Consider the following 288,358-nt stretch of genomic DNA (forward strand, 5'->3'; position numbering starts at 1 on the left):
AAATAGACAGTGATACAGAACGAGAGCCACCTCTCTATTATTATTATATAATGAATCTGGAGAACAATACAAGTATCAATCCACTTACATCATTTCCATCATCCCAGAAAACTTCCTCTTTTAGGAAGTATTGTGCTGGTAGATGGTCACCAACCAGCTCTCTCAAAAAACAATCTATGCATACATGTGTGAGAGTACAATTATGATAAATTTTGCTGATGTAAAAGATACAGATAATAATAAAATACACAGTACTCTTTACTGTAAATTCCATATAGTCAGTTGATGCTCAAAGAATACTTTTATTGATTTTTGCCAAGCTCTTGTATCTGTAGCCAACCTATGGTTGCAAATGATAAACAAGGATAGTTCTGACACGAAGGTTGATGTTTTTGTTTACATTAATGAGTAAAACAAACATGAAACAACTTTGTATATAGAAACCAATTGGATAAATCGGACAATAACTGTCAAACAATGGAAGAATATTCCTCAAGTTTTTGTGTTATGCACAATGTAATGGCTACGGACAAGACAACTTTTAATTTGCATTATTAACATTTTTCCATCACTTTCTTAAGTCTAGGTAATCAATCAAGTCCTAATTTATAGTATTTGCTGATTTCCACAGTGTAAATAGTCCTATCACAGCCAGTTTCAAGCTACTAACATGATGTCACTGAACAAAGTTGGAAAGGGAGGTACAGTAGCTCACGTAAGTATTTCCACCATATAGGTACAATAAACATAAAAAACCTCTAGAACAAAGATAATAAAATATAGCAAAATAACTGGGAAGTGATGAATTTTGATTGTTACTTTTGTTTTTAATATAATTTAATTGTAAGATACAGAATTTTCTTTTTTTTTTTTTTGTGAGGGAGATCAGCCCTGAGCTAACATCCGTGCTAATCCTCCTCTTTTTGCTGAGGAAGATCGGCTCTGAGCTAACATCTATTGCCAATCCTCTTCTTTTTTTTCCTTCCCCAAAGCCCCAGTAGATAGTTGTGTGTCATAGCTGCACATCCTTCTAGTTGCTGTATGTGGGACGTGGCCTCAGCATGGCCGGAGAAGCGGTGCGTCGGTGCGCGCCCAGGATCCAAACCCGGGCCGCCAGTAGCGGAGCGCACGCACTTAACCACTAAGCCATCGGGCTGGCCCAAGATACAGAATTTTTAATGATTGCTGTGGTTAACAACCTGAAATTTTAGCAACCAGCCAGCACACCTCTGCTTGTATCCCTGTACAGTGAATTCCACTCCATATATAAAAAAAATTTTTTTTAATAAGGAAAAGGTAAAAATACAGGCTACTTCATGAGTTCTCAGGGTAAAATCTGTTATTTCTTAATATGTCAAGACAGTAAAGCTTTGGCCCATAGGGGAGACAGGAAGGAGAACATACTTGGGCTGTGTGTTCCCATTTCAGGAGCAGGCTGCTCAGAGCGTGTGCCTGGGACGCCAGAGTGACAGCTATCAGGCAACCAGAAACCACACCCGATTCCTGCCCAAGGGCTTACAACTAAGACTCAAACCAGGCTTTTTTCCAAAAATGTTTTTAATTCCAACATCCATCTTGATGGCTTTCTGTAGACTAATTTAGCCAGTAGCTGTTATACTAAAAATGGAAGCTAATGATTTCAGCTAAAAACAACTAAGCCGATGCTATCAAAGTATATTGTAAGAAACTGATTATCATGGGTGCATTTGTTTTTCACTTCCTTTTCTCTGCAGAAAGGCTTAATAAGATTCCCACCACAAAAGCAAAAGCATTTCTTCCTCTCCTGGGACCCTAGATCATGAATGTGTTCTCTAGAGGGCACCCACTCCCCAGAGCTCTTCAAAGACTCATCGCATGCAAGGAGCAGTGGTCCCATTAAAGGGTACCACCCGCTATGGCTCATCACATTAGTGCCATTCAGCAAATATTGGCAGCATCAACCTATTTCTCTTGAGCACCCACAAGCACCCACCAGTCAGCTTGGTGCCATATAGTTCAGCACACTTTATACTTTCCAAAATAAGTGCATTTGGAAAACAGGCATGACTTCTAAGGCAAAGAGCAGATAATAGTCATACTATACAACTCTCTAGCTGGAAGAAACTTAGCAAAAAAAAAAATCGTTTTCAAGTGCCACTGTTTGAATTAACCAGGAATGTTAGAAGGTAAGCACATGAAACTTCAATATAATTATGACACGACTAAATATTTTAACTGGCAATGAGTCAAGAAGAATTCAAGTTTCTTGAGACATTTGATATTCAGATTTAATCCATTGATGTATGTACTCTGAAATCTTACAACGCTAGTTTTTATAAAACGAAATTTGAGTGTCACAGAAAGCCACCTGGACTGGGAGAAGTTACTGAAGGAATCTTAGAAAGGAATCTCAATTATTAGGCAATTAGAAGAAAACTAGAAATGATATTTACAAAGACTTTCTGAGGCACAACCACGATTAAATATTTTTAATTTTATAATTTTTAGAAATAATGAAAGAAATGATTAGCTTTTGTCTTCCTCTGAGGATTTCCAAATTGCTATGAAGACTAAGAAACTGAATGATCTGAATTTAGGGCTCTAGTTTTAGTGTTAATTCAGAATTATCTTTTTCCAGTTTGTGACATCTCAACGAATTTTCCATTTCCTGCTAATGTTGGGAAGCACGTTCCTGTGCCATCTTCAGGATTCTGACAGAAGGGGTTTTAGAGGCTAGGTTAAGAGCTTAGAGATGCAGTACTAAAGATGAGTTCAGAGGCTCCAGGCTTACGCACCTGAGCATGCACACACGCACACAGAGGTTAGCTCTTTCTTACAGCTGCCGGCTTTAAATTCTGCCCTCTGGCTACAGCTACACACGTTGGCCCCCTACCCCATCCCCACCCAATGCCAGCAGGGAGGAGTGAGCACAGCAGAGTTTCCGGGACTGCAGCCCCACGTGGTCACCTACACTCTGGGCCGGGTGCAGGTCTTATTACACCCTCTGGGTGTAATAACATGTTTTCGATTAACACAATGACATCAGATTGAGCAAATGATCTCTTAAATTAGGGTTTAAAATACCTGAAATTTAAAATACCTTAAATTAGGGTTTCTTGAATTAAATACCCAGATCATGAGAACAGGTAGCTGAGGGGAAAAAAGATGCAGCAACTTTATTCTGAGATTCATCTCAACAAATCAGAGTATTTTCCCCGAAATCAAGAAGAAAAAAAAAGGAAAAATGTATGTTTAAAATCAGCTGAACACGTAAACGACCTAATGTAAATGTAGGTTTAACATAATGTGCCTTCTGACAGGCTGAGTTTGGGCCACTTGGAGCAGAAAATCCACCTTCCCTTCATACCTACATAACCATCCTTGTCCAAATAATTTCAGCCATAAAGAAAAATTTAGCAGAATCCTAGAGAAATGTTACATTCTGCTCATGGGATTACTTGAGCAAGGACTGTGTACTCTGAGGTATTATCAGGAAAAGTCATGGATATTTACTATTTAGTCAGCACCAACAAGCCACTGACATATATTTAAAGGGAAGAGTTCCCTCCTCCTGTGCGATTCATCTAGGGACCTGGGCCTCATAGTAACCCTGGCAAGCTAAACTTCCTCATCATCACAGCTCCTGCAAGTTGTCTCTATACATCGATTCATCAGGTAAAGCCAGGTCTGTGCAAGTGCAGCTTGAGGAAACGGCCAGCAGAGCAGAGCTAACGACCAGGGCAAACATTTGTATTTCCAAGTCCACAAATAGGGTAACAATTCTCAAAAACCACTAGCTCTAAAAAGAGCACTCGTTGATTTTGTCCCTTTCCCATCTTTGGTTAATAACAGTCAGAGGTAACACTTCTTAGAACAACAAATGCCATGGACAGTGATCCCAATAAATCCCCTTTTGCCTCTCTCTACAAAGGCTGGTCTGGTCCCAACTCAGAATCAAGGATATTATTCCAGACAGCTCAGTCACTGTTCATTGGGAAGTTTCCTTAGCAGATACCCTAGCAAAAGCTCCTGAATTGGAGTTTTCTGCAACTTCTCCATAATAATGTATATTCAACTCTAAAGCAGTTGAAGTGAAGGAAGCCCTCAGCAAATTTCCAGAAGGAAGGACAACGGCTGCAAGCATAACCTGCCTTCCAGTGCCACACCACTAACCCAGAGAACCCACCTCACTGTGGGACAGTCACTCAAAGTCTACCTTGAACCTAATCGCCAAAAGCTGATAGAAATGGATAGAGGAAAATTCTAAACAACCATCTATGCCTTGTACCTTTCTCTGGAAACACAATCTACTAACAGGAAAACCAATTTGGAAAAAAAAATGTAGATGCTTCTCAAATTTCAGAGCCGTTATCAGTGTAGGAAAACTATTAACTAACGTGGATGGCACAGTTCTTTTCCTGTATTACAAAGTAAATTCCTATTTAATAATTTTGATTATTAACAATTTAGATTAGCATTTTTTTAACCAAGAGCATGAATCAAATGGGTTAAAACCTTAATGATGTCATAATATTTATTAACATAGTAAATCTGAATGTAGAAGATCTATGAGTCCTCTAATACTTCCACTCTATGAACTGGCTTTAAAAAAATCAAAGAAATGCTCTTTTGAAGAACAAAGTTTTAGGCAATGAGGAAAGAGAAAGCAACCATTACAAATTCATTATGGATCCATCAGAGACTTTTTAATCCATTTAAATCCAAGTATAGAAGATCAGATTCTGATCCTATATTACTTCTACGTTTTTAGAACAACTTTTCACTCAAAAATTCAAGATTACAATGGCATTAAAAATATCCACAGGAAAGGAAAAGACTGACATGAAATACAATATGATTAATGGCTACTGCAGTTGAGTGGTTAGCTGTCTTTTCTCTATTTTTCAAAGTTCCTATAGCATGTTATATAATTTTTGTAATAAAAAGTTATAAATGAAGGAAGAATTCAAGCTTACAAAACACAGTTAACTTTATAAAATAATTCAAACAAATATGCAGAAAGGAGACATTCACCCAAAATAAGGAAGATGCTCAATGGAAGGCTCGCTGGGTCCCGGGGAGGAGCTTTAAAGATGAAGCCCATGGTTAGCGTTCCCCGGACTGCTGTCCTGGGAGGCAGCAAGCAGCCGGAGCCCCTTTCCTGCGGCTCCAGATTCCCACCAAGGCGTGGACGACGCGCTGGGTTTCTACACGTTTCTTAGCCTTGTGTGTCTGGGGAATCTCAAAGTACTCTTGGAACCTGTACTTGGTTTGGTTGTGTGGTGAGGAAAGTGAGGTTCACACACAAGTACCAAAATGACCAATTAGCATGACAGCACTGGCAGAAGCACCACTGTAAGCACCTGCGCCGCTCGCCGGCATTCTGCCACCCGCGGCTCACGGCAAGATTCGGTAACATTTCCTCTTCAAATTATACTTCACTTATTCAACTACGTTCACGTAAAAAAACAACTAAAGGTATGAGACTGTAAACAGATCTCATTCACAGTCAGCCCAGAGAGGGGACTCTCTGTACCCTTGCAGGAGGTTTTCTGTGCAATAAAACCAAAATCTATATTTAAAATACGTATTTCATAAGATAAATTTTTAAAACTCATTTTTTAAATAGCCTAGTGGACATTCCAAGCTAGTCACTTCACCCAGAGTGAGGGATATAATGCTTACTGTTTTGGTATATAAAAACAGAAAACCCTCAATAAGGATGTCAGAGTCTGTTCCTCAAGAAATCACATAATTTGTGTCCAAAGGCCGTACATACACTAATATCACTTCCCTCCTTGGTCTCTAAATACGTCCTCCTCTGCATTGGAGGTATCTGGAGGTCCAGCATTTGCCTAATCCCACGGGTCCTCTGCGGGGTCACAGCTGCTGGCTGGTGAAGAAGGATTTAGTCTGCCTGCAGACAGGATTTATGCAGAGCGGACAGCTCAGAGTCAACTGCTTGGAGCACAGCTCGTTGGACTGGATGTGCGAGTGTACCAAATCTGCCAGGGCCTGGAGGACGGACGACAAGAAGCAAAGACTCATCAGAGGCGAAAAGTCTGCTCATCTCCCCACGCATTTCCCCTCCCATCTGCCCAGATAATCACTATGGCTTGGGGATTCTTTTAATCTGAATTATGAATCCTTTGAACCAAATTCTATAATATCTTCCTCTCTTAAGAATCCTCAGCTTAGAGAAAACTTAAAATAGAGATTTTAGAAAATGAAATCCTCTTACCCCACCTGCTAAACCTTGTCTCTGAAAGGCAGATTTTAAATTAGACATAGGTGGGTAGAAATAAGAAAATTGGGGCCATCTAAAGGAAAAAGGAGAGTATAAGGAATTCGATTTTACTTTTGTAATTAATTGGAACTCAAAATGTTCTAATATGTGAGAAAACCAATATTCTGTAGGAGCTTCTCAGAGGATTAGTCTCTGATATGTTCTACTGAAATGGTTGTAACACTATGGATACCTTAGAGAACAATGGATTTCCATTAAGAGACTCTGCTCTTCTGATGTTTTCAACTCCACACTGAATCAAATGAGAAAAGGGAGGAAAAACACATACACATTTTATTTTCCTTTTGGTTTTTTTAAAGAAACTGACTTCTGTCAAAAAAATAAACACAAACACAGATACACACACACAACTCAAAGTCTTACTTCAAAAGTGTCCCCCAACTGCTCAGAAATGGAAAACGGTTACGGACCGAGCACAAACGTTGATTTTCACCTCTGTTACCATAGAATTGCTCTTCAATTTCTATTCCCTCTCCACCCTACTACCTTCGCATAGGTGCCTTGCTTCCAAACCATTGTTGAGGTTGTATTTGATAGAATTCTCAAGTAATTTAAATCGGCTTACCATTCTTTTTTAATTGTATTGAACGTAGATTGGATCCAATCAGAGTTGGGATTTTAAATATATTCTTATACAGAAAAACCTAAAATAAAAATCTGAGGATTGTTTCATTACCATCCCTGCTCCCCTCTCCAAAAATATTCAGTTAATCATCTCCCAAATAATTGAGAAATATCTAATTATTATTTACTCAGGTAGTTAGGATCTTCTCTCTCCCTTTCCAAAATGCTGATGACTTTTCAGCCGCTTTATCTTTTAAGTTAGCATCAACATCAGGAAACTGGCATGGGAAAAATGCAGAGATTCAGCAAACACACAGTTCTCAACTTAAAAAGACTGTATTCTAAAACTTCATGGAGAAGTCAGTAACAGCAAGATAACCCGTGTTGGCAAACTATGAAAGGATACATCTCTGTAGGGCAATCCAGTAAAATATGTACCAACATTTAAATTGCATTTCTAGGAATTTATCCTAAGAAAATAACTGGAAAATGAAAAAGAAAATGATGTTTATTACAGAGCAGTTTATGATAGTAAAAAATTAGAAATATGTTAAATGTATACTAATCAAGGATTTGTTAAAAATAATTACATAGAACTAATTATACTTATTGATTTGGGTCCATAATATATTTTTAAGGAAAAAAAAGGTTACAAAACAGTATGAATAAAATATGATTTTTGTTAAACATGTAGAGGAATATCATTTTAATTAAAATACACACAGAGGAGAAAGGGGACTTATTTTTATCAAAATATTAACACATTATTTCTGCGGGGTAAGATTCAGAGTGAGTTGTACTCTATTTATACTTCTCTCAACTGTCTGAGCTCTTTATTATTTTTATTATCAAAAAGCAAAGTTATTCCCATCTGGGGAAAAAATTCAAACTATTTTTTAAATAAAGTTAGTTGTTTTAAACGCAGTATATTCTCCAGTCAAAATAATGAAATAAATTGTAGCTCAATGGTTTTCTTTATTCTCTATATGGACTAATTTATTAATCATTAATAATCCATTTGATTACTAAGTCATGACCTCAGTTTAATAATATGAATGAATGTGAATTATCATTCAATACAAACAAAAATTTGTTTTCCAAACACACTACTATGAACTATATTTGCACTTAAATCTTTTTAGTGGGCTCACAATTAGCCAAGGTCACGGTGGGATACAGGAGGCATCGTTAAGTGAAATCCATAGACAATCCTGCAACCTCATTTTAGCCAATTACAACTTTCCCATAATTTCCTTATCAGAACTACTGACAAGTAATTTAGGCACTCCTGAACTTCAGCGATGCTTGATGACCAGCATGAATACACAAAAACCTGTGGGGCTGCATGCTGGCTAAACTTCCCCAACCCACTCTCCACCCTGCCCTGCACCTGCCACCCAGTCCCAGAGAGGGTGAAGTATCCTTTGAGGCCAGGTCTCCATCAGTCGCCCATGGGATGACCAGGGACAGGAGTTCTGGCAGCAGATGAGGGAGGAAGGGCTTCCTGGGTCCAACGCTTCCACAATTCCCATAGAAACAACGCTATAAATCAGAGTCAGGTTTCAGGCCGGCCCTCAGAAGCCATGAGATGGGTGAACAATAGTTTTTCTCCACCCTGACAGACAACTCACATCCATCTTATATTACAAGACACTAAGGATGGTATTTGTTATTTCAGTAATCAGATTGATCACAACATAGTAGCAAACAACTAATTGAGTGAGTGTATAAAAGAGGTCAAGGAAATTACAACACACATTGCTTCGTTTATTCCACGCTCTTCTCTTAAATGACAATGACTCCTATATGCCTCGAAAACCCAATGAAAAGCAGTGTGATAGCCCCCAAGTAAAGGGCACTATTAGGCAAAGAAAAGGAGTTACAGAACAATAAAAATTTTTCCCTCCAAACCGGTGAGAAGTACAATTATTTTTTCTTAAGGAAATGTAGTTATTATAACTTTCAAGTAGTACAGTAACTCAAACTAAACAAAATGACATTGCCTGCAGTGGGCCACTTGGTTTCAGAAAGGCACAAAAATGCTTTCCCACACAGAATTACCTTGATGTATTCAGAGCATTACTCAGATTAAGTGTTATTTAGAACAATGAAGACACAGTACACGCAAACACATGTACCAGACAATATTTTTGAATGATACAATTAGATCATTGCAGAGAAAGTTTCCTTTTAAAACAAATTACAATGGGATTAATAAGCCAGATGGGAGCATTTACCTCTTTGGCTAGAACTTGCGAGTACTCGATATCCAGTTCATACAGTGTTTCAATGTGATCGCTGGTAAAAGCAATTGGAACCAAAAGAATATTCTTCCTCCCCCTCTCACAAAGCCCTTTGATAGTCTCGTCTGTTTGAGGACCTAGCCAGCGCATCGGACCAACCTATGAGAAAGGAGGATGAACGCCATGTTTATGACACATCATAGCCCACTGCCCTGGGCACACACACACCTCCCTCTAAGAGCGAGAGCCATACTTTACACCTGCTTTAATGGGTTTTTTTATTTCTACATTAAGCTTGAATACTTCTAGAAGTTGGTAGAATATAAATAACAATTTCCGTCATTACAACTAGAAACAATATATTAAATCAACAGAACTCAACTAGTCATTTGATTTCCCCTCCACTTTATTTGCTTACAGAGTTCTTTCCACCCACGGTGAGCAATCAGGCTACAGAACATTCTGTCTACAAGAGAGAGTCAAATCTCATCGTTTTATAACTAAGTCCTAGTTTAGACTTCCTCAAAAGAGCTGACCGTTTGCAAACCTGTGGGAGCCACCTACCTTGGACTGCCAAACCAGTCGGTAGGGGTTGGAGTAACCCAGCTTATCCATGACTCTCTGGACAGTGGCACCCACCTCCTGAGGATAGGGATCCCCTCTGTTGACCACCTGCAGCACAGACACACGGGCGTTCAGTCGGCAGCACCACGAAGGGTTCTGAGAAGCCTCCAATTGTGTGGTGAGATGGTGTGAGCCCTCAACCAAGCCCTCCCTTTCTGTCTTCTGCACTGACGACGACATGATCTGGACTCAATCGCCAAACTTCCTCGGGTCCATTTCTTCATCGGCCAGAGGAGAACACTGCACTCGGTCATCTCTAAGGTCCCTAAGAATATGTCCGATTCTATGTTCTACGTTATTCTTGGGAGAGTGACAACGTATAATGATGGGGGACGGGTCTCTTTGTCCTCCACCTGAAAGAGGGAAACGACACAGAAAAACTGGGCAGGAAGAGGCAACGTGGGATGGGACTTCTACCTTGGTAGTCACTTGAGTGGCTGATTTTAGAACAGGAATTGAAAGAGTGCTGTATGGACAATGTACAGAACTACCGAGTTTATGGGGACCAGGTAACAAAAGGGGTAAACGCTCGTGGAATAAGAGAGAGGAAAGCAGCAGCATATGGGTTCAGATTCCAGGCTCCTTAAGAACATGACCTGTGCCTCCTCATCCCTTTTCTCTCCCCACTCTTTCCACAATGGACTGTAGACAAATGCTTTGTGCACAGCGACTGTCTGATAAATGCTCCTGACAGTCAGAACAGCTTGTTAACACCTTTGGAAAGGTTCAGTAGAAATTTTAGTTCTACTGCTTTCATATTTAGTTGTGTAACGACTCCCTAACACCCTTACCCTGCTTTATTTCTTCCTATAACACATATTCCCTCCTAACATACCACACTATTTTCCTATGTTGTGTGTTTATTATATGATTCCCCTGCCTCTCTGGGGGCAAAGATTTCTGTCTATTTTGTTCATTCCCATGTCCTATGATAGTGGATAGAACAGTGCCTGGAATACAGTAGGTGCTCAATAAATACTGTCGACGTGAAATACTGATGAACTATTTTATGACAGTACTCAAAGTTAGTCAAAAAGCCATTAGAAACATAAATGTGGAAGGAATGAGGGAAATATGAAGTAGCCATTAGAACAGCACAGAAATAATTGTGACAGGCAAGATCCACTGATGGACGCTAAAATTAGTGGGCAAAAGGCCAAGGAACAACAAGACATTTGCAGAGTCTCAAAGCATTTCCCAAAGATATTTTTAATTACAAAGAGAAAAACAGTTACTTTACAATGGACAAATACAACAGACAGCACTTTAAACAAATAACCAAGGACCACACCAGCAGCAGTAAGACACAGTGACATCACACGCCCCTGACAGGATGGATGCCCTGAGAAGGACAGATCACCCCTGGGGTATTCTTCCCAATAATATATAACCTCAATCTAATCCTGAGAAAATACCAGACAAATCCAAATGGAGGAGAATGCTACAAAATAACTGACATCCACATATTCACTCTTCAAAAATATCAAGGTCACGAAAGACAAAGAAAGTATGAGGAACTGTCACAGACTGGAGGCTACTGTGGAGACATGACAACTAAATGCGATGTGGGATACTGGACTGAATCCTGCAACAGAAAAAGGACAACTGCGGGAAGAAGTGGTGAAATCTGAGTAGAGCCCGGCCTCCAGTTAACAGTGTCGACACTGCCCAGCTCTTCATTTTCATCACTGCACCATGGTTATGAGAGACGTGAACATTAGGCGAAGACACGTGAAGCATATATGGCAACTCTGTGTACTATTTTTGCAACTTTTCTGTAAGTCTAAAATTACCCCAAAATAATAAGCTTTTAAAAAGTCACTAAGGGCAAAAAAGAGTCATTAGAAGTAAATGTAGAGGAAAAGAAAAGTTTGCTAGATGGGTTTTCTTCCTCGACAGTCTCACTGTCTTCCCCACCCCTTCCCTATCCCCATGACTTCACGGCATTCCTCAGTCCCACACAGGCCTTGGAGCAGCAGAAAACCTGGAAGCAGTATGCTCAGGCCCTGGGGGGTGAGAGGAGGGAAGGCAGCACCTGGAACTGTTCATGTATAGAATGTGTTTCCTCCCTGCCCAGCTCAAGAGCTTCCCTTCTGGCACTTCAGACATGGCCTCATCACCTGAAGGACAGTTACAAAGAGGATGAGGTGGAGCAGGAGGATGGACATGTGAAGAGGATCTGCACAAACCAGAAAAGAGAATAGGAACTCTTAAAATACAATAGGCAGGCTTCCAGAAGAGAGAAATTCACCTCCAGAGCCACCTACTGCTTAGTTGAGATGTGGGAGTGGAAAAGCTACAAAGGGCTCGACCCTGGTGACCACCAGGTGGCAGTAAAAACCAATTAGAAGAGTGGCCCCAGACTTGCAGGTTAACTCCATTAACCTTGGAGTTAAAACCTTAATAACACCTAAGAAAATGTAATTCTCCACCTCTCTGGCTTTGAAAGCAATGTTTTTAGGACACAATGACAGTTCTGAGGCGATGAAATTGCTGCTTATTCCAAGCACTTCTATACAGCACACTAGCTTGACCACTCTTGTTTTCAAAAAGGCAACAGCCATGGCACAGATGCAGTATTTTAATGAACCCACAGTATACTACGATAAACTAAGGAGCAATCAGATCACAACTTGATACACTCTACATTCACTTGCCAAAATGTGGTCCCAAGTCTTAGCAAATTAAAAACTGTAATCACTTTCCGGAATTCAAAGAACTTGATAGGGGCTAGCTATCAAGTCTTGACAAAACAATGGGATGGAAAGCACTCGGTGTGAATGGAGGCCCTACAATTCAACACACTGAAACACCAGGCTGAGCTCCTACAACAGGGCAGGCAAAAGCAGTCTTCTTTTAACTGCCCCACTTACTAAAAATTCTTATATATGAACATATCTTCAAGTTGTCATTTTAAAGGGGTTCATTAAGACAGTATCTAGTCACAATATTATAATCTGAATTAATTGTTATTAGGCTTCAAGAAACGAGTCTAGTTAAATTAGCACCAAGTTAAGTCTGCAATTTTAGAATTCATCCTTGCACTGGGCTCGGGAAGTTATGGAAGCTGGGTCACATTTACACATTTAGAAATCGTCTACCCCAAGATCATCCAACAAAATGTTCTTACTTACAGACATTGGCAGTGAGTGAGCAGAAAAAAGAATGACCACCTCGCTTCTCTTCTCAAGTGGAAAACGGTCCAGTTCTTTCAGAATGTGGTCTGCAAAGCACTTCGGTAATACCAAGAAAGGAAGGATAAGGAAGAAGTGGGAAGAAAGAAATAGAAGGAAAAGAAAATATTTTTAAAATGAGAGCTACAACCAAAATCTCACAGCAATTCTCAAAAATTGGAACTCTCTTTTAAAAAAATTGCAAACAGTACAGTCTCCTCTTGCTTTGGTTTATCATCAAAATGGCTCATAACAGTTTCAGGAGCCTAGGGAATTTGATGGGAAACTTCTAAAGCTCGCTAATGGCTCACTGAAAATGAATGCTCTGGATGTGCTTCCCCTCGGGAGGAACAGGGCACACTTCCAGATGGAAAGGAAACACAGATGGGAAGAAGTTGTTTTAAGATCTCTCATTTGCTCGGTGAGCAGGAAAACAGCTTACAGGGTCTTTCTAAATCTTCCTTAGTTTGGCTTTTAGGCATATCACATTAAAACACATTAGACAGAAATAGCAGAGGAATAAGAAAATACTCTTCTATTTTTATGACCTTTTCCGTCTGAGCCCAGTATCCTCACTAAGTCAATCTTCATAACAACAGACGAGAAGTGGTACAACCTCATTAAATTCACAGAGGTGGGAGGATGCAGTGACCTGGGGTCCCATCAGTCACATCTGTAGAAATTGGGCTACAACGCAGGCCCCGCCTCCTCCTCCAAATCTCTGTCAGCCAGACCAGTGAATTCCAGCGTCTAGCTGGCACTTGCTGATTCACATCAATAGGTGCTGAAATACCAGATCTGAAGAGGCTTTCTTTCATCTTATACTTTAATCATTCTTTGTCATTTAACTTACAAAGCAAATGCTACAAAGGACATTAATGGGTCAACTGACAAAAGTGGAATATAAATGTAGGTTAGATAAATCTAAGTATCTATGTTAAGTTTACTGAAGTTGAATATTGTATCATGGTTACGGAAGAGAATATACCTGCTATTTAGGTATAAAGGGTGATTTTATATATTTTACTCTCAAAAGGTTCAGGAGAAAATATATGTATATATACACACACACATACATACACACACACACAGGATGCAAATGATAAAGCAAGTGGGATTCATGGTAATAATATGTGAATCTAAGCAAAGAGTCAAGTTCCTCATACTATTCTTAGTCCTGTAATTTTTCTGCATGTTTGAAATTATTTCCAAATAAAAAGGTTTTTAAAAACTTATAAAGGACAATTTACCAGAACCATGTACATTTGTACTTGTTGGTATTTTGATATATCAGTGGTTAATACTATAGGAAGAGCAAATTATCCCCTAATCAATATTAAGATATTATTAATCTTTCTGGACCCTCAAAATTTGGTAAATAAATGCACTAAGGTACAAAATGGTACCTAGAGAGTTATTTCTCTTTTCAAAATTTATATTTTACCTACAGAGTAAATCTGATAAGATTAGATACAAACAAAAACAACATTTTCTGGTGCTCTTTGCAGTGCTTGGAAACTAAGGATGCTCAGAAAGGACTGTTTCTGGACTAAAGCCTAGACCAGGAGGCCCACTGTAAAGTTTACAGAGGAGCCCAGAAGATTCATTTACTCCAATTACTCCACCACTAGATGAACAGCAATATTAGAGACGACAGTAGTAAAATGACTATTTTGAGTATTTACTATGTATAACAAGTAGAAATGTAGATTAAAAATAATATTTTTAGTTTTAGTTGTTAACTATATTTTTAGTTTTAGTTTAGGGTTTGTTTTTAATTTCTGCTAGATATCAAATCTCCTCAGATAATCTACATAATATTAAGAATAAAGTCTATCTATAAACTTTTGTTTCCAAAAAATGTCAGTATTTTTCCTTTTCTCATCTTGCAAAACTGCAAGCAGAAACACAATTATTTATGGCTTACAACAGACTCTAAGCCATCAGCCAAACTGAGGAGCTGGGGGCAAGCAGAAGTGCTATTTAAATCATCTAAAATCCATCTGCGGTATTTTCTATGCGCAATCCCTCTGCAGAATGAAAGAGGCAGGGGGCTCTCAGAGCCTTCAATCACATCATCTAGGAGGGTAGATAAATGCCTCTAAAATTCCCTTTCATTTTATGAACTGAGATTTCCTCAGTTAAGAGACCCTTCCATCTTTCTGCTTCCCCCCTTTTCAAAGGGCTGAATTTTAATGCAAATCTAATTACTCACTCGATCAGGGCAGGCAGATGCTGTGCAGATCCCTCGTTCTCTGCTACCACATGTCAGTGCTGACCTGAAACACCCCTCATTTCCAACTACAGGCCTCGAAGAGCAAAAGAGGGCACACTGGAGCTCCAGGCGGCACTGCCTGGACCCAGCAGAGTAAACGAGTGGGGGAACACCACACCAAGACCAAAACTACACCCATCCCTAAGGGAAGGCACCTGCTTTTCATTTCTACTTAAAACTGGATTTCAGTCTAAGCATTAACCCTTGCCTTCATCTCTGTGCCTAAGGAACGCTGTCTGCTCCGGGGAGAGCTGGCCTGCTTTTAACAATGTCTAGCACCATCTAGTGGTTACAGATTTTAACGACTCCAGGCTTTTTAAGTTAAGCTGGTATTTTGCCAGTTAGAGAAGGTCCAAGGAATGAAACATAAACTGGATGAAATCTAAATCACTCAGTATTTCTCCTACCTAAACTAACTCAAAGGCAGACCGAACAATACTATATTTGTATGATTTAGGGCAATTACCCACAGCACTCTGATATTCAAAGGGCAAAAAAGTATACAATAAACACCACTTCAAAGCCATTGGCTTTAGAATTGTAGTTTTAAGGGATTCTCCTAAAATCATCTACTAATATAAATATTATAAATATAATTGTGTAGGAGAAATTTGAAATTTCTTCTAATAAATGAAACTTTCTCAATTGAAATAAACGTATTTTCATGTTTCAGAACACGTAGATTCATTGCTTTTAAATTTTTTTAATCTTTTGACATTTTAAAGGATTTAGAAAATAGACGATTTATTTGTCAGTCATTCAATCTATGAATGTGAATTAGCTGAAACACCTCACATAATCTTTAACATTCTTCTGGTCACTGGGAAATACAAAACTCAAAATATAAATCTGCTACGGTTTGTGACTAACGATATTAATCTGAAGAAAAAAAGAATCTAACCGTTACCTTTAAATTTATTTTCTCTTGTCATAATAAATCAAGACTCTAATACGTTAATCCCCAGAACCCAATTTAAGCAAGAGAACTACAGTACAGCTCAGAAGGACCCCCACAAACCAGGCAAAGACAAGAATCTGACCTGCACCAGAAGCTGGGGAGACAGGGGCTGCTGGCAGGTGCTGGCTTACCTGAATGAGAAGGGGATGTGTGGGCCACCTGTCAATAGTGCTCCACTTCATCGTAGGCTTCTTTCCCACTTCATTATAGTATCTGTAAATGGCATTTAAGCTGCTGCCTGAAATATACAGGGGGCCGCTTAGTAGACGCATGTTGATTATGGTGAAAATAAAAAACAGACTAGTAAAGGCAGTAATTATAAGTTCAAAATAGGTAACTGCTTCTATACTGAATCAGTGTAATTACAATCATCTCAATACTCTAAAATGCAGATAGATTTAACTACCCTGCAAGTGAAGATTACTAAAGAGCAATCAATTTCAAACGCCTTTAGAAGATTATTGAGGCCATTTCTAGTGAGAAACACGATGGAGGTGGATTTACAAAATATAAGTAGTCGTTATTTGCAGGGACCAAGTCTTTCACTCGAAAGTATGTTAAATTTTTTTTCCCATTATGAAGGTAATCAACCCCATTACAGAAAACGTAGGGGGTGAGTAAAAAAGGAAAAAAGAACCTGGCCATTATCCCAGCATGCTAATACAAGTCACTGTTTTATTCTAGCATAGTTCTTTTCAATTATTTTTCTTTATAGCTGTTTTGTTTTACAAAGTTGTAATTTTAGTAGATATGCAATTTTGTATCCTGAATATTTGGGCTATTTTTACTTAACATTATAAGAGGCACATTTCCCACATTACAATAAAAGCTTTATAACTCATCTTTTTAATGGCTGGTTGATGAGAAGAGCAGCTTATGGAGAGCAGCTGATTGAAGTTTCCATGAGCACTCTCTATTTTTATCTGCTCCTACTAAATTATCATCATTCCCTAGAATAAGTTAAATGGATACCAAATCTTCACAGGTAATCTAACAAAACTTGTATTTCTAAGCAAGAGGTAGAAATCAGGAAAATTCAAAGACTAAAGGAAGGCAGATGGTACCAACCTTATGCAACTTTTTCCTGGCCTAGGGTAGCCGGCAACAGGGCCAAGCCTTAATCCTATGAAACCAATCCCAACACAGGGCCTCTTCCTCAATCTTAACACAGGGCAAACCTTCCAAAACATTTCCATGCTTCCAACACCAATCCACTGGTTTCTCTAACTATGAAAGCTATTAATCTGTTAGGTCTCTAAATTAAAATGCTAGTCAGGACAAAGCCATATTTAAATCAAATGTACTCTTAGGCTAAAACTCAATTTTCAAAAAATAAATGAGTTCCATTTTGGTGAGTAGAATACAAGTCAGATAAATCCAAATTGCATCCATTCCAGGTTCAAAAACAATCTCTCCAGAAATCACAAAGTAGTCGACACCATATTCACACTGCAAACCACATTTTACAGATGAATATCATTTTCAGATGTTCAAAAGGACTTCTGAAACCCACATTAGTTCTACCGGGTCACTCAGAAACACTGGATGAACCACCAGAAGTAGTAATTAAGGGAAAACAGAACTAAAAAAATTGCTTGTGATTGATACATAGAATCTACTGGCTCTGCCACAACGATGTGTGTCTAAATGATGTACAGGTAAACAACACTCTGGTGGCCTCAAAGAAAGAATGTACTTCCCAAGGCTGTCAGATCCCTGAAGTGAAGATATACCTGCCCCTTACACGTGAGAGGTACTGGAGAACAACTACACAGACACTGACGTTCTACACACCAGTGGAGCCAGCTGTCAAATGAAATCCGCAGTCAACCCTTTGTCATATGAATAACCATCTTCTTAACTTGTCTAATTTCGAGAGCAGACATTTACATGTCGAGGTATATTTTTTAAAGCAAGGCAAAAGTATAGCTTAGAAATTTATAAAATCTGATTTCTTCTCCAGTAGATTACCTGACATTTTGAAGCTGCAGGGGTACATTTCCAAAAGAAATCACAGTTCAAACTCCTGAGGGTGTCTGAGAACTCAGGCGTTTTCACAGGTGCTTTGAACAAATATTTAAAGCACACAACAGGCTTTGAATATGTGTTCCAGTAGTTTTGATTCTCCTTATAGATACAGAAATGATATATAATAATATACAAAAGCAATTTGAGAGTAAAAATGTGCTGACCTCAATCCTTGAAATACAATGAAATGTATTTGTGTAGAAGGAAAATGTATTTGTGTGTGACAGTAGAAGCTTTACTTACAATTAATGATAGAGATTGGCAAACACAGATTATTCTCCAGCTCCAGTTAAATATATAAGAAACAACAAATAGTAATATTTTCCAAAATCTAGAACACTAAGAGAAGTTTACAAAGGAACCCCTCACTGGGCTTTGGTTTAACCAGTAACCAACCCATAACTGAAACATAACAAAAAAATACCAATATTTCCAATGTTATATGAGCACCTCTGCTTTCAAAATGAAAGCAGCTATCATCTTTGCTACATTAATAAGAATATTAGGGTAGCCATAAAAATAAGGTTTATTACACAAACGTAGAAAGTGGCTTAAGGTTCATTACTGATCTATTACATAACTGCACTAAAGCATGGAACACTAGCAGCCACTGCCTTCCACCCACCATTTGTAATTCTCAGCAGACTGGCCAATAACTCAAGGGACAGATGAACCATGAGATTTCAAATGGACTGACTTGAACTCTCGTGTTTAAAGCAGATATGCTGGATTTGCCATTCAAATCGAAAATGACTTATTCTTTCATTCTGCACTCAGGTTCTCTAGTTATTTCTGCCAGGGCCACATCTACCTTCCCACTGTCAAAGAGAAGCCCTTACCTGTGGTAGAGCAGCTGTACTGTGGATACTGTGTGAAAGCAATAGCCCTTTCAAGCCCATCTCTCTCCATCTCTTCAATTGCTTCTTCTGTTAAAGGATGGACATACCGGAATCCAATATAGTATTTGTGAGGGGCTATTAGGAAGCATGCGTGGAAAGGAGAAAGTATTAATCTTTATACAGATCCCTTGGAATCACCAAACACAATGCAATGCCCACAACAAAGAACAGTTAACCTAATTTCCTGTGATGCTGATAATGTGGCAAGTTTAGAATATTCCTTGGATCTTACCCAGGCTTCCTTCAGCTAGTACATGGACTTGTCATCACTATTTTCTGGGATCAATGTCCCTGTCCCGACACACACACCTTTACTTAGCACTTGGTTTTTAAAACTCAAGCTTCTGTGCCTTACTCTCTGCTCTTGGCTGAGATAAGAGAGACTCAAGAGAAGGGAGGAAAGAACTAGCACTTATTCTTAAAGTGTAACCTCCTCTTAGGTACCAGATACCAGAATAGAAATTTCACTTTTTTTTTTTTCTCATTTAGACCCCATTTTTCAGATAAGGAAACAGAGACTCTCAAAGGTTAATGAACCTGCCCAAAGTCACACCTAGCAGATGGTGGGGCTGAAATTATAACATGGGTCTCCTCACCCCAAAGCCCATGCTCCTTCCATGCCCCCAGCCTGCTTCCACCAGCTGAGTTCCCTTAGACCCCAGGGCACCTAGTCTGCATAAAACTAGGGATACTCACTAAAAGTCCATTGATAACAAATGACTGAAATGATTCTCATTTAATACATGAAAAAAATCCAACAACAATTCTTAAATTGGAGGCACCAACTGGGATTTAAAATAACTGTTCTTGGCACCTAAATGGCCCAAGTCAGTGCGTGTCTCTGTGTTCCTTCCCCACCACTTTACTAATTCCCTCTCTGCCTCCTCTTTTATCCTCTTGTAATTTTCCCCCTATGTTGTAAAAACATCTGCAACCACACAATTCCTCAGGCATTTATAAAATCATAAAACTGAAAGTATCCTAAAGTTACCCAGTTTTGTGTCCTTGTCTTTTTTTTTTTTTTTAAAGATTTTATTTATTTTATTTTTCCCCCCAAAGCCCCAGCGGATAGTTGTGTGTCGTAGCTGCACATCCTTCTAGCCGCTGCATGTGGGACTCGGCCTCAGGATGAACGGAGAAGTGGTGCCTCGATGTGCACCCGGGATCCGAACCCGGGCCACCAGCATCGCAGCGCGCGCACTCAACCACCAAGCCACAGGGCCGGCCCTGTGTCCTTGTCTTATCATAGAATTACACCTAACTTATACCCAGGGATGATATGGAAAATACTACATAAACATTAAGTAACAGTAAACCTAAGATGACATTACTGTTCAAGCATTAGCAGGGGCATTATATATACACACACACACATAATGTTTTACATATATAAAATATATAAATATAAATAAAACCTTCCTCAATAACTTGACCCCGGGAATCGTGAATCAATGGAGCATGTTACCAAAGACAGAAGCAAAATACCGATGGGAGAAAGAAGCACGTCTGTGCACGGGAAGGACAGTCTGATTAGATATTCTCTGGTTGGAGTCTACAAAGAGGAAGGAAGGGCATAAACAGAATCATCTAGGCCACCAATTTTGTGGTCTTTTGCATAAAGTATGGTGAACTGCAGTTAAAACACAGCAGAGGGGGACCCTGCAAGCCAACCCCAAACGACTAACTGTTCAAAAATTTTGTGGTTCATGCTAAACTGCCAACTATCACAATCTCAGCAAGTACATTTTTTTTGTGTATGTGTGTGAGGAGATCAGCCCTGTGCTAACATCTGCCAATCCTCCTCTTTTTTTGCTGAGGAAGACCGGCCCTGGGCTAACATCTGTGCCCACCTCCCTCGACTTTATATGGGACGCCGCCACAGCATGGCTTGCCAAGCAGTACGTCGGTGCACACCCGGGATCCGAACCGGCAAACCCCAGGCCGCCGCAGCGGAGCGCGCGCACTTAACCACTTGCGCCACCAGGCCGGCCCCACAGCAAGTGCATTTTTAAGGAGCTCTTGGTGATATGAGCTGAGGTTGAAGTGGAATCTGCTTTCTAGTCTATTTTGAAGCAATACAATCATCACATTGACATAATAAGAGCCGCCAGAGCTGCAGGTCAACCAGCTCCTCACGTGCTCTTTTCACCTGTCCGGTATTTGAAAGTTGCAGCCTAAAATGCCTGGCGTCTGGGAGTTCCTCAAATACTGCAGCCTAAGACAGGTGGAGAGGCTGCCCTCACAGATAAAGGCAGGGTGGTGACCACATTTTAAAGCGAGAGACAGTCGAACACTCTGGAAAGAACAGATAATGCTTTCTAAACTGTCCAATTAACGATGGCCTGCAGAAACGTATTGTAGAAAAAGTGACCATGTGCTCTCTCCAACTGGGCCTATACTGAGGAAATGACAAGAGTTCACGAAGGCTCCTTGCCGGTCGGGACAGATCTCCCTCTGTAGCTGGCTGTCCCCAGCAGGAGCACAGCGAGAAGGAGCCTCCTGGATCTAAACCAGCACCACACCCCGTGGGCACATCTGGCCAGACTGACTTCAAAACACATGACTTGCTGGCCTGGCCTAGTCTACCCTCAAAGCGGCTGCTCAGTGAACACTCTCGGGTGAGAACAACAAAAAGGAAAAAAAGGAACAAACAGAAAAACCAGATTTTTAAACAGTAAAACTTCATTAATTTCCAGCCCATTAGTTTAGCATGTACAATAGTTCCAATGTCTTATCTGTACATGACTGAGAGAAGTTTGAAATATACAGCATAATGCCTTTTAATTTGTAACAGATCATGAACCCTATGCCTACGATGAATTATAACAAAAGTTCACATTTAATGAATTTTTGTCATGTACCATGCAGCACAGTAATGCCTTCCACAACTATCTTATTTAATTCTCACAATGATTCTAGGAGTTAGGTTCTGTTCTCATCCCCATTTTCAAAATGAGGCTTAGTCGGGTGAGTAATCTGCCTGAAATCATACAACCAGGAGGGCGGAAGCCAGCTCCATTTGAACAAGAACCCATGCTCCTCTCCATTATGCATCTTGCAAAGAACAACTGAATTATTCTACTGAGTAGCACTTACCTACAACTTCACTAAAAGTAGTCATAATCTACATAACTAAACTTTTTTATATTTTGAGATTTAGACTTTTCATGAAATAATTACACTTCTCATCTCTTTCTTTCTGTATTCCCTAAATTACTGCAATGCAGCATAACTATATTAAACCAATTCCAAGTTGTATTCCCTCATATACAGTCATGCGCCATATAACTTTTCAATCAACAACAGACCACGTATACAACGGTGGTCCCATAAGATGAGTACCACATAGCCTAGGTGTGTAGGAAGCTATGCCACCTAGGTTTGCGTAAGTACACTCTATGATATTCATACAATGAAATCACCTCACGACACATTTCTCAGAACGTATCCCCATGGTTAAGCGGCACATGAATATAATTCACTGTATTAGTTAATTGGTCAATTCTCTGCAAAGCCAGTGCAAGTCTCAAAATTTCTATACTGGCTACCAAGCAACAACCACTTTCCTAAAAAATGAGAGCATGAAGCATTTTTATCTGTTTGTAATCATCACTTTTTGCCTAAAGAGAACTTTTCCAAACAGACATAGTTCAAAAGTAAACTTGAATAATTTTGTAGGGAAGAAAGTGTAACAAGAGAGGAGGAATGAGAAAGAGACGAAGAGAGGGAGAAAGAAAGAAACCAGAAAGCAGGCAGGAAAAGCAGCACAAAGCAGGGAGGGAGGAAGGGAACTGACTGCTATACCCACCCCAAGAGGCACCTGGGTCTGCATCGCCAAGCTTCAGGTCCACTCGGCAGAGCGAGAGAAGCAGGACAAGGGACTTCTTTCCAGGCAATCTGGATGAGCCCCTGAGAAGCCACAGAGCCAGACCTGTGATCTTCTTGGTCTTCAATGCAAAGCTCCCCCAAAGAAGTTTCCAAACCTCGAGGCTACTTCATGTTTCCTACATCCACACTCTGTGTGTCATCAGCCCTCATAGACGTTTTGTAGAGCATCTCTGCAAAATGTCTTCAAAAGATTTTCTCTCTGCCCCTCAAGCAGACCAGCCTGCAGCAGCAAGGTCCCACTAGACTGGAAACGCCTTGTAAGTAGAAACCATGCTTTTTGACTTTGAATAGCGGCATCAAACAGTGCAGGGCACTCAAAGGGCCACTGATGAATGAATGAGTGGGTGGTCTTGTGCCTCACTAAGGACCACTACCATACCGCCAAAGCAGGCCTGCCAAAATAATTAGGTGGTCATCCACCACACAGGAAAAAGCAGTAATTTAACTTGCCTGCCTCAGAGAGTCCCAACCATGGGCCATAGAGGATGGTGATATGCCAAATGGTCATCAGTACCAACGTCCTCCCAAGACCAGGCCCTGGATGAGGTTCCAAGATCCAGAGAAACCAAAAGTACCCCCCAAGAGAATTTACTCCTTGCCTCAGTGAAAACTACCAGGAAAGTCAGCTCCACGAAGGTAAGGGTGTGACTTATTAACTACTTTATCCCTTGTCACTATACCTGACATGTGGTCAGTGCTTGTAAGTATCTGGTGGTGGTCGGACGGAAGAATGGATGGATGTGGGAATTACTGGATGAAAGAGTGCACGAGTGAGTGATCAGATGGGTAAGTGAATGGAACAAAAAAGGAGGAAAGATTTCTTGTCACCTTAGTAACAATCTAGTGACTGAACAGGCAAGCCACTGAGCTGATTTGTGCTTCATGGATACCCTAAATTTATCCCCAAAGTTATAATGAAAAATAACTTTTTTTTTCCTATAAGTCTCTATAAGAATGCTTAATAACTGATTTTTCTTTAAAAATTACTCCTACAACAATCTTGACTATGAAAATATGAAGTAGATATTATTATTCTTTGGTCCCTATCAAAGCAGGGGATAATTAATCCTAGACTCTAGATGCTTGTAACTTCCTCTCTTTGTACTTCCTCTCTTTGGCCACATATTAAAATGATCATATGATCACACAGTCAGAACACCAAGTGATGTAAATTTGTAGAGCAGTCATTTGCATAGAAAGGAATTACAGAACACTTGAAAGCTATGCTCTAAACCAGACTGTCCGGTATCAGGTACGAGTTGTGTGACTTCAGTCAAGTTACTTAACTGTATCTGTTCCCTCATCTCTACAACGGAGGTAACACCTACCTTAACCAGTCATGGTCTGAACTGAATTACATCCCTTAAACACTCCATGTACTAAGTACGGTGTTAGATGTTCTTGATCATTATTTTTTTTTTAATTTTTTTTATTTATTTATTTGTCCCCCAAAGCCCCAGTAGATAGTTGTATGTCATAGCTGCACATCCTTCTAGTTGCTGTATGTGGGACGCAGCCTCAGCATGGCCGGAGAAGCAGTGCGTCGGTGCGCGCCTGGGATCCAAACCCGGGCCGCCAGCAGCAGAGTGCGAGCACTTAACCGCTAAGCCACGGGGCCGGCCCTCTTGATCATTATTAACAATTCCTATTAGAATGGGAATTTGGCAAAAATTGGCTTATTATATAAACTTTGTATTTCAAAAAATAATGATAATAATATATATAAAAAATAATAAAATGATCAGATGTTTGATAGTAAGTGGGACACTGGGTTAAATCCAGGCCATTCGATGGGACTCTTTCCAGGCCACCCTGGGAGGCCGAGGCCATCACCTTCCTGCCTGGTCTGGAAACCCAGCAGCCTCACCAGAGAGAGGAGGAGGTGGAAGGCACACCTTCCATCTGTATTGCTTTCTAAGGCTGACAGCTCTACGGGGGTCCTTTATGGTGATGAGTACTATACTAACACATCCACAGAAAAAATGGCATCTGCTTGCCTCCCTTTTCCACTGAAGACAGCGTAGCAATTGCAGATCTGATTCATGCTAAACCTTTTATTATGATAAACTGTTAATGACCAGACGGTTTGTTCTCTGTCAAGTAGGTGTGAGTAGAGGTCAGCCAAGTTTCCCTCTCCAAACATTTTACAAGATACATCGTGGCACGTGTGGCTGAACTGTATAAGAAATGCCCCTGAGCCACAACCGAAGGCAGGAAGCAAACCTAATATTCAGAAGCGCAATTGAACAATTTTCCAAGTGAGATGATCTACTGAGGGCTAGAGCCCTTTGTCCCTGCACATGATGGGAAACACTGGACCCTGAGAGCAACTTGAGCTGACGTTCAATGATGTCTTCTCAGAGAAGGAAATGCTTTTGGTCCTACCTAGCACGGCTGCTCTTGGAGGGTGGCCACTGTGTCACACTCCTGTCCTGATCCTGAAGCCCTAAAATGTATCTGCAATTAATGTATTTCATGTGTCCTAAGCTGCACGTTTTTTGTTTTAACATTCCTCATATTGGTCTGCCTCTACAACAGATACTGTTTTAAAATTAACTGGAAAAGTTTTTTGTGTCTCATATTATATAAGGACAATGTGTGACCTGCACTCAACGGCGTCTTGAACGAGATTAAATATGCATTTACAGTTCATTCCTGCAGTGTTTCATTCTGCATGTTATCATTCTGTGTTAGACGTTCTCAGAGGACAGCTACCAACTGCAATGCTCTTTTTAGTATCACATCCGATAAGGCACTTAAATGCCTCACAATGGTGGTATTGCCGAGAGCCGACTGCTGCAAGTTGCTTCGAGTCCCATGGCTGCAGCGATAGCCAGCTAATTGTGCTCTAAATGTTGATCTAATTAGCTATTCACACAGAAAGAAAAGGCAATAGCAGCAGCCTCAATCCATTTCCAAAAGACTTCTTTCCAGGGCATGATATATGCACCTGTTCTCCATGATATGTAGCCTCTTCCTATTAATCTAGCTCAAATTAACACACACCTCAAACTTCCTTTTGAAACTAATGTTCCAAATCTTCAGCTTTTTTATTTGCAACATAAGGAAGTAATAGAAAAGGCTATACAGCCAAGGACAAAGGATAATGCCTCGAGAACTGAGTTAAGTGACCCTGTATGACATAGGAACTCCCACAAATAGAGAGCTGCCAATACAAAGAACTGCATTTGGCATCCAACAGGGTTTTGAATTTCATAACTATTTTGAAAGAAAAAACCCTAGGGAGCTGTTAATTAAGAAACACTGTACCTGTGTGCGGGGACAACTCATCTAGCAGCTTCACCATGCCTTCTCCTTGCTTGGAAGTCCACATCTTGATGGGGGATCCGCCTCCGATTCTGCGGTACTGCTCCTGAATTTTGGGGGTTCGGCGTTTGGCGATGATTGGTGCCAGCTTACTAAATCATTTAATATGTAGGTAAGTGGATGTTATTCCACCTTAGCAAACTCAGAAACATTTTCTTCTCAATAACAAAAAAGATAAGAGAAATTTTAAGAAGGCCTAACAAGATCAAGTCTTTAAAAATAGAAGCTTGAGGTCATTGACAACAGACAGCAATGTGGCCTAGATGAGAGAGACAAAACTGGACACTCTCTGAGAAGTAGCCACCTCTGCCCCACTAGTCGTTCTAGCAGCACACCCCAAAGATTCAGGACACCAAACACCTGTGCAGAGACGTTGGACGTGTGCTAGCTACTGTCTTCACACCTCTTGATCCTGAACCCAGCAGGAACCGGCACATATAAAATATTAGGAAGCATACATTCCTCTTAATTTAAGAAAATGCACATTAATCCTATAGATATACTTGCATATGTAAGCAAAGATGTGTGCAAAAGAATGTTCACTGTAACACTGTAAACAACCTAAGTGTGTGCATGTGTGTGTTTGGGTATGAACGGACTATTTCTGCATGTAACAGTGCTGATCTCCAGGGGGGGTACCTGGGAGGATAGAGTCCAAGGTGAAAGGAACATTTGCTTTTTACTATAAACACTTTATTCTATTTGCATTTTTTATCACATGCATGTATAAATTTTTCATTACAAAAACCTGTTTTAAAAGAAAAAGGAGAGGGCCGGCCCCATAGCTTAGCGGTTAAGTGCGCGCGCTCTGCTACTGGCGGCCCGGGTTCAGATCCTGGGCGCGCACCAACGCACCGCTTCTCCGGCCATGCTGAGGCTGCGTCCCACATACAGCAACTAGAAGGGTGTGCAACTATGACATACACCTATCTACTGGGACTTTGAGGGGGGCAAAGAAAAAAAAAAGGAGGAGGATTGGCAATAGATGTTAGCTCAGAGCCGGTCTTCCTCAGCAAAAAGAGGAGGATTAGCATAGATGTTGACTCAGGGCTGATCTTCCTCACCAAAAAAAAAAAAAAAATTTCAAAAGAAAAAGGAGAGAAGGAAGGAGGGAGGGAAGGATGAAAGGATGGACAGCAACAATCCATATTCACAGTACAAATGAATAATCATCACTGCTTCCCTGAGTGCTAATCGGCTGTGAAGTGCCAAGTACAAATATATCTTTAAAGATCTGTAAAGGTACTTCAGCCGTGTCAAGATAACTGCAATCTCCAGAGCTCTGGGGAGGAGAGGGCTCAAGGAGAACCTCACTAACTTGCTCTCTCTCTCCCCTGCAACTCTTTAAATAGCACATCCTTCTTATATCTAATAGGAAATAATAATGCTGCTCTAGCCACTACCAGACACACATTAAAACCATTTATTTTTTTAAAACTACACAACTGAGATACAGGTAAGGCAAAATGCACTGCATAAGTTATGAATAAGTACAGGTGTTTATATGTATCTTACTTTTGAATAGGAAGTGTCATGAGGTCTCGGTCCAAGAAGAGCCTCAGAAGGAAGTCATGAACTTCTCCAAGGGTTTCAGGGCCTCCCATGTTTAGCATTAATATTCCAGTTTTCGGCTTTCTACATAAAATAAAATGCAACAGTTGACTTGTAACACTTACTGTTTTCCTTTAGGGTAGAATCTTGGTTCAGCTAGCAAACTCTTATCTAATCTGCTCGATGCAAAGGTAAAAACCTACAGACCTTTTCACAGCCACCACATGGCTACCTATCTGGGAACGCACAAGGCCTCCGGTTCTGCTCCGTCCCAGCTCACACTCTGACCTTCGTCTCCTGCTCCAACCACAGCACCAGTCTTCAATGGGCTCGAAATGTTTCCCTATTAAACTGTCAGCCCTGAACAAAGATCCCAATCTTTGGGGACTGAGAGTCAAGATAGAAATCCAAAGTTGTCCTGAGGCTGAAGCACCTGTTGATGTGAATGCCTTATGAATACAAAGGTCACTTGACCTCTCCAAACATCAGTTTCCTCATCTGTAAAACAGAGTCCACCACCTACCTCAAACGGTTGTTTTGAGAATTAAATGGATAATGTACTTAGTCACTTACCATGATCTGGCACACAGTAAGTTCTATTATACACAGAGAAGCCATTAAACCTGCACAGCATACCAACCCATCTCTCACTCTGCTCCTTTCTCTTTAGTCAACTATTAAATTAAATTATTACTGACAAATTATTTCTTGCTACTCTGCTTCCTTCTCAGAGCCTGCCTTCTTCTTACCCCTTCTTCAGTGTCTCCTGCTATAATAAACTACAGTTCTCTCTTTACACTCACCTCCCCATCCTTCACCTAAATCCACTGCTTAGGTAATTCCCATAAGAAACTGCTCTAACTTACTCAAATTAGTCCCAGGCTAAAGAATCAGGCACTGTTTCTTTATGAATAAGAAGAATGAATAACAAGAAGCAAAAAGAAAGCAAAACTCTGTAACAAAAGTTCTAAGTCAAGCAGCTTCTGGGAAGTTTAAAACAAAAGGACGATGCAAAAATGTACACTTCTAAAATCCAGAGCAGCTCTGGAGCCTACACAGCCCAGAGTGAGCCAGGCCAGGATGAGCTCTCTATGCCTCAACCTCGCCAGGGGGCAAAGTGAAGCCAGAGCGGACCAAGTGCCTTCTGCACACTTCTGGGAGCCACCAGAAGACCATGACTAGAGACTCGGAACTATGAGGTCAGAGCCTGAGAGGGACCGTGGAGAACTGGAGGCCTTGTGTGTTGCCACGAACGGCAGTCACAGACGGCAGTGAAAGAGTCTGCAGGTGGGGAACTAAAGGCCAGGGGGTGTTCCATTCATTCCTTTTTTCTTTATTTTGCATTAAAAAAAATTTTAGATATAATTCACACACCATAAAACTTGCCATTTTGAACTGTACAATTCAGTGGCTTTTTAACTCCTCAACGTTTTCACCACCCCAAAAAGCAACCTTGTACTTGTCAGAGCCATTCCCCATTCACCCTCCCCCTCACCCCTGGCAACCACTAATCTACTTTCTGGGTCTATGGATTTGCCTATTTAGGATATTTCATAGAAACAGAATCATATAATATGTAACCTTTTGTGTCTGGCTTCTTTTACTTAGCATAAAATTTTCAAAGTTCATCCATGTTGTAGCCTGAATCAGTACTTCTTTCCTTTTCATGGCTGAATAATATTCTGTTGCATGCATCTACTCTCCATTCACTCTTGATAAAACAGCTAAGAAATAACTAGCCTGAGGTTTATCTAAAACACCATTATTACAACAAATGCACTTTCTAAATCTCCTCCATCAAGGCCACCTCTAGCTACTGCAGTGACTAAACCAATCCTGTTGCGATGGCTCTCCTTTGGAAGACCATTCTTATTGTGTTCTAAAACTAATGATATTATGATGACATTCTAATTGCAATTTTAAACAACTGTTAACAACATTTGGCAATAATAGGCAGTGGAGTGTGTCAAATTTATACAGGTGGAAACTGTTTTCTTGATCAAATACATTGTAGGTGAATGAAGTGAAAATCTGAATACTTAACCTAAATTTTCAAAATAAGAACTAATTCCTGGGGAAAGGGAAATGTTGCATAAAGTCAGGGATTTTCTAATTTAGACCTCATTATAAAAATTAACTAATTTAATTTTTTAATTAGTTAAAAATCACTGTCTTAGACCAGGATTTCCCAACCTCAGCACTATTGACATTTGGGGCTGGATAATCCTTTGTTGTGGAGGGCTCTCTTGTGCACCATAGGAGGTATAGCAGCATCCCTGGCCTCTACTTACTAGATGGCAATAGCACACACTCTACCACTGTGACAACCAGAAATGTCTCCAGACATTGCCAAACATGTCCCAGGGTAAAAAATGCCCTCCCAACCCGCTCTGGAGAATCACTGTGTTAGAGGCAGGGGATTTAATCTCCTTTTTACTAAACCAAGTAACTGCTTTGAAGATGTCATTGTTCTATAACTTTTCCACCCCCTCTGACCAGGAGTCCTATCAAAGAATTAACAAACTTGTGTTTAGTTTTCTTTTCTTGATACCTGAAAATTTCAGATTCATTATATTGTGAAACTGTAATATTCCCCTTATCTTTCTGCTTAGACCACCAGTGTTCTCGTGGGATCCTGTCTTTCACCCTCAAAATCTGTGACTCACAATAAATTAAGGGCATTTTTCCATGGATTGCTGCCAGTTAACAGATTACTGGTTAAGAAACCCGAGGCTAAGAGACTTACCTAAGCCACAGAGGGTATCAATGTGCAAAAGGGATTTAGAACTGCTTTTCATCTATAACACCTGAGCTCAGAATAAGAGTGGCTTTAAATGGGACATTACTCTGCCCTGCAAACCTATGTTTTGCAAACCATGTTGATCTTATATGTGAAAGAGACACACACAATTTAAAAATACCTAAATACGCACGCACTTAATTCAAAACTGTGTTGTGCATGATGAACGGCGCATTAGTAAGCACTACTCTGACACCCCTCTATTCCAGAATGTAAAGTGCAAAGCTTTAGTCAAGGGTCTCTGCCCTTCTCTCCAGACAGAGCACATCTGAGACCAAGGTCTGAATGGGCAAGTCCTCTTTGTTTCAAAGTAAAAGCATATACCGCAAAACACTTAAAACTTCTCACTTGGAAAGGTTTCACCATTTTGCCATTTTTATATTCTAGGACTCTCAAAATACGAGGTTTTTCCTTTGAACTATTAATTGTACATAACAGAAACGTAAGCTCATCAATTAATAAAGAAATAGAATAATTCTCTTCTACTGTATATAGTCAGCATCGAGATAAAGAAACCAATTCCAGCTCTTCATTAAACCTACAAGACGTAATCGGCCTGAGGACCTACGCTGCCTCTAGACTAGGGTCTGGCAAACTACAGCCCATGTGCCAAATCTGCACCCCCCAACACTACCTGTTTTTATAAATAAAGTTTTATTGGAACACAGCTCTGCTTATTTGTTTCCATATTATCTACGGTTGCTCTCACATCATAACAGCAGAGTTGAAGAGCAGCAAAAAGAAACCAAATGGCCCATGAAGCCTAAAAAATTTGCTATCTAGCCCTTTATAGAACAAGTTTGCTGACTCCTGGTCCAGAAGAGTGTCTAGTCTAGTATTGTCTAGTCTAGTCTCATCTAGTCTAAGCACTAAGCAGCATAATGCCTTCATAATGTCTGGCATCAGAATGATCCACAGGGACACTCATCACTTCATGATCTCTAACACCTAAACACTAGAAATAACCTACATGCCCCATAATATGGGACTGAATAAATACATTATGATTTACTAAATTACTCTTAAGCTATTAAAATAATTAAGAATATATATATTTATATGGTAACATTAAACAACCGGAAGTTATAAAAATAATATGTGCAGTATCGTCACATTTTGGTAAATATATACTAACTGAATATTAACAGATACAGATATAGAGACAAAATATTGGGTGGTGAGATTATCAAGGATTTTTTAAATCTTTTTTTTTTTGGCCTGTATTTTCTAAAATGGACTTATTTCTTCTGTATAAATATGGTATAAAGTTACTTAATAGAATTTGCATTTTTTTAAGATTTTTACTTAATTTTAATAATTTAATATTAAGGCTACTTATATTATTGACTTTTGCCACTAGGATGACATGATAATGAAATAATTTTCCTTCCAGGGTTCCACACCAAATCAGTTCTTCAGGTTACACCAAGTACCCTAAGTACTCAAAGCACTTTGTACTATGGCTGAGGTGAGAAAAAGAGGGGCCACGGGGGGCAAGGAGGTACCCTGCTCAACATGCCGCCAGGACGGAGACGGTGTCTGTGCTTCCTGTCGTCCTCATCAGACTCGATCTTTTAGGAGAGTTGAAAGAAGATGATTTGGGGCCCCATCCCTAATGCTCTATCCCCTACAAACCTCAGTTTACTTAGTGCTCAATCAACGTACCCATGATTATACAATGTAAAATAACAAACACAAAATAAGACTATTTTATTTTCAAAGCTGTTTAACTTTCATAGAACATTTGGTCTACCAGAAAGACCAAGGAGTTAATAGTTCATAGCTACTTTCTTTCTTTCACTCTGCCTAGCATTAAAGTGCACTATTTTTATCTATGTACTCATCTAAATAATTGCCCTTTACAGTCTTCTGTTGCCTCTGTACCAGAAGAAGACCTGAGAACAGCTGTGGCTTCTGTTATGGAAGAGGACACCCAGCAACGATGTCACGCCTGCTGACGTCCATCCGCAAACAGCAGAGGTGAGGTACGAAACACGTACTGTATTTCTTTAATAAGTTATAAATCATATTACAGCATTTATAATTGTGTTCACTGTGTTAACAGATGAAAAACAATGGTAGAGTTTACCACAGAAATCCTTCGTAGATTAGTTATTCTTTATCCTGTACAGGATAATACATCTCTAGATATAATTACATCTCCAGGTATAATTACGTTAGGTTCATAAATACATTTCCAGCATACATACAATTTGTGTTATGTGACATATTCCAGAACTAAATTCCTACACAATTTGCAGACTGTAGTCAACTCTGCGTCCTTTAACAAAAGCCTTGTGGGATTTTTGTCAATCATATCTCAATAAAGCCAGAAAATAAATAAATAAATAACTTAAAAATCTGCAAAAATTCAAAAAAAACATTTAAAAGCCCTATGGGGGGGGTGAAATCTGTAGTTTAACAGCTACTGAAAGGAAGCCAAGAAAAACATACCACTCCTTACATACTGGGTTTTCCCAGCACCCTTCCTCCTAGGTAGCTTGTATCAATAAAGAGAAACTGGGGTTTGCATCAACAAAGAGAAAATCCTTATTAGTACCTAAAATTGGACTCATACCTCTTCCCTGGTTGAACTTGCGGTTGTGGGCTTCTGGCAGGTTGGGCTGTTTCTGTGGCGGCTGCTGCTGTGGCCATATTCAACTGGCACCTCCATGGCTGACGGGCCCTTGAGCTGCTTTGCACCACTGTGACAAAATTAAAGCAATAGCATGAAATCTAGCTGGAAAGTAATTTCTTTTGAAGAGGTCCTCAGAGCATAATTCCTGGATTTAAAATTTAAAGAGCTGCTAAAGCAGAGGTGATTTTCCTGGCATTTCTCTGCAGGCAAGTGAAGGTGCTTAAGACCTCTCCAAGGGGATGTGGTGGTGCCCCTAGGGTGACTTATCCGGACCTGCACAGAGCCTTTTTAGAAGGCAAGAAGCCTGTAGAAAAGGTTAAGGGTCACTGATTTAAGGAGTGGAAACTGGGCCAGTTTTCAACCAGTGGCACAGATCTCCTAGCTGCCGACAAGTCTTCTTCAACAAAGCACCAGTGCTGAGAACCCCAAGATTGCCCCTGGACTCTGACAAGTATGCAGTCTGCATGGCCAAGGATTCATGGAACTCCAGAGTCCACACCCCACATTCCTGACCAGGCTCCCAGTACTCAGGACCCAGAATTTCCTGCCCCCAAAGCCCCACACCCACTTCCAGAGTCTGCACAGGCCTCTTTCCAGGGTCCATCCTCCTGAAGGCTGATCGTGCCATCAGTATAAGCAACTCTTGACCTGAAGAGTAGCCAACAGGTGGCTGTTTGCAGGGGCAAGAATGGAGCTTGAACATACAGACTGGAGTGTCCACACGTATGTATGCACAAGACTCTTCACAAGGCAGGACAGAGCTGGCAGTGGGAAGAGAAGCAGGGAAGCCTGCAGGCCAGAGGCAACTCTCCCAAGGCCTCCACATATCTGCTGGAGCTCTGAAGAGTTCAAGAGCTCACCCTTCCAGGTCGTTATGAAGGTCTATTCGTCACTGCAGAAGAACAGAATATATTTCACAGTTTGTTAGCCCGCTATCCCAAATATGGTATATGGGTCTCCATTTGTACTCATGTCCTGGGCCCCACAAGAGTTAGTGGTGGGCTGGAGAACCCACCTGAATTGAGGAGTCCATGGGCCATACTCAGTACAGTGTAGCCCCACACTGTACACATGACCTCCCTTCCCCATTCTCAAACCACAGGTTCGAAACCAGCTTGAGATCAGTATTCTTCTTCCCTCTTCCTACTTGTGAGTCAAAGGTGTCCTGGTGAGGAACTTGGGCTGGGGACCAGCAGATCTGACTGAATCCAGCTGTGCCACTTACTAGTAATGTGACTGGGGCCGGGTTATAATCTCTCTGAGCCTTAGTTCCCCCAGCTGTAAAGCGATGACACCTTGCTATCAGGATCCTTGTGAGGATTACAGCAGATAAGACCAGTGAAGCATTCTGTAGTGTCTGCCACATATGATTAGTGCAGGCATTAATGATTGGTAAGTTTCATTTGCAAGTGTCTAGAGCATAGGGACTATACCTGCTCTGATTTTTATCACCTAGCATGTCTGTAAAATACAGCAGAATGGTACCTCCAGGCCACTTAGATTTCCAACTATCTAGATGGTGCACATTCCCAATAGAGCCAATTACACAAGCTTGTGCTGAATAACCCTTATTAACTCAAAGAGGAAGTGCAAAGATTGACATAAAGTTCAATTCCGCTCAAACGAAGTCTCAAACCAACTCACATTTCCTTATTTAGACAATTTTAGCTCTAAAATCCTGAGCTGCATGATGAGATTTAACCAGGTTCTAAGTCATGCCACAATGTCTGCACTTCCTTATATGAATGAGATTCCATGGGGTATGAGAAGAGAACTTTGGCATCCCATAATTTGACTGCTGGTAATAAAATAAGATTTCCTCCTACGAACCTTAAAAAGGGGGTGGGGGAAAACAGGGGTGAGACTAGAGTCTCCAAGTAGTATAGTAGTATTTCCGAGTACAACTTGGGAGCTGGCAGCTTTTTGAGCTGCTGAACTATCACCATGCCCTCTACTTACAAAATTCTCTTCTCTGTGGTTGCACAAATTCTCAGAGGACGGTGATGCTGCTAATAATGGATCCTTTCTGCTCAGGACTTAGGGTTAATACATCCACCTCTCAAGGACTTCTCTAAACCTCTCCCCTAGTGATCTGAAGGTTCTAGAAAAACAAAGAGTGTCTCCTACCAAAAGATTAGTGTTCCATCCAGCTGAAGGAATTTAAAGTGATCATTCACACAAATGACCAACTCCTGAATATACTCAGCTCATAGCTGAAGAGAAATCCGAAGGCACAGGCAACACTGTGTGGTGTAGAGAGTATGTGATCTGGAGCCAGACAGATCTAAGCAGAAATCCCAGACAAGACCAGCAAAGCTGTGTGGCGGAACTTGGGCAACTCCTTGAGCTACTCCAAGTCTCATTTTCTCATCTGTAAAATGGTGATAAGGCCAACCTTGCAGGGCTGTTGTGCAGATTAGAAAAAAAAAATCTATGTCCAGCCCCAAGAACAGTGCCTGGCACACTGTATGTGGTTAGACAAGAGGGAAGATTACTCAGTAGTAGGGACTTGCCCACTTATGAACTAAGACCGGGTTTCTAACCCCACTCTTGACACGGACAAGTGGTCTACCTTCGGAAGGCCTACAAACAATAAAAGCTACAAAAAAATGAGGGATATGCAGAAGATGATGTAAGAAAACAAAAGTTCATAAATCCCGGACAATATGTGAATCATTCAAAAGTATACCTATGACTTAAGAAGTTCATAGGTATCAACTGGTTCTCTAAAACCAAATTATTTAATATTTTGGATACTTCGGGGCCCTGCAGGGGAGGGTAGAAAGCAAGGCACACAAGTACTTAAATATATAATAGAGCCCTTTTCTATCACATACTAGATGAGGGTTACTTCAAAAGGTACTTGGGGGAGGAGGCTTAAAAAAAAGAATGTTATTTTCTGGTATGGAGCCAAAATGTTCTAATGTCTTTTATTTAAACACTGATACTCTTTCTCACTAGTCTAGAATTTTCTTTCTAATAAAAAAGCATATATAGTATATGGTCCACTCTAGGAAGCTTCTTATGAATTCTGTAATATGCTAAAAACAAAGAGTATAAAACTTTGCTTTTCCACTTTTACTTTCAGAATTCATTTTGAGAAATACTACTCAATTTTTTCTAACCCAGATAATGTTAATCCCTTCATATCAAACAAGATGATTAAAGTATTATAACTACATCTTAAAATCAGAGTCCATAATACAATTGGATTTCAAATATACCTCTGCTGTGGTTTCTGAATCCTTCCACTTGGTTACTTATAACCTGGATAACCAGTCATTTAAAGTTTCTCATATTGTTCCATGACCTCAAATCTAGAGCCTGTCAGACTTGGCCACAGGAAGGGTCCATGACAGAAAAGATTAATTTCCTACTTCTGTCAGCACCATTACTGGCTCTGCATCTCCTCTTCTTAAAAGAGAATGCCTTTTGTCTCCCAGTGCCCTTAGTGACCTGATCCTCATTGTACGCTGGATCCATATTATTTTCCTAACAAAGGTACCCGCAATAAGACATGGAGGTTCAGAGTGGATTCTCTCCACCCCCTCTCAGTAGGTGCCAGACTGATGAATTAGAGAACTTCTTTAAGTCAGGTCTGTGCCCAGTCACCATTCAAAGGCATTAATTAAGCATCTTAGTACCTGGCAGCCTTTGACATAATACCTGAACATTTTGAGGGTCCTGACGTATCTACTACGGCGACAGGCAGTGATACAGGCTTTACCTGGATCCAGTTAATCTCATGTCAAGCCTATGAGGTATTACCGTTCTCCTTTTTACGTTTATGAAAGCTCAAGCCAAGCTGAGTACCTTGCTCAACGGGTCAGAGTTAAGAATGCTGCAGGCTAGCGTCCCAACCAGGTGTGTCTGACCCAGAGTCCCATCAGCTCATCTTGTGGATACAACGTACACTGAAGGTTTGCATCAGAAACGTGTGCGGCTGTCAGTGGGTCTCATTTGTCCTCCACATGGCTCTAGAAAACAGTAGCCCAGGCTGCCCCGCGCTGGGGCCTGCTGCCAAGGGCAAGTGAACACTGGTGATGCCAGGAGCTAAGGCAGAGCAGCAGTGGGCACAGTGTGACATCCATTACCAGAGAGAGAATCCCAGGGCAGATGCCCATGGTGATGAAGACGATGCTGCCTTCGTGACCGCCCCCTCTGTGGCAGGCCCTTCACACACCCTCCCTCCCGTACTCCTCACACCAACCCTGTGACTATCATTATTTCGGTTTTACAGAAGAGAACCAGGGCTCTGAGAAATTCAGCCACGGCTCGCGGCTACCCAGCTGACGGATGGGACTCCAGGACCCCTCCTCGCGGCCTCCCAGGGCCCTCGGGTGACCTACGTACCCCCCTCGCCCCTCCCAGGAGACGGCCCCTTTCCTGTTCCTCTTCCGCGACGCCCCTCGCCCCTTCGAGCGCAGCTTCCTGCGCAGCCCACCGCCGCTCCCCAAAGCCCCCGGGCCAGAGGGCTCTCGGCGAGAGCGCCCGCTGTCCCGCCGTCGCAGAGACCCGGGCCTCGGCGGCGGCCGTGACACCTCCACTTACGCCGATCGCGGAGCAGGGCGCCGGCAGATCTCAAGGCCGCAGCCATGTCGGTACCGACTGAAAACATTCCCCGGGCAGCCTCGGCCCGGGACCCGGGTTCCTCCCGCGGCGGCGCGCTCAGGAGTGGGCCCCGCCAGCGCCCAGCCGCAGAGCACCCCCACGGCACCCCACGCCGCCTTATCTCGCGTGGCCGCGCTCATTCGCGGCCGGGCAGGGGCGGGGCCTCGGGGGCGGGGCCAGGCGAAGACACGCTTCTCGCGGGGAGCCCGCCCCCGCGCGGGGGCCGCCCCCAGGGCGAGAGAGGGCCGCGAGCTGCGCTGGTGGTCCAGTTCGCACCGCCCCCACGGATCGGTGCGCCAAGGCCCCGCTAGACCCCTGATCCCCGTGGCCTGGTTGCATGTGCCAGCTTGACCGAGGCAGGAACCGCAGCACAACTCAGCAAAGGACTTTCTAGACGTTTCCGTTTCTGTTACGTACTTAGGTTTGCCTCAATTCTTCAGTTTGCTTGTCTGGTTACAGCACAAATGCGCCGACCCTGTTTTGTTTTCAGAATAGGAAAAGGAATTATTTTCTATTGGACAATCATGACATAATTAGTCAGTTTCTCTGTAGGATCTCTATGTTAACGGAGTTTGACAAGTGGGACCAGAAAGCAAGCATTATACCGTTAACAGAAGAGCATAGGAAAGTGAAGGCCAGTCCGGCAAATGCATTTCTTGGAGGGATGTGTTTGGTGAGGTTTGTCAGTAACATGTCTGCGCACCTTCACAGGGAAACCGCCTGCCCCACTCCCGCACGCGCAGCAGGCGCCTCCCTCATTCCTAGCCATTCCTACCTTCCCACACCCTGGCCTGCCCACGCTGCCCGTATGTTCAGTGCATCATGGAGTATAAGACCAACGCTTGGAACAGAAAGGTCTCAGGCATCATTCATTGCACAAGTATTGAGCACCTACTGTGTGCACTGAGAAAACAGCAGGGGCTTACGTGGAAGTTAGGAGAGAGACAAAATAATCACAATATGTAGTATTTTGGGTAATGATGAGCTTTAGAAGGAAGAATGAAGCAATATAAGGGAAACGGGGGGGCTAATGTGATTTGAAATAGATGGGTCGGAGAAGTCCTGACTGACGTTTGGGCAATGACATCAAGGAAGTGAGGGAGCAAGCTATGTGGAAATGCCAGGAAGGTGGAGTCTAGATTGAGCTGAAAACCAGTTTTCTGTAGCTAAAATGTGTGCTCTTGATTGAGTCAGTTTACTTATTATTAGTTAGTCTTCCTTATGGTTATAAGCCCAAGGTCAAATATCATATTAAATGGATTGCCTTCCGTATTACCTACACGATCTTCAAATCTGAGCAGGAGGTATTCCCTGAGAAATGGGCACCAAAACTTGCTCCAAGTATCAAACTGCTTTTCTATACATTTTGCTAACTCTCTACTCTCATAATGAAAATTACATTGGTTTAATTTGCCCTTTAAAGAGGTGATCTCTAAGGATAATGTATTTCTCTACCTAAAGCCTAAACCCATTTCTTTTAAATAAACTACACGAAACGCTCCACATTTTGAAATGCTGTGCTGGAAAAAGTGTAGACAAGGCCAGAGAACTAGAAAAAGCCAAAGATTTTAGATGTCTGAGCTACGTGGGCTCTTCTCTGCTACCTCTGGGAGGCTCTGGATAAGTCACCCCTTCATCCTAGGGGCGGTGCCCCTCCTGCTGGGTAGAGATAACAGGGATCTTCTGACCCCTCCCAGGGAAGCACTGATGATTAGTGACAAGGCGTAAAGGTGCCAAATCTCATGTAATCAACGGTTGGGATGAGTTAAATTTGTATCTGACCAGAAAGGAGAAAGGAACCAGCAAAACATGCTTTATTAAATATATCAACAGAGTAACATTTTATAAAATTAATTAGCACCATTTCATCCACACCTTGTACTTTGATTTCTACTGACTTTTAAAAAACTCATTCAAAATTCCTCATGTATAAAACCTCCTGATGCACATGTTAAGACTCATGGGTTTTAAATGAAAACAGAACTTCATTCTTTTTTCCCCAACAGAGAGTATCATAACACTTCTTATTTCTAATCTATGGCTTCTCTCTTGCAAACATCAAATAAAACAGATTTCTGATGAGTTCATTTTTATGTTCTTGTGAAATGAAAGCGGATAAAATGCACTTTATATCAGTCCTTTTCAAACTGACAGAAAACACAATCCTTAACCCAGAAATCGTGAACTCTAAATAAGGGTTTACTAGGAAAACCAGAAAAGTCCTTGAAAGGCTAAAGAAACTTGCAAAACTGTATGAGATTTGTATATGTATGTGTGAGTGTGTAAGTATCTATTTTTTTCTGGCTTACATGTTTGTAAAAAAATTATATGCCAATTCTCTTAGCAAACAGAAGACCACAGGCGCAGTCTCTGGGCCAACTCAGATAAGCAGATAAGCAGCACCCTCACCACGGGGGAAACGGCTTGTCTGAGCCCGGGTGACTTAATTAGTGAAGAAAGCACTCTCCTGTCACAGACAACACACTCAGTTCAGCCTGTGGTCCTAAATCAAATGAATTTGTTGGTTTCAGCTCAATGCTTCAGAGAAGGCGGGGATCCCCTAATTCATTATTTGCCATGATTGGCACCACTGAGCTACACAAACTAAACGTAGATTACTCAATGCTGTCTCCTTCATCAGAGAAACAAGGCAAGGGGAGGGAGGATGTTCAGGGTGAGGCAGACAGTGGCTGCATGAGGCACACAAATGGTGAGCTGTAATGATGACTCACAGAAAGCTGATCGATTGTCCCCACAGTCATTTTACAGCAAAGAGGGCACCAAATCCAGGCCAACACGACGTGCATTTTGACTTTCCCTCTTAACCATGCGGAGCCTTAAGCCCACTAGTGGTGATGGGTTTATTAATCCATCTGCACATATTTACTGAGCGTAAACTTGATAGAGCAAAGCGCTCTATCAAGAAATGTGAAGGTGGGCCGGCCCCGTGGCTTAGCGGTTAAGTGCGCGCGCTCCGCTGCTGGCGGCCTGGGTTCGGATCCCGGGCTTGCACCGACGCACCGCTTCTCCGGCCATGCTGAGGCCGCGTCCCACATACAGCAACTGGAAGGTTGTGCAGCTGTGACATACAACTATCTACTGGGGCTTTGGGGGGAAAAAATAAATAAATAAAATCTTTAAAAAAAAAAAAAAAGAAATGTGAAGGGATGAAAAGGGAAAAAGTAAATTGTACTCTCAAGTAGTTCATTCATTTATGAAACAAATATGTATGGAGAGCCTACCTATGTCAGGCACGTGGTAGGCACTGGGTGTACAGCAGTGAATTGGACTGTCTCTACTTTCACGGTACTTACGTTCTAGAAGGCAAGGCAGACGATAAACAAAAGATATACACTATAATGTCAGGTATGACTAGGGACCAAGAAGAAAAATAAAAGAGGCAGAGGAATAGAGAGAGAAACAGGAACTGCTGTTTTCAGTTGTGCAGTCAGCCATGGCCCCTCTGCAAAGGTGGCATTTGAGCAGGGACCTGTGGGGACCGAGGAGCCTCTCTAGGGAAGAGCTTTGCAAGCAGGGGGATCAACAGGTGCTAGAATACATTTGAACCTTGAATTAGTTTCCTAGGGCTGCTGTAACAAGATACCACAAACTAGGCGGCTTAAAACAACAGAGTTGTATTGTCTTCTAGTTCTGAAGGCTAGAAGTCCCAAATCAAGGTGGCAACAGGGCCATGCTCCCTGTGAAACCTGTGGGGGAGACTCCTTCCCTGTCTCTTCCTGCTTCTGGTGGTGGCCAGCAATCCTTAGCATTCCTTGGCTTGCAGCCGCATCGCTCCAATCTCTGCCTCCATCACCACGTGGCCCTCTCCCTGTGTGTCTGTCTTCACATGACCCTCTTCCCCTCTTATAAGGACCCCAGTCATATTGGATTAAGGGTCCACCCTACTGAACTCATCTTAACTTGATTACATCTGCAAAGACTGTATTTCCAAATAAAGTTACCTTCACAGGTACTAGAGGATAGGATTTCAACATATCTTTTGGGGGACACAATTCACCCATAACCCGGCTTTTGAGGAACAGCAAGGAAGCAGTGTGTCTTGAGCAGTGTGTGGGGTGGAGTGGGAACAAACTGGGGCTAAGTGACGCAGGACTTTGTAGGTAATGAAATCATGGCTACATCTTATCAAGTGATCTTCCCCTAGCAGAGTGATTCATGCTTCTACTTCAGAAGATTCTGTCAGCAGTGTGGGTGTGGAGAAGAAACTGGCGCTCCACAGCCAGTATTAAGACACATACTGCATGACTAAATGCATTCATTTTCTTCTATGGATTGTGATTTTTCTGAGCTCATATTGGGAAAGAGTGGTTTTTTCCAGAGAGTTCTCTGCTCCCTGGGTGGTGGAAGGGTCCCTACAGAGCCTTTCTAGTTTGCTTCTGCCAGGATCCAGGAGTCTCACCAGTCTTGGACAGGGTTTGTGTTGATTTCTTGGCAGTCCTGCTCCTTGCAGGTGTGTTCATTCATCCTAGGGCAGTTGACTCTTCCCAGGAAGCTTTTATTCCCTATCCAGAGCAGATGGCAAGCTTCCTTGTCCTTCTCTGGGCTGCAGGGCCAGTTTTTCAGATTTCTTTTCACAGAAGGGCCAGCCCTCCGAGGCCCCACTTCATGCAGGCAGGGGTCTGGCCCTCACTGTGCCTTCCTCTCTGTGTGGGCATTCCAGGAGCTGGGTACATGATGTGTTCACTTTGTGAAAATTCATGGAGTTGCACGCTTATGATGTAGACTCTTTTCTGTATGAATGTTACACTTTTTTTGTGTGTGTGAGGAAGATCAGCCCTGAGCTAACATCCATGCTAATCCTCCTCTTTTTTTTTGCTGAGGAAGACCGGCTCTGAGCTAACATCTACTGCCAATCCTCCTCCATTTTTTTCCCGAAAGCCCCAGTCGATAGTTGTATGTCATAGTTGCACATACTTCTAGTTGCTGTATGTGGGACGCCGCCTCAGCATGGCCGGAGAAGCAGCGCATCGTTGCGCACCCGGGATCCGAACCCCGGGCTGCCAGTAGTGGAGTGCGCGCACTTAACCGCTAAGCCACGGGGCCAGCCCCAGAATGTTACACTTTAATGAAATTTTTTTAAAAAGGCCCCTCAGTGCCTTTATCTGGGTTCAACTCTTCCTCTAACCCCCATCCCTAACCTAATGTATCTGGCTTGGAGACCCTCTGACCTTCCTCCCCTCTAATTCTGATGCCTAGAGATGTTCTTTTCACACTCAGCTAAGATTTGGGGCAAAGCGCGATTATTATATTTATCTAGTAAATATACTTGTTTATAGTGGGGGAGGAAGATGTGAGCATAAGTTTCCCTGATAAAAGTGTGTGATGATTTCAGGCTGAGGGGATGAAGGAATGCTTTTTCATCAAAGTGGTATCAGAACTTATAAGAAGATCAGGATTGGAATATACTGAATGTGGGGGGACACTATGGAGGCACAAGAGCACATGGTGATCAGGACTAGTGCATTCACTTGGCCACCGCACAGGTATGGGCGGAGATAAGGCTGGGGAGATAAGGCTGAGGGCCAAGCCTGAGAGCGCTAAGGACTTGGGCCTTTGTCGGTAGGCTAACAGATCACTGATAGTCATGACAGTCACTGAGAAGAGTAGCCTGCTCGGGGCTGTTCTCTGAGGAACACAGATGAGCGAGCTGTGTGTGGGCTACGGTGTGTAAGAGAGGTGAGGCAGGGAGAGCAGACAAGAAACAGTGGCCACAGTTCACAGGAGAGGTGTTGAGGGCAGCGACCATGGGAAGTGAAGAGGGCACCACCAGGCGGTTAAGGGCACATTGGAGGACAGAGGGAGGGTGGAATCAGGTAACTCCAAGGTCTCCACCCTTGGCGAGGCCAAAAAAAGGAAACACATTAGTCAGCAAGACAGCTGGTTTGAGACAAAGATGAGTGTACTTTTTTATTGTGGTTGTTTTCATACTGTTTTGTTTGTTTTTACCTGAGTATGTTTTATGTTGCGGGAAGGACAAACACGTACAGCGATCCAACAGGAAGTTTTAGTTGTCATCTATGTAGAAATAAGGATTGAAACTAACCATTCATTCATTTATCATTTTTTTACAAAACAATTTACAGAGAATTCATCACTCTCCTTGCTAATTTGTCCTTCCTAATAGCTAATAACTGAGCATTTCTTTCCTTTCATTTATGCTCACTCCCTTTTGATTTGTCTTCAAATACAGAGTCAAGACTTCTGGGTAAAGATGGGGGCTTGAACACATGTATGTAATTTCACTCCTTCCCCCAAACCCCACTAAAATGTCAACAAAGTTCTTGTTGTTGGTAGTGGTGTTTTGTTTGTTTTCAAGCACAAACCTAAAAGGATGGGAAAAAGAAAAGGGAACCACAGCAACAGGGTTTTGGAACCTGGAAGGCAGATGGACAAATGGTTAATGATTTAGCAGAATCAAGAAAACTGAGTCCTAAGCTGGCCATCCTAAGACAAGAACCATCCAGATTTACACGACAGAATCCCTAGGTGACTCAGAATTAGCAGCACCAGGTACCTGTGGAAGTGAGGATGAGAGAGATGCTAGAATGAGATGGATTGAAAGTCTGTTAAAGAAGTGGTCGGGCTGCCCAGATTCCCCCCACTGCAGCAGGCAACTGCCCCCACTCACCCAGCAGCCAGCTGGAGGTTTTGTCCTGGAGACGGAACAGGGGGCTCTGGACTGAAGATACCGTTGAGAGCAGGAGCACCACTGAAAAGGGCCGAGTTCAGGCAACTATACTCACTGAAGGCACAGAGACCCAGCCCTCTCTGCCTTTTTCCCCACAGGAGACAGGAAGAGTCTGGAATCCAATCAGCCCAAGGAGGAAAGACCTAAAGATATTGATACAAGGACCCCCTTACTAAACAGCTCAGGCGCCTTACCCTACATGAGGCCCACATCTCCTACCCACTCACTTAGAGCATTTTAATCCCTATTTGGAATTCTCAGCAGATAACCAAACACCACGTGTCATCCGAGGAAAACTTAGTCAAAATTAACTATAGTGGAGCCATTTTAAATGGAGTCAGAGCTGCCTTTGCAGAGAAAATGCCTTGCTGTCTTGAACCTTGGACTAGGCCAAACCTTTGGATTGGGCCAAAATGGCAATTGTTTCACAAGAACTTGTTTGAGAAGTCAGCAGGACATCTTGATCACATAGACTGAGGATTGTGGACTTTCTGTAGAATCAATAGTCAATCCATGTTTAGCCAAGACTAGCTCTTTGCCTCCAACTCCAATTAAAATTCTTTGTAATACGACATCCTTTCTTTACCTTTAAAAGCCTTTGACTTTTACTCCCTAGTGGGACACCATTTGGGTTTCTACCTGAATCTGTGCTCCCTGAATTGCAATTCTTGAGACCCCAAGTAAACTTTTTGCTTCTCTTGCAGTTTATGCCTCTTATTTGTTGACAGCCTCTAACAGGAAAGACAGAGACCCAAACAAACAGAAGAAAACAACATGGTGGAAACTGGGATGATGTAGGAAGGAGAGAACTTGGACAAGGGACCATAAAGATGGAACTTATTGAGACCAGACTAAGAATTAAAAAAAAAAAATTACTATGCTAGCAGAGATGAAAAACTCAATAGAAGGATTGGAGAAAAGTTGAGGAAAAGTTACAAAAATAGCAAGCAAGCAAAAAAAAAAAATAGAAGAAAATTTAAAAGGAGGTCTAACATCTAAATAATAGCAAGAAAACAAACCAACAAACAAAACCAGAGGGGAGATTTTTAATAAAACAATTTAAGAAACTTTTTCACAACTGAAGGGCATGACTTTCTGGATTTAAAGGGCCCATCAGGGGCTGGCCCAGTGGCGCAAGCGGTTAAGTGCACGCGCTCTGCTGCGGCAGCCCGGGGTTCGCCGATTCGGATCCCGGGCGCACACTGACGCACTGCTTGTCAAGCCATGCTGCGGCGGCGTCCCATATAAAGTGGAGGAAGATGGGCACAGATGTTAGCCCAGGGCCAGTCTTCCTCAGCAAAAAAAGAGGAGGATTGGCAGATGTTAGCACAGGGCTGATCTCCTCACAAAAAAAATAAAAAATAAAAAAAATAAAAAAAACAATAAAGGGCCCATCAACTGCCCAGTGGAATGGATGAACAGTCCCAAGAAATATCATCATGGAATTTCAGAACACCCGGGACAAGCTTCCAGGATAGACAGGTCATATGTAAAGACTAGATATGAGAATGCTTGGGAATTCTCAATAGCAACACTGGAAGCTAGAATGCTAACACTAGATGCCAGGACTTTAAAATTGAGGGAAAAATGCTTTCTAACTCACATTTTTATATGGAGACTACGGTTCAAATGTAAAGACAGATTAAAAACATTTTTAGATATGGAAGGTCTCAATGAATTTACCTTCCATGCACCCTTTCTCAGGAAACTAGTGGAGGATGTGCGTCACCAAAATGGGGAAGTAAACCAAGAAGGAAGAGAATATGGCATACAGGAAAAAGGCTGTCTAATACAGAAAGCAAGGGGAATACGCAGGAAGACAGGGAAAGAAGATCCCAGGATAACAACTGTGTTCCAAGAAGAGTGAGTAGTACAGACTAAAGCAGAGGCTCCAGGAGAAGATTCTGTGGGAAGATGTAACTGATGGCTACCTGATGTGTCTGAGCATCTTTTGGGATTGAATTAACGAGAAAGAAAAAATAACACGACTATTAACTATGGAGAAAATAAAAAGCTGGGCAGAAAAGGAAAAGCAACCATAGTATACTATACGTCCAACCAAAGTTACGACTTAGCTAAGTTGGAAAGATAGGGAGATGAGAAGGGTACATGTGAATGGTGGGGTCAGGGAAAGGAAGCCATGAAATCCTCGTCTTCCAGAGAAGAGCAGTGGACAATGCCTAAAACTGAAAAATCAATAAAGTAATTTGAGCGTGTTATTTGGCGACATGGAGGTAAATGCCTAAACAATAAGTTAAAACTTTTGAACACCTTCATTTCATCGAGCTAGGGTACTGAATTGTATTAAATACAAACTTGATTTTTTACTAGAAACCAGCATCTTTGTCCTTCAGACTATACAAATGTTTCCTCAAAGATAATGTTCTTCACCTAATCATCACGTTAGTAACAATCCATGAGGCAGAAGGAAACTTCAGCATAAGAAGCTGAATCAGTTAATCAGCCAGCGATTACCAAATACTATTCCAGAATTTGTACATCATGACATTCCTTCTTTTGTCCTAGAAAGGCTGAATGAAATACAGATTCTAAGTTTAAAATAATTCGAGATTTGGAGTTTGAAATTTCATTCTGCCACTTATTAACTGTGTAGCTTTAGGCACGTTTCTTCATCTTTCTCAGCCATTATCTCAGGGATAATAGGGCTAACATGAATTACTTGAGAGGTTATTATGAGGATTAAAGCACATGGTAGTGCACGGCCTCACACAAAACACTACTGCATTAGTGGCAGCTCTCATAATTTTGAGCATTTCTCAATATGCCTTGAAAGCTAAATGGAAGCACGTGTAGCGTTTCTGCAGCCATTGATCAATACTGGACGGTCTTGGCCTTGCCCCAATGTTCCCATTCCAACTATGGAGACTCATGAGAAATAATTAAGTGAGGACACACAGTGATAATGACAGATGCTTAAGGTTGGGTATAGAGTAGTAGGGAGGGGCTGGCCCCGTGGCTTAGCGGTTAAGTGAGTGCGCTCCACTGCTGGCGGCCCGGGTTCAGATCCCGGGCACGCACCGATGCACCGCTTGTCCAGCCATGCTGAGGCGGCATCCCACGTAAAGCAACTAGAAGGATGTGCAACTATGACATACAACTATCTACTGGGGCTTTGGGGAGAAAAAGGGAAAAAAAGGAGGAGGACTGGCAATACATGTTAGCTCAGGGCCAGTCTTCCTCAGCAAAAAAGAGGAGGATTAGCACGGATGTTAGCTCAGGGCTGATCTTCCTCACAAAAAAAAGAAAAAAAAAAAATCATGGGCCCATCCCTGATATTTGGATTCAACTGGTCTGGGATAAGGCCTGGGCACCAGTATTTCTGAGGTCCCCAAGGGATCCCAATATGCAGGAAAGTTGTTTCTCATAGAGTTGAACTGTTCTGTATACTAAAAAAGAAATGTTTAGAAATTCCTAGAGGCAGCCAGGTAGGGGGGAGCTGAGCAACAAGGTGGAAAGCTAGGTGGCTAGAAGAGACTGCAGAACATTTACAAAAATGGAAAAGTTAATATTTAAGTCATTTAAATTGCCACAGTATTAGCGTTCCATCTGTCTCCAGAACTCTGAGCAGTCTAAACAAGTACCTAAGGTGAACGGGTTTTTTGGTGTGAGAATCAACTTAAAAAGCCACATCAGGTACAGGTTTCAAGGAAGAAAGAGCTGTGAGATGAGAATCCAGGAAGAGAAGAATCCCACGAGAGCAGTAACTCAGAACCAGGGTGTCTCTGAGTGGAACACTTGGCAGGGATGTGGGATGGGATTGTGACACTTGGATTACAGCAACCACCACAGAGTGAAGGGAACAAAGTCCACATGCGTGAGTTTTGCTGCTGCTGGCCTGAGGTGACCACAACCTTGACTCCCTAATCCCCCCAATCCCATGGCTCTCACTCAGTATTTAAAACTCTCGACCCATTCATATAATTAAAATTTAAGCTAATTGAGTCTAACATCTTCACCTAAATTCTGATCAAATGAATTGCCTCATTGAATCCAATTTGAGCTCATTCATGTTCTTACAAGAATTTTTTTTTTTTTGGTGAGAAAGGTTTGCCCTGAGCTAACATCTGTGCCAACTTCCCTCTATTTTGAATGTGGGATGCCTCCACAGCACGGCTGGCGAGTGGTGTAGGTCTGTGGCCAGGATCTGAACCAGCGAATCGGGCCACCACTGAAGCAGAATGCACAGAACTTGAACCACTTGGCCATGGGGCCAGCCCTCACGAGTATTTTTTATTTAAAGATACAGGCCAAATATACTACAAATGCCTCATTTCCATCTGTCATTTCACTTAATTGCAAAATAGGATATAATCTAATGTGTTCAAAAATAACACAAAAAAGGGGCTGGCGCAGTGGCGTAGCGGTTAAGTTTGTAGGCTCCACTTCGGTGGCCCGGAGTTTGCAGGTTTGGATCCTGGGTGCTGACCTACGCACTGCTCCTCAAGCCATGCTGTGGCAGCATCCTACATACAAAAAAAATGGAGGAGGATGGACACCGATGTTAGTTCAGGGTCAATCTTCTTCACAAAAAAAAAAAAAACAAAAAAAAACCCCACAAAAAAAGATTACAAAAATGATGATTTAACTAGATGATATAACTAGATGTTAGTTATCTAGTTCATCTAGTTCTAGATGATATAACTAGAACTCACATCTAATTTTTAAAAATCATTCCTCTTCATTACCACATAATTTTAGTAACACCTACTAAATTTAGTAATATCTAATTTCACATATACATATCATAAAAAACAAAAAGATAAAAAAATGCAAAAGTCATGAACTAATGGGAGACAGAGATGTTCAGCTTTAAAAGAATTAAGCCAGCAAAGAATTTTTACATGTCTGTTTATTGATTGCTGTGAATATGCCTACTGAGAATACATGACATGCATTTTTGGGGAGAAATTAACCAAATCTGAAATGAAGTCATTTAATAAGCCTGCTGACAGTTAACAAGGTAGCACAGATGAGATCTAAGGACACAGTGTGGGGTGACGCAAACAGCCACTTACAGTTGTCATGAAGATTCCAGCTGTAAATTCTTTTGGAACTTATTTACTCATAATTACTTAGGAACTACCACAAAGGAGGGAAGATCACTCTGCCTCTTTAGCTTACACTAATGCTAGGAAGGATGCTGTTCACTAAAGTATCAAAAAAAAATTTGCTCTTCAAATTGTTTAAAGCAATTCCATTTTTACAAATTCTTCCACATCAATTCGTATACCTTAGAATTATAAGCAGCATATAGATTTGAAAAGGTTAATAAATGGTGCAAAAGACTGATTCATTTGATTCCAGTATCTACTGCTGAATTATACTCTGTTCTGATACTAGCAGATTTTTACACCATATCATCAATTTTCCCCCAAGATGTTTGTTTTAACTCATTAATACAATAAAGTGATATAAATTAAGAATTCCAGTTACACTTAAAAGGGCAGAAAGATTAAATTACTGGAACGTCTTAGACCATAATTAAAAACTGTTTAATTATATATATGGTATATATATGATGCAAAGATTACAACCTATAATTGGATAAAATGCTGAAATGTATTCACAACTGCAGAGTTACATGCTGCATATTTCTCCCAAACTTTGTAGTGGATATTTTTTCTTAAAATGACAACATCAATGTCACTTGATATTCAAGTGATTTGGATTGCATTTTGGGGTAGTAGGAATAGAAAACAAAAAGAGAAAACAGAAACGAATATACCCCAATGGAATAAAAAGGGGAAGATTTTGGCTTATTGTTTTTTTTAAAGAGACGGCTTGTTCCTTTCATGAACCGTATTCTTTCCTTAATGCTTCAGGACTCCGTCACGGCGTGCAGCGCTGGACAAACCGAGGGTATAAGCAAACATCCCGGATGTGGTACCTATTCAGGATCCAGGTTAAGAATCGTTCCAAGCCCAAGCCGTATCCTCCATGAGGACATGTGCCATATTTTCTCTGTTTAAAAACAGAGTGAGAGAGAGGAATAAATGCTTAGTTTAAAATTGTCTAAACAATTAAAAGGATCTACTGTGAAATGAGTTTGCTTATTGCGGTTAAGAATTCAACCCTTAATCTATATGCCCTCATGGACCACGTTAAAGAACAATTTGGTATGAAAAATAAACCAGAGATTAAGTGTCACTCTGGAAAGAAGAGATTTCAAACTTTAAACTAAGTCAATGTCTCTGTTCCTGAGAGGAAAACCAAAGACAGCACTAGATATTGGTAGGATCTAATGACAAATTTTTAAAAACTCAGTAACAGTGAGCAAGGCCAGCCATTAAATAGGTTTTCAAATGAAGTTAACATACCATTGGCCAAAGACAAAACTAGCAATGTTCACATGCCACATTATTATAACCATGAAACTGAATACAGCTTGTTCAAATGCCAAAGGACCACCCCAAATTCTCTCCTTTTAAAAATCTCAATTTATACAGAACTATTACAGTGAAAAAATTTTTGAAGTGTTAAAAAATATTGTTTTTACCTGATCTGTGTACCAGTAATAGGGAGTGGGGTCAATTCCTTCCCTTTTATAACCTGCCAGCAGTTCTTCACTATCCCAGATACGCATTGAGCCTCCCACAATCTCACCAACATTGGGCATCAACACGTCGACCTTTAAAAACAAGTAAATAAAATGCATACTTACTACCAGGCTATCAGTCATGGCATTGCTCTAGAGTTTAAAAGAAAATCAAAATTAAGCTCCAATAGCTAAAGGAGCACTATGATCATGCAAAATTCAAATATTGTTCAAATTCTATAATTTAACAAGGTATGTTACACCCAATCAGAAGACAAAAACACTTTTTAAATATCGTCATTCTAGATTTATAATGAAATATTTGCCATGAGCTATATCTTATTCTAATGAGTCCCTACCCCCTTAGAAAGCAAAATTACTAATACTATTTGAATCACAAACTGACAGATTCAGTAAGGCGGGAATCCTCAGGACATCGCTGCATATAGAAGGACTTGATCTCCACGGGAAATCGACACAGCAAGATCGGCTCATTAATGGTGTCCGTCATCAGTCTCTCAGGAGCTTCTGGAATGTCCTGAGGTTAAACAAGACTTCATTGACATTTACACCTCGAAATGCAACAAGACAGAAGCAGCTCTTTCACCCAGTAGCAGCCCTCATCTTATTAATGCAACAGATTAGAGAATATACACCCACCCAAAACCCATACATATGGGGGTAAGGGACAATTTCTTTCAAAACCAAATAAACATATTAAAAAACTCATACGCAGTTAATGAAAGACCTGTAAAAAGATCTGCCTCCTTCTACAGTATATCTCAAGAGTCATGCTGCTTGAAGAATGAAAAAAAAAAAAAAAAAAACCCCCACCCAAGCTATTATCTCTGTGACTAGATACTGCTTAGTTATTTTTTTCAGTGGCTAGTTTTATCTAGCTCTGCAGCAAATGTGGTCCACTTAGTCCCATAAGGCATAGGATAATCAGTGAATGCTTCAGAACATCACTGATCTACACACAGAGTATCTTATTAATAACACCAATCTTTAAACGCTCCTGTTATCTGTACTTCTTTCCTGTTATAATAAATCTATATGCCTTCAATGGTAGAAAGACACAGTTGTAAGACAAATAACCAATGTCAAATTTGTAAGTGTACCCACACCTGGAATAGTTAGCCAAGAAATGTTAGATGATGATGAATCAAGTTAATATGTTTCTCTCTCAAAACATCCTTCAGTAAACCACACGTAAATTCAAGTTAAAACTGAAAACTCTTGTCCCAGTCAAACTGACAGAGAGAATTGGACAAGACTCATTGATTTGTTTAATGTAAGAACTTAGCAGTCACCTGGCACAGCTGTTTTCAAGCTCTAGTCCCTGGAGCCCTGCGCCCTCTAAAGGACAGAGAGGGAATGGGAGATGAGTGTGAGAGCTCTGATCTCTCACCCTTTATTTGCTTTCCATGCTGGAGTTCTGCATAAGATTTAATTGGGGGAAAGGGGGCCTTACTGCACATTCCAAAGTCTGAAGACCGTTTATCTACTCTAGCGTCCTCTTGTGTATGGGATGACATCAGTACTGAGTAAATGCTGACATGCGTGGAGGGCTTCCTGTGCCATGAACCCTGCTGGGCATTTAGCTCCCTGAGTGTGCACAACTTTACCAAGTGAATGTTACCTCCCAGGTAAAGACACAGAACCAGAGAGGGGGGTCCCTGGCCTTTATTTATACAGCGGTAAGCACAAAGGTGGGAGCTAGCCCACCTGGAGGGCCTTCTTACTTCAAAGCTTGTATTCTTTCCACTCAATCACACTACTTTGCTAAGTATTAGGTAATAGTAGTTCTCAAGTTTTCAGTACAAAATTTTGTTATTATACATCATCACCTGAATTCATGAAACAGTAAGAGTAATTTATATAGATCTAGTATACTGTTTGTCCTTTCTGTAAATTCCTTCTAAAAACAAAACAGAACTCTAGTGAGCAATAATTACATTTCATCTGTAAAACGGTTAGATTTGCAAATACTATGAAAGGAATAGTTCAACGCACAGGGAAGAGGGCTTAGAATAACGTTAACAATCTATACCCTCAATTCAGCTAGGAGGGTGGTCCCAGGCAAAACAGATACATGCTCACTTTATCTAGGACACCGAGCCACTTTCCCCATCAAGGCCTTCTCTCTTGGTTTTGCATTTGAACCAATGGCTAGTTTCTTCTTTGAATCTCCTCCACATGAAGGAGTTTAACCTCACTGTTTTGGGGGGAGGAGTCCTTTTTGAAAAAGCCAGATACTTTCCCCAGAAAAACAAAACAAATACATATACATATCAATTACATTTTGCGTATAATTTCAAAGTTCACACTTTCTGAAGCATCCTGCCAGCCTAGAGAATTACAACGAGAGCTTATAAGTCACGACCATGGATTGACCACGCTTGAAGAAGAGGAAAAAGGCAAAGGATGAGATGCGAAGGCTAAGAACTTTTTAGTATTTATTGAACACTACAGAAAAGGCACTGTTCGAAGGCTTACTCTACATCTACTAACTCAATGAATCCTCAGACAAGCCCAAGAAGAAGGTTCTGTTGTTATCATTTACTTGATAAGAAGATGCCTTGTGCATTACTGGTTAATGAATCCCACCTCTGAAACAACAATAGAAAGGAATACATACCTCTCCAAATTCATAGAAAGTTCCATCTTCTTTCTTTATGTTGTGTTCTTTTAGCCACACAATAGCATCTGAATAGTTCATCCGTCTGAAAGGCCGTTTGGGGGGCTTGAAGTTCTATAGTCGAAAGAAAAAATATAGTGTATATAAAGCAACCGTTTACACTAAAATTCCCATTTTAAGAAAAACTATTTACCATCATTGTAAAATATTATTTCAGACTAGAAAACAATGTGGACATTCCTAAAAATGGAAAACATATATGAACCTTCTCCTATGTAAATTAAAATATTATGAAGTATTGGCAATGACTAGTATCAAATTTTAGTCTTCAAAATATTAGTCCAGAAATGGGTGAAGGGGATCAAAAGGTACAAACTTCCAGTTATAAAATAAATAAGTCACAGGGATGTAACGTACAGCATGGGGACTACAGTTAATACCGTATTATAAATTTGAAAGTTGCTAAGAGAGTAGATCTTAAAAGGTCGCATCACAAGAAAAGAAAATGGTAACTATGTGTGGTGTTGGATGTTAACTAGACTTACTGTGGTGATCATTTTGCAAGATATACATATAGGGAATCATTATGTTGTTACATCTGAAACTAATATAATGTTGTTATACTGTATCTTGACAAATATACATATACTTGTCACTTATTTCAAAGCTCACTAAGGCATCAAATGTACAAAAACTGAGGGTGAAGACTTCATTGCCTTCCAAAAAAGAATCATAATTTTGTATTTCCATAAAACACTACACCCACCGGGTTGAGGTCATACACTATGCTTCCTGCAGGTGATTTCAAGACTCTCTCGACCACGTCACAAACCAAGTCCTCCAGTCGGTTCAGGAGCTCCTCAAAGGTCACGAAAGGGCACTCTGCTTCCACGTGACTGTATCTGAAGAACGAGACACTAGCTCGGAGCTGCTCTTCTTTTCTGCTAAGTTTCTCTCAAGCAAGGGTTTTAACACTGGGAAACAGCCCAGAAAGGCAACTTGCAACCTCACTAACCAACTCCCAACTCGGCAAACAAGTTTTAGACTAGCCCCTACCCTTCCCCCTTGAATAGTGATTTCTTATTTATTCCTTAACACATAAAGGATCAAGGCAAAGGGACAAAACAGACCTTAGCTAGCTGTGGCCTAAGACGCAAAACTTCTTATGTGGTTTCCATTAATTTATTCAACTGCCCTTCATATATCCTCTTAATATAGCACAATTTTTTACATAGACATCATTTGCCTCTATAAAGATTGCTTCTCTAAACAAATTTTCCTAAAAATTTTTTTTTAATTAAAATAAAAAGACAATTCCGTACTCAGCCAGGTGCCTTCGTGTTCTGGATTGTTCTGCCCTGTATGACTGTGCAATACAAAAAACATCTCCCAGAGTTGGAATGCAGGTCTCCAGGTACAACTGAGAGGACTGGGTCAAAAATGCCTCTTCCCCAAAATAGTTCAGCTTGAAGAGTGTGGCACCACCTTCCACTTGTGTTTGCACTAATGTTGGAGGAGTAACCTGTTCAAATGGAAAGAAGGAGTAAATAAAGGCCTATTGTGAGCACTACTATTCAAATTTAAAAATGGCAGAAGGTATCATTTGCAAAAGATGACCCACGCACACTTACTTCATAGTAGCCCCTGTCAAAGAAGTGATCTCTGAAGCACCTGGTGACTATGCAGCGTGCTTTTAGGATTTTGGACATGTTCTCTCCTCGGATCATCATGTGTCTGTTGTTGAGCTGGACATCAACGTCAGACTCTTCGTTGATCAAGTTATCAGCTCCTCCAGCAGGGGCCAACCCAATCAGTTCCCAGAAGTCACAACTCAGCTCATGGCCCCCAGGAGCCTAAATTTTTAAAAAGTGGGTGGGAGGGAGAAAGAAAGGAGGGAGAAGGAAACAAAAAACTAACATTTATTAAAGATTTTAATTTATGTCAAATGTTCAGCTGATATTTCTAAGAACCTCATCATTATTAGCCTACCCTTCTAAAAACAAAGACCTAGTAATTCAATTTCATATTGATACATTTAATATTTCTTTCAGAGTATATACACACACGCAATTTTTCAAAATTAGAAAAGCACAGGGCTGGCCCCGTGGCTTAGCAGTTAAGTGCGCGGGCTCTGCTGCTGGCGGCCTGGGTTCAGATCCCGGGCGCGCACCAATGCACCGCTTCTCCGGCCATGCTGAGGCTGCGTCCCACATATAGCAACTAGAAGGATGTGCAACTATGACGTACAACTATCTACCGGGGCTTTGGGGAAAAATAAAAAGGAGGAGGATTGGCAATAGATGTTAGCTCAGAGCCAGTCTTCCTCAGCAAAAAGAGGAGGATTAGCATGGACGTTAGCTCAAGGCTGATCTTTCTCACAAAAACAAACAAACAAACAAAAAAAGAAAAGCACAAACTAGAAAATAAAATAAACTATAATCCCATAACTCAGTGGAACTACTACTGTTAACATTTTGGTATCTCTTTCTAGCCTTTGCCAATTATTTAAAATAACATATTACCCACATTGAAAACTCCTTAAATGCAAAGGTTTTACTCAAAGCTATTTCTCTTTGGAACAGATATATAGTAAAAATTCAAATTCTCCCAAATAATTCCATTAAAAGCAATTCATTTTAGAAGCCACATATCATAGAATATATAATTATCTTAATGCCAAACACTGGACAGCAAGCAACATCAGGACAACCACTCCATTTTGCAATCACGTTACGTCCAAGCAAAATTCAGTGAACAGGAATCAGATATTTTTTCTTAATATAGGTTCTTTTACATGAACTCTGGGAGATTCTCTTTTATCAATAGTTCTAGCCTATTAGGTAGACTCTAGGGGCTCCCTCTGGTGGTTAATGTGTCAAATTTGTTTGTTTTCCTTCCCAGACAACAAATAAAACCACAGTAGTTATTTGAACAATAATTACCATCAAGTAACTGTTAACTGGTATAAGTTATGTGCCTTTTGGCTGGGGAACAAACCATTCTCTGAATATCAGAGTTATACTTAACTTTTTTTAAAAAGAGGCTTTCAAACTCTATTCAGAAAGTTTCAGATTTAGATTACTTTTCTTTCCTAAAATTTTTGGGAAGATTGTTTTCATTTCCACCTAGCTGAAAAATTATTCACACACCCACAGCAAAGTGGCTACAATATGGCCCATGAGGATTATTCAGGAATTCTATAAGGTTGGAAATCCCTGAGTTTGTTACATCATATGATCTGTACAGTGTACATATTTCACTGGAAAAGGAAAAAGTATACTAAATTTAGCAAGTGTACCATATCTGTGTATTTATATGCCCATTACCATAGTACAAATAAAGGCATTGGAAAACAAACAAATGAACATCTATTCGCCCAGAGACGAACTCAATCCACTTACCTGCTTGCCCTCTGGGGTAAGATTTAGCATTCCATACACTGCAACACTACTCTCGGTGGACAAGAGTACTCCATTGTAACACTGACACTGCAAAAAGATCAAGTTCAAATTTAGTTATTCACATTTACATTAAAATATTCTAACACACAGAAAGCAAAGGGGATTATTTACAAACAAGTTATCTGGGCCAAAACTAGTAAAATAAGAAGATGTCCAGGGCCGGCCCCATAGCTTAGCGGTTAAGTGTACACGCTCCGCTGCTGGCAGCCTGGGTTCTGATCCCGGGCGCGCACGGACGCACCGCTTCTCCAGCCATGCTGAGGCCGCGTCCCACATACAGCAACTAGAAGGATGTGCAGATAGTTGTATGACATACAACTATCTACTAGGGCTTTGGGGGGAAAAAATAAATAAATAAAATCTTTAAAAAAAAAAAAAAAAGAAGATGTCCAGCAATTTTTAATATTAATAAAGAATAGCTATTTTAGTAAGAGAAAGACGTATCTATATATAGATACACATATATATGTAAATATAAGTTTTATATATATACATATGCATAAATGACACTAACTCACATCTCTTAAAAATATCTGGATGGGGCCGGCCCTGTGGCTTAGCGGTTAAGTGCTCGCGCTCCGCTGCTGGCGGCCCAGGTTCGGATCCCGGGTGTGCACTGATGCACTGCTTGTCCAGCCATGCTGAGGCCGCGTCCCACATGCAGCAACTAGAAGGATGTGCAACTGTGACACACAACTATCTACTGGGGCTTTGGGGGAAAAATTAAAAAAAAAAAAAATCTGGAAACTTCATTTTTCTTTTTCTTTAAAATTCAGACAGTTAAAATAATACACAGAGTCCATCTAGGCTATGATCATCAATACTTGATAAAATCCTTAGGAGAAAAGCGATGGGGAACTTTATTAATGCAAGGATCAGGCTATCAACACCTGAACCCACTAATCATAAAAAAAGACAACTGGACATCACTTCGTGCTTCATGATGAGATGCAATTGGAAGACCTCAGCTTTTCCCACGACGTAGCTGTCCCCAAAAAAACCATGAATCTGATCAGACCTAAGCTCCAGCTTATAAGAAATACAGAGGACAGAGGACATGCTAAATGACACCTCAAGATGCAATCAACCAAATCCAGAATGTGAGAAGTTCCACTGGACAAAAGACCAGGTGTTTTCCAACAAATAAATGGCAAAGAGGGGGAAAAGAAAAGAGAATGAGGGCCGGCCCCATGGCTAAGTGGTTAAGTGCGCGTGCTCTGCTGCTGGCGGCCCGGGGTTCAGATCCCGGGCGCGCACCGAGGCACCGCTTCTCTGGGGCCATGCTGAGGCCGTGTCCCACATATAGCAACTAGAAGGATGTGCAACCATGACATACAACTATCTACTGGGGCTTTGGGGGAAAAATAAATTAATTAATTAAAAAAAAAAACAAAAAACGCCTATATCAATAACTTTTACCCACAGACTACCACACAAGCAGGTTTATCATCACTTGTCTGACAACGCTTCAAAAAAAAAAAAAAGAAAAGAGAATGAAAAGGGATTTCAGAGATGTGTCACCTAAATGCACTATGTAGATCTTGTTTGGGTCCTCACTCAAACCAACCAACTATAAAAAGACATTATGAATCAACTGGGAGAATTTGACTAGATATTTATTTGTGTTAATTTTGGGAGGTGTGATAAGGACAATGTGGTTATATTAAAAATATTTTTTGGGGGGCCAGCCCAGTGGCGTAGTGGTTAAGTTCTTGCTCTCCGCTTCGGCAGCCCGGGGTTCACAGGTTTGGATCCCAGGTGTGAACCTACGTACCACTCATCAAGCCATGCTGTGGCAGCACCCCATATACAAAATAGAGGAAGATGGGCACAGATGTTAGCTCAGGGCTAATCTTCCTCAGCAAAAAGAGGAAGACTGGCAATGGATGTTAGCTCAGGGCTAATCTTCCTCACCAAAAAAAATATATATTTTTTTTTCTTGGATTTACATATGCAAGTATATTTATATGAAATGATACACTGTCTAGACAGTAAAAGAGGAGAGTAGTAAACCAGAACTGGCCATATATTAGTCATTACTTGTTGTGGACTTAATATTTGTGTCCTACCCCCCACCTCCCAATGTGATGGTATTAGGAAGTGGGGCCTTTGGGAGATAATTAGGATTTGATGAGGTCACGAGGGTGGAGCCCTCATGAATGGGATTAGTGCCCTTATAAGGAGAGCTTGCTTCCCCACTCTGCTCCCTCCTGCGCAAGGAGACCACGGGAAGTCAGCAGTCTGCAACCTGGAAGAGGGCCCTCACTAGAACCTGACAGTGCTGACACCCTGATCTCAGACTTCCTTCCTCCAGAACCGTAAGAAAGAAATTTCTGTCATTTATAAGCCACCAGTCTCTGGTACTTTGTTACAGCAGTCCAAACTGACTAAGACATTACTTAAGATGAGTGATAAGTACACGAAGATTTTTTATACTCTTCCATTTTTCATGTGTTGGAAATTTTCCATAACAGTTTAAAATTGTATTATTGTTGTTAGTGCTGGTGAGTGGATTCTGACTCCTAGCGACCCTGTGTCCAGCAGAGCAGAACCCTGCCCGGTCCTTTTGCACCATCCTCTCACTTTTGGTGCTCTATCAGACAATGTTCCACTGCTATTCATAGTGTTTTCACGGTCAGTTTTTTTGGAAGTGGGGGGTCAGGTCCTTCTTCCTTGTCTGTCTTAGTCTAGAAGCTCCACTGAAACCTGTCCACCACGGGTGACCCTACTGGTATGTGAAATACTGGTGGCATAGCTTTCAGCATCACAGCAACACGTAGCCACCACAGTCCAACAACCAACAGACGGGTGGTGGTGGTGAGAGTACCGAATATTAATCACTAGACCACTAGGGCTGGCTTAAAGTAGGTATACAGCTCCTAAAACTCCCAAAACTAACAATAAAGGAACCTACAGAAAAAATCTAATTTTTAGCCACAAATAAGAGAAAATATTTACCAAATCATCCGACAAGACACACTGAAGATATCCTGTACCATCCCGCAACACCAGAAACATTAAATTCTTTCCTAAAAATGAGAAAAAGAAATTTAGCCAGACTGTTCTCAAGGCACTTAAAAGCACTTTCTCATAAGTTAATCTTATATAAAGGAAACTCCAAGTCAAACAGTGAAAATTCAAACCTCCCACGTGGGCCCCTTCTCCTGAAGTGTCCATCGGTAATATCACTACTCAGTATTTGTAAAGCAGTTTATTGTCTTCATTGTACTTTCGAATCCTAAGTGACACTCATGATCCACATGATCACGGGTAAGCAAGACAGGAAGCAACGTGAGATGAGGAATTATGTCTTATTCACCGATGAATTCCCCACAATGCCTAGTGCGTGGTTCTGTGCGTTCAGAGGGAGGTGCATAAACACTACCGTACAGAATCACTTTTTCTTATTTATGCCCATTTCTTTTTATGAAGGATTTGATAACCACTTACAATAAATACATATAACAAAACAATACAAAGAAAAAGAGAAAGCAAAACATCAGGACTGAGAGAGTAGAATGCAAATATACTAATTATACAAGTCAACACTACTGGTATAAATTAGCTTCAGATTTGGCTCTGCACTTTCTATAATACAGCCTCTGCTTTTCATTAAATAATTAAATTCAATTAGACAAATATTTACTGGATACCTCCTGATCAGTGTGATTGCTTACAGCTAAATAGTACTTAATTTTTAAGCTTTTAATAGTCATTAAACAAAAACAAATTTAGGATATAAATCATAATCTCCTTTAAAAAGCTAGCATCCAAAAACAAAAATAACCCCAAGTAAATGTTTTTATGTTCTTCTTCATCTTCGACCAGGAATATTTAAAATGAAAAATAGAGAAGAGGGGTACGCCATTTACCTTGCCGACGCAGCCTGTGGACCCAGCCAAACACCTTTACTCTTTGGCCTCTATATCCTTCTAATGCACAAATTTTCACCTGTCAGGTTAAAATAAATAACATTTGACCAATCGTGTCATTTACCACATATCAACTTTTTCACTAATATTAAATGGGTGGCAGTAAAGTGTTAAAAATTCACAAATGGTGCAAAACTGCAGACAATCACTCTACTACAGGTCAGAACCAAAAAATGTCACCATACCCGAGCAGTTAAAAAAAATCCAAGTCTTCTTTCTCTTAGTGCAAAATGAGCAACACCCAGAATTTCAGATATTGCTATATGAAATCAACGAAGACCTGAATTCACACCAGCAACAACCCAAGTCCACAGGGAGCCCTTTCCCTGACTTCACAAGTCCCTCCTGACATGCTAGGAGGCGTTTGGGGGATGAAGGAGAAGGGAGATGAGCAGAGGAAGGGGATGGTGGATGTAGCCAAGGAAACAGCTTCACCACCAAGGAAGCAGGAATACTGTAACAATTCATCAGCAGTAAGAACTACCTGAAATCCAACCATGTCCATTCACAGTCCAGTATTCTGTTCTAGAAAGAATATAGAAGGCCTCCAATTTCATAAAATCACGAAACTTTTTATGGATTTAAAGAACGATGGATTTTGACCTCCTCATTTTATGGTGTGGAAACGGCTACTTAGGGAGGGCAAAAAGCAGTTGACCAACGCCACACAGTACAGCCAGGCCCGGATCCCAGGTCTGCTGGCTTTTAGTTAGGACAGAATCCGTTCAACACGCAATTACTAAACTTTATAATAAAATGAACCCCAAAAGTACCAGCCTTATAACTCTAAAACGTCACTTCTCTTTATCCCTTCTAAAGGGAAAGCAGACAAACAAGTAAAGGAACAGACCACACAGCATGCCTCTCAGATACAGAAAGAATGGTTCCCCATGACAAGTCCATGATATTTGAAACGACACATGTCACACTTACACATTCTGGCTCTGGAAGACTTGGATCGTTTTTAATGGTAATCTTCTTTGCTTCTTCCAGGTTCTTTTCTCTTCGCAAATTGTCTTCTGCCTAATTTTAATAATAAAACAATTTGTTAACATGGTTTCTAGTGTTCTAACTTTAAAAATGTTCACAGTGGCAAATTCATTGTTCACCTCTTTCTTTTCCCGGGATTCATTCTTCATTTGTTCCCTATGCCACATTTTTCTAATGTTCTTCATCTGTGATTTAGAAATAACATCCCACCTCTAGAGAGAAAAACAGATATTTAATTTTTTCAAGACCTCTATGTTCTGATGAAAATTTATTCACAAAATATAAATCTGTAAAGTTTTTGGTTCACCTTACCTCATTTTCTTTTTGTGAATCTACATAAATGGTAGGAAATGGTTCTTTTCCTACTGTCATCAAAGCCTTGGGTGGGGAGGGAGAAAAAGGGTATTTCTTTAACACTGCACAATATTTGAAATGAGACATAACATCTTAATTATGAGGCAACTTCAACCATCTAGAACATAATCAAGAGCCAAGAAAAAAGCATAAAAACCCTATAGCCAAAAAACTGAAGTTGACAGAATGAATGACTGGTTAAACGTACTATTTTGTTTCAAGTAGAAGCCCTCAGGTCCTTTTGCAAACAATTCTAGCAAGTTCGGTGACACAGTATACAGCTTCCAAGTACAAGCAAACAAGAAGCAAGAGATTTTAAGCAGCTGTAGGGACCAGAGGGAGGTATGCTGACAACAGAAGAGATGGTTAACAGCAAAAGCCAATTGCAGATCACATCTAAATGTTAATCCTCACTGAGAAATCAAGGAAGATGTTTCTGAAACTCTTTCAACAAGATAATGGCAAAGAACACAAAAAGCTAAGCTTCATTTAATTTGAGAAATTCCCATATGCAGAATACTAACACTGGGACAAGTTAGGTACTGCTGTGTCATTTAATATTTCATAGTTTGTATTCTTTTTTTAAAAAATAGATAGCTGAAAGTATGTAAGAGATGGATGTTTTATTCACCACTTCAAATATTCCTTCAAATTTTTCCCGCAGTTATCAACTCAACCAAGAAATGCAACAAATTACTCTCTGCAGTTGTAAGATGTGAAACTGACAAAAACTGACCCTTTCTAAAAGGTCTAGTTTCCAGACCTAAAAAATACCTTTCTTCTTGTTTTAACACTAGTCCCACCTCAATGACTGATGTAGAGGAGGAGGGAACCTGATTTTTTAAAAACATCCAAGAGAATTCATCTTTTTAACAATTAGACTTTGTAGAGATGTTTGTAAATCATTAGGAATTAATTTACTACCTGACACGCTCTTGATCCCTCTTTTTATATCACTGAAATTGAAAGACCCAAACTGTAATTCCCCAAATCAGAATGGCACGCTTTTGCTAACAGTGACATTCTGCAAACATTCACCTAAACATTGTTGTCAGTTTTGGAGAGTCACAGGAATCACCCCAGCAACTCAAAATGAGAGAAATATTTCCCTCTAAGGGTTAAAAAGTAAGATTCACGTATAACCCATACACCAAAGCATAACCATAAATATGACCTAAAAGAGGAGAGAATGTGCCCGGGACAGGAACACTTGATTCTAACCTAAATAAATGCTGTAACACAGCTAACAAAAAGGGGGACTGCCCAGGGGTGGAAACACAGAAAAACAAGTGTCAGGGCAGTTCTTTTCCTAGTGCTGTCCAAGAAGGGAACTTGAACCATCTTCCTCACGTGGCAGCTGTAGCCACTTCAGGCAAATGGCAAGCCCATGGCTACTTTAAGAGGGATGTCTGGGCCCACACCTTAACCTGACGCAATCAGTTACCTAACACTCATGTTCTGAGTCCATGTTCTCGAAGAACCCCTCTGATCTGTATTTGGCTTTCCATATAAGTCTGCTTAGAGAGAATATGCTAAACTCATTTGAGGATTCTAGGTCCTGAGAAATAATGATACATTAATAAATTAGCACTCTGGCTTCAAGCTCCAGACTCGTGAGCTTTTGAGCATCTGCTCTAAGAAATGGGTCCATTCTTGGTGTACTGATATTAATCAGGTCTTTGAGTCTTCAAGGCTCAGGATCACATCCGGATTCTAGTGGTAAATTCACCAAGAGGCCTCTTAGGAGTCAGTTTAAAAGAAACCTGGGCATGAGCTCAGTGACTGAGAGAAGCTCATTTTTATTTCTACAAGAATTTAAAAACCAGCCATCTGACTCACCGGAGAGAAAAATGCCAACATGCAATGCCCCATGATAAAGAAGAAAAGATAACACCTTTTTAAAATGTTCAAATAAGTTTAAACTTAGATCATCTAATACTCTTAAAGCTAGATCTCTGTATACGTTCCTTACTTTCCCCTTTCTGAAAATTCTCTTCAAATCCTAGTGCTTCAAATAAAATTACTGACAAGTCACATAATAATTGACATGAGTCATTAATAAATGCAAAGTCACTTTCCTAATGAGAAGAGACACTACCTTTAGACCTGTTTTAAAAGGTTTCTCCTTGGTTCCATCACCCGTAGCATCATTTCCCTCTCGATCCGAGACATACAGCTCTGCTGTTTATAAAACGAGAATAAGTTACTCATTTGGCCAATGACTATCAGTCACCTCATACTACAACTACTTTATCCATTCTTTATCTCTGTAAACAGAACAAGCATCTAATTAGTAAAAAATTACCACAGTCCAAAAGAAATTTTATCATAATTATTTTCCCACTCATGTATTTCAGTGACATCCATCTCATAAAAACATATTAGTTACAAATTTAGTTTTTCAAAATAAACTTTGATCATTTTAATTTGTGATACTGCTTCTATCTACTTAAGTCGCCAACAATAAAGAAGGGTTTGTTTTCCGTGTTGTTTTTTTTTCAGTGAGGAACATACGTCCTGAGCTAATATCTGTTGCCAATCTTCCTCTTTTTGCTTGAGGAAGATGGTCCCTGAGCTAACATCCGTATTAGCATTCCTCTATTTTGTATGCGGGATGCTGCCACAGCATGGCTTGATGAGCGGTGTGTAGGTCCATGCCTCGGATCCGAACCCCCAAAACCCCAGGCCGCCAAAGCAAAGCACGCGAACTCAACCACTACGCCACCAGGCCAGCCCCTAAAGAAAGGTTTTGAAGTTAGCCAGACCAGACTGGAATCTTGGACGTTGTACCTTAAAAGCAAGGGTGACCCTGCCGAATGCACTTAACCTTTCTGAGCTTATTTTTTCTCTATAAAATGAGGAAAACAATATCCATCTTGAAGGGCTGTAATGAGGACAAAATAAAATTACACATACAAATGGGATACCCCAGCGCCACTACACAGATGTCAAATAAATACCAGTTTCCTCAGGTCTTTAAAGGAAACCGAAGCTCTGAGGTTAAACAAACTGCAGAAAGCCTCACAACTGGTAAGTGTGCCCAGGGACATCAATCCAGATCTCCTTTTTCTACCGTATGGTCTCCCAGGAAATCTCAATATAAATGAGGATGTGTGAAAAAGAATTAGGATTCTGAAGTCCTTTCCCGACGATCACTTTGGAGAGTTCCAGACTTGGGGGCTACCCTGAAGTCTGACAGTGCGAAGCAGTGCCTACGTCTCAGCCGAATCACGGGATTGTTCGCAGCGGGGCGGGCCTGGAGCGGCCGCCACCCCAGCCCCCGAACACACTGGGCTCGAGGGGAGCCCGGCCCGGCCGGCGAGTCCGGGCCCGGCGTGGGCCCGCCCTCCCATCATTCCGCATATAAACAGCGATGGAGCGCCCACTCCGTGCCAGGCACCAAGATAAGCGTTGTGTTCTGCCGGAACCAGGTTCCTACCCTAGGCAGGAGCACCGCCCCACTTACACACCCCGGGGTCCCCAACCCTCACTCACCCAGCACCATCCCTGCGGTCGCCCTGGTCACCTCCAAAGACATCGTCTGCAAAACGCCACCACCCTATCACCCCAACGTGCTCCGGCGGCTTCCTAGACTCCGACGTTGCATCAGATAACGTCGCGCATGGGTCGCCCGAGCGTCGCGGCGCCATTGGTTACCGGAGGTTACAGGACGTGGGCGAGCGTCGCTGCGGCCGCCATCTTTAGTCCGGGCAGAGGTAACTTCCGGGTCTGGCGACCCGCCCCGCCGCTCCGCGTTCCCCGGGCGCCGCTGGCCCGGGCCTCCCTGGACCCGGAGACTCCTGCTCCCTTCGGTCTGTACCTCCCTAACTTTCTGGGCTGAGTCTTCCACTTCCGCCCCCAACTGTAGGCGCGCCAGGGCCCTCTTGGAAACCAGACCAAGGATTTCGTTCCAGATCCCCAGATGCTGGAATGCTTGTGGAATTAATGTCATCATCGAATGTATTGAGCGCCATCCCAGCCTCGGAACGCTGGGATGGGGTGGGGGTGGGGGTAGCCCTATCTCACATGCATCGCCTGTTTTGAAATATGAAGATGCTTTAACTTTCCACCTTCAACGAATGAATGCACTTCTGTATTTACGACTCAGAATATGGTATATTTTCGTTTCAAGTTATAAGGATCACTGTTAGAGAAGCCATAATGTTGTGGAAAGAACCAGGGCTTCGGAATACAAGCCTGGTTGGAATTCTGGTTCTGCCTCTTCCTAACTGTGTGTCTTGAGATAAATGACCTAACCTGTGTGAGCCTCAATTTCTCTATTTGTGAAGAATGATATAAGTTTACTGCCCAGCATGTAATAAATACTAAATGAAGGATAGCCAACATGATCCTTCTCAACTTAGTGGAATCCCATAGTCTGTCCTTGAGTCAAAGGAAAACGTAACTTTTGTTATGAAAGAAGCTCTGAAAATAACTTCATGCATAGAATCAGAGTCTATCAAAAAGATGAACCAAATACTTTTCTTCCAGAATACTTCACCCAATTTCATGGACTTTCCTTTTCCCTCTTTGGTGAATGTTTTCTGTTTGCCAACGTATTAGTCATTGGTGCAGAACAAATTTATTGCCTCACACAATTTCGGAGGGGCAGGAATTCAGGAGTGGCTGAGCTGGGGGTTCTGGCACAAAGTCTTTTCTGAATCAAGCTGTGGGCAGGGGGTGCAGTTATCTGATGGCTTCACCAGGTGGGGATCTGCTGCCTGGCTCACTCATTTGGCTGTTGGCGGAAGGCCTCCATTCCTTGCCAAGTGGGCTTCCCATAGGGCTGCTAACGACAGGGCAGCTAACTTCCCCCAAAGCAAGTGATCAGAGAGAGACAGAGAGAGAGAGGGAGACTGAGACTGTGTTCGTTACCTATTGTATAATAAACTACCCCAAAACTTCAAGCAACATTTGTTTTCTCACATTGTCTGTGGTCCTGGAATCTGGACCAGGCTTAGCTGGGGCCTCTGGCTCTGGGTCTCTCAACAGGCTGCAAGCAAGGTGACAGCTCGGGCTGCGGTCATCTTAATTTAAGATTCTTTTTTTTTTTTTTTAAGCAGTTTTTAATGATATTTGTGTGTAAGATTACTTAAAAATATGGAACACTTCATGAATTGGCATGTCATCCTTGCACAGGGGCCGTGTTAATCTCTGTATTGTATCAATTCTAGTGTATGTGCTGCCCAAGTGAGCACAATTTAAGATTCTTAAGTCTCAGGGTGGATCCTCTTCCATGCTCACTCAAGTGGGTGTCGGCAGGCTTCAGGTCCTCATGGGCTGCTGGACTGAGGGCCTCAGTTCTTCGCTGGCTGTTGGCCAGAGGTCTCCCTCAGTTCCTTGCCATGTGGACCTCTCCATAGAGCAGCTTGCTTCATCAGAGCAAGCAAGGGAGAGGGAAAGGGAGAGGGCAATCCAGATGGAAGTCACAGTGTTTTGTAGCCTGCTCTCGGAAGTGATAACCCATCACTGTTACCGTATTGTATTCATTATATTCGAGTCACTTGGTCCACCTTACACTCAAAGAAAGGGTTTCAGACCAGGGCACGAATACTAGGAGGCAGGGATCATGGGGGCCATCTTCGAAAGCTGCCTACCACCATGACCAAAACCTAAGCTGCAGTGCCTTTTTATAACCTAATTAGTGAAGTGAAATTCAGCATTTCTGCTGTATTCTGCTGGTCACACAGACCAACCCTAGTACAGTATGGGAGAAGACTACAGGGGGTGAATACCAGGAGGGGGAGCTTAGTGGGAGCCATGTTGGAGGCTGCCCACCACAGCCCATCCAGATGAATTTCTCCTCTTCATCCTGCTTTGAGCTCCCAGAAACTATGTGGACCACATCAGTGGTTCTCTGGCTTCTGGTTGGATACAGCCAATGGGGAGCACTGGCAGGAGAGAAGAGGGATGGGAGTGAGGTGGGGATACTTATTCCCCAGCTCCCTCATTGCAGGCTGGCTGCATCCTCAACTGAAGGCCACAGCTCCTGTCAGATGGCACTAAGAGACTGTCATCTGAACTGCCCGTCATGAATTTAGTTTTATCTGATCTATAAAATTGGATGTACACAGAAACACTCCATTGTGAAAAGGAAAAGTGTATATGGGACTGGGCCTGAGCAGGTCTGGAAGGCTAGAGTAAGCTGCACAAGAAGAAGATAGAGTCCCATAGCAGCTGCTTCAACTGCTTTGCTGCCTCCTCCTCAGTCTACACCTGTAGACTCATGGCATTTCCCTATGTCCAGTTACTGGAAGATGAAAACAAGTGAGCCCAATACTGACATCTGCATAATATGCCAGAAGCAGACAGCTATTGGATTATAGCCTCACTTGGGCGTGGCTCTGAAAAGACAGTGGCAAAGGCAGATGGTAGAACTCTGGGCAGGATGACTGGTTTTCCATTTCTTACATGAGTAGAGGTGGCCTGAGGAACTGATAGACACTGGCTAATAGCTTGGCCAGTTGACCAGGGACTTGGAAAGAACAAGACTGAAGATTAGGTACAGGCGGTCTGGTGGGAAAGTATGTGGATGGACATTTCTGAATGGACACAGAATGTGAAGATTTCTTGTCCATATAAATGTCCATGAGAAGGCATTCAGTACGGAGGAGGTCTCCATAATCTGTGGACATTGGCCTTTTTCCCAAAACACCCCAGTGCTTGCTCAAAGAAACCATATAAAAGTGGTTATAGTAATAGGAGGGCGGCTATGCATTGGTCTGACCTCGTGGATTGCCCTTCATCAAGGCTGATCTGGCTGGCCCTGCAGAGTACCCAAACTGCCAACAGCAGAAGCCAACTTTGAGAACCTGATAGGACACCAATCTTTGGGGGGACCAGCTGGCCACCTGGGGGTGGGTGGATTACATTAGACCCCTGGAGGAGGCAGCAATATGCCTCTCCACTATAGAGTCATAGTCCACACAGGGACGTGCCCTCCCTGCCTGCAGCACCAATGTCTGTGGATTTACAGAATGCTGTATCCATCTCCGTGGTACATAACATCTCCTCTAACCAGGGAGCACATTGTTAGGGAAGGAAGTGAGACAATGGGCTCATACCTGTGGAGTTCACCGGTCTAACCATAGGCTCTGTGTTAAATGAGATTATTGTTTAAAATATTTACACATGATCCCCTTTCCTATGTGGGAGAAATATACTTCTCTATTTCATTTATGTTGGGATTGGCCATGCGGATGTTCTTTGACCATAGCATATTGCAAGATGTGAAGCAAGCAAAGGTTTAAACTGTGCTTATACAGTTGAGCTTGTTTTCTTGTTTCTGGCATCATCATGAAAAGAACATGCCTCAACTGGCCCACTGGTCCCAGTTAGGTGAAAGACGTGTGGGGAAGACCTGGACCCAATCTGCAGCTTGGAGCCAAGCCCAACTGAACTCAACCCAGATCAGCTGACCCCTAGATGCATGAGTGAGAATAAATGATGGTTGTGTTGCCTCTCAGTGTTGGAGCATTTTGTTCCACAGCTTTATTGTGGCAATAGTAGACTGACACATGCCCCACTACCCAGAAGCAGCTGGCTTAAAAGAATAGCTGAATGGCCTACTGGGAGTCAATTATGACACTCTGTGAGGGTGCCATATATACCTTAAACCAGTAGCCAATGTAGAGTGTGATCTCCCCATAGTGGAATGCATCTTATTATTATTATTTTGTATGTTTGTTGGTTTCAAAGAATTCTCCAGGTATTTTTATTTCCATGAAATAATTGAGATGTCTATGACCCACATTGAGGCCAGCAGGCAGGAATCTTTACTGTTCTTTTCTCTCCTAACACCAGTGAAGACCATAGGAAATGGGAAGTGGGAGAAAGAAACACAGCTCCAGGGTTACTGCAGACCATCCCCTCTCCCACCACCCTCAGTCTCTACCCCCAGGATTAAAAACAAAGTGGTCGGGTCGCACCTCCTCTTTCCCAGAGGCATTCTCTCCTCATCCGTATACAGCTGGCCTTGTACTTGCCTTTGCTCGCTGTGTCTAGTAGGTGGCCCTTACATGTCACCGCTAGATTGTAGGTAAGACGCCTTCCTGGCATCCTTCCAGCGCACTTAGCAGAGCCTTGCACTCAGTAAGCACTTGGAAACTATTTCTTAGGCAGATAGTCTCATTTAGTCCAACCTTCCTCCCAGAAGCAGAACTTTCCTTTCAGCATCGCTGAAAGGGTCACTTCCAAGAACAAACTAAAGTTTGTCGGTCCTCATGAATGAATGAATGGATGAATTGAATGAATGGCGTTGCTCTTCCGTCTCCTCATCCGACTCTGGCCAGCTGGGGGCGCCCTCTTCTCGCGGTCCTCGATGTTCCGCCTCCGCTCCACCAGGCACCAGACGCGAGTCGCTGTCCTAACACTGTTATGACCTCCACGGCCCACTGTAGCCGGCCGCCGGCCTGAGCTCAGGGCACGCGCCGCCGGCGCCGCCATGTTGTTTCCGGGCTGCTCCAGCATTTTCCGCAACGTCTTGCCTTTCCGGCTCCGCGCGGCACGTCCACGTGTCGGGGGAACAGCTCAGTCTCGGTCTTGCTGCCGGGGCATTACCTACAGGGCCCTCTCTCCGAGCAAACCCACGGACGTCTTTAAAGAGCTTTCGCAGGCTCTTAGTTATTTGCTCCTCAAAACAATCTTCGGAGAGAGAAGAGGCAAAAATCGCTGTAAGCGCCTCTAGGACTCCTTTCCCCGTCCCCGGGCCTGGAACGGGGCAGGGGGACTGGGGAGGGACTGCCCAGCGGTCGCTTAACTAGCGAATCGGTTAAGCAGTCAAATCTCAGTACTATTTGAAACTGCTAACAAAAAGTGGGAGTTATCATTACGATGGAACTATTAATTTAAGGAACTGAAAACGTAACTTTCTTTTTCGTTGTAGGGTTAAATTTAAGCATTTAGGTTTGCTCATTAATTTATTTCAGTGATTCCCAGCCTCCTTCTTATTTGTGAAATCCTTGCTTGTAAATACTTTATCTATAATCTCTCCCTAAAAAAAATAAAAATGAAGGAATGAAATTTTAAAGCCCTGCCGGATCTTCACGCTTTAAGGAGGGTAAAGAATGATAACTGTGCAGGTGGGGCTCTGAAGCCAGATACATTGCCACAGGACACAGGACTCTTACTTTCTGCTTCAGAGATTCTCGTCAGGTTCCTTAACCTCTGAGCCACGGATCTTTCAATTGTAAAATGATAATAACCCTTCTCTGGCAAGGTGGTTGTGAGGTTGATGTAAAATCAAATATACATAAATGCCTATGTACAAAAAATGTGCTTGGCATCCTTGTGAATTAGGATATAAATGGTATTAATAATTAATCATTGTTATTCTTTTGATCCTGCATGAATCAAGCCTTCAACCAAACTGCGGAGGGCTGCTAGTGGACCCATATTTTCCTCACCCTTACCCACTTCACCCCCATCTCCCCAGCTGTGAATTCTGGCCAGTATTCAGAATGTCTCAGACTCTGCAGATCCTTCCCACTGCCCCCAACTCTCAGCAAATTACCTGTTTCTTGCTTCAAACCATTAAATAGAAGCTCTCTGACAGACCTCCCTTAAAACTCTCAAACTTTCAAGCTTCAAAACCCATCCTTTGTTCCTAGTACAATGCAAGCAGTATCCTTCCTCCTGTCTTCTGGATCTCCCTCAGCTCTCCAATCTAATCTCTACACTCCAACCAGGGTGAACACATAAAAACATAAACCCAATCGTTTTATTCTTCAGCTGGCAAACTTCCATGACTTCCCTTTGCTCTCAGGATCCATCCCAATCCCCCTACAGGCTCACTAGGCTGTGTATGGTCTGGTCTGTCATTGCTTTCTGAAAGCACAATTAACATCAGCCTGGGCTTGTTTCTTCACTGAATTGTTCTGGGTACAATGTGCAATTTGGGATAGCCTTTAAGAAAGGTGAAGACACAGTCAAATGGACAAGGAGCTGGGAAAACTTTCAAAGCAGAATTAATTGTGTCCTCTGAAAACAATGAGGAAAAAGTCCTCCAGGTTAGTTTGAAGAACAATCATTGTATTAGTTTAGCAGGAGTTGAGGCTCCTAGGGGATCTCTGGGAGTCTCAGAGGCCCAGCTGATGATTTCTTAGTTTATCAAGTTTTTTGCTGTTAGAGCAGGTCATGAAAGTGTTTTCACCCCAAGCCATAAAATCCTAAGAAATATCCCAGTCTTCGACAAATCCAGTAAATTTAAAAGAGCTCTTTTGGGTTCACATTTACTCAAGAGGTTTGCAGTGATGAAGTCTTGATGCAAGTTTTCCAGAAACTTGAACCCAAACTCTACCTTTAGAAATAGTCTTTAGTGTTACCTTTATTAAATTCTTCAGTAAGCATAAATTTTTAAGTTGGTCACACAAAATTTAAGTAAGAAAGCTGAAGGTAGATGGGAATCCCAAAGCAGATGGTAACCAGAAACCTCCTATAGGATTTCCGTAGACTGGCTTATTCATTAGGCAGCTTGGCTCAGAAGAACCATTTTATAATGAAACTGCAAGATGACTCCCAGTTGGCCAATCGACCTCTTCTAAAGGTTGATTCTTGTCACCTGAGAGAACTGACTCCTGATGAGAAATGCTAGACTGAAGAGGCCTCCCATGTTGGCTTCACAAGCCAGATCCAATATCTTTAATCCTCCGGTGGAAAAGAAACAGGGAGACATTCCAGGGCTTATGACAGCACTTTGAGAGTGATTGTTGTTTACCAGCATTAGGGGCCAAAGGAACATTGATAATCTCTGCAATGGGAGATCATAAGCAGGTTATGTGGTGTAAGTAACCTATATCCTGAATTTGGCAGCAGCAACCTGGGTTTTTAACCACCATACTTGGTCAGGAAGTTTGGATTTCTCTCCATGTTAGAATTTCCTTTCCTGTTATATATATTTATTGTAAACAGCTGCGTTATAATTTTATTCAAGTTTTGAGGCCAAATCCTGATGATTTAAAATCTGTGCGAGTTATTTCTTCCTGTGCATCTTACTACTGAGGTCGTCTTGGCTGGTAATTGGTTGGACAGCACAGAGGCAAATCTATACCGGTCTTTGAATCGGGAACATTCTCTAAAATTCTGTTGGAGCTTCCATTTATTTGACATGACCTTAAGATGTTACCCAGACTCTTCTGAGGGCGAAAAAAACATGTTTGCCTATAAATGGCCTAACAAAACACACTGCTTTCCATCTATAACCATGAACAGGAAGCTACCATCTCTGGATTCCCAGTCACCCAAGAGGGCCAAGTCAAGAGCTGAGGGTTCTGGTCTAGTGAGAAATTTGTGGACTGGGGAGATACTCAGTTTGAGAGGCTTTGTGACTTACGCAGGAAAAATATGAACTCAAACTACCCTTTTTTGGCTTAAAAATCATTACTATTTTTTATTATTTAATTTTTGGAGTAGATAATATATTCATATGGTTCAAAACTTTAAAAAAATTTTAAAAGTATGAAAAGATAATTCCATTGTTAAAAGTATCACTCCCCACTTCCTTCTTTCCTTTATTTCTTTCTTTACAACAGCTTCTTTTGAAGTATAAGTGATATACAACTGCACATATTTAAAGTGTATAATGTGATATGTTTTAACACACGTATATACCTGTCAAACCATCACCACAATCAAGATAGTGAACATATCCATCACCCCGAAGAGTTGTCTCAGGCCCCTTGGTAATCCTTCATATTTCCCTAATGACTAATGATGTTGAGCATCTTTTCATGTGCTATTTTGCCATATGTGTATCTCTTGTTTTTAACCAGTTTTATTGAGATGTAATTGACATACAGCACTGTGTAAGTTTAAGGTGTACGGCATAATGATTTGACTTACATATATAGTGAAATGATTACCATAGTAAGTTTAGTTAACATCCATCATCTCTTGTAGATACAAAATAAAAGAAAAACAGTATTTTTTTCCTTCTGATGAGAGCTCTTAGGATTTACCCTCTTAACAACTTTCTTATATATCATAGAGCAGTGTTAACTATAGTCATCATGGTGCACATTACATCCCCAGAACTTATTTGTCTTATAACCAGAAGTTTGTACATTTTGACCACCTTCATCCAGTTCCTCCTCCCTTCCTCTGGTAACCACAAATCTGATTTCTTTTTCTATGATCTTTTTATTTTTAGATTCCACCTATAAATGAGGTCATACAGTATTTGTCTTTCTCTGTCTGACTTATTTCACTTAGCATAATGCTGTCAAGGTCCATCCATGTTGTTACAAATGGCAGGATTTCCTCTTTTTTTTTTTTTTCTTGAGGAAGATTAGCCCTGAGCTAACATCCATGCCAGTCTTCGTCTACTTTATACGTGAGCTGCTGCCACAGCATGGCTGATGAGTGGTGTAGGTCTGTACCTGGGATCCGAACCCACAAACCTGGGCCACCAAAGCAGAACACCTCAAACTTAACCACTACACCACGGGGCCGGCCCCAGATTTCCTTTTTTTTATGACTGAATAATATTCCACTGTGTGTGTGTGTGTGTGTGTGTGTGTGTGTGTGTGTGTATCTCACAACTTCTTTATCTTTTCATCTGTCAGTGGACATTTAGGTTGTTTCCATGTCTTGGCTATTATAAATAATGCTGCTATAAACATGAGGGTGCAGATATCTCTTCGACATAGTGTTTTCATTTCCTTCATATATATTCCCAGAAGTGGGATTGCTGGGTCATATGATAGTTCTATTTTTTATTTTTTCTTGAACTTCCATACTGTTTTCCATAGTGCTATACCAATTTACAATCCCACCAACAGTGCACAAGGGTTCCCTTTTCTACACATCCTCGTCAGCATTTGTTGTCTCTTGTCTTTTTGATGCTAGCCATTCTAGCTGATGTGAGGTGATATCTCATTTTGGTTTTGATTTGCATTTCCCTAATGATTAGTGATGTTGAGCATCTTTTCGTGTACCTGTTGGCCATTTGTATATCTTTGGACAAATTTCTATTCAAGTCCTTCCTCCATTTTTTAATTGGATTATTTGTTTTTTTGCTATTGAGTTGTATGAGTTCCCAGTATATTTTGGATATTAACCCCTTATCAGATACATGGTTTGCAAATATTTCTTCCCATTCCTTAGATTGTCTTTTCATTTTGTTGATTGTTTCTTTTGCCTTGCAGGAGCTTTTTAGCTTGATGTAGTCCCAATGTTTGTTTTTGGTTTTGTTGCTTGTGCTTTCGGTGTCATATCCAAAAATCGTTGCCACAACCCATGTCAAGGAGTTTTTTTCCTATGTTTTCTTCTAGGAGTTTTATGGTTTTATGTCTTACATTTAAATCTTTAATCCATTTCAAGTTAATTTTTGTGAGTGGTATAAGATAAGGATCTAATTTCATTCTTTTACAAGTGGATGTCAAATTTTCACAGCACCATTTTTTGAAGAGACTATCTTTTCTCGATTGAGTATTCTTGGCTCTCTTCAAATATTATTTGACTATATACGCTTGGGATTATGTCTGGGCTCTGGATTCTGTTCCATTGGTCTCTGTCTGTTTCTATGCTAGTACCATACTGTTTTGATTACTATAGCTTTATAGTACAGCTTGAAATGAGGAAGTGTGATGCTTCCTGCTTTGTCCTTTCTCAGGATTGCTTTGGCTATTTGGATTTTTTTTGTGGTTCCATATGAATTTAGAATGATTTTTTCTACTTCTGTAAAAAATGCTGTTGGAATTTTGATACAGATTGCATTGAATCTATAGATGGCTTTTGATGGTATTGACATTTTAACAATATTCTTCCAAACCGTGAACACAGATACCTTTCTATTTATTTGTGTGTCATTCAATTTCTTTCATCAATGTCTTATAGTTTTCAGAGTAGAGATCTTTCACCTCCTTGGTTAAATGTATTTGATTGTTTTTAATGCTATCATAAATGGGATCATTTTCTTTATTTCTTTTTCAGACAATTTATCATTAGTGTATGGAAATGCTATTGATTTTTTGCATGTTAATTTTGTGTTCCACAACTTTATTGAATTTGTTGATTAGATCTAAGAGATTTTTGGTGGAGTCTTTAGGATTTTCTATATATAAAATCATGTCTTCTGCAAATAGAAACAATTTTACCTTTTCCTTTCAAATTCTGATACCTTTTATTTCTTTTTCTTGCCTGACTGCTCTGGCTAGGACTTCTAGTACTATGTTGAATAGGAGTGGTGAGAGTGTTCATTCTTGTCTTGTTCCTAATCTTAGAGGAAAAGCTTTCAACCTTTCATTGAGTATGATGTTAGCTGAGGGACTGTCATATATTGCCTTTATTATGTTGAGGTTCATTCCTTCTAGACCTCATTTGTTAAGAGTTTTTATCATGAATGGATGTTAAATTTTGTCAAATGCTTTTTCTGTTTCTATTGAGATGATTGTATGATTTTTTTTCATTCTGTTAATGTGATGTATCACAATGATTGACTTGCATATGTTGAACCATTCTTGCATCCCAGAAATAAATCCCACTTGATCATGGCAAATGATCCTTTTAATGTGCTGCTAAATTTGGTTTGCTAGTATTTTATTGAGAATTTTTGCATCTATATTCATCAGATGTATTGGCCTGTAGTTTTCTTTTTTTATACTATCCTTTTCTGGCTTTGGTATCAGGATGATGCTGGTCCTGTAAAATGAGTTTTGGAGTATTCCCTCCTCTTCAATTTTTTGGAAGAGTTTGAGAAGGCTTGACATTGATTCTTCTTTAAATGTTTGGTAGAATTCACCAGTAAAGCTGTCTAGACCTGAACTTTTGTTTGTTGTGAGGTTTTTGATTACTGATTCAATTACTGATTCAATCTCCTTACTATTAATTGGTAAGATTTTCTATTTCTTTATGATTCAGCCTTGGTAGGTTATACATTTCTAAGAATTTTTCCATTTCTTAGAGGTTGTCCAGTTTGTTGGCATATAGTTGTTCATAGTAGCATCTTACAATCCTTTGTATTTCTGTAGTATCACTTGTAATGTCTCCTTTTGCATTTACAATTTTGTTGATTTAATTCCTTGTTCTTTTTCCTTGGTTAGTCTAGATAAATATTTGTCAATTTTATTTATCTTTTCAAAGAACCAAGTCTTTGTTAATCTTTTCTATTGTTTTCCTGTTCTCTATTCCACTTATTTTTGCTCTAATCTTTGTTATTTCTTTCCTTCTGCTAACTTTGGGCTCAGTTTGTGCTTCTTTTTCTAGTTCCTTAAGGTGTAGAGTTAGGTTGTTTGTTTGAGATCTTTATTGTTCTTAATGTAGACATTTATTGCTAGGAACCTCCCTCTTAGCACTGCTTTTGCTGCATCCTATGAGTTTTGTATGTTGTGTTTCCATTTTCATTTGTCTCAAGATACTTTTTTATTTCCCCTTTAATTTCTGCTTTGATCTATTGGTTGTTGAGAGTGTTGTTTAATTGTCATGTGTTCATGAATTTTCCAGTTTAACTTGTAATCAATTTCTAGTTTGATACCATTGTGGTCAGAGAAGATACTTGGTATGATTTCAGTCTTCTTCAATTTACTAAGACTTGTTTTGTGGTCTGACATATGGTCTATCCTAGGAAATGTTCCATGTGCTTTTGAAAAGAGTATGTATTCTGCTGTTGTTGGATAGAATCTTCTGTATGTGTCTGTTAGGTCCATTTGGTCTATAGTGTTGTTCAAATCTGCTGTTTCCTTGTTGATTCTCTGTCTCGATGATCTATCCATTGTTGAGAATGGGGTATTAAAGTCCCCAACTATTATTGTATTGCTGTTTATTTCTACTTTTAGCTTTGTTAGTTTTTGCTTTATATATTTAGGTGCTCCAATGTTGGGTGCATAAATACCTACAATTGTGATATCTTCTTGATAGATTGACCCCTTTATCATTATATAATGACCTTCTTTGTTACTTTTTACCATTTTCAGTTTAAAGTTTATTTTGTCTGATATAAGTATAGCTACCCCTGCTTTTTTTTTGGTTACCAGTTCCTTGAAACACCTTTTTCCATCCCTTCACTCTCAGTCTACATGTGTCTTTAAGGCTTAAGTGAGTCTCTTATAGGCAGTATATTGTTGGGTCTTTTTTTTATCCTTCAGCATTTCTATTTCTTTCGATGTGAGAATTTAATCTACTTATGTTTAAGGTAATTATTGATAAGTAAGGACTTACTATTAACATTTTGTTAATTGTTTTCTGGCTATTTTGTAGATCCATTGTTCCTTGTTTCTGATCCTGCTTTTTTGTGTTTTGATGTCTTTTGGTATCAGTATGCTTTGACTTCTGTATCATTGGCGCTTTTGTGTAATTAATACAGGTTTTTCCCTTGTTACCATGAGGCTTACATAAAGTATCTTAATATTATAACACCCTTTTTAAAGCTAATAACTTAACTTCAATAGCATTCCTAAACTGTACACTTTTACTTTTGCTCTTCCTCACGATTTAGGTTATTGATGTTCTAGTTTACATATTTTTTATGTTGTGTAACCAATAACAGATTATTGTACTTATGGCTATTTTTACTACATTTGTTTTTTAACTTTTAAATTAGAGTTGTGAATTACACACCACCATTGCCATACTACAGAATCTATCTTTGACTATATAGTTACCGTTATGAGTGAGTATGATGCCACCTTCTTATGTTTTTATGATGTTAATTAGTGTCCTTTTACTTCCACTCAAAGAACTCCCTTTAGCATTTCTTTTAAGACAAGTCTAGTGGTGATGGACTCCTTCAGCTTTTGTTTTTTCAGGAAAGTCTTTATCGCTCTTCCATTTCTAAAGGACAGCTTTACCGGGTATAGAATTCTTGGTTGACAGTTTGTTCTTTCAATAGTTTTTTTTCTTTTTTATGGTGAGGAAGATTGGCCCTGAGCTAACGTCTGTTGCCAATCCTCCTCTTTTTACTTGAGGAAGATTGTCACTGAGCTAACATCTGTCAGTCTTCCTTTGTTTTGTATATGAGACGTTGCCACAGCGTGGCTTAATGAGCGATGTGTAGGTCCACGCCCAGGATCTGATCCTACGAACCCCTGGCCACCAAAGTGGAGCATGTGAACTTAACCACTTCAGCACTGGGCTGGCCCCTCCTTTCAATATTTTGAATATATCATCTCATTCTCTCCTGGCCTGACTAGTTTCTGTTGAGAAATCTGCCCATGGTCTTTTGGGGGTCTCTTGTATGTAACTTCTCTTTTTTCTCTTGCTGCTTTCAGAATTCTTTCTTTGCTTTGACTTTTGATATTTTAATTATAATGTATCTTGGTGTAGCCATTTTTGGGTTCAAACTATTTGGGATTTTTTATGCCACATGGATCTGGATGTCTGTTTCTTTCCCCAGGTTTGGGAAGTTTTCAGCCATTATTGCTTTAAATATACTTTCTGTCCCTTTCTCTTTCTCTTCTCCTTATGGAATTTCCTTAATGAGGGTATTGTTTCTTTTGATTGTGTCCCATAAATCTTGTAGGCTTTCTTCACTCTTTTTCATTCTTTTTTCCTTTTGCTCCTCTGACTGGATAATTTCAAGTGTCCTGTCTTCTAGATCACTGATTCTTTCTTCTGCTTGGTTGAGTCTGCTTTTGAAGTTCTCTAATTCTTCAGTTCAGTCATTGTATTTTTCAGATCTAGGATTTCTATTTGTTTTTGTTTTTTTGAGGGTATCTATTTCTTTGTTCAACTCATTTTGTTCATGCATTATTTTCCTTAGTTATCTGTCTGTGTGTTCTTGTATTTCATTAAACCTCTTTAAGGAGACTGTTCTGAATTCTTTGTCTTACAGCTCATAGATCTCCATTTCTTTAGGGTAGTTATTGGAGCTTGATTAGTTTCCTTTGGTGGTATCATGTTTCCCTGATTTTCTTGGTCCTTGATTCCTTACATTGCTATCTGCACATTTGTGTGAGCAGTTTCCTCTTCCATACCTTACAGGTTCATTTTGGCAGAGACAGTTCTTCACCACTCAGCTCAGTTTGGCTTTCTGGATGTCCCTGCTGGTAACATCCTTGGGCAGGTGGAGCTTGTTATCAGGGTCTAATTTTGTGTGAGACCACTGCTCAAGCTCAGAGGTCGGGGGGCGGGGGGTGTGTGCCACTGGCTGAAAACAATTGGATAGGACTGCTGACTTGGTTCCCTGCCCAAATGCAGCTTTAGGATGGGCTCCTCATTTGCTTGGGTTCTCTGGTCAGGCTTACTAGACAGGTGGGACTGGGTACTACACTTAGCAGATGGCACTATGAATTAGCTTCCCTGCCCTGGTGGAGCAGCAGGACAGGTCTCAGGGGCTGCTCAGCTTGTTGTTTGAGAACCTGAATCAGGCAAGATTGTGAACTGAATTCCCTGGCCAGATGGGGCGACTGGTTTTGTTCTGCAGATGGGGATAGCCACAGGCTGTGCTCTCTGTTCAAGTGCCATTGTAAGCAGGGCTGGATAGACTATGCAGCTTCCTGTGTGCTCTAGTTAGGTTCCCTTGTCTGATGGACTGAAGGCTGTATTCAGCAATGGGCAGAGCTATGACTTACTTGTCCTGCTCAGGCCACTTCCAAGCAGCCTCACAGGTGAACCAGCTCAGGCTTTCTGGTCTAGAGGGGCTGGGAGCTACAATCAGCAGTATGCCAGGCTATGACTCAGCTCCACTGCCTGGGTGGGGTAGGCCAGGTTGCAGAGCTGGAAAAGCTGTTTATTTGAGGACCCAAATCAGATAGACCTGTGCCCTGCCAAGTTTCCTGGTCAGACTGTGCCACCATCTGGGCTCTGCAGATAAGCAAAGCTGCTGGTTGGGATTGCTACTTGCGTGCTGCAGGTAGGAGCTCAGTCTGCCAAAATCCGGATGTGGGTTGTTGCACGCCCCTCCCCCTTCTCTGTCACAATAGATTCCCAGTGGTCAAAGCCCACAGATTCCCCCACAATCCCTGTGGGGCAAGTCTGGAGTAGAGGCCTCCAAGAAGCAACCCACAATGCTGGGGGAGCTGGATGTCCACCCTGGGCTCTCTTTTCCCACTGGGGGAACCGTAGGCACAGGGGAGACCTCTTGGCGTGGTGCTGCTCCTGCCTGGGGGAGTGGCAATGCAGTCAGTGTGTAGCTGCTACTCTTACCCCTCTAATGAGGTCAGTCTTGATCTCGGTGGACATGGGGGTGCTTCAGCCCCACCCCCATGTTCTAGGATTCTCTCAGTGCTGTCTTACTCATGAGTAGTTGTTCATTGTTCTTGTCGTGGGGAGCCAAGTCAGGAACAACCCATATTGCCATCTTGGTGATGTCACTCCTGTATATCTTCTTTGCTGAAGTATACATTCAAATCTGTTGCCCATACGAGGTATGGCTCCAAGTTACTTATTATTATTATTTTTTGCATATGGATATTCAAATGTTCCAGCACTATTTGTTGACAAGGCTGTTCTTTCTCCACTTCGTTGTCTTTGTACCTTTGTCAAAAATCAGTTGTCCATATATGTATGGATTGATTTCTACACTTTTTATTCTGTTCCATTGACCAACTTGCTATCTTTAGGCCAACATCATGCTGTTTTGATCACTATAGATTTATGATACTTCTCAAGATCATGTAGGGTTAGCCCTCCAACTTTATTTTTCTTTCTCAGAGTCATTTTGGCTATTTTAGTTCCTTTGCATTTCTATTTGAATTTTAAAATCAGCTTATCAATTTTGTGTGTGTGTGTGTGTGTGAGGAAGATTGTCCCTGAGCTAATATCTGTGCCCATCTTCCTCTATTTTGTATGTGGGATGCCACCACAGCTTGATGAGCGGCGTATACGTCCATGCCCGGGATCTGAACCCGCAAACCCTGGGCCACCGAAGCAGAGCATGCAAAATTAACCACTACGCCACTGGGCTAGCCCCAGAATCAGCTTATCAATTTTTACATAAAAATGCTGTGGGATTTGGATTGTGATTGGATTGAATCTACAGGTCAAGTTCATGCCCTGCCCTCTTATGTTTTCCATGTAAAAGGTAGCCGCCATACACACAGTCCTGCACCTGGCTCCTCTTACCTCACCATGAATCATGAGATCCTTCCTTCTTCTCCCTTGGTCTCCGTTACAGTTTAGTGTGTTCCGTCATCGGGATGTACTGTAGTTCATTTAGCCCGTCCCTTGTGATGTATTTCTAGCTCATTGCCAATGTTTTGCTGTTACAAACAGTGCTACAGTACAATAATTGTACGTGTCATTTCCCTTGTGGGCAAATACAGCTGCAGGATAAATTTAAGAGATGTGATTGCTGGGTGTACACATTTGAAAGGGTGTACACATTTGAAATTTTAATGGATATTGCCAAATGCTCTCCCTAGAGTTTTGTCAATTTATAGTCCTGCCAGTAATAAAATAGAGGGCCTATTTTGCCATAGTCTCCACAGTGCGTTACCAAACTTTTTCTTTTTTGCCAAGTTGGTAGATGAAGATGGTCTATCAAAATCATTTTGATTTGCATTTCTTTATTACAGGAAAGTTTAAACATCTTTTCATGTGTTTAGGAGCCATTTGTATTTCTTTTTCTGTGATTTCTTTGTTCACGTCCTTTGCCTATTTTTTTCTGTTAGATTGTCAGAATCTTTCAGTTCCAAGGAAGTCTTTATATATTAGGGAGATTAGCCCTCTGTCTGATATGAATTAGCAATTATTTTTTCCCACTTTGCCATTTGTCTTTACTTATACCTTTTTTTTTTTTCTGTAAGAAAGGTGTTTATATCTATGTATTTGAACTTATTTATTAGCCTTTTCTCTGAGGCTTTGAGAAAGGCCTTCCCTACTCCAAGGCTACATTTGAATTTTCTCATGGTTTTCTTCTACTACTTTTTTGAGTTTTTTACATTTAAATCTTTTATTTATTTGGAATTTATTCTACTACTGTGCAAGGTATCCAATTGTTTTCCTGTTGTTCCAACACCATTAATTAAAAAGCCTGCCTTTCTCCCATTGATCTTTGATGCCACCTTTATATGTAGTAAATTTCCACATGTGTTTGGGTCTGTTTCTGGATCTTATATTCTGTTCCATGGAATGTGTAGTCATGCATCAGAATCACACTGTTTAAATTACTTTTTAAATTACAGAATGATTTATTATCTGGTAGGGATAGTCTCCCCTCGTTACTTTCTTTTTCAGTTTTCTGGCTCTTATTAATTTTTCCATATGAACTTTAGAATCAGCCTGTCTACTAAAGAAAGCTGTTGGCATTTTTTATGAGGATCATATGCTATTTATAAATTATCTTAGGGAGAATCAACTCTTTATGTTGTTATGTCTTATCCAAGAACATGACATGCCTTTCATTTGCTCAACTCTTCTGGATTCACTAGTATTTTAAAGTTTGGTTCATATAGGTTTTACTTGTAAAGTTTATTCCTAGATATTTTATCTTTTTTGTTTCAATTGCAGATATGATCTTTCCCCATTATATCTTGTTTGTTGTTTGTATAAATGAAAGTTATCTTCATTTTGTTACCACTACTTCGTTGAATTCTTATCATAGTTTTTTTAGTTGAATCCCCCAGATTTTCCAGAAATACCATCATATCATCTTCAAAAGTGATAGATTTATTTCCTTTCATGCAATTTTTATACCTCTAATTTTTTTTTTAATCGCATTCAAATTATTCTCCCTCTTTATCCTCTTTTTTCCATGGGTTTGGTGTTATTTTATGCATTATAGTATTTAGAATTGCTTTCAGCCACAAGTAAGAGAAAACATAAAACAGCTAAAACAAATGTGGATTGATTTTTCTTGTATGGAAGTATTCTGGAGGTAGGCAGTGAGTTAGCAGTTCAGTCAGGTCAGTAACCCAATTTTCCTCTCTGCCATATTTCAATTGTTGGCTTGTTGCCTCATGGACATAGCATGGCTGCCAGAGCTCCAGGCATCACATTCATATTCAAACTAGGAAGAAGTGAGGAAGAGTGAGATGAGGATCTCAGGAAAGTAAAAGTCTTCTCAGCACATGTCTCCTTTTGTCTCTTGGCTAGAAGTGGATCACATTGCAACCACCAGCTGCAAGGGATTTTGGGAAAACAAGTGTTTAGATTTCCAGCCTCTGTAGTGGAAGTGGGCAAGAAAGAAGGGGCGTGGGAATGGGCAGTGAGTTAGCCAGTCAGTAGTGTCCATCAGAGGCATCATTCATTTTTCATATTTATATGGAGGAGTAAAGGAAGACCTTTGAACTGATTCTAAATAAGCACTATAATCTTGAAGGCTAAGGTAGTTTTTGCTTTGTTATTGTTTTCTATAAAAAGAAAATCAGTTTTTCTAGTATTTTTTTATTTGATGTGAAATTCATGTAACATAAGATTAACCATATTAAAATGTACAACTCAGTGGCATTTGGTGCGTTCACAATGTTGTGCAACCACCACGTGTATCAAGTCCCAAAATATTTTCATCACCACAAAGGACAACCCCATACCCATTGTGATGGTTAATTTTATGTGTCAGCCTGGGCAGGCTATGGGGCCCAGTTGTTTGGCCAAACACAAGTCTACATGTTGCTATGAAGGCATGATTGACATTTAAAGCAGTAGACTTTGAGAAAAGTGGATTACCCTCCATAATGTCGGTGGGTCTCATCTAGTCAGTTGAAAGCCTTAAGAGCAAAAACTGAAGTCCCTCAAGGAAGAAGGAATTTGGCCTCCAGACTGCAACATGCAAATTCTCCCTCAGTTTCCCGTGTTTGGACTCAAAATCGCAACATCAACCACTATTGGAATTTCAGCCCGCTGGCCTCCTGCCCTACACATTTCAAATTTGCCAATCCCCAGAGTTGTGTGAGCCAATGTCTTAAAATAAATCAATATCTCTCTCATTTTTTTCTCTATCTCTCTATACATCCTATTGATACTGTTTCTTCTCTGGAGAACCCTGACTAATACATCCATTAAGCATTCACTCCCTCCCTATTCCCTCCTACCCCCAGGCCCTGGAAACCACCAATCAGCTGTCTCTATGGATCTATCTAATCTGGGTATTTTATATAAATGGAATCATAAATATGTATCCTTTTGAATCTGGCTTCTTTCACTTAGCATAATGTTTTTGAGGTTCATCCAGCAAGTATCAAGTATTAGCACTTAATTCCTTCCATTCTGAGTTAATTTTTATATATGATGTAAGATAGTGGTCCAGTTGCATTCTGGTTGCCCAGTTTTCCCAGCACGATTTATTGAAAATACAGTCCTTTCCCTATCATATGCTCTTGGCTCCTTTGTCAGAAATTAATCCATCATGTATGTGTGGGTTTATTTCTGGGGGCTCTCTATTCTGTTCCATTGATCTATGTGTCTGTTTTTATGTCAGTTTTTATTACTATGGTTTTGTAATATAGTTTGGAATCAGGAAGCATAATGCCTCCATCTTTGCTCTTTCTCAAGATTGCTTTACTATTCAGGGTCTTTTGTGGTTCCACACAAATTTTAGGTTTTTTGTATTTCTGTGAAAAATGCCCCTAAAATCTTGATAGGGATTTGCATTGAATCTGTAGATTGCTTTGGGTAGTATGGACATTTTAACAATATTCTTGCAGTCCATGAGCATGGAATATCTTTCCATTTATTTGCATCTTCTTCAATTTCTTTCGTCAGTATCTCACAGTTTTCAGTGTATAGGTTTTTCACCTCCTTGGTTAAATTATTCCTGTGTATTTTATTCTTTTTGATGAAGTTGTAAATGGGATTGTTTTCTTAATTTCTCTTTTTGTGTTTATTAGTGGATAGAAATGCAACAGATTTTTGTATATTGATTTTGTATCCTGCAATTTTACTGAATTTGTTTATTAGTTTTAACAGTTTTTTGGTGGAGTCTTTAGGGTTTCCTATATATAATACGTTATCTGCAAATAGTGACAGTTGTACCTCTTCTTTTCCAATTTGGATGCCTTTTATTTTAAGTTTATTTTGTTTTATACTTTATTTTATTTTATTTTTTTTTTTGCCTAATTGCTCTGGCTAGGACTTGCAACACTTTGTTGAATAACAGTGGCAAGAGTGGGCATCCTTGTCTTGTTCCTGATCTTAGAGGAAAAGTTTTCAGCTTTTCACCATTGAGTATGATGTTAGCTGTGGGCTTGTCATATATGGCTTTTATTATGCTGAGGTACATTCCCTTTACACCCACTTTGTTGCGAGTTTTTATCATAACTAAATGTTGAATTTTGTCAAATGATTTTTCTTCATCTATTGAGATGATCATATGATTTTTCTTTCTTCATTTTGTTAATATGTTGTGTTACATTTATTGATTTGTGGATGTAGAGCCCTGCTTGCATCGCTGGAATAAATCCCGCTTCATCATGGTGTATGATCCTTTTATGCATTGTTGAATTCTGTTTGCCTATATTTTATTGAGGATTTTTGCATCTATGTTGATCAGGGATATTGGCTTGTAATTTTTATTTCTTGTGGCATCCTTTTCTGGTTTTGATATCAGGGTAATGCTGGCCTTATAAAATGACTTTGGAAGGTTCCTTCCTCTTCTGTTTTTTGGAAGAGTTTGAGAAGCATTGGTATTAATTCTTCTTTAAATATTTGGTAGAATTCACCAGGGAAGCTGTCTGGTCCTAGACTTTTTTTGTTGATTATTGTTAACTTTTTGTTTGTTCGTTTTTTTTGTTTTTTTTTTTTTTGATTACTGATTCAATCTCCTTACTAATAATTGGTCTGTTCAGATTTTCTGTTTCTGTTTTCCATGATTTAGGCTTGGTAGGTTGTATGTTTCTAGGAATTTATCCATTTCTTCTGGATTGTCCAATTTGGTGGTGTCTAATTTCATAGTAGTCTGTTATGATCCTTTGTGTTTCCGTGGTATTAGTTGCAATGCCTACTCTTTCATTTCTGATTTTTTTTTGTTTCCTATCTCTTTTTGTCAATTTTATTTATCTTTTCAAAAAACCAGCTGTTAGTTTTATTGGTCTTTTCTATTGTCTTTTTATTTTCTATTTCATTTATTCCCACTCTGATATTTGTTCTTTTATTTTTTGCTGAGGAAGGTTCACCTGGAGCTAACATCTGTGTCAGTCTTCCTCTATTTTGTATATGGGACACCACCACAGCATGGGTGACCAGTGGTGTAGGTCCATGCCCAGGATCTGAGCCCACGAACCTGGGCTGCCGAAGCAGAGCATGTGGAACTTCAACCACTCGGCCACAGAGCTAGCCCCTGATCTTTGTTATTTTCTTCCTTCCACTAACTTTGGGCTTTGTTCTTCTGTTTTTAGTTCCTCGAGTTGTGATATTAGATTGTTTATTTGATATATTTCTCGTTTCTTGAGGTAGGCATTTATTGCCGTGAACTTCCCTCTTAGAACTGCTTTTGCTGCATCCTGTAAGTTTTGGTGTGTTGTATTTCCATTTTCATTTGTCTCAAGGTATTTTTTTATTTTTCTTTTGATTTCTTCTTTGACCTATTGACCTATTTCATGTTGTTTAATGCCCACATACTTGTGAATTTTCCAGTTTTCTTCTTGTAATTGATTTATTGTTCCATACCATTGTGATTGGAAATGATGCTTGATATGATTTCAATCTTCTTAATTTATTATGACTTGTTTTGTGGTTAACATATAATCTATCCTGGAGAATGTCCCATATGTGCATGAAAAGAATGTGTACTCTGTTGCTTTTGGATGGAATATTCCGTATATATCTGTTACGTCCATCAGGTCTAATGTGTCATTTAAAGCCAATGTTTCCTTATTGATTATCTGTCTGGATGATCTATCCATTGATGAAACTGAGGTATTAAAGTCCCTTACTATTATTGTACTGTTGTTTATTTCTCTTGTTAGGTCTGTTAATATTTGCTTTGTATATTTAGGTACTCCTACTTTGGGTACATAGATGTTTACAATGTTAAATCTTCTTGTTGGCTTGACCCCTTTATCATTATGTAATGACCTTCTTTGTCTCTTATTACAGTCTTTTTTTTGAAGTCTATATTATCTGATGTAAGTATAGCCACCCCAGCTTTCTTTTGGTTTTCATTTGCATGGAATGTCTCTTTCCATCCTTTCACTGTCAGTCTCTGTGTGTTCTTACATCTGAAGTGTGTCTCCTGTAGGCAGCATACAGACGGATCTTGTTTTTTTATCCATTCAGCCCTTCTGTGTCTTTTGATTGAAGAATCCGGTTCTTTTACATTTAAAGTAATTATTGGTGGTGTGTACACATCAACATTTTGTTAACTGTTTTGTGGCTGTAGTTCTGTTCCTTTCTTCTTCCCTTGCTCTCTTCCTTTGTGATTTGATGATTTTCTTCAGTGGTATGCTTAGATTCCTTTCTCTTTATCTTTTGTGTGTCTACTTTAGATTTTTGCTTGTGGTTACATGAGGCTTACATAAATAATTTATATTTAAAACAGTCTATTTTAAGTTGATAGCAACTTAAGTTTGATTGCGTTCTAAAACTTCATTTTTATTCCCACCACTACACTTGATGTTTTTGATGTCACAATTTACATCTTTTTATCTTGTGTATCCCTTAACAAATTATTATAGTTATAGTTGGTTTTACTGCTTTGTCTTTTAACCTTCATACTAGCTTTATAAGCGATTAATCCATCACCTTTACATTAGATTATTCTCAATTTTACTATATATTTACCTTTACCAGTGAGATTGATACTTTCATATGTTTTCCAGTTACTAATTAATGCCCTTTTATTTCAGCTTATATAGAAGTCCCTTTAACATTTCTTGTAAGGCCAGTCTAGTGGTAATGAACTCATTTAATCATTTAGCTTTTGCTTGCCTGGAAAACTCTTTTATTTCTCTTTCAATTCTGAATGACAACTTTGCCAGGGATAGTATTCTTTTTTTTTTTTTTTGGTGAGGAACATTAGCCCTGCGCTAACATCTGTTGCCAATCCTCCTCTTTTTGCTGATGAAGATTGGCCCTAGGCTAACATCTGTGGCCATCTTCCTCTACTTTATATGTGGGACGCCTGCCACAGCATGGCTTGATAAGCAGTGTGTTGGTCCATGCCTGGCATCTGAATCTGTGAACCCTGGGCTGCCAGAAGTGGAGTGCACGAACTTAACCACTACACCACTGGGCCAGCCCCAGGTACAGTATTCTTGGTTGAAAGTTTTTTCTTTCAGCACTTTGAATATATCACGCTACTCTCTTCTGGCCTGCAAAGTTTCTCCTGAAAAATCTGCTGATAGTTAGTGGGTGTTCTCTTGTATGTAACAAGTTGTTCTTCTCTTGCCGTTTTTAAGATTCTCTCCTTGTCTTTAACTTTTGATGTTTTAATTATAATGTATCTTAATGTGGATCCCTTTGGGTTCATCTTATTTAGAACTCTCTGGGCTTCCTGAATCTGGATGTCTGTTTGCTTCCCCAGGTTGCAGAAGTTTTCAGCCATTATATCTTAAAATGAGTTTTCTTCCCTTTTTTCTCTCTCTCTCCTCTTTCTAGGACCCCTATAATGCAAATATTGGTCCCTTTGATGTTGTGCCATGAGTCCCTTAAGCTATCTTCACTTTTTTTCATTCTTTTTCCTTTTTTCCACCCTGATAGGGTGAGTTCCACTGCCCTGTCTTCCAGTCTACTGATCCTTTCTTCTGCTTTATCTAGTTTACTGTGGAAACCCTCTAGTGTATTTTTCAGTTCAGTTATTATATTCTTCAGCTTTGTGACTTCTATTTGGTCCTTTCTTATACTTTCTGTTTCTTTGTTGAAGTTTTCACTGTGTTCATACATTCTGTTCCGGAGCTTAGTAAGCATCTTTATGACCACAATTTTGAATTCTTTATAAGGTAAATTAGTTATCTCCATTTCATTAAGGATTTTTTTCCTAAGGTTTTTATCTTGTTCTGTCATTTGGAACATATTCTTCCATTTCTTCATTTTCTTTGACTCTCTGTGTTGGTTTCTATGCATAAGATAAAATAGCCACCTTCCTAGTCTTCAGGAGGGAGTGGCTGGCCTCATGTAGGAGATGAACCTTATCGTTCAACCCTGCCCTAACTCTTGATTGTCTCTCAAACCTTTGTGATTGTCCAAGCAGCCTACTTTATTCTTAGTGGCTCCTAGCAGTTGAGGGTGTGCCAAGACCTGTCATTGTCCCAATGGGGAGGATCTCAGTCAGCACCAAGATTCAGGCTGATTGGAAGCCAGACCCTCAGACAGCAGCTTTGAAAGTTTACAAAATATATATAGTCCTGTAGGACCACAAGTGTAAGCCCTGCTGAGCACCAAAGTTAGGCACCTTAGAAGTGTCCCCTTCATGGCAGTCACAAAAATTGGGGTGCCAGATGACTGTATAAGCTCCTTTCTTGGAGATGCTGGCAATCTGGAGCAAGGCAGAGGGAGAACACAAAAATGGCATCCACCAGCCTCCATCCCTAGAGAGCATCTCAGTAGGTCCCTAGGTGTGTGTCAAGTCAGAAGCCTACTCCTCAGGCCGTGGTACCAGAACAAGCAAATAGGCTTCTTTCACAGAAAGACTTAGGGGTGTGTTTCAGTCTGCTTTCTGTGCTGTGCCTTGGGGGTGGTAACCTGCCAAGAACTGTCTCCCCATTTGTTACAGTCCTGTGGGACCCAGCTTTGCAAGCCCCACGGGCCACCAGAGCTGGTGATTAAGGGGCATACCCTAGGCAGCAGCCATAAAAACCAAAGCACCAGACGTAAAATCTGAGACCATACACGTGTATAAGCTCCACTCCAGAGGATACTGATGCTCCGGATCACTGCAGAGAGAAAGTGCAAAGATAGCACTCAGCTTCCAAGGTCGCTGGAGAGGATGACAGTGGGCGCATAGATGCATGCTCAATTAGAAGCCTGCCCCTCAGGTTGCCGGTGTGAAGATAAGCTAATAGGCCTCTTTCATAGAAAGTCTGGGGACCTCAGTCTGTTGCCTCCTGTTGTGCCCTGGGGGTGATAGCTGGCCAGAGCTGTCTCTCCTTTTATTACAATCCCCTGGGACCCACAAACGACGCCCCACTGACCACCAGAGCCAAGTGATCAAGGGGCATTCCCTGGGCAGCAGCCACAAAAAATCAGAGCACCAGACGTAAAAACAGGGCAGCAGATATAAAAGCTCCCCTCTGGGAGATACTGGTGCTCTGGAACATGGCAGAGGAAGGGCACAAAGGTGGTGCCCACCAGGAAAAAGTTAAGAAGAGCCTAAATAAAAAAGATGGCACCCACCCGCTGGAGCGAGGCAGAGGGAGAGAGCAAAGATGGCATCCCCCAGCTTCCATCCTTGGAGAGTATCCCTGCAGGCCCTAAGGTGTGTGTTAAATTAGGCACCTGCCCCTGACTGACGCTTTAAGATAAGCAAATAAACCTCTTTCACAGAAAGTCTGGGTGCCACTCAGTTGGCTGCTTCTGTGCTGGGCCCTGGTGCAGGTGAGTCTGAGGGCACAAGTCCTTTAAGAGCCATTTCTCAATTCACTGCAGCCTGTGGGTCTCGTGGATGTGAACCTCGTTGGCTTTCAAAGCTAGATGTTTTGGGGGCTCGTCTCTCAGGTGCAGGTCTTAAAAACTGGGATGCCCAATGTGGGTTTCAAACCCTTTGCTCCTCATGGAGAAGCTCTGAGTTTTGAGCACCAGGAGTGGGGTTTTCAGCGAGATTGTGTCTCAGCCTTTCCTACCTGCTTTGATGTGGATTTCTTCTTATTCATGTGACGTATAGGGGTCCCTCAGGTAGCTTTTGGTTTTTTTTCCAGAGGAAATTGTTCCATATGTAGCTGTAGATTGTGTCCATGGGAGGAGGTGAGCTCAGGGTCTTCCTATATTGCCGTCTTGAACCAATCTCATTCTTTTCTCTGGCTAAATAATATTCCATTATATGTTTATAACACATTTTGTTTATCCATTCATCTGTTGATGGACATTTGGGTTGTTTCTATGTTTTGGCTATGGTGAATAGTGCTGCTATGAACATTCATGTGTAAGTATTTGATTACCTGTTTTCAATGTTTTAGGGTATATATGTACACCTAGAATTGCTGGGTCATAGGGTAATTCTGTTTAACTTGTTGAGTGCCAAACTGTTTTCCACAGTGGGTGCAGCATTTTACATTCCCACCAGCAATGGATGAGGGTTCCAATTTCTATACATCCTTGCCAACACGTTATTGTCTATTTATTATTATTTTTTTATAGCCATCCTAGAGGGTGTGAAGTGGTATCTCATTGTGGTTTTGATTTGCATTTTCCTAATGACTAAGGATGTTGAGCATCTTTTCATATGCTTATTGGCCACATATATATATTTATAGATATATGTCTTCTTTGGAGAAATGTCTATTCCAAGAAAATCATTTTTACAGTGTTTATTTTTAAGCTTCCCAGCCTCCACTTCTTCCTAAGATACGTTTTGTTTTCCTTTCAGTGTTTTGATAGGCCTTTTTGTGTTTATAAATGCACCAGAAGTTGTATTGCACCCATAACTTTTCTAGCAGATTCTGACAGGAATTTTAGAAGCTGTCTTACAATTTTCCTAGTCTTCATTCACATCACATGAAGGCAGCAACTGTTAAAATATATTTAGATTCCATTAGAGTACGTTTTGCTATCACATTGGAGTCTCTGAAGAACCATTTTATCTCCGTCAGATATCATTACTGAACAGATAGTTTCTGGTACTGAACATCAGTAAGAACCTTTAGGTGGTGCTCTTTGGTTAAAAACATTTATCCCTCAATCAATTTAAAGGCAGTAATACCGGGAAAAAAGTGTCCTTTAATTTTTTTAGGGATGACTGTCTCCCAAGTCTGCTCAGAACTTTTTCTCTTACTGTTTCTATTGCAGAGGCTAATAATCTGTCCCATCTCCTCCCACCCAATTTCCAAAGGGTTGCTCTGACATAGACACGAAATTCTGCTCCAGAAGCAGGCTGTCAGCTGTGGAATAGCAGAGAGGGAGGTGCTGATTTCCCACCTTAAAAAGGACCCCCAGACTGATACTCTCTCATCACCTGCTGCGAATTATGTCTCCCAAAGAAGTCTCCCATCTCTGTCCTCTGACAGAGGATCCCCTTCTCTGTGGCGTAGTCACATTTCCCTAGTGGGGTCACAGCTTCCCTTACTGTCCTGGAGCTGACAACCTGTCCTGCGGCCAGCTCAGCAGACTAGACCCTCCCCTAGCCTGAAGCCTCAGGCCTCCCACCTCCTCCAGACCTGCTCTCCACCCTTGAGCATCCTAATTCCCCTCTGCTCATTTTCCTGCCAACTCTTCACCATGTATTTCTAGACTATCTGCTCACTTCCCAGCCCCTACTTTTGAGTAAGGGTTACCTTTGCTGTTATTCTGGCTCCAAAGAGTTGAGGTCATTTGGAAAAACTGTCCCTTATCTAAGTATCCTAAGATGCACCCTCCCTGGACACAATTGATCTTATCAACTATAAATCCACACCCTCAGCCTCTGCAGTCTGCTGGCCTTGTGTCAGTAAGCTCTCCCCTAACACTTAGTACCTGGCCCCAACTTTATTTCACGCCAAAGGACTCCCCTCAGTTCCTTTAGAAATCTTGCAGACCTAGAGTCTTCTGTCATATACCCCACTCTAAAATAACCCAAGTTAAAAGGTTTTAAAGGATTATACTTTCCAAAGATTTTACTAAAGCATTTATTTTTTCAACAAAAATATACATTGAATCTCAGATTTACAGAATATAGAAATAATTTATCCAAAGCAATTTGCATTTTAAAATTGTTAATATTGCACCCAACAGTGTAAGTCTTTGACACTTTTGCATTATCGACCTTTCCCACAATTTGCAAAACCGGAGAGGAATCTGAAACTGACAGAATTACACAAGCTAAATTTTCTTTACAAAAAACCCACAAAAGTTACAATTCTTTTTATTTACAAGATAACAAAAAGTTGTAAACTTTCAGAAATTTACTACCATAGAATAAGGAGCCATACATACATTCTTTTATCATACCCAGAAAATAAACTATATACATGCTGTGATTACCTCAAAGGAATTCAAAGGAACACATATTGTGAACATTCACAGCCTAAGGGTAAAGAACAGAATTATTAAAAACACTTCTGCACCTTCCCTAGAATATTGAAACTAGTGTGTGAAAGACACAGAATGAGAAAAGCCTCTGGGAAAATAACTTTTACCTCTTTGAGGGTAGTTTCCATAATTGCCTAAAGTTATCTTCAATTTTAAGAAGATATGCTGTTAGTCTTAGAAATGTTGCTACCAACCTTTTCTCTCAAGAAAATAAGACAAGTGAAAAAGAGTGAGGTCTCTGTTCAAGTCCCTTATAAAATACATATAGGCAGGCACAAAGTTTGCTTTTCAAAAGAAAGCTTTGCAAAATATTCTGCAGTTTATCACTGATATCCTCAGTTTTTAAAAACTTTTTTTTAAAAAGGCCATAAATATTTAAATGCATCTTTTTTTGATGACAGTATGGAATAAATTCACTTGGTACTACAGGAAGTGGCTAAAATAATATGTGATAGTAAGAGTAAAGGTATGTAATGTGCTATTTTAACCTGGTAGGAAACCAAAACATACCGAACCTAGTACTTAATGAAATTTGAAGTAATCTTCCCTGATTGAACTGGATTATTAAACAAATGTGAGGAGAATATGAAACCGTGCAACCCATTATCAACTCTGAAAAAGTCATGGGACCACTTAGCTTCCAAGTGACGAACATGCACGAATCTTTTATCATTACCATTGTAAGTATAAGATCTTTAATGAGGTGGAAAAAAGGAAACTCTGGAAAATATAATTGTAATTTTATAACGCAATACCATTTGAATTGAAATATAAGACGTTTCTAAATTCTGTTGTCCTAGATTGAGACCGGGTTAAAAATGTTCCCTTTGAATCATAATGAACATAGACAGTTGAATAATAGGACTTTTATAAAAGGTAGTCTTGGCTTTGCTATTGCTTAATAGTCCAACCCAAGCAGTTTATTATAAAGCTTATTGTCTTCAACATTCTTGTGACAAATTCCATTTTTTTAAAAAAAGTCCTGAGTGTCTTCCATAAAAAAAAATAGACATTTCCTTTGTGTGATTGTTTCGCGACAGGCCACCTAGAGGCAAAGGCATCAGCTCTCCACAGTTCGCCTGTACTCCGCGGTCCCATCGGCTATGATCGCATCCAGGGGAGAGCGCTTCTTGCGGATGCTGCGCCCGGAGGAGATGAGGTCGGCGTAGCCCCGCTGGTGGGAGAACGCGTAGGCCGAGCGCCGCGAGGACGCACCCCGGCGGAACACGCTCTGCCGCCGCTGCCACTGCTCCTCTGCTTTTAACCGCTTGCGATGCTTCTGAATCTGCAGAAGGGAGAGAGATGGGGCAAGCTCAAGAGAACTGGCTGAATGAAAATGGAAGTCTGTGACGGCCAAGGGCGCCTGGCCAAAAGGAGGTGGACAGGCGCTAACGCTGATGGGGTACCTGGAGCAGGCTGTCCCACACCTGTCTCAGTTGAGGTGGGCATCACTGCCTTCACTTTACAGATATGGAAATGGAGAGAGAGGGAGCTTACAGTGACACTTCCAAGGTCTCAGAGCTAGAAAATGGCGAGTGAAGACTCCGACTCTCCTAAGCTAGTGCTCCTTCCAGTTCATAAATCAGACTGGTACAGGTTTAAGAGAAAACGCATTCCCTTGTTGCTTCTGCATACTCTTGTCAATGGAAAAGGGAGATCTAGGGGATGCTGATGGTTGCCTACCTAGCATCTATTCTCTTCTTCTTTCTGATGGAAACTGAGTTTATTCAGGTACCCGCCCCCCTCTCCTCCGTACAGCCACATTCCTCCTGGGATGTAGATGCCGCTCCCCCGGATGGGACTGATTAATTTCCCTTGCTCAGTTCTAGTCCAGGAATGGGCATGTGACCTAATTCTGGCTAATGACACCTGAGGGAAGTATGCTGGGCCCTTCCGCGAAAAGTCATGAGGATCCTAAGGGAAAGCTATAGAATAATCTTTTATCTTCTCCTGGATATTGACACGTGAGGATGTGATGCTTGGAACTGCTGTGGCCATCTTCCAGCTTCAAGATGAAGCTAATAATGAAGATAGCAGGCGGGAGAGATGGAAAGAACCCCAGTGCTTTCTGATGACATTAAGTTGCTCATCAACTGGGCCTGAAGCCTGCTAATTATTATGGGAGGTGATACATTATTATCGAACCAGTTTGAGCCACAACTTTCTGTTACTTGTAGCTCAAAGGATCCTGCTATAAGAAGTCACATTTTTTTTTTAAATGAAGATTAAAAAAACCCAACTTATTTGCATGGCAAAATGTTAATAGTGTATTTGTTATAGATGTATGGCGGTTCACTATACTATTCTCCCTTTTTATGTTTGATAATTTTTGTAATAAAAAGCAAGCAAATGAAAATGCCAATCCCAAAGGACTTTTTTGCAAAATGGAGTTAAAGAGAAGTCATATAAAAATGTTCATATCGAAATTTGCAAGGGCTTAGAATTTTGCAGGAAAGCTACTTTTGGGAAATGCTTTGATTTCTGTGAGGGGCTCTCAGAGTTAGGAGAGGACTGTATTTTTTCTATACCTTATCGCTTTCTGATGGCCAGATGGTCATTGACAAGAAACGTACGGCAACGACGGGCAATAAGCACACCGCTGCGGTCAAGATGATGGTCAACCAAATATATGGCTGTCTCAGAGCATTTGAAGCCGTGCCTGTGAGAAACATGCAGAATGAGTCTGAGTGGTCCTTTCAGCCCGAGGGCACAGTTAATGTTCCATAATCCATAAACAGATTGTCTATGGTCAAGTTTTACAACCAGCTTGTCCTCGCCAAAACATCCTATCACTGCTCACGGAATGAACGTTTTAAAATCAGACTAAGCAAAGCAAAGTTAGGAAGGTAAACTCTTTGGAAGAAGGCAAATGTACATAAGTGAACAAATAGATAAGAAAAAAAGCAAGTGGATTTGTTGACACTGCATTGATTAAAAATGCAGAATTAGGCAATCTATACTTCCGAATTTTTTCAGGAACTTAAAAAAGAACTTTCTAATTTATAGTTTTGGTTTGAAACTCCAGATATTAACAACTGGCACAGCCATTTGTGTGGTAGGCCTTGTAGTAGCTGTTTTATACAGATCGTGCCATTTAATCAGTTCTGAAAGATGAGTATTACCCTCTTTACCACGTAAGGAAATTGAGCCGTGGAGAAGTAAAGAAATTGGCCCTAAGTAAGAGAACTAGTTAGGGCGTCTCCTGAATTAAGACCCACATCCATCTGACTAGAGCCAGGCTTTTTCCACTGCAATTTGGCTTCTGGTTTTTTATGTCAGAGGAAGTAACAATTTGATTCCATAATACAATCAGGTAATCATATATACTACTCAATTTTAAAACTAGAGCCAAATTTCTCACAATATTTTCTGCATTTACACTCTAAGTTTATAAAAATAATGGCCTTTATTTTTTAAATGTGGTTTTTACACTGCTAATTGTATATGGGTTTAAAAAGCACTCCCTATGGGAATATTCTAAGTAGCCGGGTACTAAATTTTTAAAACACAGAGTCAATAAAGAAAAACAAAATCATAAAAAAAATGAACTCAATACCAGGAAGAAAAGGGTTACTACAGCAACTGGCTTTTACAACCCAACAAGTAATTATTAAAAAACCTAATCTTTTATAGGGAAACAAGTTTATGGGGATTTTTTTTCCATTGTGAATCCAAACTACTCTATTCAAAATAAGAAGTTCATAAACTTCAATTCATGATATTTATTTATAAAATTTATGATATTTATCAGTTCAAATTCATCTTAACATTATAAAATATATGACAAATTGACAAATTTATACAGTTGTAAACTATAGTCACGTGTCACTTGATGGGGATGTGTTCTGAGAAACGTGTCATTAGGCGATTTCGTCAGTGTGCGAACGTCACAGAGTATACTTACACAAACCTAGATGGTATAGCCTACTACACACCTAGGCTATATGATACTTATCTTATGGGACCACCGTCTTATATGCAGTCTGTCGTTGACCATAATGTTACATGGCGCGTGACTGTATTTTGTTTTCTATAAGTTTACTAATTGCTCTGCATACATATTTCCAATGATATAGGCCACTTTTAAGTCCTAGAATTTCATCATATGGGATTCATAGTTTGATTAGCTAATTTGATATTCTTAGGTCTTCGAGTTATTTCTTTTTTTTTTTTTTTTGGTGAGGAAGATCAGCCCTGAGATAACATCCAATGCCAATCCTCCTCTTTTTGCTGAGGAAGATCAGCCCTGGGCTAACATCTGTGCCCATCTTCCTCTACTTTATATGGGCTGCTGCCACAGCATGGCTTGACAAGTGGTGCGTCAGTGCGCACCCGGGATCCGAACCTGCAAACCCCGGGCCACCGAAGTGGAACGTGCGCACTTAACTGCTGTGCCACCAGGCTGGCCCCAAGTTATTTCCATTTTTTAAAAAACAGTTAGAAATACTGTGGTAGTACAATCTTTGTACAGATTACCTTTCCAAAATTTGGTGTGTTTTATTTTAGGGTATTTTCCCCAAGTGAAAATACTGGGTCAAAATGTATGAAAAATTTTATTGTCCATTAGGTATTTCCAGATAGTGTTTTGGAAAAATTAAACTATGTTACAGTGCTACCACCAATACATGTATTCTCAATTTCCCAATAACCTACCAGTATGAGCTTTTATGGGAGGAAAAGAAAAGCTTTTATCTAACCTAACAGAGGCACAATTACATCTTAAGGTTATTTTAATTTGCTTTCGTCCCATCACGTTACCACCTTTCCAACCCACCACCACCATTCAATTTCCAGTCAGGACATTAATTTTCACTAGCAATAATTTATGCTTTGTGTGTTTTTGCTTACCCAGAAGTTATGTCAGAATCTAAACTAATGATATTTTTCTGTACATTTATTGTTGGAATTTACATAATACCAACCTGTAAATTGAAATGCAGATGGGAAGAGAACATGTATTCCAGCACTATGCAAGTCAAACATGATGCCAAAATAAAGTGCAATGCTTCCAAAAATTGAAAAAGCATTCACAAAAGTCCAATAAGAAGTATCCAAGCCAATCTGTTGGGAAACCAGAGAAAAACAGAGCACTCACTTTGGGGAGTTAGCAAGAAATAAAGGATCTAAGGATTCTGAAAATAGAATTTAGCAATTTAGGCACGATCTGGCTTGAATACTGAACAATCAGAAACTATCCTTGGCTCAGGCAAGAAATAGGAAATGCGCTTGGGATAAGGGGTGAGAATAGCAGTCATATTTTGTAACGTGGCGGAGGCTCAGCTGGAGAGAGAGTGGGAGGCAGGTGGATATGCACGCTGGTCTGTGTACAAAAATACACCTACCAACAAATACTGAAAATAGGCGACGAAAGCCACGTACCTGGAAATTGACCGTTATTATAAGAGCAGAGGCAATTGTGACAGCAAAAGATTGGTAGTCTGAAGGTGCCTCTCCATCCTGTCCCACGGTTTGCAGATAAGCTCCAAAAGGTATGAAGAAGAGGATCATTGATGTTAAAACTCCATGCAGCAAGCTCACGAAGAATCTCTTATAGTTGAATAGTAAGTCTCTTTGTCCCACTACATATAACCCAGGGAATCGCAGGCTCAGTTTGTCACTCACATCCTTAAGGGGAAAACACAGTTAGAGTTGTGTACTGTCCATCAGGATCAAAGAACTCAGAGATTTGTTACATACAACTTGTATCTCACAAAGAGTTGCAGCTTGTTAAGTTTTAGGAAGGCAAAAACTAAACAAGGTAAGTCCTGAATAGTTTCAGTGGGCAGAGATCAACCTCATTACTTTAGTCCACCATTAACTGATAGTTTAATTCAGAGTGAGACTAGGGAGAAGTGTATTATTTTGCTATTTATGGAAAGAAAACAAATTAGTAATGTCAAAAAAAATGTAGAGACGCTATTTTTAACCTCATGAGAGAATATATTATTTCTAATTCTTTAGTAAAGTATTTTCACATACAAGTTGGTGTGTTAATTCAGAATTATTCTTTTTATTCATTAAAGCATTTTCTCTAAGAATTACTACTAGACAGTATGTGAACTAATTTGGGAATTAAACATAAGTTTTGGAAAGTGTTAAAATAATTTACTTTTAAAATGAGTAAGTTATTATTATAGAGATGTACTGTACTGTCAGACAAGAAAGTCTTTGTCCAAAAGGAGGATAATAAACTCTTTTGTCCATGAATTCAACCCAGGCACAGAAGTCCTCTTTTCTTACTATAAAATAAGAAGCACAGCACTTACTCTTGTTGCCTGACAACAGAACTATAATAGGGTTTACTCAGAATGAAGTCAAAACCAAAAGAATGCATTGAAATATTTGCTTTTAACTTTTCTAAGAGGTGCTCAGTCTTGTCTCAGTCTGTCCAGAAGTGTCCCTGTCAGCACGAGGCTCCTACCTGGTCGAGCAGCCCCACGAGGAGCACAGGCAGGCTGGAGTACAGCACATTGTAGAGGGTGATGAACCAGTCTTCATATGCAGTCTGTGAGGAGATGACAGGGTCTGTGTCAGCAGCCAAGAAATACTGCCAGCCTAGTCGACATGCATTCATCTGCTCTCTCAAAGCAGGGATGTCCCCAGGCTGAGTGGGGACTTCTGCCAGTGTAAACAACCCTCATCTACACCTGCAGACAGCATGAGTTTGTTTCTATGTAACGGGCAGAATCAAAGACCATTCCCCTGAAACTAAATTTCCCCCTCTAGTAAGTGGACGAATATACTGCAAAAAGTTTTTAGAAAAGGAGTCTATTCTATTTGAATAATGCTGGAAAACAAGTTAGTATTCATCTATTTTATGTCCCTTTAACAATGAACATAAAACTAGTTCAAAAGCACATAAGCACCATTCAAATTTTCTTTACTTTTAGGAAGTCTAGCATTTCCACTTAAACATTTTGTAAAACAGAATTTGACTGAATATAAGAAATATGCTTCTGAAAGGGCCAAGCAAGGCTGTGCATACACCAGTCCTCAGGGTAGGATAGAGGGAAAGGGCTTATTCAGCACTAACAGTTATACACAGTCCTGCATAGAAACAGGAAGAAGGCCTCAACCCTGCTCAAAGTCGCTCCTGGCCCCCGGTTTCTGAGGCTCCTCTGATACCATTCCTCTGTGGCATAGCATCAAGGAGGTTTGGACAACCACAGGCACTGACTTAGGTTCATTTTTTACTAATGATATTTTTAGCCTTGGTCATGATATAGTTTTATACTTTCAAAGTTGAATAATTTGTCAGCACTGTTCTTAATGGCAATGTAACTTGCAAAAAAGATCTAAGGTGAGGGCAAAGACACATAAACAAAAGCCAATAGACCAGGAACAAATTCCACCTTTTTAAAGGCAAAATAATGTTTTTACTTTTGCTGAGGAAGATTCACCCTGAGCTAACATCCATTGTCAATCTTCCTCTTTTTGCTTGAGGAAGAGTCACCCTGAGCTAACAGTATGCCAATCTTCCTCTATTTTGTGTGTGGGTCACCACCACAGCATGGCCACTGAGGAGTGGTGTAGGTCTGCGCCTGGGAACTAACCTGGACTGCTGAAGTAGAGTACCATGAATTTAACCACTAGGCCACGGGGCTGGCCCCAAAATAAAATATTTGTAAAGCAGCAGAAACATTTTAGAAAAGTAATCTCTAATCTGAATTAATCTACGCCTCAACTATTAAGAGATAGAAGACCAAAACTGCAAATCAAATCAATGAATTAATTAATGATGATGTTATATTACCTGTGCAGAGTACCCATTGAAGAAGGAGTACCAGAAGTGAACCAAAGTAAATGCAAAGTTTTTATAAAAGAAGTATCGTAGGAACTTGCACATCCTTATGTAAGACCATCGGCCATGCACCAGCAGCAGTCTCTGCAGGTATCTGAACTGAGCAAAGGAGTAGTCACTCGACATGACGGCTTGCATGCCTTCTTGTCCACTTATTCCAACACCAATGTGGGCAGCTATGGGGCAGAGGAGAAGATACTGTGAATCATAAGCCTATTTTAAGGCAAAACATTGAGATGATAAAAATGTTTCCATAGAAAACAAAGAACAAAGACAGACATTGATGGAACAATAAATATGAAAACTCTTGCTCCCCATCCCCCACCCCCAGCTTCTGAACTCAACTCAAAGGCAGAGGTACAAGTTGCTAAACGGAGCACATGGTTGGGCCTCCATAAATGTGAAAGGATCTCAGGTGGGTGGTGAATTCCATTCGGATTATCTGCTCACCTCATAAGACATCTTTCCCACCCACAGGTGAGCCCCAGGCACCCACATGTACTGTGTGTCCCTGCCTCCTTGGCCATAGCTGAATCAGCCATGAGCAGATATGTAATCTGGGGTAGATATTAAGAATTGGCTCTCTCAACCTTCATTCCACCCTTGTCCTAATTGGAGAGGTGGGAAAGCAAATAAAAGCCCTACATTGCCCCAAATCCCTTGCAGCTAGATTCTCTATGATTTAAGTTCCATTGCTTTGACCCCTTTGTGGTTTGGAAGCAGAAGTGAATTGAAGTCCAGCATCACTTCCCTGTCTGGCATTTCTGCAGCAGAGTTCATATCCATTTTCCAGTTGCCAGATGTTGACAGACAACTGCAAAGTCTTCTCAATTGAAAAGCTCTTCAGAGAACCCTCAAAACTAGAAGCTCCTCTGGTGAGTGACCCAGACATTAGAGCCTCAGCCTTGAACCTGCTTCTTCAGTCCATACAGAGCTTTTATGAGTACGTAGCCCCCTGCATTAATCACTTCCTGCTTAAAGTACCTAAAGGTGTCTACTTCCTGTACTACACCCTGATTGATTGAAAACTGAAGCTGGACCAGTCTCTCTCTCTCGGCATTTGGAATTAGGATTTGGGTGTTTGTGTTTGGGATTCTAACATGTAAATTATTGAGGTGTGGGAGAGATGTATTTCTTTCTGAGGGGTTCTGAGGGGCAGAGAAATAAAGTCATCGAGAGAGAAGGAGAGAGAGACAGATAGACACTGGGTTCCCAGTGCAGCTGGAAGTCCTGGTTCCAGCATCTTCTCAGGCCTGGCTTCTTGGGCAGCATGAGACATGTATCTTTTAAAATAAATTTAGTTTTGTCTTAAACTGGCTTCAGTTGTTCTCCAACATATGTAATCAAAAGAGTATTAACTAAGATACTGTTAAACTTTCAAAGGCTTATTCATGGCCCACCATGACCTTAAGACACACAATTTTTTGCAGGGGGGAAGGCTTCCAGAATGGAAAGAAATAAAAGACAATTTTACCCATCCTTCTAATAGTCATTGAATCACATTTTCAACTTAGAGAATTATGAATTTTGTCTAGGTCTTAAAAGTCATGAAAGTGAAGACAGATAGTGAGATCATTCAGAGAACATATGTTTAAGAACACAACCTATTATTACTCAGACCCTGAGAAGTGACTGCCAGCTCAGCAGAGTTTCCAACTAAAAGAAGCTCCAAAAACCCTGCCCCAGTTGCAGAACACAAGGTCTGGCAAATGCAAACACAGCATAGTGACTTGTCCAACCCTAAGTTTTCAATAACACTTTGCAATTCTAAAAAATAGAATAAACTGCGTCTCATTCAGTATTTATGACCGATTTCAAAACACACAAATACTAATGACTAGTTATGGTTGCCAAATTGCTCTTTCCTACCAAACCATGGCCCTCTTTCCTTTACAAGCAACAGAGGGAAATGTGGAACTGAGGAATAGGAAGCCCTGCCATCCAGTCCAACCTTTCTGCAGACCAAGGACAGTATGTGAAATGAACACTGCCACAGTTCACAGGGTGATTCGAGGCACTGAACAGATGCACTTTATAAGGCCACACTGGTTTTTTCCCTAAAATCTAAATATAGGCACCTAGATATTCCTGAAGTTCCAAATGTGGTTTCAGATGCCTCACAGGTAGGCTCCTTCATAATTCCTTAACAAACGGATCATTTCCTCAAGACTTTCTGGCTCTATCTCACCTCTCTCATGCTGCTTGTTCATTCTCAGGGTCTTAGACCCAGAAAAAACAACACCCACCAGCCCGTAGACATCTTCAGGCACAAGAGAGGGAGAGGGCAGCTTATGAGAGTCCTCGTATTCTTGCTAGGGGAGAAAACGTGGTGGGTTGCAATTCCCTCCACTTCTCCTGGACTACACTGCTCGACATGAAACACGTTAGCAAATGGTCAGATTGTTTTTGACACTTAAATTTCACTCTTACTTCTGTATAAACAGCAAACAATTTCTTTCTGTATATTGTTCTTGATGCAGTTGAAAGAGATGATAGTTTTTTACAAAGTACAAAAAGGCACTAACTAAAGGATAAAGCTGACTTCCAAAGAGACCTCAGAGTTTCCTTGATTTTTGTCCCAAATGGCTGCTCCATAGGTTGTATATAACAGCACCTGCCATACAACAGAGCTTAATGAAAATCTTAAGACAACTTAAGAAAAACAAGTCTCAATAAGGTTATCTGTGTTCACTTTTTGTGATCCCTTTCACCATCCCCTGGTGAACTCAGAGGAACAAAAATATTTTCTTTATCTCTCTCTCTCTGTTTTTTTTTTTGTGAGGAAGATCAGCCCTGAGCTAACATCCGATGCCAATCCTCCTCTTTTTGCCATGAAAAATTGGCCCTGGGCTAACATCTGTGCCCATCTTCCTCTACTTTATATGGGACGCCGCCACAGCGTGGCTTGACAAGCAGTGCGTTGGTGCCCGCCTGGGATCCGAACCTGCGAACCTGGGCCACCAAAGCAAAGCACGTGCTCTTAACCGCTGCACCACTGGGCCAGCCCCCAAAACATTTTCAAGTGCAAGTCATATAATCAGATGGTAAATCTGCAAGGTAACCCCCCTCTCTCCAACATCTAGAAGTCTACATTATAAGTGAATACAAACAATGTTTGAGTTACTTGCCCTTAAGGGTACATAATGGAAAATAAACTAGAGCTGGCTACAGAGGTAAGAAGTAGATCTAATTCTGAGCAAGCAATGTCATTTGCATGGTAGGACGAGCATGTGCAAAACACAGTGGGGAGGAATTAAGCTGGCAGTGGCCACAGACATACTCATGATAAGGAAGAAGACGTACATCATAGAGCTGACTCCTGCTGAGGAAGAAAAGTTGCAGTATTCTTAGTATAGATCAAGGAGGAGGAGGAAGAGACTCTAAGAAAAGAAAGAGACAGATGCATGAGTTACAAAATAGGCTGAATTAAAATTTAGTTATACATAATGCATTTAAACTACCCAGCACAACAGGACATGCATATACATGTGTAGTCATGTAACAGTTCATCTTTTTTTTTTTTAAAGATTTTATTTATTTTATTTTTTTCCCCCCAAAGCCCCAGTAGATAGTTGTATGTCATAGCTGCACATCCTTCTAGTTGCTGTATGTGGGACTCGGCCTCAGGATGGACGGAGAAGTGGTGCCTCGATGCGCGCCCGGGATCAGAACCCGGGCCTCCGGCATTGCAGTGTGCGCACTTAACCACCAAGCCACAGGGCCGGCCATCACAGTTCATCTTAACAACAGTAATATCACAAAGCTGTAAGTGACGTTGGAGACAACTTTCTTGTTTTCAGATGAGAAAACGGGCCTGAGCATAAGCCCAAGGTGACAGAGCATGTTGGCAGTAAGATGAGGACAAGTTTTCAGGTCTCACTAGTTTGGGCATTTGCATTACAAGATACTCCCTAATAGGAATATAGGGAGAAAAAAGGACCAGGATTCAGACATGTTGATGAGGGTTTGGTTCTGCATGCTTTAATTCCAGCACAACTGTATTTCTGCATGACAGTACTCAATCCTTTAATTTGTGGGAACCTAGGGTCCTCCAACCAGCAATACGACCCTGGGCAGTCTTCTATGGAGGTCAGGAGGATGGTGAGACCATGTTGGAGCTTTGCTTCAAGGCCAAGTGTGTCACTATGAGCTCACACCAGTTCACCCAATGGCGAAGTTCTAACAGATTTACCAAAGGCAGGAAGAAATCCCCACAAAAAGAGCTTAGGTGAGGGAGAATAATATTCTCAAAACAAATACCAGAGAGAGTTCAATAATTTATGTCAAGCTCAGCAGAATTTTTACGAAACTCATTAAATAGCAGGATTTTTAATAAGCCCTAAAGAAATATGAGAGGAGAAGCAGCAAGAGAAAAAAAAAATCCAAACATTTGTAAAAGAAGGAAACAAAGCAGGATAAATTCACCCATATGGAACTCATCTTCTACTTGGCATTCTATGAGTAGCACTGTCATGCCTGCTGCCTCCTACTGGGGGAACTGTAAACTTCCTGAGGGCAGGTCACAGGTGTACTCATCATGGTTAAGTGCCTTTATTAAACATCTACTTTATGAATGCCTGAGCAATGAAATCTAAAAAACTACCCCCAAAATGTTCCTGCCATTTCTTTTCTTTAGCAAGTCAGGTTGCATTGGCTGCCTGTACGAGACTCACTGTTTTTGTGTGTGTGAGGAGATCAGCCCTGTGCTAACATCTGCCAATCCTCCTCTTTTTTTGCTGAGGAAGACTGGCCCTGGGCCAACATCTATGCCCATCTTCCTCCACTTTATATGGGATGCCACCACAGCATGGCTTGCCAAGCAGTGCGTCGGTGCGCGCCCAGGATCCCAACCGGTGAACCCCAGGCCGCCGCAGCAGAGCGCGCGCACTTAACCACTTGTGCCGCTGGGCCGGCCCTGAGACTCACTTTTGATCATGTTTACATCATTGGCCCCGTCTCCAATGGCCAGCGTGATGGCTTTCTTGTACCTCTTCACCAGGTCCACCACCATTGCCTTCTGTTTGGGGGTGACCCGGCAGCAGATGACGGCACTGCACTCGCAGGCCAGGTCTACAAAGTTCTTCTGCTGCTGCTCTTTCTTAGCCTCCAGCCTCCTTTTACTCTGCGTCCGCATTCGTCTTTCTTCTTCTGTCCTCGGGAACTTCAGCTTCAGAATCTTACTTCTCTTGGTCTTTTTCTCTAGAAGAATTTCATTCTGTGAAGTCAGAGAGGGAACGGATTAAACCATTTTGGTTTTCTATGTCAAGAGTACCGTTCCCAAGACTTTGATTATGTGAAGGATAATTCTTGGGTTATATCATTGATTATATTGTTCTGATTATAAAATACAATTACTATAAAAATTTAGAAAATACAAAAATTACAAAGAAGTAAATCAAAATTATCCATTAATTGATAAACCAGGGATAGCCACTGTTACCAGTTTGGTATAATTCCTTTTATATATAACAATTAAGTCTCAAACTTGGGAAATCACACTTCCATTTATAGGCTAAGAGATTTTTAGGTTGGCAGTTAATGTGGAAAACCACCTAAAATTGTTCCATAGTGAACTGCTTTAGTTTGAGCCAAATGCACCGATAAACTAATGATACATACCAACCAGGAGCCAGTGATTATTAAGGCACGGTTTCCGCCAGGTGGAAAAAAGGGTTCGGGTACTGGGGGTACAAATTTTGCATAGACTCCAACTCTATTCCTCTGGTCTTCCATCCTTGTTTGAAGAAGAGCACTGGGGGAAAAGAAATTTAAGTGTTTAAAGTACAAGACCATAAACAGGCCCTTGACTGTAAGACAATTTTGACATAGAATCTCTTTTTAAAATTGTGATAAAAAACACATCACATAAAATTTATCATCTTAACTATTTGTAAGTGTACACTTCAATAGAATTAAGCATATTCACATTGTTGTATAACCAATCGCCAGAACTTTTCCATCTTTCAAAACTGAAACTCCACACTCATTAAATAACAACTCCCTATCTCCCTCCCCCAGCCCCTGGTACCCACCCCTCTACTTTCTGTTTCTATGAATTTGACTATTCTAGATAACTCATATGTGGAATCATACAGTATTTGTCTTTTTGTGACTGGCTTATTTCACTTAGCATAATGTCCTCAAGGTTCATCCATATTGTAGCATGTGATAGAATTTCCTTCCTTTTTATTTTTGATATTTTTTTAATTTTTATTTTTTTTTGCGAGGAAGATCAGCCCTGAGCTAACATCTGCCAATCGTCCTCTTTTTGCTGAGGAAGACTGGCCCTGAGCTAACATCCATGCCCATCTTCCTCCACTTTATATGGGACGACGCCACAGCATGGCTTGACAAGCGGTGTGTCGGTGGGCGCCGGGGATCCCAACCGGCAAACCCCGGACCGCCACAGCGGAGCGCGCACACGTAACTGTTTGCGCCACCAGGCTGGCCCCAATTTCCTTCCTTTTTAAAGGTGAACAATATTCCTTTGTATGGATATACCACATTTTGTTTATTCATTCATCAATCGATGGACATTTGGGTTGCTTGGCTATTGTGAATAGTGCTGCTATAAACATGGGTGTCCAAATACCTCTTCAAGTCCCTGCTTTCAATTCTTTGAGTATATACCCAGAAGTGGGATTCCAGGCATGGTAATTTTATTTTTAATTTTTTTGAGGAACCACCATACCATTTTCCATAGTTTCTACACCATTTTTCATTCCCACCAACAGTGCACAAGAGTTTTAATTTCTCCACATCCTTGCCTACACTTGTTATTTTCTGTTTTTTTGTTATTAGCCATCCTAATGGGTGTGAGGTAATATCTTATTGTGGTTTTAATTTGCATTTCACTAATGATTAGTGATGCTGAGCATCATTTCACAGGCTTGTTGGCCATTTGTATATCCTCTTTGGAGAAATGTCTAGTCAAGTCCTTTGTTCATTTTTTACTTGGGTGACATATAATCTTACTAAGTCTGGATTCCTCCACCATGGGGGCACCATGTTCTTGGTGCTTCATTATTTGCCAAAGACAGCTAAAAGGAAGATACAGTTGAAAAGTTCACGGGCAACAGAGGGAAGGCAATCCTAATCTGAATTATAACACACTGGAGTGAACTCTACCGTATTATAAACAGTGGCTGCTGTTTGTCAGAAAGAAACTTATTTCCACATAAAGATCTGTCTGCTTTTGAGAAATGCTCAATGCTTTATATCAACACATTATTGAAAAGACCACATATAGCACATTCATGTGACAGAAAAATGAGTCATGGCATTTTGGAGTAGAAAGGACTATAAATATCCATTCTCTCCATGTTACAAATAAGGAAATCAAACCCAGAGAGATGGTATGATTTGCCCGCCTCAAGTTGATGGGAAAACTGGAATGAAGACTCAGGTCTCCTAACTCTCAGCCCAGGGCTTTCCTCATTACACACACAGAACCATTATATTTCACCTTCAAGAGCAGGTTTCTCAACCTTGGCACTATTGACATCTCGGGCTGGACAACTCCTTGTTGTATGTGGCTGTCCATTGGATTGTAGGATGTTTAGCAGCATCCCTGGTCTCTACCCATTAGAAGCCAGTAGCAACCCTCCTCCCCCATTGTGACAATGAAAGATGTCTCCAGACATTGCCAGCTGTTCCCTGGAAGGCAAAATTGCCCCCAGTTGAGAACCACTGCACTAGAGGATTGGGTATCTACTATCCTTTTGTTATTCTCATTTTCAAGTTGAAAATAAGGAGTTTTAAGACAAATCACTAAAAGGCTAGAAGAGAAAAAAGAAGAAGTTACTCATTCAAACCCTTCTAGAGAAATCATCCTTTCAGGAACCATCTAGAAAGATGATTCATCTCTCTATAAAGGTTAACTGAGCTAAGAGAATGATCATAAAATTTGCTGCTTGCATAAATTTTATCTTCTAATTTGGCTCAGGGCCCAATTTTCAATATTTTCAAAAGAGAGGCCAGAAATGTATTAAGGGCTCCATCTACAAGAAATAAACAAAACCATAAGGTAATTAACCAAATTACTTGAAACCAAGAAATTACTTAAGTAAACATATTAGTATTTATTTGTCTATTGCTCTTTTTTTAAAACCTAAAAGCACAAAGAGGCATGGTTTATGTACCTCTATTCAAAGAGAACCGATCTATTTAGATTATAAGGCTACTGATTTTGTTTGTCTAATTTAGCAGAGTGCCTAATATACTGGAACTACTTGTAAAAGCTCTATCATCATCATTAGAAAGAAGGCTAATAACAATCATCAACTCCCCCATCATCTTACCAGACTAGGCAAGTGTGTATGCTAATAGTTTAATTTGGCCTTATGACAGCCTGAGGGAGGCATCGAAAGGAAAAGGCTTGAGGAATAAACGGAACTGTCAAGACACTGGCAAACACATCCTGGTAACTGTGTGTAGCATATTTCCAGCTTCATAACAAGACAGGATTTTTCCCCTATTCATTTCCAGGTCTGCTGCAACTCTGACTCAAGGCTAACCAGTGTTTCAGCATGAGCTAAGTGTTGAAATATCAGGCCTGCCCTAGCTGGACAAGACTACAGATGTAACCCACCCAAACGTTTTCCTTCCAGGGAAGACTGTGTGTGGGGCAGGGGGGAGGGGGGAGGTTTCTTCTAATTTTCTTTCAAAAGTTAAAATTCCTAGAAAAGGCAATACATGAATATAATTCATATTAATTTGTTAGTGATGTCTCAGGCCCACTTCCTTTTTCAGCAGACAAGTACTGAGGACTTCTAAGAAACAGAGAAAACTGGCCCCTGAAAGGGCAAATAAAGGCTCTAAGTTTCCCTAAAACTGAGATTTGCTCAAAATAAGGCCAAACTATGATAAGCGAGAATTGCCTGTTGTTCTCTTGCTGCATTGAAATGACAGGAAACTGATGTGACATTCTAGTTCCCATTTCTCCGTATCTGCTGTATCTACCCCATCTAGTCTTGCTTGTATAAAAATGAGACATCAGATATTCTCACATGGCAGGCCCTCTACGTACTTTATATCTTCCCCATAGCAGATAGTGGTGTCTTCAGTGAGAAGTTCACAAGCAAATCCTATATTTTCAGCAGTTTCTACAACAGAAAAAAATTAAGTCAAATGTTGTTACAACCGATAAATTTAATAATTGACTTTATCTAGTAACGATGATTTTTTCTATTAATGAAATAGCCACATTCAATCAAATATGCTGCTTTTCTGTAGCAAGGTATAGAAATCACATAAAGAAAAAATCCCTTTCTCTATAATAAAATAAGTGTAAGTCAAAGTCTGGTTTGAGATGTTTTCAGTAAAAAAATGTGCTATAATATCAAATACATAAACTGGTTATTTAATAAATCAATGTCTGTTGAAAAACTAAACACATTTAGTTCATGTGGTTTAATCATTCTGTTATGAAAAAAAAAAAAGGATAACCATTTCCGTAAGCTCTCACATGGGGCCCCTATTGGAGATTTTTCCCTTTTTCCATCACCACCCACTGGTATTTGCTTAAGGTCAGGACTTCCCTTAGCTTATCAGAGTGTGTAACCTATTAACAATGTCAGTCAGGGTAAGAGAAATTCTCTGTTTCCTGTGGGAGGCTTGTGGAATAAAGTACCAATGCCAACCAACTCCTTGTTGAGCTCTAAACTTAAAAATTAAAATCTTCCCTTGGGTATAAAATTTTAATTACAATTTTCAAGCCATAAAATGGGCAAGAATACAAAAGTTGTTGTCCAGCATTTGGTATTGTTCTACTCTATGCCCAACAAATGGCAAAGCACTCAGGAGGAGAGAAGGGACTAGAGGGATGGCCCTTCAGGATAGGAGCCCATGTCTGGCTGGAGAAGACGACTAAACACAACCGGAAAGATGTGACCAGGAGCTCAGTTAAGAGGAAAAAACTCTACTACTGAGGGAGTTTTGGGAAGGACACAGTCAGAGCGGGTTGGAATACCAGAGCAGGATTTCTTAGAGAAAGCGTCTTTGTCTCAAAGAAATGGACAGCATTTGTACAGGATGGAAAGTCTGAGAAGGTCACCTTGGGAAAGGGAAACAGGAGCTATGAATATTTGTGAATTGACAGATGTGCTTCCCTACACAATGAATTACCCTTCTTGTCTCCAGTAAGTACCCAGATCTTAATGTCAGCTTTTGCAAGTTTTGAAATGGTTTCTGGGACTCCATCCTGTAGCTTGTCTTCAATAGCTGTAGCTCCCAATAGCTGGAATGTACATTTAAAAAAAGGAATTAGCAAATAAGCCAAAAATGTTCTGTAACTGCAGTCTGCCAACCCACAGAAGAAGAAGGGCTAATTACACAGCACAGCTGGTGCTCTGCGGGGGCTGAGGGCCGGCGGTAACAGGGAAGGCTGCTGTTTCACACTCACCACAAACTAAAATAGCCCTAAAAAACTAAACTTTTTTCTTAATTTACGAAGACAAAAATGCAAGTATAAAATCAAAGACATTAAAAATATACTTTCACTGTGTATATGCTACTTCACTCAGACATAAGCCAATTCCCCTTTCTGAATGTGAAAACTAGGTATTTGTTGAACAGTTCCCATTAATCTTAACTCTACAGGCAATAAGTATTAAACTTTGAAAAACTTCATTTACGAATGGCATATTTTTCTTGTTTCAAGATTTTGCAAAATATAAATCGTTTCAGCAATTCTCACAATATAATAAGTATATGCTGGTTTGTCATGTAAAAATCATAATGAATTCTAATGAGTGATATAAAAATGATAGATTAGAATTGTTCATGTTTTCTGTCTTTTGGTTTCTCACAACGGCAACTTCTATTTTGCTTGTTGAACAAAAAGGAATTCTAATGACCTAGTTCCGTGTACCAATTTCAGATGCTGAAGTTAGAATTATTTTTCAAGCATGAGATCAAAAATGTAATAAAACTTAATAAAATTTCCAGTTCTCTTTAGTACATTAAGGAAAACGTTATGAAGGTTAAAACTCACAATTAAGTCTTTTTCAATCTCCTCATACACTTTATCCAGAGCTTCATCCCGGTTGGTTGAGGCAACACTGGCAGCCATAAACTTTTTATTCCATTCTTCAAATTCTCTTTCTTGAATTTCCTTGTAGCAAAGGCACAGGGTTCTAAGAGTCTCACTTGCAAAGATCTGTTTTATTTAAAAGACAATCCATCCACCCAAAGAAGAGTTAATTTTATGTAATTCAAGATCAAGTTTGAAATCTTACTTCGAAGTAATACAATAAGGGAATTTAAAAAGAGACTGTGAAAGATGATGGATTCTGTACAAATACATTCCATAGAGGAGATTAAACAAATAACTTTGTTTTCCTAAATATTGTCAGGATCGTAGGAGTGTATTTATAGTTCCCAAGTTAGTTAGAAGGAAAAGTATACTTTTCTTCTAAATCAAGTCACTAAAGTGAAGAAAACCTTTTTCTCTTAAAATAGCAGATGAAGGGAACTGCCTTGGGGTGTAATGATGTTGTGAACACAGACCTGACAACTTCATAATTTGTTCCCACAAACTGTTTTACAAGCCCAATCAACTATGAACTCTCAACCAAGCATTATTCCCTCAAGTGAATTCTGAAATACATGAGCCACCGTTAAAACTGAGATAAAAGATTTTAATGAAAAAGAGTATCTGGAAAATTTAATCATGATGAACAGATTTAAGCCATTTTAAATAGCTTAAATATAAACCAGTAAAAATGTTTTATTAGTTCACAATCATATCTTGTTTAGCCAAGATGGCAGAACTCCTTCACCCAACTGAATGTTCACTTTCAAAGACTCTTTGGAGGGTTCTGCATGTATTTGATTTGATTGCCATTGTTCATATCCTCATGAGAAATTATCCATTGTAACTGCTTCAGCAAAATATATAACCCTAAAATGTGAACGCACTTAGTAAACAGCAAATTCTTCAGGTTTCTTTCTAAAGAACCTTTGGCTGGCCTCAAAACTCAATCAGATGTTTAAAGTTAAGGGAAGAAACAATCCTTTATTAAGCACCTACTGAGTACTGGAAACTCTTGCAACAATCCTCCATGATAGGAATTATCCTCTTCCTATTTCACACGGGCAATTAATGATTCATCCGAGACATCAACCATTTCCCTCAAGGACACAAAACAAGTCAAGAGGCAGAACTGGGACACCAGGCCTGATGGCTGTCCTCCATGCTTCATTGCCATCATTATACAGAACCAAAACAACATGGGGATTGGTAGGCAATTGCAAAAGGGAAATTTTCAGAAGTATTCTCAGTAATTGCAATATCACTGGACTAAGTATACATAATCCTCTAAGATAACAAGTTTGAAGCAATAAAGACCAAGTTGATTCACTAGCAAAGGTATCAGAACTCAATTGTCCAATGCATTGCTTTGTCATGCCCCGTCATATACGAATCTGTTTTCTTTCCTTCACTATACACTAGGAGGTTGGTGGAATGCTTGGGGGCCACACAAATATTAAGACGACAGCACAGTATGGTTACATAGCTTGATCAAGGTCACGGAAGAGAGACCAGTCATTCCTCTGGGCCAGTCCTGCAGATCCTGCCCACCTGGGTGCTGGGAAAGGGCACATGGTCATTTTCTAGGAAGTCAGTGGCAGGGGCAGACCCAGAACCAGTCTGCCATTTTCCTACTTTGGTGCTCTTTCCACTCGACTACATCAAGACAAGGGAAGGGTCAACAGTTATCACAAAGCTTTCACCCGAGCTTAAGAGATAGTACCAGAAAGTAAGTTTGGAATCTGTGGCATCAAGAGCGAAAGTGAGACTTACATCCAGGGCATCCTGCGTCTCTTGTTTTGTAGGATTCATTTGATGTAACCGTTCATAAATTACAGTGTCAGCACCTTTACAATAAAGCCTGATGTTGCCTTCTGGGGTTCTTACTAGCAGCAAGAGAAGGAAAAGCAAATAATAAAGTTAGGTTTGATTTCTTAATAGAAAACTACATTTATAAAATTAAGTGTTACTATGCTAATAATTTGCTATTAGTTTAAAATCATCATTGCACCTAGAAAAACTTTGCTCTTAACAACGTTGGCAAGCCACTATCTACATACAATGTAATAGTGAAATAAATATGAAAACATTCCTTCAGTCTGCTCATATCCTGACTTATTCTTTCAGCAAATACCTACTGACTCCCTATTATGTGCCATGCCCTGTGCTAGTTAGTTTCTTCCATAGAGCCTTCTTTGTCCATGCCACAGGAATCTTTCTTACCTATAAACACATAACACTCACTGCCTTTAATACTCAGACCATAACACGACTCCTTCTGACCATTTTCCTGGATTTTTTGATCTGCGCAATAACTTGATTATAGTATGTGCCTCATAGCTAAGTAGATTTTAAGTTCTCCCAGGTAGATGCCAGGCATAACAATCAGCCTTGGTCAGTGCTAGACACACAGAAAGCACTCAGTAAAAACAGCCTAATCAGAGTCCAGTAGACAGTTAAACATATATATTTTACTGGTTAAAAAGTCAATCTCATAGTGGAGAAATCTTGTGGACACCACCTGAGTGATCAAAGCTAACATGACCAATACTCATGTGCCTTCTGATGTGACACGCTGGGGAGGACCCAGCACCATCACTGTACTCATCCTGCCAACAAAGCGTCACCTGAGTCTAATCATGGGGGAACATCAGACAAATCCAAATTGAGGGACTTGACATAAAATAATGGGCCTGTGCTTTTCAAAAATGTCAATGTATGAAAGATCAAAAATAAGTTGAGGAACTGTTCTAGATTAAAGGAGACCAGAGTAAGAATCACCTGATGCAATGTGTGATCTTGGTTGGATCCTGAACCAGAAAAAAGAAAGAAAAAAAATTCCCTGTAAAATTTGAAAAACGTTCTGTAGGTTAGATGATGATAATGTATCATGCTAAATTTTCTCATTCTGATCATTAGACTGTATATAGAAGTGACCGTTCTTGTTCTTAGGAAATATCTACTATTTTGGGGAAGGGGTATTAGATCTGCAATTTACTCTCAAATGGTTCAGAAAACAAGAACCTGTAGAAAATGAAAATGACAAAGCATATGTGCCAATTCTAACGATTGGTGGATATGGAAGAATATATAGGAGTTCTTTAAACCATTCTTGCAATTTTTCTGTAAGTTTGAAATTATTTAAATTATTTATTATGAACTTAAAAAAATTATTATTATCAGTGTTAGGGAACAATCATCATCTCCACTTAGTGGCCTGCTGTAACGTGCCTGGACGGGCGGTATGATTCTGATTTATAAGCACAGCCTTGCTTTTCTCAGAAGAGAAAAGCTGCATTCTCCCTTCCCTGACGTCGAGTGTAGAGCAGAGGTGCTCAGAGGGGCTCAGAAAATAAAAGCCCATCTTGTGGGTCTACCACCCACTGTGCTGCCACCCCCAGATTCTACAGGTCGCAGCCCATATTGTTGAAGAATGTCAACACTGCAAGATTTAGGTATATCACAATTGTCCCTTTGAATAATGGACATCATGCAGAATGAATGAAAAAACACTAGTTTCAGTAAGTCTGTGTAAATATTCTAAGAGCTAAGTGGTTCATTCATTGTCTGCTTTATCCTGGCATCACTAAATAAAATACGCGAAGGGTGGCATTTGAATGAATGATTCACAGACATACTCTGAGGGAGACCTACCAATTATAGACATCCGCTTCCGGTCACTGTTGAAGTCTAAAATGGCAAGAACATTGTAGGTCCTCTCTGTGCCCATCTCACTGATGGTGATGGTGTTCTGGGTCCTGGCCAGGAAGGCAAAGCCCAAGTTCCTGGCGGCGCTTACGAGAGCGCCTTCATCAGGGGAGGCTGCTTGGTAGTTGAGCTGACCTAACAAAGGAAGGAAAGAGAACCAGAAAAGCTGTTAAGACCAAACGCAGAGGTCACCATCAAGAGTTCACTGCTGAGGTTCATATAGGGGCAAGGATGTATCGTCAAGCCCAAAACATCCCCAAGAAAACAAGTCATTGACTCTGTCGGAGCATGCCAACATTAACACTTTTTAAACTTTAAAGTTTTATTTCTAATTATAAACAGTATTATAAACTAGAAGTTAAAAAAAAAATTGGCCAAGAATAGGAAAAAATTCCCATAATCCTACCATCCAGAAGAAAAACAATACTATAGACATTTTATTCTAATCCCTTCCACTCCTTTCAAAGAAGCCTATTTGTGTCATAGCTTCTATCATACTGAATATACACCTACAGTCTGATTATTTTAACGTTATATTTTGAGCATGTTGCCATAGCTTTAAAAACTCTTTCTAAACATTATTTTAATGAAACCAAACATATCACCATTTTCCCATTACAGACACTTAGTTTACATCCAAAATTTTTTGTCCTCAAAAATAACATTGTAATAACGATTTTGTATGTGTGTAAAGGTTTTTCTGACTTTATTTTTTTTTTAATAAAGTTGAGAGCAGAGATTTTTCTTTCTTGTCTTTTGTTTCGTTTTTGTTTTTGTTTGAGGAAGATTGGCTCTGCACTAACATCTGTTGTGAATCTTCCTCTTTTTTCTTTTTTCTCCCCAAAGCCCCAGTATACAGTTGTGTGGCATAGTTGTAGAGTGGTAGCTCTTCTATGTGGGATGCTGCCTCAGCATGGCTTGATGAGTGGTAAGTAGGTCCACGCCCAGGATCTGAACCCGCGAACCCCAGGCCACCAAAGCAAAACGCGCCAACTTAACTGCTACATCACCGGGCTGGGCCCCGACTTTATTTTCTAAGGAAAGCTTCCTAGTAGGCAAATATGAGCAAGAGAATATTGATAATTTTTAAGCCTATTGGTTACATATTACTTATTTGTTTTCCAAAAGGGTTGTAGCAGTTTATCTTCCCTCTAGAAGAGCATGCTTTCTTCACCTTAGCTATATTCTCATATTAAAAAAAAACCTCATAATTCGTCAATCTATTCAATAACTTGATGTTTTAAAAGCTAAATGGAAAACTGCCTTCTATTCACAATTACATTTCAACAATAGGAATAAATCTCACAATGTTGAGTGAAAGAAGCCAGACACCCAAGTACATACTACACAATTCCATTTATACAGAACATCAAACCGACAAACCTATGCTATTCAAAGTTAGGACAGTAGTTAACCTTGGAGGGGCAATGACTAAAAGAGAACATAAAAGGGACTTCTAGGGGATTGATAATGTTCTGTTTTTAAAAATCTGGGTACTCATGATGAGGGAGTATTCAGTGTGTGAAAATCAATTGAACTATACACTTGTCTCTGTCCACATGTTGTACATTAGTAAATGTTAAAAAAAAATACTCTGCTCAGCCAAGATTTTCTATTTTTCTACTCTAGTTCTTCTGCCTCAAAGTGGAAAGAAATGTATTTCTATGGTCAGATGAGTTTTCACAGAAAAAGTCATTTAGTTTTCCACCGTGGTTTGACCAGGATGCAGACCACGGATGGGTGGGCAGCTTTTTGCAGCATCAGTCTCTGCGGAAGGGTAGGATGCTCCACGGTGAACGGCTGTAGGTAGAACTAAACACCTCTTCCTCTCCTCCTTCCTTCATGCTTATATGGTTCACTCTAATTAAGTCAGTATTAATCACTTCCCACTTAGCAATTAAAGATGACATTTTAGCTTCTCTCCCTATTTGTTCACCCAGAAAGTCATACACCAGAAGTTACGAATTACTTGCTGAAGCCAGCCATTCTACAAACATACACACCTGCCAGAGGGCAAAATATTTAACCAGAGCTAAACAAGCACCAGGGAGAACGCAATCCCCTCCCTGCAGCCGGTTTAGCTGGCACAGAGATATGTTACATACTGATGGCTAACTTATTTCCAACAGAAAAAAAGAAACAAAATGATAAAAGGTGGCAAAGTTCCCATGAGTAAGACAATCATATGTGGAGCAAACACTGATATTTTTATCATTAAAAGAAAATCTTTCCATTTCGTTCTAGTATGGAATCACAGAATTGCAGACCAATAGAGAGCGGGGGAGCTTCGGAGACCTGGTCCAAACTCCACCTTTATGTTTGCAGGAAGAAACCTGGACTAAAAAATGATCCTCTGAAACCATTTCCGAAGAAAACTCGTTGTTTATGGCACACTTAGAGGCAACCAGAGAGACCTTCTTCTCTTTTACAGACTAATCTGTGGATCATGAAACTGATGCAAATAAAAAAGATGCTCAAAGCACAAATCCCATCTCTCATTATCCCGATTCCGTAGCTTCCTCTGGCTGATAATCTTCTAGCCAGCAGCCTTGAAACAACAAGTTACCTTCAGACTACTCTTTCCCCTCAATCATCTCACCCCCTTCAAATCACTTACCGAGCGTCTCCCACATTTGTGGCTTTCTCATCCTTCCCAAAGACTCCACTCTGACGCAGGCCCTCAGCTTCCTCATCGACCTCCAGTGTGTCCCTGCTCCAGCCTCCTAAAACAACTATCTAACCACGCTGCATCCCGACTTAAAGACCTGCAGGTGAAGAAAAGGCCTCCAAGCCTTTCACGCTTTGCTCTCACATGGCCTCTGCGGAAGGCAGGAGTCTAAGATGGCCCCAAATTTCCTGTCCGCCCCCCTGGGTAGACACACACCTTCTCCCAGTTAGTCAAGCAAACACTAATCTAGGTACTGCTGGGCAGGGATTTTGCAGATGTAATTAAAGGTCCAAATCAGTTGACCTTCAGATAGAGAGATTATCTGGGTGTTCCCAACTTATTTAGGTCAGTCCTTAAAAATGATGGGGATCTTCCTGGGGAGAGAGTTTCTAAGCATGAAAGTGGTTTGATGGAAGGGAGATTCTCCACTGGCTTTGAAGATGGAGAGAACCATGCAGCAAGAAAGCAGGGAGGCTATTAGACCACAAGGAGTAGAGAGCAGCCTCAGCTGACAGCCAGCAAGGAAATGGAGACCTCAGTCCTACAAGCACAGAGAACTGAATCCTGCCACAACTATATGAGCTTGAAAGAGGATGCTGAGCTCCAGATGAGGACGTGGCCCAAGCCTGATTTTTAGGGAGATCCTGAGCAGAGAACCCAGTCATGCTGTGCCCAGATTTCTGACCTAGAGAACTGTGAAGGAATGAATGGGTGTTTTAAGCCACTAGGTTGCGGTAATTCATTACAGAGCAATAGAAAACCAATGTAGCCTCTCCACACTTGGCCCACACTGTGCCTCCACGTGTACTCAACACTTGGACCACACAAACTGTCTCTAGAACTAGTCAGATGTTTACGGCAACACATATGAAAGGATTTCCTCCCCTCTCTTGATGATGTTACTCATAGTAAAAGACTAACCAATCTCTGTTATTCTTATAAAAGAGCGAAAATGAGGGCATAGGAGTGAAGGCACACCAGCACAGAGGAGGGGAAGGAGGACTCAGCTAGAAAAGAGTTTTAACCTGCTGTATGAGCTCAGGCAGGTCCTTGTGCTTTCTGGGTCTGAATTTCCTTATCTGAAAAATTTGGAGGAGTTATCCCCAAGGTCCCTAAAGGGAACGTTTCAAGGTACTTTATGTATCAAAGTCAAAACCAATGTCTCTTTTAACCTCCTGCACCAGGAAATCTAACTTGTCTCTGTTCTCGGTGGCTAGAGCAATTGCCTGTCACATCCTCTGTAAGGAAGGATTCCAGGATGTACAACTCTTTGCCTCCGTGGACAGTGGGACAAAGAGCTGCACAGTGTCGGGCTGGAAGGGACTTTGAACTCCAACCTTCCTCCAGCAACACTGAGGCAGCGGGTGCTCATACAGAAGACCTTGGTCTGCACTCTGTGTTATGACAGGAACTAAAGACTGGGATGGCCCATCTCCAGGATACAGTCCAGGGCTCTTTGCGTCATCCCAGTGGGAAAAGAGGAAAACAGAGACCATCAGATTAATGTACATTTGCCTGAGCCGGCTGGTTAGCTCTCAAAATAACACCACCATACACTCAAAAAAAAGTAGAATAATTTTAGTAATGAGTCAAAACCTAAGAAAACCAAGCTGCTTAAAAATATCATACTTTATCATTATTGTACAAGTAAAATGTGCTGGGCTAGTTAAAAAGACTTTGACCTTTGCTTTGGCTACTTGTGACCTAGTATCATCCCTTTCTATCTTCCCCCACTTTGCCTGCTAATAGCCCCCTTCCACGTATCTACCGCAATATGAACTCTGCTGTTATCTCACTTTATTGCACTACTAGATTCATCCTTGGAGCATGGGTTTCTTTGATACTTGATGCAAGATATCACATACAGCTTCTACATTTTTAGTTTTTGTGCATACTCCTCTGGAGATTTCATACCTGCTACACATGAAACCTCAAGATCAGAAAACAGAGAGACCTTCGTATGCTGCACTGATTCAAGTGGAGGACAGACAGACTGCCCTTTGTTACAGACATGCCAAAAGGGTTCCTTTTGCTCCTTCTGTAACGCACATGTGTATCTACATAATGTATCATTATGTTCATTTGTGATCAAAGGACTGGCTTTCGTTGACACTGGACAAAGTTGCTGTAACAAAGCTGGCTCAAGCTGCATTTAAGAATTCTGAAAAAGGGCCTACAAGTCAGCTTTGCTTGTTCCCATGCAAATGCACATTAATTATGCTCCTTCAAATGAAAAAGGCACCTTGGAGTCCTGGGCTGGCTGACATTATTTCAAACCTTAAACATATCTGAATCTAGAAAATAAAAGTTTCTTTCTGAAATTATTTTGTAGAAAAGACTGTCCAAGTTTAAAGTCCACTTATAAGGTTTGACTCTTCACTCTCAATAAATGTTAAGTAATAATACCGTGGGAAGATTTTGTTTCTTCTATTATAATTCAAGAGTCAGCCATTTCTTTTAATGATAAGGTTTCATTTAGAAAGTGATAAACACATCTGGAGCTCTAACTGTGAATAAGATGTAAATTTTCAGAGACCAAAAGCTTGTTTCATACTTTGCTACCCCATATACCATCTAGTGATGGGTGCTCACAAATATTCACCGCTTGAGTGAAAGTGACACAAACTTGTCATGCATACTACTCTATATGCATTTGAGTCCCAAGCACGAGTTATCTGTAAACTAAAAATCTGGGCTCGGGGCCGGCCCGGTGGCGCAAACAGTTAAGTGCGTGCGCTCCGCTGCGGCGGCCTCGGGTTCGCCGGTTCGGATCCCGGGCGCACACCGACGCACCACTTGGCAAGCCGTGCTGTGACGGCGTCCCATATAAAGCAGAGGAAGATGGGCATGGATGTTAGCCCAAGGCCAGTCTTCCTCAGCAAAAAAAGAAGAGGATTGGCAGATGTTAGCTCAGGGCTGATCTCCTCACACACACACACAAAACCTGGTCTCCAAAGTCCAAGATGCCAGAGAAACACTCACCATCAATTCTATCCACCATGACCGTGTGGCAAACAGCGAGCAAGAAGAAGAACTGCCGTACTTCGGGCTCCTTCCCTGACTGGATTTGCTCAATGAGATAATGGTCGTAAAATGCAAGCTTCCCATCAGCAAACGTATTCCAGCTAAAGTCAACTTGCTGAAAGAAATGGAGAAGGAAAAGAAAATGTGATTAAAAAAAGGCAATTTGGGCTTAACAAATGATATGACCTTTTCTTGGAAGCCAAGTCTTCATACAAAAATCACCTTAGGGTTTTAACACATTCTTAAGTGTCAAGAGGCTTACACCTGTCTTAAAACAAAAAGACACCCTATTGTGGGTTGAATTGTGTCCCCTCCAATAGATATGTTGAAGTCCTAACCCCTGGTACCTGTGAATATGACCTTACTTGGAAATAGATCTTTGCAAATGTAATCAGGTTAAGATGAGGTTATACTGGATTAGGGTGAGCCCTAATGGTGGTATATTTATAAAAGGAGGGAAATTTGGACACAGACACACAGGGAGAACACCATGTGAGGACACAGGCAGACATTTGAGTGTTGTGTCTACAAGCCAAGGAACACCAAAGATTGTAGGCATTCACCAGAAGCTAGGAAGAGGCAAGAAAGGATTCTTCCCTAGAGCCTTCAGAGGGAGCGTGGCCCTGATTTCAGACTTCTAGCCTCCAGAACTGTGAGAAAATAAATGTCTATTGTTTTTTAAGCCACCCAGTCTGTGGTAATTTGTTACAGCAGCCCTACAAAACTAATACATACCACAAACAATTCCTTAAATGAAAGGACTCACCTCTATTTTGCCATGATTATGTTGAGAAGCATCCCGATGGTCTCCTGAGAAACAAACAGGACAAAACAAACTGAGTCTCCACCTGTGTCCAGAGGTCCCTCCTCAGCTTGCTTTGGGTCTATGTTGGGGGTGGTTTTATGGTCTCATAGCCTGTTTCTGGACAGCCCTCAAATTAAGAATGGCTTTTACATTTTTCAAGGGTTGTAACAAACAAACAAGACATAACAAAGAAGAATATTTGATAGAACCATATATGGCCTGCGAAGGCTAAAATATTTCCTATCTGGCTCTTCACAGAAAAAGTTTGTTGACCCCTAGTCTAGAGGTTTGAATACTGGAGCCTGTGTCCCTCTACATTGCAATCTCCTCTGGGGCCAGAATCATGTCATTTGAAGTGCTTTACCCAGCTCAGAACAGACTGCCACCACGCACATGAAAATCATTTCCTCAACCTCTCTTTATCCCACCTTCCTCACTGATGCTCATTATGTGAAAACACGTGCACAGTATAAAATTTTCTACAAGTGGAAAGCATATGGTGTTCTTTAGCTTCTTTTAAAAACATTGTATTAAGTCTTTATTTAAAAGTTAGAATACTGTAATGCAGTAATATTTTTATAAATATACAGTGTATTTCAGAATATTAGAATGGAAATCAACTTTTTAAAAATAATTGTGGTGAAATAAACATAACATAAAACTTACCATCTTGATCTTTTTTTTTCCCGAGGAAGATTAACCCTGAGCTAACATCTGTTGCCAGTCTTGCTCGTTTTTTGCTTGAGGAAGCCACAGCGTGGCTGACGAGTGGTGTAGGTCCACACCCAAGATCCTCCGAACCAGGGCCACTGAAGGGGACTGCGCTGAACTTAACCACTATGCCGCGGGGCTGGCCCCCATCATGACCATTTTTAAGTGCACAGTTCAGAGGCATTAAGTATAATCACATTGTTGTGCAACCATCACCACCATTCACTTCCATTGCTTTTTTCATCTCGTAAAATTGCAACTCTGTACTCATTAAACGCTAACTCCCCATTCCTCTCTCCCTCCAGCTCCTGGCAACCACCATTCTACTTAGTCTCTATAAATTTGACTGCTCCAGATACCTCATGTAAGTGGAATCACAGAGTATTTGTTCTTTTCTGACTTGCTTATTTCACTTAGCATAATGTCCTCAAGGTTCATCCATGTTGTAGCATGTGCCAGAATTTCCTTTCTTCTTAAGGCTAAGTAATATTCCTTTGTATGTCTATAGCACATTTTCTTTATCCATTAATCCGTTGATGGACACTTGGGTTGCTTCCATACTTTGGCTATCATGAGTAATGTTGCTATGAACATGGGTGTATAAATCTCTCTCTGAGTCTCAGCTTTCGATTCTTTTGGGCATACACCTAGAAGTGGAATTGCTGGATCACACAGTAATTTTGTGTTTAATTTTTTGAGGAATGTGTGCCTATTTCTGACCACTGACCTCTCCCATGCATATGTCCCCAGTGCCACCAGCGATGCTGCTTCAGAACCAGGCCCAGAATGACCAGCAGGGCTCTGCACTGGGAGGGCACCGGCAACTCTGGGATGGCAGGCTGTGTTCACATATGCCCAGGGACTGAGGAAGAGCTTCCACTTACCGTAGATTTGCCCGTTGATGCAGCACTTTTTAAAGGTCATGATATTTTGAGTGAGGGTCCCTGTCTTATCAGAGAAAATGTAATGGATCTGCCCAAGCTGCTCATTCAGCGTGGTGGTTCTCGCCTTCGCAGGAGTGTCCTTCTCAGAATAGTACATCTGCAGGTCCCAGTTGATGAAGTAACTCTGTCCAAGACGAATCACTTCCACACTAGGAAGACAAAAGATTGCTTTCAAGAGAGTTCTCAGATACGAGTGGCAGGTAGTGGATTTTATCCTCACTTGTGTATACAGGAGCGAGCTGCTTATCTACAAAGAGACAAGCTATGTGGTGGCCCATGCGCCCGGCCTCTGGGTTCTTCTGCCCAAATGCATCCTTCTCCAGCTTCCAGGTCAAAGCCCCCTGGTCAGTGTGATTTCCCACTACCTCCTGAGCACATCCGGTCACAGCACCCCATGTTCAGGACACACAGCCCAGTGGGATGGGTGACACTGCCAAGGGCAGGCACCGCACACATGGCAATCCCTACTCTCTTTTCTCTCATTCTCCACTGCACCCAGGCACAACGGAACAGCTATGTTCACCTTTGCCCCCAATTGTAGGACCCTCACGGACCCTTTGCCCTACAATTGGGAATGAGGGTCCATGAGGTTACAGACTCTGTGTGCTCTCAAGTAGGGCAAAGGGCTTTCGGCAAATAAAAAAACCCCTAAATCATTATTCCACATTGTGAAAAACATAGTTTTTTCTAAATTCTTATAGAATGTGCAAAATAAGATATTCTAAAAGGATCATCTCAATTTTAAAACTGTAAGTGATTAAATAGATCTCAGTTATAAGGAAGCTGTTGACATATCCAGGAACTGTTAAGTGGGAAATTTATAACAGGTTATAACTTCTATAACAAGTTAAACAGATGAAATAACTCCCTCCACTTCTTCTCCCATAAATATTTCTTGAGTGCCTACTATGTACCAGATACCATCCTAGGTACCAGTAAACAAAACAGACAAAATCTCTACTCTTAAGGAGGTCACCTTCTAATGGAGACAGACAAATAAATAAATCAGTTAATATATACTTTATTGGGGGTGAAAATTCTCTGCAGAAAATCAAAGCAGGGTAAGGGCAGATGGAGACCAACAGGGATGGAAGTGACATTTAAAATACAGTGGGTCAGGAAAGGCCAAGGTGATAAGGTGGTGTCTGAGCAGAGACCTGAAGGAAATGAAAGAGCAACTATGCAGATATGGAGGGAAGAATGTTCCAGGACGAGATAAGAGCAGGTACAAAGACCCTGTGGCCGGCACAGGCACCACTGAGGTGTATCCAGGAGGCTAGAGTGGTGGGAGCCAGGGAGGTGGCACAGGTGCAGGAGGTAACAGTTGGGCATGGAGGGCAGAGCATCACATCATTCCAGGCCTCCTGGGTTATAGTGTGGCTTTGATGCGTTTATTCTGAATGAGGTGGAAAGCCTCTGCAGGGTTCCAAACAAAGCAGAAACTATCTGGAATGACCTGACCCAACTTATGCTTAAAAGAACCTTTATTTCCAAGAGAAATAAATCATACTAGTCACATGTCATAACTTTTTTAAACCAAAAACTACATATGCAGTTTATTTTATAACATACATTTATGGTTTTAGACAAAATAATCTATGTAATAGTTCTCTTAACAAGGGTAAAACTCATCTCAGTTTCTTTTAAAGTAACTGCAAACACATGGCTCCCCAGGGCTTTGCTTCATGTTAAAAGAACAATGGTAACTACATGTAATGAAATTAAAAATAAAACAAATGCACATGTAATAAAATTAAAATAAAATAAATGCTTCTAATTACAGGTGTGTATGTGATCCTGTATGCCTCTGGGCTATTACTTATTGGAACTAAGAGCAGACTCTGGCTGCTGAGTGTATTCCAAGGCACAATCCCCCTCCCAAAGGTCTAAAATCCAATTGACTGGTGACAGTGAACTTTGATATTAAAGTAAAAACGGAAGTAATACCACAAAACAAGGCGATTACTATTTGTAAAAGATATGACCCTGACTCTTTTATTGTGATTGAGATTGAGATGAGAAACAGAACATTCGAGAGGCTGAAGGTGGGCAGAGAGAGTGGCATTCCCACTAGGAAGCAGTAGCCAGGAAGCCCAGGGAGTTTTACGAGTAACGGGTATGGCAGGTGGAGTAAGGAAGACACATAAGAGGTTAGGAAGGCTCCTGAAAAGGAAAACGACTAAGTTTTTCCATGACGTTTTAAATCTTCACCTTCTCCCAGCCTCTTTCTGAAGCTTGGGGGATTGGAGCCCACAGAGAAGGAATCTAACCAGGTGAGTGACTACAGGAGCAGTGTTTGATCTCTGAACTCCAGTAGTCTTATCTGTAAAGAAGTCAAGATACGAGGTGCCGTGCCTGGCGCAGAACACACACTCAAATATTAATGTTCTTTCTCTATATAACCTTCAATTCTGAAATGAAAGTTATTTTCTTACTTGTTCGTTATGACCTTTGAAACAATTATTGCTAGAAACGAAGGTGCCAAGTTGGGAAAATGTACTGTGTTCTTCCTTTAAAGCAGAAGGCCAAAGAGAAGACAACCTTACCTGACATAAAGAGAGATAGGCACCAGGGTGTTTAGAATAATGATGTAGCCCCAGAAATTTAGGAATCCACTGTAGGAGGGTGTGTAGCCTTCTCCATCATAGAGGTACCAAGAATAATTGCCAACTTGAGCCTCCCAGTAAGCATGGCCAATGGCAAGACCAGCAGAAAGCAGGATAAGAACAATGATGATCTAGAAGACAAACAACATGTAAGTGTATTCTCAAGATGGACTGCCAACCCCATGCATTTCATAGATGTTAATTTACTCAATACTTTACATGTTTATGACAATTTAGTAGTCTGTAAAAACAACACACTTAAAATAAAAGCAGTGCCATAAGAATGCTTTGAAAGTCTATTTGATTCCTATGATGGATTGACTTATCCCACACACTACACAAAAGAGATGGTTTTCTTCCCAAAATTATCTTTCAGAAGAGAAAGTGGAATCTTATATTCAAATCCTTAAACATTCTCATATTACAGGGCATTCTTTCAATTACTCTTACTTTGAACAATAACATACGGTTTGGGGAAGACAGCTTACCTCACATGAAACAATTTCAAAGAATGCTAAATTGGGATGCTTATAGAAAACGTTTGATGGAAATGATTTCTTAAAAAAGAAGGCAAGGAAATTTCACCCAGATTTGGGTAACTATTCCTGAAGGTTTAATGATCACTTAACGTTAAGATCATTTAAGAAGCAATATAGTCAGTATTCTGTTGCAGAAATTATGAGTATATACTTAAGGAGTGAATAAAAAAGTCACTGTCCTAGTGGTATTTGGGGCTAGGAATAAAATTTCCAGGGACAGATTTAAATGTCTGGACACAGATTCCAAAAGTGCTATATTCAAAACAACGTGGCACAGAAGGGGAGACGATGAGCTCCTCGTGAGTGCTCTAGTCATAACCAAGACAGTGACATGGAAGATGCACAAGAAAAGTTTAAATAAAGTTTTCATGAGATGTGGGAGCAGGGAAAAAGAGCTGTTTCTTAAATTAATATATTACTTTTATACGATTTAAAATATGTATATGCAATTAAAGTATTATAAGTCCCTAAAAGTTTATGTATTCAAATTAAACTAAATACCGGAAAAAAAATTAATTCTCATTGGGAAATTGGAGGACTGGCTAATATTTGGGGCCTCCGTACGTGCAGAAGAGTTAACATAGCAGGCCTGATACTGCTATCCTTTGAAGGCCTGCTTGCAAGGTTAGTCCTTGGCTGGCATCTGGGAACTTGGATTTGGGGACGGTTTCCTGATTCTCTGATAAGAATGGCTCATTGTGCCTGGTTGTGTAAAACAATATGGTTTATGCTGAGCATCTGCATTCCTTCGGAGAGTCTGGGATTTTGGTACACGCCACGCAGACAGGCCTATGTGACCAGACCCCAATAAAACCCTGGGCACTGAGTCTCCAATGAACTTCCCTGGTACAGACAGCATTTCACATGGGCTGTCGCAAATTGTCACTGAGTGAATTAAGTGTGTCTTGTGTGTGAGAGCCCCCGGGGAGAGAACTCTTAGAAGCTTGCACCTAGTTTCCTCCGGGCTTGGCCTTTTGCTGATCTTGCTTTGTAATATGTTATAATAAGTCATAAGTGTGAGTGCAACTATACACTGAATTCTGTGAGGCCTTCTAGTGAATCATCGGACCTGGGGGTGGTCTTAGGGACCCTCAACACACACTTAAACGTGGACTTAAAAATATGTTGGAAAAAAAAGGTTTGCTTTTAAGAGAACTATCCCTATGGGAAATTAACAGCAGTAAAATCAACCCAACATTGACTTCAGGAGCCCAGTCCCACTAACTTATCTAAGTCTCCCTGGTTTTCCAACTGGTCATTCCAGGCAACAAAATATTCAACTACCCAGGGCACCCTACCACTGGAATTTCTATTCCCAGGGGGATTCTCCTATTAGAAATGTAGCATTTCTGAGAAAAAGTGAGGGAATCCCCTCTCTCCCCGTCCAACCTTGGAGCACCTCAAGCAGTTTTCTCTTTGGCCTACAGAGGTAAGATTTCTTTCCAGTAGAAAAACATACAACAAAATTAGAGCAAAAGACAGCAGTCTAGCTTCTCATCTACCAAAACAGAAAGTAAATACCGTATAAACCATGTAGTTCATCAAGTAATCAATTTTAGTTCTTTTAAATCTGGTTTTCCCACTGTTCTTCATTATTTTAGTGTCAGCACCTAAAAATGGAAAATTCAATACAATCAGCAATTGGAAAAATCAATTCACTGGCATGTCAATAAAATTACTCTTCCTTTGGTCTCGATAAAGGACAGAAAATCAATCCTCTTCTTTCAATCTTAAATGTGCATATCATACCAATTTCCCAAGAAACTCTGAAAGTACCTGCAAAAATGACCAATCCATGGCAGAAATCGGTGTTCCTCATTACACAGCCACGTAACAAAATTTTATCAGCATCCAAAGGAAAACTTGTGTTTCTCCAAAATAGTGTTCCTATAAATTTATCCAGTCGGTTATTGGGTTCTTCACATTCAATAAAACCTTTAAAAAAGATATGATTTACATAAGTTCTCACATATGAAAGATTTTCTGGTTTTTAATTAATAGGAACCGAATCAAGCCATTAAAATTTAATACAGAGTAAGACGTGTTTGCACAAACCATCAAATGTTGCCAATGAATTTTCTCTTTGGAGATATTGGTGTGTGATTTCAAGCGCCATTTTGAACTTTAAGTTGGTTTCTCTAAAAGGAGATAGATAAAAAGAGAATTAAATGAACAAACTGTGGAGTTTGAGAGAGAATATAAAGAAAATTGTACAAAGTAATATTAGGTATACCTAGAAACAAAAGGTAAGAAATTAGCTTTTTCTAACTCTCTGTTCCTCTTAACCTCTGGTTTTCTCTCTGAACTAGAGAAAAACTCCTGACCTGGGAAATGTTGGTCCCCTTTGTTGTTTGTCCTTGTGGGCCAGTAGGGATAGGACAGAGGCACCCACAAGCTTCCCTTCATCCTTCTTACTAACTTAACTCTTACCATCAGCCTGGACTATCAAACTGCTGTTGAAAAACTTAGCTTCTAATATTTAATCACACTAAGATGATTCTACAAAATATAGTTGTTACAGAAAGTCTCTAGACTCAGTCAACTTATTATGTTCCAGAGTGAATACCTGGATCCCATGTCTTTGAAAGATAATTCTGAGAAAGGAGATGGTAATCTTACCCCCAATACTTGGCACGTCCCACCCACAGTGCAAGGGAAGTCACGTGTGAGAGGACATGCAGGGTCAGGCTGAGCACACGTGCTCTGGAGAGCAATGCTGCCTTCTCACGATGGACATCCTTTTATGGGCTTCACAAATAGAAGTTCACCAGCAGTTCTCAACTTTCCCATTCTGTTTTTTCTGACAGGGCATGTTCAGATTTTATATCTTTGTAAAGCTTTAGAATTTCTCACTCATGGGAATAGCAGCTGTTTCCTAATTAAGACTGAACAATCAATCGACTGATTTATAGAGCAAAGAAAGACCTAGTTTTTACTCAGATGATCTCACTCTCCATGAAGAAGCTTATGCACATCTAGGGCACGGGGAAAGGGGTTTACGCCAGAGTGGGCAAGGCAGGCACTAGCTGAGAGCCAGCCCAGGGGAGCAGTGTCCCAACTCTGCCACTTACTGCGTGACCTTGGGCAGGCTACTTCACCACCTCGTGCCTCAGTTTCCTTAGGGGTAATGTCGAGATAATAATAATACTCATCTCAAAGGGTTGTTGAGATTAAATGAGCTAACATGTAAAGTTAATGCAACCTATAGGCACTCAATAAATGCACTGAAAACTGGTCAAAAACAGAATTTTATTCTCTTTCAAGTGGTGGTATAATAACCAACACCAACAAAGGGAGAATTCAAAACTGTCTATTGGCAAAGACTTTAAAAATCTGTTCTTTTTCTCTGAAATAGATTATATTAATAGTCATTCCCATGTGTCTGGACACTGCTTAGCAGTTTACCAAGGGCTCAGGCATACATTCTGCCGTTGATCCTTTTACCTCCCCTGAAAGGTGGGGGAAAGGCAGGTTTGAGAGCTCAACTTTACAGAGGGAATAAAACAAAGAGGTCAGTCTACTAGGGAGACTGCTGGACGGCCAACAAGTGGCAGAGGCAAGGCCAGATCTCCGGGCTTCTTTTCCAGAGTGCACAGCTTTCAACGTAATGACTGTGCCTTCAAAGGTCAGCTTTAAAACAGGCCCCTCTAAGGCATGCTTACCCATCGAGCTCAGCCGTTTCGACATAGCAGAGGCTGTTAGGTTCAGAGCTGGACAGCAGCAGGATGTCAGCCTGTTCAAAACAAAACAGACCAATAACACAGAGACCCCAGAGGCGAAACCGAGCACCAGGTCAGAGGAGAGAACAAGGAACGAGAGACGCAGAGCTTGTTCACTTACTGGAATAAAATCATTTTTTTTCAGACGAATGACATCTCCAACTTGAATCTCTTTCCACTTGGCAATTTTGAATCTAGATATTGAAAATAATGAAAGTATATTGGTTTTTTAAAAGTTACTGGCAAGGGATTTGGAATTATTCTTTCTGGAAGCCAAAGATTCTGGGAAAACATGTAAATCACAGGGAAAAGGTTTGCTAAAATTCAGCCATTTAACGATTAAGGGGTCATGAGAATCGTATTATCCTTTGAAGGAAGGAACAATGATGGTGATGACTTTGATGTTTCTTTCCATTCTATGTCATGTAATAAAGGGTTAATGGGGGCTACTTAAATCTGTGGCAAGGAGATACATGCCACCTTTTTATTTTTACTCATGTCCTATGTTCCCACCTCTCCTGTTCTCTTTCCTCTCAGTGATCCATCACCTCTTCTGTGCTAGTTCCAGGACAGGAAGGCATCATGGCCTCCACATGGGCCACTTGGAATCCTCATGGAGCTTTAGAGCTTGCCTCCTCTATAACATTTAAATTATCTTTGTAATGAGTATGTATCACTTTTATAAGGAAGGCATAGCTAACTTACAGGTAAAACCATTAATTCTAAACTCACTGATTCTAATAAGGATATTGATAAAATAAAATTAAAAGATTACTATCTTCAGTATTAAATTTTATAGGAAATATCCATTTAAATGTCTAACAAATCAGCCTTTAAAGGGGGCCGGCCCCATGGCTTAGCGGTTAAGTGCGCGCTCTCTGCTACTGGAGGCCTGGGTTCGGATCCCGGGCGCGCACTGACGCACCGCTTCTCCGGCCATGCTGAGGCAGCGTCTCACATACAGCAACTAGAAGGACGTACAACTATGACATACAACTATCTACTGGGGCTTTGAGGAGAAAAAGGGGGAAAAAAAAGTTGGAAGATTGGCAATAGATGTTAGCTCAGGGCCAGTCTTCCTCAGCAAAAAGAGGAGGATCTGCACGCATGTTAGCTCAGGGCTGATCTTCCTCACACAAAAAAAAAAATTTTTAAAAGTTTTAAAATATAGTAGTCTGTTTTAAAGGTTTTCACATAAAGAAAAGATATCCCTAACAGATATTATGAACCTACAACTAAGAAACTTAATTCTTTTGGAGGCAGAAATCTAATGACTATGTTTGTCTTCCCATGAATTTATGGGTAAAAGAGAGCTGGAGATTTAAAATACATTTTAAATATATCCTTATACCCCAGTTTCCCCAATTTTATAAGAATTTGATACGCAATTCTTAATCCCAGGATTTTTTTTTTTAATTTGGCTTACCTTTCAATAAAAGGAATTGTGGTTAGTTTACATTTCAATATTTCTAAAATTATAAATTAGCAATTTGTGTGTGGGTCTCAAATTATAAATGAACAAGTTGAGCACCTTCTTGCCACAGCTCTTTGGGGGGTATTAGAGGCAATTCCATTGGACTCTTCCATTGTGATGTCCCAATTTCCCCTCGGGAGGCCCCCGCTGCCCTGCCCCACAGATGCCCAAGTCCCCACAAAGGCTTGACCCCACTCCAGGGGTTGCCGGGGCCATGGCCCTGCCAGATATGCACCCCCAGCCCCAAATTCAAGGCAACTCAGAGCTACTCTTTACAGTGTAGATAGCCAGGTTGTGGGCTAAACAGAGTGTGTGGGCTAGCTATGAATCTCACCACCATTCATGACAAGGATGCTAAGTGACTTGAAAGGTAACCTTCGGGACAGAATCTATTGATTTGTGAGGGAAAAAAAGCCATCTCAACATATTTATAGATTGATGTGTCTATATTCAAATCAGACACCATTAAAGTGTGGATGTAAATCGGGTTATTTTCCTGAGTGTTGACACATAAAAAGTCTGAATTAGGCCTTAGTCACTATTTTTAGCACTTGAATTTGTAGTTCTGCCTCAAGGCCTTTGCTCAAAAAAACAACTCAGTACTGATCCCTGAGTTGGCACTTCGGTCACAGTTGACTACGTTAATTTAACAAACATTTACTGAGCACTTGCTGTGTTTTGGAGGCTCTGGTGGACCCCAAAACAAATACCGTCAGGACAGTCTCCTCAAGAAACTTGTAGTTCCGGACAGAAAATGAGGCATCTACACAAATAATTCCAATAAAATTCAGAACATAGAAAGAAAGATGAAAACTAAATGCTGTGAAAGCCCAGTGAAGGAAGAAATCACTCCAGCTGGAGAATTGGGAAAGGAGTCAAGACATTTGAGCAAAGCCTGAACAGGATAAGTTTGGGAACAGTAGAGATGACGGCAGTACATTCTGGGCTAAAGGAGTTATGTAAACACAGCAGTGATGAGGACACAGGCCAGTCAGGCAACAGCCTGTAACCCAATTTGGGTATAGCCTCTGGGTCACAAGGAGGGAGAAAAGTCTTAGTAAATTAAGAGAAACCTTGACAATGAAAGGTTAATGCACTGATAGACTTCTAATAGCTATCTCTAGGTATGTTTCTAGACATATTTATATGTTACATCCTTGTAACTAAGTTACAAATTAGGAAAGGCACAGTACCTGCCATCTTTAATGACTTCACACGTCCTATTGTTGATTTTGTTATCCATTTTATGGCGAGCCTTTAGAAGAGAGATGGGGAAAGGTTATTTTAATAATCTCAAAACGTAAAGTATTAGTGCCAAACTAAAATAAGCTTGCAGCAGTGAGGAGAAAGTTGCATGAGAAATCCTTACCACATCGTCCACCAGGTCTTTGATCGCCGTAATGCCCAGCACTATGAGCAAGGGCACCAGGGTGGTATACCAGGCCAGGGTCGTGATTTGAGGGATTGACTGAAAGAAAGAAAAAGGCATACACGTGTGCCCAGGAAGGCATCACTAACCTACAGGTAACCGCTCATTCTAAGCTTGCTGATTCTAAGTCTGATCTCCATCATCACCTAAGTCTATATCCTGCAGAGCAGGCAGGGAAAGGCCTCTGAGCATCCAGCTAACCTCTTTCTTGTGGCTCTCCCTCTAGCTCCTGGCCTCCTGGAACAGAGCCCAGAGGACAGTGGCTTCTGAAATTGTCTCGTTATGACCTTAACTGGACACCAAGGAGGTTTTGTAACATGATACCTAAAAGAGAACTGCTCTAAACCTTTTGTGAAAGTCATCATCAACAGGCGGGAGGGCAGCAGGGGGTGCTGGGGGGGCGTAGTCCTGGAACCTTTAGGGAAGGCATACAGCAGGCTCTACACTGCTGGTTGCTCAGCCAGTGGTCTCTGAGGGTCCCATGATGGAAGCAAAGATGGTAGTAGGTAGTGGTTGCTTCTGAAAGCTAGTGATTGGGTGGGGCATCACTGGGGGCACTAGAAGCAAGCGCTTCTTTCAGGGGCATCGCTGTTGGTCCAGCTAAGAAAGAGGCTGGCCTTGCAGGAAGCCCCATCTCCATCAAGACAGCCTCCAAGTTGGAACAAAAGATTGGGAGGCAAGTTTAGTAAAGATCCCTTGTAACCACCCTATTGATCATTGGGACATAAAATGGAGCAGTTAAAATGACAGGCTTTGGAGTCAAACTCCTGGATCCAAGTCCTGCCCAGCTCTACCACTTCGGGCTAGGCGCCTTTGAGCAAGTTCCCTTACCTTGCCAGGCCTCAGTTCTTGTCTGCAACATGGAGGTTATGATAGTGCTTACACAGAGTACAAGAATTAAGGAAAGTAACAGTGCAAGTAAAGGGCTGACTAAAGCTGTTACTATTATCCTAATTTGGATTGCCAGATCTTAAGAAAAGATCATTGGGGGGTGGTTGGAAGAGAGAAAGATCATTTCTCACACTATTGTCAACGCATGGAACTCCCCTTTTCCCTGTTAGAAGGGAGTAAGGGAAAAGTAGCCCACTTATCACACAGCAGCACCTTATGATTTGTAGTGTTTATCTCTACACAAGCTTGTCTCAAAGGCCTCTTTGGATAAGAGGACCATCCTTTACTATCAAGTCAGCAGGTCCTATGTTCTACTAAATCTGTTGAGTATCCATTTCTCTCTCATGTCTTCTCTCCTCTCCACTCCATGAGTCCTCCATCCCCATGCAGGCATACAGGCTAGCATTTTCATAAAACCGTACTGGGTGAATCCCAGCAGAGGAGACTGTTTTCCAAATCCAAGGCTTGATGTAAAGAATCTGATAAAACCAAGTGGATACGCTATCCTTTGTAACCTGCACATCAGGTGCTAAAGGTTGATACTCTGAGTGGTAACTAGGGGGTGTCAAGTTCCCTTGATTATCACAACAGTTCCTAAAGAGATAAAATGAATGCTGTCCAGATAAGTGAATGATAGTTTGCCACAATTAAGGGAAAAAAAGCCTTTCCAATGTAGAATCAGTTCACAAAAATAACTGATTGAGATTTATGACCAAAATATTAATTGAAATCAACAATTTATTCTTGGGGAAATTAAGCATCTAAATAGAAAATAAAAGGCAAGCATAAAAAATAGATTTAATTTTAAGACACAATAATTTTACAAAATGAAGATCTTAATTTTATTCACTTCAGGGAAGCCAGTCTTCATATCCACATCAATATGGAATTGAATTTTTAAAAATATAGAATTCAAATAACATTTCCATTTGCTTCTTTTCCCTGTTCATTTAACAATGATTGAGCTGGTTCATACACGAGGCATGTTCCCATAAGGGCAGAACCGCGATACTAATATAAAAAACTTTCAAGATTATTCACATTATATGCATCCACAATTTAAGTGTTATTGAGTCACCATAATTTAAAACTGATTTAAGATAAGAAAGGGCATTACCTGTAAGATGAGAAGGATCAGGAAGTAGAAATTGGCTGCTCTCTTAAACTGCTCAAACAAATTCATTGGTAGAAAGGTAATCACATTATACTTGTATGTTTTAATTGCATTATTCTGTTGGAAAAAATAAGAAAGTCATTCTAAATGACGCCACACATTTATCACAATGTATACACATCTGCAAAAATCACTAAGCCCTGTGGCCCACAGTGACACAGGGACATAATTTGTTATTCGGAAAGATATTGAGATTTCCTTTAAGCTTTTAATTCTAGCCAGGCCTCAGAACGACACCTTGGAGGTTTATGTGAGAGACAGTAACAAGACGCAGACATTTCACCTCAACAGGGTCTTTGGCAAATCCACTTGTGACCAAATGGATCCTGCTGTCAGATTCCTTGACCGCTTAGAGCCTCTTAGAAAATGGGCAAAGGAGACATCAACATGGGCGGCAAGCTGGAAAAGTATCACTCTTATTTAAGGGGGATGGAGGCTACTGTGTAAGAAAGAGTAAAAGACACCATTGTGGATTGCATTGTGTACCTCAAAAGACATGCTCAAGTCCCATCCCCGATCCCTGTGAATGTCATCTTATTTGGAAATAGGGTCTTTGCAGATGTAATCAAGTTACAATGAAGTCATACTGGATTAAGGCGGGCCCCAATCCAATGACTAGTGTCTTTAGAGGAAGAGGAAAATTGGACACAGACATAGAGACACCGAGGGAGACGCCCATGAGAAGATGGAGGCAGAGACTGGAGTGATGTGTCTAAAAGCCAAAGACTGTCAGCAATCACCAGAATACAGGGGAGAAGCTTGGAATAGAGTTTCCCTCAGATCTTCCAGAAGGAACCAAGACCTTGCTGACACCTTGATTTTGGACATCTGGCCCCTGAACTGTTATTAATAAATTTCTGTTGTCTTAAACCACCCAGCTCGTGGTACTTTGTAACAGCAGTTCTAGTGAAATAATAGACACCTCACATTTAAGCCCACACTTAACAGGTGTTCTTTATCATATTCAAAGGTAACAAGCATTTTTTAGGTGAAAATATCTTCAGTCTCTAAATCTACCACAAGCAGAGGAGGGGGAGATTAGTTGTTAAGATTCCTTTCAAATTCTTACTACTTTCAAACATAAGACTTCTGTGACATTATTGTATATTCTTTGTAAAACATTTTTAAGAGAGCTTTGCACATATATAGGGACATTTTCAATCTACATAATTTTGTTTTGTTTTGTTTCAAGCCACTCTTACACACTCTCAGGGTAGTTAAACTTAATGTGATGAATAAAAATGACATCCTATAGAACTAACAATGATTATCGATGGCCCCAGGCCAGGGGTTACTTGGAAGGCAGGTGTCACACAAAATTAGTAAGCATGGCAGCTACTGGGAAAAACTGGCTTTTAATAAAGATAATTCAGAAAGTTAAAATCAACTTACCGCGTATTTGCTCTCCTTAATACAAAAGAACTTAGTGTTCATAAAATGAGGTTGTTCGTGGAAGCTTCGATCATTTGCTTTGACTTGCCATGTACAGTCTTTAAAAAAGAAAGAGAAAAAAATCCATCAGATAGGAAATTAGCATGTTGTTATGAGTCGAATTATGTCCTTCCCAGATTCATATGTTGAAGCCCTAACCCCTACCCCATACCTTATTTGAAAATAGGGTCATTTGAAAATATGACCTTATTTGGAAATAGAGTCATTGCAGATGTAATCAAGTTACAATGAAGTCATTAGAGTGGACCCTAATAAATATGACTGATGTCCTTATAAAAAAAATAAATTGGGACACAGAGATACACATAGAGGGAAGATAATGTGAAGTCACAGGGAAAAGACGGCCACCTACAAGCCAAGGAGAGAGGCCTGGAACAGATCCTTCCCTCACAGCTCTCAGAAGGAACCAACACCGCCAAGTAGATGCCACTCGAAGTCTGATCTGAGACTTTCAGCCTCCAGAACTGTGAGATAAGAAATTTCTGCCATTTAAGAGAACCAGTTTGTGGTACTTTGTTACGGCAGCCCTAGCAAACTATGAACATGTTGTAACTTGACCAACTGTTCATAGAACATCAGAACTCTAAAAAAGTAACCCTCATTTAAACACGGCCCAAACAAAAAACCCAGAACTCCAGAAGGTCACAGCTAAATTAAGTTAAATTATTTTTCAAATTCATTTACTTGGTTTGTAAAATTTATAACCCATTAAATACTTAGTGAATGAATAAATGAAAGAAAAAAGGCATCACTAATTCAATACTTTTGAATCCTGATCATAAATCAGTGTTGTGCATTACTTTACTCTGATCGCCAATATCTGTCATGTTTCTAAGTTCATTTCATGTACTTAGTGTCACGTCTACCACTCAAGCCCCCTGTCTAAACTCCAGAGAACTTTAGAAAGTCTATAGCTTCTCTGTTGCTAGAGGGAACAATTCTCACGCAACAGGTGTCTCCTAAAACCTTCTCTGACATGCTGGAAGTACCCTTTAAGGACATGCTTGCAGACCTTCTGAATGAACAGGAAAGGTAAAGTTCACAGGCAGTGAGATGTAGTTTCCCTCTGGCTCAATTCTTTTCTATCTCAATGGTGGAGCCCAGCACCTAATGGAAATTTCGGCGAAAGGGACCTTCCAACATAGAGATGACTAACCTGGCAGTCAGGCTGCATCCGCAGGGGAAAGAAATTTCCACCCACTTGTATGGTCTTTGCCCATCTACTCTTGGCTTCTACTGTCCCATGATGCATAGCTCTAAAGCTAACATTTGTTCAGTGCTTACCACATGCCAAGCATCATGCCAAATAGTTAATATCTCAATTTTACAGCTGAGGAAACAGGATCAGTAACTTGAAGAGTGGGAGAATCAGAATTCAAAGTCTGGCAGTCTGACCCCCACCCACCTCGCTGTACTGACTGAGCCTTCTTTCATGACTTATGCTCCAAACCACCAGGAGAACTCTGCCAGCGAGCCAACTTGGGAGGGTCATTTATGAGTATAGGGTCAACCTTCCCACTGTTACCCAGGTATCAGGCTGTGCTTAGTCTCCTAACAGGAAGGCATAAGCATCCGCTGCTATGAAAGCTCAAGACAAGGATGTTACAAATCAGGAGGGAGAGTCGAGGAAGCGCCTCTTTGGCATTAGGTTCTCCAATGACTTGTGTGTTCGAATGTGCATGCCACATGAACTTCCCTTGTGTGACACACATGCGTGGGTGAACGCAGTTTGGATGAACCCTTCCTCTCCTGCAAACTGGCAAGGAAGGGAAATCAACAACTGCTGTGACAAAACTATTTTTGGAGAAGGGAATATATTAAAGAACATTTACAAGTAGAGAACAATAAAATTATCCATCTTATGACTATCATTAAAAAAATAAAGATACCATACTTTTGAAAATATTGCATTTCATTTTTTAAAATGATTCATTTTCTAGACTTTTACTTTATAGGAAATAAAGATAATGTTGCACAAGGAACAAGTATGGACTACTGAAGAATGCAAAGAATTAACTTTATTACTTTTTTAAAACCACCATACCATTACCGAAAATTTCTCTTGCATCATTTTGGCTGCCACTTATTGAGTAATCATACCTGTTGTGTCATTACAAATGGAAATGTTCCTAGCATCTTACTAGCTGAAGTGCAATTTTATAAAAGGGTAAATTAAAATGGAACTATAAAACAACTCATAAGCATTGTTATAATGTACGTAATCAGAACATTTCTTTCCCACTTAAACAGGAGATCTAAACGACAGTAGGTAAAAAAAGATATTTGATGGGGTAATCTCGAATCCATCCTACTTTATGGCACTTCACAAATATATGTACTTTTAATGGTTCACTTTAGCTCGCAGATAACTTGTGACGCACCTCCAGTCACCAGTGTTCTAGAACACCACTGAGCTGCTGTTCTAAACTTCAGGAAGACTGAGAAGGAAAATAGCAGATTCCTCGAGAAGGGAGAAAAGGCAAGTGGGAAGGCATAAAAATCAATCTCAGCAATACTCGAGAGGAAAGAATGAGCTGCCCTGATAAAGAGCTGGATTCTTTGGTCCCCTTGTGGCTCTCTAAATTTGCTTCATAATTCAGTCCCCTAGCCAGTATTCCTCTGTCTGTTCCAGTACTCCCCCCTCATCCCCAGCCAGTTCTGATTGGATGCCTCAGACAGAGGCTGGTATCTGCCCTCAAGTAAGGGCAGTAAGGAATCTACCAGAAATGACCTTGGTCTGTTAATTTTACACTTTCAGTAAGGTCTTGGGGAGCCTGGAGAAAGTAATCAGTCTGTCTTCATCTATGACTTAACCATAGGAGCATTTCTAGTTAATTTCAGAAGTCTGATCGTCATCAAGTAACCAATAACCCTATTTCCAACTAGGTTCCTTGTTTGGCCTAATTCAAAAAAATCAGCGGCCAAATCGATGCCCTCTGATTGTTTCCAGAGTTTTATGCTAATTGCTTGAGCAGTATTTAAATCAGAGACCATATAAAAAGTGAAAACAGTGTTCCGTGGTCAAATACATTTGCAAAAGACAGCATACTGCATCCCTCTCTTGGACATTCAATGGACCCACTGGTATATTAAAGGCTCTGAGAAGTTCTGTAGTAAAAAAACTTATTTAATTTTATTTAATTCAGTCTTTTCAAAATTGATGTGACCACCCAGGCACCTTTTTAAAAATCACAGAACACCTATTAATACGGTTTGAGAAATGCTGTGCTAAAGCACATGCCTTTAGGAAGGGCAGCAAAATAGCACTTGCAAATATTTGTCTTTTTGACCACTTACTAAGTACCCACTTGGAACAGAGAACTTTACTAGACACTTGGACCACAAGGCTAATCTACAGAAAAAGTTGGAATCTTGCCCCATTTTCTAAAATGGAAATATTGATTAAGAAAAGAGAAGAAATGATATATTTACCAGCAAAAAATGCACCTTCACCACATGGCCCTTTGGTTAAAAGCTAGAAAGATATCCACTAACAAGGGTTGTGCCTAGCAAAATCATCAATGCATGTGTCCAGAGATGCATTTAACATCAGCCAGCTGTGGCTCAAAATCATCCCCAAATCTGGTAAATGTGTATTTAATAAATCTAAATGTTGTTACATGATGTTTAGAGTGTTCCCATGGTCACCAAGTCCTCTGATCATCGCCTTCTGGAAAAGGAAGTAAGCTTGGCCTGGTCCCTCATCCTTTCATTTCTGGTTCTGAATTCTTGCTTATAGACACACCAAAGACCAAAGAGCTGCATTAGTTGGTACAAACTGCAGCAAACCAGTAGAGTAAAGAGATCAAAAATTTAACATCAAAAAGGAAAAAACCAGGGGCTGGCCTGGTGGCAGAGTGGTTAAGTTCGCATACTCCCCTTTGGCAGCCCGGGGTTTGTGGGTTCGGATCCCAGGCACGGACCCACACACCGTTCATCAAGTCATGCTGTGGTGGCATCCCACATACAAAATAGAGGAAGATTGGCACAGATGTTAGCTCAGGGACAATCTTCCTCACCAAAAAAGAAAAGAAAGGAAAAGAAAAACCAAACAAATAAAAAGAGAAATGGGGGGCTGGCCAAGTGGCATAGTGGTTAAGTTTGAGTGCTCTGCTTCAGCGGCCTGGGGTTCATGGGTTCGGATCCTGGGCACAGACCTACACACCGCTCATCAAGCCATGCTGTGGTGGCATCCCATATACAAAACAGAGAAAGATTGGCACAGATGTTAGCTCAGGGCAAATCTTTCTCAGCAAAAGAGGAAGATTGGCAACAGATGTTAGCTCAGGGCAAATCTTCCTCACAAAAAAAAAAAGAGAGATGGGTAAAAAACATGAACAGACCATTCACACAAAGGGAAATTCAAATGGTTCTTAAATATGTAAAAAGATACTCAAGTTCATAAAAAAAGAAGTGCAGTTCTTCAGTGAGGTACCAATTTTTATCCTATAATGGCAAAATATTGGCAAAGAGTAAAGAATTTGACAGCACACTGGGTTGAAAAGGGAGTGGAGAAACAGGCCCTCTTGTCTATCAAACTTTAACACACACACCCACTGACTGAGCAATCCCACTTCTAGGAATTTATCCTCCATGTATATACTCACGCACAGGAGAAACGACATATCTCAGGGCTATTCAGTGCAGCCCTGTTTATCAGAAGGATTAGAAACAACCTAAACGCAACCATGAACAGCTGGTTAAACATCCACACAATGAAGGCCTATATAGTCTGCAAAAAAGAATGAGGCAGCTTTCTATGTACTGATGGGGAAGCTCTCCAAATCACACAAGGGGCAAAAGCAGAGGGCACCTACCCTACTGTGCTTTCAGCTATGTGACACACAGAATTAATGCACAGGAGGAATGTATGCATGTATACACACTTGTGCGTGTGCTTATGTGTATGTATATCTATGGGTGTATAAGGGCACATGTTTGTAAGTATTCTTTGCACATACAAGTGTGTGTATATCTCCAGAAGGACATATGAGAAGCTGGTAACTGCAGTTTCTTTCTAGAAAAGGACACTGCGTGTCTGACAGACAGAAGAGGCAGGAGGGAGACTTCATTTTTACCTGTGCCCTTTTATAATTAGATCTATTTGCATGTATTACCTTTAAAAAAATATGTTTGCAATTCAATTCCTTCCCTCTATAGGTTTATATATAAAGCGAATATGTTAAGTTGCTTGATTTTCTTATGGTCATTATACCATTATATTTAATACTTAAAAAAATACTATTCTAAAACCAGTGGGTTGGTGGGTGGAAATAAATCAAGAGTGAGAATGCAGGGATAGATGGAAATCTATGCAGTTATGGAAAAAAACTACAACCACATTCAACAATATGAGTAAATCTTTAAAAATATCTTTGAATAAAGCCTGACATCCACAAATACATACTGTATTCCATTCCAAATCTTTCCAAATGTATGGTTCCATTTATACACAAAGTTTGAAAACATGCAGAACTAAACTATAGTGTTTAGGGATATATATTTAGATGGTAAAACTATAAAGAAAATCAAGAGAGTTATTACTATAAAAATGAGGATGGAGGTTACCTCTGAGGAGAGAGGGAGAGAGGGTCTTCCTAGCATGACTCCTATCATTAAAAACCTACTTCAGAGACTTAAGTTCCAAACTGGCAATAAGAAAAAAAACAGCGCGTTAAGTCTCCATGAGCAAGAGCTTCTCACTCAAGATTTGGTCATAAAATGACATTACTCAACAGCAAGTTCTATAAAACGAGATGATACAGTCTCATCACCCCCTCCACCATCACAAATTTCTCAGCAGAGGAACATCCCGCTGCCCCTCGACACACACACTTTATTTTACAAGCTGCCAGTTACTGTGGTATTCTTAAGGCTGAAGTGGTGGAAGGCAGTTCACAGCTAATCAGAGAAAGAAAATAAGTAGCCAGAGTGGAATTTCCACATGTGGTATGTGTCAAAATTCTAAATGCATCTAACTGAGTAGAAAACATATCTCCTAAGCATGTTTCATGGATTTCCTAGGATTTCCATGTTTCAATGGACTGGCTTAATAGGTCTTTTGATTCCAGATAAAAATTCATTCATAGATGCTCTAGAGATCCACATTCCTTTTTTTTAATTGAGGTAGCATTGGTTTATAACATTACATAAATTTCAGGTGTACATCAATATATTTCAATTTCTGTGTAGATTACATAAAGTTCACTACCCAGAGACTAATTACCATCCATCACCACACATGTGTGCCCAGTCACCCCTTTCGCCCTCCTCCTTCTCCCCTTCCCCTCTGGTAACCACCAATCTAATCTTTGTATCTATGTGTTCATTTGTTGTTGTTGTCGTTGTTTTTATCTTCTATTTATGAGTGACATCATACGGTATTTGACTTCCTCCCTCCGACTTATTTCACTTAGCGTTATACCCTCAAGGTCCATCCATGTTGTCACAAATGGCAAGATTTCATCTTTTTTATGGCTGAGTAATATTCCATTGTATTTATATACGACATCTTCTTTATCCATTCGTCCCTTGATGGGCACTTAGGTTATTTCCAAGTCTTGGCTATTGTGCATAATGCCACAATGAACATAGGGGTGCATATTAGAGATCCACACTCTTAATTCCGAATTCTTCTCTGAAGGTCTCACTTTCATCAGGTCTACAGCTGTATTTGTTTTGTTGACACCACATCCAATCTGAAGTTATGCCAAGAGAGAGAACTTCCTCTGTATGTCCTGATGCTCATGTGGTGATGCTCTTAAACCTTAACGATTAAATATTCCATCTTTCATTTATTTCTTTTTTTGCTGGGAAAGATTCTCCCTGAGCTAACATCTGTTGCCAATCTTCCTCGCTTTTTTTTCCCTCCCCAAAGCCCCAGTACATAGTTGTATATTCTAGTTGTATGTTTAAACATTCCATCTGAAATACTGTCAACCAATGATCATTTCACCCCTGAACAGAATTTTGAACAACAAAATTCTGAATTGGAAAAGACTTTTAAGGAAATGCAGTTTTGTATTTTCAAGTACAGAGTGCGACCCAATCCAGGTCTTTGGGGACTGCCTCTAACAAACAGACAGATGCGCATACCGAGCCTACCAGCTGCTCGCAGGCATGCACCTCAGAGGCACCTAGAAGCTGTTCTGTGAGTGGTTTAGCATTCCCTGCACAATCTTGTTCACAGTGTTATTTGGCTTTAAACAAAAAACTAAAACAAAGAATACTGACATTGAAGCCTCCATCTGAATCATCTCCAACTCCAAAGTTGCAGAATCAGAATTAGCCAGTCTAATACACCATAGTCACACGTCTTTGCTAACCTCACAAGCACAAGAAGGTGTGCAAACTGGGCAAGTGTAGACCTAGGATGCCCTGGTGCTGGTGCATATGACTGTGCTGCGTGGGGGTGTGCATGTGTGCTTACGGAGGGGTGGGGGGCAGCTGCCTGAACTCACCCTCTCTCTAAGAATATGCCACTTACTTGGGTGCAGCAAAACCCAAAAGTCAATCAACGACTTACACTAAGGACTGCAGTCTGAGAACTGCTCAGTGCTGTCAGTTACCTCATGGTCAAGAATTTAAAATTCTGTCACTTCCCGGGGACAAGGCCGCACCATTCTTCATCATTTCTTACATTTTATCTTATATTTTTTTTTTTTTTAAGATTTTATTTATTTATTTTTTCCCCCCAAAGCCCCAGTAGATAGTTGTATGTCACAGCTGCACATCCTTCTAGTTGCTGTATGTGGGATTCGGCCTCAGGATGGACGGAGAAGTGGTGCCTCGGTGCGCGCCCGGGATCCGAACCCGGGCCACCAGCATCGGAGCGCGTGCACTCAACCACCAAGCCACGGGGCCGGCCCTTATCTTATATTTCTAATTGTCAGCTAGCCAGTCTCACAAATGGATGTTCCACAGATATCCCAAACTAGTCAGTTCAAAACAACAATCCTCTTCTCAACCTACAAAAGGGCTCCCCCCACCCATTACTCATCCCCACCAATGGCTCCATCATCCATTGAGGCAGAAAGCACTTTCCAAAGGTGGCCACAACAGTGTATCTCACCCTGCAATGACCTTGTTTACTCCCTCATCAAGAAGTGATGTCTTGGGGCTGGCCTGGTGGTGTAGTGGTTAAGTTCGCTCGCTCCTCTTTGGCGCCCAGGGGTTTGTGGATTTGGATCCCGGGCACAGACCTACACACCACTCATCAAGCCAGGCTGTGGCAGTGTCCCATGTACAAAGTAGAGGAAGATTGGCACAGATGTTAGCTCAGGGCCAATCTTCTTCACCAAAAACAAAAAAGAAGACGACGAAGAAGTGGCGTCTAATTTCCCTTCCCTTGAATCAGGCTGGCCTCAGTGACTCTCGTAACCAAGAGAACATAGCACAAGTGAGGCTGCATGGATCCTGCTACCAGCTTCTGCTTTGAGCTCTTAGGACGCTAGTTCTCCATATGGTCCCTCTTAGGGCACTCCCACGGCGGCCCAGGGCGGTGCTAGGAGGAGCCCAAGCCACATGGAGGGGCTCCCCTCAAAAGACCCAATTGAGCGGGGTTTGAGTTATCCAGCTCAGGTGCCTGACACAGAAGTGAAGAAGCTTCCAGATGATTCCAGGCCCCAGTGGTTCAAGTCACCGCAGTTGTTCAAGTCTTCACAGCTGAGGCCCAGGCATCCTAGAGCAGAAACAACCCATCCCCACTGTGTTCTGTCTAAATTCCTGATTCACAGAATCTGTGAACATCATGAAATGGGCATTTTATGCCTATACGTTTGGAGTGGGTTTTTTTGTTTTTTGTGTGTTTTTTGTGAGGAAGATTGGCCCTGAGCTAATGTCTGTTGCCAACCTTCTTCTTTTTGCAGAGGAAGATTAGCCCTGAGCTAACATCTGTGCTCATCTTCCTCTATTTTGTATATGGGATGCCTCCACACCATGGCTTGATGAGTGGTGCATAGGTCCGTGCCCAGGATCCGAACCTGTGAACCCCGGGCCGCTGAAGCAGAGCACGTGAACCTAACCACTACGCCACCGGGCTGGCCCCTGGAGCGTTGTTTTTATGCAGCAATAATTACCAAGCATATCCACTGGAGTGCCTAAGCCAGAAATCATTCCTCAGGCTTCCTTCTCCCTTGACCCTCCCATCTAACGGGACTTGTGTATGTCAAATTCTGAACATATGTCATGATCTGTGCCCTTCTCTCCATCCTAGCCATCTTGGTTTAGGTCCTCACCACTTTTTACTTGGATTACTGTCTACTCCCTACTCTCTACTGCTGCCAACATGAGATTTCTAAGATAAATTCAAGTACTCAACGTATATTTATTAAGTGCCTGTTATGTGGTCTGTGTGCGACAGACATGGCCCCAATTCTCATGAAGCCAACAGTCTAATGGGGGAGAGCTTCGTTAGTCACACAGTCATTTGAGGAGATGATCATAATGCCCTCAGGGGTATGAAGCAAAGTGCAAGGGGCTCTGGGATCCTACAGCAGGGGGTCTGCTCCAGGCTGGGGCTGGGGGTGGGGGCAGAGAAGGCTTCCCCAAGGAGGTGATGCCTACTTGATACCTGAAAGGTGAGAAGGAGCCAGCCACAGGGAAGGGGCTGCCCGGGGCACCGTGCAGAGTGACTGGGAAATCATGGGGGAGGAAAACCCTTGCGTTAACCAGGAACTGGGGGAACAGGGTGGATGGAGCGTGGTGAGTGAGGCTGCAAGCCACAGGCAGCCACCCCAGCTGGGAGAGGAAGTCAGGGCCAAATCACATGGGCCTGATTAGCCAAAGGAAGGAGCTGGAATCAGATTCTAAGTGCAACCAAGTCTTTTTCCACGATGCAGACTGGACTGAGAAGAGCAAACCTGGTTATGGAGAGGGCGTCGTGAGAGGAGGCCACTGCACACCTACTCGTGTTATTTTCAGCCTGTGCTTTAACGGGTCCCTGAGGCCTTCAGGACTATCCAAACTCTTCAGCATGGCCACCGCCTACCTTGTCATCTAGCCTCCAAGAATGACTTGCAGTTCCCTGAACTCTCAGTTCCTTCAAGCCTTTCTTCACGCCGCAGCCTGGAACACCTTCCTCCTGAGACCACCGGGGTCCATTTACCTCTCACACTTACTTAGGACTCAGCTCAGGTATCCTCACCTCCAGGAAGCCTTCCCTGACCAGGGAAGGCAACTGAAGAGCTCGCCTGGTTCCCTAGTCACACCTCTGTTGAAACACTCTAACGCATTCAATCACAAATGCCCACTGAGTGTCTACAACATGCCAGGCACAGAGGCTGGTGCCCCGATGCCAGCTCAGAATAAGACAGATAGGACCCTGGGCCCTGGTAGCACTTACATGTTAGCTGGAAGATGGGCAATATACAACCAGACACTCAGTTTTTAAATTACACTGTGATAGGTGCTGAAAAGGAGGTGAGTGAGCACATATTAATCCTCTCTTCTCATAATATCCTCTTTCCCCCAGGCTTAATTTCAGTTCCTCCACGTGCCACAGGCATGCCACCTTCCCTCCTGCCACAGAGACTCTGTATGCAGTCCCCTACTTGGGACCCTCTTGCCTCTCCCCTCCCCTAATTAACTCCTCCTCATTTTTCCTTGACACCTCAGGCACGCCTTTTTTCACAAGGAAGCCTTCCCTGACCCCCATCCAGGGCAGACTCTTTTGTCACAGCTCTTGGAGCAGAACCACAGGAAATTCATGAAAAGACCAAGTCATTGCATGAGTGCGGCTCTTTTGCAAGCTTTATCTTTGTCCCTGTAGTTTTATATGTGCATGGGTGGACTTTTCCATAAACACAGTTTTCTGTCTTCTCTTTGTTTGAAGAGACTTATGCCTTGACCTCCTGCAGGTGTGCTGAACTATCTGAGACCCAATCTAAGATTTTATCTGAGAAACCACTGGGGCATAGGAAAGCATGGGGGTGGGTCAGCATAAGTGTGCATAGTTCTGCAAACAAAGAGAAGGCTGGAGAGGCTGGATTCATGGGGAAGGGTTATAAGTTAGCAGAGGCAAGAATAACACTAAATCACCAAAAATTTCCTCAATATGTGGGAAAGCTCATTGCTGGGAAAGTTAACTGTTCTTCATCCCATTCACCTCTCTATCCATTCATTGTACCTGGATTTGGGGATGGAAGGATCTGTTCAAAAGAATGACTCTGCAGCTACATCCTGTGGAGGCCAGGAGGACCTGAGTACCCCAAAGGGTGGAAGAGGAGTCGAGAAGAAGATCCGATGAACGAAAGATGGGAGAGAAGACGATGTGTGGGGGTGGACATTTTAGGTTTGATGTGAAAGACGTTAAGGGAGGAACTGGTGGGGTGTGTGATAACAGCTAATATCTGCATGCCTGGAACTGCTCTAAGTCCTCTACATTTATTTTCTGATTTAATCCTTCCAACCACCCAATGAAGTAGGTACTAATATCATGCCCGTTTTACAGATGGGGACATTGAGCCACAGAGAGAGGAAGTCCTTTCCTCAAGGTCACACAGCTAGAAAGTGGGGAAGCCATGGCTGAGACCCACACAGTCTGCGTCCAGCATGCTCTGTCTTCACCACCACACGTTGCCTCTCAGAGTCACGCACAGAGATGCGGCACATGAAGCAGACTGAAGGGGATTAGCTTGCCGGAAGGCCTGTAGAGAGAGAACAGAGTATGAAAGGGGACGGGAACATTTGAAGGGTGGGAGGAAGAACAGCCAGGAGGAAGGAGAAATAGAGGAGTGGTGGGACAAGAGGGTGCCGTCATCTGCCAGGGAGGTCAGCATCTCCGGAGGGAGAGGCTGTTAAAAAGGTCACGCCCTTCAGAGAAAATAGAGGTTGCAAGATGATGGTTGATGAAAAGCTCGCTGGACTCAGTGCCAAGATTCTTGGTGTTTAAGAAAGTGTCGTCCATAGGGCAGTGGGGCAGCCCACAGAGGGGAAGAACCCAGGAGAACGGGAGGATGCGGTGGTAGAGAAATGTGTTTCCAGAAGCTTGCCTGTGAGAATAGGAGACAGGACACCAGCCCGAGGCAGAAAGCAAGACTGAGGTAAGAATTTGCTGTACGACAGGAAAGCTGTGAGCATATTTGTAAGCCAGCCACAGCGGGAAGGTGGGAGAGTTAATCAACAAAGCAACATTGCCGAGGAGGCAGAAGAGAGCTGTCTCACCCCATCCCCAGGCTCAGAAGAAAGAGCCACTTTGCACTAATCCAGGAACCCTTCCAGAGCACTGATTTAGTCCCAAGGACTTCATCTCTAAGCTGGGTCCCGACTGGCACAGAATTATCCCAAGAGTTGACCTGGGGAGACCAGGATGGTGGGGTGGTAAGCTAGAACGAAAAACAGCATTGTAGAGCCGAGGAATTTTAGGAACCAGTGGCTGAATAAAATGAAACAGGTTTCTTTAAAGCCAAAATTTGGATCCTTTTATGCTAATGAACAACCTTAAACTCCAAGAAGAAGATAAAGAATTCTGAGTTTCCGGTCTCCGGGGCCACAGAATCTTTGTGTCCTGGAATATCCAGCAGAACTAGTGTTTCCCAGAACACACTATGGGAAATACTGTTCTAGTGTGCTCATCAGGAAACGAAAGTGTTCATTCCATAGCATGGAAAACATTCCCACTCATTTTTGTCAACCCTGCTCAAAGTAAACAAAAGGTAAAGTTACTTGAGTAAAATCTGTGGGCTTATCTCTTCCTCCCCAGCACATTCTAACAGCGTGTTGACACTTATTCTTGAGTCTCAACGGCACACAGTAAAGGTCCTTTGACTGAAAAGCATTTGCAATGGGTCTCTCGTTAACACTTGCTTAACACTTGCCCAGTTGGGCTAGGGCATCTTTAAAAGAAGAAAACCAACTTTCTGCACTAAGATGACATTGTTAAAGAAATGCATGTGGTTCCCGCACCTTCAGGCATTGCACCTTCAGGCACTGCTCTCCCGTAATGGGCACTGGCCCCTACTGTTACTCAACCCGACGGTACTTCACAGAGTGACTCACGCTCTGGTGTGCTAAAGAACTGAATTCCTGGAAGACCATTGTCCTTCCTCTAAAATTCAAGACAGACAGATGATGCTTAAAAAGAAAAGTTAGGGTGACACTGGCCTTAATTGGGAAAATGCCTAAGTGAGAATAAGAAAAAAAATTAATTAAGAGAAGGGGAAAGAGGAATGCAGAGGAAGAAGGGAAGGAGAGAGGAGGGGAGGAGAGGAAGCAGATTGGTTGTGGGGAATGCAGGGCAGAAGTAGGAATGGGAAGAGAGAATTCCAATGCTCACTGAATGTCCTCTGTGTGTTTACAAGGGCAGATAGAGGTGTTAGAATAATAATATTTTTTAAAGTCACAGGCGAAGACACTTGACTTTTGAGTTTTGGGTTTTGAGAAACGAGAACCAACAAATTCACCTAGAAATGGAGGTCACCATTGGAAAAGACTACGAAGAGTCAGGATCACGTCTGAGCTCCCTCAGTGCCTGTATTCTGAGGGTAGAAATCCATAAGAAATATGATGGGTAAACTGAGGGATCAGGAAAGGGCCCTGAGAGGCCAACCCGGTGGTGTGGCAGTTAAGTTGGTGCTCTACTTCGGCGGCCCTGGGTTCGCAGGTTTGGATCCCGGGCATGGACCTACGCACCGCTTATCAAGCCATGCTGTGGCAGGTGTCTCAAATAAAGTAGAGGAAGATGGGCACAGATGTTAGCCCAAGGCCAATCTTCCTCAGCAAAAAAAAGAGGAGGATTGGCAACAGGTGTTAGCTCAGGGCTAATCTTCCTCAAAAAAAAAAAAAACAAAAGAAAGAAAGAAAGGGCCCTGAACCCCAGAATATGGAGGGAGAGTTGGAAGAAAAACAGAGGTGAGAGTTGCTATCCACTCCATGCTGCTCTGACATTTCTGCAGGCACCCACCCCCAGGCCCTTTGCGGCGTCCTGGATCACACATCCGATAGCGTGGCACCAAGCACCAACAGCAGAGTTCACCTTAACCCCGCTGAGCCAATTCTCTGCCACCTCACCAGCTATCCGTATATGGTAGAGATTCTAAGATTGTGATAAGAAACTTAGCAGTACAGTGGGGGAAGGAATGAGGAAGAAACATGTTATTCATTATTTGGGCAATCAAGTAGAACTCCCTTGCTAACTTGTCAGGCTACTTCAGCTTTACCCCCATCTGAACAATCTCCAGTCTGGACCTGTTACGACAGAGGCCACATTCCTGTTCAAATTGGCGGTGATTCCATTTTAATTTAGCTCAATTATCATGATTGTAGTACCTTCTGCTTTGAGGCAGAAAGCACTTAAGCTTTAATACTTAATAGCTTAAAATTACAGCCCGAAATCCACAGTAAGGTCTAATGATTTTAAATGTTTGATTTGGAAAGCTGAGGACGGGCAAACGACATACACGGGTTGATACACTCCCCAGGTTTCAGCGCCTGCAGGGGGAGGGGCCCACATGGACATGTGCACGCCCTCACATCGAGAACTTCCCCACACAGAAGAGCTGAAGAGAGGCAGCATCTGACCAGAGCAGGAGGAATCATTACATAAGTGGGATTTCATGCCTTGTCACTTTTTCTACAGATGAAAACTGAAGGAAAAAAAAATGCACCCCAGCTTAACCAGGCAGCAGCACCCCAGAAGGAGAAACTAGGGGCCAGGGAGTGACCCAAGGGAAGCAGACTTCTGGTAGACCCAGAAGGGCAGACTGGCACTGATGGAGACTTTAGAGAAACCAGATAAAACCAGAGGTTATTCTGACTGAGGCTGTGGAGAGGTACATCTGAAGATCCAGAAACAGAATAATTTTGTGGAGATTTCTGTAAATGGGAAACTAAAGTTATTTAGCTGGAATTCAAAGGGCTGTGGAGGAAACATTTTCAACCTGAAATCTAGAGCAAATCTGGGGTCCAAAGAGAAAAGGCTCAGCTTCCTCAGGGAGCAGAAGAGCTACGAGAAAAGACCACATTTGTTTGCCAGGGAGGGAGTGCTGGTAGGAAATGAAATAGAGAAGCCATAGGAGAAAAAGTATAATCAGAAAAGTAAGCTACGTTCTGTTATCCTAAAATGATGGACCGTCTGTGACCATTTTCAAGAAACATCAGTAGAGCTGAGAAGTTGTGACAGGGACGATATGGCCCACAGAGTCTAAAATATTCACCGTCTGGCCCCTAACAGAAAAAGTTTGTTGACCCCTGATCTAGACCCAGTCTTGAAGCTGCCCTGCTTCTGGGCAGGTAGCATGGTTTGCTGTATAACAGGCCCGTTGTGGCAAGCAGAAACCCGTAAAAAATTTCCTACTAGAGAGCCGAAACCATTTTACATTCACAAATGACTGAACAAAAGGTATGGTAACTCCAAGGTTCCTGGGTGCAGTAATAAGCAAATTCCTCCTTATAACTCCCTCCTAAAAATATAGACACTCACCAAGAACTTCTATTTTCTCGGCAGAACTTGTCAGGTATGGTCAACCAGCCCTACACACTGAGGACAATGTGTAGTGGTTCAAGCCCATCAGCCATTCCTCCAGTTGCATCCTAAGATAAGATAAGGAAGATGCCTCCTGGACCATCCAGAAGGGGCTGGCCATCCTTTGCACCTGTTGGCACTGCCCACATGAGGATTCACAGGGACCGGACCTAGTCTCCAGGTCCCAGTGTGGTTACCTTTTCTGAATGGCTCCCGGTTTTCCTCAGCTTCTCTGTTGACTCGATTTTGTTCTGGTTCAACCGTTGGCCCCTGGTCTTCAAGTTCATCTTCTGTTTCATCGTCACTGTAGGGAACCACTTCGTCATTAGGTTGCGAATCCTCCTCAAATGTTGTTTCTGAGTCTCTTTCTGTATTCATTCTGCTGGCAAATTGGAACTATCTGGTTTAAAAGAAAGAGAAACCAGAGTGAATTATGACTCTTGCCCAGTTTTTGTTTGAATTCTGCCTGCGTCCAGTTACAATGCCCTTTCCACAGAACGTTATCTTACTGCTGCGTAAATATGTGTGAATAGTAACCCAAAAGTTCAAATTACCATGCAAATAAGAACAAAACCATTGAGTATTGATTAAATGCTTGGGTGAGAATTAACAACAAAAAAATGGGTGGCTGCAAACTTTTTCTTTTTCAAGAACGGTACACAAACTTAAAGGCAGTATTTCAAATTGTGGGTTTCTACCCGGTAACATAAATCTAGTGGGTCACAACCAACATTCAAATAAAATGAAACAGATTATAAAATATCAGAATACAGCATGCATAGCAAGAATTGGTACTGTTTGGTGAAAAAGTTTTACAAAACTGACACAGACACATTTATTTGCATTGTGGGTCTTAATGGAATTGAATTTCTTACTGTGGATTGCTGGCGGAGTTTGAAAACCACTGCCCTAAGATATCTGGTTTCTGCTAACGCTAATATTCTGAGCCTTTACTCTGCAATACGTTTTAAATACAAGCTTACATACATCCTCAAATTTTTCTTTTTCTTTCTTTTTTTTTTTTTACAGTTTTATTTATTTATTTTTTGTGAGGAAGATCAGCCCTGAGCTAACATCTATTGCAAATCCTCCTCCTTTTTTTCATCCCCAAAGCCCCAGTAGATAGTTGTACATCATAGCTGCACATCCTTCTAGTTGCTGCATGTGGGACGCGGCCTCAGCATGGCCGGAGAAGGAGCGCATTGGTGCGCGCCCGGGATCCGAACCCGGGCTGCCAGTAGCGGAATGTGAGCACTTAACCACTAAGCCACGGGGCTGCCCCCTCAAATTTTTCTAATGACTTCCTGGGAACACTCCCTAGCTATTTTCCTAACTGCCACCACCACTCCCTGCATCTGGAATTGGTATTCAGGTGTATACCACTGTATGAAGTGACTCACACAAGTGACAAGTACAACCTTAGTTACATTTACATGAGGAAAATATTTACACAAATAGCTCACATACATGAGGACAGACATACACCCTGGAATTATTTACATAAGCATCACACTGCCATGTACTCAATATTGTTAATAATAGCAGCTCACATTTACTTAGTGTTAGCTGCACGCCAGACCCCGTGTGAAATGCTTTATAGACATTGGCTTCTAGAAACTTCCCACCCACCATGGTGAAGGTATTATTGTTATTCCTACCCTGTGGACGAGAAAACCGAAACTCTGGGATGCTGAATAACTTGTACAACAATTATTAAAATTTCACAGCAAAAGGAGATCTATGTTCTACTTTTGTGTTATAGTTTGTTACATATTTTAATCAAGTGTAAGCTGCCTTGAATGGAACTATTTAGCTGATGGCATGCTTTATTCCAAATCTAGCATCTTGGACATCTAAATTTTTATAGCCACAAGTGTACATCTAGGAAATGTTCAAATATTTATATGAAGATTTTGTCCAGTATTATTCAAGACAGTAAAACCCAGAAGCAACCTGGATGTCCAACAATTGGCAACTGCGTAAACGAATCATGGCCTCCTCATACTATGGGACAGTGCACAACGATTTAGATCAGAAGAGTTTTTAATGACGTTGCAAAAGTCCAAACACATTAAGTTGAAAGGTGAGTTAACAATCTACACGTACAGAATAGTCCCAGTTATTCAAACATACACATTTATTCATTTTCCAAAATTTCAACAAGTGCCAGCCATGATTTTAAGTGAGAGGATGCATGAAAAGGGCTCGATTCAGTATTTAGCCTACAGTAAATACTCAAACATTAGTCATTGTTATTGTTAACAATTATTTCCATAATTTGAAACAATGTTATTTATAATAACAAATGGAACAGTCTATCTCTTTAGGCTTTTCCATCTCCAAAAATCACTTCTAAAATGCATCTGCCCCTCGTTGGGAAGTAAAATATGAGACTATTATAAAATACGAGTACACTTAAGCACAGGCATATTCAGTTTTAAAACCTCTTAATTGCAGAGTAAAACATTTTCCCTCTTTCCCAATTTTCTGTGGTTTGTAAACGACGATTTCTTGGGATTTTACACATGTTTATATGGCCTTACTTGTGGTTTTGTTATATACTGCCATCTATGTTTTAGCTAATATTTAAATTTAATACACTCTTTTAAAAATTCCCAAACTCCTAAAGGCAAAACTTTCACCAGAAATCTTTTAGAACAAAAATAATAAAAGTGGTTACCATTTATTGAGCACCAACTATGTGTCAAGCAGGACAATCTTGTGAGGTAGATATTAACCCATCTTACAGATAAGGAGACTGAGGCTCAGCTGGCAAGTGGCAGAGTCGGGATCTAATCTCTCCATTAGAGGGGCATATAAAATATTGAAAAGTCTGAAAGCACCATATAGAAACATTTTTTTATTGTGGTAAATATACATAACATAAAATTTACCATTTTTGGTGTACAGGTCAGTGGCATTAAGTACATTCTATAGAAATATCTTGTAAGTGATCATTTCATCATCATTATTGCCAAGCGTCTCCGTGCTTATTTCCCATGTTAAGACCGGATCCAGTCTGAGGTTGAGAGAGGAGACAGACAAGCAAAAAGGAACGAATTCGACAACCACAAGTATGTGATCCAAAGTAAGCAAGGCCTTACATAGCCAACCAGCTCACCACCCAAACATGCACCACAGGCCACATCTGTGTGGGCCAACTGGGAAAGCAGAGGCAGGGGCTCAAGGCTGAGCAGGAAGTTCTCTGCTGTGTGTATGTGAGTGTAATGCACACACACAGGAATAGGTTAGCTCTTAGGACCACCAAAGCAAAATTAGGAACAAACCATTTCTTTGAAGCCCTAAGTAATATAAGGAAGCTTTCCAGGTCTAAACCATGATCACTATAAGGCAGGCACTATATAAAATATGGATTTGGAAATGTCAGAATGTCTCTTGCCACCGCACATTGTCTCCGGCACATTGCAGACAACTAAGCATTTACTCAACCTTCTTAAGCGCCTGCTGGGCGCAGCCTACTACACTAGACACTGGGAACAGAACCACTTAGAGATTTCCAGGATACTAAGGGATATAGATAAGTAAATTACGCCTAACAGTCACAAGACATAGCAAGGCCAGTCATTTCTGCCCAACACACACCTCCAATCCATTCCCTCCTCTCCTCTCCTCTCCATCTCCACGGCCACCACCCTGATTCAGACTACCATCATCTCTCTCCTGAAATGCTGCAAGAGGACTCCAACTGGGTTTCCCGCAATCGACTTCCACACGGCCACCAGAGTCATGCCATTCTCCTCCTTAGACCCTTCCTGGGTGTTACGGACTGAAGTGCATCCCCTAAAATTCAAAGGTTGAAGCGCTAACCCTCAATGTGACTTTGCTTGGAGATGGGGCCTTTAAGGAGGTAATTAAGGTTAAATGATGTTATATTGGGGGGGGTCCTAATTCAATAGGTCTAGTGTCCTTATAAGAGGAGGAAGAAACACCAGAGAGCTCTCTCTCTTTTTGTGTGTGCACAGAGGAAAGGCCAAGTGAGGACACAGCAAGATGGCAGCTGTCTACAAGCCAAGGACAGAGGTCTCACCAGAAACCAACCCTGCTGGCACCTCGATCTTGGACTCAGAACTGTGAGAAAATAAATGTCTGTGGTTTAAGCCACCGAGTCTGTGGTATTCTGTTATGACTGCCTAAGAAGACTAAAGCAGACTAATGCACTATTTAATTTACTTTAAATTAAATCCACATTTCCCCAGCTTTGAGAGATCTGCACACTCCTACAACCTCCTTCTTGCTCACTACTCCTTAGCCCAATGGCCCTGCTTTCAGTTCCTTAAGCAAGTAAAGCCTTTCCTACCTCAGGGCCTTTGCACCTGCTCTTCCCACTGCCTGAAATGTTCTTCTCCTAGTTGCTTGCATGGCTGCTATTTCTCATTCTTTAGGTCTCCACTTCAATATCCACTTCCACTGATGGTGTTGAGCAGGTATCTGCCTTCCTCTTCCTGCTCCCACTGGCTTCCTGACCACTTACATTTCTGTTTCCTTCCTTGCACTCACCACAACTTGTAAATATACATTTGCTTTTACTTATCATCTGCCTCTCCCACTAGACCACGAGCTCTACAAGAACAGACTCCCACTGAATACTCAGTGCCTACCACATAGTTGACATTCAAAGATCTGGGGAATGAATAAACTTTTAATAAAGTCTTCAAGGGCTTAGAGAGTTGTCTTATAAAAGGTTCTTCAGCATCTCTCCACAGTTCACACCTACCACACAGTAAAAGACTTCAAAAGTCACTGGATGAAGGATAAAGGCTGGAGAGCAATGATGAAGGAGAAGAGGAACACCTAAGTTCAGAAGTTGTACACGATGGAGTCTGACTCATTCAAGTCCATCCAACAACTATTGCCTAAGATTTTACCATGCACACAAAACTAAACCAGCCTGTGGTGAGCTACAGAAGGTACCGAAGGTGAGCTCCTATCTTTCTTGTTTATCACTATAACCCCAGCTCCTGGCAGGAGTCTGCCATACAGGAGACACTTTTGCCTCTGTCCTGAGGGAGCTTACCGTTTAGACAGGAGTCAGCAAATTACAGCCTGTGGGCCAGATTTGGCCAACTACCTGTTTTTGTAAATAAAGTTTTATTAGACTACATCCTTGTTCATTCCTTTATGTATTGTCTATGGCTGCTTTTACACTACCATAGCAGAGTTGAATAGTTGTGGTAGACACCATATGGCCTCAAAGTCTAAAATACTTATTATCTGGCCCTTTACAGAAAAAGTCTGTTGATCCCTGGACTAAAATGAAAGCTAATAAGAGACAACAAGAAAACACGTGGGCATCAAATGCCCACAACCAGATAAAGTCATATGACCAGGGTAAATCATGCATGCTTTGGGAATGCAAAATAAACTACCAGTGGTGGGAAGGTGTCCCTAAATAACACAGTTGCCCTGTTGACTGGGAATGGTACCGCTTCACTTGCTGCACAGCTGTGAAACTAGAGAAGACACACAATTTCAAATGCCTGTGGGACAACACACCACCATCTTCCATTTCGTGTGAGGAAGCTGTGGTCGTGCATCTTCTAAACATCCACACTCAGTTCAATGTGGTATTTCATCATTAACCCGTGGACTCATAATCACAGTATCAAAAGTAAATGTGATTAAACGCTAGAGCAAAGGGGCAAAAGATTTATCAGGATTTTTTTAATTCATCAATGTAATATAGCATTCAAGGATTTTTTTGGTCACATGATCTTAAGAAAATGTCCTTAATTAGCTCCCGCCTAGACCGAGAAGCAGCACGATTTATTGGAAAGAACGTGGGTCTAGATTCAAACTCTGGCTCTACTATTCACTAGTTTATAACCTGGGTATTTAACATTTTGAAAGCTTATTTTTTCCCATCTGTAAAAAAAAAAAAAAAAAAAAAAGAGGGCGATATTTACCTTTCAGATATTGTGAAGATTAGTTTAGATAACTAAGGGATGTGAAAGACCCTAGCAATGGCCAACAGATAGTAGGTACAATGTACACATTAGTTTCCATTCCCTTTTTCTTGAAAGACAAAGACTCAAAGACTACATCCACCATAGAAGAAGGCAACTCCTCAATCCCACCCTTCCCCCCCTTACCTGCTCCTCCCCAAGAAAGTGGCCTTGAGTAACGTATGGGTCAGAGCCTGCAGCACTAAGAAGGCCACGTTTCTGTATGACCTGAGCATCATGTTCAAGATACTGCATGGGTCGCTCCCTACCCTTCCGTCTCCATGTGGTCAACACCCCAGGATGGGGAGGGTCCTGCCTTCTAACAATGGGCCCAGCATCCTCCTCTCTCCCTGTTCTGTCTCCCACCAGGCAGCTGTCTGGTTAGTGGACTTTAGACTTTTCTGCAGGCCTGCCTAAAAGGAACCCAGGGTGGGAAGAAGACTAGGAACCAAGAGGCATCACTGATACCAGAGCTCGATTTAGGGCTTTTCCAGTTTCCAATAAAGTGGTGCCTCATTTCGCATCTTGCTTTCTGGAGTATTCAGCCCGCTTGGTCATAAACCCCAGAAGACAGGAGAGGTAAATTTCCAGACTTGAACCCCTAACATCCATCATTTGTCATCTTTAAATACTTGGCTATGAAACACTTGTGAAGTGAATGAACGCATGAAATCCTCTCTTCCCTTCGTAGGGGAGCAGGTACTGAAGGAGTGAGAAAAGGGAACCCAGGCACAAGGAATTACCTTTCTGCCTTTGCAATAACACTCTGAAGTCAGAAGTAATGAAAGCACCAACTTTTGTGCTTGTTGCTATCACAAGGTTTCTAGATTCAAATGAAGGGAAAGTAGGAACAAAAAACACCGAGTTTTGCCTCTGCTAGGTTATGTGTGCGCGCGCACACAACAACAGGAACTCAGAGGCTGGAGAACGCCAAGAGTTCCCGATCAATGATATCTTTGTTGTATGACTTGACTCATGTCCAGGGTGACCCAAGGTTAAGATAGGAAGTAAGATTCACAATATTCATTTTTGCTCATTCCTCATCATCTTTTTAGGGCTCTTAAAGTCCTTAACAAGATCGGATATTTCTGAAATGTGGCTTTCCTCATTTCATTTGCCTATCATTATTATCAAAAGATAATGCAAAGTATTTCACATAACATATATCAACATAATAAATTTGTGTATTATATTTCTCTACGTTCTACACTATGTTTTTATTATATGCTCCATATCAAATACAATAAATTACAACTCTGGCAGGCGGAATCTAAGATGCCTCCAATGACCTCACCACTTGGTGTTCATGCTCTCGTGTAATCCTCTCCCCAGGAGAGTGGGCTGGACATAGTGCCTCACTTCTACCCAACAGATTATGGCACAGATAATGGGATGTCTCATCCATGATTAGGTTACAAGAGACTGTGACTTCCTTCTTGCCAGCCAGCTCTGCCCCATTCCTGGCTTTGGAGAAGCAGCTGTCATATGAAGAAATTGAGTGGGTGTCAGGCTAACAGCCAGCAGGAAACTGGGGTCTTCAGTGCAACAACCCTTAAGGACATGAATTTTGTACATGTATGGTATGGTGACTATAGCTAACAATACTGTATTGTATATTTGAATGTTGCTAAGACAGTAGACCTTAAAAGTTCTCATTACAAGAAAAAAAATTCCCAACTGTGTGAGGTGATGGATGCTAACTAAACTTACAGTGGTAATCATTTACCAACATATGCTATATCAAATCACTATGTTGTACACCTTAAACTAATACAATGTTTATGTCAATTATATCTCAATAAAACTGAAAAAAAAATTTTAAGGGGGCAAAAATTGCAAATGAATTTTGCCAACAACCACATGAACTTGGAAAACTGAGGCGATCGAGGAACTTCCTCAAAGTGACTTAGTCCTTAAGTGGTAAAGTCAGATTGGATTCTGGCTCCTTCACTGCATGGCAGAGCCTGTGCCAGGTGTGGTGCAGTGAATGCATTATGGACTCAGACTGGAATTCAAGCTCTATCCAGGAAGCATCAGAGCCCGCTCCCCAACTACAAGTGTTAACTGCGTTCCCTTGGCTACACACTAACTTAGAGCCTCATTAGTCACAAGAAGAACCTAAGCAAAGAAAATGGAGAAATTGACAAGCAAAATAAAGCAAACTGCCATCTACAGACAGGTCTCTCCTACACCAACGAGTGGTAACATTTTAAATACGTCCCAACTGATATCACATTAGAGTGTACTTAAATCAACAATGATTTCCTAGGTGTTTTGAGCTGGGCAACGTGGGAGTCACAGAGGTGAGCAAGAACTCAGGGTGGATGGGAGAGAGATTTTCAGGAATGAAGAAGAGTTGGGGTGAAGACTCAGTGGCAGGAACGTATGAGGCACCCACTCAGCTGAAAGATTTAGGGGCGCAGGGGCCGGCCCCGTGGCCTAGTGGTTGGGTATACACGTTCCACTATTGGCGGCCTGGGTTCGGATCCAGGTGCACACTCGTGCACCGCTTGTCCGGCCATGCTGAGGCGGCGTCCCACATACAGCAACTAGAAGGATGCGCAACTACGACATATGGCTATCTACTGGGGCTTTGGGGAGAAAGAGGGAAAAAAAGGAGGAGGATTGGCAATAGACGTTAGCTCAGGGCCAGTCTTCCTCAGCAAAAAGAGGAGGATTGGCATGGATGTTAGCTCAGGGCTGATCTTCCTCACCAAAAAAAGAAAAAAAAAAGATTTAAGGGTGCAAGAGAAGCGCTGGTGAAAGGCTGGTTGGCATCATCTTCCCCGGCCCACGTGAGGCCTTGACAAGCTTTATTCCCGGGAGTGGGAGATACCACTGAAGGTGTCTGCAAGGAAAGGAATATGATCTGCACGGTGCTTCAGGAAGATTAATCTGATAGAGGAGGCAGTGTGGGTGGCCAGGAAGGTGAGAGTCAGGTAGGGAGACCATCCAGAGGTCACACTGGATGCTGAGCATCTTCCAGTCACAGTTTTGTCATCTATAAAACCAAGCAGTTCGGTCATATTACCTCTGCAGCCACATTCAGCAACAACACTCAGTGTGTGACTGTAGCCGAAGCAAGAAGGAATGCAGGCCTGAATTAGGGTGGTGGCAACTAGAAAAATGTGTTTAAAATTAAGACTGGGTAGGGCTGCCATTCTTTTGTCTGGAAAATCGAGAAAAAAAGTAAACAAAAGACTAGAACTGGTTCCCATAGGTTAACAAGGCCAGAATTCCCCAGATGTTTACTTTGGCGAGTCGGCCTCAATCCACAACGTATTTTTATAACACATACTGAAAGTTACCAGGAGGAAAGCATTGTTATTTTTACATACAAGGTTCATCCTTACTTGGTAGGGACAATGGCCCCATTTTTACTTCGTTACTATTGCCTCCATGATTAGGTTTTTCAATTCTATTCATGCTTAAATAATACGAAATCATAAGGGCTTTACAATTGGGAGCTGCCTGGAAGCAAAACCTTCAAGGTAGAATAAAAAATAAGTCTGTTGAGTTGAATTAATTGTAATGTTTGAAGAGTCACAACCTATTGATAGATGGATGCATTTAACATAAACAATACACTACAGAAAGACATAAGAATCAGCACAGTTTTTGAGAACTAAATATAAACCTTAAAATTTTCAATCTACAAAGAGACAACTTATATTCCCCATTCAGATTCAATAGGAGCTGCTTGTTTGAATAAAAGGGTAGTAGAAAGGGCAGATGTGATAAGTAAATGAGAACAATAAAGAAACAAGGGAAAAATTACTCATACTAGCAATCAAAGAAAGGCAAACTGATGAAAACGTAAGACACTATTTTATGCCTATTAAGTCAACAATATTCAATGACTACGTCTAATGCTGGCTGTGGTAAAGCCGAATGAATGAATTCACACACACACACACACGCACACACACACACACACACACACCCCCACACACCCACACACCCCTGCTGCTGCTGCTGCTGGCATTGAAATTGGTACATTCCTTACGGAGAACAACATAGCAACACCTTATGTACCAAGAACACCATAAATATTTATAACATTTGATCCATGAATCTCATTTATAGAAACTCTTCCAATAGAAATAATTAAACAAGTAAAATAACTATTCACACAAAATTGTGTGTGTGTGTGTGAGGAAGATTGGCCCTGAGCTAACATCGCACATAAAATTTTTGATTGTCATTGTTAGCTATAAAAAGCAGGAATAGAAACCACCTGAAAGTCCAACAGAATAATAGTTTTATAAATTATGGTTTTATTGGAGCCATTGAAAATGATGGCCATAGAAACATAGGAAATGCTTTAAATACAGTATTAAAAGAGGGAAAGACAAAAATCATAATTGTGTCCTATTACTGCAGCTTCATAAATAATACATATGTATATTTTAGAAAAGATTTTTTGCCCTGAAAGAGACCCACTGTGTGTATTTCTTTTCTCAAAATAATCAACAATTGATAATACCTACCCCCGCTCTCCACCCCTTGTTCCCAAAGACTACCAAGCAGTCACTTATGTGCTGGGCACATTTCATAAAATCCTTATAACATATTCAAAAGGAAGGTATTATCCTCATTTTGCAGGCTCTATAGAAGTTAGGTGACGTCTCCAGGCTCATACAGTGAGGTTTCAATCAGGTCTGTTTTCCCTCAGATCTCTTAAGATTTGTCACAGTGCTGTTCAAAGGGGGAGACAAGTTGTGTCAGGGTATTAGGACTATGCCCACCCACATCCCAACCCATAATCAGAGGCCACACTCTCTCTTTTCCTCCTTCACCTTAGAGATCTGGCTATGATGAATAATTTGTATCTCAGCTTTCCAAAGTCTGAACTCCAAGAACAGAAAACAACATTGCCCTAACCCTGCTGCAGCTAACTCCGTGTATGTATGCATACGTCACATGAGGATTTATATAGTGTGAATGCTTATCTCGATTTAAACACTTAGGCTATCAATAAGAGAGGAATCATTCGAATGAGATTTAAATTTTGCTGTCTAGACCAAATACAAAATTCAATTAATGTTCAATATATTCTGAAATCTGAATCAATGACTCTCAAGAAATGGCTGTCGTCGATCAGATGAGGAATCTGTGCGATTTTTCAGGTTGTCTTCAAAAGCTACTGACAGATGGTTTCTGTCGCGCTTCATTATGGAAATTATTAGTGTTTCATATCTGCATTAGAAATTAGGGAGACTCCAGCTCTTGGCTCTGGCCCCGCCCACCGCAGGCTCCGCCCCTCGCTCCGGGCACCCCTGCCCGCACACAGAGCTCACCAAGGCCAAGGGCACTTTCGTTCTTTGTCCAGATCCGTAAATCGCTATGTAATGGCTTTTTCATTTGCACGAACAACTTACAGTCTCACCGACCCATTCTTTGTATTCTGCCTTGTATTGTAGTTGCTTTTGTCTCTAATAGAAAATAAATTCCAAAGGCTCAGGACCAAGCCTTATTTCTCTAATTTCTTCAGTGGGCAGAATCGAGAAATGGTTAAGGGCTCCTGTCTGAAGATAGACAGAGACAGACAGACAGGGGCTCAAGTCCCAGCTCTACCCCTTACCACCTACCACCTAGGGAAAAATACGCTCACTAAGCTCCTTGTTTATAAAATGAAGATAATGCCTACCTTACCTGGTCCTTGTGAAGCTTAATCTTGATCCCATGTAAAACCCCTAGCAGAGGGCACAGTACCTGGCACTCAGGTATCCCCGGAGTGAGCAATTTTGGTGATCCATTTCATTAGAAATGCAGCAAGACAGCATGGATATGATAGGATGAATAATATTTTTCTCCTCAAACCTTAAATAGTTTATTTTAAGCCTAGAATACTTGGAACTGAAGTTTTCAAGTGAAAAGCAGAGTAAAAAAATAAAGTAATAGTAACCTTGATATTTTACTTCAGAGTTTGCAAAAGGTTTTAACATACCGTTAATATACTTTATCTATACAGTGTCACTGAAAAGTAAGTTATTTTCGTTTTATTCTCTGTAATATCTCCATGGCCCAGAACAGTGTCTGACACATAGTGGACCTTTAGTAAAGAACTACCAAATGAATGGACTTTATAGATGAAGAATCAAGCTCAGAGTTCAGAGTTGTATGCAGGTTCTCAGAGCTCGTAACAGGTAGAGGATCAGAACCAGGTCTTATCATCTGAATCCAAATCCTGTATCCTTTCCCCTCTATCACACTGTGTCTTGCCACCAGGGTAAGTTTTCAGAGAACTATGATCATTTAAGGCACCATATATTTTCTAGATGATAATAACTCCAAGACCACTTAAAAGTGGGTCCCAATTAAACAAACAAAACTATCAGTCTTGTGTCATCCACGGAAGGGTTATAGTTAGTAATCTAACTACTTAAACTTAAATGCAGATTTTTTCTTTCCTCCAAGTCTGCATAGCAAACGATCTTTGCTATGAATAAATGATATGAATAAGTGAAGCAAACAAATTTCAAAACCAAGTTTGATGGAAAGATGTATTGACTGAGTTTGCTTTGAAATAATTTGGGGGATGGAGGAAGTAGACAGAAGTAGAGATGAAAGATCATTGGCCATGGCCATGAACAAGTGGGGTTTGTTATACGATTATTTCTATTTTTATATATGTTTGAAATCTTCCTAAATTAAAAAAAAACTAGCCTTAAAAAACAAATGTATTAACATCAGGTCACATCACATGCAGTATATATGTCCTAATTCATTACACATGCACTGAAGGGACCACATGCTTTGTGCAGCCATTGGCCCATCTTGAGCACTCAGATATGAAACAACTGAGATATTAAGCAATAAGTCGTTTCATAGTTAAAAGGAGAGTATTTTTTAAATGAAAATGAATATTTCGTATTTCATAAAATGAAAAGTGAATTTCACTGGATATTTCATAAAGTGAAAATATCACAGAAAACTGCAACATTTTATCAGTTGGGGCTGCTGCACCTGTATGGTATCTGAGGAGGCACATTTGCTCTTTGGATCACTAGGAACGCTTAGCATTGTTTTTGTGCATTATAACGTTTTTATTTTAGGAATTATTTTTAGCTCAAATACTGTTCCCATCCTTTATCACATTTTTTCCTCCCCCAATATGTGAGTAAAATATTGTCATTATCCCCATTTAAAGGACGAGCAAACTGAGGCTGAGAAAGGTTACATGGATGGCTCAAGTTCACACAGCTGGTTGCCACAGGGCTGACACTGGAACCAAGTCCAAATTCTCCAGTTGCCAAGGTCATTTCACTGTGCCATGGTAGAGCATTCCCAGCATGCCTACCGTTCATTCTAGGGCAGTGGCAAAGAGAGTGGGCTCTGCAGCCACACTTCTGCCAGCTGTAAGACCTCAGGGAGGCTCATTAAGCAACACTGCTGTTCCTCAGTTTGCTCATCTGTAAAATGGGTGAAACGAGAGCGCCTGCTTCTTCCGATTGCTGTCAGGATGAAATGAACTGATATATAGAAAGCTCCCGAAATAGAGCCAGGCCCAAAGGAAGGACGCAATACATACTGTCATTGTTTTTCTCATGTGAAAGGATTAAACAATAGGAGAAGAACTGTGTGACCAGACCGACACTTCAGGAACAGCTGAGAAGTGACCACACTTCAGGCCAGAGCTCAAATTTACCTTCATTTGTTGAATCATTGATAGCAAGGGGAATACCTAGCTTGTAACCTGCTGTGCTCGGGCCGCAGGAAAATGTCACCCTAGTCGTGAGAGAGACATTAAATATTTTACTCTCCCAGCTGCTCACAACAAAGAGCCTGGGATGTATCCATTACCTCCTTTTTTAGATCTCCTGAGTAAAAGGGAAACGTGTCACAAAACCCAAACTCTGACATTTAAAATATACACAAAACGTCTCATAGCCCGTATCTTTGCATAATGAATAAAAGTGAGATTTTTCAGAGAGAGAAAGTGTTACTTTCAGAAACAGAAACTGTCTTTACATCTGACACCTCTGCCACAATATACAGTATTCTTGCCAATAAGAGACACGCTACACCAGCCAGCCAAAAATAGTCTCGGGTTGTTTATCGACAATGTGTAATTGTACATTGGAGAAGCCCGAGGTGAACGTATTCTTATAGTCACATATTGACTCCCATCCTAATTGCTTTATTAAACTGATCCTATGATAGCATCCTATTTAAATAGTAAAACTCATGCATTATATAACCACGTCAACATTTGCAAAGGGAAAGATTATAACAGAGACTGAATCTTCTCATTTTTTTTCCTACCAAGATAAAAATCCTTGATAAAATTTCCGATGGTTTTAGCACTTTCACATTGACTGCTTAATCAAGTTAATCCTTGATTTTTTGCGTGTTTAATGAGTGATTTCTTCATTATCTGTGGATCCTGGGCTGGGCTCCCTCCCTGGTCAGCTGCTTGGCCTCACCTGTTTACACAGGCACTCTCCCAGAGGGAGTGTTAACTGTTAACTGTTTAAAGAGTGGACAGAAGTTGTCAATATCCTAATCACTTCCAGGCCTTAAATACAGAGAATCCTTCTATATTCTCCTATGTTCTCTACAGAGTAGCCGTGCTATTCCAGTTCTATCTAACCTCTGACCATAACAGAGGAGCAGCACTTCTAGGAATAGACATTGGATTCCCCATGTGCCCAGACACCAAGAGCTCGGAGCTCCCCAAGCCCACTGGAATTAGAACAGAAACCACCACCTGGCAGCTGAATGCAACCTGCAGCTGTGTTGCTTGGCTCACTGAGGGTTTCTTATTTAAATTTTAATTAGTTGCATGTAAAAATCTGTTGATTTCGCATAAAATTCAGATTTCCAAATTTTCTTAAATTGGGAAGTCTGGTAACATTCGGGCAAGATGATCGTCAGTGGGGGCTGGGTAGCAACTGCCCCGTTTGAGTGCTCTGTGTTCCCCTCCATTTGCCACAGTCCCCACCCAACCAGCCTGTACTCTCTCACACCTTGCAGGAATTGAATTTGGGAACTCTCAAATACCATTATGATTCCCGTTTTACAGATAAGGAAACTGAGGCTTAGAGGAGTTAAGTGATTTCCTCAGTGTCATACAACTAGTAAGTGGAATTGAAATCAAGGTCTGTTCCACTCCAAAACTGGTGTTTTTAACTATCACTCTGTTGCTCACTCGTCCCCTTTCATCAAGGGAACTAGCAGTCAAAGGGCAGGATAGACACGTCTGGGTAATTTTCAAATTCTCTATCTGCAAAAGAGAAGACACCCTCTAAAGTTCATCAATATAGAGTGTTCTGAATCAGAATATATAAGATCGCCACAAATTTGCCACCAACTTCTTAGAAAGGTAAAAGAAAAGAAATATCATCTGTGGAAACACAGAACATTTCCACATTAGGAATCCTTTTTTTTATGTGTTGTTGACCCAGAGTCACCTGTTGTTAACATTTTATCCCATTTGCTTTATCGTTAGCTCCTGCTCCCACTGCTGCTCCCTCTCCATCTGTCTGTCTGTCTGTCTGTCTGTCTGTCTCATGAGAGAGAGTGTGGTGTGTATTTCCCTCTGAACCATCTGAGGTTAAGTTACATCATCTCCTTTTACCCCTAAATATTTCAGTCTCTTACATTCCCTTACATAACCATGGTATAGTTATCAACTTTAGACAATTTAACATTAATAACATTACTGGGTTATCTAATATTCTTATTTTATCATTGACCCAATAATGTCTTTTATAGTATTACTTTTCCTCTGGAACATGACTCAGTCTAGAATCAGATATTGCTTTAAATGGCCAAGTCCTTTAATCTGGAACATTCCCACAACCAATTTTTTTGTCATTGATGACGCTGACATTTTTTAAGAACACAGCCCCCACTCCCTATTTGTTAATAGAACGCTCCTCATTTGGGCTCCGACACTTCCTCCTGATTGAATCCAGGTCATGCATCCCTGCTGGAACACTGCATAGGTGATGCTGTGCCTTCTCAGGACGTCACATCTGGAGGCACCTGATGTCCTCCACCCCCACTGGTGATTTGATTTTCATCACTTGGTCAAGGTGCTGTCTGATTTCTCCACTGTATTGTTTTTAACTTGCAGTCTGTGGGGAGACACTGGAAGAGAGCGCAAATGCCATGCTCCTTATCAGAATCTCCTCCAGATATGGCATCCACTGATCATTCTTGCCTGATCCCATCTCTACTACTACAGGATGCTACAACATCTGTAGTACAATGGCTACAACAGGATGGCTTCCCAGCTCCAGCGTTCCCTCCACATTTATCAGTCAGCCTGAGCATTCCACCGTAAGCAGGGTCTCCCTTCTTCCCACTTATTTGTCTATTTATTGATTGGTTATCAGTATGGACTTACTGTCCATAATTATTTTAGCGTTCAAATTGTCCCAGGTTTGGACAATGGGAGTCCCTTCAAGCTAGTACATATGTCCTTGTGACAGGGCCCCATCATTCTTTAAGCATTTCCATACTTTGTAGCAGTAACAAGAGGTTCCAGGCTCATTGCGCCTATCCTGCCCCAGCCCTGTTCCTTTTAGTGGGGGATGATATTAGAGACCAAGATCTGGGTATTAGATGTGCTCACTGCTTCTGGGCTGTCTTTGCTTCCTGGCCCTTTGGTGGACACAGTTAACCTAAGTAATATATACATGTCATACAGATAGACTTACACATACAAACATACATACACACATGTTACGTGAGAATGCTTCTGCATGCACATGTTTCAGCAATGAGTTCATACCAATACCTCCCATTCCAACCGATCCCCACAGTCTCTCCCATTTCATATTCCATGTCTATCCATTCCTCCTCAGCGAGAAACCAGCCTCCCCAAAACAATGCATTGACTCATTTGCTCAATGCTAACATAATCTAAAACGGTTTCAGAACTGCTTTGCCAATATCACTACATAAAATATACTGAAATAGTTTAGGATTTTTTTTTTTTTTGCGTTTCTTCCTCACCTTGTCTAAGACTGAGCATTTGCAGCAAAATACCGTGTTTATAGTTCCTTGAATTCTTTCTTTTTCTTTTCTTCCCCCTTTTCATTGTGGTTGTGGGATTCATGTGAAGTGCAATTGTGGTCATTCATTTCATTTTGCTTTCAGTTTTAGGGTTTCTACTTCCTTCACATTTTAATGATTTAAATTTATTTTTTGAATATGTAGAACATTAACATGTTCCCAAAAGTCAAAACATTGCAAAAAGGTATACTTAGCCCAGTAGCCCTCCCTCACATATCCCCTTGTTCCCACCCACCCCTTGTTGGTCATCAACTTCATTATTTTCTGTTGATTCTTCCTGTGTTTCTGTTTACAAAGATAAGTAGATATATATATTTCTTATTTTTTTAATCTTTCTTATACGGAAGTATAATATATATCCTCCTTTGTACTTTGCTTTTTTTTACATAATGTCTCCTGGAAATCACTAGAAGTCACTTTTCAGGCACTGTTTACAAGTAGAGAAACATTTGTGTACATGTATAAATCATTTGGTGGTCTAGTAGTTAAGATTTGGTGCTCTCATCACCATGGCCTTGGTTCATTTAGGGTCAGGGAACCACATCACCTGTCCGTTGGTTGTCCTACTGTGGCAGCTGTGTGTTGCTGTGATGCTGAAAGCTATGCCATGAGTATTTCAAACACCAGCAAGGTCAGCCACGGTGGACAGGTTTCAGCTTCCAGACTCAGACAGACTAGGAAGAAGGACCCGGCCACCCACTTCTGAAAAAATTGGCAATGAAAACCCTATGAATAGCAGTGGAGCATTGTCTGATACAGCGCCGGAAGGTGAGAGGATGGCGCAAAAAGACTGGGCAGGTTTCCACTCCACTGTCCACAGGGTCACTAGGAGTCAGAATTGACCCAACAGCACTAACAACAAATAAATCATTTCCTTGGAAAATTTTTTAAAGAAACCCATAAATCCCACCATGTTGTTTTGCTCCCTTTCCTCTCTTTGTTCTCCAAGACAGGTCTAGCTTGCCTTTAGGGACCCAATTTCACCAGGACTCATATATTACTATAGTGACTTTATTAATATTTAGGTAAGACATTTATGACTGCCAGGGACTTTCCCCAGGCAAAAGTTCGATCTGAAGTGGTGGCCCCAATGGTAGCAACTAAGTAAATATTCACTCACAGGGAATAAAAAAGAAAGATCACTTTGTGAACCTTTAATCCCTGACAGGTATCTGGCTACTCATGTCAAGCAGCCATAAAAGGAACCAGGAACACAAAAAGGTATTAGGATGACTCAAAACAAATCTACCACCACTATTGGGAAACCTACTCCCAGTCTTGCCCTTGGCAAGCCAACGGCAGCTCAAGGCTAATTTTCTGACTGGTGTTGCTACAACCCTCCCATCCTTTCCACCATGAAGGAGAGGGGCTAGGAGTTCCTCTCACTTTGTCACCAGCACCCAAACTCAAAGGCATTGGACAGAGCTAGCCCTCCAAACTCTCTACACACCAAGAAGGGGGTTCGTGCTGTGGTACCGGGTGTTTCCAACTTGGCCCATCTCTCCAATATACAAAAGTCAGGGGGAAAAAGGGACTAAAAGTGATCCCAACCATAGTCATTTTAATGAGCACACAAATATACATGGAAGAAAGCCACAGATGAATTCAGTATAGTAATATCATCATTAATAGTCCCAGGGGATTAACACTTCAAAAGCACAATCACTGTGGGATACGGCCCGGGGGGATGAGACATCTGGGGAGCTTCTGCCTCAGTACCTGTCCTAGGGCCAGCTGTGGAAAAAGTCCTGTCCCCAAGACCCCACCAGCTGGGAACAGGGTATGCTGGGCAGAGCCAGCTCCAGAAATGCCTAGGGCCCCCCTGCCATGGCCAGCCCATCTCTACCTTCACCTTTATCTCACCTCCCCCAAATTGAACACTGGTCTCCCTTGAGGGAAAGAGAAGCTAGTGGCTTCCACAAGATACAGTTTATGAGTAATGCACATCCTGGAGTTTAATCCTGGACATTCTGCAACACCTCTTCCCCTTCATGAAACTTCTGACAAGGAGATATGGTCCTACCATATCCTCCTCTTTTTTCATCAAGGTGTTCTATATTGTAAAAACAAAATTTAAAAGCCCAAAGTTGTTTCTAAAAAAGAAATATAACTAACAGAAATAGATATAATTCACACCCAAAATCTGTACTTTATGGATTCTAATTTAACTGCTCCTCTACAATTAAAAATTGTTTCTGTTCTAGAAAAAGCCTTTAAAAGGATCAGTATGTCTAATTGGAATAACATGTTCTAGAATCAGTAATCACTGAGCACTTTTATTACTAAAAGTGGAAGAAGTCATAAAAATATCTTCCCTTTCACAGATGGGTCGTATGCTAAAAAGGATTTTCTCAAAACAAGAAAAAATAGAAGACTAGTCTAGGTAAATAGACCAGCTGAATTATCTGCTTTTTTTTTTTAAGAGACCGGGGAAACTGTGCCATCTATGCTTCAAGCACTTGTTAGGTTAAAATGCAATGGCCTCTCTGAAGGTCCTTGAGATAATATGGAATGGTGGAAAGAGACCTACACTCCAGTCTGGCATGCCCAGCACTTAGGCAGGTCAGGTCCCCACCTGGGCTCAGATTCTCATCTGTAAGTGAGGGTTCTTGACCACATCACTGGTTCTAAAATGTGACCACACATCAGAACCCCATGGAATGCTTTTAACAATGATAGATTGCTAAACCTAAACCCAGACATGAAACTAGACTGAGGAACGGGGGTCAGACTGTATTAGAGTTTCTCTAGAAGCTGTCTGAGATCCCTTCTGGGGTTAAATTTCCTAATTCCATCAGATTTTTTTTTTTTTTTTTTTAAAGATTTTATTTATTTTATTTTTTCCCCCCAAAGCCCCAGTGGATAGTTGTGTGTCGTAGCTGCACATCCTTCTAGTTGCTGCATGTGGGACTCGGCCTCAGGATGAACGGAGAAGTGGTGCCTCGATGCGCACCCGGGATCCGAACCCGGGCCGCCAGCATCGCAGCGCGCGCACTTAACCACCAAGCCACAGGGCCGGCCCCATCAGATTTTTTTAAATGTGTTTCTTAATTAGTAGAATTTTTTTAAAAAAAATAGTTCTAAGGTTTACAGAAAAATTGAGTGGAAAGCACAGAGAATTCCTATTTACCACCTCAGTTCTCTCTTGTTACCCTTACTGTTAACCTCTTGCATTAGTAGGGTCCCTTTGTTACAACTGATAAGCCAATATTGATACATTCTTATAAACTAAAGTCCATAATTTACATGGGGGTTCGCTCTTTGTGTTGTACGTTCCATGGGCTTTGACAAATGTATAATGACAGGTGTGTTTTCTAGTTTAAGAATACCCTCTTGAGTAAGTCTTGCTCTCAAGAGTGCCACACAATAAAAGGCAGTAGGACAGAGGGAAAGGCTGCTTATGTCCGCTGATCATAAAGTTTGGAGAAATCAAAAATACTTACATTGAACGATGGTAGGCAGGTTTCTCCCGCTATCGAAAGTTCATTTTATACCACTTAACTTTTTTTTTTTTTTCCGTGAGGAGGACTAGCCCTGAGCCAACATCCAATGCCAATCCTCCGCCTTTTTCTTGAGGAAGACTGGCCCTCGGCTAACATCCGTGCCCATCTTCCTCCACTTTATATGGGACGCCGCCACAGCATGGCTTAACAAGCAGTGCGTTGGTGCGCACCTGGGATCCAAACCTGCAATCCCCAGGCCACTGCAGCAGAGCTCGCGCACTTAACTGCTGCGCCACAGGGCGGGCCCTACACCACTTAACTTTTATGAAAGACCTACATTAGTACCTGTTTTCACTAACCGAAAGAAATTAGAAAAGGATTTTCACTTTTACAAAAAAAGGTGGAAAGCAAAAATAGCGTTCAGCGTTTGTTTTGCAGCCAGCTGTTACAGAGGCAGCGCGCACCCTGAGCAGCAAGAGTGGCGCTGCCAAACTCCTACCCCAGGAACTACATTCAGCATCTCAGCATCAAGCCGCCATTGCTTTGAACTGTCTGTGAGCATCTGTGCTTTACCTTGATTTATTTTGATAGGTTATTTTAGGGGTCTGGGAAGGCTCAAAAATTTTTCCCATATAAATACATGGTAATTGCTGTTTCGCCTTACACCATTTTGGCTTAAAAAGGGTTTCACAGGAAAGCTCCACTTTCAGGTAGCAGGGAAAACCTATATGTGGTGGAATACCATAAACACAAATCTACTTTTTCACTTTTCCTTTTTAGCACTTAGAACATACTTTCTACAGAGTATATTTCTGTTACTTAAACTACCAAACCCATGAGTATTCCCTGATAATGTATTGTGCTTCCCAGATATGGTTCTGTGACTTTATGGTCTTTTAGACAATTTTTAAGAAATCTAAGAAATGGCAACCAGGTATTGATAGAGATTGCTTCTCTTGATCCAAAGATAACTGGCACCTGAAGTTCTACAAAAGTCAGAGGTCAAAATTATGAGAATCTTAGTGAGGGAAAATGAAGCTCCTTGAACACACCTTTTTGCAGTTATCCAATTATTTGCCTGTGATAAATGTGAAGGATGGAATAGTTGTCAAAAAACTGTTGTCTAAATGATTGGATTAAGAAAATGTGGTATATATATACAATGGAATACTACTCAGCCATAAAAAAAGACAAAATCGTCCCATTTGCAACAACATGGATGGGCCTGGAGCGTATTATGTTAAGTGAAATAAGCCAGAAAGAGAAAGACAAACACTGCATGATCTCACTCATATGTGGAATATAAACCAACACATGGACAGAGAAAACTGGACTGTGGTTACCAGGGCAGTGGGGGTGGGGGGTGGGCACAAGGGGTGAAGGGAGTCATATATGTGGTGATGGACAAACAAAAATGTACAACCCAAAATTTCACAATGTTAGAAACCATTAAAACATCAATTAAAAACAAACAAACAAACAAAAAAAAACTGTTGTCTAAAGATGGAGTTCTGTTTTCACAAATTGTATTAGGAACTAGTAGTAACATTTCAACATTTAAGTTTCACGTGCACTTTTTTTTTCTAATTCTAACAAGCATTTTCAAGGACCAACTGGAATAAATTCTATTGATTTTCTTTCTTTTAATACAACAAGTTATCACACAATAGGTACTCAGTGTACAGGTTTTAACTGATCAAAAAATACATTTAAGAAAGTTAGGAGCGCTTTCTCTGACACTAGTTAACTCTTCTCTTTCAAGTACTCAGTTGTCAAAACACAGAAAATAACAAGTGTTGGTAAGGATGTGGAGAAGTTGGAACCCTTGTGCACTGCTGGTGGGAATATAAAATAATGCAGCCACTGTGGAAAACAGTGTTGTTGGTGGTTCCTCAAAAAATTAAACATACTGGCAGAAAAACAGACACAGATCAATGTAAGAGAATTGAGAGCCCAAAAATAAAACCACACATCTATGGACAGCTAATCATCAACAAAGGAGCCAAGAACATACAATGGAGAAAGGAAAGTCTCTTCAATAAATGGTGTTGGGAAAACTGGGCAGCCACATGCAAAAGAATGAAAGTAGGGGGCTGGCCCAGTGGCACAAGCAGTTAAGTGCGCACACTCCGCTGCGGCAGCCTGGGGTTCGCCGGTTTGGATCCCAGGTGTGCACTAATGCACCGCTAGTCAAGCCATGCTGTGGCAGCGTCCCATATAAAGTAGAGGAAGAGGGGCACGGATGTTAGCTCAGGGCCAGTTTTCCTCAGCAAAAAAAGAGGAGGATTGGCAGATGTTAGTTCAGGGCCGATCTTCCTCACACACACACATACACAATAAAGAATGAAAGTAGACCATTATCTTACACCATACACAAAAATTAACTGAAAATGGATTAAAGACTTGAGGGTAAGATCTGAAACCATAAAACTCCTAGAAGAAAATATAGGCAGTATGCTCTTTGACATTGGTCTTAGAAGGATCTTTTCAAATACCAGGTCTCCTCAGGCAAGGGGAACAAAAGAAAAAAATAAACAAATAGGACTACATCAGACTAAAAAGCTTCTGCAAGGCCAAGGAAACCATGAACAAAACGAAAAGACAACCCACCAACTGGGAGAAAATATTTGCAAATCATATATCCAGCAAGGGGCTAATTTCCAAAATATATAAAGAACTCATACAACTCAACAACAAAAAATGAACAACCCAATCAAAAAATGGGCAGAGGATACGAACAGACATTTTTCCAAAGATATACAGATGGCCAACAGGCATATGAAAAGATGTTTAACATCACTAATTACTAGGGAAATGCAAATCAAAACTACAATGAGATATCACCTCATACCCGTCAGAATGGCTATAATTAACAAAACAAGAAATAACAAGTATTGGAGAGGATGCCAGTGGGAAGGCAAACTGGTGCAGCCACTATGGAAAACAGTATGGAGATTTCTCAAAAAATTAAAAATAGAAATACCACATGATCCAGCTATTCCACTACCAGGTATTTATCCAAAGAACATGAAATCACTAATTCAAAAATATATATGCACCCCTATGTTCACTGCAGCATTATTCACAATAGCCAAGACGTGGAAGCAACCCACAGTGCCCATCAACGGAAGAATGAATAAAGAAGATGTGGGGTGTGTGTGTGTGTGTGTATATATATATATGTATACACATATATATATACGTATATATATATGTATACACATATATATATATATGTGTGTATATATATATATATATGTGTATATATATATATGTGTGTATATATACATATATATGTGTATACATATATATATACATATATATATATGTGTATACATATATATATACATATATATATATGTGTATACATATATATATACACACACATATATATATATATATATATATATATGAGACTACTACTCAGCCACAAAAAAAGACAAAATTGTGCCATTTGCAACAACATGGATGGACCTTGAGGGTATTATGTTAAGCGAAATAAGTCAGACAGAGAACGACAAATAACATATGATTTCATATATATGTGGAAGGCAAACAAACACATAGATAAGGAGAACAGATCAGTGGTTACCAGAGGGGAAGGGGGTGGGGGGAGGGCAAAAGGGGCAAAGGGTCACATACGTATGGTGACAGATAAAAACTAGACTATTGGTGGTGAACACGATGCAGTCTATACAGAAACTGAAATATAATAATGTACACCTGAAATTTACACAATGCTATAGTGCAATATGACTTCAATAAAATAATTTTTTAAAAAATTAAACACAGAATTACCATACAATACAGCAATTCCATTTCTGGGTCTATACCCAAAAAAACTGAAGCAGGGATTCGAGCAGGTATGTGTTCACCCATGTTCATAGCAGCATTATTCACAATAGCCAAAAGGTGGAAACAACCCAAGTGCCCATCAACGGAAATGGATAAAAAAAACTGTGGTGTATATATACAATGGAATATTATTCTGCCTTAAAAAGGAAATTCTGACACATGCTACAACATGGATGAACCTCAGGGACAACGTCCTAAGTGAATCAGCCAGTCACAAAATGACAAATACTCTATGATTTCTCCTATCTGAGGTATCTAGAGTAGTCAAATTCATAGAGACAGAAAGTAGAATAGAAAGTAGAATGGTGGTTGTCAGGGGCTCAGGGGAGAGGCGAAAGGGGAGTTATTGTTTAACAGGTACAGAGTTTCAGTTTGGGAAGATGAAGTTCTGCAGATGGATGGTGGTGATGGTGTACAACAATGTGAATGTACTTAATGCCTCTGAACTGCACACTTAAAAATGGTTAAAATGGTAAATTTTATGTTATATATATTTTACCCCAATTCAAACAAAAAAAAGTATTCAGTTGTTCTTCATCTCCTCTGGAGAAAGGAGAAAAGATTGAAATTGAGTTCAGCTAAAAATTTCCCGACTGGACAAGTTGCCCAAAGAATAACTGAAACATCCTCTCTGGAGGAATTTTTTTTTTTTTTTTTGGCTTGAGGAAGATTTGCCCTGAACTAACATCTATGCCAATCTTCCTCTATTTTGTGTGTGGGTTGCCACCACAGCATGGCTGCTGACGAGCGGTGTAGGTCTGCACCCGGAAACTGAACCTGGACCGCCGAAGCACAGTGCACCAAACTTAACCACTAGGCCACAGGGCTGACTCCTGGAGGAATTTCTTGAGAATCTACTACTCTGAGCCAGGTAGTATGCTAAAGGTTAGGGATCCAGTGGCAAATAGGAAGTCATGGATCTCTACCTTTACAGGGCTTATGGGGTTCTCAAACTAGCTGGCATTAGACTCTCCTGGAGGGCTTGTTAAAGACAGATTGCTAAGCCCTACCCTCAGAATTTCTGATTCAGGAGGTCTAGGCCTGGGCCCAAGAATTTGCATTTCTAGCAAGCTCCCAGGTGATGCTGATGCCACTGGTCCAGGGACTACACTTTGAGACGCTCTACTGAAAGGAGAGAGACTTGTAGGTAAATAAACAATTTCAATCAAGTGTGGTAGGTGCTATGATGGTGATCCACCTCGGATACCTACCAGCAGGGGCACCCATCTGTCCTAGGAGGGGTCAAGAAAGCCTTTCCCAGAGATGCTCCAGGAACTGACATATCTCATCTGAGACCCGTAGGACATGTAGGAGTGAGCCAGGTGGAGGGAAGGGAAAGAACATTCCAGCAGAGGGCACAGTAAGGTCTAGTGGTGAGAACACACAGCCTTGTTGTTGAGATGCAAGTCTGTCCATGTGATGGGAAGTTGGAGGGTGATGGGGAAAGTTGATGAGCAAGGAAGTGAGAGGTAAGCAGATAATAAAGAGCATATGGACCCTAGAGTTTATACTCAAGGCAACAGGGAGCCTCAGACGGGCTTTCAGCATTGAAGGATTTAAGCTCTAAGAACTAAGGCTAGATCATCACCTCCCAGGGAGGGCTTACATCCAGCAGAGACACTGCCTGAGGGGTTGGAGGAGGGGGCAGTGGCAAAAGTCCCTCCCCTAAGTTCAGCCCACCCGATTGAAGCACTAGCTCCTCAGAAAGCCAATTGCTGCTTGAGTTACAACCTGTTTTGGGTAAGAACAGTCCAGGTCCACAATGAGATCCCATACAAGTGGCCACCAGCCATGTAACGCTGTTTAAATTTAATTAATTAAAATTAAAAGCCAATTCCTCAGTTGCACTAGGCACATTTCAAGTGCTCAGTAGCCACATATGGCTAGTGGCTAGACATAGAACACTTTTATTGTCACAGAAAGTTCTGCTGGACAGCACTGGTCTGGGAGACAGAAGCAGGATTGGATCCAAGACTTGCCAGGCATCTTGGTTTTATTGTATTAAACCAGCACCTAACTGGTTTGGGCCTTAATTCATGAAAACATACACACAATAAGCTCTAAGTTGTTTAAAAATTAGAGCACAAACCTAGACAACTGGCAAGTCCTTATAATATATATTCAAGCTACAATATCCTAGATATCACTTTTATAAGGAGATATAGGGAATATTTTTCCCAAGCCACTAAGAAGAATCCTAGAATCACACTTATTCTCCAAAGCCATTTCTAAATCCTCAAAATAACTGGCTAAGGGATTTGAGGGCAGATAATAGACCCTAGATTAAAATTCTAAAAGGCCATTTTTACTGCTTACATGCCAAAAAAGCTAAGCTTTTAAAGCTTTTTCTCTGTAGTGTATTTTACCTAACTAATTCAATATGTAGGATTCATAATATTACATTGCTAATCCTTACTCTAAGTTCTAAAAATAAAAGGCAAGAGATATTGCATACCAAGTTGGTGACAAACCCCAAGCTGAGGACAGAATTGGAAATTGATGCAGGGAGGAAATGAGTTATGCTGGAAAATGAAACACACACCCAGGAGAAATGTTTAACCCTTGGGCTGACCAAAACAGCCATCATTTTTAGCCAGTTAAAAAGCCCAAGAAGCCAGAGGTGGCTGATATTTCTGCAAATAAAAATGCAGAGATGTTTTTATTTTCCCAGCTGCTCAGGAAGTAACTGACCAGCCTAAGTAGAGAAGCAACACCCAAGAGCCCCACCTCCTGAAGGATCTGGGTGGGTGAGTTCCCAGTGAGTAGATGGGTCCCCTCAAGTTGCCTGAGTGTTCTGGTCTTGATGCCAAGGCACAGGTGGCTTTGGGAAATCTACCCAGGCAGACCAGATGTAGCCTCTTTGTTCGACATTCTCCCAGCCCAGACATGTTAACGGGAGGGGCATGTCAGAAAGAAACAAGAGAGGGTGGTCTGCTTTGCTCAAAACCACTGACCAACCCAGGAGAGCCCAGCCACCACCTCTCTGAGCCCTGTTTTCTGCCTGTCTGCAGTGCAACTCCTTGCCCCTCAATGCTGTCTCTGCCTGGATCTGCCCTGTAGGGAAACGGACATTAAGATCTAATCAGCTCCCTCCTCCCTGCTCTGTGATTAGAACCCTTCCTCAGGTTAAGACTAGTTTCTCTAGAACCTTTCTAGGGATGCTCATGGACCTTTCTATTCCAAACCACCATGAATGGAAGGCTATTTATTTACCAATTCCTTGTTTAGTTAAAATCAGGGATGACCAGCAAGAAACTCAGCGTAAGGCTCCTTGGGACACCAGAGTAAAGCAAGAAGCAGGTAGTATATGGATTACCTCAAGTGGCAAGAAACAGACAAAGAGGACCTTAGAATAGACGGTCCAGATGGGAGTTGGAGAAGAAAACTAACTCATCAGGAGTGCTGAGCCTGTGGTATTCAGATGCCCAGCAAATGGCATATATTATCTAAGAATTGTTTATCTGTAAATTCTGATTTAATAATGTATTAATGATAACACCAGCCAGCTTTTATCGAGCTAATACTATATGCCAGGTACTGTTCCAAGCACTTAACACAAATAAATGCACTTAAAGCTCAATGACCCAATGAGGTAGGTCCTGTTACTCCTCTTTTACAGGTGAAGACACTGAGGTTAAGGAACTTGCCCAAGATCTCACAACTAGTAGGTAGCAGAGCCTAGATTCAAATCTAGTCAGTCTGGTTCCAGCATCCTGCTCATAAAACCATCATGCCTGGAACTCCCTTTCCTTCCCCTCAGCCCAGCAGGCCTTCTCAGGTGTCCCACACACCCAAGCTGCTGATAGGAATTGCATTCCAAGATTCTCATTTGTTGTCTGGAAATTGAACTAGATCTATCCAGAGTAGTCCACAAAATGCACATTTGCCTTGAGAGGCCTGTGTTCTACATGAAATGATACCATGGAATTTAGCCATCATGTGCAGTTTCTATACAGTTTGAAATGCCAGAGCCTTCTCTCCACTCCTCATCATTCTCGTTCCATGACCTGCATGAGACATGAGGCACCTTCCACTTCCTCCAGCCAGCCCACTGTGAGAACAGGGTGCCCCAAGAGCCAAACCATTGAGACCAGAGCTCCAGAGAGGTGGGAATGGGCTACAGGAGGAGAGGCTGGATGAAGACCTCGAGATTACCAGCAAGCCAGCCAGTGAGGTGGCTTGTCCCTGGGGGCAAAGCACGTGTAAGGGACAGGTACTGCCTACTACAGCAGATTCCAAGTGCATGGCAATATCCCCATACATGAAAACATGTGGACATGCCCTACTGTTAAAGAGAGAGAGAAGAGCAGAAAAGGGACAGACATGGGCTATTTAGTGTCCCCTTCTGCTATGGATATGGAATTTCATTTTTACCGGAGGAAATTTGGATTTAGTGCTGGTACAACTGATGGGAGAATTAAGATGGTAAACCTTTTTTCACAACTACCTCATAAAATCGAAACAGAGCTATTTCTGTCGGAGACAAACTCCATAAAGGATACATTAGTCATCCTTCACCCATTCAGATGGTTTTATTGTGCATGACATAGTCCCACCCCTCGGCAGGGGGCTTTGGACATCTCATATCTCAAGACAATTCCCTTCCATGCCTCACTTCTGACCCTTCAATTCACTTCCTTTATAATTCCTAAATGATCTGAGATTTCCAAGTTTCCCTTACTTAAGCTTCCAAAAGTCAGGCTGAGATGTCATTTTGAGGCACTTGCACTTTAAAAGTCAACTGCCGAGTTTCCTTCTTGATAAGTAAAGAGCTGTCGCTGCCCTATGAGTCACTCTCAGGCCACACACAGAGCAGCATGCCCTGGGTGCTGCCTCAAGTCTAAACTTTACTGTACTCCATGACAAAGGAAACCAATGAGCTGATCAGAACGCACCCAGTTTCCAAAGATTTGAGTGGTATCAAACAAGATAAATTAGTTTTCCAGTAACATCAAGAGGCACGCTCAGCATTTTTCTTGGAACAACCAGAAAATCCACATTCAGAAGGAAGCACAGCCCAAGGCCCAGGAACTCATGATAAATACCTGGGAGGAACTGGGCATGCTCTGCTTGTAGTGGGTTTTTTTTTTTTTTTTTTTTGGTGAGGAAGATTGTCCCTGAGCTAACATCCATGCCTGTCTTCCTCTATTTTGTATGTAGGACACTGCCACAGCATGGCTTGATGAGCAGTGTGTAGGTCCGCACCCAGGATCCAAACCTGAGGAACCCTGGGCTGCCGAATCACAGCACGTGAACTTAACCACTACGCCACCGGGCCAGCCCCTACCTGTAGTTTTGAAACAAATAAATCACATCATAGATGCCCAGGTTCCCACAGCAAAAAACCTTCCTGCACTCTCTGAGGTCAAACCTGTAATCTTGTTACTTACACCACTGCTTTACAAAAGCATTAAGATTAATTGTAAGGAAGAAGCCTCCTAAAATGTAAAATTTCGCTATTTCCTCTATTAACTCAAAAATCAATGCGATAAATTAGTAGTTATATAAAGTATATAAAGATACAGTGGGACATATAAAGATATAAAGCATATATAGTATAAGTATCTAAAGTATCTAGAGAGATATAAAATACGGGCCTCATCCTCATATGCTTGCAATCTGCACAGCAACAGTGGCAAAGACACACCTCACCATAATTCAGTGTGACAGGTGCTAGAAGGAGAATCCAGAGGAGAGAGAAGTCAACTATACCTGATGAGCAGGGACTTCAGGGAAGGACAGAGAGAGAGAAAGGATGTTATTTGATTGGGCCTTGAAGGTCAGGTTGGGCCATGATCAGGTTGGGACATGGGAAGGGAGAGGAGAAAGGCATTTCAGGAGAGGAAACCATGGGAAGGAAGGTTCTGAAGCATAAAAGTACACAGAATGGGGGCTGGCCCCGTGGCCTAGTGGTTGGGTTCAGCGCGCTCTGCTTCAGCAGTCTGGGTTCCGTTCCCGGGCGCAGACCTACACCACTCATCAGCGGCCATGTTGTGGCAGCGGCCCACATATGAAACAGAGGAAGATTGGCAATAGATGTTAGCTCAAGGCTAATCTTCCTCAAGCAAAAAAAAAAGAAGAAGAAGAACAAGATTGGCAACAGATGTTAGCTCGGGGCGAATCTTCCTCAGCAAAAAAAAGAAAAGTACACAGGATTAGTTCCATTAGTAAAGTATAGGCAGGTGCAGGAAGAGGACGGTTGATGGATGAGGCTGGAGAGGTGGACTGAGGCAAACCTGTGAAGTCCTCGCAGGTTAGAGGCACTTGGAATTTGTGTGCTAAGCAAGTGGAGGCCATTAGAGGCTTCTCATTCTTTGAATAAATGTCTCTGGGCTTTATGACAGGTACTCAGCTGCTGGTGAGCAAGACACGGCTCCTGTCCCTCGTAAGTCTAGGGACAGACAGACAGACGGGAATGTGGCCCACAGAAGTATTTACACTGTGACAGAGAAGTAAGGGGGATGAGGACATGGAGACAGGGAAAGGCGCAAGGAAGACGGAACAAGTGAGGTCGGCCCTGCGGTCTGAAGCATAAGCAGAGAGGGGGAAGGAGAGAGAGCATTGTTCCAGGAGCTGTCTGTGCAAACAGCCTGGGGCCTCTTCAACAGGAACTAGCCTAATCAGATCTGCATTTTAGAAATGATAACCCCAACCAGGGCTCCAGGGAGAGATGGTATCAATCTGTGGCCAAGACAAGAGTGCATGAAGTTCCTACAGTCCTCTGGCCTGCAGGTGACAGAGGCGAAGGCAGTGCAGGCAGAGAGGGGGCTCATGGAAGACCTTTCAGAGGGAGAAGCAACAGCTTTCATAGCTCATTAGATTGGGGCAAATGGGTCTTGGAGGAAAAACATCAAGGAAGACACCAGGCTTCTAACTTGGGTAACTGCTGCTCTTACTCGAGGCAGTGCAAGCAGCGAAACATGGGGAATATTCTTAGTTTGACCTTCTCATTGAGAGACATTCTAGCAACAGCATTTTCTAGGGGCTTAGCATTTTGTTAAGTGAAAGGTGGTTCCCCTGAATGTTTCCACATTACCAATGGAAGCTCAACTCAAAACTTCGGGTCTCTACTCAAACTGAACCCCTCATTTTCCATCTTAAACCCACTCTTTCCCCAGTCTTCCTCATTTCAGTAAAAAGCAACTCCATCCTTCCAGGCACTCAGGCCAAACACTTGGAGTCCTCCTCGGCTCGGCTCTTTCCTCATACCCTGTACCTAATCCATCAGCAAACCCTACTGGCTCTGCCTTCCAGACGTTTCCAAAATCTGAAACCTCTCACCAACTCCCTGCTACCTGCCTGGCTGAGCCACCATCATCTCTCACCTGGATGAGAGGTCTCTGGCCTCCAGACGGCTCTCCCTGCTACTGCCCTTGCCCCGCTTCAGCCTCATTTCAACACAGAAGCAGACTGATTCTTTAAAAGGCCGTTCAGATCACGTGACATCTCTGCTCAAAACCCTGCTATGGATTCTCATTTCTCTCAGAGCAAAACCCAAGATCTGCCTGCTATTGTACCTCTCGGCCTTATCTCCACCACCCTCACGCCCTCTGCGCCAGCCGCACCGGCCCCTCCCTGGTCCTGGAACCCTCTGGGGGCCATACTGTGTCTGTGCTCTGTGCCTGGAACACTCTCCCCAGTAACCACAAGGCTCAGCCCGCGTGGTGTCTTAGCTCAAATGTCACCTTTTTAGGGGACCTGCCAAATTACCACTGTATTTAAACGGTGCAGCCTCCACCATCCTGATGCCCCTTATCATCCTGCACACCATTTTCCATACCACTTCTCACCTTCTAATGGACTCTGAAATGTATTTATGTACCATCTGTCTTTTCCCACCAGAAAGCACATTCCCTAAGGGAAGGGATTTTTGTTTCTTTTGTTCAGAGAGATCCTCAGCTCCTAGAGCAGAGCCCAACACACAGTAGGTATCTTAGATGTGTGTTGATTGAGTGAAAGATCACATTGCTAACGAAGCCTCCCCTAGTCGCCCGTATAAAACAGTAAGTCCTCACCTCTGTCATCCTTACTCTTTACTCCCTCGTCCCCATTTATTTTTTCCATTGTATTTATCACCAATCAACACACTTCATGTTAGTGTGCTTCTTCTCTGTCTCTCCCCACGAGAACGTAAGCTCCATGAGGGCGGGAGACTTTGTCTCTTTTTCTCCCTGCTGTATCCAGAACATCTAGAACAGTGCCTGGCACATAGTAGTACTCAAAGGTTTGATAAGTAAGTGAGTGAGAGAGAGAGGTAGGGAGGAAGGAAGGGAGGGAGAAAGGGAAAAATGGAGGAAGGGAGGGAGGGAAGGAAGCAATTCTCACTTCATGTCATCAGGGTCACAGATAAGTGGCCTAAAATAAAGAAACATTAATTGGTTCTCCTACATATAGAAAGAGATTCTGTCAGGCAGCAATGAGATAAGTAAGCATTCATTTAAAATGTATCCATTCATGTGTTGCTTTAGTTAAAATAACAGGGATTTTCTAGTAATGATACCAGAACAAGGAACAGACAATACATTGGATTCCAGTCAAAGGAATCATGTCACTGACTATCAACCATCATCATTATTCGAAGGCTGCTTCTATGGTTCTCTGAACAATAAATGCAAAGGATTGGCCAATCTTGTTATTTGGCATAAGAAGCCAGGTAAGCATACTTTATGACTCAATTTAGAGCCAATACTACACATTAAGGAAACAAAACTAACATCTGTCTTCAGCTGAATTATGTCCAATTACTCTTTTGTCTCCATTGCGACCTGTTTGGCACGCCGCCTATAGTTTTAAAGGTAGTGACTGTAATAATAATAGCACTTCAAATTCATAAGGTGCCTTTCTTCTAAGGTATTTATTAGTCTTCATATATCATGTTAATTAGGTTTCCACCATTCTTGAAAGTTATGGTTTAATCACCTTCACCTTGCAGAACGGAAACAGAGATGAACAGGTTAAGATGTGTGGCAAAGGTCTCAGGGCCAGCCGGCGAAGGCGTTAACTCCCCTTCTGGCAGCCTGGGACACCACCCACACAATTAACAACGGTTACCCAGTCTCCACCGTGGGGGCCAATAGAAAGACGTAGAACAGTAAGAGCAAGCTTTTCACTTCCTTGTTCATATCTGTTCTCAGGACTCATTCCACATCTAACCCAGAGTCATCTTAGTTTCCTAAAGGCGATTTGTTCCCAGAAGCAAATCACACACACACACAAAATCTAATTTTTCACAATATGAAGGGGTTTTAGGGAGAAGTTAGTTGGAAAATAAGGGGAGAAAAGGCTGGAACAACTGTCTGGGACATTTCCTGATATGGAGAGTTATTTTCATCTCCTCTTCCCCAAAGATCAACATGATACTTCCTTGTGGATGCCTCGCAAAAGCAGCTCACCTGGACATTGTAAATGCTATCCTGCCCAAAGGCAAGTGGACAAACCAGACGGCTTCTCTAGGTCCCACTCCACCGTGATCATCACGCAACATGTAATCTTCCTTCCTCTCAAAGGTTTTTCAACTGTTTCCTCAAGTTAATTTTTTTTTCTTTTTTTTTTTTGTGAGGAAGGTCAGCCCTGAGCTAACATCCATGCCAATCCTCCTCCTTTTGTTTTTTTTTCCCTTTTTCTCCCCAAAGCCCCAGTAGATAGTTGTATGTCATAGTTGCACATCCTTCTAGTTGCTGTATGTGGGACGCCGCCTCAGCATGGCCTGACAAGTGGTGCATCAGTGCGTGCCTGGGATCTGAACCTGGGCCGCCAATAGCAGAGCGCACGCACTTAACCGCTAAGCCACGGGGCCGACCCCATCAAGTTAATTTCTTATCTATTAAGTGGAGAGCAGGATCCACTGGCAGAAATTTTGTAATTTTTCAATCTTTTGTGTATTGACCATACTCCTGATTTCAAGTTGAGGTTGAAAGTCAAATTCCACTGCCATTTGTTATTTTGTTTTTTGGGTTTTTTGGGGGAGGGGATAAATATGTATGTTGACATTTATAAATGCAAAGACTATCTCTAGAAGGTTAATCAATAAACTGGTAATGGCTGGTCCCTTTGGGGAGGGGAACTGGTACTGGGGTGAAAGGGGGCAGGAAGACTTTATACTTGATACCCTTTCGTAACTTTTGAAGGTTGTACCATTTGCATGTATAACTTATTCAAAAAATTAAACTGAAAAACAAACAAAAATATGTGGGACAAAAACTGATGCTTGGAAACTATTTTTGTTGGAGCCCTTCATCAGAAAATAACAATGATAATGATTTCCCATCTTGGCATACCTGTGATGATTGACAACTGAAGAGCTTACTAGATAGATGTGAGCTCCCCAAAGGCAGGGGACACTTTAATTGTGCCTTAAATCTTTGTCCTTGTATTAGTTTTCTATTACCACATAACAAACCACCCCCAAGTTTAGCAGTTTAAAACACCAGTATTATCTCAGTTTTGGTGGCACAGGAACTTGGGTATGGCTCAAGGTCTCTCACAGGCTACAGTCAAGGTGTCAGCCGGGGCTGCCGTCATCTGAAGGTTCACCAGGGCGGCTCTGTTTCCAAGCTCACTCACAGGGCTGTTGGCAGGATTAGGTTCCTCATGGGACACCCCCTCAGTTCTTTGCTGTGCATTTCTCTTCATAGGGAAGCTCACCACATGGCAACTGGCTTCTCTCAGAGCAAGTCAAAGGGGGTCTTTTTGCACCCTAGCCTTGGAAGTTACATCCCATCCTTTTTGCCATATCCTATTCATTAGAAGCACATCACTAGGTCCAACCTGCACTCAGGAGAGAGGATACCTAGAACCAGAAGAAGCCACAAATTACACTTAACGAGAATCCTGAGACATTGTAGCAGGGTCCCAAATTTGGCTAGAAGTCATTTGAGACAGCTCTTGTGGAACAAACATGAGAGGTCTAGCAGTAAAATGAAAGCCAGAGAGACACCTATTTCACTCAAACCAGCATCGAGAGATGCGAAGAATTATGAGCACTCACAGAGAGAGCTGGAAGGCTCCTAGAAGGAGCAAAAATAAAATTCAAAACTAAATTTTAAAATCAAAGTTGGTATCAGCTATGGTCTAATGTTCACTCTTTTATTTTAGCAACACTGAACATGGTGTATATCTCTTATTTTTTTGGAAGGATTAATTATCAAATTCTTAACTGGTGTTGTGCAATAAAAGAAATGAAGTATAATGTGAAACATTCTCTTTTTGCTAAACTCATTGTAAATCACTGTGCATATAAACTGTAGAGTTCAAAAGATGAATAAATCAACTGACTTTGAAGCCCACATTTGTGATCCTCATATTTGATTATGATGAATCTCAAAGTCACACGTTTGTATATGTAAAATTGACATCGCAATAAACATAGAGAAATTTTTTTAAAATCCAAAGTTGGAAAAGGTAAAGCAAACAAGATCTTTTTTTATCTTTCACTCACTTGAGTGAATCCTTAAAAGGATTAAAAAACATTCAACTTGTCAATTTTTTTTAAAGTCCTTTTAAAATGAAAATGCCTAAGTTCTAAACAGAACTGAAGGTTTTACAGGATTCACTCCATAAATGGTTCCCTCTGGCCTGGCTCCCAAGTCATTCTGTGCAGGTGTAGACAACATCCTGTTGTATGTTTACATATATTAACTGCTTCGGGAATTTAACAATTAAAAGAGCCAGATCTTATCATACTGCTAAACTATGGTAGGCTGGCTTCCAATTCAGGGCTCCTTTGAGGGGAGACCAAGAAAAATAAAACTTCTTGGAAGATGTGTATGGGGGGGAGAGTCAGAATTACATCGGCAATGCGGATTTTCAGTAGTTCAAAAACGGCCTCCTATTCAAGGCCAGAGAAATTATTTCGTTTAAACTCGTAGATATACTTGCCTAGTCCTTACATTTTGCAACCCCCCAAAATCTCTTTATTGGTTTTAGCCAAAGGGGGTTGGCTGATGGAAATAATATTATATACTATACATGAAAAACTTTTTCTGTGAACACTTTTACCCTAAGAGAGGAAGATGTGGTCACATGTTTCCTTTTCTCTTCTGTTTGCCTGCACACCCACTCCTCTTCCTCACCCTGATTAAGAAATGATTTCTAAGTAGTCAAGAGTCCAGTCTCAGTAGCCACACCGCTGATCCCATCATGATTTGGACAGAAGACAGCTTCCTTGTCTCAGCAATGTATGTGTGATGGCTGTGGCCCGGCCAAAGCTGGCTGTGTCGCTGGGGCTGCTTTGGGGTCAGCCAGCTGTTTAAAATTCATAAAAACAGACTGGAAGACCATTCATATAACCCTGGCTGGTCAGATGTGAGCAATCTCCAGAGGAGCAAAAAGTAGGCCTTAAATGTCCATTATTATACTTCAAAATCACTTGGGGAACTCCAGAAAAAGAAAAAGGAGAGGACACAGGAGTTCCTCCCTTAACCTCCCGAGGTGGATCTGAGGCCCAGCCATCAGGACTGGGTTATTGGTATAGGTTGAAGCATAAATATGAGTTTCCATTCTTGCCAACAGGCGGGTTACTTTGACCATATTCTTTACTCTTTATTCTCAAGATTGTTTCATACCTGTCTGGAGAGCTTTGTTGAGTTTTTGCTGTAACACTACCAAGTAGTTAAAATCATAACACAGAACCACCCATTCTAGAGCTATAAGGGTTGTTAGAGAAAATTTCCAAACTCTTCATTTTTACAAAAGGAATCCAGAGCTCAGAAAGGTGAGGGGAGGTGAGAGTACTGGACCTCTATTTAGCCTCCAGGTGCCCCAGTGTCCCCAACTGTAAAGTGGTGATTAAATCACCAGTTACTGAATGCCCACTAGGTTATGGACCCTTGGGATGAATAAGATAGGACGACCCTTTCCTCAAGTGGAGAGAAACCATAACAGATCATTACAGTTCAATATGGTCAATGCCAGGAGAGGACAACATGCCCCAGATGTGGTGGGAGCTTGGAGGAGCTGTACCTAACCCAGCCTGGTCCCTCACCTAGCCTGGTCCCTCACCCAGCCCGGTCCCTAACTCAGCCTGGTCCCTATCCCAGCCTAGTCCCTAAAGCAGCCTGGGAAGCGTCTGGGAGGGGCTCCAGGCCAGAAGAATGCTGCAGCTGAATCTTAAACAATAAGGAATTGTGTTCCCTGAAGAAAGGGCAGAAGGGGCAAAGGTTCCCTGCCCTCTCTTTAGAATTCTTGTGAAAATAAGATACTGTATGTGAAGGTGCTTTGTAATGGGCAAATCACTACACAGATGTGGGCCAAGAGGTTAAGTGACTTGATCAAAGCCACCCACAGCTGATGTATGACAGAATCCAGTCAAAGTCTTTGAGTTACACTACTCATTTATTTCAATCACTTCCCCATATTTATATTCAGATATTTCCATAAACCTGAGTGAATTTTTGATACACTAAAAGACATCCCATAGAGGACAGATTTCTACAGCATCTACCTTCCAAGCAGTAGTTCTCTACCTTGACTACGCATTAGAATCACCCCAGGTGTACCCTGGTTGGATAATAAGAATCCCCGGGTGGGGGACTCAGGCATCAACATAGTTGATGCTCCCCAGGTGGTTCTAATGTGCAGCCAAGTTTGAGAACCTCATTTATTGCAAAGCCAAGAATGGACTGCACACTCCTACACATAGGCAACTTCTCAGTCACCTCTGGTTTATACATCTTAAGGGAGGCTCCAGATAATGTGAAATCCATTTGTTTGAATCTGGACTGTAATGTGGTTCTTTTAGGAAAACAGATTTACCTTCTGAAGGATGACTAGCCTAGATTAATACTAGTTTGTCTTTTCTGAAGATAACATAGGCTGATGGGGGGGCAGGTATGCCCAGAAGTATGACAGGTGGCAGAGAACAGACGGTCCAAGCTAAAAATGCTCCACAGAGAAATCATAACATAATGCGCAGATTACAGGGGAGAGAGTGCACCTGGAGGAATGCAGGCATGGATGATATTTAAGTGGATTTATGTTTAACAAAAGTACTAACACACTTATTTTGGTCCTTTGAAACTGATGACAGGCATAAAACAGGGTGGACGCATGTGGCTCAACAACAACTCTTTTTACATTTCTATTTCCTTTAATAATATAGGAAGGCCTGAGTAAAATAAGAACTTTAACGTTATCAAATACACCTGGTAGATGCTGTCTAAAATGAAACCATAAATATGCTTCTTTATGTGATTCACAAGAAAAGAAAGTCTAAAAGAAAATTAAGTATTGGAGACAACATAGATGTCATCGCTTCTACCATTGGTCAAAGGGCATGTGATTGTTGTTCTTTCAACGATCTGGTCTTCCCCATCCTCTGTGTCCTTGCTACTCAAGGTGACATCTGCAGACCAGCAGCATCTGCATCATCTAGAAGTTGTAAGAATTGCAGAATTTCACCACCCACCAAACCCAGAATCTACATTTTAACAAGATTGCCCAGGAAATTCACATGCAGGTTAATGTTTGAGAAGCCAGTAAGTCTACACTGTGGAAGCAGCCACCTTCTGGGTGGTCCATGGCATTCATGGATGGGCCATGATCAGAGGCCAGATTTTCTTTAGGATCCATTTAATTTCAAGTATTCTCCCTTCCCCAGTTGGAACTTTTTATTATTTCCCAAGCCTGGAGAACCCCAAATCATTCTTTAAGATTGCCCTACAATGTAACCTCTTCTTGGGAAGCTTCCTGAACACGGCTAAACTGAGTAATTTCCTTCTCTGTGTTCCCATAGCCTCGCACTTCACACTTCCCTCCCTCACCGCTTCAGGCTCGTCTCCATTCACTCACCCACCCACCCACCCAGGCAGCAACCACCCTCACTACTATTCCACTAATAATCAGACAGCAAGCTTCAGCCATTCTGTCAGCCACTGAGCTGTAGAGAGCGAGACAGACATGATCCCTCCTAGGAAGCTTCCAGGCTCATGGAGCAGCACACCAATAATCCCACAAATAAATGAAGGTTTATACTACAATGAGTACAGGAAAAAGAGCAGAGGGCATACCTTGGCAGAGACCTACTTTAATTAGGGTGGTGAGAGAATGCTCTGAGGAAATGACACTCGAGCTGAAAAGCAAAAGATAAGGAGGAGTGATTCAGGGCAAGAGCTTTTCAGACCAGAAAGCAACAAATATGTAGGTCCTGGGACAGGAAAGGGCTGGTCATTCTCCAGAAACTGAAGTAGGACAAGAATGAAATTGCAGGAAGGAAGCAGGGGTTGGGGCAGGCTGGGCCCGGCGAACCATGGAAGAGAGGTAAATGTTGTTATAACTGCAATGGTGAGCTATGGAAAGCTTTTGCAGCTGGATGTGGACGTGCTCCAGGATCTGATTGGCTGCTCTGGGTTGGAGGGCACAGGGTGGAAATGGACACACCACTTAGGAGGCTCCTAGGATGGTCCAGGAGAGGGAGGGTAGTGGCTTGAACTAAGGGGATAGCAGTGGAGATAATGAGGTGGATTCAAGATCTTCTGGAGGTAGAAGCCACAGATCTTGGACTGGGATTGGAGATGGAGGTGGGGGTGGTGCAGATTGGGGGAGGAGGGGTCCCTGCTCAAGTCCAAGTTTCTGGCTTAAGCACCAGCTAGAGAGAAGTCATCTTCTAAACTGGTTGGGGGTTCAGCGTTGGAAGTGCTGTGTCTGGGGTGCTCTGGAGATACATAAGTGGAGATAACAGGCTGGCAGGGAGAAAAAGCTGGCTGCGATGTAAATCCAGCAGGAATTGGTGTATGAGTGGTATTTAAAGTCACAGAAATGGAGAATACCTCATGGAGTGAGAAGTGTGCCTGGGACTGAGTTCTGAGGAACTCGAGCATTTTAAGATGATTCCTGCCCATGGCTTAGGGCACCATTTCTCAACCTTGGTACTATTGACATTTTGGGTGGGATACTTCTTTGTTGTGGGGGCTGTCCTATGCATTGTAGGATGTTTTGCAGCATCCCTGGCCTTGATTACTAAACACTAGTAGCACCCACTGAGTTATGATAACCTAAAATGTTCCCTAGGAGGCCAAAATTGCCTCTGGTTGATTAGGTTGGGGGTACTTTTGCAAAGTCTTCAGTAAACCTGGTGGCTGTCTTCTGTCTCAAAAAGCTCACAGCCAACCCAGGGTAAGAGTTCCACGAATCATTTTAACTTTCTCTTGTTCTGGCTTTGTGAACAAGCACCTAAAATTGATTGAATATAACCAGACCTAGTATTAAGCTTGACTTTGCTCCATCCAACAGTAAACAATTGTAGTTATACTAACCCCCAAATACTCTCAAGATCTTGAAAACTCTTTATCTTTATTGTCTTTTGACAATAACATAAACCCAAACCAGAACAGTGAGTGAATATAGGTCTTAGCTGTTTTTCCCTTGTATGTGAATATTTTATAGCTCAGAGTTATAGAGTGGTCTAGAAGTTTCCAAGCATCATTAGTAAAAAGATCTCTAATCCAGACTAAGATGTCACAGGAGTCCACTTTTCCCGAGAAGGAGCTAACTAAAAATAATCCCTGGTATTTTTGTGGCATTTGCAAAGGTTGGCAATATGTACTGAAAGTTGATGCAAAAATCTTAAAATATCTATTTCTGTTTGTGACTATTTTACTAAGTAATAAGGCCCAAGAGCTCGGTTATTCTCCTCCAGGATCTTACTGAAGGAATGAAAGCCGTAAAGTTCACTTGATCAGGCCACAGTGGGTTCTTTTTATCCCAGGGTCGCTAAAAAAAACAACCAATTTCAACATCTTCTCTCAGAGAACATCTTTGAATAATGGCAGCTAATGCCAGTGACTGTAAGCATGGAAAGAGGCATGCTTCCAATAGACTTCACTACTTCATACGTAATTGGAGAACAACTACTACAATTTAAGCACTGTGCTGGGGGCTGGGCTACAACATCGGTGAACCCTAACCAGGCGCTCTTCTCATCGAGGTGACAGCCTAGTGCAGGGAGACAAACAGACCAGCAATTACAATACAGTTCAAGGAGGGCACACCCCTGGGCCCATATCTGCCCTGCTTCTCGCCTGCTTGAGGTGATGTCACTAAGGAATCCTAACATGCCCTTCCCTGCCATGGCTGGACATTACCTCAGAATCTCACTCATCAAAAACCCTCTAGGCCAGTGGTTCTCAACCTGGAGCAAAAGAAAGAATCATCTGGAAGTTTTGTTCAGACACAGACTGCTGGGTCCTACTTCTCAAGTTTTTGATTCAGTAAGGCTGGGTGGGGCCCCCAGTTGTGCTGATGCCCATGTTTCTGGGACCATACTTTGAAAACCAGTGTCTAGGCATCTACAACAAATCAAGCCGAGTTGGCACACAAAATAAAAGCTAGCTACCATCTCTGAGATGGCGCGATCCAAGCTGGGACAGGAACGTACAAAGAGCAACTGGAACAAAGGAGGGGCCCCTCACTTTGACCTGGGAGGGTGAAGGATCAAGAAGTCTTCCAGGAGGAAGTATCACCTGGTCAGCAAGTGGGGGTCGGGGGCAGAGAACATAGCACATGCAGAGACCCCAAGACAGAGGGAGAGCACTCTGTGCCAACAGAATTCTAGGTCAAAAGGGAAATGACATTTGATATCGAGTAAAGTTAGTAGAAGCAACTGTACCATTAACCTCAGGAATGAAAACATTCCTTTTCTATTGAAAGCATTTTAATGATCAAATGCTTCATTGTCATCCTTTTGCACTGAATGCTTCCCTCCTTAAACAACAGCTCACGCTTTAAAAGAGTCTATCACAATGCCCAGATTATGAAATACTAATAACCCTGCCATTTTAATGTCACTACTAAGGATGCAAACAGAGGGTGCTCAGAATTAGTCTAAAGACGGTGCCTGCCACAGTCCAGGAAACAAGCAAGGAAATAAAACAAAAATCTCAGGATCACCTTTTAAGTGGAGACCAATTGGGGCAGAGGCAGGGGAGGGAAGGATCCAGTAAATTTAACATAAACAGGGATGTTAGAACTGGGAATTTTACTGCGTGTCTTCTAATCTAAGCCCCTTCATTTCAATAATGAAATGCAGTCATCTAAAGGTTCATGAAGGGCCGGCCCCTTGGCTTAGCAGTTAAGTGTGTGCGCTCCGCTGCTGGCGGCCCGGGTTCGGATCCCGGGCGCGCACCGATGCACTGCTTGTCCGGCCATGCTGAGGCCGCGTCCCACATACAGCAACTAGAAGGACGTACAACTATCTACTGGGGCTTTGGGGGGGGGGGGGCGGGAATTAAAGGTTCATGAAAACCAGGAAACCACCAAAAAATGTTAAAGGGAGTTAAAAAAAAAAAATCAAGATTTGCTTAAGTATAAAGGAGAGATACTAACAACTTTGTCTAGTAAGAGGGGTTAAAATACAGCCCGATATGGAAGATAACACAGACTTTGAACACGTTGGGACAGAAAAATGATCCCTAACAACTTAGAGCTTAGTCAGACAAATTGTAAAGTATTGGACAGACAAGGACTGTCCAACAGGGATGTTAGAATAGAAACAGTATTTAGGAGATTTGAAGTGTTCAAATACAAAATTTTGAAGACAATAAACTTTGATTGATATTAATATTAAATTCCAAGGGTACTCTGGACCGGAAATCACTGCACAATGCCTAAGAAAACATAGCAAATAAATTTCACTAGCAAATAAAATGTAGTCAGTTCTTGCAATGATCGTCAACCTTCATATTTCCTTAGTCCTGTGCCAAGTGCAATTAAAGCCATATTATACTTACTGATTTCCTTATGACACATGCAAAGGAACCTGTATATAAGAAGACATAACTTCATCTGATAAAAATGGGGCACCTAGAAGCTAGGTAGCATGGGGCACACTGTTGATTTCCTCTTGTTATTCTGGCTTGGTCCTGCCGTGAGCTTCTGTTTCAAAACTGGATTTCAGTGCCTTATTGATTGCACAGCTTTACTGATTCTCAAAAAAGAGTCTCTTCATTTAAAAATGCTCTAAATTATGTCAGTGATAAGGTACATGAATGTTGGTATTCTTTTATCTTTCTGAAGATTTAAAATCTCTTAGGGGCCGGCTCCATGGCATAGCGGTTAAGTGCGCGCGCTCCGCTGCTGGCACCCTGGGTTCGGATCCCGGGCGCGCACCGACACACTGCTTGTCAGGCCATGCTGTGGCGGCGTCCCATATAAAGTGGAGGAAGATGGGCACGGATGTTAGCCCTAGGGCCAGTCTTCCTCAGCAAAAAAAGAGGAGGATAGGCATGGATGTTAGCTCAGGGCTGATCTTCCTCACAAAAAAAAAAAAAAAGAAATAAAATCTCTTAAAATAGAAAAAAACATTTAAAATAAAAAGGCCTCATTGAAATTTTATAAACCTTCTAAAGGCATCTGTAGTGTTCATTGTGTAGACATAAAAATACTTTATAAAAGAGAATATGGGGTGAACAAAACAGAACCTACTGTACATATCTGCCATCAGAAAAGCATGTTTCTTCCTTTTTTCTTTATGTGAAAACCATTACTGCCTTGTACTTTACTTAGATGTGGTTTTTTCTGATTCCCCCACTAAATATTAAATATTTGAAGGGCAACAACTATTTCTAGCAGAGCTACAGTGCCCTAAAGTCAGCATTAAAAGTGAAATTAATGACCTCCCAAGTGTCATCAAGGAGAGGGTCTGTTATAATCATTCATTCAACTCATATTTGTTGAATTTCTACTGTGAGGAAACTGCGGTTAGCATTGGCTGCACACAGCAAGTGTATATTCCAAGAGAAACATAGAAAGAACTCCCCAAAATACAGAATATTCACTACCCAGATTGAGCTCTATCAATATTGGAGGTGTCCATTGGGACTACTACACTTTAAGCATCAAGATTTCAAAAATCCCAATAAGCATCATTGAGAGTAAGACAATGCCTCATCTCAGAAGAAACCAAGGTTGCTATTTCATAATGTTGGACCCTAATTCTTCTCAAACACTACCTACAACATCATATCACAAGGTACAGGGAGTCTGCCCACCACTGCCCACGAAGCATATGTCTCATTGTCTTCTTAACCTACAATGCTTGACATTATTTCTACCACGTAAATTTTAAAAATTAGAATCTTATGGCAAATGAGACCATGCAGAGTCATGGAATTACATCGGGAAGATATCCTATAAAGCTTCAGGGCCATGATTTGAAGCACAAAGAAATGGGAACTTAGAAGATGAACTGAGGATCACTGAACTGGGAGTTGGGACGAGTGCCCCAGCCCAGTTCCGGCACTGAGCACCCCCTAAACCTTGCTTTCCTTTGGGTTTCTCATCTGTTCCATGGGGATAATACCTGTCCTAATAACTCCCAATGAGAAGATTTTAAAACCATGAAGTGGTTTAACAACCGAGATCAAATAACTAGTCAGTGACTTGGCCAGATCTGACATCTCCTGAACCCAGGGCCTATTCCCCAATGCCAGCCTGCTGTTTATTACAAATAATGAACATTCATTAAAGACCAGGAAAATAACACAACACAGCCATTTTGAGAGACTAGAAAAAAAATCAATCCTCCTCCCACCATCCCCAAATTTTAAAAAAATGCATGAAAGATCCAGGAGTTATCAAATGGAACTTGAATCTACATGTAGTCCTCAAATTACAAACAGCTCTATGTTCAAAAAGTTCCTTTCTGGGTAGTGTTGCCAAATAAGATACAGGACACACAGTTAAATTTGAATTCTAGATAATTTTAGATAAACAATAAATTTTTAGTATATTGCAAATATTGCATGGGACATACTTATGTTAAAAAAAAATTATGCAGGGGCCAGCCCGGTTGCCCAAGCGGTTAAGCGCGTGTGCTCCACTGCAGCGGCCCGGGGTTAGCCGGTTCAGATCCCGGGCACGCACTGACGCATCGCTTGGCAAGCCATGCTGTGGCGGCGTCCCATATAAAGTGGAGGAAGATGGGCACGGATGTTAGCCCAGGGCCAGTCTTCCTCAGCAAAAAAAGAGGAGCATTGGCAGATGTTAGCACAGGGCTGATCTCCTCACAAAACAAAATAAATGAATAAATAAATAAATAAATAAATTATTCATTGTTTACCTGAGATTCAAATTTAACCGTATGCCGTGTACTTTTATTCTCTAACCTATTGCTAGGTCATGTGAACTGCTTTTCCAACCATCAGCTATGAGGTGCTGAAAAGAACCCTCACCTTGGGAGTCTAGAAACCTGAGTTCAATTTCTGGTTTTGTCAATTATTAGTTCTGAGACCTCAGACAAGTCAGAGTTCCTTCACTTGCCAATAAGAGGCCAGTAAATGCATCCACCACAGGACTGAGTGGGTAAATACTGCATGTGGAAGTTGAGTACTTTGCCAACAGAGGCAACACCATTTTGTCATATCACCTATTAGAGAGATACACACTATTAGGAGTGATTTGGTTTTTAGACGAGGCCACACAAGACAATTTAAATACTCTATTTTTCCATGAGAAATTCCCTGACTTTAGCGAGTTCCCATTAAATACAAATTGGCCCTTTCCTGCATCTGATACCTGTTTTGAGCTGTGTATGGTGGTCCTGCTGACTAGACGACACTGCATCAGCCTTCCACTGTCATCATCGTCCGTAAAGCAGGGCTTGTGCATTTGCACAAGCACTATTTTTTGTTCAAATTTAAATATTTTATTGCGCAAAAAATAGCTGAATGTATGATTTCATAAAAATTAGTCAGAATTAAAAGGCTGACCTTAAGGATAGGAAGCATTGGTTTCATGAGCTTTCCCACAGTCCCTGTGCAGTTCCTCAAACGCAGCCCCATGCTGCCAGTCCCCAAGGCTACACGTGTCCAGCCCAGACTTCTGAATCTATCAAAGCTTGACCTCTGGTCACTCCAGGGTGTCCCAGAAACTGGAACTTAACATGACTAAAGCTAAATTCTCAATCTTCCAGCCTGCTCCTCTGTCTCTGACACCATTATCTTTAGTTACTTGTGGTAGAAATCTGAGAATCATCTGACACTTCCCTTCTATGAGGTCCTCAAATCTAATCTATTACCAAGACCAGGATTCCACGTCCAAAATGCAGCTCCTAGCCTCTACTTCTCATCTCCACTCCAGTCATCTTGGCCCAAGCCCATTCGTCTCTCTCACAGACACTACAGCAGCCTCCTAGCTGGTCCCCTCCCGGCCAACTCATTCTCCACATGGTAGCCTGAGTTATCAACTGAAATCAGAAATCAAATCATGTCACTCCATTGCTTAAAAATATCAACTTAGTCACTGCCCACTTCATCCCATGCTTCTTGGCCCCACCATCACTTCCCCCCAGCTATTCTGGCCATCTCGCACAGTTCTTAGAACACAGCACTAAGCTCTCACCACAGGGTCTTTGCACATGTTGTTCCCATTGGCTGGACCAGGGGAAGACTTGACTGGTGCCTTCTCATCCTTCAGGTCTCAACTTAAGTATAATCTCCTCCAAGAGGCCCTCCTGCACTAATTTTTTTTATTGTGGTAATATAAACATAAAATTTGCCATTTTAACCATTTTTAAGAGTACAGTGATACTAAGTATGTTCACATTGTTGTGCAATCATCACCACCATCCATCTCTAGAACTTTTTCATCATCCCAAACTGAAACTCTGTGCACATTAAACAATAGCTTCCCATTCCTCCTCCTCTCAGCCCCTGGTAACCACTCTTTTACTTTCTGTCTCTGTGAACTTGACTACTCTAGGCACCTCATATAACTGGAATTATACAATACTTGTCCTTTTGTGTCTGGCTTGTTTCACTTAGCAAATGTCTATAAGGTTCATCCATGTTGTAGCATGTGTCAGAATTTCCTTCCTTTTTAAGACTGAATAATATTCGATTGTCTGGATACACCACATTTTGTTTAGCCATTCATCCATTGATGGCCGTTTGGGTTCCTCTGGGGCCATTTAAAGTAGGCCCTTGTTATTCTCTTAGTAATGTCTTATTTTCCTTTAAGTGCTCATCATAGATTGTAATTCTAATATCAGTTTGTTTTATATCTCTTTTGTTCAATATTTTGTTTGATATCTACTCCTGCCACTCCACCCCCAACAACACTGTAAGCTCCATGAGCTGGAGGATCATGTGTTTTGTTCATCTCCGTATTAACCACCAGTACCTGGCACAGGGCCTGGAGTTAGTGGGTATTTAATAAACAATTGTTGGATCACTGAAAGAAAAGCATTAGGCCACCAGAAAGCCACTAGTCTTTAGATTCTTTCAAAAATTCTGTGTACTTTGTATTCAACTGTGAAAGATCACAAATTAAAGCACACATATACACACACACACATTTAGCTCTCTGGACACAAACAATTCCTTTTATAACATGTAATTCAATCAATTTTTGACTAACACACATTTCCATTTCCTGTGCTCTTTTCAAGAATACATCATGTGCAAAAAAGTAACTTGTGAATTCAGCAATATAATGAAATTAAGTATTGATAAACGCTACACCATGGATGATTATGCTAAGTAAAATAAGTCAATCACAAAAGAACATATGCTGTATGATTCCCTTTATATAAAATGTCCAGACAGGCAAATACATAGAGTCAGAAAGTAGATTAGAGGTTGCCAGGAGCTGAGGGGAGACGAGAATACAAGTGACAGCTAAAGGGTAGGGGATTTCTTTTTGGGGTGATGAAAAAGTTCTAAAATAGATAGTGGTGATGGTTGTTTAACTCTGTAAATATACTAAAAACTATTGAGTTGTACACTTTAAAAGGTTGAATTGTATGGTACATGAATTGTATCTCAATAAAGCAGTTTTAAAAAAAGATAACCCACAGGTATGGAGATGGGGACGGCCTGCCTGTATCTGAGGGTTGGGAAGAGCTTGTCTTCCCAATTAGGCAACGCACAGCAAGGAGGAGGGAAGGGAGCAGGACCTTGGCAGCCACCCTGGAACAGCAGCCCATTTCCTCTGGCAGCAGAGGCCTCCTTGCCCCGCATATCCTGTGGATTACAGACCATCTTCCTTCCAATACAAGTAAAGGCCTCTGCTTCACGCAAATCATCTTTTTCTAACACCCTCCCTCTCCCTGTCACCAAAGTAGAAAGACATGCTCTGCTGATAAACAAAATTCAAGTTCTCTGAACCAAAACCTTATATAGATATGCATATTTCTAAAGAGCCTCTGTATAACTGATGAGTGATCTGAACACAGCCCGTTGAATTCACAGTCCTGAATTCTGAAACTCAGATTTCTGTTTGCAACCCAGCCTCGGCCAAGAAAGTTATCTCAGGCTCCTCTTTCTCTCACACCCCATATCCAATCTGCCCGGATATCCTATTGGCTCTACCTTTAAAATATATCCACAACCTTCTCTCCCTCAGACATCTCACCCTGGGCAAAGCCTCCATCATGGCTCAGCTGGGTTAGCCTCCTAACTGGTCTCCCTACCTAGGAGCCCCCCCCCCAGCCTGGTCACCACACAGTAACCAGAATGACCCTTTTGAAAGACAAGTCACATCACAGATGACGCTTCTCCAATGGGCAATGTCCCGCACCGACTCCCTACCCACCTTGCACAAAGTCGAAGCAACAAAGATAAGAGGATATTTTGCCAAAACTGGAAAAAAAAAAAAAAAAAAAAGTCGAAGCAACAGTCCTTACACGCCTAGGAAGCCCTGCACAATGGGGCTCCCCTACCTCTCTGCTCTAGTCTTCTCCCTCTCCCCTGCCCTTCCCACTCACAGGTTCGAGGAACAGCCGACTACCTGTTCATCAGACTTGATCAGATGAGCCAGGCACCTGCACCGAGTCATCTGTCCCCTCTGCCTGGGACACTCTTCCCCCAGATCTTCATGATTCACCCTCTCCCTGTCGAGTCTTTGCTCAAACTTGTCCACTCTGCAATTGCATCTCGCTCCCTTGCCCACCCCCCCCAACTCACTTTACCCTGCTCAGCTCTCTTTTTATCCCCCATAGCACTTATCTTCAAACATACCACATAATTTACCTATTTACTATCTTTATTATCCACTGTCTGTCTCCCCTCTCTAGAATGTGAGCTCCTTGAGGGCAGGCTCTTTATCTACTTGATTCACCGACAGATGCCAAGTGCCTGGCACACAGGATGTGCTTCATAAGCATCTGTTGGCCGTCTGGCTGGATAAATGAGGCTCTGTTTGTTTCAGACTTTGAAGGCTAAGGAGAGGGTCCACTCTGTGGAATGACTGAGGAGACAGGCAGTTCCCTAGGAGAAGCCACCAGTTCACTTCCTTGGCCCTTTAAGCTGGAACTCAGGAAATGAGACCTACAGTTAACAAAGAGTACAGGGCCTGAGAAAACTTTCTCCTGCTTTAAAAAGTGTGTTGGTTCGAGTGATCTCAAAGATCCAGGACACATCGGATGCTACTTATGTGACCACTCACACAGTCTGAGGTTCTCAAAATGACCTTGGAGAATTTTCACCATGTTTCTCAATGTAAAAGGGGAAGCCCAAGACTGATAAAAAAAATTCTAAACAATCTTAATCAAGTTGAGCCAGACAAATAAAGTATCAAAACTCTGAGAGATTAGCCATGTCAGCCCCAATATCTTTTTTGTGGCTATGACTGGCATAGGATAGAAAGGAATGACACCCAAGGATGGTGGTATTTGAGGTTAGTTTTTTGAAGGTTAGTTATTGAAGGTTTGTTTTTTTTTTCCTTAAAAAAGCCTGCTTTTTAAATATGCAAATCCTTATTTGGGCTAATTTTCAGGGCACAGTATGGGCATAAACTCATGATAGTCTACTGTTCTCTAGAAAATACCTTAAGATGTCTTTAAACTAGTAGACTGACACCTAACCATTATCGAAAGGCTTCTGGTTTTTATCCTGCTACACGTGACTACACAGATGCGACATTTGATAATTCTGCCATTCTACAGTCTATAACTGATCTTTGGCCGTGAAGTTTATTTTGAAAACCATGGATTCTACCCTAAGGTAGAAAACAATCTGACTTTTAGGTATTCAATTTTTCAAACATTTAAATATCAATTTTAAATATCATCACATTCTATTTAAATATCATCACATTCTAACCCTTCCTCCACCAAAAAAATTTTTTCTTCTTTTTCATCCAAGTCAATTCTGGAGGAAAGTTAAGGACTTTTTCCTCCACTACAGAATGTCCTTCTTGGAAGGCAGAGGTCTCCAGATCACGGAGCCAGGTCCCCTGAGCTTTTACACCCTCCCAGGCACACAGCAGTGTCGGCCACATCACGGGCCGGTCGCGTGATGGAATGCCGAAGGACCGCCAGCTTTGTGAGAGCAGCTGCAGGTGAAAAGGAGAAGCGGGTGGCTGCCCTTTACATGTCTTTAATGCAACTATCCTCCCCACAGTAACCCGAGTTCTTAGCTCCAAGCTGTTTTGGAGGAAAGTATGGTATTAAATATTACATGTCCCTGCCCATCTTAAACACTTTCTATGAAAGATAAATCTCACCAAGTGGAATAAGAGCTCAAAAACTCCCGTGAAAAAACAGATACTTGTATGTCCATGTCCATAGCAACATTATTCACAAAAATAGCTAAAGGTGGACACAACCCAAGTGTCCATTGACAGACGAATGGATAAATAAAATATGGTATGCACAGACAATGGAATATTATTCAGCTTTGAAAAGGAAGGAAATTCTGACACATGCTACAACATGGATGAACCTTGAGGACATTATGCTGAGTGAAATAAACCAGTCACCAAAGGACAAATATTGTATTATTCCACTTACATGAGGTACATTAGAACAGCCAAAATCATAGACACAAAGTAGAATAGAGGATCATCAGGGACTGCAGGGAGGAAAAGACGGGGAGTTACTGTTTAATGGGTACTGAGTTTCTGAAGGGGATGATGAAAACGTTCTGGAGATGGATGGTGTTGATAGTTGCAGGTTATTGTGAATGTGCTTAATGCCACTGAATTCACACTTAAAAATGGCTAAATGGTAAATTTTACAAATATTTTAACACAATTAAAACAAAACTCCCATGAAATAAACTTCTGCACTAAAGTGAGATCATGAGGAACCTCCTTTCCTCCCAAAGTTGTTCCAGTACCAAAAACCAAATATAGATTTTCACTTAATTCTCATAATCTCTGCAGTCTGATGAACCCCACGCAGTTAGTTTCCTTGTTTTATCAAAAATTCTGGAGGCTTATATAGGATTTTCTAGTGCCTAGCCTAGAGGTCCACAAATTTATTTCCAATATGGCAGTAGGACCCATATTTTCCAGCATGAAATGTACAAAATCTGACCAATCTCTCCACATGAGTGAATATTTAAACCACCCAAATGATTGTCTGTTTTCTCATAGAGAATGTAAATGGTTTCTTCTGGATCAGATCTCAGAGAATGGTCTCAGTAGTTCACTGCATCCCAAGAAGACAGAGTAAGGATTTGTGTACAAGTCACATCACATTTTATATAATAAATAATGCATCCAACCCATGGGAGCTTCCCCAAGCAAGAATGGATGGTCGGAGACTGTGTAAGGATATAGCTTGGTGCCTGAGGAGTTCCAAAGAAGATATTCCAGCTCAACTCAATTTGAGTAAAGGTTAGAAAACTGATTCCAAACGCTGCCTGCTCTAAATCAAACAAACCTCAACTTTGGTGGAACAAAAGCCACTCAGCAAAGAGACAAAGCCATAAACGACAGCCCTGTAAATAAAGACCAAAGCTACTAGCCAAAGGTCATGCTACACATGTACTCAATGCAGAAGTTCCAGGCTTCTCAGTCACGCTGGGGGGAGGTGGTCATTGCCACTCAAGGACTGCCCTGGAACAAGGGTGACCTCCCCACCCCACCCCCAGGAGTCAATGTCTTTTCCCAGGACTGAGAGCCGGCTTCCCACCACTGACCCTCCATAGCTTTCAGGCCCAGGTCTCCCTTATTAAATGCAAATTCACTAGACATGGACACTGATAATGAACACAGAGCTTCAGAGCTAGAAGTGACCTGGGCCATCCTCTAGAGTCTAAGGTAACCATCTCTCCACGCAGAGAGGGACAACGTCCACAGTGGGAAGAGAGAGAACACTGGTCTACTTTCTTACCAAAGAAGAAAAAAAACCTACAACTCAGGCCTTCTGCGAACCTCAGAGGCTTTCCGGGAAGCAGGGAGGTAATCTCCAGCGTAGTGCCTGGAGAAGATGCTCAAGCCATTTTAAAAATGAATGAATGAATGAGATTGTACCAAGAGTCTCTGTCATTAGCGATGCTTATCAGGCGCCACAAACAAGAAACCACCACAAACAAGAAACCACGCGGAGAGCATTGATCCTCTAAAGAAGAGTCAAGGTCCAGAAACTCCTGAGTTTTGCACAAGGAAGAGTAATTGTTTTTTTTAAACAGGAGTATGGAGGTTGAGGAAGAGGAAAGACAGACAGGAAGTGGAGGTAAAGGAGAGACAGCAGTGCTTGGTATGTCCCAAGGGCCTCCACTGGGCAGGCAGGAGCACGGAGTACCCAGAGGAAAGCAGCAGAGCCCCTCATGGCTGTGACTGAGTGGGCGTGTCCCCAGGTCACTGAGCACCCGGGTCCTCCGTGCCACCCCCAGACACCCGTGCTCTAAAACTCAAGCCCTGGATTTAGAGATTCAGAATCTCGGCCCTATTCTAGCGGACTCTTTCTTGCCAGTGCCTGGAGCAAACAGGTACCAAAGTTCACTAAATAAATACTAATATATAGAGTGAGTCCTGTGTCCTACATAGTCTAGGAGGAAGGCAATTGCTGGATGAACAATAAATATTTACTGAGCCACATCAATACCACAATAGTAATATTAACAACCACTGTTTATTGAGCTCTGTGTGAAGCCCTTTTAGCTAAATCCCCTCATTTGGAACTCATCACACAACACTGTAAGGTAGTATTACTATTACTCCATTTTATAGATGAGGAAACTGAAGCGAGAGGGATTAAGTGACTTGCCCTAGATTATACAACTAGGAGGCAGTGAGGCCTGGATTCCGAGCTGGATCAAAGGACCCCCCAGCACAAGTTACCAGCCTCTATTTCACTGCTGTCTCTGGGCTCAGCGCTCACTGGGACCACTTATCAAACGTAGTTCCCATTGTGCGGGGTTGGGGCCACGATTTATTTAAAAGTGCAATGCATTTAGAAGTGCTAGGAAAAGTACTAATGTGTTCCTAAATGATCAGATGACAAAAATTCCTTTGTTTTCTAAGAATAAAAATGAGAAACAAGACTGTTTTGATAGATGATAGATAGATAGATAGATAGATAGATAGATAGATAGATAGAGATATACACATACATACACACACATATATATGCTTTCTAGACTTTTCCTCCATAACGCAAGGTCTTCAGCGACACAGGACCTCAAAAGATCTTAGACTGGGTATTGTTTTTAGCCGAGCACAGGGATGGGGATTCAGGAGTAACTTGGTTAACAGAATAAAGAAGGACAAGCTATATTCTTTTTGTGTTATTAAAACTCTTCTGGCAGCAAATTAATTTTTACTTATCTTAATAAGCAACAAAACACCTACAGGCATGAATACAATTAATCTCACTGAATGATGCCAACAAACAGACCTGAAAACTCACAAGATACCTAAAGATACCACAAAGAAAAGCTTCCCAGGAGACTAATCTAAAAGCAAATAGAGAAGCAAATTCTAAAATTAAGTTCTTAAGAAACTTTACAGGCACCTCTCTGTAGAGATAGGGACATGAATGGACCCCATAAAACTTGTTCTGATACCTAAAAAGCAAGTTCCTCTGCATTCATAAGACCATAGGCTTCTTTTACAATGACTGAAACTAAAAGGCAAAGGTAACTAGTAGATTAAAATCTCTCTAGAGTGGGTTATAAGGATCACTTGGATTTCTTGAACATTGTTTATGAAAAACTAAAATGGCAATCAAACTAATAAGGCAATAAAATACTAAAAATACACCAAATACCTAAGCATCATACTAATTTTTTAAAAAATCAGTTAATAAAGAAAATCAGTTTAATAAAGAAAACATTTGAACACCTACTATGTATCAGGGACATTCACCTGTTCTCTCATTTAATTCTCTCAACAACCCAAGGAGGTTGATAGTATCTTCTTTTTCTCCAGCAAATGAGTAAACTGAGGTTCAGAAAAATTTAGGAATTCATCTAACCTTATGCGATTTAAAAAGGAAATAAATAGGGCCAGCCCCGTGGCTTAGCGGTTAAGTGCGTGCACTTCGCTGCCGGCGGCCCGGGTTCAGATCCCGGGTGCGCACCGAGGCACCACTCCTCCAGCCATGCTGAGGCCGCGTCCCACATACAGCAACTAGAAGGATGTGCAGCTATGACAGACAACTATGTACTGGGGCTTTGGGGGAAAAATAAATAAATAAAATCTTTAAAAAAAAAAAAAGGAAATAAATATAATAAAAATAAATTGTAAAAATTAAATACAATTTAAAATAAGTAAAAGAACTGAAATCTGTGGGAATCTAAGTCCATGTTTTCCACTACTCCTTGCTTTAGAAGGGAGAGAAAGAAGGAAGGAAAGAAGGAAAAAGGAAAGAAAGGAAGGCAGACAGACAGACAGACAGGGACAGAAACATTCTACAGCCAGATCTGGTCGGTGCCATTAGTGCTTGGATCCCAGAGACTGAAATCCAGGTGAAACACAGAACCAGTTCTGAATTCGCCTTCTACAGACTTCTTTTTGTTAAGCCATTTGTTTTACCAAATCATTATTTTAAAGACTCAATTAAAAAACAACAACAACAAAAACCCTCCTAGTTCCATCACTAATTAACAATAAGTGCACACTGGCATGCATTTTTCTTAAAGTAAAAACCAGAGGGAAAGCTTGAAAGCAGCCAGAGCTGCTCCCACACAGATGGCACTCATGTTCACTAGCATGAAGCCCCACGAGTCTTGTGTGGCTCTCAATAAGAGACACACACAATCACTAAAAATTACCAAAGCACAGCCACTAGGAAATGGCAAATTTAGAAAGCAGTTAAGCTTTCTTACCTAAAATTAGAACAAGAAAGCCTCCACTCCCTAATGAAAACCATTCAGAGGAGTAATTGCAGGCAGGCAGGCTTCTCCCCGAGAAAGTAATCAGCTAAGAACCATTAATCATCTTTTGCATAGTATATGCATTTATAATGGGTTTTAATACCGCCTTCAACAATAGGCCCAGAATGAATGGCATTTTAGGTCTAACACAAAAGTATCCTGAGAGGATGAAAATTAGCACTTCTACTTCACGTTTTGTGTTGTTTCCTCTTTCTATATGCGCTTGTATTGACTATCACTGTAGACTTGATCACACATCATTTTTAGTCTTTGTTCCTAACAACAGTTAACCTTCGTCCGTAACCTACAGTGTGCCGAGTGATCTTCAAGCACTTCGCCTGTGCTGTCTCATTTAATTTTCAAGGAGTGGAGGCAGAAATTTGAAGGCGATAGAAGCAGGAAGATGGGAAAGAATCTTTTCTCAAACCAACAGGGTGGGCAGTTTCCGGGTGGGGACCTCGGCGGCGTCCGGCGCTACCCAAGGTCTTGGAGCCCGCCAGACGCAGCGCCGGCAGGCCGAAGGACTCGGGTGGGGTGGACGGGGACTCACTGGGCGGAAATGAGGCCCAGTTTCCCCTTACTTGCACGTGTCAACCATTTCTCCCGTTCTGCATCTCCTCTGCACCATCGTCCTCCCCCTACAGCTGTCACGGATCTACGACTCGAGCCTCCCCGCGGCGGGGACAAGGCGCACACACTCCCTTGGAGAAGTTGGGCGGACAATTCAAGCTCTTCTTTCTCTTTGGGAGAAGCGGGGAAGTGGGGGGTTAAAACATTCGCCATTCTCTGCAACATCCCTCCCCCAACAAGTTGTCCCTCCGCAAGCACACGGCGAGGTGACAGCGCTGGGCATCAAACTGGGAAGGGAAGGAGACGGCCTGTGGCAGTGCCATGGGAGCTGACGGACAGGACCCCACAACCACCGAGAAAAAAAAAAGTATCCCTCTTCCCCGTCACCTCTCAGCCTGCGTTAAAGCGCGCAGAAGAGGTTGGAGTGGTACCCGGTCCCGCGGCAGGCGCGGTGGAAGCGAGCTCACCCTCCATCCCTCCCGCAGGTGCGGCTAGGTACATTTGGCCCTAAGGTCTTTTTCAGACGTGTTGACATCGGCTCCCAAAGGGGACCGCAGCAGAACTTTGTCACGGGGGACTTCCGGAGGGGAGGCAGACACTGCAGGGAAGCCAGCGGCACTCCCCAAGGACCCACAAGCCCTGCCAGGCTTGACCCTCGGAGCTTAACCCCGGACATATGCGTAGCAAACGAGCGAAGAACGCAAACACCTCCCGCGAGTTCCCTCGCCCACCGGGAGGTGAAAACCCCACGGAGCTCTCCACAGCGGTGCCTGCCAGGCCAGCTATGCCTCCCCGCCCTCGACGCCACGAAGGCTCCAGGCACCCCCAACCAAATCCCACCCGTGCGGGCTCAGGAGCCCGAGGACGCGAACAGCTGCTGCCACAGCATCCCGGATCCCCGGAGTCCGCCCGCCCTAGGGCGGCCAGGGGACTTGCGGGATCCTGCGGGGCGCGAGAGGTCGGGGGGGTCCCGGCCCCGCGCCCCTCCTTACCTGGCGCTCGCTGGGCCCCGGCTGGGGCATCCGCCAGGTGCGCGCCTCTCCGCGCTCACTGCGCACCTGGCCGCCGCCGTCGCCAGCCCAGCCCCAGCCCTGGCCGCGGCTCTAGCGCTTCATGGCGCACGGGGGCTGGCCCGGGGCCCGGAGAAGCGTGTCCAGTTGGCGGCGGCTACTCTGGCTCTCGCGACTCGCCAATGGCTCCCCGCCTTCCCCCGCCCCGCGGCCGCGCGCCCTTCCTCTGCGGCCGCCCTTTTCTCTCCGCTCCCCGGGACCGGCCAAACTGGTTTATCCGCTCCGGGGTGGTGCCTCCCGTCTCCCACCGGCAGCCGCGGCTGCTGAGCGCGGCAGGAGCTGAGGCTGGGGGCGGGCCCAGCAGTCTGCCCTCCCTCTGTCCCTCCCGGGGGCGGAGAGGGCCTGGACGGCGAGCCCCTGGGCGGGCAGACGCGGCCCGGGTGGAGCCCCGCGCCCCCGGTGCGCCCCGGCGGCAGGTGGGCACCCTGGCCGTGTTCCCCGCCTCGCCCGGCCCGCGACCCGGCAGCTGCGGCCGCTCTCAGCAGCCCCCCGGCACTCCCGCCTCCCTGGGGTCCGCGCTCGCCACCCCGCCCATCCAGCCCCGCCTCACTTTCTCGCCGCCCTCGGCCGGCCTGGCCGCCGCCCGGGGTCGGTGACCGCGCTAGCCTGGAAAGCTGGCGGGGCCGCGGCTCGCTCGGGACCTGAGCTCCCTCGGTAAGGGGAGCTGTACCCTCTCGATGCCAAGTCACGTTCCGGGACGGGTCACCGAATGCGCGTAGCGGGTCGCCGCGCGGAGAGTGGGGGAAGAGACAGCACCAAAGACTTCGAGAAGCAGGCTTTCTTCTGAGACCAAACTGCCTCACCTTTACGGGTTTGGGGTCAAAAGGAGCCAAGGTGCGGCGTGTGAACGGAGCGGTGTACTTGGAAGTTCTGGACTCGTGTGCATGGTTGTTGGCTGGTGTTGGGGCGTGTGAATCGCGCCTCCCTGGCAGTACATACGATACACTCATTACACCGGTAACTCTCCTTTCTGCATAATTTTACTGCTTACCTACTATGGACAAGTCGCTGGGATAAGAATGGAGGAAAGTCAAATATTAATCAAAAAGTTTGCTTAAAATGTAGTAGGGGAGATAAGACTCGTAGACAAATATCTAGTTACCAGAGGCTCAGGTCATTGGCCTGTGAGTTCAGACTCTCAACTGGGGGCCTAAGGGAGACTTCATTGAGGAGGCTATGCTTGAGGTGGGACTCAAAGATCCACACTTTTAGGGCTCAGAGTTGTGTGGACAAGGTATTCAAAGTGGTCCACGGTTTTGATCTTCCGGTGTGTGAAAGATTCGACTGGTGTTGTTAAGCCCAAGACTTCCCTGGGTTTCTTTTTCATGAGTCACACTTGATCTTTGACTAGGTGGTGCTGGTGGGTCATTTAATCTCTCTGGGCCTCAGTTTCCTCATCTATAAAATGAGATTGGACCAGATGATCTCAACAAATTTGTGGTGGCGGTGGCAGTGGCGGTGGCGGTGGTACTACACAAAGCTAATGAGAGAGCTAGGGCTTGGAAGCGCTTGAACACAGGCTAAGGAGTTTGGGCTTGCTTTTGACAGCACCTGCAAACCATTGAAAGTTTGTGACCACAGCAGTGACATGATCAAGGTTGTGTTTTAGGGAAAATCATGGGGATAGTTTGGAAGATGATAAGACTGAAAATGGGGGTACCACTTGGGAGGCTAGTACAGCAACATAAGGCGGGCCTCAAGGAGTTGCCAGTGGAACTGAAAAGGAGGAGGAGCTCCAGGGACACCAGGGAGGCGAAATGGCCAGGGCACGGAGTGGCCATAACCGAAACTGACTGGCAGAGGGAAGATGGAAGATGAGCCAAGTTCTCCAGACTGGGTGATGGCATTAGTACGGACAAAGTCAGAAGAAGGGAAGCCGCATAAGAGGACTCTGCCCTACCAGGAAAAATGCCAATAAACCTAGGAATCAAGAGATGACTCTTGAAGCATCCCCTCCTTGCAGATCCACCAGAAAGTGCTCCTTCTGTCCAAGAAAACATTGCCTAGAAGAGAGACTACAGCTGCATTTAACGCCCCTGTGTAGACACTGAAGATTTCAAGCTAGATTGCTTCTCTAACAGACCACATGGGGTGAGGGGAAGGGGGGAGATGTGGACAAAGGAGCATGATGGGTATTGTTTCAAAGATTCCTTCAACAAATATTTGAGTGCCTACTATGTGCTAGGCACTGTTCTAGTTGCTTGGGTACACCTGTGAACCAATCAGGCAAATTGTATCTTAAAAGATGACAAATGCTTTGAAAAACTAGAACACGACTGCCTGGGGGATGGGTGAAGGAGCCTTCTAGGGTGCTGTAAAAGTTCTGTATCTTGATCTAGGTGGTGGTTAGATGAGTGTATACATGTGTAAGAGTTCATTGATGTGTGCACTTAAAATTTGTACACTAAAAAATAAAATAAATAATAAAAATAGAGCAAGGTTAAGAGATTAGAAGTAGGGGAATGAGTTGCAATTTTCAATAATGTGGTCAGGGCCTTAGGCTTCATGAAGAGTTGCATCTGAAAAAGACTTGCAAGAAGGTGAAGGAGTTTCATCCTAGGTGAGAGAAATTCTTTGAAAACTCCTTTAGCCTATAACTCACCGGAAAAGGGCATGGTCAAACCTTTTCCTAATGAGTTTCCCTCACGTAGGCCTTCTACACTTTCCTGGTCTACACCTTCCTGGTTGTTGGGAAGGAGACTCAAAGCATGTCAGCTGATGTTGCCAATAAAGGAAGTAGCTCAGCCTGGAAGCCTGACCCTTGTCCTCTCTGAGAGAACCATGCCAAATTTCAGGAAGCCTTGTCAGGTCAATCACTGAATGTGTCTCATGCATGCACCAAGGACTGATTTTGAAATGTGTCTTACATCTCGTTTGAGAGATGGCTTCTTTGTCCTGGCAGCAGGCCTGCTCCCACCAGCCTCAGCCATTCTTTCTCAGTTTCCAGATGGGATCAAATAAGTGCTCTGGTTTTATTTAGAAGCCACTCCCATTCAGCAACCAACATCTTCACCTTGTCAGCTGCTGGGGGAAATAATTAAATTTAACAGAAACAGTCATTTCCAAAAGAGAGTGGGAAAACTTTTCAGCTTTTGTAGTTCGTAATTTCATTCAACTGTTTCTTTTTCTTTTCTTTTCATTTTTTCCTTCTCTTGGCAACACTCCTGTGCATTTCCATGATGTGGGTAGAAAGACTGAGGAGGCTGCCAAAAAAACTAGCTCAATTTTACTGAAAATTAATTTCCTATAATTTTTTTCTACAAGATAAGAGCTAAGAGATAAAGGATAAGTTTAAAGGGAGGTAATACTCCTTGTATTCAGTTCTTTGCTAAACTCAGTGGTCATTTAAGCTAAAACATTTAATGCCAATGGAAAGGTACTCAAGCCGCGCTATGTGTTAGTGTAACCGTGCTTGGCAGTCAAGATTAACTCAGTTGGAAGTCAAATTCTTCACAGCCATTGTCTAGACTAACTCCAGAATTTTAAACATAATAAGAAGGTACCTCTCATGTGAGGTACCTTATGTCTTTGCAATAAGTGAAATTAGAAGCTTCAAATAGTCTGCCCCACTTTCTTTTAAATGGTATTTAAAACAATGCATACAGATGATATATTCTGTTGTCTCTGGCACAAATAATTTTCCAAATTCCCTCTGACTTACTATGCTTTCCACATTTACTACTTAGTGACTTCTTTTTTCTGGCCAACATTTTAAATAAACTATTGGATTGCAGGAGAAACATTAAATATCAGGTAATTGTGTCTCAGGTTTTTTGGCATTATCCATGCTTAACATGCAAGAGATGTTAGAGAAGGTGTTATTCCTGGACGTGTTATTAAAATTCACTTCTCTTTCTTTTATATTCATGAGTATGTAAATATATAGGATTATATGGTTTTCTACAAGGAGGAGATTTTAGTGACCTACTATCTATCTATATGGAAATGTAATGAATATTACATTGAACAGGTGTTGATAATATAACCCCAATTAAACTTAGTTCATATAATTTAGATGTTTAATCAACAGTTTTCCAGAATATCTTGTGATCATTGTTAGTACATGTAGCCATGTTTTATGTAATTGTAAAAAGGTTGTATGTATTATCTGTTTTTTTTTTTTAATTTGGCTTTTTTTCTTTTTTTTGTGAGGAAGATTAGCCCTGAGCTAACATCCGATGCCAGCCCTCCTCTTTTTGCCGAGGAAGATTGGCCCTGGGCTAACATCTGTGCCCATCTTCCTCTACTTTATGCGGGAGACCGCCACAGCATGGCTCGACAAGCAGTGCCTCAGTCCCAGCCCGGGATCCGAACCTGCGAACCCTGGGCCACTGGCGTGAAGCGCGTACACCTACCCACTGCACCACCAGGCCGACCCCTGTATGTATTATCTCATGCTCTGTTTTCATCCTCTACCATTGTGTCATGAAAACACGTTTACTTTTCCAGCTTCATCCCTCATCCTCCAGGACCTAAGCCCCTCCCCCCATTCCAAGCTGCTGTGCTTCACTGAATTCTGAGTTGCCCTTGATGTTCACTCTATTTGAAATGTCCTCCTCCTCTGCCTGATCTCCAGCTCCAAAGGGACTTCCTCTGGGAAAGCCTTGCCTCAGTCTCCCCCAGACAGTAGTACCTAAAGCATTTTGCAGCTAACTTTTAGGGATGCCTTTATTCCACTGTATTTTCATTATTTATCTGACTCATTCCACACTGCACTGTGAGCCTTCTGAGACCCAAGACTGGGTCTTATTCTTTTTGGGCTCTCTTGGCATAGAACATTGCTCTGGCACCCTAAGTGCCTATTAATTCTTGTAGAATGAATGAATGGTCTGCATAGTCATATTCTCAATGGTTGTATAGTATTTTTCTTCTGCTGATGACTTATTTAATCATTTGCTATTGTTGAATATTTATGCATTTACTAGATTGACTTCCAGAAATATCTGATCAATCACAATCCACCACTATTTTAAGGGCATCAAAACATTTTACTTCTCTCTGGTTCCTATTATTTTGTAGGTTGTGATTTGCCCTTCTTTACTTCATTCTGGAAACACTGTGTCTCCAGTACAAAAAAAAGTTTTTCTTTTATTGGAACTAGGACTTGAGTAAGCCTGTGTTGCTGTCACTAGAGCAATAGAAAGAATGGCATTCAAATTCTTCCATAAAGTGATAGCAGCCTATGCTGTGTATGAGCTCTGCCTTTTTTATTTTCCTAAACTGCCAGCCAGACTGGACGAATACACAAGAAACTGGTAACAGTGCTCATCTCTATGGAGGGAGACTGATTTTTCACATTTATCTTCATACAACTGAAGTTTGTTTGCTATTTTCCTGTATAATTTTTTAATTTCTTATTTTGGTCAAAGTAATAGATATTTATAGTTTAAAAACTCAAGTGGTGCTGCAAAGATTCTGATGAAGGCAACAGTCCCCCACCCCACCACTTCTCATGCTCAAATGTTATTCCCCAGAGACAATCATTTTTGACTTTTAGTTGGTTCTTGTATTTACTTTCATATTACTAATAACATGCTTATATTGCCATTTTTGATGTTTTTCTGTCTGAGACGTTGTGTATTGACTTCCTGTTATGGGTGAGGGAGATTTAACTCTCTTACGCATCTCACTCTCTGACGTCTTCTATGCACACGTGCTCTCGCCCTCCTCCATTCTCCCATGGTGATTAGATTGCCAGTATAGTAAAATCATATTCAGTCGGTACATTATTATGACTATGGAAATATTATTCACAGCTAAGCCATTGGTATACTATGATTCCATTTTCTTTCTCATAAGATTTTTGATTTTGTCTTTAGTTAATAATTGCCTTTTTTCCCCGATTTACTTTCTCTCCCATGTTCCTACTGTTAATTTAGTCCCTACATTTCTCACATAACCATAAAGCTCTTCTCAGGATAGTCAACCACATAATGTATCAGTTTACTTTTTTCCCCCCTTGAGATAGTCCTTGCTGTGGCCTTCTGTCCCCTTGTTCCAGTGTGGATAGATTGAGGTCATGCAATACTTCCCTTCATCATCACCCTGAGAAATCCTTTTACCTCTCTCCTTCGTATTTTCTTTTTTGTTATACTTGCTAATTCTGGTGGAGCACATCTGAAAAAGGGAACATGAGAGAGAGAAATTTTGAGGCTTACTGTGTCAGTTAGGATGCCTTCAACTGTGAATAATGGTGTGCTGGAATACAAATGGGTTTATTATTGTTATCATCATCATCATCTCACCTCTAACTCTCTGGAGGTAGAGAATTCAAAGTTTGGTTAGTGGCTCAATGATGTCATCAGGGCCCAGGCACTGTTGATACTCCTGCTCTGCTTTTATCATGATGACGGCAATGTCCCCTTTCAGGTCACAGATGTCTGCAGCTGTTTGGCTAAGTTCCTTTGCCAGAAATTGGTCATATGGCCTATCCTAGCTTGATGGAAGGCTGGGAGGATGAGTATATGGCATTTTTAGCATCTTTTGTGAGAACTGGTCTCTGACAATAGGTACAAAGGCATTGGGGCAGTAGCTGTTGGATAGGCAACCCCCAAGGTCTGTACATCTTTCGTGTCTGGAAATGTCTTTATTCTACTTTCATAGTTTAGCTGGGTATAGAATTCTAGGTTGGAAAGTATTTTTTCTTAGAATTTTGAAGACATTGTTTCATTAGATTCTTGATCCCAGTGTTGCAGTTCAGATGTTTGATGTTATTCTGATTCCCAATCCTTTGCATGGGACCAGATTTCTGCTTTTGGGAAGATTTTTCTCTGGTTCTAAACTTTTACTGAAATGTGGCTTAGTGTGAGTATGCATTCCTTTATCAAATTAAAAAGTAATATTTTTTAGAACGCATATATATATTTTAAACAACAAAAAAAATTTGTATTTGGTTTGTTTTCTCAGTTCCATTTATTTTTGTCCAATTGTGATTTCCCTGAGGTAACCTTAATGACAATGAAATATATTTTCTAGGCTATTCCCTTTGGGGTCCTTCACGTTCTCTGGAACCCCAAATTTAGCTTCTCACCACTCCAGTGCCTCACCCCATCCTGTCCTCTTCGTCTTTTCTTCACATGCAAAACTACTCTAAAACTACTTCTTACCGTTTACAACCAAAGTAGCTAATTAATAAGTTAATTCACAAAGAGATGTCAATAACTTATAATTCTTTCATGAGCTTTCCTTACACTAAACATATAGGCCTTCACGGTTTTCAATATTTTTATCCCAAATGAATGAGTAAAAGGTAGGAATTTCACAATAATAAATGATGATTAAGAAGTCCATATTTTTTCACTCTTCAAATCATATTTCCTAATCAGCTTCTAACCTCTCTTTTTCTTTTTTCTTTTTTTTTTAACATGTAGATCCCTGATCCATTGGGAATTTATTTCTTGTGTATAGCATAAAGTATTAGTCTAATTTTATGTTTTAAAATAGCTGACCAGACATCTCAGCATCATTCATTTAAGAGCCCACATTTGCCTCAGTGATTTGAGATGATATTTTTACCATATACCAATCAGACATTTGCATCTGTTTCTGTTCTATTGGACTGTTTGCCTCTGCATGCACCAGTACCACACTGTGTTAATTAGAAAGGCTTTCTAGTTTTATTTAATAGCTGTTGGAACTGGTCCCCTCTCATAGCTTTTTTTTTTCCAGCCTTATTCAGATATAATTAACATATAATATTGTGTAAGTTTAAGGTGTATGATGTGATGATTTGATACATGTAAATATTGTGAAATATTTACCACAATAAGGTTAGTTAACACCTCCTTCCCCTCTTTTTCTTACAAAGTAGAGTTGGGGATCACGAAAGGGTCGAAACACGTTACATGCCTTTGTTCAAAGATACTACACATGGGAGTAATACAAAACACATCCTCTTTTCCTTACTGTATTGTTGCCTGGACGTATTTGTGGTGCATTTAACCTTTATTTGTACTATGATGGCTCCAATTCATCCTGTAGCTTTAGAACAACCAAGCTCCTAGGAGTTACTAGGAATTGCTTATGGAAAGGCACTTTGGCGTTGCTCTGTCACCTGGTTTGTACATGACTAAGGTGTTTTTTTTCTTTTTGTGTGTGTGTGTGTGTGAGGAAGATCAGCCCTGAGCTAACATCCTTGCCAATCCTCCTCTTTTTGCTGAGGAAGACCAGGCCTGAGCTAACATCTACTGCCAATCCTCCTCCTTTTTTTTTTTTTCCCCTTTTTCTCCCCAAAGACCCAGTAGATAGTTGTATGTCATAGTTGCACATCCTTCTAGTTGCTGTATGTGGGACGCGGCCTCAGCATGGCCGGACAAGCGGCGCGTAGGTGCGCGCCCGGGATCCAAACCCGGGCCGCCAGCAGCGGAATGCCAGCACTTAACTGCTAAGCCACGGGGCCAGCCCCGACTAAGGTGTTTTTTTGGCAGTGTTCCCTTTCATGCTTCCCTTTGGAACAGGATTTGACTAGTACTGTGGAATTTGACTCTGAGGTGACAGAAAAATCATCTGTGTTTCCCCACTCTGACCCTCACCTGCTAGCACAGAGTTCCTCAAATTCCTCAAATAAGTCAGGCAGTCCCCGGAGGTCAGCTCATGAGCACTCACAGACACATCTTGCTAGGTACCAGAAGCAGCCTCCATGTCTTTCCTGCTGCCCCCACTGGCTCTAAATACTCTGCATCTACCAAGAACCACTACCTTCTATCAGGCACTGCCATCCCTAGTTCCCTGGAGTCTCAAAGCAAGAAAGCTGCCCCTGGGTCGTGGGAAAGGAAGGAGAAATGTAATTGCAGAGGAAATGCCTCTGCTCCCTCTCTCTTATATTTTCAGTGGGGTCCAGAGCACTGACATGTGGACTCCAATATCTTACAGCGTTTTTAGAACCAAAGAACAGTCCATACGGACAGGGACAGAGCTCACTGATAAAACCCACACTATATGCAGGACAACTTTCTCCTCTAGGTTATTAAGGATTTGATAGTCCATAAGCTCTTTGCTCTGATCTCCGTCTTTCCTTAGGATGAGGACATTCCCAAGAAGTTTCTCACATTCTCATGCACTGAGAATTCTGTCTGACTCTCCTTCCCCCATCCACTAAAGGAAATAAATGCCAGTAATTAAAATACAAGCCAAAAAATTTTGGCTTTTTCAGGTATGCTTCATTTGAAAGCAATTTTTAAATCCATGTGTATTAAAATCTAAACAATCTATGAAATCTGATTGTGGGGCACCTGATCAAGAATTATTCAAATTCCATCTTGTGAGTCAGAGGTTATAGTGCTTCCTTGAATCCCAGCACTTAAGTCCTGTACAAGTATGTGTCCTATGACTCAGATAAAAATAATTTAATTTCTCAAAAATGTTGACAGTTAAATGCTGGCAGGTGATTATGTCTGCTACACTGGCCTAGTCCCACTGCTGAGTGACAGCAAATTGCAGAGCGGTGATTTTCAAACTTTTTTACAAAGTTTTTTGTTGTTTTTTTTTTAACTCTAATACTTTGAAGCAGGAGTGTCATGTGTAACACAGAGGTTAGAGGAGCTGACCTGTTTGAATCAATGGTGGGACCCCAGTGGCAGGTTTACCATGAAGCAAATGACCCTTAAACTTCAGGGACCCTCCAAGGCCCCATGCCTAACTTTGTATTTTTAATTTTGTGGTTGGTTTTTAAAGAACCTTTCCCTCCACCAACTGTATAAACTTCAGGCCCCATGAAACCTGGTTCCACCCCTGGCAGAGTCCCAGAGCCTCTCTCCTTCCCCTCTCTTTCTCAGCCATCTCCCTTTCCCCCCTCCAGCAAGGAACCCAAATCCTCTGTGGAACAAAATAAAAAACAACGTGTAAAGTGGTACAATTCCCGGACTGGAATCAGGAGATAAGGTCTGAGGCCTGTGCCTGCTACTAGCTATTTGTGTGCCTCAGACAAGTCACTTGACTTTTCTCAGATTTGGTTTCATCATCTGTAAAATGGGTGTGTGTGACCAGATGATCACCAAGCTTCCTTTCAAAACTAAAGTCTTTGATCCAAAATCTACAGGGGTCACCTCATATTCTCTCATAAGAGCTTCCATTCCCAGGCTTGTTCTTCCTTGCTGAGGTGCTGGAAAACCTCATGCTGCCCCTTGGACATCCTGGGCCCTGCCCAGGCTCTGCCCAGGCCCATCCTCTTCAAGCAAGGACTTCAGCGATTGTGATGAGACAGCTCTGTCTTCTCCCTAGGATTCAATATATCCTCTCCTGCTAGATGTCAGTTGAAAGAGAGAAATGACAGGTGATAGCCACGTATGTTAACCCTTCCAAAAGTAACTTCATTTTAAATAGAAATCAATGTTTTATCTCAATGGCATAACTCTTTAGTGGTGAAATTTTAGGCAGCGGCTACAGTCAAGTCTGAGGAGAAAAGATCCTTCTTGAGCTCTTGGAGCAGACATTCCTTCAGAACCCCTCAAGTCACAAGGAGCCACTGTCCACTGTTCCAGAAGCAAGAGACCAACTCAGATTGAAGGACACAAGAGTCCTGTCAACACGGGCACAGGGGAACTTTATCTCACTCGGAATGTCATTTGCACTAATAGTTGTTTATGTTAAACAGTAGTGTGGTGTAGACTTCAGTTCAGTTGCCCAGCCCAACTTTGTTCTCTACTTCCTCCCTAGTCACAGACCCTGACATTATTTGGGTCAGCAATGTGCCCAGCAAAAGGACCACATATCCCAAATTCCCTCCAGCTAAATGTGGCCAGGTGACTAAGTTCAGGCCAATGAAGTATAGGCAGAATGTTGGATGGAACTTCCAGGAAGGCTCTAAAAGTAAACAACCCCTTTTCCTTTATCTTCTCATCTGTAAGGCGGTCATGATGGCTGCTGTGTTGTTCACCATCTTGGATCTGAAGGAACTTTGAAGATGGAAGCCATTTGCTGAGGAGGGTAGACCGGAAAGACACAAGGAACCTGGGTCCCTGATGACATCATGGGGCCACTCGGCCAGGCCAGACTACCTCCCTCTGGACTTATTTTATGTGAGAAAATAAAGCTTTGTGTGTTTAAGCCACTCTTTTTCAGTTCTCTGCACTCATAGCTGAATACAGTTCCTTACTGTGGTAAAGTAAAACTAAATTGTAAGACCAAAGTTTCCACATTTTTAAGAAAGAAGGCAGCAAACAAAAATAGATTTGTATCCTATGAGAGATAGAAACAACCTTAAAACTCTCAACCAACCACCTATTTTATGCCGAGGGAAACTGAGGCCCTGAGGGGTGGGCGTGGCAGAGCCAAGCACAATTAACAGTTTCAATGGCCCCAGCACAGCCCACTCTGCCCTTTTAAAGTAGAAGTAGGTGCAACTTGTTCCAATTAAATGCAAATACTTTTTAGCTATTAATAATGCCAAATGACACTTTGTCACAGATGGTGGGTATTTTGAACATTTGTAGCTTTAAAGAAACCGAAATAGCTTAGTATATATCCATTTTTTTTTTTTTTTGGATAAAATAAAACCCATAATGTTTTATTGGGACCCACTCAAGGAGACATTCTTTTAAACCCTGAATCCCAGAAATTCAGACTGTGTATTGAAAGGAAAAAAAAAAAAAAAAAAAGGAAACACCTTCGTATCAGCACTGGTGGATTATTGTTCCTCCCCCCAGGATAGAAGATGAGAAGTTGGTCAGTCAAGTGTCACCTGTGTGACAACCTGGAGTTGTTTTGGAAGGAAGAGAGATTGCCGCAGCTTGAGCAACGCGATCCCTGCCTTGGGGAAGCGTGAGGTCATGTACACGCGCTGATTCATGTTCTCTTTGCTCCCTGAAGCGTCTGACCCCCGAGCACCTCTTGCAGACCAATCTCTGTTCATCTTTCCGGTCCAAGAATTTGTGAGCCGTCTTTGAACACTGGGATTTCGTCTTCTTTGTGAATAGATTCAGGCTGTGTTGGTTTCATTTGTGCACAACCGCCTCTGAGCACTCGCTGAGTGTCCTCTACGCAAGGCCCTACGGTAGAGGCCTCACGCTGCGCTGAAGGAGCAGACAGCTCAGTGGGAACATGGGTAAGGAAAGGAGCAGTCACAAACCAGGAGGGTGAGTGTCCTCGGGGGGAAGGCAGGTGGGAAGACAGCAGGGGCCTCTAACTCATTCTTGGAAGTCACAGAAGGCTTCTTGGAGAAGGTAACCTCCAAGTAGAGACCCAGAGGATGAGTAGGAGTTTCTGTCCTCCCCTTAGTCACTGTTCAGTGGTGGCTGCTGCCATGTGACAGTTCTTCACTCCAGATCCATAGGGTGAAGTAGGCAGCAACGAGGTGGTTAGAAAAATAAAATGCCTTCTCTCTGCCTTCCCTTGAAGTCTGCAGATGGTACCATCTCATTAACTCTGGAAGGAGTCAGAAGCCAGGGTCAAGAGTGGGGCTAATGGCCAGGGATGCTCTCCTTCCCTGAGGACTCTGGGTCAGGAAATGCTAGTCTTGGCACCTTGGAGTTCATGCCCATCGGACTATTCTGGAATGGGCAGCAGCGTTTATGACTGTGAGCCTTCTTCTCCCCACTCCCACCGTATATATATGTATATAAATGTATACGCATATATGCAACACATATATACACATATATGTAGGTATACATACATATACATATATATGTAACAGCTTTATTGAGATATAATTTACAAACCATATAATTCACCCATTTAAAGTGTATGATTTAACAGGCTCTAGTATATTCAGAGAGTTTTTCTACCATCTCCACAATCAATTTTAGAAGATTTTCATCACCTCGAAAAGAAACCCTGTCCCCTCTAGCTGTAACCCCTCAGTTCCCCCATTTCCCCCAGCCCCTGGCAGCCACTAATCTACTTTGTCTCTATAGCTTTTGCTATTCGTAACATTTCAAACATTTCATGTAAATGGAATCATATACTGTGTGGTCTTTTGTGACGGGTTTCTGCACTTAGCATAATGTTTCAGGGCTCGTCTGTGTGGCAGTACCTACTTCATCCATTCAAGGCCAGGTAAGACACATGTAGCATTTTGCATGTGCTTCAGGTCAGCCCCTGGGCCAACCATCAGTCTAACACATAAAAATGCCACGGATTCATCCATTTGTCCTACAAACATGTACAGAGCAAACACCATGATGCCCGGCGTTTAATGACCCCAAAAGCTTTCCAGTTCACCTCTACGTCCCACCTCCATCACCACCATCCCAGTCTACTGCCATCTGCCTCCTGGATCAGGGACCTTTCCCAGAGTGAAATGCTCGCCTTCAATAGTGACCTCCTCACCCTCAATGGCTTCCCTAAGTCTCAGAATAAAGAGAAAACTCTTGGGTGTGGTCAACAGCACTCCCCTGATCTGGGGTCCCCCACTGCCATCTCAGCTTCTCTCCCCATCTGGAGGCCTCTGCCTGGTACAGTCTTCCATCTCTTCCCCTAACACCTGCTCATTCTTCAGATCCCAGGCCAGTTGTCCCTTCCAAGAGAAACCCTTCCTGACAGTCACATCCACACACCTCACAATTCTCATAGGATCCTGTATCTTTCCTTTGTCACAGGGCTTCACCCAGGTTCAACTGGACATTTATGATTGTTATTAAGATCTGCCTCCCCTCTGGACTGTCAGTCTTTGAGGGTGGGTCATTGTCTAGTTTTGCTCACCACTAGATCCCTGCTACCTGGCAGTTGGTACCTACAGAAAGGATGTAGGTACCAACATTTACAGAGTGCCCCCTGTAACCAGACACTTTCACAAACACTATCTCATGTATTCCTTATAATAATCCTATGTAGAAGGTATTGTTAGCTTCATTTTACCAATGAGATCAATGAAGCTGAAACATACAAATAAATAACTTGCCCAAAGCCCGTGAGTGACAGAGGAGAATTCTATCCTAGGCCTATTAAATTCTCAGTTCTAAGATCTTTCCATGAATGTCAGGCTGTTTCTGGAATGGAAAGCACAAATCCCTTCCATTCAAGAGTTATTAGATAAGCTTCTGTTCACAAATGCCGATTAAACACAGAAAAAGAGCGGGACAAATGTTTATGCTCCAAGGAAAGCATAAACCACGGGTTGCAGAGATCAGAGCGAGATTTTTTCAGGACGGGGCTTTCAGGGAAAGCTTCCTGATACTTGAGACTCATAGAAAGAATCACCCCACCATCTGTCAGTCTGGTTCTTATTGGCTTGCTAGAAGTAAGTTCTCACATTTCTAAATATGGAGTATTTCCTTTGGAATTTTCTCACATTGTTTTATTTTTGGGTGTTAACCTTTCATTCAGTCCAGCAAAGAACTCACTATTCATTTCCTTTGGGGGATTTTTTTTTTTTTCTTTTTTTAAAGAGGCATTACCTCTACCAGGAAAAACTGGTCACCAGAGCCGTCCCCATAGGCCAGCTGCTTTTGCACAATTGTCACTGAGGCGTTTCCACCAAAAGCGTCTCCGTCACTTCGAGGTGGCCTCAGAGCACGTGAGCTGGCGCTCACCGGTGACCTCATCCTTCTGGACCTGGTCCAGCAGCCACAAGCTTTGTCATCATAGTGTGGGTGGCTGACGTCTTGCTCACATAGGTCATTAATAACTCCTTTTCAAACCAGGAATTTCCCAATTAATGTTAAATGGGAAAAGGATGGTCAGTCAGGGCCACTGGCAGTAGGTCATCATCGTATGAGGAAGGACAGCCCATTTAGGGGAGTGACTTTTGCCCTACTTAACAGATTCCTTTTGCTCTGAAGCACCCTGAGTACGTTCTTCTGTAATCAAAAGGTCCGTTTCCTACAGAGATAAGTTTACTAAAAAATAATGTGTCTATACAGATGGTGGAATATTATTCAGCCTTAAAAAGGAAGGAAATTCTGACACATGCTACAACATGGATGAACCTTGAGCATAGTATACTAAGTGAAATAAGCCAGTCACAAAAGGACAAATGTTGTTTGATTCCTCTTATGGAGGTTCCCAAAGTAGTCAAATTCATAGAAACAAAAAGGAGAATGGTCATTGCCGGAGGCTAAGGGAAGGAGGGGGAATGGGAAGTTAGTGTCTCATGGGTACACAGTTTCAGTTTGGGAAGAGGAAGACTGGCAGCGGATGTTAGCTCAGGGCAAATCTTCCTCAGGGAAAAAAAAGGTTAAAATGATAAATTTTATGTTCTATTTTACCACAATAAAAAATAATGTCTGCAGATTTTTTTTTAAAGTCTTGCCTGTTGTCTTTGTAATTGTTCATTAGGTGCACCTTTGTGTAGCATGCATCCTACTGTTTTGAGCCTTGTTACTCAAAACGTGGTCCCTGGACCAGAAGCATCAGCATCACCTGGAAGCTCATTAGAACTATAGTATCTCAGGCTCGGCCTAAACCTACTGAATTGGAATTTGCATTTAACAAGATCTGCAGGTGATTTGTATGCATGTTTGAGATGCTCTAGACCAGAGGCACTCAAGCTTGACTGTACATTGGAATCCCTTGGGGAGCTTTAAGACTACTAATTTAGTTGTTGAGCGTGGCCAGTCATCGGGCTTTGCAACTGCTCAAATTTAATTCTAAATTCGCAGCCAAGGTTGAGATCTACTGGTATAGACGGTCTTCTAAGATTTGGCACTTTAGTGTTTTCATATTTTCTCATCTCAGTGCACATTCTTTTTCTGGGACGTCATTTCTGAATGGAACGCTCTGAAGTTCTGTTTGAAAAGTGTCATCACTTGGTTTCTTCGTAATCTAAATTCATGAGAGACTTCTTGTGACCACTTGTTTAATTGAACTCATTACCGGGGCATGAAAAATTTTATATTGCTCAGTTTTCTAGATAACCAAAACTTACCCCTTTGGTGACAAAAAAATTTTAAAAACTTTTAAGTTGTCGTCATTTGAATGTAAATATGTCTAAAATGGACCCATGTTTCCCTAGTTCTTTAAAAGCAGTTCCATGGCTCATTCAATTATTTGTGAGTATGCTCAGGTCTCATGCAGTATTTCTGAGTGCTTTGTTTTCCATTATCAGGATTCCTGGGACTCTGAAAATCAAGACAAGTATCATCACGGAGCTATATAAACAGTGCTAATTAATAGAAAATATTTGGTAACAGAGATGTCTAATATTACATGTGGAGACTTCATCTGGACCCAGAAGGTATCCTGACCAACATTTAGTTATCCAAACCCACTCACTGCACTTGTCATGCCTGACAGGTGAGTTCTTTCTCCAGGAAAACACATATAGACCGTCCACTCCATGTCAGCCACTGTTCAAGATCTAGGGGCATGATGGTGAATTAGGAAGTCCCTATCCTCACTGAGCTACACTCTAATCGAAGAGATAGGCAATAAACAAATTATTAATTCATTATAAGTATATAATGTGTCAGGTATTAGTAAGAGCCATGAATTAAAATAAAGCAGGTTCGGGCAAGATTTCAAGCTGCTATTTTAAATCAGTGTGTCTCAAACTACCTGTGGTGAAGGACCAGTTTTTGTTTTTGTTTTCCCAATCTGTTTTGGACTGATACTTGTAAAATTGCAATAAATATCAATTACTAAAACATTCAAAGAAGTGGGAAAATCAAAGACATTCAAAACACAAGCTTAAAATATTATTAGAGTCAACAGATTTAAAATAATATTTCAATAAATAAAATCAGAACAAACATAACATAGGGATAAGGAAAAGAATTACAAAATGATTACATTGTTCATTGAAAGTGTGTGAATACGTACACTTAGAAAATAGAGAATCGCTATGAAATTCCAAACTTGTTGTTCTGCAAATATAAAAAACAAAAAGTTGAAAATAAAATAGTGATTCTGCATATTAAGTGTCTATAAGCACAGTTTGAATGTACATCAAGGATATCTATTTTTAAAGTTTTTAATGGGGCAAATGAGATTGTTTCTTTTCAACTTATTTGAGGGTGGACTGATGCAGGAGATAGTGTGTGTCTAAACTGTTTCTATGTTTGGTTTCAAGAACATTTGTAAGCAGAGAAACCAGTCTCATGGAGGTATAGGGAGGGGGGATAGAAGAAGAAGTTTTGAAGCGACTTTATTAAGCTCAGGGTACTCATTTTTAACTTTTATCCAAAAAAGAAGCAAGTTATGCTATATTTTCAAAATTTATCTTTGTTCATTCACTAGTAGGCAGTTCGAACAATTCATCCTGTAGAGTTATAGGCCAATTTAAGTTATCTTTTGTTGAAAGAAATGGGTTTTAGACCTAAGCATTTCCGATTTGTATCTTCTTTCGATAGAAAATAAAATTTGTCAAATTTGTAAGGTATTTGGTGATAATTTTTCACAGATGTGCAATATTAAGATCATCACCTATTTTATTGATAAATATGGACTGTCATCACAATCTATAATCAGAACATCCACAGAAACTCTTTACTAACCAGCATCTAACTTTCACTTTTGCCCTCTAATCTATTGAAAAATATGCCATATTCCTTCCTTGCATGGAAGTTTTAAGATTATTAAAAATACTGAAGACATCAGACAAATAAACAAGTTTCTTCTTCTCATTCACTCTTTAAAAATTTGAGACCAATGGCGGCCAGCCCCGTGGCTTAGCGGTTGGGTGTGTGCGCTCCGCTGCTGGCGGCCCGGGTTCGGATCCCGGGCGCGCACCGACGCACCGCTTCTCTGGCCATGCTGAGGCCGCGTCCCACATGCAGCAACTAGAAGGATGTGCAGCTACGACGTACAACTATCTACTGGGGCTTTGGGGGGAAAAATAAATAAATAAATAAAATCTTAAAAAAAAAAAAATTGAGACCAACATAGTTCCTTTTCTTACAGAGGCATAGAGTTTGTTTCTTAGTTCAAAGATTCTTGACATAACTCCTCCCGTTGGTAAACATCATACTTCCACAGGCAATAATGGTTGTATATAATCAGCTTTCATGTTAATATGTAATAAAGAGAATAATTTGGATTTTAACACATTAGCTTTTATTTATTTCATAATTTTTACTAGGACACTAGGCACACTGTTTTGTTCACCAGACCTTTTGTTTTTTTTTTTTTGTAGAAAGACATTTTTGATGAAGGAAGCTTCATCAAAAATGTTTACCCCAGATTTACATTCTGGGGTAAACCCCTTGATCTGCATAACTACTCCAGAGAGTTCTCTGATGACATGTAGCTAAACCATCAAAACTCATTCCTACATAAAACTTAAACTCCAAGCTACCTTTAATTGCCAATATAATCCCTCAGAGTTTTACACAGTTCAGAGCTAGTTGTGTCTGTAGGCAATGAAGCTGAAAGAAAGAATTCTTCCTTATAATACCATTATATTCAAATCATACATATACTTAAACAATTACCATTAGCAGTATCTATACATCTTTCAAGTTGCAATGAAAATACTAGCTTTAGTTGTTCAGTTGGCTGGTCTATATCATTAGTCAGTAACTCGATACATTGAAATATGGTGTCCTAGAAAAACGGTTCTCGAGCTAACATCTTTGCCACAGATTCACCCATTTCCAAGCAAACCTCTTTGATTCAATCTTCTACTAGTGTCTCAGCGATCATGTTTTATTTATTTATTTATTTATTTATTTTCCCCTCCAAAGCCCCAGTAGATAGTTGTCTGTCATAGCTGCACATCCTTCTAGTTGCTGCATGTGGGACGCGGCCTCAGCATGGCCGGAGAAGCGGTGCGTCAGTGCGCGCCCGGGATCCGAACCCGGGCTGCCAGCAGCGGAGCGCGCGCACCCAACCGCTAAGCCACGGGGCCGGCCCTCAGCAATCATGTTTTTTAATCTTAGTAAACCAAAGTGCTGCTTCATAAGACACAAGCAAAGTACCAACGTTTATAAGTGAAATGCTGAACAGCTACTTCCACCAGCTTTTTAATTCATTGCTCTTTCTTTAAAAGATTATTTCGGTTTTGAACTGCTTCATGTTTTGTATATAAGTGCTGCTTAAGTTTTGCTTGTTTCATTGCTTCATTAGCCAGCATAGTTTCACAAATAACACACCATAGCTTTAGCATTTTGCCATCAACAATGCCTACAAAATCAAAATCAATATACCAAGGAACATATACCTTGGTATATTGATTTTGGTATAAAATTATTATTATTATATTGTCTTAATTTCTTTGGAATAACTTCTGTTTTCATCATTTGGTTTCCTGCTCCTGCTGCTTCTGGAAAAAGTATGTCTTTCCCTGACAAAAATAGTCCATTGAAGCTTATCTCACCATCAGTAAACTAGAGTTAAAAAGAAATAATAATACCTCCACACCAAGATCCTTAACTAAATCACATCTGGAAAGTCCCTTTTGCTATTTCACGGGTTCTGGGGATTAGAACACAAACATCCTTGGGAGTCATTTTTCTATCTACCATAGATAGACAACATGTTCAGGTCATGCCCCTTGCCTCTTTAATTCTTTCTGCAGAATGGAATACAAATGAGTTGGCAGGATCAGGAGCAGCCAGGTTGGATCATGAGAAGATGAACAACCACGTGTTGAAGATTACAGAGTGACTAGGTAAGAGTTTGGAGCCCTAAAATGATCCCTGATATGGCTGGTATTGCCATAGTAGCTTGGACTTTTATGTGTCAGAGAAATAAACCTCTATCTTACTTAAGTCAGTATTATTTTGGGCCCTTTCTACTATAGCAGCTGACCTGGTATCCTAACTAATTTCACCATCAAAAGAAAAAATAAAAAAAGGGGAGAGAATGAGGGATGGAGGAACAAAAGTCAAATGTTACTCACTGCATAGTTTGGCTCAAAAGCGATTTTGAATATGTGGAAGAATACAATAAATAACTATAATTCATGCAGAGAAATCAAAAACTTCCTCGTGAAAATGCTTTTGCTTTCATTTCCTCTCTTGTGAATTGATGGAGTAAGATTCAGATCCACATACTGATGTCCAACTCATCTCAGTGACCTCAACTCTCAGGTAAGACTGGCAATCACATCCTTTGGTCTCTACGTAAGGATAGACTCATGCCCAGTATATTTCACAGGCTTGAGGGCCACAGTTACTGAATTCTCATCTTAGAATGAATTTCTTCAGGCCGGCCCCGTGGCTTGGCGGTTAAGTGCGTGCGCTCTGCTGCTGGCGGCCTGGGTTCGGATCCCGGGATCGCACCGACGCACCGCTTCTCTGGCCATGCTGAGGCCGCGTCCCACGTACAGCAACTGGAAGGATGTGCAGCTATGACAGACAACTATCTACTGGGGCGTTGGGGGAAGAATAAATAAATAAAATCTTTAAAAAAAAAAAAAAAGAATGAATTTCTTCAGTCTGTAATGTTTGACCGTCTTACAAAGCAGATAAGCCTTGTGTTTAGAGCAGGCTTTTTCATACGTGATCCGTCAACTTTCACGTCAAACTGAGTTGAAGGTGAATGACACGCCCAAGACCTTATTGGGTTGGAGTTTGTGTTCCACGTGGCATGGGAGGGAACAGTGGAGGATCAGTAATCAGACCTGGTTTTTGACAAGGTGGTTTAATGACCTGCCATTCCTCTCAGAGCACAGTCCAGCCTCCTTTCTCCCTGCTGTCTGCTGTCAGGACTGGAGAAAATAACAGCCATTGATTTCCTCCACTCTCTACCCCAGCTCTCATTAGTAAAAGATTCTTGAAAGTGTCAGCCCTTTCTTAGCTGATGAGTAGAAAGAGCCGCAGCCTCAAGTCTGGCTCCTAAACACTCGGGGGGCCTACAGACTTGACCATTTTCATGTACAGCATCCTATCTCTACCCTTCTTTTATCTCCTGAAGTTTTTCTTCTGAAGTACAGTCCTTAGCTCAATCAGATTTGTAAGCAATTACCTAAATAACAATAACGATAATAATAATAATAATATCAAGATAAGGGGTTGATTTTTTTTGCATTCCTTGGAAATTTTTGTCAAGAAACATTTAAGACATTTATAAAGGGGTGAAGGGTACTGTAACAAACATCCATGCAGCCACCACCTAGCTGAAGAAATAAACTATTGCTACCACTCTAGGAGCCTTCTCTGTATTCCTCCTCTTTCTTTCTCTTTGAATTTGGCTTATCCTTAATTTGGAATTTATCATTCCCAGGCTTTTCTTTATATTATATTTTAATATATATGCATGTATTTCTAAACAACATATTATTTAATATATTAAATGATACATTAAATGATAGATTATTTGCATATTTTGAAACATTTTATAAATAGAATAATACTATATTCATTCTACTACAACTCCTTGTATATTTAATGTTGAGAGATGCATCTGGGTTGATATGTGTAGCTCTTGTTCCTTAATTTTTACTCCTATATAATATATGTATGAATATACTTCAATTTATTTATTCTTCTGTGAATATGCATCTAAGATGTGTCTTTTAAAAAATAAAATGAGTCTGTATGCAGTGTAAATCATGGCACCTAGAATAGTTTCCTCTAGAGCTGCGCTGTCCCAAGCAGCAGCCATAAGCCATGTATGGATCCTGAGCACTTGAAACCTGCCTCGTCCCAATGGAGACGTGCTGTAGCTACAAAATACACACCAGATATTGAAGACTTAGTACCAGAAAAGGAAAGTAAAATATCTCACTAATAATTTTTCTATTGATAATCTCTTGGATATATTGGGTTAAATAAAATATACTATTACAGTCAATTTCTCCTGTTTCAATTTACTTTTTAAAATATGACTACTAGAAAATTTAAAATTACATGTGTCTCCTATCTTTGGCTTACATTATATTTCTACTGGTCAGTCCTCCTCTAGATTGTAAGCTTTTTGTGGCCTGGGGTCCAGTCTGTCTTGTTCACCATTGTAAACCCAGTGCCCACAGCAATGGTATGAGGAGATGCGCAAGATGCACCTGTTGAATAAATGAGTCAATGAACGACTACTTGAACAAATGAAGATGATTACTTTTATAATTCCGCTTGTTCAACCCTTCACCCTCAAGGAGGTTGCACAGAGTTGTATCAGGATGAAATTCTTTTAGGAATCTCCACTTGAACTTGATTTTGTCTGTTGACTCCTAGGCTGACCACAGAAGGACACAAGACCCTCCCCCACCCAGGTGAGTGGAGGTTGACCTTTGTCCCTGGGGAAGGCCCAACAGCCACAGCAGCCTGCTGCAGCTGTGTTTGCACTGTGCTCAAGCCTATTGCTGTTGTTATGTGGTGTCACTGAACCCCATAGTGTGTGGGTGTGGGTGTGGGTGTGTGGTAAGATGGGTGGGAAAATGGGGATATCTGCTTACAACCACTAGACGTCAGAGGACCATCCTCTGTAGCCTGGCAGCATCATTTTTGTTCTCAAGAACACTTCAATTGGGGCCCGCCTGGTGCTGCAGCGGTTAAGTTCAAGAGTTCCACTTTGGCAGCCCGGGATTCGCTGGGTTCGGATCCTGGGTGTGGACCTACTCACCACTCATCAAGCCATGCTGAGGCGGCATCCCACATAGAAGAGCTACAACTCTACAACTCTGATACACAACTATGTACTGGGGCTTTGGGGACAAAAAAGAAAAAGAGGAAGATTGGCAACAGAGTTAGTGCAGGGCCAATCTTCCTCAAAAAAAAAAAAAAAAGAAGAAGAAGAACACTTCAGTCAAAAATAATAATCTTCCAGGGATGGCCTTATGGCGTAATGGTTAAGTTCGGCATGCTCCTCTTCTGCAGCCCCAGTTTGCAAGTTCGGATCCCAGGAGTGGAACTACAACACTTGTCAGCCATGCTGTGGTGGCGACCCACACAAAATAGAGGAAGATTGGCACAGATGTTACCTCAGGGCAAATCTTCCTCAGCAAAAAATAATGAATAATAATCTTCATTTTGCCTATCTTCAAGTCATACTATTTGTTTGATGCAACCATTGGCAAGAAGGTCATTTCTTTCTGCTGTCCTCTCATATTCTCGTGTGTTAAAAAGAGACAGGGCTCCTGAGCCACAGGTGGATTGATTGAAGGTATAAGGACTTGAAAACATGGAGGTACTGCAGACACCAAGAAAATGATCGAAAACAGCTTATGCCTAAATACAGTTGTATGCTTCTTCAGAGAAACCCAGTGGACAAAAAAAACAAAAGTTACCAAACAAATAAATCAAGGATTTATAAAACAACTCAATTTACACATCGTTTAAAGAGTGTATACTCGTTAGGCATTTTAAATATGATTGCAATACCCAAAAAGTTGCTTCATTCAGACCCTTTTCAGGGACCTTTGGCTGCATGGGGGAAGGGGGCCTCTGTGCCTGTTTGGCCCAGGGTGATCTGTGTGTGAAGCTTCTTTTACAGGGTAAGTGACAAAGAAAACATTGACTTGCGCTCCTTTATCTAAGTCCAAGGAACACCTTTGTGGGTGTGGGACAGGAAAGGAAGCCGTTGCACCTTTTCCCTCCTCCCTGGGCTGAATCCACAAGGAAGAAGAGAGGAACCACATTTTTGGAGGCCTGGCCAAGACCCAGGAAAAAAAGACTCCCTGAGAGAAATCACAGGTTCAAAGGCGGGACAGTCCTCATGGTGCCCTACAGTGCGTTACTCCATTTCTTTTACTTCAATGTACTCAATCATGAAAATAAAAGCTTAAAATTTTTCATGTTAGTGACTATTTAAAAATCCAGCCACTCACTCTCTCTTTCCTCATCCATGTAATGGGAAGGCAGTTGGCTGTCTAACGTCACCACTCCTCCTCCTGAACTTAGGCAAACATCACTCTGCTCTGAGCCCAGACCTAACCTCTGAATCCTGCTCAACACTGTGATCCAGGAAGCCACCACTAGTCAACCTGAGTTGCTACAAAAATTCAGTTTTTCATTTAATACGTTTAGGATCTTCTTTGTCCCAGACCTAAAGTGAAACATGGCCACCCCCAATGGTCACCTCCATCTCTGACATCTCATGATTTTATGAAAATAAAACAACCTCTAGAGTCAGCAAGAGAGCACAGGGTTAGGAGTTAGTGGCTGATGGTGAGGGTCCTGGGCGAGTCATTTCACCTCTCTCAGGCCCCTTCCTCTGCCTTCTGGTCCAAATGTTATGACCCAGAGTGGGTCCCCTGACCATCCTGTTGGACATTCCAGCTGTCGTCTCCCAGCTTCTTGTGCTCCCCATCTCATTTCCTGTTTTATTTTTAAGCCTTAGCACTCTTCACCCTCTGTCATTGTCTATATTTTTTATTTGTCTGCTGTCTGTCCCCTAACTTGAAAGTAAACTCCATGAGGGCAGGAATTTTTGTCTATTTGTTCCCTATGGTACCCCCAGTGCCCAGAACAATGCCTGGCACGTACAAGGAGCATTTATCAAATTCATCCATGAAATGAACATGATAATGATAATTCCCACCTCAAAGGGTTACAGTAACAATTCGAGAGAGATACTGTATATATGGGGCCAGACACAGTACAATGTATTTTATATGCACCAAAAAGAGAACATGTGAAAGACCTTTGTAACGTTACTAATGATTGAAGGTATATGTATCTATGATGGATGGAGGTGGTAATGTGCACGAGAGGAAAAGCTTCTGGAAGATATTGAAGAAGGTAGTATAATGTGATAGTCAACAGTGTGGGCCTTGGGGTCAAAGACACCTGGATTTGAATGCTAACCTCCTTCACTTACATGCTGGATGACATTGAACTTATGTAGCCTTCCCACACCTCGGTTTCCTCATCTGTAAAATAGGATGTGGATAGCACCCACAGAGGTGGTGGAATGCAGTGGTTACAACGTGGGCCCTGCACCCTAGAGTTTTTGTGGAGCTTCCATTAGGAAGGCATGATTGATTAAATCATTGGACTGTGGTGATTAGATCAAACTCCAGCCCCAGCTCCGCCACTTCCTAGCTGAGTAAACTTGGGTGAGTTACTCAGCCTTTCTACGTTTCAGATTCCGCATCTGTAAAATGGGGATGATAATAATAGTACTTATCTCGGAGGGTGGTAGAGAAGAACATATATACATACACACAACTTATATATATATAACACATGTATAACATATGATACATGTATACATGTGTAACTTAGAGAGTACTTGGCACATAGTCAATACTATCTAAGTGCTACAGTGGTAGCTATTTTTATTACCTCATGGAATTCTGAAGATTCAATGAATTAACACAGAGTACTTAGTACAATGCCTGAAATGCGGTAAGCATTCAACAAACGATAACTAAAAATTAGAGGCATCCCATTCTTTGGATCTGATTAAGTAAAAGCCAGAATGGTTTAGATGAAAAACCCTTCTAAAAACAAAATAAGTAGTAGTATCCCTAAAGGCAGAGGAACCTCAAGGAATTTGGATATTGACACGCCAGTGTCCCTTCCCTCCTGGCTTCCACACCTCACAGTATAACATTTCTTTGAAGTCTGGAATGCTATTTTTTACATGCATGTAGATTTAGCATTATATTCCATAATATAGCTGAGCTTATTTTAAATTAAATGCTCTAGGAAGATGCTCCGTGTTTATCCTATGGCTGCACATATGCTCTGGCATGGCCTGGGCTACTAATATCAATGACCTAGCAAAGGCACTTAGACTTGCCTTTGGGGGTTGATATTCAGTTTATTTTGGTTGATTATAGGAGAGATGTTTGCCCCATTCTCTATCATTTTCTTATTTTGCAAGATCTCCAGCTGTAAGTGCTCTGGCTTCTTCCAAGAGGAGCAAGTTCACAAACAAAAATTTTAGGGGCTGACCCCATGCGTAGTGGTTAAGTTTGTGCACTCCACTTTGGTAGCCCAGGGTTCACGGGTTCAGATGCCCGGCACAGACCTATGCACCACTCATCAAGCCATGCTGTGGCAGTGTCCCACATATAAAATAGAGGAAGATGGGCACGGATGTTAGCTCAGGGCCAACCTTCCTCAGCAAAAAGAGGAAGACTGGCAAGAGATGTTAGCTCAGGGCAAATCTTCCTCACAAAAAAAATAAAACAAAAACAAAAAACTCTATCAGTGAACGCTGAGCAGATTCTCTCGTATTTAGAACTTCAAAATAATGACTATTTATCTCAAGCTACTTTTAAATCCTTAAGCAAATGGTCAGTTACCTGCCTCGCTGAGCCAGCAGCCCTCAGGACCCCTGCCCCTTCATCTGTTACACAGATGGCACTGTTTCATGACCAGGGATGAAGGGTGTGTGGCTGGAGAGGTGGCTGGCTGGACAGTGGTGGGCTTTATGATGCTAAAGAGTTTGAACTTAAATGTGCAATGTAAATCTAAAAACTTTTAGGAAAAAAACATAGGAGGAAATCTATGAGACCCAGGACTAGGTGAAGAGTTTTCAGACTTGTAACCAAAAGCACAATCCATAAAATGAAAAATTGGTAAATTGGACCTCATCGCAATTAGGAACTTTTTGCTTTGTGAAAGAGGATGAAAAGGTAAGCTATGGACTGGGAAAAAGTATTTGCAAACTACTTACCTGGCAAAGGACTTGTATCTATAATATATAAAAAGCTCTCAAATCTCAACAGTAAACCCAAATAATCCAATGAGAAAATAGACATTTCACTGGAAAGCATACACAAATGACAAAGCACATAAAAACATGTTCAACATCACTAATTATTATAGAAATGCAAATCAAAACAATGAGATATCACCTTACACCCATCAGAATGGCTATAATTAACAAGACAAGAAATAACAGTGTTGGAGAGGATGTGGAAAGAAGGGAACCCTCATACACTGCTGGTGGGAATGCTAACTGGGTAGCCACTATGGAAACCAGTATGGAGAGTTCTCAAAAAATTAAAAATAGAAATATCATATGATCCAGCTATTCTACTACTTGGCATTTATCTAAAGAACTTGAAATCAATAATTCAAAAATATATAGGCACCCTTATTTTTATCGCAGCATTGTTCACAATAGACAAGAAGTAGAAGCAATCCAAGTGCCCATCAACAGATGAATAAATAAAGAAGATATGGTACATATATATACAATGGAATACTACTCAGCCATAAAAAAGACAAAATCATGCCATTTGTGATAACATGGATGGACCTTGAGGGTATTATGCTAAGTGAAATAAGTCAGACAGAGAAAGACAAACACTGTACGATTTCACACATCTGAAAGATAAACAAACAAACAAACACACAGATAAGGAGAACAGATTGGTGGTTACCAGAGGGAAAGGGGGTGGAGGGAGGGCGAAAGGGGTAAAGGGCACATATTTATGGTGATGAATAAAAACTAGACTATTGGTGGTGAACATGATGCAATCTATACAGAAACTCGTATAGAATACTGTATACCTGAAATTTACACAATGTTATAAGCCAATATAATCTCAACAAAATAATTAAAAATTTGTCTTAAAAGATTACATAATGTATGATTTCATTTATATAACATTCTTGAAATAACAAAGTTACAGATATGGAGAAAAGAGTAGTGATTGCCAGGGCTTAAGGATGGGAATTGGAAAGATATAAAAGGGCAGCCTTGTGGTGTTGGAACAGTTCTGTATCTTAATTGCATTAGTGGTTACATGAAGCTACACATGTGATAACATTGCATGGAACTACACACACACACGAGTGTTTGTGAAATTGGTGAAATCTGAAAAAGCTCTGTAGATCATATCAATGTCAATTTCTTGGTTTTGATATTGTACTATAGATGATACCACTGGGGGATGCTGGGCAAAGGGTACCCTGGAGTTCCCTGTGCATTTTTTTTCCCTGCAACTGCCTGTGAATCTATACTTATTTCAAAATAAAAAGTTAAAAAAAAACTGCAGTTGGGCATAAAACAATTTTTTAATTTAAAATTACCTCAGGATAGACAAACTTATAGAACTAATATTTTGCACATAATACTAATTTGCTTTGGTAAGTGTATCGACTTGTAAATCTATCCTGCTGTTCAATTTCCTGTGTTCTATCCTCTAAACATAGTGTTAAACAGCGTTTTAGAGTGATCGTCATGGACCGGTCTGTGATTTTCTAGATTTTTGTTAGAAGTATCTAGAAATGATCTGTGGGCAGGAACTGGATCAACTGGTTTGAACACTATGGATCCTTTTGTAAACATCTCATGGTAAATCTTGTTGGAGCACTGACAGATTCTGTGATTCCACGTGGTGGTAGTAAACTTGCTCATTCTTGGGGGATTAGAGGGTTATTTTTCAGGACTCATTTTCTGAACTCGACCTTGATTGTGTTTTCCATATTTGTGGATACATTTGATACACTTGAGGTGTGTCTTTAAAATAATATGACTTTTTAAAAGCACACACTGATCTCTTATTATGTGCCAGTCGTTTTGTAAAGGGAAGCAGAACATGCCACTCTAAAATGTGCCGCTTTGGCATGTGGATTTTTTGAGCTGAAGGCAATCAAGATATAGCAGACTCAAGAAAAACTTTTACCTCTCCCTTAACTGCCTAAAAGAATTTAGACAGGGGACCCGGCCCAGAAATAGAGTTATTGCCAGAGATAACTTTTTATCTGAAAGACTTACCTGCATGGCAGGGCAAACATCTGATTACCAAACACCTGCTCTTCTTATCTTCCTGTGAATTGCCCTCCTCCTCGTTGGAGCCCCAGGCCCCTATCCCACTCCTTAGCTCAGGATGGCATATAAGCAATTGTCTGACCGCCTTTGGGTCTCATATTTTTATGGGGCTCCTGTGTGTAGGAAATTAAATTTTTTTCCACTGTTAATCTGTCATGTCAATTTAATTATTAGACCAGCCAAAGAACCTAGAAGGGTAGAAGGAAAATTTTTCTGCCCTGCCATTTGCATATATTATCTTAATATGACTCATACTAATCCAATGAAAGTATATGTTTTCTTTCTTTCTTAAAACATAAAGATAAGAAGTTATTTATCTGAATAAAGTGGTCCTTGAACATTGTTATTCCAGCAATGCTGTTATTGCTCACAGCACTGTTGAAACTCCTTTGGAGTTTTCTTTTTTTTTTGACTCTGTAGCATATGTGGGAGATCATAATTGGCCACCTCAAAATATGTCTCTTTACCTTGATTATTTTCTCTGAAAGAAACTTTGACCTCACCCCCCCACCACCTCCACTCTCCCCCCAGCCCACCCCCCCACTAACTGCCTAAAAGAATTTAACTCTGGGTATGGATAGACTGGGAGGTCCTTGCCAAGCCCATTTCAAGTAAAAGTAGAAGTCATCGTTTGTAAGAGACATTTATATTTATAAGGAAAATCTCCATTTGTAAATATATCTCCCTCTCTGTACCAGGAAGAAGGGGGGATGAATTTATCTCTAGAAACTCTTCTCAGTGCGGAAGGGAGGACTTAAATCTGCATACTCTTGTTTATTGTGCTTTCTGGTAATCTCCCATAGCTGACTCCCCCACCCCCAACATCCTCCTTTGTCTTTAGCTGAGGATAGTATTTAAGATGAGAACCTCCGCCATCTTGTCGAGTTACCCAGTGGGTCTCTCCCATGTGTACATGTTATAAAGCCTTGTTTGATTTTCTCCTGTTATTCAGTCTCATATCAATTTCATTTGTAACCCAGCCAGAAAGGACCCAGAGTGGGTAAAGGATAATCTTCCTCCCCTTCACATATTCTTTTGACTACCGTCAGTTGTGGAAAATTTTCACATTTTAAAATTTAGAATTTATCTACCTACCTACATCTGTCATCAAAAGTAATTCAGCACAAATTAAAACAACAAGGTAGTGTTTTTCACTTGTCAGGTTAGAGAAATTCTTCTCCAGCACCAGTAAACATGCTGAGAAACAGGAACCCTCTGCATTGCTGGGGACAGCATGAATTGCTACAGCTTTTTATAAAGCAATTGGGCAATATATATGTCCAAACCCTTTAAAAATGTTCAGACCTTTTAGTGAGGCATTCCACTTCTGGGCACGTATCCTATTTTTTAAAAGTTTATCCAAAATGATGTGCACTGCAACAAATATCTGATGGAGGAAAATGGAACCCAGTCCATTGCCTGCAGATCATATTCCAACCCCCAATTCACTGTAAAGTTTACTTATGTTCTCACCTGGGGAGTCATGGTGGGGCCATCCAAGGAACCAATTAAGCCCTGCTGCATATTGCAGCTGGAGGTGGCTGGGAAACTGCACCCAGCTCACCCGCTGCAAGTGGGACAGAGTTCCAGCTAATTTCATTTGCATCTCAAAGTACAAGTTTTAACTGACTTCTGCTTTGCATGTATAAAGAGCCTAGCATACATCCTGCAGTAATAGTTCAATACATTCTGATTGCCAGCATGTTTATCATAAGTGCAGACCTCCCAGGGTTACTATTTTTATGTAAAAAATTATTTAAATGTGTATACTCTCATATGCTCATTTGCAAATCAATCTTATTCAAAGGCTTTTCTTCAATGACATTGTTAGTTTGGGGCTTACCTTCTCATCTTTTTTTGCTAGCAATTTTACCATTCTCTTACATCCTGCCTTCCAATTTAGCCTTCTATTTCAAGGGCTTGAAAGTATTTCACTTTCAATACAGGGTGCAAATTAATCCTTGTACACACTTTAAAGGGATTCTGCAGTATCTTTCAACATCTGTCACTCACCCCCCACCTGTTTATTGCCCCCTATACAATGCCCATACTAGTTCCTTTCTTATTTTGTTAGATATGTGAAATCATTGCTCCCTATCCACAATCCCTTCCTAGAAATGCTTCCCTTCTCACAGGCCAGACGGAGCTACCCCCACCTGCCACGTTACTGCAAAGTGGACCTGGGTGAATGTAACCTAAACTGGGAGAAGTGGAATCTCTCCCAGGCATTTGGAGTTGGGACAAGAAGAGTCTGTCTTCAGAATTTGAACATAGGGACTGAGCAAATTATCTGTGAAGAACCAGACTAGAAGGCCGATAAGACTTGGGGTTAAGCCATCATTTTGGGACAGCAGCGAAGATGAGATGCTAGGGAGGTGGTGGTGTGGGGGAGAAAGTGGGAGAGACAGAGACAAAGAGAGACAGCGAGAGAAGAAGAGACAGAAACTGCCTGGAGTTGTTATTTCCAATCCCGAAGGTCAGTTGGGTTCTTGGGATCCCATTTCTTTTTCTTTTTCTTTTCTTTCTTTCTTTTTCTTTCTTTCTTTCTTTCTTTCTTTTCCTTCCTTCCTTCCTTCCTTCCTTCCTTCCTTCCTTCCTTCCTTCCTCCCTCCCTCCCTCCCTACCTTTCTTTCTTTCTTTTCTTTCGTCTCTCTCTCTCTCCCTCCCTCCTCCCTCCCTTCCTTTCCTTCCTTTCCTTTGTTTCTTTCTTTCTTTTTCTTTCTCTCTCTCTCTCTCCCTCCCTCCCTTCCTCTCTCTCTCTCCTTCCTTCCTTCCTTCCTTTCCTTCCTTCCTTTCTTTCCTTTCTTTCTTTCTTCTTCCCTAATATCTGTTGCCAGTCTTCCTCCTTTTTTCCTTTTTTCTCCCCAAAGCCCCAGTAGATAGTTGTATGTCATGGTTGTACATCCTTCTAGTTGCTCTATGTGGGATGCCACCTCAGCATGGCTTGATGAATGGTGAGTATGTCCGTGCCCAGGATCCGAAACGGCGAACTATGGGAGACTAAGAGGATCGCGTGAACTTAACTGCTACGCCACGAGGCCGGCCTCTCCCATTTCTTTATAATAAATCTCCCTCTACATAAACTAGCACGAGTGGGTTTTAGTTAATTACACCAAATAATCCTTGAATCAGATTCTCCAGAGTGGGTCTTCAAAACAAAGATTATAAAATCAATGAATAAATATTAACCATATTAGGAGCTAATCCCATTCATTTTTTTTTCTTCTCTTTTTAAAAAAAATGTGAAATATACCGTCCATACAGAAGAGTGCATAAAATTTACATGTATGATTTAAAGCAACCTCTGGTTGAAACCATATATATATGTTTAATGCACTCTTCTGGGCCTAAACTAATGCAGTTAAACACAACACATAAGGAATGAATGTGGCTGTGTTCCAATAAAACTTTATTTATAAAAATGGGCAGCAGACTGGATTTGGTCCATAGGTCATAGTTTGCTGATCCCTGGTTTAAAGAAGAATTTTAAAGCAAAGGTCTGTGTAACCACCACTTAGGACAAGAACATAGACAACACACTGGAAGTCTCTGAGTTCCCCTCCTAGATGAATTCCGCAGTCCCTTCTAGGCACAGCCACCATCCTGACACTTGCGGTAAACATTTTCTTGCTTCTCTTTACAGTTTTACCCATCTCTGTATGCATTACTAACAGGATAGTTTATTTTGGCCTGTTTTTGAACTTGAGATAAATGGAATCATACTTAATGCATTCTTCTTTTTCTCCTTCACCAGGCTTTCACAATCTCTTCCAGATAATAAGACAGAGGAAACACTCCCCAGAGGGGCAGTATTGGAAGCAAGTTAGGAGGCCATGAGAGGCAGGGCCAACACAGTCCAGCTGACAAGGATGGAATATGCCATGAAGTCCCTCAGCCCTGTCTACCCCAAGTCCCTCTCCAGGTGTGTGGCAGTGAGCACTTCGGTGGTGACCCAGCACCTGCTGTTGGAGCCCAGCCTGGAGGCCCCTAGGGCCTGGCCCTGCAGAGTAAGCACTGCCGACCAGAACACACGGAAAGGCATCATGGCACAGTCTTTAGGACCTCCTCCACAAGTTCTGGGACATGCTGATGCTGGTAGAAAAGCCCTTCTTCCTAGTGCTGGAAGAAGATGGCACAGCTGTAGAGACAGAGAGTATTTCCAAACCCTGACAGACAAGACAGTGTTCATGGTCCTCCAGAAGGGGCAGAAATGGCAGTCTCCATCAGAGCAGGTGAGATCCCACCTGTGTTGGGGGAGAACATTGGGAGCCTGGGGGAAGTCTTTGAAGGGGTGCCACCCACATGCTTGTCTTGATGCAGGGGACTAGGTACCAATTCTTCCTCTCCCATAAGCCTGTCAAGAAGATCCATGTGGCCTGTGTAACCTTGAACCTGTACAAAGTGAACCTACAATATTTCATTGGTTACCTGACCCAGAAGGCGACTCTCTATGGCACATATGCCCTTTCCTACAATCTGCACTGCTATGGGCCAAGCACATGACAAAGGAAGCTCTTCACTGGGCCCTCATCAGCATGCAGGCCACAGGCCATGTGCTGTTCAACACCTCCTGTTACATGCAGCAGTTCCTGGATGGCACAGAGGGAGGGCAGCCCTCCAAGGGCAAGGCATCATCCCTCATCCCAACCTGTCTAGAGATACTACAGTGAAGGCCCAAGTTCTTCGAGGCCTTCCTCAGCCAAAGACCAGACTGGGGACTGCATGCTCAGCTGGTGGCACCCACAAGCCTGGCAGCTAGAGAGCTTCTTGCCTCCCTACACTTGCCTTACCCCACAGGACAATGAATGAGGGGGAAGGAGGAAGGCCAGAACCCTGGGATGGGCTGAGATCTGAGGGTTCTTGGCCTGGCCCAGCTCCATCCTGCCCAAGATAGCTTAACTGAACAAGACTGGTCCCAGCAGGCTATGACATGAAGTCTGCTCCTCAGCAACCTGTCTTCACATGCTACACTTTCATTACACTCCCTACCTCCTGGTCCCCATCCCAGAATACTCCTGAGTGAATTGTGGAGCCCACTAGTGTATGATATGAGAGAGTTTACAAAAAATTATGCTAGAAAAAAACTCACTCCCCACCTCATTTTACGAGCCTGGTATAAATTTGATACCAACATTTGACAAGACATTATGAGAAAGGATAATTCCAGGATAATCTCACTCATGAACATTAGATGTAAAAATTCTGTACAAAATATTTACAGAGTCCAGCAATATGTAAAAGGATCAATATACATAATGATCAAGCTGGGTTTTTTTCCCCCAGGAAAACAAGGTGTATTTACATTCAAAAATCAACCGCTGTAATTCTCCATGTTAACTGAGCAGAACAGAAAAATTAAAAAATCTCCCCAACAGCTACAGAAAAAAATTGATTAAATTCAGATTCCGTTTATAGCTAAAACAAAGAAAACTTTTAGTGATCCAGGAAGAGAAAGAATCTTTCTTAATCTGACCATGGGCATCCACAAAAAGCTTGTAGTAAATACCATAATTAATAGTTAAGTGTTGAGAATTTTTTCTTTTGATTTTGGGAATAAGGCCAGTGTATTGGCTAATCTCTGAGAAGCAGATGCCAAGATGAATCTGGATGTGCAATATATTTATGGGAGGCAATGCTTGTGAAAGATCAAGAGAGGGAGCAGGATTGGGCAGAAACAGACTCAGGCCTCAAAGCAGATCTGACACCTGTGAAAGGAGAGAGGAAGGAAAGGACATGAGGTAGGAAAAGCCTCAGACTGCAATGCAGCTCTGAGAGCATCTTGACCAGCCCAATGGGGAGCTGTGGCTCAAAGATTTCCCATAGACGAGTCCCAGGCTGGCCAAAGAATGTGAGTCCTTGTACCACTGCCATGCTCATTTGTGGGCTGGAGGTTGCTCCAGAAGTGCGTGGCCTCAGCTCAAAAGCTGACGGAGATCCTGAAGGCACCTGCAGTTAGAAGCTGTGAGTTAACCACCCTCCCCAAGTCAGGTTCTTTTTCGAAGGGAGATCTGAGAGGCACACCTCACCTCCATGATGGCCACAAGGATATCCATTATGACCAATTCTATTCAGCATTGTACTGGAGGTCCTAGCCAGGGCACAAAGAATAGGAAGATACAAAAAACATTTTAGAAAAGAAGAAATACTGCCACTATTTGAAGTTTATATGAATATGTACATACAAAATGCCAAAGGAATATACAAATAAATATTTAGAATAAGTGAGTTAAGCAAGTTTGTTGCATACAATGTCTATTTAAAAAGTTAATTGCAGTCCTATATTAAATAACATAAAAATCAAGCATGTAGGAATGCAATTAACAAATGATGCACAAATTAACAAGTGATGTTCACTTTGTATAGAGAACTGGAATACATTATTGAGAGAAATGACACGTACACACACAAAGACCTAATTATATGGACAGATAAACCATGTTTATAGATTGGTATAATAAATATTGTAAAAATGTCACTTCTCTCCAATGATCCGTGAATTCAATGCAATTCTAATCAAAACTCCAAGTTTTTTTCTTTCTTTTAACGTAAACAAATTCTAAATTTTACACAGAAATGCAAAGTACCAACAATAGCCAAGGCATTATTGAAGAATAAGGTGGGAAGATATACTTTACTAACTATCAACACTTATTATGAAACTGTGATAATTATATCGCAGGTATAATATTGGTGCAACAATAGATAACGAGACTAGTAGAAGAGATTGGAGACTGCAGAAACAGAACCGTGCATATATGGACACTTGATTTATGACATGGAGGGCACTTCAGAGCAGTAGGGGATGGTCTTTTCAATAAATAGTGCTGGGCAATTGGACATTCATATAAAGAAAATGAAACTTGACCTTACCTCACACCATATGCTGAAGTTCATAGGCTAATCATAGATAGTGCAAGGCGAAACAATGAGGTTTGTAGAGGATAATATAGATAATGGGGAAAGATTTCTTAAGCAGGACACATAATACATTAAACATAAAGAAAGAGATTAATACATTTCCTTAAAAGAATGAAATGCAAACCACAAAGTGGAAAAAAATATTTGTATCACACGTAATGAGAAGGGTTTGTATTTGGAATATACACAGAACTTCTATAATTCAAGAAAAGACAGACAATAAAGGAAAAAATGGGCAAGAGATTGGAATATGTACTTTACAAAAAGTGATATCCGAATAGCTAAGAAACATGAAAATGTGTACAACCTCACTAGTCATAAGAGAGATGCCAATTAAAACTACAATGTGAAACCACATACATTCGTCAGAAAGACTAAAATTAGAACGACTAAGAAGAACACAACAGCACTTATATGTATTATTCCTCCCATTTTTGCACAACCTGAACCTAATCATGAAGAAACATTAGACAAACATGAATTGGGAGACATTCTACAAAATAACTCTAGTTTTCAAAAATGCCAATATCATGAAAGACAAAAGCTAAGGAATGGTTCCATTTTAAAGAAAACTAAAGAGACAGAAAAACTAAGCGCATTGAGTGACCCTAGATTGGATTCCATATTAGAAAAATAAAAATTGCTATAGAGGACATTTTTGAGACAATTGGTGAAATTTAAATAAGATCCATAAACAAGATAATGGTATCGTTTTAATGTTAAATTTTTGATTTTGACAGTTGTACTATGATCATGTAAATGAATACCCTTGTTCTTAGGAAATAAACACACCATCTTTTAGGATTAAAGGACCTGATGTTTGCAATCTAGTTTTAAATGTTCAGAAAAAAGAAATATATATATATATGTATAAAACATGCAATATATATATTGTATATGATAAAGATACAAAATAAATAAGGCAAATGCTTTCCGTAGGCTAGATTGATCAAAGACTTGGGCAAGGCTTTTAAAATATAACCTATAAATTAATATTGATTTATGCAAAACAATGCTGTGAAATCCTGTTCAGTTAAACTAGTGTCCTCAGGTATATTGAGAGAAAAAGAGCAGACGTCCATTGCTTCCTTAGCAATTTCTCATAGACCTTGTCTATGGCTGGTGACCAACTGCCTGTTTAGACATTCTAGATGGCCAGAGATCTCTCCCAACTCAGTCGTCTCACTCTTGATGGTAGAAACCACATTACTGAGGTTCAATAAACCTTGGCTAATGGTAGCAACATTTGCAAGCAATAAAAAAATGTTGGGTTGATGAATTCATTATAAAGATTATAGCCGATAGCAGTGTCTCGCTTTGCAAATCTAGTATAATCTTTTTGAGCCACAATTTAAGGCTGTTCATTTATCATCAAAAGAAGGTTGGAAGATGCCATGTTCCTCGTGAAGGTAATCATTAATGCCTTCTTTTTGCCTGGGAGCTTGCACTTTTCAGAGGACTGACAGAGCCGTGTCTCCATTTTACCTTCGTAGTCACAGATGCGTCTTCTCCTCAGCTGAAGCACAAAGAACTGTAGTTCAGAGTTATACTTTAAACTAACAGCACATCTATTGATGCCTAGCCCAGCACTGGTTAGTAGGCCAGGCTATCTCTACTATTGCTAGAAAACTAAAACCATATAAAGGTTCACTATAATATTTTTTCTTACACCAAAAAAAAAAAAAAAATCCTGGCAGAAGATCATTCCCATTAGACATGGTTTTCATTAAATGGTCCACAGCTTAAAATATACATGAAGTCATATACACTTGTATTTGCCTGAAGAAATTCTGGAAGAATATTCCTGAAACTGATCAAACTAATTAGTGACCTGTGAGAGCTCAGAGATGAAAACTGCACAGTTGAGGGACCTAAAAAAGTTTTCACTGTGAAGCATTTCCTATATTTAAATGTATGAACCATGTGAATGTATTTACTATTGAGGAAAAAAAAAAGGAAAAATCCCCAGTTATCTAGGTGGACTCGCCAAAGATGCAACCTTGACTTTCAACTGCGTAACTGTAGTCGTCTGCCCCTGAATGCCTCTTTTGTTATCCCCAGTCTATCCTGCAGGTGTTGTTGATAACAGGTGGCAAAGCATCAGTTGAAGTTTATGAAGTTAAGTGCATATAAAGGACACCTGCCCTCCTTACTGTCCTTTCGCAATTTCCTATCCAAAGATAAAAGCAGTACATTACAAATGAAATTTGTGGCATTGCTCCAGAGAAGCAGGATCAAATGAAATCTTCTCAGTGCCAAATGGAATTTTTTCAGCCTTAATAAATTTTTCAAAAGTCCCATGAAAGGAAACTCCAGAGTCTGTCTCTTTTTGAAAAAAATATTTGTTATATTGTTTTTCTGATTCCAAAAAATGAAATATGTCATTGTAGAAACTTTGGAATACACAAAAATTAAAGAGGAAAGTTCACGAATACATAAGTCACATTTAAGAGGAAGTTAGCCTTCCAGACCTGGAACATATTTACAAGGCAGGGAATGAGTTTCAACTCTGCTGTGATGTGACAGTTTATTTTTTCTTCACATGGGATGTGATAAACCAATCTGAGTATTGGCAGGAAACACAGCCTCCTTTTCAAACTGGAAAGCAGCTGGCCCAATTTAAAGACATGGTGTAATCCAAAATTCACTTGGAATTTTATTTAGAATGCAAAACAATTTTCCCATAGAACAATATAAAACTGACAAGATTTTGAAGCAGACAATAGAAGTTCGCACAGTCCACATCGACTCAGAGGGCCAACAGTGCTTTATCACACTGAAAAGAAGGAGGATAGACTTTTTCTTTGCCTAAAAAAAGGAAAAAAAAAAAAGCTTATATGGAAAGTATTTTGTTACACCGATATGATTAATATATAGGGAGATAAATGTCTATCAATTATTTACCTACAGTGATTTTATTCCTTCTTATTTGCTCCATTACTGTTGGCTTTATCGGCTTTCCCCTCTCACTTTTTTTCACCATTTCTATCTTGCCTGCATCATTTTTTAATACTTTCCGCATTTTTACTACTCCCATTATTCTCAGCCTTGACTTTGGATGCAACTAAATCATCTTCAATTTTATGCGAGGAATTTCAAATTTAAAAAAAATCTGCGTGTGGAGAACAGTTACTTTTGCCTTTTTTTTGAGGGTGTCTGAACCTTCTGGGGCTGTAGAGTGGTCTGAGCTCCCCCTCCTCTCAACAATGAACACAACAGCAACAATGTGACCACCAGCAACAACAAAAACAATAGCAGCAGGGCCAGCCCTGGTGGCCTAGTGGTTAAGTTCGGCACTCTGCTTCCGTGGCCCGGGTTTGGTCCCTGGGTGCCAACCTACACCACTAGTCAGTGGCCATGCTGTGTTGGTGGCCCACATACAAGATAGAGGCAAATTTGCCACAGATGTTAGCTCAGGGCAAATCTTCCTCAGCAAAAAAAACAAAAAAAAACCAAGAGCAGCAGCAAGGACAATAACAAAACCAACTACACCACGTAGGGCATACTTACTCTGTTCCAGGCACTAGGTTTAAAAGGAAACTTTTTTCTGTCTGTCTAAATTATGAGAATCACTTTCCCAAAAGCAAAAATGAGGGCCAACAACTATCTTTGGGTAACGTATTACTTTGCTAGAGCTGCCAAACAAAATACACCAACTGGGGAGCTTAAACAGTAGAAATTTCTCTCTCACGATTCTGGAGGCTAGAGGTCTGACATCAAGGTGTCCACAGGGTTGGTTTGTCCTGAGGCCTCCCTCCCTGGCTTGCAGACGGCCATCTTCTCCTGTGTCTTCGCATGGTTTTTCCTGTGTGTGTGCCCATCCTTCGTCTCTCTTCCTCCTCCCATAAGGACACCACTCCTATTGGATTAGATCCCCACCCAGATGACCTCACTTAACCTTAACTACCTCCTTAAAGGCCCTATCTTCACATATAGTCACATTGGGCTTTAGGGCTTCAACATATGAATTTTGAGTGCACACAGTTCAGCACCTAACAAGTAATATAATTCTGCACTTTATCTCCACCTGTCCAGGCCCCCCCACCATAGCTGATTAAACACCTGACCTGGGCTGGGTCTCCTGGGAGTTTGGAATTGGGCACAGATGCTGGCTGTCTTTGCCAGTTGCTTCACTGGGAGAGAAGTAAAACTCAGTTGGGGCAGGTGTAGTCGGCAGGTCCACATAACAACAACAGCAGCAGCAGTGGCATAATGCAGTACGTGGCAGGCACTGTTCTAAGTGTTTTATAGGTAAAATTTTCTTTAATTCTCACAATAACCCTATGATGTATCATTATCATCCCATTTACAGTTATGGAAAGAAAAGACAAAGAAGTTGAATAATTGACCCAAAATCATCCAACTAGAATGTTAGCTTTACTTAAAGAAACAGAGAAAAATATGAGAGAGAGAGATTAAGAAGATTCACAGAAACCAGCAAAGGGAAGAATTTATGCAATCATGGGGCCGGCCCTGTGGCTTGGTGGTTAAGTGCATGCGCTCTGATGCCGGCGGCCCGGGTTCGGATCCTGGGCGCGCACTGACGCACTGCTTCTCCAGCCACGCTGAGGCCGCGTCCCACATACAGCAACTAGAAGAATGTGCAACTATGACATACAGCTGTCTACTGGGGCTTTGGGGGAAAAATAAATAAATAAATAAAATTAAAAAAAAAAAAGAATTTATGCAATCAAATCAGAGAAAGAAAAAGACAGCTAGGTAGACATTGGTCTTCCATTTTAAGTTGAGGAAATGGGTATTCAAAATTGTAATAATCTGAGTAATAATGAGACAGTTGTATTTATAAGCTGGTGAGAACTGCATGTACCTGATGATGTGCGCAATTCCCAACACAGAATAAACAATAAATGGATGATAATGATGCTGATACTATTATTTTCCACTCTTCTTGAAAGCAAACACATTGGTTTAAACTTGAGAATCAGAAACGTTAGGCGTATAGTCATTCATTTGACAAATACTGAGTATGAACTCTGTGCTGGGCCCTGGGCTAAGGAGTGGGAACAGGCCAGTGAGGAAGACTGACCTGTTCTCTGTGCCCCTGGAGCTCAGCATCTAGCCTAGAGGGAGACAGAGAAGAAGACGGGCAATGACACCTTAGTGTGAGAAGTGCTATGGCGGTGGGATGTGGCACCTTCCAGACTTTGGGAATCATGGGAAAGCCCCCCGGTGGAAACAACTTCCATTATGTGCTTCGAAAGACATGTAGAATTTCACTTATTTGTTCATTTAATTGGTGTTTGTTTATCAAGGACCTTTTAAGTCCAAGACGTTATGCTAAAGCCAGGAATGCAATGACAGAGAAATATGCAACCCTGCCCTCATGGGACTTACAATGTATCGGGGTAGACAAATACTAAATAAATAATTATACCAAGAGTGGGTGAGAGAGAGGAGAATGCTCCAGTCAGCAGGACAGCAGAGGCAGAGGCCTAGGGCTGAGGGAGAGTCTGCTGGAAGGTTCTGTTGAGGGTGGTGAGAGATGAGGCTGAAGAAACCACAAGGTCCAGATCACCACCCGCTCCTAAGGCATTGTGGAGTCTGGGGTTTATCCCACCGCAGTGGAGATCCCCTGCAGGGAGTGATCAGAACTTCGCTGGAGCTGTTCTGTGGGTGCTGGATTGGAGGAGGCAGGCCTAGAGGCGAGGAGTCCAGTAGGGAGACTGTTGTCACAGGCCAGGTAAGAAGTGATGGTGGTCTGGACCAGCGCAGTGGCTATGCTGTAGAGAAGGGGATGGATAGGAAGTATACTCAGGCTCTAGAGAATGATCTCCCCATTCCATTCTTCTGTAAGAAGGGATTCTTCCTCCTCCTCCTCTTTCAACTCCTCCCCTTCCTTTCCCTTCCTCTCCTCCTTCTACCTCATAGCATTCAAGAGAAAAAAGGTTCCCATGTTGCCCCAGTCTGAGAAGCAAAAGATTTTGTCCCTCCCTCCTGAGCCAGGAACAGACAGACTCCTATCTCCCCCTCTGGCAATGAGAAGAGCTTCCTTTTTGCTTTAGTCCCCCCTCCCCCAACAAGAGCATCAGGTCAGGGAGGGGCAGGAGCAAGTCTTGTGGATGCAGCCTTTACTGTGACCCCCCCACCCCTGAAACGAATGGGTACACTCGGAGAGGAAGGTAGGGGAGCTCTGGGCTGGCAGTTGAGAGACCTGGGTTTTATTCCCAACGATACCACAGGTCTCCTTGAGCAGGTCTCAACAACTTTCCTATGCCTCAGTTTCCTCCTTGGTGAAGCCAGAGGGCAGGTTAAAATCCTGTAACCTGTAAGCTAGGTTTCAGAATGGCATTCACAGAAAAGAAAGTCTTTTCAGAAGCTGTGTTTACTTTCGGGTTTGATAAAAGAACATAAAAGGCTCTGATTGGCACTATCTAAATATTTGTTCCAGAACTGATATTTGCATTTAGGGTGAAATGAACTGATACACATTATTTATGATTAACTCTGATGCTCAGGAGAAGGGGCATAATATACTGAGTTAGAAGGCAATTAAATCAGCCCGATCATGAGTAAAATAAAGCCCTTGCTATCAGCTCTGCCTCCTACTCACTAACTCTATCTCCATCTTGCTTGTACGTTTTCATGTGGCTTTAAAAACCTATTCCCAACGCTTTTAAAGGTTTTACAACCTCTGGGGAAAAAATGCATGCGATTGAAGTACACAGTGAACAGTAAACATCAATTGCCCTCCAATGAAAAGCTAATGGTCTTGGAGAATAGTCTACAATGGATTCCACTTAGCAGCTAATATTCTCCTCCTAATGGTCAATTTCACTTTCAGAAATAAGGATCAAGGCAAATGACCTAAAATTTTTTTAAAGAACAAAGAGTACAATAAATGGACTGCAAATTGCTTCTTTCTCTATAAGCAGCATTCTCAGGGGTAAAATTTCAAATTGCTAATGGCCAGAATATTGGACAAATGAGGATTTTCCTACTAAGGGACCAGAGGTGACAAAAGAGAATGGCTCTCACAAAGAGAGGGCTGGAAGCTAGGAAAATTAAATCCTTGGGTCTGTGGCAAGATTGGAGCTGTGAAAATGGTAAGGATCGGAAAATTGTCTAGCCCTCTCTGCATTAGCCTGGGAAGGAGCTGTCTGACTGCTTGCTGCTTGTTCTAATGGTATATTGCGACAGAATCAGGTACCCTACTGCAACCAAATTTAACAAGATCCACAAACCTTCCAGGTAAAATACATAAAAATCACTTTTTTTGCACTTTGATCTTATGAATACTTCTGAAGTACCATCTGAGTCATGATGGTAAATAGCCAAAACTAATTTAATGACATGTGAAGTGATTAAATCCTATATCAAAAGGAATCCTTAAAAAAGAAATAACTAGAATGGGAAAATCAAAGCATCATGAAAACACTATAGAGCTAGAAACGACTGCGAGATCATTTTATGGACAAAGGAGCTGCAACCCAGGTTTTGGCCTGCAATTTCCCTCCTTTTCTCCTTGAATCATTAATTCCTCCTTTCTACTGCATTTCTTTGAACCTAGGTAAAAAATTCTCCCTTTTTCCTACGTCCTACTCCAGCTACGTCTCATTTTTCTGTTCTCCTTTACATCAAAGCTTCTCCAAAGACTTGCCATACTTCCTGTCTTGACTGCTATCCTCCATTCTCTCTTATACCTATTGTACCTACTTCACTCAGGTGTTGGACCCCCCTCCCCGAACTCCATCAAAATCACTCTCGTCAAATCTACTCGCCAACCATGAGTCCTCATCTTATTGACAAATCAGGAGCATTTCAACCAGTTGATCACCATCTCCTTCCTGAACTGCTCTCTTCACTTGGTTTTTGTGATGCCCATTGCAGAGTCGGACAGATGTCCCCCAAAGACTCATGCTTCCTTTTCCATTAAGAAAAGGGATGCAGCTGCTCAGCGAGGCACGACAGTTCCCAGACGCTTTTTCCACCTAGATAGGGAAAGGTAGGCAAAGGTTGCAGCTCCTTTGTCCATAAAAGGATCTCACAGTTGTTTCTAGCTCTATAATATTTCCATGATGCTTTGATTTTCCCGTTCTAGTTATTCCTTTGTTAAGGATTCCTTTTGATATAACATTTAATCATTTCACATGTCATTAAATGTAGGGGCACAAACTAGTTCTTGAAATAGAATATGAACAGAAGTGATGAGTGTCGCTCCCTGGCTAAGCTTGATGTGAAGTGCCTTCTTTACCCTGCTCTTCCCTATCCGGCGGTGGGTGGATGCCCAGGGTAACCTTAGAGGCCACTTGTTGCAGGTGACAAAGTATCTGTCAGCCTGGGCCCCTGAATGACTGTGTGGAGCAGAGCCCCTTTGATGCCAGTCAGGAACGTTGCTATGGACTTTATGTGAATGAGACACAAAAGTTGGAGATGGAAACAGTTGTGAGTTAAGCTGCTCCTACTCACTGGTCCCTCCACTCCAACTTCCTTTACTGCTCTTGCTCTTCTTCCAGACCTCTAAACGTGCAGCGCTCCCAGGCTCAGTCCCGGGACCTCTCTCTTCTCCATCTACACTCACTCCCTTGGTGATTTCATCTAGCCCCACAACTTTAAATACCATCTCTAGACGGACAGCTCCTACCTTTAAATCTCAAACCTTGAATCTCTCCTGAACTCCAGTTTTACATATCCAATACATGCTGGATCTCTCCACTGGATATCTAATGGGCAGCACAAATGTAACATGTCTAAAACTTGTGGCTTGGGGCCGGCCCCGTGGCTTGGCTGTTGGGTGTGCGCGCTCTGCTGCTGGCGGCCCGGGTTTGGATCCCGGGCGCGCACCGATGCACCGCTTCTCCGGCCATGCTGAGGCCGCGTCCCACATACAGCAGCTAGGGGGATGTGCAACTGTGGCATGCAGCTATCTACTGGGGCTTTGGGGAAAAAAAAAAAGGAGGAGGATCGGCAATGGATGTTAGCCCAGAGCCGGTCTTCTTCAGCAAAAAGAGGAGGATTAGCATGGATGTTAGCTCAGGGCTGATCTTCCTCACAAAAAATAAATAAATAAATAAAACTTATGTCTTGATTTTACCCATCCCCCCAAATCTATTCCTCCTCCAATGTTGCCCATCTTAGTAAATGGAACCAACATTTATTCAGTCACTCAGACCAAAAACTTAGGAATCATTCTAGACTCCTGTCTTTCTCACATTCCCCTTTCAATCCATCGAGATCAAAATCCTGTCAGTTCAAGCATTTAAGAATTTCTTACGTCTACCCATTTATTACTAACTTCACCACTGTCATTCTAGTCTGAACCACCATCACCTTTCTCCTGGACTTCTGCAAGAGCCTCCTTTTACTCATCTCCCTGCTTACATCCTCCTCAGTATTCTATTCTACCAAAAGCAGCCATGGTGATCTTCTTAAATCATTAGTCAGGTCATGTCAATTTCCTGTGAAAAACTCTCTACTGGTTTTTCATCACATATAAAATAAAGTCTAGCATCCTTTACTATGATATATAAGGCTCTACATGACCTGGCCCTTACCAAACTTGGACTGCATCCCCTACCAACCCACCCTCCACCCTTTCATTCAGCTCCCCTCACCCTGGCTTCCTCCTGATCTTCACCCCAACGGGCGTGCCACTTGCTTGGAGACTTTGCACTTACTCTTCCCTCTACCTGGAACATTATTCTTGCACTCAGTTCCCTTCAACAGACTTGGTTTTGGTTTTGTTTTCTCCTCATCAAAACTTCCATCTTCCCTCCTGTTACAGACTGAATTGTGCCCCCCCAAATTCATATGTTGAAGTCCTAACCCCCGATGTGCCAGTATTTGGAGATAGGCCCTTTAAGGAGGTAATTAAGGTTAAATGAGTTTGTCTGGGTGGGGCTCTAATCCAATAGGATTGACTTCCTTATAAGAAGAGGAAGAGACACCAGGGATGGGCACACACAGAGGAAAGACCATGTGAGGACACAGGAGAAGGCAGCCATCTGCAAGCCAAGGATAGAGACCTCTGGAGAAACCAAATCTGTGGACACCTTGATGTCAGACCTCCAGCCTTCACAACTGTGAGAGAGAAATTTCTGTTGTTTAAGTCCCTGAGTCTGTGGTGTCTTGTTCTGGCAGCCCCAGCTGACTAATACAGCTCCCCTCTGCTTTCTCCAATGTGTCAGCTCCCTCTACTCTTGATTTCCTTCCTTACCCAAATTAGTCTCTATGGATCATCACTTTAACCACTTTCTTTTCAATATCTTCAACTTCCTTTCCCCCTTGTTCTTTCATTTGACCAGTTCTGAAAAAAACCCCAAATCTGAAATTCAGTAAGTTGCCGTCTTCTCACCAACCCAAAGACAGTGATTTTGTAGCAAATTTCCTGTGCTTAAAACCTTCAGAGGCTCTCCAATGCCTCAGAATAAGGTGCCAATTCAACATGGCTATAAGGCTCTTTGAGATCTGGCCTTGCTCCAGCTCTGTGCCTCACTTTGTTTTCTCCACTTCAGCTCTACCATACCCAGATCTTTGCATATTCTTTATACCTACCTGGAAGTCCTTTCTCCTGGCTAATGCTTACTCTTCTTTATATAAACATCATTTCCTCCTTAGTTTCTCTCCTGGAGGTTCTATACTCTTCCCCCCAAGTCTATCCCCACTTCCAATCTCTGCGTCATAGAACTTGTCACTTTTAGGAAATGATTTACCTCTTCCATATACACTGAGAACCAAAGAGGGCAGGTGCCTTGTCTGTTCATCATACTCCCATTTCTAGTACAGATTCTTGACCATAGAAAGACTTAATGAATATTAGTTGAGGGAAGGAAGGAAGAAAAGAAGGAGGGAAGGAAGGAAGGATGGAAGGAAGGAAGGAAGGTGTATAGGAGGGTAAGTGTTTCCTCAATGTTTTAACCAAAATCTGGCATTCAAAAAATTGCACATTATTTTCTTAATAGTTATGTTCTGCTTCCTTTTGGAGAAACCCAGTAGAGCGGACACACAGAAAGCTATTTTGAGAAAAATGCTGATGAGCAACTGGAGGCTTGATGTCAGCACTAGACTCCTTAGTCAGAAAAAGCAAACTAGCCGTTGCTATTCCCATCACTATGCTGCACAAAAAAAATGTAGGTGTCGCTGGGCTTTACACGCAAGGCCAACCGGGATGTGATAAACCTGTGGACTGTGTTTGGAATACTTCAGATTATGTCCCAGGACAGGATCCCAGAAATGGAACTATCGAGTCAATGTGTATAGACATTTCTAAGACATTTTGCCAAATTGCTTCATTGAAGGAGCGGCATGACTAGATTTCAATATTTATAAGATGGCTGCTAGTGACTATTTGAAGAGGTGTAAATTGTTTCCATATTGGGCCTTTTGGAATCAAGCATCCTCTCCCATGTCCCCTCCAAAAAGTTTAGAAAAGAGATATTCATATATTGGCTTACGAATTCGTTGAGCACCTACTGAGTTGTGTGCTAAGAATAAAGGTAGAAAAAGCACAGACCCTGCTCAAGGGACCAAAAGTCTAGAAACAGGCAATCAGACAAGAAAATAGAAAATTACAATGTGATGTTAATGTTATGTTAGAGGTAAGCATAGGCTGTTATGGAGGCAAGGCGGGGCCCCTAACCCAGGCGGTGGTAGTAAGGGAAGGTTTCCCAGAAATAATGACACCAGAGCTTAGTCTTGAAAGGGGAACAGGAATTATGAGGGTGGTTGAGGGCATTCTCGTCAAGAACTCAGAGGGCAGCAGGAATGCAGAGAGCAGATCAGCAAGGCTGGAGAGTAGGGTGTGAGTTTCAGAAAGGAAGCTGGTTGTTGGCAGGGCTCAGGTCACACCCAGCAGGCATAACAGATTAAGGTCAGAATTTGTCTAGAAGGCAATACTGAGCCAATGGAAAATTTAACCAATAATCCAATACTACACAATTCCTGTCGTTCAAGCAATGGTTATTAAATAAACTTGAAAAAAAAACTTGAAGATAAAAATTAATTCCCTACATCACTGCTATGCAAGTCAACCACTTTTCCATTTTGATCTATTTCCTTTAAACTTCCTTTCCTTATGAAGCTCTTTGTTTTACGTAGTTGCCATCACAGGCTACATTCAAATTTATATACTGCTTTTTTTTACTTCGCATAACTGAAGCAATTTTCCACATGATTTCAAACTCTTTGTTAATATCTTTTTAAATGGTTACGTAATATTTCATTGAGTCGATTTGCCATAATTTACTTAACCATTCGCCAATTACTTGACCATTCTTTTATTGAACTATTCTGTGTTTTTCTCTATTAGGAATAATGGTGCAATAAACATCTTTGTTCATAAAGGATTTCTTTTCAAAAATGTTCAGATTATTTCCTTAGGATAGGATCCCAGAAATAGAATTATCGGATCAACTTAGACATTTCTAAGGCATTTTGCCAAATTACATCACTGAAGGCGTGGAACAACCAGATTTTAATATTTATAAGATGGCTGTTAGTGACTTCTTTGAAGAGGTGTAAATTGCTTCCAAGCAACCAATGGCCATGGCTAAACTAGAAGGAAAGAGAAATATTTTTTCGGTGGGGGGAATTGTTTTCAGATGTTCTCAAGCTGCCTGTCATTGGAAATATTTAAGCCCTCCCCCCATCTCCATGGGCTCCTGACTGCATAAGAAATGACTCCTATTCTAGGTGGAAAGAGGATCCACATCAGTATTTCCCAAACCAGCCTGCCCATCAGAACCATTTAAAGGGCTCTTAAAAGTTAGAGTCTAGATTCTGAGGCTCCACCCCAGACCTGCCTACTTAGATCCTGCACACTGGCTCTTAGGAAACTCACAGCTACACGCCCCTCCAGCCATGATTCCAACATGGCTCCCAACTATAATTTCACGACATTATGGGTACTCACAGCTACACGCCCCTCCAGCCATGATTTCAACATGGCTCCCAACTATAATTTCACGACATTATGGGTCTATCAGATACAGTTGGGGGTGTGAGAGAATGAAGTTCCCAACTTTCCTTTCATCTAACAACTGCTAGTGGCCGTGAAAGGAGCCCAGGAAAACCACAAAGATGTGCTGTCTCTGCTACAGATCCTGCCCCTGTGGAGACATCTCACCTGGTCTAAACCCTTGTTTTCTTGTCTAAATAAACTGGGATTTTGTAGCAAGTGTGCATGCATGTACGTTTGTGTGTGTGGCCTCTTTTCTCCACCTCCCACCCCAATCTATAATGTACCACCATGCTGGAGAGGTCAGCATGGACGATCCCATTGCCTTTGCTCACCATCCCATTGTTCACCATTGCCTTTTACCCATTACGCACTCCCCACTTCCCTCTTCTGGCTTCCGTCCCCGGTCAGGGAAGTCGGACTAAGAGGGTTCTCACAGAGAGCTTCAGAAGCAGCATATAGAGAAGGAGCCCCAGGCGAGGAGCGAGCAAGTTCTGGTCTTCAGCTTCCTCAAGTGTGCAATAAGACATTTGGTCCAAATGCTCTCTAAGGAACCTTCCAGAGCTAAACTCCATGGGTCAGTGTTTTTGTTTGTTTATTTTAATGATAGTGTCTAGTAATATTGTGCAGCTATCCGAAACAAAACACTTGCATATTCTGCCACACCTTAGAAAAATACTTTCAAAAATATGTTAAATTTAAAATATCACAAAATTGAGCATACACTAATGACAGATATGTAAATTATGTATTACCATTCAAGATTATAAAGGAACATGTTTGTGTTGGGCAATAAAAGTGTGGATGAAATAATTTAAGTTGCTTAACTATTGTTCCAAAAGTCGTTTTAATAATAAATAAATATTTAAACAAATTAAAACGATAGTGGCTTAATGGACAACAATAAGCCCGGAGCCTTTGCCGGATATGCAGTGTACAAGGGGAGAGACCACGTAGTGTACATTTCTGTTACCCATTGACTATCACTGGAGCCCAGTATCATCAATGCCATTTGAGAAAAAAGTTTTCCGAAATATAGGTATCTATTATAATTCCCTCTCTCATTTTAAAACTGAATTTTGCTTGTATTAAGGCCCCTTTTCCAAGATTTCTTTTTAGTATTCCTATTAATCTTCTTAAAAACCTGTCAAAGAAAATTCGCATTGATTGTAGAATAAAGATAGATGCTCTTAAAATGCAGAATTAAGATTTTTATTATTAGAGAGTCAATGCTTTATCCAGGTGCATTTGTGAAGTGTTTGGATCCATTCCATTCTCCTCCATGCTTCCTAATTTTGAAAAACCTGGGAATGTTTTGAAATGGGCTAGTGATCAAGCAGGAAGATATCTTGTCCATGAGACTACTTGATAGATTTTTATGTCCTCAGTATTAAGGAAAACAAATGTCTCCTTATGACTGCTGAATAAATGAATACATGGAATATGCCCATAAAGATGCATAAATGAATATATGGAAATCTATGGAAAGCTTCTATGGAAATGTACTTATTCAGTGTCTAGCAGACCTTTATGAGCTTTGTGATCATTGGCATGATACTCGTTTTTTCCTGATGTCACATTTCACCTGTAAAATGCGGAAGATGGAACATAACACAGAGTGTTATTATGCAGTTCAGATAAAAGGATGCAGTGCCTGGCACAGTTTTCAACACATGAGCTATGACTATGGAGCTAAAAAAGGAACTCCTTTTCCTTCCCATTCAAAATTTAAAACCATATATTTTTATAAGAGATGAGGATCTAACCTTCTATTTGTCCCTAACCAACACTGTCACATAAACTTCTACAGACATTGGAATTGCTGACGTTTTAGTAGGAAGTCTTTTTAATTCTGTAATTACTGCAAATCTCACAGTAATGCAGAACTCTCTCTTTCTTATAAGCCTAATGTATGCTAAAAACTTGATTATCTTGAATCATGGGAGAATGAATTGCTTCAGAATTTTGCCTAGCTTTCTGTATTGAATCAAATTTTGGGGGTCAGGAGAAGCTGTGTTTTTTCCAGCTCTCTGGGGGATTCAGAGGCATAGCTGGGTTTGGAAATTCCCTGTCCAGATTTTCATTTCACAGGAAAGACTTGTCCACAGATGGTCAAGGCTGAGAACAGTTTCTTGTTGACATTTGGTCTTCTACCAGACTCACTAGATCATTCATCTAACTTATCACTTGAGTGCAAATTTTAACCCTGTCTCTTGTACTTTCTTGTGATTTGGGTGCTGGGGCTTTGTGGAGTCTGTACCAAGAGGAGAGACAATCCTCCTAGCTGTGAGGGCCACCAGTGGCACTCGCAAGGAGTTGGTCTCTGGGCTATGCAAATTTGGCTGCTGGCTCCAGGCCAGTAGTTAAATTCTACGAAAACAAACAAACCCACATCTACACACTGGCAGAGGAGGTTGGGCAAGGCCCCTCCCCCTGCCCATTCAAACAGGTGACCTTGGAACTCCTGAGCCATAGATCAGCCACAAGGCATTCGGAGAGCTTCTAGAGACACTGAGGCAGCCCAGGGTGGTGGCTGAAGAGCCTGGACTCTGGAGCCAGACCGCTGAGCCCAAGGTCCAGCTCCTACTACTCTCTGCGCCACCTCGGGCAAGTTTCCTCCTCTGTAAAATGGGGATGATAATATTACCCACCTCTTAGAGTTGTCATGAAGGTTAAATGGGCTAATATTCATAATAAGCCTAGAACACTGCCTGGCCTGTAGTAAGTACTAGGTAAATGCCAGCTAAGTGCTTTACTAAATGATTTCAAAGCACTTCCCACCCATCTTGATAAGGGGTCCCTGGTGCCTCTTAGAGGACAGGGGATTAGACCCTGTCAAAACACATGCTACTTTGAAATGTGACTTTTTTTGGGGGTCCCCAGATGGTCTCTGCTCTTCCAACAACTGACACCCCCTGACCAAGGGACTAGTCTTCCTCTAGTGAGACAAGATGACACCCAGCTTTCTTTGAGGACCCCTAGGCTGTCATATTAGATCACACCCACACTCTTCTGCACTCAGCATGTACCAAACGCTGCCTAGACTCAAAGAAACTTGAACAGTTAATGCCCTCCTTTACCGAAGGACCCTCTGGATCCCAAGATGACAAGAGGAGGTGATGAAACTCATATATTCTGTGAGTCAGTGTCACTGAGTCAAGTCCACACATCCACGGAGAAAAGGATCTAATTCAGGCTCCACCTCTGGAGCTAGAAAATTAATGTCGAATCAGACCAATACATCATCAGTTATAATATCTGACCTTCGCTAAAGTGCCATAAAGCAATGAGGACACGTCATGGGGAAATAGGAATCCTAAATTGTACTGGCTTTTTACCAACTTATTACTTTAAAAAACAGTAACCGCTATTCTGAATTTCTGCTAATGATTGTCTTGCTTTTCATTATAGCTTTTTCATATATGATAGACCCTAAAATAGATTTTTTAGTTTTTTGCATGTTTTTGAACTTTCTATAAATGGAATCTACTGGACGTGCTCTGGCTTCTTTAACTTGACATGTGTCTTAGATTCATCAGTGTGGTTGAGTGTGGTAGCGTGTCATTGTTGTGTAGCATTCCATTGTGTTGCTACATCACTATTTATCTACTCTGCTGTCGACAGAAATTTTGTTTCCATTCATTTTTTTTGTTTGCTTGCTTGCTATTACAAATCATGGTGCATTCCTACAGATTTTGCCAACTGCCTTTGTGTAAATGTAATAACTTTAATTTTTATGGAGACCACAGAGTCTATCAAATGACTTCACTTACATTTCTTCATTTGAACCTCAAAATACCTGTGTGATGAGTCTTCTCCAACCAAGGACGTGGAAAGCTGGAAACAGCGTTGTCCCCACCCCATCACTAAGAGAAAGCTGGCTAGACCACAGCATCATAACTTTTCTTGAGCACCTCCCACAACAGATGTTACTGGGCAGTCTAGTGGCTAGAATTCCAAGGAGGGAAAGGCCTGTTTCACCTGTGGCAGAACACGGACAGGAGAGGCGTTGGCTGCCATACAGGCAGGTAAGAAGAAATCAGCTAAAATTTTAACAAATTGCTAAAGGCTGAGTATGGTCTAGCATGACAATATAGAACCCCTGAGAAACCCAGACACAATGGAAGTTGGCACTTATTTACAGCTCTTTTCCATGGGCTTCCACTGGGTCTCACAAGAACATTGGGGACAGCATGGGGGACCAGAAAGAGGCACCCTCAGTGGGGTAGGCCTGTGGGAGCAGCTTGCCACTGCTGTCATATGGTATGAAACCCCACCTCCCTGCCTGCACTCTTCTTGCTTACAGAGCAAAGTTCTAAGACGCTGGGGATGGGGCAACAAACCCTCACCTACCCGACCCAGAAGAAGACCTATTGTTTCTGGGGAAAGAATAGAAGAAAAAACATCCTACCCCTGGGGGAGGAACAGGAAAGAGCCCTGGGTCCAGGATCCTGTACCAGCATCATTAGATGCCTCTCTCCCCTACTCCCTCACCTACCCCCTCCCCGCACACACACAGAAAAGAGACCCTGTGATGGATGACACAGCAAGAAGGCAGTCATCCATAAGCTAGGAAAAGAGTTTTTATCAGAAACCGAACCTGCCAGACCTTGATCTAGGACTTCCAGCCTCCAGAGCTGTGAGAAAAATAAATTTCTGCTGTTTAAGCTGCCCAGTCTATGGTATTTTGTTATGGCAGCTTGAGCAGACTAATATAAATGTGAATGTTCTTAATTCTACTGAAATGTACACTTAAAAATGGTTAAAATGGTAAATTTTATTATGTATATTTTATCAATATGGTAACAGCTGGACCATAGAGCTGAGCGGCACATTGAACGGTGTGAAAAGCAGGTACCCCCCGCTGTCTGTGAGAGGTGAGACACACAACATGCCACCAAACCAATGCCAAAGAGAGATTGTCTGCTTCCTGCAGCATAAAAGAATTGTACCTAATGGGAATATAAGAGAGTGCACTCAGGTAAGGAAACACAACCACTCAGTGTGTAGAGCTTGTCCCAGTAACTAGTGTGACAGCTATTTTTTATAGATAATGTAAGTCATTGTTACATTATTTGTAATGATTGCTGGCTTGTTTAGTGTGGTTTGGGGTCTTTTAATTCCTTCCTGTAGGCCTCCAAGTTTGAGACGTCTGTTAGGCATCCAAGTGGTGATACCAGGTAGACCATTGGATGTGAGTCTGGTGCTTCTGGGAGAGGGGGCTATGAGTTGGATGACAATCAATTTAATTTATGTATTTATCTATATAAAGCCCTGGGACTAGAAGAGACCGTTTAGAGAGGGAGTATAGATATAAGGAAGGAGAGGGATGAAGACGGAAGTCCTTAATAAGGTCAACACTTAGAGGTTGGGGAGCTGAGGAGGAACCTGTAAAAGGAGGAGAGGCCAGTGCGGTGGGAGGAGACTCACAGAGCCTGGAAGTGTTTTGAGAATGAAGGAGAAGTCACCTGCTGCTGGAAGATCTAGTTAGGTGAAGATGGAGAACTGACTATTTCCTTTGACATAGGTCACCGTGCATCATGATGACGACCTTGACAAGTGCCCTTTCACTAGAATGGCAGACATTGAGAAAGCCCAATTGGGGCAGGTTCAAGAGCTAATAGGAGGTGGGAAAGGGAGCAGACAGGAGAGGGAGTAGCTGGGGTGGGACTTGGAGTCAAGAGAGAACATTTTTTGAGAGACATATGTTATTCCATCGTATTTATTTGCCAATGGGAATGATCTGGTTGAGGGGCAAATCAATATGGTATGAGGGAAGGTGTGAAGGTATGAAGAAGAGCAGAATCTTGGGAGCAGAGAGGTATTGAAATCTAAAGCACAAGTGGAGGGCTTGGCCTCAGGTAAGAGCAGGGACCCTTCTTCATCTCTAGGAGAGGAGGTGGAGTATGCAGTACAGACACAGGTAAGGTGATAGACTTGGTGGTAGAAATGAAGCAATTCTTTTCTAACTGCCTCCACCTTTCTATGAAGTATTGGGCAATGCCGTGGACTGAGGGGTTGGGGGAGTGAGGGTGATCTGAGGAGAGAGGAGAAAGTATGAAATAACCATCACAGAAAGTAAGGAAGGGAATGTTTTAGGGAACTGTAGGAGAATTGACAGGCATTCCCATGTGCCACATGAGAGCTGTGGTCATAATTTTGACGTAAATCAAGTCAACTTGGTTTGTGCAATTTTTTTTAAAAAGTATTCAGCTGTTTAGTGTCGGTGCACGGTCAAGGAACAGTTGGGTTGGAGCAGGGTTTGGTTTTTCCTTGGTTTGTCATCTAGGATGTTTTTGATTGCAAGTAACAGAAAACCTCTCTCAAACCAGCTTAAACAATACGAAAATGAATTATTTAACTTAAAGGGAAGTTCAGGAGTGGGTCAAGCACCAGGGTTGGCTGATGCCGTGTCTCAATGATTTCATTCAGGATCCAGGTTCTTTTTTCTCTACTCTGCTGTCCACATATCAGTTTCTTCTTATGGGTTGTGTCTTGCTTGTGACATGACTGTTAGTGGCAATTACGTCTACTTGCTTCTTCATTCATGCAGAGCAAGAGAGAAAGAAAAGCTTTCACTAGCCAGGGGGTATGGGGCTTTTCCTTCAGATCGCAACAACTACTGTGGGAATGCCATGGGTTGGCTGGCTTCCGTCAGGCCTCCTTCAGGGGGGCCATGGGATTACTAGGATGGATTTAGACCGGTGGTTCTCAAAGTGGGATTTTTGGACCAGCAGCATTAGCATCTCCTGAGAACTTCTTTAAAAAGTAAATTCCTGGGCCTCCATCGAGATCTACTAAATCAGAAATTCTGAGTGTGGGGCCCAGCAATCTGTGTTTTAACAAGCCTTTCAGGTGAATCTGATGCACAGAAACGTTTGAGAACCACTGGTTTAGGATAGTACAGTGAACACTAAGCATGAAATGAAGGTTCTGTTAGGAAGGAGGATGTGGGGAATAGACATCTACTAGTGTCTACTAGACCAGATGAGCATCTCAGAGTGAGAGAGGGTCAGCAGAGTTAAGGGTGTTTGCAAGAGAGACATTCTAGGAATGGGCCCTGAGATCTAAATTGCGTGAGAAGGGAAATGAGGACACAAAGGAATGATGGATAGCAGAAAAGTGGGGTTAGCAGACTGAAGATCTCAAGGAGCCTGCAGAACGGAAATGACCTGGCAGGATGGAAGGTGTGATGGCCAAGAGAATGTACTTTCAGACCCCCAACTATGGGGAGAGTAACTGGCCAAGGGCCCTGTGTTTGCATCAAGACCACACTTACCATGGGCTGCTCCCTGCTCACTAATGAGTGCGGCAAGGATTCTAAGGCTGGTCCACTCAGAGGCACACACTCCTTAGATGGCTGCCTTTCACTCAAGGACCCCCCCACCATGGCTTTGATGAACCTTCCTTAGACTGCATGACAGTCTAAGAAACTTGCACCCAACCTGTTCTCCTTCATTTGTCATTAGACTTATATCATGTCCAACAGCTCTCTCAGCTTTACCCAACTACCTCTTTATTTTTTCTTTTATTTGTGTGTGTGTGTGTGTGTGTGTGTGTGTGTGTGTGGAAGATTGGCCCTGAACTAACATCCGCTGCCAATCTTCCTCTTTTGCTGAGGATGATTAGCCCTGAGCTAACATCTGTGCCCATCTTCCTCCATTTTGTATATGGGACGCTGCCACAGCACAGCTTGATGAGCAGCGAGTAGGTCTGCACCCGGATCTGAACCGGTGAACCCCCAGACGCCAAAGCGGAGCATGCGAACTTAACCACTATGCCACTGGGCCGGCCCCTCCTTATTTTTTCTTACATGGGTACTTCCCCTGTTAAAAATCCTTGCACATTTAATCCCATCTTAGTATCTGCTTCTTGTAAGACCTAGACTAACACGGAATGTGATGGTACTCGAAACTGAGATTATGTGTCAGGCACTGTGCTCCGTGTGGCATCTAAGAAATAAATAACATGGTCCCTACCCTGCAGGAGAACCAGTGAGAGATAAAGATGCATAACTGATCATTGCAGGACAGCAAGGGCTGTAATAGGGACTATGCTGGGAAGGTCCCAGATGCCCTGGAGTTGACTTGGGCAGCCTTGGAGGTGGTGGGGAAGATGATGTCACTTTTGGTAGGGTGGATATCCCACCAGCTGAAAACATACCCATTAGTTTAGTGACAGGCCCGGTATTTAGTTGCTAGCCTCTTAGACTTCCCCACAAACACCTGGGTAAGTACAGTTCAGCCACTCAGCTGAATGAGCACAGGCTCCATGGATGTCACCTCCCCAAGGCGTTACAAGACAGTTCTCACCCTTGTTTCCCTTCCTTGTGGTCACCAGCAGGTGGCTTCATGGGTATGGAGAAGAGGGGCAAGTATTTTACAAAGATTTGGTTATGAGAATGACAAAGTCCCTGTTTTCTGTCTGCATTTCCCTTCGTGGCTGTCGCCCTGCATTGTGTGGTTCTGTCCCTACTGATCTCACCTGTGAGGGATCCTGAGATAACGCACGTGAGCCACTCTGAAAACAGTAAGCTGCTCTAACATGCAAGTACTTATTACAGCTCTACCTCACTTTGGCTACATACACCTAAGGAAAGGTGTGAGCTCCATTCCTAACGGCCTCCACACTCACCCTGAAGGGAATACAGGCCCCTTTCAGATTCTTAGCCTGGAATCCAGAGTCCACGGACGGGATTTAGGGAGACTAAATCTCCTGGAGTTATGTGTGCACTTTTGCTATGTGTATTTGTGTGTGTGCGTGCATTTGAGGGGCATAGAAGGGGGTTGGGTCCACAGCTTTCATTATTTCTCAAGAGTTTGTGACCTTAAAAATATTAAGAGTATGCCACTTCTTTTTAAGAGAAAAATATTCAAACCAAACCTTAGAGAGCAAGGTTCTGGGTTGGGAAAACTTGGTCTTGAAAGCAGACCTGTTGCTGTAGGTCTCCACGTTCCGATTGAAAGGAAGGCCCCTTAGCTTTGTGGTAGCATAAGAAATGTTACGGAACTCTGTGGGATAATACTCAAAGGGGGATGGTTTATGGAACAAATAAGAATTACTTTTTCTCCTTAACTATGCCTATGTCATAAGAGGATTTTTACCTCCATAGAACACTTTCTGGGGAAACTGAGAACTAAAAACGAAAAATCATCAATTTTTCTCTCCTTTCTTTTTTTGTAGACGGTTAATCTAAGTAGTCCTAGATGTTTTTATATTAACAAGTGAAAGTTTTCATCAGGCTGTTATAGGTACAAGGGATAGCTGTTGGAAATTGCATGACAAATTTGTGTGACAAAAATACCACACACTATAGAAAGTTTACAAAAATCTGTTTTTCTGACCTGTTCCCTCGTCACACACCAGAGGGAGCTACACACCACAGAGACGGCTCCCTTCACTCTCCGAATCCACTACTGCAGTGGTCGGCTCTCAGGTGGATGTTTTGCATTACATGCACAGAGATAAGCAAAAACACAGAAGAGGCGTGCCTTATTCCGTTTGTGTACTTGTCATGAGGGGCCCGGCAGGCTCTTCCAGGGGTCTGTTCTGGTTGGGAGGCTGTCGCCAACCCCAGGGGGAGCTTCTCAGCGCCCCGCCGCCTGCAGGCTGCTCCCGAGCTGGTTCTGACCAACTCGGCTTTTTTAGAATGAAGGGCCAACCTCAATTCCTTCCTTAAGTAGCTAAACTGGTAGATTAATAGATGTAATAATAGATTACTGAACACACTAAGGCATTTATGAGATCTATTATGATCTTGTCGATGAGAGGAAAATGACAACGTAGATGGGAGATTGACATCAGTTTCACTTATTTATTTTTATTCACAATTTTCTGTCACCTACATTACACTACAGACTGAATGGTTATGTTTGGAGCGTACTGACGCAGGCATTGATGATAGCTGGAGGGAGGCATTTAGAGGCTGGCCTTCAGGCTGTTGTGTCTGTGTGTTTTTTAATTGTGTAAAATATAAATAACATAAAATTTACCATTTTAACCATTTTTAAGTTCACAGTTTAGTGCATTAAGTACTTTCACATTGTTGTGCAACCACCACCACCATCCATCTCCAGAACTTTTTCATCCTTCCAAACTGAAACTCGGTATCCACTAAATGACACCCCATGACCACCTCCCCCCAGGCCCTGGTAATCTCTATTCTACTTCCCATCTTTTGGAATGTGCCTACTCTAGGTACCCTATATAAATGGAATCGAACAATAAATGTATCTGGTTTATTTCACTTAGCATAATGTCCTCAAAGTTCATCCACGTAGCATGTGTCAGAATTTCATTCCTTTTGAAGGCTGAATAATTTTCCATTGTAGGTATACATCACATTTTGTTTATCTGTTCATCCATTGGTGGATACTTGGGGTGTTTCCGTGTTTTAGCTATTGTGCATAATGTCACTATGAACAGGAGTGCACAAGTATCTCAGTTCAGTTATTCAAATATCTCAGTTTCAGTTCCTTTGGGTGTATATCTAGGAGGGAAATTGCTGGATCATACGATAATTCTATGTTTAACTTGTTGAGGAACTGCCATATTGTTTTCTGCAGCAGGTGCACCATTTCCCATTCCCACCAGCAGTGCACAAGGGTTCCATTTCCTCCATATCCTCAACAATACTTGTTGTTTTCTGTTTTTTGATGATAGCCATCCTAACAGGTGTGAAGTGTCTCTTGTTATGGTTTTGACAGGCTCTGATTTGGACTTAGATGGAAGCAAATTAAGGGTGTTTATCTGGCTTGTTAATCGAAGGAAGGTAGAGAGCATAGCTGATGTGCTACATGACATAGTTGGAAACCAAAAAAAATTGATTACTTATACCAAGGGTTGGCAAACTACAGCCCATGGACCAATCTGGCCTGCTGCCTATTTTTGTAAATACAGTTTTATTGGAACACAGCCACGTCAATTGCTTACATGTTATCTACGGTTGCTTTCAGGCTACAAAGGCAGAACTGATTAGTTGCGATAGAGACCGTAGGGACTGCAAAGCCTAGCAAAAAATCGATTGTAATATTAGACCACGTTAACAGGAACAAGCATCTAGAACAGTGCTTCTCAGTCTTGGCTGCACATTGGAATCACCTAAAAGCTTTAAACAACGTTGACGTCAAGTTCTCTGGGAAGCTGATACAAATGGTCTAGGGTGCAGCCTGGGCATCAGGATTTTTAAAAGCTTCCCATGTGATTCCAACGTGCAGCCCCGGTTGAGACTCTGAGACATTCTTATTCTGCTGGGCTCAGGCCCGTTCACACCTACGGTTTCATTTCATGTGCCTGGTTAAGGGAAATAAAGACAAGCTAGCTCCTATTCAAGAAGGAGTCAGAACTGCGAAAGCACAAGAATTCATTTTTACAAGAGGAACAATTGAGAAAAGACAAACATGAAGTCTCTGGAGAGACAGCGGGGACACGTACCTGGCGTTCAGCATGTGAAGGCTATCTCATGGAAGCGGCTTCTTTTCATGGCAGGCCCTGAGGAGAGGCGCTGGGAACAGGGACTAGAAGTTATTAGCTCTTATTATTACTTTTTATATAATAAATTTAAAGCAGCACTATCCAAAGAGGGAAGTGGTGAGTCCTCTTTCAAGGGACAGCCTGAGGGGTCCCATCCACCAGATCCCTGGCAGGGATGTTACAGAGCCGATCTGGGAGTGGAATGGGTGACAGTAGGAGTCAAAATAACCCAGTCCTGGGCCGGCCCTGTGGCTTAGCGGTTAAGTGCGCGCGCTCCGCTGCTGGCGGCCCGGGGTTCGGATCCTGGGCGCGCACCGATGCACTGCTTCTCCGGCCACGCTGAGGCTGCGTCCCACATACAGCAACTAGAAGGATGTGCAACTATGACATACAACTATCTACTGGGGCTTTGGGGGAAAAAAAATAAATAAATAAAATTATAAAAAAATAATAATAATAACCCAGTCCCAACAGCCAGCACAACTGGTGCTGTCTGGTACGAGGCATTGTGCTAAGATACCGCATTCTCTTATTTGCGAGTTCACACCGTTCCCATCGGAAGGGGGCTATTATATTTCCAGTTCCCGTTTGAAGAAGGAAAGGCTCCGAGGCTTGTCCAGTGTCACGTGTACCCAAAAGCACCCTGATGGATGGTCTTCCAGCTCGGGCTTCCCTGCTTCTGGAACACACAACATATAAATACAAGGCCGAGTTTTAGCAATAATGAGGCCGTATTTAAAACAACCTTCTAGCACTGACCAATACAGATGGGAAGTTGTATTTGAAAGCTTTATCCTTAGAATCCCTAATGTCAGAGCTCTCAGGAAGGCGAGAGGTGATCTAATCCACTCTCTCCTTCTTCGATTTACAGATGAAGAAACTGAGGCTCAGAGAGGGTCCCAAGTCTTGTCCTGGGTTACACATTTAATATTCAGATCCTCTGACACCAAGAAGAACAGCTTTCTTGCTCCTGCCACCTTATCAAACAGTCCTACCCTTGCGCAAAACACTCTGGGAGCTCAGCTCCTCTCAGGGAACTGCTTTCAGGGCCAATTCAGCAGGCACACAGGAGAACCAATCTCTTCACTTTATTGATACATTTTGACTTGGATTCAAAACAGCATTACTGAGTCTCTGCTTTATGCTCCAGACTCAAGTCCGAATGACTCATGACTAATTTGCAAGAATTAAATCAGCACACAAAGAGTGCATATTGCCACCATTGAGGGATTTACAAAGAAAGATCTTTTGTTCCCAGATTGCTTTAAAAGTAATTTCCAAAAAAGTGTTGCTAAAGATATGCTGAGGAGTGTTAGCATCACTGATATAGGGCCTACCTGCCTGGAGAAACTCCCCTGGAGAGTCCAGCATCCCTGACGGGTGCATCCTGGTATACTTGCCACAAACTGGCCAAGCTAGCTGCCACCCAAGAGAGGAGCTACCCTTTGGGAAGAGACTGCCAAGCTGAGGTGACATTTCTCAGCACCCTGTCTCTGTCCACCTATCCCAGACCTCGCATCTAGGCCTTCACCAATTGAGTAGAGGGGATGTGTGTCACTTCTGGGAAAATACAACTAGGAGAAAGGTGTGCCTTCTCTACTCTGGCTCATTTCCCATCAGGCAGCTGAGTGTAAATGACTCCCACACCTCAGGGGAGGGTGCAGCCACAAGAGGCAAAGAACGTGAGACAGAACTGGTTTTACACTTTATCTGGACAAGAAATAAACTTTTATCTGTTAAGCCACTAAAATACGGAGGTTTATCTGTTATAGCAGCTAGCCCAGCCTTAATACAGTCCCAAAATCAGATTTCATCAAAATGTATAAACAAATAAATACAGAGTTTACCATAGTGCCTGGCACATCGTAGGCGCTCAATAAATGTGTATTGGGTGAATGAATACGTGAATCTGAAGTATATGATTAACAGTGTGCAGGCACACCTCAGACATATTGAGGGTCTGGTTCCAGACCATGACAATAAAGCAAGCCACACAAATTTTTTGGTTTCCTAATGGGTATAAAAGTTATGTTTACACTATGCGGTAGTCTATTAAGTGTGCAATAGTGTTATGTCTAAAAAAACAATGTACATACCTTCATTAAAAAATACTTTGTTGCTAAAATTGCTAACCATCATCTGAGCCTTCAGCAAGTCATAATCCTTTTGCTGGTGGAAGGTCTTCTATAAAATGCAATATCTGCAAAGTGCAGTAAAGCGATGTGCAATAAAACGAGATATGCTTGTGTTTTGTCAAAAAGAAGTTAAGGAATGCTAGTAAATAACTTTTAGGATGCGGAGAGTGTTTAAATACATGCTGAGTGCTGGCTCTCCAGGTGCACATAGGAGTAACAGGGAAATGGGTTGTAGCTGGCTCAGAGAAAGAGACAGCCGCACCATGGAAGGGATTTCTGAGCAAATGAGGTCATTTTCACACGAGGAGAGCTCTGAAAACAGGCTAAGAAGCCTCTCCTATTGGGTGAATTTGGGGTTCTTGGCTGGCTCGTGTGGACACAGTGTCGCTGCCTGGAAATGCTGCCTCCTAGAACCCCAGCGCTGGAGGTGCTGGAGTATCTGGACAGTCCTTCATTTCACAGACAAGGAAGCCACAGCCCAGGAAAGTGGACAACTCACCCAGGGTCCCTTGGCCATCAGCAGGCACACAAATGGAGGCAGGAGAGTGTGGGTCGAGGGTGGGGATAATAAAACTCAATTGTCCAGATTTGAATCCTAGCCCTGATCCTTGCAAATTACTAAACTTCCTCATGCCTCTTGTTTCTTCATCTTTAAAATGGGGACAATTAGAATAGTATCTACCTCTTGGGGTGGATATGAAGTTTACATGAGTTATTATATTTAAAGTACTCAGGGACTTGTTGCATAGTAAGTTCTAGGAAACTCTTGTTGGTTGTCATATTATTACTATCAAATTCAGATTGCCCTTTTCTGTTCAGCGTTCTTAGGCCTTCAGAATGAAGACGTTAAACACTATTGAAAATGGAGAACCTTCATGAAGCAGAGGCTGCCAGGAAGTTCTTATACCAGATTCTCAGAACACACAGCCTGAGAAACCAAAAACTTGTTGTAGAACGAAGTGTATGAATTGATATTTGGCACCCGTGGAGTAATTCATTAAAGGAATGGAGAATTCAGGCTTACTCATGTCTCAGGAATGCTCTAATGAGAGTGTACTTACACTGTTGTTCTTCAGAGTGTATAAAAAAAAGAAAATGCAGTGAGTATAAAATGTATCCTAAATGAGAAAGAGGATGTAATAATGAGAAGCAGACCAGGAAAGGAACATGGTCAAATACTGCTTTTCTCTGGTTTTAATGGTAAGATTCAGGAGACATTTACTGTTAGGGATTTAATATTGCAAAGGAGTTTATCAGGCTTTGGAAATCACAGAACGCCAAGCTTTTATAGAACTGCCTAAAATCTGCCTCGTGCTTCATTGAACGAAGTACATATATATCCTTTCATCAAGTTCCCCTGGCCCAACCTTCATTCCAGGCCGGAATTCCTAATATATCCACGGCAGATGGTTGTCAGCGTCTGCTCGGACGCTCAGTGATGGGAACCCTAGGGAGCCACAAGGCCGCCCACTCGTCACCAGGCAGCTGTAACTGTTACAGAATTCTTCCCTGGACTGAGCCAACATTCTGCCTCCCTGGAATGTTGGCCCATTGTTCCTACATTTGTCTTCTGGTGTGAAGCATAATAAATCTCTTTGCTTTCTCCCTCTTGATGGTGATAAAGTGGAGTTAGACCTTTCCGGATGGAACGCTGGCCTTGACATTAACTTAGCTATTGGACCTCAAATAAGTTGCGTAAGCTCTCATTGTTTTGATTTATTTATCTTTAAAGAGGAGCATTGAATTTTCAGAAGGTTCTTGTGAAGGTTAAAGCAAATAAGTATCAGGTACACAAAGCATGGAGGATAGAGTCTGGAACCAAGTATCCAATAGATGGCAGTTATAATGATCACTATTTGGGTTCAGCTCTTGGGACCCCCGAAGTCTTCCCTAAGTTAAATATCTCCATTTCCTCCAGCTGTTCTTACCTGGCCTGGTGGCTGGCTCCTGCCCCTTTCTGGCTGCCTCTCCTTAAGTGCTTGCCTACAGGTTTCTCTTCTCCTTCCTTTGGCCTCATCTTCATTGGTCCTCGTCCTGGAGAGACCCACAGTAAGGAGGGACTCAAGAGAAAAGGGGTGCAGCTGGCTCCTGGAGTCAGAATGAGAGGATCCTAACTTTGGGGGCTGGCCCATTCTCGTGGGAGGAGTCCTTTGGGGGTGCCCCAGGAGGAAGTCAAGGTCAAGGCCAGGAGCCGAGAGGTGGCTGCTCCAGGCTCATGGTGTAAGGAGGGAGAGACAGCTAAAGATGGAGATTCAAGCTTATCACCCAGAATGTTCCAGCCTTCTCCAAGGAGGAAGAAGCCAGCCAGGTTTCAATGGAGATATTCTGTCCACAAATAAGAGATTGTAACATTGGAAGGTATTTCCTTTATCTTGTGTCCCTTGAGACGCTGAGCTCAGTTAATGGGGTGCAAGAGGGAGCTTCTTGCTAAATTGGATCTATTTAGCTTGATCTGGGCACTACAGTGTTGGAAAGCAACCTAAATTTGTGCCCCTTTTTGTAGCCACACATAGTGATGATGTTACCCATTGACTGAGATTGTGGTGAACTGAAACCTTTAGATTTTTTTTTTTCAGAAGAACCACTTTTCAACAAGTTTTCCCTGTCCTGAACATGTATAGAGGTTTTGGAAATCAAATGGGGAAATTCACAAGAAACCAGTGCAGTGACTAGCCAGTTATAAGCACTAAATAAACAACACTGTTTTATTAGTATTATTAGTATTATCCATAGTATGTTTAATTTTCCTGATTTCAGCAATCTAGCTTGTTGAGGTTGAGTACTAATTCTATCTATACACACACACACACCCACACACAAATATCTATATAGCCTCCCAGCCTCAAGCTAGGCACACGTTTGACCAGTGTGCTCTGAGTCTATTCCAGAAATTAACGCAACAATAGAATCTGATAGAGCCTGGTATGCAGAGTGTGCACCCATTGGAAGGAGTTCAGCCACTCCTCGTCCCTCTTCTTATCCAGAAATATATCCCTCACCAATGTCCAAAATTTTACAAGGAGAAAATTTTTCTACTGGTGTTAGCATTGTCTTCTCTATTATTCAAATTCACACTGCACATATCTGTGAAGGAACCACAGACTAATCCCCTAAAACTTTAGACTGAGTTAGTCAGTGAGCCTGAGTCTCCTGGGCTGGGAGAGAAGGCAGAAGCAGAAGGAGGTGAAGAGGAGACGAAGCAGTGAAGAGCAAGGCGAACAGGTAGCACACAAACTTCTCTTACGTTCCACACTTGTCTTGGGAGGAAGTCTCCATGGCACTACACAGTGAGACTGTACAGCGTTGAACAGTGGCCCCCTCAAAGGATATAGCCACATCCTAATCCCTGGAAGTTGTGGGTGTGACCTTATTCGGAAAAAAGGGTCATTGCAGATGTAAATAAACTAAGGATCCTGAGATGAGGTCATCCTGGATTATCCAGATGGGCCCTAAATCCAATGACAAGTGTCCTTATAAGAGACAGGCAGAGGAAGATTTGAGACACGAGAGGAGAAGGCCGCTTGAAGACAGAGGCAGAGATTGGAGTGACACAGTTAAGGAAGCCAAGGAATGCCAGAAGCTGGAAGAGGCAAGGAAGGATTCTCCCCTAGAACTTCAGAGGACGTGTGGCTCTGACGACACCTTGATTTCAGACTTCTGGCCTCCAGAACTGTGAGACAATACATTTCTTTTGTTTCACCAAGTTTGTGATAACTTGTTACACAGCCACAGGAAACTAATAGAGAGCGTATTCTCCCTCCCTGGGGAACTCCTCTCTGAGTCTGAAGGACCTCCCCTGGAAAAGAAGTAAACCACCTCTTAGCTCTCTGCCAGTCTCATAACCATGAGGAAATAGGATGTGAGGCTTACTTTTAAGTGGAAAAACTTGAACAGGTGATTAAGGAATTAATCTGTCACAAGTCAGATGATAACATCTCTGTGTGCAAGAGGCATCCTGAGTTCATAACCGTCAAGGAGGCCTGACATACTCTGGGGAGTCATTGACAGGTCTGGCCTGAGGGGAAGAAATGCTTGCTACCTGGGTGACCGGCGTGGCCATCTTGAATCCTGGTGAGGGAGGAAGGCGATCATGGCTGGAATGTGCACGTGACTGGGAGTCATCCTGGGGCTGGGACTTTCCTGTCTGCTAGAAAGAGACATTTATCTTCTTTGGCCCTCAGCTTCCAAAAATGGAAAAAAATAATGATGTTCCAGCTCTAAGAATACTGCTGTGGGCTCATTTATTCATGGCTGTGACACATGTAACTTTTCCTTTTTTTTAATAAAGGAAGTGTGGTTTTTAATAGAGCCATAAATACACACAGACACCTCAAAGATGTCTACATGTGATTGTTCCTTTGTATCAGTCAGGATAGTCTGGGTTTTGCTGTGGTAACAGACAACCCCAAATCTCAGTAGCTTAAAACAATAAAGATTGTTATGGGTTGAATTGTGTCCCCCACAAAATTCATGTGCTGGAGTCCTAACTCCCAGTACCTCAGAATGTGATCATATTTGGAGACAGGGTCTTTAGGAGGTAATTAAATTAAAGTGAAGTGACTAGGATGTAGTGGCTCTAATCCAATGTGACTGGTGTTCTTAAAAGAACAGAAAATTTAGACAGAGACACACAGAAAGAAGACGAGATGAAAATATAGAAAGAAGATGGTCATCTGCAAGCCAAGGAGAGAGGCTTGGAACAGATTCTTCCCTCACAGCCTCAGAAGCAACCAACACTGCCATACTTTGGTCTCAGACTTCTAACCTCCTGAACTGTGAGAAAATAAATTGCTGTTGTTTAAACCATCCAGTCTGTGGTACTTTGTTACAAAAGCCCTAGCAAACTAATACAAAGGTTTATTTCTTGTATCCATTGGGGACTGGCAAGAAGGCTTTGCTAATGATGGTAACTCAGGAACCCTAGCTGATGGAGCAGCCACCATCTTGAATGTCACCAGTTGTTGTGCTAGAAAGAAAGAGAGCTCAAGAGGGTCTCACACTGGTGGCTCAGAAAAGCACATGTCACTTCTGCTCACGGCTCATTGACCAGAATGAGTCACACGGCCCATTCACCCACAAGAAGGGTAGGAAATACAGTCCTGCTTTTGTTGGGGAGGTGGTATTACAAGTCCAGGCCCAAATGTAAAAACACGCCTGCTATGACTGAAGAGCTACTCAGGACCCTCAGAGCCGGTAAGTGCATTCAGTTTGCAAATTCCTCTAAAGAAAAAGGGATGCTTTGCTTTGCTCTGCCTTCCAAAATCACTAAAATACTCAAAGCCTACATTGCCCATAAATAACTTCTAAAATGTTTCTCAAACTGGCATCCAAGTCCCCTGAGTTCTCTATGAGAAATTATATGTTCTCATTTTGATGACAGTCTATAAAAAATAATATGAACACAATTTATTTCATCTAGATTAAGAGCCATCAAACTTTTTGCTTAAAGGGCCAGACTAAATATTTTAGGCTTTTTGGCCCATGTGGCTTCAATCGCAAATACATAACTCAGCCCTGCAGTGTAAAAGCAACCATAGACAATATATAGATGATGTAAGTGAATGGTGTGGCTGTGTTCATAATCAAACTGTAGTAACAAAATCAGGCAGCAGGCTGGATTTGGCCCACGGGTCACAGTTTGTCAACCCCTGACCCATGTAATTTTAGTGCCAGAATGTGCAATTGCATTTTTAATCTATTCTAGCCCGATGGAGGCCAAATGACATAAAGCTTTGATGGGTAAATGAACGTTTCTCAGTAGTTCCAAGAGAGAAAATTGGTGGGGGAATGGAGTCATGACAGGGCACCCGGTATAATCCTTGTGCCAGATCAGAAAGACCTATGTTGTGGTAGTTGGCACTGCCTCCAATGGCCGTGGAAATCATGGAGGGATTTAGATGGTAGCCTCTGGAGCCTCTTTGCCTGACCTCAAATCCCAGCTCTGTCACTTACTCTGTGTCTGACCTCGGGCAAGCTACCTAACCTTTCTGTGTCTCTGTTTCCCCTCATCTGTAAGGTGAGACTGGCAAAAGTACCTGTTTTGAAGGGTTATTGGAGGCTTGGTTGAGTTGATCCCCGTAAATCATTTAGAACAGCTCCTGGTACTTGTTAACTACTAACAACCATCATAATCACAGGTAAAGATGCTTCTACTGCTTTATGCATACCAACCGTCCCAACAGTTCAAGGAATAACTAATGGTAGTAACCAGGCAAAGAGAAAATTTTTCTGTTCTTAGTACCAGCAATATATAGAGTGGCCACCCATTCAATGCTGAGTTTAATAATTCAAGCTGGGTAGACTTATCTTCGGATGAACAAGATAGTTTTACAGAGTAATCAGGTGACCCATGAGTAAAGACATTTGAATTCTGCTTGCGAGAAGACTTGGTGTAAGTATGGGGTCTTATATCCTAAACTAGCAAAGTCTTGAACATATTTATACAATTCCTTATAATACACTTAATCATTAGTATTATTGAGCTTAAAACACAGAAAAAGCTTAAATATACAACCAGACTTTCTACATCCAATGAAAGCAATTTTATTTTAGCACAATATCATTTGATGCATGAAATTGTGTTATTAATTTGAATTTGATCAATTTTATAGCTTTAGAAAAGTTTGTAAATGCATTTTGGTTTTATAATTTGCATACAGTTTATATAAGAGCTAAAAGCAGAAGGAGATAGAGGATATTTCATGTAAATTTGTGTTTGTACAGATTCAAGTTTATTTATCCCCAACTAGAATGGCGAATAGAGATTTTTGTCATTTGGGGCTATTGCCTTCTCTCAGATTCTTAGAACAGGATTATGTTCTAGATACTTAATAGGTGCCTAAGGAATACTTGCTAAATTATGTTAAATTAACATTATAATACAAAGAATTAAGGTCAACATTGGATATCTGTGAGATATTAGTTTGTTCAAAATAATATTTTTAAATAATTTCTCTGAAATAGTAATTACTGAAGTGGAAGAGAGTCTGCTGAACTGTGTCCCTGAGTCTTCCGTGTAATTGCCTGGAGGTGTGTGCATCCTGGCCCTCTCTCTGGCCCTGTCACAGGTAATCAATGTTTGTCTGGACTCTGGCATATTTAAGGAACAAAAACCCAACTGAATCCAGTTTAGAGAAAGGAAGGATGGTTTTTAAGGAACTGAACAACCAAGTCATAGTAAGCAGAAGGGGTCCTTCTGGGCCTCGGAAACACCTAGAACCAGGGATTTGAATAACACCAGGAATAATCCCTCAATCTCTCTCAACCTCTCTCAACTTGTATCTGTGCTCCTTTTTCTTCACAACAACTTCCTTCTCTCCCACCTTCTCCCAGTGCAGACTGGTTTCCTCCAAACCGCTGGGACCTGACTGTTGGATCCTTTCCTTAGCTTCAATTTGGAAAACCCTGGAGAAACATTCTGATTTCTCCACCTTGGGATGGGCGCTTCCTCCGGCCCAATCAACTGGCCAGCAGACTGAATAGGCCAAATTAGAAGTTTTCTTTGTCTCCATTAGCTATAGTTTTATTAGCTGTGATCCGGGGGACAGGGGTGCATAGCATAGGCATGGCTGCAGGCCCCCATCTTTTCAGCATTCATTCAAAGAGGAACCAGGAACCCTCCATGATTTATATTCACACACAGACCTTTGCTTTACTTAGCTTCCTGCTCCTGCTTCCTAGTTGATTCCTTGATCACCCATCACAGCCTGCTCTCAGGAATTAACCTCACAGTGTCTTCTGCTGATCCCTGTCAAGAAATCTCTAAACTCCCAGAAATGCCCGATCCTAACACAAAGCCTGTGCCCACCACAGACTAGACAGCGTCTAGGATTGGCAAGTCCCAGGGTTGGGAGAAAGAATCACGTCACATGGTGGCACTCAGGAGATCTCATGCATAGTGTTTAATAAAAGGGCCAGAGCAACAGCCGTGGGGCAGGCACCTGGATAAGGACAGTCACAGGGCTCTCACCTCTTCAGCTGGGACCTGAGGTCTGAGGTCAGCACTTTGACGTCCTTTGGTGAATTTCCCATCATCCCTCACTCTTTTTTTTTTTTAATAAATTTTCTTTTTTTTTTTTAATAATTTTATTTTTTCCCCCCAAGCCCCAGAAGATAGTTGTATGTCATAGCTGCACATCCTTCCAGTTGCTGCACGTGGGACGCGGCCTCAACATGGCCAGAGAAGCGGTGCGTCGGTGCGTGCCCGGGGTCCGAACCTGGGCCGCCAGCAGCAGAGCATGCACACCTAACCGCCAAGCCACGGGGCCGGCCCCCTCACTCTTTTCTTGTGGTGCACTTATCATGGTTGAACTCGATCTTCATCATGTGTGGGTTGTTGTGTGTCTGTCCCCCATCCCCTCCCCACTGGGTGCCGTAAGCTCCATGAGGGCAGGCATCCTTTTCACGCTGCATGCCCAGCATCTAGCACGTTGCCTGGCGTATATGAGGCACTCAGATAAATGAATAGATGCATGGAATGATGGGTGATAATGTCCTGGGGGAATGGAGGAGGGAACTCTACACTAGACTCGGGCAAGAGACATCCCTGAAGGAATGGCGTGAAGGCTGGGACCTGATGTTCAGGTGGGAATAGTCTGGTAGGAAGGTGAGGCCCAAAGCTCCAGGCAGAGAGAACAGCTGGGGTGAGTCCCATGGAAAGAGAAGTCACAGAATAATTAGTGCCAGCGCCAGGCCTAGAATTCAGCTCTGCCCTCCCTGTGACAGTCAGGAAAGCCCCTGGCTTGGTTCTGTTCTGGAAGGATTGTAGAAGGTCACAGTTCCTTCGGCTCCAACATGATTAAAATCATTACCCAAACACTTGCACCCAATCGGAGGACTCTTAATATTCAGTATTCCATTGACCCTCAAGGGGAAATTGTAATTGCCTATTAGTCATATTGCAGCTGGTACCAAATTATGTGGGACAGGACACTCTGTGTGTGTGTCTGTGTCCGTGTGTGTGTGTGTGTGTGTGTGTGAAGGAGTGGACAATAAGAGTATGCAAAATGGCTTAGAAGAGTTGATAAAATAAATAAGTAAAAAGATTAGTAAGGGAGAAAAGCATGGAGTCATTTATTTGAATTATTTGATTAACTCAGAATGAAATAACACCACAAATGGATAGAGACGATGCTCTTAAAACCCAAAAGAAAACCCTTTATCCACCACCCATGTTGGTTCAAAAGAGTCCAGTGCTAATTCAAACGTAATGTGAAGCTGCCTGACTTACAGATACAGAGTTCTTAGAGCAGCGAATGTCAGGACAGAATAAAAAGAATCTACCATCTACTCAAAGGTAAAAATGCTCTGCATGGCTGAAGCCCTTCTTTCCCAAGTGGAAACACCAAGGCATTAACAAATATTTAATGGGGGCTTACCACGTGCAGGGTACTCACAGAGAAGTTTCCAAAAATAGCAACCCTTTTTTGTGGCTCTCCTGAAAGACATGGAATAATTGCACCTTCACATTGAGTAATTGCACCTCAATCCATTCATCGATTAGAAGCACCAGGTAGATGGAGCTTCTCCAACAAGATTTTGTATTCCGTCTCTCTCATTATTTGGCTTTCTTCTCCAACAGCATCCAAAAATAGAGCCTGAGCTCACTATTCTCCTTTGCTTCTCCTTGTTCCCTTCTCCCCTCTTTTCTCACCACCATTCAGGGGGGTGGGTTTAGGAAATATAACTACAGATTGTCCTGCCCAACAGGTCCCCTTGAAGAGTGGTCCTGTGGCCTAGAAAATTGTTCTTCTATAGAGAACTCCTCTGAGGACACCTCGGCTTCAAGGAACCCCTTGCCATTGTAAGAGGACATACCTGGCATAGAGCACTATTTGATGAATGACTCTCCCTTTCTTCTCTTGTGGACCCACATGATTCCTTCCCAGACCAACTTCTGGAACCCATTGTGCTACTTCCATCCACATCTCCCTCTGATTACAAGTGTCTGAAACATTTTCCTCCAGATTCCTATCTCAGGCAGACACGTAGAGTTTGAGGGGCCACCAAGTTGAGTGTTGTTGGTAGTCGGAGAAGGCACTACACATTTAGGAACCCGGAGGCCAAGCCCACAAGGGAACGCTATGACCAGAGGCCACACGGTGGATGAATTTCAGTTACTGATGGAAGCTTATTACAACGAGGTTAACGCTTCTTCACCAGGTTTAGAAGACCGAAGAATGGTTCCCAAAGATACCAGATTGTAATCCCTGAAACCTGTAAATATTATGTTATTTGGAAAAAGGGTCTTTGCAGGTGTGATTATGTTAAGGATCTTGAGATGTGGATATTATCCTTGATTACCTGTGCCCTAAAGGCCATCACATTTGTCCTTATAAAGGGAAACAGAGGGAGATTTGACACACACAAAGGAGGAGGCAATATGAAGATGGAGGCAGAGACTAGAATCATGCAGGAAAAGTAACATTGTATTTGAAATATGTATCTCAGTGAGCTAGATGAGGTGTGTCTGTTTTTTTTGTTTTGTTTTGTTTTTTCCAAAGAGCTCATGTTTATGGGGATGAATGAGACAGGTTTAGCAACAATTATATTCTTGTCCTTCATTTTGTAGATTCAATTGCTGGCAAGCATTGGTTTACATAAATCAGCAGGTAGAAATAGAGGATTTCTCTTACAGCAGTAGCACTCGGTTCCTTGAGCTCCTTCTAAGGCAAATGCCAAAAATCATATTTTTCATCTGTCAGTTGACAGCTCAATTAAGTACTCCTTCAATTTTGCTCAAGGCAGAGAATTGGAAACCATTTGATTTGCAAAAGGATTTGTTATCCAATCATTGGAGTCGCTCATTTTTCTTATTCTATAGGAAGTACACCAAAAAGTTTTACCAAGATTTACCAAGTGACTCTTAATTACATCAGTTATTCTTACTTTGGAAGTGTATTTTCATTCCTGATATACTCAAAAGATGTTGGAAAAACTGAAATATCGTTAATTTCAATACTTGCTTATCGATGTAATTAAAAAATATAATTTTTAAATTACGTACTTAAACGTGGAGTTTTTTTCAATATCTAGGAGTTGTGGATATAACTTATTCAGTACATAGAAAGTGTCTGCCATATAATCTAAATGGCAAGGCTAGTCTTCATCATCAAGTCAATCAGCCAGATTGGACATACTTTCTATTAGAAAAATGTCCAACTTCACTTTTAACTCAAATCATCCTGTTAACATGTGTCCTCCGTGATGGCATCCGTGCCTTTCTGACTCCTAAATGTAGGAGAGATGGAGAGCTAAGGCACAGAGCCTGCCGTGAATGTGGAGCCCGGGTGAAAGAAGGTTCTGCTGCTGTCACAGGGCTCCATCTAGGGAGGAGCGCAGTCTTTGACAACCAGGGTAGGGCTGGGTTATGATGGAAGAAGCCAGATGTGTCAGTCTGGGTTCCCCAAGATGCAGATGGCAAGGTGGGCTTAAACATGCAAAGACTTTATTAGAGGAAAGAAGGATGAGGGAAAAGGGAGGCAGGGGGGGCACTGGGGAAGTCAGGGAGACCTCTCAGACCACAGTGCAAGTCTGAGGCCACATGAAGGGGGAAGGGTAGAAGTGTCCTGGGTGGCCGTGCAGTCTAAAGAATGTTCAGCAAGGCCATCAGAGTGTTCTGGAGCCAAAGCTGGCCGTCAGAGGAGTCGCGAGTCTCCCAGGAAGAGGTCTGTCTTACCGTGGAATTGAGAGTCTTGGGTTTAAAAAAATAAATATTATTTTGACTTGTGTCATGTTGCCCAATTGTCTCCCTAGAGGTTTGTATAAATTGACTTTGCTACTAGATTAAGTGGAGTTTCGATTTTTCTGTAGACTTCCAAGAATTGGATTTTATAAATTTTTGTTTTTATTGTTTTAATTTTTGTGTTTTTGAAGACTTATAAAATAGAGAATCTTTTAAAACTGCATGTTGATTATTTTTTCTTGTGTTAATTGCCTACTTATGTCTCCCACAATTTGTCTAATGGGGTTGAGTTGATGTTCCTTTTTTTTTTTTTTTTTGCTTGAGGAAGATTGTCCCTGAGCGAACATCTGTGCCGGTCTTCCTCTATTTTGTATACAGGACGACCCCATAACATGGCTTGATGAGCAGTGTGTATGTCCTGGCCACACTCGGTCGCTGGCTGAGCATGGCCTGGGGGAAGCATGGCAACGTGCATCAGAGTGCAGTAACTGGGGCCCTTAATCAACCGAGCTCCCTGTGGTTGGAGGTCTGCGAGGTGCCTTCTCATGGCCACCCCAGGAAATAGTTAAATGAAAATTGTCACCACTTCTGCTGCCCCAGTCTTCAATGAATTTGAAACAAGAACATGATGACATGGGTCAAAACATCCCATTTCTTATGCTGTGGTTTCACTCTTAATAGCAATATACTTAACACTGAACTAATCACAAGTTTGTAATGATGGGGTTCAGGACACACTACCCCCAAATATGGCACCTTGGCATATTGAATATTTTAAGCTGAAGGAATTTGAGAAACCACAGGTGCAGGAAGGAGTCTCTGACCTCCTTTGTCTCCCCTGAAGTAGGTGTTAAGACCATCATGTGACATGTGCCCTCCCCATACCTGGAGGAAAGGAGCATCCTTATCTCCAAGATGGAGGGACACCTAGAAAAATCTGAACAGACAGGTCTTGCTAAGTTTCCCTCAGTTCCCTACACTTACACTCAGTTCTGTCATATCTTTCCATGACCGTCCACTCTTCATCAAACCAGCATAAACACACTCAGCTTTAACCATTTCTTCAGGTCTCCATTTCCTTATACAGGCTCCCATGTCACGTAAAACTTATATTAAATAAGTTTGTATGCTTTTCTCCAGTTAATCTGTCATTGTCCGTTTAGTTTTCAGACCCAGCCGGGGACCCTAAGAGGGTAGAGGAAACCTTTTCCCTTCTCTACAGTAGTATCTTGATAAAAGGCGGCGAATGCTGATAGTTCAAATTTTCCTTTTGTTTGGCACCTGGGACATGTTTAATACCCCTGGGGCAATGGTTATAGAAGATTCTGGCGGGGTGAGAGGTCCCTCTTTATTTTGTACCATGGGAAAGGGGCGATTGTGAGTGGGCAGATGGGAAAAGACTCCTTGCCCGTACACCGGGACTGCCTTCTATAGACATTCCCTCGGATATCCCAGGGGGTCGGGGTCAGCTTGGGTCCTTCAAGAAGCAGATGCCAAGATGGAATGAGACATGCAAGAGGTTTACTGGGGACACGTCCATGAAAGACAAAGGGGAAAGGAAACAGGAGTACGGAGCAGAGCCTTCAGAGCAGGACTCTGATCTGCCAGCTGTGAAAGGAGAGAGGGAAGGAAGGACTGTAGGAGGAGTTGCAGCCAGGCAGACGGGGAGCCCCACTGCATAGGAGGAGTCCCGGGTCAGGCCCGGATCGCCGGGCACTCCCATGGGGCGGGCATTGGCTGGGAGCGGCCTGGAGAAAGTGGTTGCTGGGAGGGAGGGAGCTCCGTGTGAGGGCCGAGGTGGGCCAGAAGATGCAGGTTCCTGTGAAGGGAGCTCAGAGCAGCGCCCTCCACTGGCTGCCACAGCGCCCCCTCATGGGGACACTTCCTTCCTCCCATAGCTTCCATCTCCCCTCTCCCCACACAGTGTGGATCCTTTAACCTCTCCTCTCCTTCCAGGCCCAGGAACCCTCTCCTGAGCCTCCCTCTCCCCCCACCCCAGCCCACATTTGTGTCTTGGAAATCTTCAGGCTCCATCTGGTGCAGAAGTCACAGCTGTGCCCTCTCCTGCCCACTCTGCTCTGTGGAGGGGGAGGGGACGCTGAGCCTGAGGATGGAGGAGCGGAGAAAGGAACACGGAATGATCCTGACACAAAGTGGCAGTTCACTCTTCTTTTCTCTTTCTGACTTCCCTTTGTCAGCCCTGGACATCTAAAGTGCACTGGTCCTCCGGCACTGTGAGGGCTCATCTCTGCCACTGGCCCACCCCCAGGCCTGTAAGAGCTATGTCCTTCCTGCGGGTAGAAATATGGGACAACGTGTTTCTAATGGGCTGTCTGTGTCATCACCAACCCGAGCTGCATTACAAAACTCCGTTCCAGCAATTTAACCCTGGGAAGCACCGTGCCCACTGCTGGATATTTTCCCCTTATGTGTAGCAGGTGTCATGGGAGGGCTGTCTAGGCTCTCAGTTGCTTCTGGAAACCTTTATCTTCCATTCAGAAGGCTGGACTTTGCTTCCCTAAAAGGTTGTGTCTTTTCACACATTCCCAATCCTAATCCAAAATAGACTTAATACAAAAGTAATTCTACCCCAAATTTAAGTATTATACTATTTGTGCCTTATAAGAGAGTCAGAAATGTTTAAATAATATATGTATCTTGTTTTAAAGACTTAAACTAAAGCTAAACTTGTGGGAAAGAGAAGCAGCAGCAAACAGCCAACACAAACTCACAAGGGATACATTCCCTTGTGATAATGCTGTTGAATGTGTTTTCGTTTTTTTATAAAAAATCATGCATTGACAATCCTTCTCAACTTATGATCACAGCAACACTTCGATTGTAAAATTAAGTTTATGGCATGTGTTACTGAAAATTTAAAAACGAGGCATCTAGAGCCCAGAGCAGTGAAGTGACTTACCCAAAGTCACGCAGTGAGCATGGTAACATTAGAACTACAACTTTTGTCTTTGGGCTTCTATATCACACCTCCGCACTGAAGAATAATCCCAAGTGTCAAGTCTGGAAGATGAAGAAGGAAGCAGAGTTTGGAGCAGACTGTGCCCTCCATAGCTCAAGACGAAATCATGTTCTAGGAAGAAGCTCAGATTTTTCAAATACCAAGATTTGATCACAAATCAATGACCAATGAAAGTTTATTGTCTGTAACAATATCAGGCTCTAGTCCAAGGATTTAATCTTTCTAATTGCATGTTCTCTACATTATTCAAAAGAGAAATGTCCACAAGAGCACATTTAAAGACACAAGTATTCCAAGTAGCAAATTTTAGGTAAAATAAAGCTTTGAAGACTCCTCCTGGAGGTGAAAATGGCTGTCAGGTGCCATGGGGAGAGGAAAATGATGGGTTCACAAACCACATTGACACTCAAGACCTCTGGAGAGGTCACCTAGCCTTTGGAGCAGGGTTTCTTAAGCCTGGCTGCTTGTGAGAACTCCTGGGAAGCTTCTAAAAATCCTGATGCCCAAGCTTTACCAGGACCAGTTACATCAGAATCTTCCAGAGTTGGCAGCCTGGCTGTGGGAGTTTTAAAAGCTCTCCAACGTGCAGCCAAGGTTGAGAACCACTGCCCTGGAGCCTAACACACAAACAACTTAATAAATATGTGTTGAAGGAATAGATAGATGAATGAACATCAGCAATAGGACTGAGAAAAGGAGAAAAAAATTAAGAAGCTAAACATGGTTTTTACTTATGGAAGCCCTCGAGATCCTCACTCAGAATATATACACTCTGGACTTGGAAACAATTCTACTAAGCTTAGATGTCAGGCTTCTCAGCCCAAGACAAGGATGAGAAGGGAAGATGGTGCTCTAGAAGCCGATTCACCAACAGCAGCAAGAAGGAAAAATCTAAC

The 288,358-nt window shown here is 41.7% G+C and overlaps 3 protein-coding genes, 1 long non-coding RNA gene, 1 other non-coding gene and 1 pseudogene across 6 annotated transcripts; 2 read left to right on the forward strand and 4 right to left on the reverse strand.

Annotated features, from left to right (window-relative positions):
• Positions 1 to 286: 286 nt before the first annotated feature.
• Positions 287 to 37,985, reverse strand: FECH (ferrochelatase). Its single transcript, XM_004422573.3, has 11 exons — positions 37,806 to 37,985; positions 33,195 to 33,321; positions 27,781 to 27,900; positions 26,209 to 26,357; positions 18,991 to 19,125; positions 16,255 to 16,361; positions 12,852 to 12,950; positions 9,658 to 9,765; positions 9,088 to 9,252; positions 6,459 to 6,518; positions 287 to 5,994 (listed from the first exon to the last, which is right to left on the reverse strand). The coding sequence occupies exons 1-11, from the start codon at positions 37,870 to 37,872 to the stop codon at positions 5,860 to 5,862; spliced, it is 1,272 nt and encodes a 423-aa protein (XP_004422630.1). The 5' UTR covers positions 37,873 to 37,985; the 3' UTR covers positions 287 to 5,859.
• An 11,441-nt stretch (positions 37,986 to 49,426) lies between these two features.
• Positions 49,427 to 66,157, reverse strand: NARS1 (asparaginyl-tRNA synthetase 1). Of its 2 annotated transcripts, none has more exons than XM_004422574.3 (15): positions 66,004 to 66,157; positions 64,607 to 64,689; positions 62,467 to 62,532; positions 62,274 to 62,366; positions 62,098 to 62,187; positions 61,105 to 61,183; positions 60,191 to 60,261; positions 57,173 to 57,259; positions 55,403 to 55,624; positions 55,094 to 55,293; positions 54,538 to 54,673; positions 53,772 to 53,885; positions 51,537 to 51,668; positions 51,092 to 51,223; positions 49,427 to 50,556 (listed from the first exon to the last, which is right to left on the reverse strand). In XM_004422574.3, exons 1-15 carry the CDS (start codon positions 66,044 to 66,046, stop codon positions 50,425 to 50,427), a joined length of 1,680 nt encoding a protein of 559 aa, XP_004422631.1. In that variant the 5' UTR covers positions 66,047 to 66,157; the 3' UTR covers positions 49,427 to 50,424. The 2 variants fall into 2 exon arrangements, with proteins under 2 accessions (XP_004422631.1, XP_087295398.1); XM_087439272.1 differs by having other exon boundaries at positions 64,607 to 64,686; positions 66,004 to 66,108.
• Positions 66,158 to 67,602: 1,445 nt separating this feature from the next.
• On the reverse strand, positions 67,603 to 67,706 carry LOC147915324 (U6 spliceosomal RNA). The gene has a single exon (XR_015554352.1). It is a non-coding gene; the product is annotated as a U6 spliceosomal RNA (small nuclear RNA).
• A 26,346-nt stretch (positions 67,707 to 94,052) lies between these two features.
• ATP8B1 (ATPase phospholipid transporting 8B1) lies at positions 94,053 to 211,163 on the reverse strand. Its single transcript, XM_004422575.3, has 28 exons — positions 210,799 to 211,163; positions 154,108 to 154,310; positions 138,391 to 138,488; positions 136,942 to 137,055; positions 134,874 to 134,972; positions 134,698 to 134,759; positions 132,152 to 132,224; positions 131,974 to 132,044; positions 130,367 to 130,449; positions 130,088 to 130,246; positions 129,833 to 129,921; positions 127,713 to 127,903; positions 125,107 to 125,315; positions 123,473 to 123,516; positions 122,665 to 122,821; positions 116,961 to 117,149; positions 115,080 to 115,192; positions 113,268 to 113,432; positions 112,400 to 112,511; positions 111,303 to 111,378; positions 107,894 to 108,026; positions 107,201 to 107,489; positions 102,227 to 102,450; positions 100,895 to 100,978; positions 99,853 to 100,098; positions 99,396 to 99,534; positions 97,002 to 97,132; positions 94,053 to 95,758 (listed from the first exon to the last, which is right to left on the reverse strand). Exons 2-28 carry the CDS (start codon positions 154,286 to 154,288, stop codon positions 95,534 to 95,536), a joined length of 3,756 nt encoding a protein of 1,251 aa, XP_004422632.1. The 5' UTR covers positions 154,289 to 154,310; positions 210,799 to 211,163; the 3' UTR covers positions 94,053 to 95,533.
• Positions 211,164 to 211,309: 146 nt separating this feature from the next.
• On the forward strand, positions 211,310 to 222,023 carry LOC147915325 (uncharacterized). The gene is made up of 3 exons (XR_015554228.1): positions 211,310 to 211,833; positions 215,033 to 215,256; positions 221,721 to 222,023. It is a non-coding gene; the product is annotated as an uncharacterized LOC147915325 (long non-coding RNA).
• A 21,189-nt stretch (positions 222,024 to 243,212) lies between these two features.
• LOC101403377 (lipid transferase CIDEC-like) lies at positions 243,213 to 244,031 on the forward strand (annotated as a pseudogene).
• Positions 244,032 to 288,358: the final 44,327 nt, after the last annotated feature.

This window comes from Ceratotherium simum, chromosome 14 (genome assembly GCF_057802395.1).
Source record: "Ceratotherium simum simum isolate JZ-2026a chromosome 14, ASM5780239v1, whole genome shotgun sequence".
NCBI classification, from domain to species: Eukaryota; Metazoa; Chordata; class Mammalia; order Perissodactyla; family Rhinocerotidae; genus Ceratotherium; species Ceratotherium simum.

What these genes read in the sequence shown, in the direction of transcription:
- FECH (XM_004422573.3), bottom strand. Translation starts at nt 37,872, where the DNA reads ATGTTTTCAGTCGGTACCGACATGGCTGCGGCCTTGAGATCTGCCGGC. An exon ending in ATGACACTTCCTATTCAAAA is followed by an intron (nt 26,358 to 27,780) that starts GTAAGATACATA and finishes TAAATGATTTAG; the next exon opens with TAAGCTGGCACCAATCATCG. An exon ending in GAAATCCATTGTTCTCTAAG is followed by an intron (nt 5,995 to 6,458) that starts GTATCCATAGTG and finishes TCCGTCCTCCAG; the next exon opens with GCCCTGGCAGATTTGGTACA.
- NARS1 (XM_004422574.3), bottom strand. Translation starts at nt 66,046, where the DNA reads ATGTCTTTGGAGGTGACCAGGGCGACCGCAGGGATGGTGCTGG. An exon ending in GACCGCAGGGATGGTGCTGG is followed by an intron (nt 64,690 to 66,003) that starts GTGAGTGAGGGT and finishes TTTTATAAACAG; the next exon opens with CAGAGCTGTATGTCTCGGAT. An exon ending in AATCCCGGGAAAAGAAAGAG is followed by an intron (nt 62,188 to 62,273) that starts GTGAACAATGAA and finishes TATTAAAATTAG; the next exon opens with GCAGAAGACAATTTGCGAAG.
- ATP8B1 (XM_004422575.3), bottom strand. Translation starts at nt 154,288, where the DNA reads ATGAATACAGAAAGAGACTCAGAAACAACATTTGAGGAGGATTCGCAA. An exon ending in AAGACCTGGTGGACGATGTG is followed by an intron (nt 134,760 to 134,873) that starts GTAAGGATTTCT and finishes TCTCTTCTAAAG; the next exon opens with GCTCGCCATAAAATGGATAA. An exon ending in TAATAACGGTCAATTTCCAG is followed by an intron (nt 99,535 to 99,852) that starts GTACGTGGCTTT and finishes GTTTCCCAACAG; the next exon opens with ATTGGCTTGGATACTTCTTA.